This window comes from Lagopus muta, chromosome 4, assembly GCF_023343835.1.
Source record: "Lagopus muta isolate bLagMut1 chromosome 4, bLagMut1 primary, whole genome shotgun sequence".
NCBI lineage: Eukaryota > Metazoa > Chordata > Aves > Galliformes > Phasianidae > Lagopus > Lagopus muta.
In genome coordinates, this window is record NC_064436.1 from 55,989,977 (window position 1) to 56,278,334 (window position 288,358).

Genomic DNA, 288,358 nt, shown 5'->3' on the forward strand with positions numbered 1-288,358 from the left:
GATTTGCAACAAAGTTTGGGAGGGACACCAATCATTTCACATAACTAGAAGTTATGGATTAAACTTTATTTGCTTATCTTTGTCTGTTATCTTGACTCTTGATTCTTTTCTTTTAACGATTGCTCACCGTATGTCATTACTCTTCCAACTGTGAGAGTTATTTATTTGTGTGTTTTTCCTGAGTTGCTCTGCTAATTCCCTAGTGAAAGACCACACACATGAAGAGGGCTGCTGAAGCCAGCTGAAGACTTTCAGATCACAAGGAGAAGGCATTAGGGAAGAAAAGAGATATTGAAACCTCTCAAGGTTAGATTAAAAACTTCACCTTTCTCATTAAGTGAGTGCTTTTCAAATTTGTATCAATTGTAATAGGAATTCATAGGCAGAAAAGTCATGACTATTTTTGCATTTAAGATTATGGACAGAAAAGATAGAAGGACATTTGGTTTAGCAGGTAATGAACTATCAACACAGTATCTCAAGAATAACATCATTAGTGCACAGGAAGGGAAATTTTATCTGTATGTAGTTTACCCTGCTGCTTATATACAATTGTAGTGATGATTTCATAGATTTATAGGAAATGAAAGAGACCAAAAAAAAAAAAAAAAAAGTGAAAGAATCAGTAATCAAAAGTGGGAAATGATTTTTAATAAAAAAAAATCTTTAGCCTAAAATCTAACACACAAAGGTTTTTACAGCTGAGTAGCTTTCAGGCCGAAAAACACTATAAATCTATCACTGCTTTCTGACCTACTTTTCCATGGTTGTGGCTAATTCAATCTTCTTGCCTTTCGTATCTCTCTGTCTCTGCCAACAGAGATGAGCAGTGGAAGAACAGAAGAGGCAGGTTGGGTTAAGAGGCCAGATCAAGGCAAATCATCACAAACAGGACAGAAAGATTTCAGAGATCTAGTCACTAAACAAGCAGAAAATTACTCTTTTTAGAGGAAGTCAAAAGGCATTATTAATACAAACATACTACATCTCAAACTGTCAAAATGTTTCAAAGCAAATGAACTGTCTATGGGTAATGTAACGTCTGAAACATTTATTATACCACCTGTATAAAAACTAAAATCTACAGAATTTTAAGACAACTGAATACATAGTAAACATATGTTGTAAAGTGAACCTTCAGAAATAGGGGGAAAAATGAGTACATCCAAAAGCTTTGACATTTTCTAAAAGAATTACTGTTCTAAGAACTATGTATTTGTTTTGGAACAGAAATAGTTAGTAATATGTGAAATAACCCAGAAAACATGCATTTAATTTCAAGTCATTTGAATTATTTTACCTGACCTGAAGAACAGAAAATAATTCCGTAAAAAGCTGATCACATACCACTTTTTTTTTTTCCCAGGATAAACTTTTCTTATGTTCCAATCTCTATTATATGCCCTCTTACAGCAATTTTATTCTGATTTGATAAGTAAATGAGGTTTATTTAACAGCACTGACAGTTGTCATCTGACCTCTATGTCTTCCGATAACTTTTCATTCCACTGACCGCTTTAAAATAGATGAAAATATAAATTTATGTGAATGCATTTGAGAACTAACAGCTGTTTGGAGGAGATAGGCTCTAGTTCATGCCCCTCTTTAAAGCAAGACATTGCAACTCCACCAATTTCCTGCTAGCCAGAAAGCATCCACATGCACAGAGCCATCCTCTGCATGAGCTGCTATATGCCCAGCCATAAGGGAAGAAAGAAAGGGGAGGGTAAGGTATGGGAAGAGGAAGGGTAAGGGAGCCCAGAATCTAAACTTCCAAGAATTAAGAGAGTCCAGAAGAGAGGTACTTGACAAGTAATTGCACTGCCTTGATTCTGAGGACCTATATTCTCTGACCTTGTCCCAAATGCACAAGAAGCCACCATCTACACAAATTCACACTCCGTGTAAAAGACATACACCATAGCAGTGCCTGCTTACAGACCTAACTAACTCTTAAATGCCTTCCACGCAACCTACCGATCTGGCTGGGCATGTAGCATCTCATGCAGAGGCTGGTACATAGTCCATATGTATGCTACTTGGCTAACAGGAAACTGCCTGGGCTGCACTGTCTGACTTGTAGGAGAGACATGGGTTTGGGTCCAGCTACCTGCAGAGCTTCTGTCCAGCTCCATTTTTCTCCCCATTTATCCTACCAGGAATACATTTCCCAAAGGTAATTATCATGTTTTTCTTCATCTACTTATACTATACACAAAGTACAAAGTACTTGCTTATAGAGATTAATTACCTTTCTCAGATGAAGGCTTTATTCCTCACTGAAAACTGTAGCAGGGCTAAGGCAGATGTAAAACTGGCAGGACATGAGGCCTGTCAAACAATGTGCAGATATCTTCACAGTACCACAGTGTGCACGCGCCCATGTAATCTTCCTTTAAGGCATGGTTGGAGTTTTTTTTCTCGGTCCTAAATGAGCTGAGTGGATTTCGTGCATTTCAGTTAAGACCACAAGAACCTACAGGACATGTTTCAGTCAGTTGTCCCAAGCCATACACTCTTATGCTGTGATTTCTAGGGGAGCTGTATGCATTTTACACATCACCAAGAAACATTAGCACCTCTACTGTTGTTTTTTATAGCTTTACAGAAAATAATTTTAGTTTGTTTGTTCTTGGCTGCATATTTACTTTTTAGAAAGCTGCCAATATTGGAAATAATAAGCAATCCCCAAGTGCTATTTTGACATTTTTTTTATATTAGTTTAACAATAGCAACAACAACAACAAAAAACCTTTAATAACTACTAAGTTCTTACTTCCCCAGGAAGCTGTGGGAAAAAAAAAAATTGACTAATTTCCATGAAAGATTTTCTTTTATTAGAAAATGATGATGAATTTTCAGCCAGTTCCAGATGGCAAAAGAATAGAAATAGAGAGGTATTGTGCAGCTCTATAGTTAATGTTGTATGGAAGGTTCAAGCAGACCTTCAAGTAGATTAAACACACTGGGTTTCACAGTTTAGTATTCACATAAACATCATTCTTCTGAAGATGATAGAAGAAGACAGACAGTTTTTTATTAAAACTATTATTGTAAATCATAGGTATTTTATTCTGCGCTCATCTGACCACAAAGTGAAAAGAAAAAGGGAGAGTTAACTTCACTGCACCTTTCAGTTCAAGATTGCCAAGAAAATGTGTTTCTTTGAATTAAAAACTGAAGCTGTTGTTTGCATACATTTTCTTTTTAGCATGTATTTTAGCAGAAAACAAAGTTTAGAACAACAACAACAAAAAAGGAACTTCAGGAACTTACATGTTAAAAAATTACAGGAAATGAACATTTTCCTGTAAAACCCTCAAGGACTTTTAATTTTTTAAAACATTTATATATACCATGTAAAACTGATATATCTGGGAAGATCACTACCCCTTTTTCTACCAATTTATCAAGCAGCTATCATTTAGGTACAGAATCTTGTAACTAATGGTTGTGGATGCATTTTTTTCCACTTTATATCTAACCCAGAGAGGCAAAAATATCTGGAACATTGATTATATATTATTATAATTGGGTGTCTATAAATTTAACTGTATTGAGTAGCCAAGGTGATAGTAAAAGGGCCTAGTTGAAGGGAGTACTGTTGCTAACACGCAGTTCCAGGATACCAAATGTAGCACAGTGTCCTATTTTAAACCTGTATCTAAAAGAGCAGATTCTGCTAGGGAAAAGTACAGATACAATAGACAGGAAAGAAAGTTCACCTTTGAAAACTGCAATTTTCACTAAAATAAAATAAAATAAAATAAAATAAAATAAAATAAAATAAAATAAAATAAAATAAAACAGGTATTTACTGATGTTAAAGAAAAATAATTTTATCACAGTTTTGTGCTTGTGTATAATTTTTTTTGTAAGCCATGCACCCCTCAGTAAAACAGGAAAAATTTTTCCTTCTCTACAAAAACTTCAGAAATATGCAATAGACATTAATATTTTGCCTTCTACCCTATTTACTGAACTATCCTCAGAAACCATGCCATCTTTTTAAACAATGAAAGTTATTCATGTATTTTTATACTGCTTGAATGGTTTTCAAAAAAAAAAATTTTATAACTTCTATTAAAAATAGTATGTGTCATTTTAGACTATACGGACGTGATAAAACATTTAGTGTAAAATTCTATACTTCGCCACCAAAAGGAATTATGAATCTTCAAAGGTCAGCTATAAATACTTTTTCTAATGCCTTTGTGACTGAAAAGAGCTTTGTAATAATGAGTATAATCTTTGTCTGTCTAGATTTTCTTTCTCAAGGAAATCACAAATTGGTAATTTCTTCCTGTTAAATTGATTCCTTTAACTCTTTTTTTGCAGGTACTCTGCAAGATTCACTCTTTCATAGCAAAGGAGAAAAAAATAAATGCGTAAAAAAATGAATAGCTGGTACCACTGCAAAGTAGACTGAAAGATTATCTCTAGGAAACAAAAAAAAAAAGACTTCAGGAAGACAGACTGCAGGAAAAAGAAAACATTTCTGCTTCAACGTTTGAAACAAAGTAAAACATTTCTGGCTCAATATAGAGAAAGGGGAGAAAAGCAGATAAACAGGTAAGATTGCTGTTTTCATTGTTTCTTTAGATGGACATCACTCATTGTTGTTCCCAGCCCCAGAAAAGACGCAAATCAAGTCCTGAAGAGGCAGCTGTTTTTTCATGAAATCTGTAATAACATGAAATGGTAGTGAAGATGTTTCAGAGCTCTCTTGCAAGCTCGTCTTGCCTGCCATTTTAAGAGATGCCATGGAGCTTTCTCTGTTTACTTAGTGTTCTCCTTAATGCAGAAAAAAAAACATGTCACTAAAACAAGGAGCTGAGTAAATAAGTGTAAGGTAAAAGAGTGTAACTGAATTTCCAGCATTTACGATTTGGGGTTATTTGGATGAGAGGCTATTTTTGAAAAATCCCTCTCCATTTCAAGCATTTAAAAGTTATTTTTTTGTTATGTTCATTTTATGGCAACTACTGGAGAGAAAAACATGCTGACCTATGTTGAATGAAAAGCTGTGCTGGGATGGACCTAGCCAGTAGCTTTAGTGACTGTCTCACAGCACATTCGCTTCCTTGTGAGGGAAAAATTCCTTGAGATATAAACATATCCATCTCTAAGCTTTTTCTGTATGTCCTCATACATCACAAAATGTCCTTAAGATATCTACCTCCAGAAGACAAGCTACTGAGACTTTTCTTGATGACTCAAAAAGAACACTCCTGTAAAGTGTTTATTGTAAAAAAAGGACCTACACAGATAATGGCAGAATTAAGAGTCTCATTTTTATCTGAGCGGACTTACTGAAAACCATTCCTTTAGTCTATGTGAAGACATGAAAGAACATATTTTCTTGTGTCTCAGCAACCTAGACTTCAGAATCCCAGGAATGGATTCTGTGTCTTTGAGGACATCAGGTTGGTCCTCAATGAGAAGAGGAATCATTTTTCAGGTTGATGTGGGGTATGCACTCATCTAACAGCAACTTGGTGAGGAGAGAGAGGATTTAAATCTCTTCCTTTCAGTATGAGTCAAAACCAGTCAGAAAAGTTAGAAGAGTAGGTGGTTTTTGTTTTTTTTTTTCCCCATAGAAATTATAGCAAATGCCATCAGTTGTCCCTTAAACTTGCTTTAATGATCTGCCAGCAACAAGTGGTACTCAAAAGCTGAGTAATAAGCCAGATGCAAACTTTCAACAGCCTGCCCAAGGAAGTGCATTTTGCAGCCAGAAGCAAACAACACACACCAAAATAACACAGAAGTGCTAGTGCTGTAAGAGCTGCACAATACCTGACCATCATATGATTACAAATAGAAAGAAGGAAATTCACTTTACAAATGGACGGTCCCCCAACCAGAGCTGGGCATGTGGAAGCAACAAAAGAATCGCAGAGTAGTGCTGAAGTGTCTATGCACAAGCAGCAGGGGTTGAAATAAACAAACAAACAGATTAACTAACTGCTGTTACTGTTTTGTACTGAGACAGTTTTGAAGCATTCAGTGCCTGCAGCTCTATTACAGAAATCTGAGCGTTATTTCATATCAAGCAGCCATACAAGGGTACTAATTTTTGAAAAGAGTACTAAATATTGATGTTTCCAGTGCTCAAGTTGATGCAGCAATGATTTATTTTGTCTGTACTGTTGCAGTCAGGAATGCACTATGAAGCTTTATTTCATGATCTTCCAGTCAGTGTAATTCAGCATGGAGCCACACCACTGCTGAGGAAGTTGAGCTTCTCTCTTTCCCCCCTTTCCAGTCCCTGTCCCTGCTGCTGTCCCAGCATTAACATTCAGGGGAACATGTGGTGAACCAGAGACAAGAAGATGACACAAACATTAATCCCTGCACAAGGGAAGGGGCAAGAATAAGCATGCAACAATGTGCCTTTCAGTAACAAGGAGTTGTGCCCATTAAACTGCTGTGGGATTTGAGATCCCCAGATAATGGTCGCCACAGAAAACTTCACAACGGCATGAGCAGACTGATACCTGCTGCCGCTTTTCATGGGGTTGGTGATGGTTTCCTCAGTCACCTCTGGCATCTTCCTTTTCCGCCTGATGCTTCATACATTTTTCTGTTATTTTAGCTATTCAGCTGCACTAATCATAGTTATTCCAGCCTCATTACCTAATTGCCCATTGTCATCCTCATTAAATCCCTCTCTTTCTCTCTCTCTTTTTTTTTTTTTTAAATAGTCATGCTTCTTACTGTACTTTTTTCCTGAAAGTTGAATAGGATGAGTTGATTCCCATTGTGTCTGTCAGAATAGGATGTGGACTTAACAGTAATGGATGAAATCCCTGTCCAAATTAAATCAAAAGCATAACCCTCTCTGACTGTGTTGCTGTTCTGATTAACCCATTGTCATTCAAATCCGAGGGTTTTGCTAAGAGAGCAGCAAGCCACCGTTGTTTTCTGTGTATCAGTGCTGTTATTCGTGCCATGGTGTCCCCTCATCAGTGTGGGTCCTGCAGTGCCTCTGCCCCACCGTTATCCTCCCTGGCTGCCCTTAACACTAATTTGAAGAAATGGAGAATCAGGAGGAGGCCATTACAGCACAGTGAATGGAACCACTGTGATTAGTAAGACTTCATGAGCAAGCCCATATTACATTGTCATAATACAAACATGTAACTAATTAACTAAATAATGTAGAGGAGACATAAAACAGTTTCTTATGCCTGGGGAATTATAGAGCCTAAGGCTCAAATAGAAGCTTTAAATAAGTATTCCTTTGTTTTTATTAAGATGGGTTGCTTTATTCTAATATACGTTTTATATTAAAATTAATTATAACTTATATTGGATTCTGCAATTATAATTCATATTTTCTGCTTTATATGTCACTCACTCATTAGTTTCCTAAATAACAGAGAACACACTTAGTCAGTTGGCATTTTCCAGTGTTTTAATTGCCTGCTGTGATATAATTATTGTGACATTTTGGGATGTTTTTAACATCCTGAATTAAATATTCTGACATCCCACAGAGCACTTCATGAAAACAGTCAAACAGTATTCAAGTCACCAGAAGTCTACAGTTGTCATTTAATATTAAAACTATTTTTGACATAAAAAACGTAGGTAAAATTGAAGTATTTAGCAACTTACATCTTGTGTCAGTTTTCATTTTTTAAATTTCAAAATGTTTTTGGAATATAATAAATATCTGCAGATCTAAAAATACTGTATTAATTCGCGTTTTATTTTCATTTTATTTTCCTTAGAAAGCCATGAAATAATGCTACATATGAAGTTCTACCTGTGAAGCTCAACTTTTAGAGAATTCTCACTGTAAAATATGCTACATTTATTTAAAAATAATTTTAGAACTCTGATTCAAAATGGTTATGAACTACATCATATGTTTTAAAAGAATTGCACTTTCATACACACACAAAAAAAATTATGATGATTAAGATAAAATGCTTTGACTTCCAGATTAAAATTAATTTCTGGAAATAGTAAATGTTTAATGGATTACATGAAGAGAATGGCATATGTCAAATAAAATGTTGTGAATCAGCTCCTAAATGAGTAAGAATAAATAAGATAATAGATATTATCTTTAGATAATTTTTTTATTTTATTATTTTTAGATAATAAACAGGCATTTCCCTGTCCTGGTCCTTTCAGCCCCATTTTACAACTAGAGTGGAAATTTCCCAACTATATACTAGGAGAGCGTGGAAGAGGTTTTGGGAGCCACGTGAAGCAATGAGGGCAGCTCCATTCAGCCTCCATCCCAACCTTCTGCCTCTACCACACTGCTGCAGAGATGCACAGACATTGCCAGGGACAGAGAAGTCAGGAGAGCAATGGAGTGAGATACTGCAACCCTGCAGTCTCCAATTAATACCTGGTCTCTAAGGAGTTGTGCACTGACTTGTGCACAGCGCTGTATTAAATTGTGTTATGGTCAAGGTAATAAAAAACACAGGTAGAACTTGACCCTTCCCTTCCCCATGTGAGTCCAGCACAAAGTAGTACCAATGTGAATATGGAGCTAAACCAGAAGCCGTGCCTGGTTATTAAAAGTAATCTTAAAGTGAGGCTGATGCTTTAACATACACCGAATGTTTGATCTATATGTAATGTTGGCACCCAAAACACTCAAAAATAAAACTCTCAGTGTGTATTCTGACATTTCAAGTTCTGAATAAAGATTTTGCTAACTTAACTGCAAATATAGTTATCCTATAATATTTACCAAGCTTCAAAAGTTTGTCTGAAACTTTCTGTAATAAAAATTAGAAATGCAACACTATAATGCTGAAGTAATGATCCACAAATCTCAAATACAAAAATGTATGTTTCTGCAAAAAATATTGGCCTGTTAAGTGATCAAGATACAGTCTATGCAAGATGTGGAAAAGCACTAGTTGCTAGTTTTCAGAACCGAGAGTGAGGAAGAAGCAATAAAATAGTCCTATACCACTTAGCTTGATAGCAAGAATACAGAAAGCAAAGATCTTCCAGCTTCTTAAACACAATACAGCAAAATTTTCTAAATCAAATCAAGTGAAAAGATAAAATTATTGCTCAGTGCAGTATGTGAAAAATTATTGTTCCTTGTAACTTCAGTGGGAACCAAGAGAGAGAGATTATGGAGTTAGGACTTGGGGACAAACATAGCAAAAATATTACTTCTATGTATACAGCGACCCATCTAATCTATGAGTTATAGCTTTATTTCTATGACTAACTATTTACTTCATATCTTTCTGAGAGTAGACTGTTGTTGATTCATATTTACTTGACCATACACTAGTGTACTTACTGCAATAAAATGCACTGAAATAATCCCAGTATATGATCAAAGCATTCAATTACCCAGCTGACATTTAGTGCTGACACTCTATCCTCACATCAAACTTCCCTGCAGACTTGAGGTTGTTTTTTTTTTTTTTTTGTTGAAATTGCATCTCCTTTTTATTTCTTTAAAATAGTTTCAATGAGTTAATTACAATTCCAAACAGCAGATGTGTGTTTAGCAGCCACAGTATTTGCACTAACATGATATTTGCTCAAATATTCTATTAAGTGGAACTTGTGCTGTTACAGAGCAGCAAGAATAAAGAGTTCAGAAATAAGAGATTACAAATAACCTTTAAAGTTACACTCATATAAACAGTCTGCATTTATAGCTACTAGCAGACTGGCACTGACCTTATTTTATCCCAATTCTGGGTCACATCTGAATATGTTAAAAGATCAATTGAAGTGTCCTCAGCCATATCAGCCTCACTGAAATGACCTACTAACACCGTGTGGCTTCTGTTTGGCTAGGCACCTGAACTGTCTGTGCATCCCCTCTTTACTGGGCCTGAAGTACTGCTTCATGCAACTGAGCCCAAGGGAGACTGAAGCACCCACTTGTAAGGAGTGTGGTAAGACCCGGCCGTGAGTTAGCTGAACCATTTTGAGGCAGGAAGATGGTGACAGATCACTAGAAGTAGGAAAAGGTTAGCCTGAAAAGCTTATTCAGCTGGTTATTTGCAGGCGCAAAATCTGAGGGTACTGAGGTTTTTAGTTTGAGACATGATCAGCTGACTCTAGTCAATTGTGAACCAAAGAATAAACCAAAGAACCATTAAGAGCTAGAAACAAGATTTCCCAGTCTTATCAAAACTTTCATGAGATATGTTTCGCAGGAATATATATTATGGGAAAAAAAAAAAAAAAAAAGCATCTTTGTTCTTGTGTGTTGAAAAAAATGCCATAAGACTCTTAATTTTCTAGAAAATCCACCTAACATAAAAAATCAGTGCTCTATTTCATTCATGACTTGCTTTAAGGTAGTGCAGAGCTGCTGTCATACCTTTACTTACATAATTCTTTCAGATATATTGAAGTAAAGTCTCACTCATATTTCAACATTTTCAGATAAGATGCTTCACTGTTAATAAATTGGAACTGGATCATTATCTTTATTGAAGGAAAATTACACTGGGAGAACACACATTAGCATTTTAGTCCAATCAAAAATTAGTGTTCTCAAGCATAACTTTCACTCACCCACATACTATGCTCTGCTTCACATTACAAAGTGCAAAGGGCTGAGCTTTTTCAGATAAATGTATGCTGGAAGGTATGCTCCAATGGTACACCTAATGTGGTCTGGCCATAATAGTCTCAAAAAGCATGAATAAGTCCTGATCACTCTGCAAAAGTTAGGTGTGAAGCAACATCCTGATGCAATCATCATTCTGACCAGAAAAGTGCCATGGGAGCCTTGATATTTAAATATACAAATCACTGAAAACCAAGATATCTTTCTCATCAGTACACCTTCACCTTCCAGCTAACAAACCCAGCAGGTGACACTGACTCCCTCCTATCTCCATCTGCAGGGATGTAAACCTCTCCCTCTCTAGTCAATATCTATGGCCATTAACCTGGGAGTAACTTGGGGGACAAGTTGCTCTCTTCATCCTGCTGACATGGTGGCATCATGCAGAAAGGAAATCATGACAAATTGGATAGGAAAGAGAGAGTTCAGCCCTAACTTATAGGTTAGGACATTTCTGTTAAAGATGGGAATGCTTGGCGACAGCCTGTGAGTGAATAGTTGTAGCTGCCATCAGAGGAAATGGGATTCCTTGCACTGGAAAAACACTACAACCGCAAGGGCCCGTTCCTGTAGTAAGTATTAAGTGTGCTCTGAGGATGCCTCCCAGATCAAACTGCTTAGAGGATTTTGTAGAGAAACCATTCCCAGACTGCTACCAGTCTGCAAGATGGCATAGGCAAGCTCTGAGCAGCCCTTGGGCATGCACAAAAACAAAATTCTGCAGGCACTGGCACCTTTAAAGGTAAAGAAAGAAATTAAAGTGCATCTAGAATGAAACAGCTGCTGAGCAAGGTCTTCTTGGATTGTATTTTAAGTTTCACGATCAGAAAACCTTTATTCAAGCTAGTATCTGATCTCTGTGATCTTGAAGTACATTAGTAGTGTCTCTAAAAGAAACAGCAGGATCTTGATAAAATAAAGAAAAGTGACCTCTGGGCAGGAGCAAGAACAGACTGAAAGAAGGTGATGTGGGCTGCAGACCTTAGCAGCCTCACCAAGGCACTGCAGCCAGTAGGTAGAAACAGGAAAGAACTTTTGGTATGCGCTTGAGTTCACTTATAATTAGGAAAGTGGGTAAGTGGATGCTTGAAGTTAATCAGCTACTTAAGTGCTTTCCTGAATTACAGCCATGCACTACTAGGCTCCATTTTATAACTGTATGCAGAAGCAGAGAAGGAAAGTATCCAGCTAAGGGAAGGGGACGAAGCTGAGTAGATTCTACCCATGCTTTTTTTGGCTTTTAGTTTTAGTTTTGTTGGCTTTCTTCTAATGCTGTCAAAACACCTTGACCTTTATTTAGAAATCTATTTTTTGTCATTTGGGATCAATATGTGTCTAAACAATAGACTGTTTCTGAAGGGTAAAATCTTCCTTTCTCCTTTGCTTTCTATTTTTCTTCACATAACTTTTTCAATTTCTTACTTCTGTCACTAAATAGATACAGTTGTTAGGATTGCAGTAATTCTAATCCTAATTCTAAAAATCCTAATTTTAAAAGAATCAGAAATAAAGAAGATGTGATTAAATTACATTAAAAAAATCAAAGCAAATTATAAAACATGAGTTATAGTTAGTATAATACTATTGATCATTATTAAAAACAAACAAAAAAGATCATTTCTGCTTGAAAATGATCATTCAGCAGAATATTTCACATTCCCTGAATTCATTCAGAAACCCTTCCACACCTCTGTGTTTACTAAACATTCCTCAATACCACATAAGATGTAGAAACAATATTGCCAGCTATTATGAAAAGCTCCCAGTTTCTAGCAGGTGCAGTTTACTTTGCTCACATCAGAATCCTAAAGTGCAGAATGAAGCCAGACGCACCTCCAGCACCAGCAAGGCCACCTTTTAGACCAGAGATTGACCTTCACTCTCCAAAACTAATGCTTAGGTTGCTTACTACGTTTCATTTCAAAATGTAGCAAAGTAACCCTATCCAGATTATATATTTGGTGAGACTCTTTTCTTCAGAACAAGAGATACCGTATATTGCCTCAATCTTGTGTATTTTAAACTAAGCATTTGTAAAAAAATCAACTATGAAAAGGCTCAAAAAAATGGCTAGAGAATGAAAACAGAAACAGCAGCTGAGATCTGAGTGAAAAAACAAGGGCCCATTTATTTTTTAGATATATGTATATCCATTTATTTGCAGCCAGATAGGCTAGGTTTGAATTTTTAGAAGGTTGCTACAAAAGCAAACACTTGTCCATAGAAATCCTTTTGTAGGATCAAGACCTAAAGTTATTCAAAAATAACCCAAATTCTGCCAGCAACTTGAAATTAGACCATTTTAACCTCTTTTAAAGCTCACTCTGAGACACAATAGATTCAAAACCCCCAGAAGGAGGTTCTTAGACAAACAGTAATGAAGTAGAACAAGCTTATCCTGTAACAAGAGCAAACTCAGAAATATTAGAACATATTTTTAATAAAGAGTTTGGGAACAAGTATGTTCCCTGCCTGTAGAGCCTATCAGGGGCTGAGACTTTTATTGTAGTCCATGTTCAGAAATTTCCCAAGTGGAATAAACTCTGAATGAACTCCTCAAGAAAGCCAACTTGTCCCTGTTTCCTCTGAGAGGCGGTAATTTGCATGAGAACAATATTGGAAGTTAGCCCTAACTCTCACAGATCTGTTTCCAGTCTCAGATTCACGGTGCCCTCTTCTTCAGACCAATTTCCCCTTTCTAAGGGGAGACTGATTCAGGGAAAGCAAGACTTTTCCTCCTCACCTAGTAAATAAAAAACACGTACTGTGCTGGTCCCTCTCCCAGTGCCTTCCTGCTCTCAGTGTCTTCCTCCCTGCTGGCCAGGGTGCAGCAACAGCTCGGCACTGAGGCAGCTGCTCTCACTGTGCTTGGTCAGGCTGGCTAACAACACATAGCACAGAATAAACTGTGAACAAAAGGTGTTATGAGCTATCATGGTGGAACGGGTTATAAACCTAAGCTTGTGTTAGCAGGTTAGGTTAGGTTAGGTTAAGGTTAGATAATATTTCAACATTCTTTTTCTTTGTTAAATTCGTGCTATATCTTCCATTGTGAAATGCATCTTCTTTATAAAAAAAAAAAAAAAAAAAAAAAAAAGCTCATTTCCACCCACCATTTGGGTGGTTGATTGGCTTGTGTTTTACATTACTCAGTACCTGTACTAGGTGAGTATCTGAATATATATATTTTTCCCTTTATCTGATTATTCTCAAGATGATATCTTGAAGTTTTTTATTCTGGGCTTTATTTTTTTGTCTTGAACAAAGATCTACTGAAACTGCCTACAGAGCTCACAGTATGTGCTGGAGTTTAATTGCAACAAAGACAGTCTAGCAGATCTTCAAGCAACCTTTCCATAAACTACAGGATACTTAATCATCCTCAGAGATAGAAGCAAGGTGATGACCAGATCACTCAGTGTTTTAAGGAAAGGTTACTGTTTCTCAAGCAAGTTAGATCTAAATGGAATGAAAGCTCACTAAAATGAAACCTGGGGAAGTTTTTTCAGCTTGTACCAAGAGGATCTCCTTATAGCCTCTTGCTCTAAATACTCTTGCCTATCACTGACAAAGAAGTAAAACTTGCTGTCAGTATAACATTTTAAAATGGCCTCTGGTTTATGTGATGACATGGAAAGAACTGTACTTCACTTTGACTGAATGCCTCTGTAACCACAAGGAAATGACCTTCCAGATGTTATCCATGTTCAGAATCACTACCCTCTCTTAGGTGTCTCTCTTTAGGTAGGCCAACTGCATAATATTTTCTGCTTCTAGTGGGAGCACAGAAGCAGAGTGCTTCCCTAGGGTAAACTCCAAATGTAGAAGGTTTGGAAAATCTCACTTTAGTCAGAACAACTGCAGATAGATGAGGGAACAGTTTATGACATATGTCATTTTATGCTATTTTCAGGTATTTGACTTTGATATTATTAGAAATATAGCACAGTATTTTAAATCCTCATTTGAAGATGTGAAGCTTTTGACAATGTTGTGGTTAAGAAGGAATCCACATACATTTATTTTGTTTATTGGGCCTCACTAAAGGCTGACAGGAGGCTTGTTCTTGCAAGTAGTATGAGTTCTTTACCTGAAGTAATTTTACCTCTAGTAATCTCACTTTTGAGATTTTAAAAATTCTGTTCTGTTTAAAGCACACTGAGAAGCTAGAATACATGTCAGTAAAGATCACAATAGATAAATAAATAGGAATTGAAGAATATGGCTTAATTTGTGACTGTAATGCAGAATGCATTTTTTTTCCTTTCAACCAAATCCTTTAATGGATTTGACACCAGAATGTAATTGAATACATTTGGTGGTAAAACATATCTCTTAAAATAAACTTGCTATTGTTTATTTGATTAAAATACAGTTTCTAGGACTATTTGAAAGCCCTCACAAATGCTGATCATTTTTAATGCTTGCTTGCAATGCTTGCTTGTCTGTTGACTCAGATGCCCTTTCATTTTACAGCTGTCCTCTTTGTAGGGATTAGCCAAATATTTGCTTATTTGGTGATTAGCTGTATATCCACATAGGGCCCTATCCTGCAGGTTTGTCTTAGTTCAGGCTTCTACTTCATTTGTTCCTCCAGCTTGATTTTGTCCTATATCTTCCTCTTAGCTTTTTGTCATCTACACATATATACCATTATCACCTTATCCTAGACATGGTCTTTTTATCATTAAACTAACAGTGCTATTCAATTAGGAAACTCTAAGGTTTCATTTCTGAGAAACAAAATGCTTTCCAAATCATATATTCTGTAGAAATCAGTGATATGTGTGATAAAATAATATTTATAGTTAATGTTCAACTCTTTTCGTATCAAGATGTCCTTGGACAACATTGATTTCTCACTGAGTCATGTGCCATATAAGACTCTGGTCACAATAATTTTGATCAGAAGTATACTCAGGTACTCAAATTTAACAATCAGGCCACAGATGGCTGTTAATCTAGTCTTTGACTGAATTAATTGCTTTCATAATTGGGTACACATGGAGCTGTTTAAACACTAAGCATGGTACTCTTAGGTATCTTTAAAAAGAGATAGACTGGCTGTTTTAACTGAAGCTTTGAGCAGCTGGGAACAGCAGGAGAGTGTGTCAAAAGAAAAAGCAGAGTGGGGATTTCTTTTCTCTGCAGAATTAAATGCAACTGTAAGTTTAGAATGGGTGTTTGGTTACGTCTAAGAAATGTTTCATAATCATATGGAGGTAGGAAACTTTTCAATGCTATTCCCTCACTGGGTACAGAATTAGCTTAAATTTTTGGGTGATTATATGTCTTGTTAGTGTCACCTATTGTTAACCAGCAGATTACCCACGTGTGAAAATAAAGTGAGAGGAGTTTAACTATGACTTGCAAAAGCTTTCTGGTTCTTGGGAATGCAAACATCATTTAGGCTTTGGCACATCTAGCCAGGAGCCTGTTGTGGGGAGGGGTCTGATCAGTTGAGAGTGTGATGGCTCTTATAAAAGGAAGCTTGATCACCAGTGGAAAACAAGAGCATGGGGATTTTGTACTGGAATTCATACGCTTACACATAAAAGTTACCTACGTATCACAACAAACTGTGCTGTTGTCTGGTTTCTATCTAACAGGCCAGCTCTGTCTTAGATGACCTTAATTTTGGAGAGGTCAATTTTCACATAAGCACGAGCTCCCACCTAGCACCCAGCAGACCCAGACAGAGATCCACAGGAATTCCCCAGCAGCAGTCTAAGCCTCTGTCTTACAAATGACATCTGAATAGGCTCACCAAATAGAAAACATTTCCGCTGAAATTCCTCATATCTCTGAAAGCATAGTGAAAATTCTGTCAGTCAGACTCTACTTGTATTGTAACTAACGTGTTTTCCTGTACTTCTCTATGCTACAAAGAAAGTGCAAGATATTTTAAAATAGTATGTTTTCACTGATAAGAAATATTGATCCTGATAAGAAGTATAGATCTTAGTAGCAAAAAGATGTTATTTCTTATAATCTGTTACCAACAATAATGCAAAACTGTTGTACGAGGTCAGTGTGGAAATGGAGCTGAGATTTATTTTAGAAGTTGCATTCTACATTTAAAAAAAAAAAAGAAAGAATTCACAGGGGACCAAGCCACTGCTGAGGAACTTAATGAGTTCTGGCAGAAGCTAAGGAGATCCTTATGCTATATCCTTATCTCTGGGAGGAGGAAACTTGGCAGAGAAGCTGTCTGAAATAGAAGTGGCTATGGAAAATCTATAGAACAAGTTGCAAAAATAAACACTAAAAATAAATCACTAAGACTTGAGTATTCAGAATGAGTTCTAAATGAATTGTACAATGAAATAACTCTGTTACTACTGGAAGTGTGTGACTTCTATACTTCTAACCTGTGGACTGGAGATAGCATCACCAGAGAACTGCTATTTTCAAAGCACAATTAAAAAAAGAAATAGATCAATATCAAAATTACTTCAGATTTTGCAAGCTAAGTAACTAACTCTACTCTAATTTCATAGCTCTGTAGACAAAAACAGAAAATGTTGGAACCTATTTCAATCAGCAGCAATAAATGCTGTTTGTTAAAGATATTTACAGAACCTCCCTTGGCTGCTCTCCAGTCTGAACAATTAACAGAATCATGCTGGAATCTATTTTGTGGCAGTAACATCTGGCTGATAAATGTTGAGAGAAGTTGACTGTGAGAATGCCTAAGAGAATTAACTTAAAGAGGGGTTACTTGTTACAAGGGGAGGAAAGTATTATGAAACTTCATCAACAAAGTTTGATGAAGCGGTGTTACGTTTTTGGTTTGTAGCACTATTTACTCGTTTAACACAAATCTATTGTTGTTATTTATCTTTTTAGCATAGTAAAGCACTACAGTTATAGTAGTCTCTACCTTAAAGAACAATATGTTGCCAGCCCTTTCTTTCACTTCACAAATTCCGTTATGTGTTTAGGCCCATGATAGTGAAATCAGGTGAGAACTGGAAACACTTCCATTTCAAAGAAATTCTGGCAATGAGTGTTAGAAGAGGTTAAAAGTCTCCATTGATTCAGTGCTAAGCTGAAAGGCAAGAAAAAAAAAATACACAATAGAAGTAATACAATAGAGAGGCTGGATGGAGAAGCAGTATATCTGAATCTCTGAGATACAGTGCCGAAGTAGAAGGAGCAGGATCCCAGCCTTGCTCTGATGTGACTACAGCACTTTCAGAACCACACCAGCTTCCAAGCCACGTTTAACTTGTGCTATGGGCAAGGCACTGCTGGGGAATATAGATACTTAGTTGTAAAAGTGTCCTCCAAGGCAAATGCTGAAAACCCACACACTTTATTTTAAATGTGAGGAGCAAAGGGAAGAAAATTACAGGCATACCTCCTCTTCTCCTTTAAGAGTCGCACATACATCTCCTGGAGAGATGCTGGAGACTTCTGAGATGGTATCCTATGCTCTGCTCCCTGTTGGAGCAGACATTTGCACACTGAGTTTGCCATCACATGTGAAATATTCTACCTCCCTATTTACACTGCAGTCCTTCCAGAAGGCACCACTTTTTCTCTCTAATGCTCCAAGGGCTCAGTGTCTTGGCCTGTGCTCCAGTGGCATTGCTGTCACACAGGGAAACTTGACCAGTGTCGTGTTTCATATAAAGGAGGAAGAGTAATGCCAGTGGAAAATGCTCTCCTTAGCTTAAAAGGTAGCTAATCTGATGTCTGTAGCAGAACTAGCAGCCCTTCCATCATTTAGCTTTAGTGAGAATTTAGCTAGCGTAATAGTGAAAGTCATTCATGAGGACAGGACAGTAAACAGTTCTTTGTCTTTTCAGTAATAGCATAACTTTGAATCATCAGCACATGCTCTGATGGCTGGCTCAGTATTTCACATCCATTGCTAATATTAAGCTGCAATTAGCGATCTATTCTCTCTGGGTTTAATGGCAGTATATTTTCAGCTGCAGAGTTGCTCTGGTGATGGCATACTTAAATTACTTGGCCACTTGGGAAACTTTAGAGTGAGTGAGTGACATTGCTCAGCTGTGTGGAACATGGGATAACAGTTTAAATGAAAGGAAAATACAGCAATACTTGATTGATAGTTCTATGGAGACATTACTTAGGAGTATATATAGGATTTTACCTTCTCTGTAAATTTAATTTTAATAGTCAAATAATGACATGTTAAAACAGCAGCTTAATCTATAGAAGACTCATTTTTCTCTCTGTCTTTCTCTCTTTTTTTTCTTTTCTTTTTTTTTTTTTTCAGCTTGGCTCCCTCCAGTTTTGTACCCTCTTCTGACAGGCTAGTGCTGAAACACAGGATTTATCATCCTCAGAAGAACACTTAAAAATAATAAATGTTTTAAATCAGTACTGAACATAAGTTGTTGTACTGCTAGTTGCAAAGTACTCTAATTGGTTTTTAAAGGATAAAAACCCAGAATCTTTCTTCTAGTTTGCATATTAGCAGTTAATATCAACTTGCAAGAATGTATTGTTTAAAGCTCTATTTTCTCTACCTTAATGTCCACTGAAATAATGCTCTGCTTTGAGAAGCGACTCTGTAAAGTAAAATTTAGAATACCATTCTGATCTGAATATTTTCCTGTGCAACCTTTTGTAGGGAACCTGTTTTAGCAGGTTCATCAAGTTGGACTTGATGATCCCTAGAGGTCCCTTCCAACACCCAGGATTCTGTGATTGCTTGTGTGAGTTGATTTGGAAGAAACCCTTTTCTTTAGCACTGTAAGTGAACATTCTGTATTAAATTAAATGAATTTTCTGTATAGTACCTTAGTAGAGTATTATCCTTAGCCTCTAAACAGTAGTGATAAACCAAGACCTAAAAACAACCTTTGAAAATTTCACTCTGTATTCTAATGTGGTATAAACTGAAAGCCCTGTTTGTGTCTTAAACAATCATGTAAAACTGGACACGTCTATCAGAAATACTTAATGTTGGTCTTTATTCTAAATCTTTTTTGCTCTGAACAGTGTTAATTTGGTACATGGGGTCACATTTCCACTGGATCAGCTAGTATTGATAATTTGTTGATATTCTCATGAGCCTGGCTGCTTTTTGCCAGGTTTAATGGTCTGATAAGAGAACACCCTCTCATTTAGGTCCTCACAGTTTCAGAAGCACTATGGCAAGAATGTACAATCAGAAGAATTTTTTATCTTCCATTATGAGGGATAAAGATGTTTGTGAAAAACACTCGTATGTGGAAAATACTCATCTGTCTGGAATAATTATGTTTCATGTGCTTAGAATTAGATCAATAACATGGGCTCAAGTACATCAGTGACTTGATTGGTCTACTGCTGCCTTTCTACTTAAGGTAAGCTTTACTTTATGAATTTCTTTGTCGTTTTCCCTAGCCAGAGATTCAAGAATATGTTTTTGGCTAAAAATGTTATTGTACATTTTGAAATTCACCTTGGCTGTCTTTCTATTAACCTGTGCAAAGACACAGCTGTGCACATATGCTGGAAGACAGCGATATTAACCGATACTGATGAGATTCCCAAAGACAGACCCTGTAATTAAGAGGTAGCAGTACTTTTCATTTTACATGCTTCTGAAAAAAAGTGCAGCCACTGAATACCAAGGAATTGTGCAAGGATAATATTTTTTGTTTTAAGATTTAATCTTCAAGGCACAGAGAGCCCCTACCCAGATGTCCACAACTAATCACACAGGATTTCAACCTTTATAAAAATAAATCGATTCTTAAAGCTGTTTTTGATCAAGGTTGTTATGAATTCTGAACCATTAGACCAGGCAAAATCTTTTCACCTGCGCTGGCTGCCATCTCGAGCAGGTTTTTTGCAGCATTCCTGCTACACTGTACTGCCAGCTTTTGGTCTGCTTTCTTCTTCTGGAAGCTATTTCTCTCCTTCACTCGAGAAAAATAAATAGGCTGTATATCAAACCTGGAATAGTAGGATATCTGCTAGCAGTAGGTGAAGTAATAGGTCAATTACCATACATATCCAGCTACAGTGGAAAAATATTGTTCCCTACCTACCCATGCTTTTGGAAGTTGCCATTCCTAAGGAGAAGTAGCAGAATTATACATTTGTTGACTATGTGGCCACAGCATTTTAGAGTACAGTGTAAATCTGTGAAGTTCCTAGTATTTTAGTATCTAAGATTGTGATCTTATATATCAGTCTAAACCTGTGAAATTCACAGTATTTTAGCACATAAGATTGTGATCTTTCACATCTTTATTATGTACTAAATTGCTGGGAAATTTATACTGCTACTGTTTAAGTAGTCACGTACTGGCAACCTAATTCCACAGTGGTTATGAAAGAACTGTTGTCCAGTTTGGCTAGATTATTTAAGTGATAGTATTTATTGAAAAGTTTCCCCCAGTATTTCTTTCTTAAACCCTTTTTTTTTTTTTCTTTTATATTTCTCTCTCTCCCTCATTTTTTTTTTTTTTTTTTTTTGCTATGGTATATTTTTCAAGTATTAATAGTTCTCTGCAATACTTGGTCATAAAGCTATCATACAATTCTTTATTTAACCCTTTTGGTTTACCAGAAACACTTTCAGTTTCCAAATTGTGCTCACCACTTCAGGATGTGTCTGACAGTGTCTGAAAAGGCTTTGACTGTTCACATTAGACTGTTTCAATTATGCTTCATCCTTACCCCAGTTTCCACAAAGCAGTACTTTGCAAAGCTGTCTGTACAGGAGGGAATTTCACCTTTAGGGATTAATTATAAAGAGGTTTTGGTTATCAACAGTTTTGCAACATGTCAATAAGATAGTTAAATCTCTCCAATATATGTTCAAGGAAATTAATTTAGACTGTCAGATTGTGATAGGGATCTAGTGCCAAATCATAAGCTACTTTTACTACATTAGTATATGGCAGATGAAACATGTATAGTGATAATTCCTGTAGCTTTAAACTAAGTTAGCTGACTCGCTGATCCCTTATAAATTAGGTAGGGCAATCAGCTAAACTGAACTAAATCAAAATTATCCCTTGCTGCTTCTGACATCAGTCAGTCTTGCAGTTTCCTTGTTTAGAAAAGCAGGATCAAGTCCATACAAGCAGTAATCTCTTGGCTGGGAAGTCATTTTAGCAGAGAAGGAAAAGCAATTAATTTAAAAATAACACCCCTGATGGTTTGACTAAGCAGGACCTCTCGGTTGTCTGGTTAGTTTTAGATTAGGAAGAATAAAATATCTCAAAGGGAGGGAGTTGTTCAAAACCCAGTCTCTGGCATGTCTGCATGGAGGTAGTATTTTCAGAAGGCCATGCAATAGAAAATCCAGGCGGCTAAAGAAAATCTGTTTAGAATTCTTTCCTCTTCCTTCCTTCTCCCTGAAATCTGCCCACCAACTTTCTGATCGTGTTTACTTCTTCTTCTTTTTTTTTTTTTTTTTCTTTAATGCCTGAAAAAGTCTCTCAAAGAGGAGAATCTTGCTGTTACAGCAAAAAATGTGTTAGATGAACAAAACAAGGGGTGTCTTCTCTGCTCCTTATTTAATCATGAGCATCTCAAAAAAGAATCTTCAGATGCAGGATGTGTGTGTCCCTGTGAAACCATGATCAAAACCATGAACACCTGAGTGATTCCATTAAATGAACACTTTTTTTAATTGCTGGATTCATTAAGCTCAATTAGCTGTTCTACACAAGTGATGAAGTTTACTTCTATGAAAACTGGTCATTCATATGATTTGTTTTTTGGGTGGTCCTGTGTGTAGTCAGGCATTGGATCTGATGATTCTTATGGATCCTTCTAACTTGAGATATTCTATGGTTCTACTAAAAAACTTTATAGAAAAAAAAAATGTAACTTGTCATCTGTTACAAAGGCATTGTTCATTCCTGTGAAAGCACAGCCACTTCTGGCTGCATTGTGCAGGCAATCTCTCAGCATGTCTTTCACCCCCCAGAACACCTCCAAGGATTTCTGAAGGAAATATCCACAAAGCTCTGCACAAGAAGCAAAAGCACAACAGATATTTAAAGCTCACCTTGTACCCAAATAAATGAATGAATCTATAATCTCTCCTACAGAGGATATTGTTAGTTTGAGATCGATGCATTCTACTCAGATACAGATGCATTTTAGTTCGTGTGGGCTCTGATTATGCCTTTCAGGAGTTACCTTGGGCTCTGCTGTTTCCCCGTGGCAGGGTGGGCTGTATTTGTTACTGTTTTGAAGTCCAGTGCAAACAAGACACAGGGCGCTCACACATCTGAGGTAAAGGCGGGAGCAAGGAGGTTGCTGCCTGCTAATTGCTGGCTGATGAGGGAAAAGCCAGCGGAGGCAACGGGAGTCTTCGTCAGTCCCGTAACTAGGCACGCACTGTAACAAACGGCATTACTCTCAAAAGCGGCAGTGTGCGCAGGGAGTGTTCTGAACGGGAGAGTTTAGGGGAGGCACGCAGGGAACACCTGAGGAAACAGCACGAGCTCCATTTTCCGCGTCCAGAGCTCTGGGCTGTTCCGTTTGTGCCAACTTTTCAGCCGTTACCTGGACTCGGCTCGCTGCAATGCAGCGTTGGGCTACGGGCGAGCTGTGCCCGGGGCGGGGCAGCGCTGACAGGGGCAGAGCCGCGACCAACAGCAGCTCGTCAGTTGAGAAAACTTTGAAGTCTACTCTGTGAGCGGCTCTAAGAGACTTCATGGGAAGGCGTAGCGTTGTGGGTGCGTCCCCTCCGAAGTGCCTCGGGGTGGTCATCATTTTGCCGCCCCCCTTGCCGTCTTCCTCAGCGGACTACAACTCCCGGCATGCATTGCGGCCCGGCCGGGCCGCGGCAGGTGGCGCGCTGCCTCACGGGATTTGTAGGCGGAGGGGCTCCGAAGGGAAACGCAGGGGGTGGGGGTGAATTTGTCGCGGGGTTACTGGCGGCCCGGTTACCGAACCACGCTCCGCTGGGGCGGGGAGGGGTCGAGCCCGGAAGGCGGGAAGGTGCAGGAGGGCGTGGCGTCTCGGGGACACGTGTCAATCACTCCGCCAGGCGGCGCGCGCGCTCCCCGCCCCGGATGCTGAAGGGGGGGGCGCGGGCACGCGCTCGCTGAGGCAGGAGGGGGGAGTCGGGGGAGCGCGCGGCTCTTCTGGGTGGCGCGCGCGCTCGTATGTAAATGAGCGGGCGTGAGGTCAGAGGCAGATGGAAAAGGGAACAGACAGAATGGCCGCCGCGGCTCCCGCTCCTCCTGCCGCCGCCTCCCAGTGCCGGAGCCCCCGCTGCACGGCGGAGCGTAGAGGAGTCCGCCGCGAACTCGACTCCTGGCGGCACCGGCTCATGCACTGTGTGGGTAAGCGAAGGGGCGGCGGGAGGGTTCGCCCGGCCGTGGTGCGGGGACGAGGGGCGGGGGCGGGCGAGAGACGAGGGGCTCCGTGTGGGAGAGGCGAGCGGACGGCGGGGGAGCCCGAGCCGGAGCCCTTGTGGGAGCGGAGAGCGAACAGGGTGGAGGAGCGGCTCCGTGGGGCGCCGAGGCGCAGAGCCGCCCCCGAGCAGCGCGGGGTGGGCGCCGCGGTTCGATGGGGCCGCTCGGTGCTTCCCTCGGCCGCCGGCCCGGCCCGCTCCCCGCTCGGCTCCTTTTGTCTCGGCTCCGCGCCGTTTGCGCGGCTGTGCCGCCGGCCGCCCCCCTCCTCTTCTCCTCCATCGCCGCGGCGCCCGGGGGGCGGGGGGCAGGGAGCAGCCCGCGCGTGGCGGTGTGCCTTTAAGAGGGAGCCGCTCTGCACTGACGGTTGGGATTTGAAGTTTTCCCTCCCCCCTGGAAGTTGTCATGGCGACGGCACTTCTCCCCTCGCTTCCCCAACCCCCCCCACCCCCCCATCTTCACTCCGGGGCTGCCCCGGTGCCGTGAGGTCCCCCTCTCACGTGACGGCCGCACGGGGGGGGCGAGTGGGGGAGAGCGGGGCTCCGGCGGCCTCTCGGCGCCGTTCCCGCGCGGTGCGGCCGGGCTCGGGGCCCGGCGGGGCGGGGGCGGCCGCTCGGCTCCCGGTACCTGCGTGCCGCGCCCGGCAGCGCTCACCGCGCGGCATCCGGTACCGCCATCTCCGCTGGGGTCGCGCTGAGCTGTGGGGCTTTTGTTGTCTTTATTTATTTATTTATTTATTTATTTATTTATTTTGGTGCGTAAGCACTTGGATGCTTGGGGCTGCGAGGTTGTATCGATTCGACGGAGCTCTCCTGCTTAAGGAAACAGAAATCACTGATCTCGAGATAGCGTTGTCCGCGTCACTGATGTGCGGTGACAGCTGAGCCCAGGAGCGCGTCTCGGTGTAACCGAGAGGCACCGGGCAGCGCCCGGTGCGGCCCCGTGTGCTTGGAGCACGGCCGATGCCCGCGGGCAGGTACGCTGCCGGGGATCAGCCTTGTCCTCTTCCTTCCCGCTGCTGCTGATCTGTGGTAACCTGGTGGCTTCCGTGTGTGGTTTGGAGCGGTGCTAAGCACCTGTTATGGCACCTGTGGGCGTTAAGGCACCTGTATGTACTTGTGCTCTTCTTAATCCTTCAGGTGGAATGTGGTATTCCTTAGGAAAGGAAGCCTATTTCCATATATATATATACACATATGTATATTTGTTAGCAAAGCCTATGGAAAGATCGTGGCTTAATTAGAATACATAGGAAGAGCTTCCTGAGTGATGTTCTACTAAACTGAAATCTGGTGAACTGATCTCTCCCAGGTTAATATGAAGTAGCCACTCCTCTGCTTCCATCTCACTTGATGACATTTCAGATTTAAATCTGAACTGGAATCCCAAAAGGCTGCTCGATAAGCGGAGGACTTTGAGCCGATAGGAACCTGCTGCTGGGCGCGTTCAGGGAACGCAGTCGCACCTGATCAGCACATGCAAGGGCTGCACGGAAATGCATTGAGTGCTCCGTGAGATGAAGCGTTGCTGTAGACTGGGACCTCTGCTGGGCAGGCGTGCTGTGTTTGAGGAGCTTCTTCCAATTCATTTTAGGTGGCTCTTTTGTTGGGATCTGTTAAGTGTAAAATCAGAATATAATTACTTACACTTCTCATTGGTTCCTTTTTGTTATCACTTCATGCTCTTTTATTCCAGTCAAAAGGTGGTGACTTTTTAGAGTATAATTTCTTTGTATAATTGTTTTGCAAAATTCAGTTGATAGAAAGGAGCCCTGTATTATGTGATTAGTGGGTGCTATGGAGGAGGGACGTGGGCTATGATTTAATAGTGAGAAGCTCTCCAGTAAGAGCTGTGCCTATGGAACAGCCTGTGGCTGAGAGCCCAAACAAAGTGGTGGGAAAGCGAGTAGTCAGGGTAATGGAGTTAGAACACATGCTTAGAAATGTTATGTCAATGCTTGCAAATTCTGTAGTGTTAACTTCTAGATTAGCTCTAATTAACTTTAGAAACAGAAATGTTCAGTTAGTCTAACTCAGCAAAATATTCTTAAAGCTTTGAAGAATCTTGCCAAAATTAGTATTGTCTGGAAGCTCTAAAGGAGAGGGAAGTGGTGGATACAATTGTTGATACAATTTATTTGGCGTAACATAGAGGCTTTTCTTCACTCTTTTCAAGAGTTTTACCTGTATAGCAAAGCAAGATGAGTGGTACCGTCAAATAGTCTCCAAGCTCTTTAGCTAGCTTCATGTCAAGGAGAAGGGAGTCTTGTAAGTTATTCTACCCCTTATCAATTCTTTTTTGTAAAAATTGATGAAAGGTGAGGGAGGTTCGTGGATTATGATTTGTCAAACATTGTTAAGAACTGAAACAAGAAAGTAGAACATATCATCTGTTGCTTGCCCTTTGAATGAACAACTTTGTTTTGATGTCTTGAGTCATATACCGTATTGATATAAATTTGATGATTGCATTTCTGCAGTATGGTGTTACTTGAGCACCTTGACATCCTTCGTATGTGAAGGGAGCCTCATCCGCTTGCTTTATGGAAATGCTAAACTGAGTCAGCAATAATCCTTCCAAGATACTGATTGCCCAGCTTGAGACTAATAGTCAGCAGATTGTTTGTATCCCCAACAGCAAGATAGAAATAACTCGGCTAGTGTCTGAAGTGCACTGTTTGCTTGAGGGTCAGTGACAGTTAGAGACCTCTGCTCCAAGGGCTCTGTTATTGAATAGTGTTTTCTTTGTTTGTCAAACCCTTATTGCCAACGTGAATGTTTGCATGGGTTTAAGAATTAAAAGCTTGTTTCTTGCCAGGGTATTATGTTAATTAGTGACTTGTGGAATATTACTTTATGTCCCAGGTTAAAATGCTCAAGCACTTGAAGTCTTGAAGAGAGAAACATTGATAAAATGTTACTGAAATTACCAAGAATTCTGTTACTTGATTTCTAATGTATTTGAAAGTACGAAAACAAACAAACAAAAAAACTTTTGTGTTTTAATTGAATGGAATGTATTTACATAAATCCTAAATAGGTATGCAGTATGAAATGGCTGTTGAGATGGTAAGCTTTGTGCACGTTGTGCTGAGCAGAAAGCATTCCTGAGATGCCAAGGCTTCTCCTTATGGATGTGCCTTACTCCCAAGTGCTTAGCTCATACATGACTCAGAGTTTAAAACTAGGTGCTGTAACAAGTCATCTGTGGATCTTGATTCCGTAGGTCTTGTGTGTAATACATGCTAACAAGTACTCTTTACTGTATGGTCTTTTTTTACATAAGTGGCAAAAAGAATAGCCTTATTTCAAGTTCTTACGTTCATGGAAACCAAACAACCAAGTTCCACAGTCATTGATATTGAAAAATAATTTATGAAATGTGGATCAGAATGGCTCAAAATTCTGTTTCAGTGCCCTGTGAGTAAAACTTTGCAATGTTAAATTCATTCCATTTGATTGAGAGGCTTTGCTGTGGGGCTATAAATCTTGCTTCAGACTGTAGGCAGCCTTAAGAAGTAGGATTTATGCAGTTCTCCAAAACAGTCATTGACCTCACTGATCAATTTTACTGGAACCTTACAGGTGAAGAGTTGGCGGGTGTGTTGAGTCCACATAACTTCAATGTGGACACACAGAGCAGACCTGCTGATAGCTGGGCTGCGTAAAGACACTACGGCACAAACTGGTGCTTTTTGTTACGTTATCACAGTATCTTATGCACAGAGTGCAGTGCTGTAACTTGAGACTTCTTAATGAGGAGTGCCAGGTAACTCCAGGCAGGGAAGCTGAAATTTTCTTGCTGAGGCCTTATGTTGTATTGTGAAAATGTGAAAGACTGTGAATAACCTTTCATTGTAGAAATTAAATATTTTAATAATATAAGCAGCTAATTCATAACAAATAAGTGCACCTTTATTTAGGGGGAAGGATAGAAGTTCTACTGATCTGTTGATGCAGCTCACATCTGACAGCAAATAGCCTTGCTATTGTTGCTTCCTTAGGAAAACTGAAAGCTGATGAAAACAGATTTTTTTCTGATTGTGAGATAGTCATCTCTCTTTCCTTCATTGTCACTTCAAACATTTTTTTTTTCCTGAATTAGGATACATCAGTGTATCTAATTCTGTTTCTTCTGTTCTAATGATTCTGAAGTTTCAGAGGTGGTGATCTGTTTTGACAGTGTTTGAATTTCTGCTCCAGCTTGTTCTTTTTGAACAAGTTCAAGTGCACTTCCCAGGAAAACAAATTCCCCTAAACAAGAGATTTGAAGCAACTGTGTTTCGTATTATCTCCACACTCGCAGCACTCCTGCATGAACTGTTCGTATCTTTGTTCCCACTATGTGGACAAGTGTTCTCACTTTCCCTGTGGCTGTAAGTACTGTGCAGTGTGCTATTGGCTTCTGCTGTTGTTTTATAGTGCCACTGCAGTTTTTTATGCCAGTGTAGTATCAGGTCTAATGATTCTACTGTACTTCTGTTATGTTGTGTCTGTCTGCTAGTGGTTGCTTTGGCCCGGTGCTCTTCACCTATCAGGCCACTAACAGACTGTACACAAGAGTGGTCTCAAAATGATACCTGCTTTGGAACTTTTGCTTCCATGGCATTCTACGTTCTCTAAATAGCAAACAAGCTTACTACGGCTATAAAGTCATTATCCAGTATGAGCAGTAGTACTGGTAAGATTTTCCTGGGCTTCTGTCATGCTTTGGGCCACGATGTAAATTCCTAGTACAACTCCAGTGTAAAACATGTAAGAGTCTCAATCTGAGTGTTGTTTAAATGTTAGAAGGAGACTAGAGACACAGGATATTGAAATCTGGAAGGGATCTCTAGAAGTCACTTAGTCAAAGCCACCTTTTTAAGCAGGGGTATCCAGAGAAAGTGCCCAGGGTCACATTCAGGCAGCTTTTGCTGATCCCCAAGGAGGAGACTTGCCTATGGCAATCTGCTAGTGCTCTGCTAGTGCACACAGCCCAGTTGCTCTGGTCCCACCATCATCTTGGTAACCCTCCTTTGGACTCTTCAGCACATCTGGGCCTATCTTGCACCGAGGGATCTAGAGCTGGACCCAGTACTCCAGGTACAGTCTCACCAGTGCTTAATAGAGGGGAAGGATCATCTCTCTTGACCTCCTGGTGATACTTTGCCTAATGCAACAGGATTTAAGTTTAGACTGGATCTCAGCACAGGTTCACAAACAGTTATAGATGCTGTTAGGGGGATGGTGTCATGCAGGGACTAGCTCAAATTGATATTGCAGAGTTGTTATGAAATCACAGTCTGAAAGTATAGTGAAGTGCTGTCTTGCCTCATCAACTCCCATGGAACTGTTACTAGAATGGAGAAACCATAATCCTGACTGCGTGGTCCTGCTGCTCATGTGTTTGTATCTGCATTCCATGGATCCCTGACAGATCTGCTTTAACTTGGTGCTTGGTGGTCAATTTGAGAGGAGCTACTAGCTTGCAAAAAAGAAAAAAAGAAATCTGAATGCTGGTGCTAGCATGAGGAGGGGTGTGATAGAAGCAGGGTAGATAACAGCAGAAATAAATCACTGGGTCAGTGTAGCTGCCTATGGCACTATCAGCTGACTGGCATGGAGGATAGTCCTGGACGTACCATCCTTATTTCCCACTAGATAGTCAGATTAAGAAAATATGGTTAGACCCAATTAGTATATGTATGTCACTGGATGTTGATGCAGTGTATCATGTGAGCTATCTTTAGATTAAAATGTGAGAAAACATATGGGACTTGCTTTGCTTGTGTTGGAATATCTTTGTTTCAAATATAAGGTGTTAAATGAGCTTCTCTCTCACAAGCCTTTTCAGCTCATCAGCTCCTCTCTCTAAGTCATTGCCTACTGCTGTCGTGTTTGTAAATATCTTTTTTTCTTTTTTTTTCCCAGGGGTGCAATATAAGAAAAGTTAGAATAGTGACATCCAGAGGCTTAGTTTAAAAAAACAGATGGGGACAGAAATTCTCTGTATATCTAGCAGTAGATTTGAGATTATTTCACTGATCTGTTGTGGAACTGCAATTGTAAGAATATATGGAGCTTTTATGAAAGGCTAAACTGCCTGCTAAGCAGAGTATGTGGAGTGGAAGCAATGATTGAATTGTTTGCACTCAGGATGGAAGTGTGTTGCAGAGCATACAAGTAAATATACATGTCTTGATTAGCGTGGATAAAACCTGTGCTTGTTTTGTGCTGCTTGTATATAGGTGGTAGCAATTCAAATTTGAAGTGTTCCTAGGAAGTGCTGTGATCTTTGTCTATGGTTTTACGCGTAGCTTGAACTTGTGTATTGTATGTTCTTATACGGTAGCTGGTTATTTTTTGTGTGCTGGATGGAGAGCTGAGAAATTCAAACTCTGCAAGTCTTTCTGCATTATACATGCAAAGATAGTAAGAGTTTCTTAAACTGTAACTTCTGTAAACAAGAGGAGGTGTTTGTAATTGCAGTTCTGCTGTCAGTTTTTACTGAGCTGTCATTTAGTAACTGTAATAAGCGAAGCTACAAACTTTTGTTCTGTTCCTGATTCTGTTGATGCGTAACAAAATTTCACTGTTATTTCTTCCTGGACTTATTGTACTTCATGATTTATGTAGACTGGTATAAGGATTTATTCATTAAACTACTCAATAAGCTATATTGTGAAATTAATCTAGCTTGCAGCTAACCTGGCAAATGAGGGGGAAACGTGTCAGGAGAAAGAAAAAGGAAGGAGAGGTCAGAATTAGTTTAGCTTGGCTCAGCTTCCTAAGCAGGTTTACTGTGTACCTGCTGTTTCTCCTGAGTCAAATATAAGTGGCTTCCCAGGAGAGAACAAGGCTGCTGATTTCTTTCTTTCTTTCTTTTTTTTTTTTTTAACTGTTTCTTTTAGCAACATTTTTTTTTTTTTTAAGAGAGTTTAAAATGAGCCAGAAACGAAATTGTCTGAACAGCATCCTAATCAACAAGATTGCAGCACTGCTAACAATAATGCTGTTCTGCTTATCCTCACTTTGTGAGTGACTGAACTGATCTAATAGCCAACTGCCCTTCTGTTAGAAGTTGTTCTGGGGACCTACGATGATTTTTGTTGCTCTGATAAGTTTTCTATTGAGTTTGTTGAACTGGTTTGCTATGGTAATAAGCACTAGTAGCTGTGTAAGGGGAAAGCACAGAATCAGTTTGTCACGCTGATTGATTTATCAGATCAGTTCATGTTGTTGAGGAGCTGTATTTCAGTTACTGGCAAGTAGCCAGCACTCATACTGCCTACAGCTACAATAGGGAAAATTAGTACCTCTCCCCCTTACCCACCCCTGCTTTTTTATTTCTCAGCTGTGTTATAGGGGTGTTTTGTATAGGTAGTTACAATGGATCTCTTCTTCTTGAATGTGATTCAAGTATCAAGTAAACAAGGTTATTATTCTAACCTTTAGAGTTCAGTGTGTTTATGTGCAGTTTGGGGATCAGCCAGAGCGTTATAGACTTCACTAACTTAAACTTCTTTGTCCTAGCTAGGGCCTTGTCTTTCACGTTATCTGTGTACTCAGAGGAAGCTTTGATAGGTTGGAACACTGATAGAGAACTGAATTTGAGTTTCATGTTTCACTATCAAACACTTGAAAAATAGGATGGCATTAAATTTCATTGCCATATATTCTGGAGGAGACTGAACAGCTTCTTTGAGAGTGTGAAGTTATGTGATATATCTTTTTGTTGCTACCAATCTACCACTTTATCCTTCCATCTGCTAAAGGCATAGAGAAGCCAGGAAGAGGAAGGAGAGAATAAGAAAGATGGATGTAGTGGTTCATCTATTTAATACTGTAAGGGAGTATATGATGGATTACAAAGAGCATGGGCTTCTGAATCTGCAGAAGTGCACTGAGTGGTAAAGATTTAATCTCCTTTTTATTGAATGTTGTCTGTTCTCAGAAGTCATATGAAGCTTAGATGCATGTGGCAAGTTGTCATGTTTTTGCCTCCACTTCTGGCACAAACCTGATTCCTATGTAATACCTTGAAACTGGATTAAGCCCTTCCTAGCTAAGTGCTTTATTTCTCCCAGAATTCTTCTGAGGTCTGTGTTGTTACTTTTAAATTGTTTGATTCTTAACATCCGTTTAGACTTGCATCTCTGTATCACTGTGTTGTACTGCAGGGGTGAGAGCTGGGTAAAGGTCACTATGTGTAAATTTGTAGTTTATTTTTTAAGGCCTGTTGGTAAATGGGAGGTTGCAGACCTTGTAATCTCTTTGTTTCTTCTAAATTTGTTTCTTCTAAATCTAAATTCTAAATGTTTCTGCTAAATTTGAAAATGTGCAGTTTTCAGATGATGGTGCTTATCTTCCTCATTCCAAAAGTCTCAGCTTCTTCAAACCATCTGAGTTAAAGACTAGTTAAAATCTTTCATGTAAAGGGTAATAATCACCACTATCATAATTCTACTGCTTTATAAACTAGATTCCTAATTAGAGGGTGGTGAAATTAATCCATGGTTGAATATGCTACTGCTTTTCAGAACTTCTGTTGAAAAAGCTTTGTAGATCCTTCTTGTGTTATTTGTCATGCTAAACAAAGCTACACCATTAAATTCCACGTTAAAATACTCTGAGTATCTTTGATTGATAATATTGCTGCCATGTGTAGTGCAGATTGTAGAAAGCTACTCTTTTGTGGTTGGTGGATTGGATGCAGGTCATCTGCTGGGGAAAGCAAAATAAGATCTACATGAGGCATACAGCTGCCTTAAACTGCTCTGTATAAAGTGCCAACTGTACCAAATTCAGTCTCAAAAGTTGCTGTGCTACCAGCTGAGCAATGCAGAGACTGTGGACTTCCTCAGGCTCTGGTTTGTGTGCCTTCATTCTTATTATTGGACCTCCTGATATTTTAATCCTTCAACTTTTGTGAGCAGTGATTTCCTCTCTGGCTTCTTCAAATTGCCAAATTGTTATCTTCCAATCCTTCATGTATAATTTATGATTTTTTAAAAAAAGTAATACTGACATTTGTCTGAACAAAAAGTTCTCTTAGCTTTTGATTTTACATACACACAAACACACACGCGTATACACGCACTTTTTTGTATGGAGTATCCTGGTAATTTATTTGCTTTTAACTAAAAATGTTCTTACCAAGGTAATTTGTACCTTCCATCAGGAGGCTTCTGTAATATATTCCTCTTGAGTGTCTCGCCCGCTCAGTTTCTTCATTCAGGTATTGCTGCTAAATTCTTCACACCTCACTCAGGAAATGTCAGGCAATTGTGCTGCATCAAGAAGTGCTCTATCTTCTTATGATGGACTTCTGCATACTTGTCAGTAATCATGTGAAAGGGCTGAACTGTTCTCCTCTGGAAATTGATTCCAAACTCATTCTGGCTGTAAGTGTCCTCATTTTTAGAATAAATGTATCCCCCATGTGTATGTATTGTAGGAATGTTTTTATTTGGAGCTTTTCTTTATGCTTTCCCTTCCTGTCTTTCCCTTTTTGCCTTCAATACTTATTTTTATTCAGATATTCTAACTTATTCAACATGGTAAAAACTGAGTATTAGTGGACAATGAGTGCTAATGACTCAAAAATTTGCTCTCAATGAATCCTTCTAATAACCCACCTGCATTACTCTTTGTCTTCCTTTTGTTTTTCGAGTTCCACATTAATTCTGTGTGTTGCACAAATGCCCTTCATACTTGACACTGTTTTGCCTTGAAAATGCCAATTCATTTATCTGTCCTAGCCCTAAGAGGTGGATATGCTATCAGTCATGTCTGATTTGTTGGCATAATCTCCAGCAAGAGATCTTTGTCACACAGATCTTTAAGGAGCTAACTGAAAATTCAACAGATTATTTCTTGTTTATGTAGCTGATATGTTCTACACTGATGCTGTGGGCAAAAAAGCTATGAGAGACACTCCATGTACTCTTGTGTCCATAAGGAAACTTGGTTGGTATGATGATTTTTCTCTATTGAAACTTGCTGAATATCCCTCTTAATTGGTGACTTTAGTAATACTTGCCAAGGTTCAGGGAGGGATTGGCCAAGCCCAATTTTATGTGAGGACTTTAACTTGCTGCCTATCGTAACATTTTGAGAGCTTATGCTTGAAGTGATGTGAAGTCATTTCTGGTTCTTTAACATTCTTGGAAAAGGTTATAGAATCCTCAGGGTTGGAAGGGACATTTAAAGGGCCAACTTCCCTACAATGAACATGGGTATCAGGCTGGCTCAGGTTGCTCGGAGCCTCTCCCCGCCTGGCCTTCAATGTCTCCAGGGTCAGAAGACACTGGCATCTTCTCAAAATCTCTCTTCTGTGGTAAGGGATCAGATTACTTTTTGTTTTGAGGAAACTGATGTTAACTGTGCTTCTTAAAGGTAGTAGAAAAACTACTTTGAGGGTTTTTGTTAACTGTTTATTCAAGACTTTTTATCAATATCCTAGGTAGGAACAACAGGCTGCGCATCTGCTCACTTTATCTGCTTCGTTAGTCCACCACAGCATCACAAGCCATCACAAACTCAGAAGCACCTGAGCAGCCTCTTCTACCACTGTCTGCAAGAATAGCCATTTGGTGATGATTTGGACGGTACACTTGAGGAGTTCTCCTTTGTGACACTATGCTCCTCCACTTGCCCTCAGAGAACCAACAGACCTCATCAAGTGGCATACAGAATAATTATGAACTAAATACTAAATTGCTTTGTCAATACTAAATCTGTAATGCTCCTCTAGCCTCCTTCATTCTTGACCTTGTAGATCAGTAATAAGTGCTGTTTTGCTCTTTGTGGATTATGAATGACCCTGACATATGAGGCTTAGGAAGTTTGGTACCTGATAAGTAAATTCATGTGGTATTTTCCAGAATACTAGAACTGAGAACCTATATGATTCCTGTGGTGGTTTCCTCATTGCTGGGAATACTTACTCTAATTGTCATTCATTGTATTTTTTTTTTATTTTTTTTTTTTTAATAGAAACCCTAATGCTGTGTTCTTGACCTTTTGAAGATCAAGCTGGGCTTCTTAAGTAGCTCCTATTACCTTCCTAAATTGCTTCATTAACTGGAAAAATTAGCCTACTTAAAATCAGTTCAAAATGCTTAAAGTTACTGTTTTACATTGCTCGAGCCTTGCCGGAAGCAATAGGAAAAAGCTATATTGGGTAAGAGAAACTGGGTGGATTTTGAATGGAACAGAGAAACTCGGTGGAGTTCTGTCTCTTATGATTCTTTATGATTCCTTCTGGAGGAAAAACTAGCTGCTGTTTTGCTTAATGCTTCTGATTAGAATGCTTGACTTCTCAGCTGCTTAAACAGAGTACAGATTTTCATGAACTTTTGTTCAAGGAAGAAAATAGCTACGTAACCCCCTCTCTCTTTTTGACATAATATAAAATGAAAGGGTAACATTTCAGGTTTTTAAAAATAGGCTAATGAACTCGGATTGATTTTTCACTTGTAGAAATGCATGTTTTGTTCTGTTAAGGAGGAATGAGTGCTGCAATACTGAAGGAATGGAGTGTTTCTAAGATAAGTTTGTTGTCCACTGCTTTTATATCTATTCTCTTGTCTGGACTCCCCATGATTGAAGTATTAGAAATCCTCCCATTGTGTACTTGAAATAGGTCTGTTTTTCCTTGATCTCCCTCTTGCCCAGTCAGTTGTTAATAATCAGACTTTTATAAAATGTAGAAATTATTTACAGGAGTGTTACAAATTTGACTAATTTCCAAGAAATTCCCAGAGTAGGTATGTGGTATCACTTGCTTGCTTCTTCATGGTTTGTGTTTCTCACTGGACATGAGTCCAGAACTTGGAATCTTGCCACTTGGTTCTGTGACTTGTGCCATTTAATGATTGGTAGAAAGTTAACGAAATTTTATGGATATGCACTTATCGCATTTTAAAACTTAAAAAACAAACCCAAAATTGTAAGTAGCTGTTTAGCCTAAAATATGTCAAATGCTTTAAAGCAAAAATAAGAGACCAATTCACTTCCTGTTCTTTTACGTTTGACATCTTTTCTGCCTGCCTAATGTAAAGTGAAAATTTGTATTCAAGGTCTTTGTTTCTGTATTTCTGCTTTTTCAGTCTCCAGTGCAAATTGAGAAAATTCAGCTTTTATCATCAAATGTTAAATAATTGAAAGTCTGTACGTGTGCACACATTCTTTTAGTTGTAATACACAGGTTCGGTAGAAGTAACTGTACTCCCTTCTAACTCCAAGGAGTCTGTGATAAAACGTAGATTTCAGATTGGATGTACATGATGTATGAGTTAAGGTATGCTACCTATTTACTTGGAATGATGTTATCATTCCAATACAAGAAAGACAAGGATCTGTTAGGGTCCAGAGGAGAGCCACAAAGACAATCAGAGGGCTGGAGCACCTCCCCTATAAAGACAAGCTGAGGGAGCTGGGCTTATTCAGCCTGAAGAAAAGAGGGCTGCAGGGTGACCTCGTTGCAGCCTTTCAGTACGTAAAGGAAGCCTGTGAACAGGAGGGGAGCCAACTCTTACAAGGGCAGGACAAGGAGAAATGGTTTTAAGTTCTGTGAAAAAGCTTCATAGGGAGTCTATGCATCTATGTCAAGTTGAAGGAAGGGAGATTTAGGTTGGATATTAGGGGGAAATTCTTTACAGAGAGCGGTGAGATGCTGGAACAGGCTGCCCGGAGGGGCTGTGGATGCCCTGTCCCTGGAGGTGTTCAAGGCCAGGTTGGATGGGGCCCTGGGCAGCCTGGTCTGGTATTAGATAGGGAGGTTTGAGGACCTTCCTGCAGCAGGGGGTTGGAGCTTCGTAATCCTTGAGATCCCTTCCAACTTGGGCCATTTTATGGTTCTGTGATGGATTTCTATGATCATTTCTTGTATGCACTGGGTGTGTTCAAGACCAAGTTTGAATGGACAGGTTAAACTAATTCAGAATTCAGTAGTCTAACTGAAGCATGTGAGACACTTTCAGTTTCAACATCAAATTCTAGAAAATCTTGCAAAAAAGGAAACACAGTTTAATACTAAGTATTTAAATTGAATTTTTACATAGATAAGTGCTCAGTTCTTGTTGACCTAGTTGACATGTTGCCAGTTCCAAACTGTGTCTAATTTACCAAGCCTAATTTCGTTTAGATGCAAAAATGATGGCTATGTGTGAAACTTTGGGGGGGGGGGGTTGAGGGGGGGTTTAACTGGATCTTTGAAAGAATAAAGTTGAAGGTGCAAATACATGGCATAGACACCATAGAAGTGCTGTAGTGTAAGTTTATGACGAACATGTCAAATTAACTGATAGCTTAAAGGCATGTCACACTCATTGGTAAAAATTACTTTATGTCCAAGATTATTAAAAATATACAAACCCTGAACAAATTTATTAAAGATGGCATCAACATGTCTGGATATAAAAGCTTGCTAGAATTTATAGGGCTTATGTGTTTACTGCATGATGATTTGTCACCTAGATACGTGATTCATCTCATTCTACGCCAGCAGATAGTAACTAAGTTGTATGAGTCGATTTCGGGGAACTACTGTGTGTGGTCTAGTTAAGGGGTTTCACACAACTGCAAACTCTTCTTAAGAGTAGAAATGAAATTTCTGATTACAAAGGAGTTTGATCTACACAGAGAAAAGAATGATTTCTCTTTTACTCATCATTTCAATTATAAAGAAATATGAAAACTCCCATGAATTAGAAACTCGAAATCCCTTACTGAAGTCTGCCTGCTTAATTTACTGTCAGCGCCAGTTTCATGGATGGCTCCTGAGAGCCATAGCGTAGTGCAGAATCCTAAGTTTCAGTTTCTCGAGAGTTCATCAGGCTTTGAATGTTTTGAATTAAATACTTTTTTTTGGCTCAGTGAACTTGTGTTTTCTGATAACTGTGCTTTTTTCCAACAGCTTTCCACAAGCTCTCCCTTTTTAGCAGAAGACTTTGTGTTTTTGATTCTGATAATCCAGGAAGTGTGCCAGACCTGTTCATTCATTCGTTGATTGCTAGACTTTCACCTAGATGCTGGTTAGGTGCGTGGCACTGCAGAGTAGCAAAGCAGTGTTTGTGACCTGTTCATTGTTACTGGCTTGCTGCAGGCTTCTTCTCTAGGATGATTAAGTAAGCATCTGAATAGGTGTTTGTGTAGGAATAAAGTGTTTATTTAACAATCCTGAGCTTTGGGGCTGGATAGCCATCCTTTTCAGTTCTCTTGTCCTTCTTCAAATCATTATTAATAAGCAAGAACATGCTTCAAACACAGTCTTCTAAAGTAAATGGCTGTTTCTGTTTTAGTCTTGAGTAAAACTCTCCTCAAGCTTAGAACAGTTAAACTGGTACCAACCACATAAGGAAATTGCAGGTGTTTTTCCAAGCTGGACAGTATTTATTTATTTATTTTGCAGTGATATATTTAGTCTTAGCTTTCTTCTCTAAATATACAAGCTACAGACTTGTAACCACCCTAAATTATCATAGAATCATAGATTGATTTGGGTTGGAAGAATCCTTTAAAACCATCTAGTTCCAACCCTCCTGCCTCTAGCAGGGACACCTCCCACTGGACCAGGTTGCTCAAAGCCCCATCCAGCCTGGCCTTGAATGCCTCCGGGGTGGGGGCATTCACAGCCTCACTGGCTGTTCCAGTGTCTCACCAGCCTCACCGTAAAGAATTTCTTCCTAATATCTAGTCTAAATCTACTCTTTTCCAGTTTGAAGTCATTTTCCCTCATCCTATCACTAGGTGCCCTTACAAAAACATACTTAAGTGTTCTTTGAAATGTCTGTCCTATGTCCTGCTGCAGGGCTGACTAGTTTAACGAGGTCCAACATGTGATGAGAGTGGAAAAAGAAATTACGATAGACAGCTCGGCCAGTTGGTGGTGCCCACATTCTGAGGTAGCTGGTGCGTCTTGCGCTGCTATTACTGGGTCTTGTATTTGATCACCTATGTTAATGTCAAGGAGTGAAGCCTGGGATCATGGAAAGATTTTTCTGTTATGTGATAGAGAAATGTCTGCTGCCTAAATGCTGGTCACTATAAGCAGTAGCAGATCCATGTTTTTTTCATTGGCTTGCAAATATGTAAAGTACAGATTGATCTTGATGTTCAGTGAGGTTCACACCAGTTCCAGACCTAGATGTCTCTGATTGACAGCTAGGATTACACCACTGTTACAAGAAATAAGAATTTTTAATGTAAACAAATGAAACTGTAGTTCCCTAAGAAGCAATTTTCTTTCCTTTTCCCAAATTTCCAAAGTGTTGCCCTTACGCTTTTCAAATTAGAAATAATGCTGAAAGTATCTTGTTGCTGCTTCAGAGATTAAATCTCACTTTAATTTTGACGATATCTAGAAGCTGCAGTAAAAGGTGCCATGGCCTCTGTACAGATCTACAGTGACACATTGTTATAGAAGAATTATGTACTTTGGAGTATTGAGGTGCTTCATTTTTCATTGCACCTCATTTTTTTTAACAGTTTTTAATAAATACTTGAAAACTAGACCTGATCTCAAAATCGGTGTTAAATTTCTGTCTTTGCTTAAACTGCAAATCTGATTTTATTTATTTTCTATTGGCTGCCATACTTCTAAATAAAACTGTTGAACAATTGGGGAGGGGGGTGGGGAACACTTCCGCTCTTTGTTTTGCTCCTGAGGTATTGCCAATGGCTGCCTCTAGCACTGCAGTTTTGCTCCCTCTTTGCATTCTGATGAACTGCTTAATGACTTAACTTGCTCTTCAGATGCCTGTGTTCTTCTTGGAGACCACACTGTCACCTTTAGAAAGTTCTCCGTAGGAACTCAAAAGCAAGGATTTCTAGCTGAACTGAAGAGTAGCTTGTTAGAGCTGAAGCTATTCTGTACTTACGTTTCACATCTCGCTGACGAGTGTGTGCAGTGTATGGTTCACCTGATTTCTTTTCTTTGACAGCAGCACTGTCCTCAACTACACTAATTTTTTGAGTCAAGATTTTCACTAGACAAATATCTTTTTAGCTTTGGTTCAGAATTTGTATTGGAGTCTAAATAGAGGATTTCCTCCCTTTCACATTGGAATCTCTGGTATGTTGGTTCCTGTTTGCTCAGGGATCTGAATCCATACAGTAAAGAAAATGAACTTAAATGTTTTAAAACTTTCTATTTTGTAAGTGCTTTTTTTGAGTGCAGTAAGCAAAAACTGGGATTGAGCTGGACACAGTATCGTAAACCCATCCTACTGTGCCCTTGTGAAATCTGTCCTTAATATCTCCTGAGAATGTTTCCAAAAGGAAACGGAACTGCTTCTCACCTGAGAATGTGGCCAGCATTTTGTCAAATAGTGAGTGTACTAGATAGACGTTCTGCAGTGACCTTGCAAAGGGTGTGTGGAGGGGTGGAGGAATAACCTCTTTCAATTTTAAAAATCACTCGTTTTTTCTTCTGTAGTCATGATCTGGATCTGGGGTATTTTGCCAGCAGCCTAGTTCCATTTTTTTTTTCTTCCAATTTGTATAAATAGCAAAAATGGTGGTGTTTTTCCTTTTTTAACTTGAAACCTCAATGGTTTTATAACCTGGTAGATTCTTTCCAAATTCTTGTTACAGCAGAATTAATCTTTTTTTTTTTTTTTTTTTTTTAAAGTAATGTCTATATGTGAAGAGTAAATATATGAACCTATCTGTAGCTTGGGAGGGTGGGAGCAGCTGCTGACCTCTAGAAGAAATTGACAGATGTTAATGTCAAATTTAAGTTACTCCCTTAAATTCCTTGCTTGCTTTTATAAAATATGAAAATAAGTCTGTAGAATACTCTCCTTTATAACAAGTTGTAAGAGAACTGCTGCTGGTATCCTAATGAGGTAAAGATCACTAGGTGTATAAGAGAAAGAGATTAATAACTACTTGATGCTTTTCAAAAACTTAAATTGGTGCTACAAAAAACTCAAAATGCTTTCTGAATCAATCAGATGGTCTGATGTACAAGAGGAACTTGGTGATGGGTGATTAAGGAGCACACATTTTTAAGGGATTTAAGTTTTTCATGCAATTAGATTATTTTTTTCTGACGTTTAGAAACAGAAGACTCTTCCTTTATTTGGAGACAAGCATGCCAACAAAATCCAGACTTAATTAGGTAACCATTTTTCTGAGAAACCAGCACAGCGCATTATCCAGTATGTTGGAACATGAAGTGCAAGCAGCACCTGTAAAATGCAGGCATTTGTTTAGAAAGCTGTAAGTTGATACGACTAGAAATAAAAAGATGAGTGAATATGAGCTCTAAGCCCCTTGCTTATCAAAAAGATAACTTGTAAGAAAGGCAGATGACTTCTTTGCCTTTAAGTAAGCCAAAACAGTATGTATTTCTATTCTTGCACCTGTATTTTGAAGTATTGAAGATAGAACTTGTAGAGAACCAGAAATGAGTCATTCAGAGACTGAGGAAGGTGGTGCTCTGTCTGCCTGGAGTACTTTTCAAAAGCAAACAGAAATTCTAATTCCTGACAAGACTAAAGATGCAGATTCTGCCTCTGTTTAAACTTGACTAAATCAATGATACGTTATTAATGCAAACCACAACACATCATTCAGATACACCTCTGAATTCTACGCAGTTGTGAAACTGCACAGTGGGGACAAGTACAACTGCAATTTGATGCTGCAGCTAATGTATTAATAACCAGGAGGGATCACTTACAGCTAAGCAAAGAAACAAATTGCAAAGGGAAAAATGTTGGATCTGATAGTAGAAAAACCAAGCTTCACGTTTTCAATTGCAGAAATATTTCTATACAGATTTTGTTTTATTATTATTGATAGTAACATCAGCATTGACTAGTGAAAGTTTTTGCGTGAACTGTATGGCACGGTACTATACAAACCATAGAGTTACTGCTATTGACGTAAAAGTGTGTGGGAGAAAGGAGGCTAAGCAGTTCAGGAGGTTATTGGGTCACACAGTAGGCTGGAGCACGCAGGGCCTGTCTTTTCATCCTTACATGTCCATAATTTCTTCCCAGTGTGGTTCTGGTTTCTGAGACTCCTCGTGCAGTCATCATAGATGAAGAAACACCTTCTCAAAACACGGGATTTGTTGTGCAACTTCCACATGGGAACAGAACTTTCATGAAAGCAATATTCCCAGGCTCAAAGGAAGATAATTCAGAAGCAGGAATCTTATGTTAAACTGGCTTGATTACAACTAGGTGTAATAATACTGCTGTTATATACTAAACAATGAGAAGGAAGTTTCTTTTCAATGCTGTCTGGTGGTATTGTACACTTTGTGCAATCTCGTTAAATGTAATCCTATTCTTTGGATTTTCCCAATTACACTTTAAAGATCATTTGTTCATTTTTAGTCCCCTAGCGGTTAAAATCAGTTTTAAATGAATCTTAATGTATTTTTCTTTTAAAAGCAGCATTACTGTATGAAACCCCATGCTGTGTAGAAAGTGCATTTGTTTTTCCTTTACGTTTTCCTTTGGTTACCTTAGAATATTAAATAAAAGAGCTCAGTTATCTACAGCAATATTCCTTGTCTGAAACATGTTATTTAACAGCATATTTCTTCTTAAACTGTAAGAGAGGTGAGGTATGATTTATTTATTTATTTTAATTAAGAAGCCAAATAAAGTAGGAATTTGGATTTTAGTAAAACCATGCTTCAGTTGTGATTCCTAGTATTGTAAGCCACTAAGTGGAGGAAGGTGGAAGCTGGGTCATAGTTTTTTAGGTGCATTAAAGTTATGAAGATAACAAAGCAAATAGAATTGTGTATTGCAAGGTGGGTTAACAAAAGTGTGTTTTAAAGAAACTTGAGATCCTGTGGTGTCTCCAGAGGCTGTAGTGCTCGAAGCTGAAAGTCTTCTTTCATTGTAGTAAATGAAAACATGCATGAATGCTCCTGTCCTTCAAATCATTGTGCAGCAATCTTGTCCGTTCTGTACCTAAATGAGAATGTGCTGGAGAAGAAGGGAATAGGCAGAATTTAAGTGCATCCAGCATTTTCTAAATGCATAGTTAGGAAACAACTAACAACTAAATTGCCTCTTCCAATAAGTAACTCTTCAACATTAAGGTGAAAAATGAAGCAGTACATGTGAATCCGATGAGCAAAACTGTTCAATATGTCTCTCTTGAGTTTAATTTTTTTCTAAGAAATTGATGTTCATCTATGATTACTATTATGTATCCAGAGATAAGAATTAAATAGCCCTTGGGTGGGAAAGGATATCAAAAGTGAATGTATTTAGAAATATTTTCACTGAAGGCTTATCAGTTCATTTATTTAGATTTTCCTAAACTTGAAAAAGCTGCAGCAGACTGGGGAGGTTGGGGGATAGTGGGGAGGGAAACGAATATCAAGGAAGGGTTTTTCTGATAACTTAATATAAGACAATCTATGTGGGTATAACTTGAATTCTAGGTGTTTCCTTTACTGCTCCCTTTCCTCCTCTATGGCTACAGTGGTGTAGCTAGTTATATGGGTTACTGGTGACTGTTAAAAATGACTGTAGACAAACACTTCAATAAACCTTGCTTGGCCTGTAGTTTGCCTAGGCCTTGTGAGACTCTTTGTTGAGGTTTAGTGTTTACGTCTGCTAGCATGAAGTAGGAGAGCAAGGAAAAAGGTGGAAATTTTTTACTAAAACTTAATCTGTTGTTATTATTCAAATGTCTCAAAGTTATCTTCATCACTATCACCGCCCCAAAAAGCCACCCTTGCAGCTGAAGACATAGATTTGAATTACTGCCAAAGCAGAAACATACAAATGGAAAGAAAAAGGAAAAAAAAAGACTTGTGAGGAAATGAGTGTCAAGGATGAAAAGGATGAATGGAAATATCTGCTGTTATAAAATGGAATCTGTCTTGAAAAGAACAGATCAAAATACTGGAGTTAATATGATAATAAGCAAGACTAGGGCAATCCAGAAATGAGTTTGATGTGGAAAATACCAAATCTATCAGAAACATTTTAATATAGTAAAGTATCCTGTGCACATACTGCTGTTCTTTCGCAGCTGTGTAGTAATTATCTTTCCAACTTCAGACCTGCCAAGTGGTGTGTTTGAAAATGGTACTCAAATGTCAGCTTCATTTTATCACATGTAATCTTCTTGGATGTTCTCCTGATGCTTAGACTGAGTCATTCAAATACATTTGTTGAAAATGTGCTTCCAGTCTCAGTTGTGAGATGCTACTTATGGTGTCCTTGCTTCTGGCACTTCATGCTGTTTGGTGCTTTTACCCTCTCTGCCATTCTTCTGCTTCCTGGAAGCCCTCTTTATCAGGCAAGCCTGTTGGCAGTGATGATTTCATTTACCAAATGAATTCTTTCTTTCTCAGAGACAATCTTACTGCCATGAAAGCTGAAGTCCTGCCTGCAGCGAGATGGTTGTGTGCTTATTTGCTGGAAGTTTCTCCTGTCAAAGCCTTCAGCCTTGGTCAACACCAGGGCTCCAGTGTACTTCACTATTGTACCAGGACCCCTACAGTTAACTATGATCTGAAGATCTCCCTTGACGCCACCGTGGGTGGTTGTGTAGATGAGCAGTAGGTAATATTGCAGTAGTCAAGTGAACTGTAAAATCTTCCAGCAACATCATTAGGTCTTGTCTCTGGGCAAGCAGCACGCCTTCAGAGATGGCATGTCTGTATGCATGTGGAAGTCTTCATCCCACTTACAAAGAGGTCTGCAACCACAACCAGCCACTGCTTCCTTTTAGTAGCATTGGTAGTGGACATGTGGACTGGGCTTAGATGCCAAACCTAGCAGCACTTGTTCCTCCTCCCCTGTTCCTCATCTCTGGGCCTTTTCAGCACCTCTTTCTGTTGCTTCAACTCACAGCTTAAGCCTGCTTTGTCTTGGAAGACCTTATCCTAGCAGGAATACAGCAGATTTGGTAGAAGGTGATCATAAGCAGAGTGGGGGGAAACTGCTTGAAAAGGAAGTTGGCAACTTTGTTTAGGAAAGTAAACTAAGAAAATGTTCTTCCATGAAAAGACCAGCAGTATCATAAACTTCTGCTTATGAAAACTGTTGAGGTGACCTGACTTGAATCATGAAAGTTGTCAAATAGTGAATAGAACTGATACTCTTTTTAGATGAAGATACAAGATGCCAAGTAACAAATTGGTTAAGAGGTAGATGGAATTAAATTGACATAATCAAGCATTGCAAAATAATAAAGATCTATGCTTCTCTTCAATTTGGAGTCTAATAGTGTCTATGATAAATTAGCACTACGTGCATAAGGCAGTTTGAAGTTAGGAAAGCAACCAGCCACCAAGAGATGCTTGTGAAAACACCTGTAAAATGAACATGGAACAGCTTTTTTATTTTTGAGTATTTGGTGAGATGCAGGTGTGTGAGCAAAGTGTATCTCTGACTACTGTCTGCAGGCCCTTCAGGCTTTTGAAGACTGCTAAAGCAGCTGCTTTCACTTCCAATGAAAGTTTTATTGAAAATCGTGATGTCAAATGATTGCACTTTATAAAATGGTCCTGGCAGATATTCAGCAGCAGCTGTATGAGAAGCCAGAATGTTTTGTTTTTTTTCTGTTTAGGCTAAATTGAAATTTTGATAAATAGGAACCTGAACAAGCTCAAGAAGTGAGCCTATGTCAACCTAATGAGTCCAACAAGGCCAAGTGCATGTGTTGAGTTTTAGTAAAGACAGTCCCAGATATGTAAACAGACTGGGAAAGGAACTCCCTTAAATCCTCCTGAATCCTTCAGGCAGCTGAGAACTGCCTGAAGTAGGAGTGGAATATATCTTTTCTGGGAGAATTTGGGAATAAGGCCAGGAAAAGACTATGTTGTGAGGTTTGTGGATGATATCAGTCTGTGTGGTTTGGTTACACAGCTGAGAGATGGGATGCCATCCAGAATGACCTAGACAGGCTTAAACATCTGGGCTTGGGAGAACCTGGTGAGATTCAGCAAAGCCACAAACAAGGTCTTGCATCTGGGTTGTGGCAACCCCCACTGTCAGTACAAGATGGGAGATGAAATGGTAGAGCACAGCCTTGCAAAAAGGACCTGGAGTACTGGTGGATGGCAAGCTGGACATGTGTCAGCAATGTGCCCTTGCAGCCCAGAAAGCCAACCGTATCCTGGGCTGCATTGAAAGAAATGTGGCCAGCAGGGCAAGGGAGGTGATCCTGCCCATCTGCTCTGTGCTGGTGAGGACTCACCTGGAGTACTGCATCCAGATGTGGAGTCCTCTGTACAGGAGACTATAAACAGTCTCCTTGTAAGGCATGTTCTCCAAGTTCTAGAATGATTTGAATTTATATGGCACTGAATCACTGATTCAGTGGACGATATTTCAGTAAAATTTCAGCGTTCATTTGGGCCTTGGAATTTTGCTTTCTAATTCTTGGGGACTATATTAATAAAAAAAAAAAAAATTGAGAAATTGCAAAATAAAAAAAAAAAAAGACATCTAAGATAGAAATAAACACTTGTATCTCAAATCATGGAATTATTGAAAGTACAATTGCATTCAGTTGAATTTAATAATATATAATTCATGTATGAAAACATGGAGTTATGCAAAATCTGAAAGGTACCCTTTAATGCAAGTGTGACCTTTCTGACTGAGCAGCTCCTGTGTGTTAAGCAAAATTCTCTCATTTATGTTAGAATTTTAATCTATTATTTAAGACTACTAAAGGTACAGTGGATATTTATTCCTCCTCTGTCACCAAATACAACACTCCTCACACCAACACGCATACAGTCTAAAGCAGTGTAAATATTGCTGGTGATAGAGGGCATCACAAATGTTGAGCAGACATAATAAAGTCTGTCAGTTCTCTGCTGACAGGCAGTTTTTTCTCAAGGATATCTTTTTTTGTAGTAGGGTGATAAAATACTCTTGTAAAGTGCTAGAATGTAGCTCCATCTTTGATATGGGCAGCCGCCAAGTCCCAAGTATGGAGAACATGAACCTTCAAATGCTGCTTTGAATTATCCTCTTAGCTGAAAATAGGCTTACTATATAGAAGTCTATAGAAGAGGAGGCACTTGAAAACTGTTTACGTTTTGAATTATACTTATGTTGATAATGAGATACAATTTTTCACCGTATTTCATCAGTTGTCCTGTTTTGTTGTGTGTGGGATGGCTTTTTTGTTTGTTAGTTGATTTGCTCCTCTCCACTGCTGCAGGATGTGATTTTACAAAGTACCTAGAACAGAATAGCTGGTCAATCTGGAAAATAATTGGGTTTATCTAATCCTCAATTTTAAAAGGTTTTTGTACAGATACTTAGAACTGCAGAGAACTTCTGTAACATCAGAAGCAGAAGTTTTTAAATACATTTTTAGGAATACTGGCCTTCTGAGATAGTGTGATGTTAGTGAGTCTAAGCAAGATGTTTCTAATTTTTGCAGTCCTATCCCTTCCCGCTCTCTTCTTCCAATTTCTAATTCACAGTGTAAGAAAGGCTTCACTTGTGTAGAGCTATGAGGTTAATCTTCCCACCTTTAAGATTCTGTGGCAGTTATTTTAAGTCTAATGAGGTTGTTGGGGCATGGCTTAATAGGCTGACTGTGTGCAGATGGCAGCTGCCTTGTCTTGTGTTTATCTTCTAATCCTGTTGAACGGTCCTTTAGCAGCAGGAATATTTATATGATAAATGTAACAATTTTTGAAATTGCTCGTGGGATTTGAGAGTATTTGATGTTAGTTTTCTCAAATTTTCTTTCCGTTTAAAATAAACGTTTAATTCACTGTTCTAAATGTTTGTTTCCAGGTTTTGAAAGTATTTTAGAAGGGCTTTATGGACCAAGGCTACGAAGAGACCTCAGTTTATTTGAAGGTAAATGGGCCAACTTTTAGTTCAATGATCTTTATTTGCAAGTTTTTCTTTTAGCTAGAAGTACTCTAAAATATGTATTTTAAAATACAAAAAAAAAAAAAGAAAAAAAAAAAAGCAGGAAATCTCCAGTTGTTTTTCTTTCTAATGTATTTTTCTTCACGTTCATGTCAGTACTGGGCAGAGGCAAAACCCAATTTGAAAGTACTTGGGTTGTATATGCAGTGAAATTTTGGATTAGTAAAGCTTTCCTGAGTAGCTCTCATGAGTGTTTTACTTTTCTGGAATATTTCATCTCTGGTTTCATTCTCTGGACATCTTTTAGACCAGCTTGACTTCTCTACTAGCATTAATTGGAAAAGGGAAGATTATGAACGTTAATTGGCTTTTTCTATTACTCAAATTTTAATATTTATGTAAAAAAAAATATATATATATATATTTTTTTTCCACTCTTGTGCAATATCTGTCCTTATTTCATGTGAGTTTGGTGTTGGAGTGTTAATAACATCTAGGTGTTTAGCTAAGTATTTATCAGTTTTTAACAAAAGCCAAGGATGAGAATCTAGCACTAAATAGCCTTGAAATTTTGAAATAAATGTTTTGTTGAAATAATTTCCATAGTTTTAAAAAAAGCTTCTTTGTTATAAGCTTTCAAAACGTTCAATTTAATTTCTGATAGTTTTATTGTTTGGTAATGTAATTTATGAAGTTTATACTTTATATGCTGGTAGCACATGAGATGGAGAGTTATATACTGTGTATGTTTGCTTAGAGCAGGTTTGGAACAATTGCTTTAACATGGCTCTGGTTTTGTTGTCTCTGTATTGCATAAGTTCCTTGGCCTGTATCATATGCACAATATTTTCAAGGAAGGGGAAGAACTTCAAAACATTATTTCACTGCTATTTTAAGATTAATTTTCTGTCATTTATAAAGTTAGGCATGCCTCTAGTTAGACTCTGAAAAACACGTGTAGAATTGGGCTAAAGCTTATTTTCTGGATTAGTATTTCCATCTAGTGTGTTTAAAAACAAGCACGTTACTCTGGAAAGTGAAGAGGGCAGTGTTAATCTTAGTGTACAGTATTTTTGGTTTGGTTCTAATTCTAATGTGTTATGTGGTAGGCTTCATATTGATCAGTTATTAAAGTTTTATTTTCTTGTGTTAAAAGGTTTACAGTTTGATAGAAAATTCAGGGTATTCTTGGGGTTTTGCATAAGAAGACAAAGCACTGACCAGGACATAAGTGTTACAGCTAGAAGAGCCCAATAGTCAACTGTAAAGTGTTAAGTTACTGCTTTAGAGTTGCTTCATGTCCGTTGCTTCACTTCTAATTGGAAATACTCATTAACCTCATGTTGTTGAAGATTTCTTGTGACCTTCCATTTAAGGTGGTCTGTGGTGTCCATTGTTTACAGAGGATCTTGGGCTTACTAGTTTTTTTTCGTCCTGCAGATAAAGTTCATGTTAATCTAAAATGTAATCTGTTGAAAGTTATTCCCCATTCCCCAGCCCCCCTCATTTGCCAATAATATTTCCGTTTGTCTTGTTGAGTTTTTTGGTTTTTTTTGACAGTTAAAGCTTTTTCCTATATGTCTGACACACCTGTAAAGAAAGCTGTTTTCAGTTCTGAAGCAACTGCAGAAGACATAGATGATGATAGGGTGCCCTCCTTACCTTATTCCTTTCTATTCATTTTTTTTATACATATAGATACTATAACAGTCTGAAAGAGATTGCTGTGCTCCTTAAATGTGGTAGACATTGACCTCATAGGATGCAGGTCTGTTTCTAAATTGTCATCAGAATTGTGTTGTAAAGTCTAATGCAGCAGTTTTGTGTAAGATTGACAATAGATCTTCCCTTTCAGTATAGAAGTACAGTTTTTCCGTTTTAAAGATAAAGAAACTGAGACAAACTGGATTTGCCTTATTTTAAAAATGTGGCTGGTATGAAGAACAAAATGCACATTTTTAGGCTCAGCAACATTCCAAAGTCACTATGTCCTATAAGTTGTCTATTTTGTTTGTCATGAGCACTGTACTACTACTATGTATATGCAGCATTATGCCTCTTTACCAGGAATGCATGTTTCTTTGAGTGGAGATCAAGAAATCAGATATCTTACTAACCTGAAAATATGCGAGGATCTGCTGAAATAAAATAAATAAATTACAGTGACAACTTTCAGATGTAGATTTTAGTTTTACTGGTTTATTTTTCTTACTTTTCAAGGAAAATATCTTGTAAACCTTAGAAATTATTTTACTAAATATCCAGGTTAATTAAGTAGCCATTCATGATAACAGATAGCTACCTGAAGAGGGAAGGATTTTCATCATTATCCTAAAATTCTTTCACATTATATGTATAGGACTTGTATTTGCATGAATAATTATCATCACCTTCATTATTCATCATCTTTTTCTTTTTTTTCCTCCTCGTTTGCTTTAATAGCTTGTCTTCTAGGTGCAAAACTGTCCAGTGCGTATCTTGGTATTAGGTCTTCCTAATTGTTTGCTTACACCCATGTTCTGCTAAATAGATTCACATGTAATTTGTTACTCTTTACATTCTATATATGGATATTGAGCTGAAATGTTGGCTTTTCTTCTGTTATGTGTGTGTTTCTTATTTTGGGTTTGTGTTCTGAGATTTTGGATGAGATTTGGAAGGAAAGGATTCTGTTATAGACAGAGAGAACGCATTATTGTGCAGTGTGAAAAAGCAGCTCTCAAAAAAAAAAGACCAATAATTTTGAGGCTGTACTGTATTATTTTTTTCCCTTGAATTCCTGAATATTTATTCATAGTGGAAGTAAAGCACTGAAAACTTATGTTAGAAGCATGAATCTTTAGTTGTAGTCAGGGCTTCATGATAAAAAGTAGTAACACAATCAGCACCTCGGTTATTTAATGTACTTACTAAGGAAAATAGCATTATTTTTTTTTTTAAAAAGGATTTGTTTGCAATTGTGACAGCTGTAATAATTATGACACTGTAATGCAAAAAACATGGAAAATGCAAAGTTGTTTTTATTTACTCTTTTCAGACTTAGTAGACAATTTAATATTTAAGAGGTAAATATGAAAGCTGTTTTAGTACTACACGTCTGTTAATTTGCTTAATTCAATGTGACTGAGGAAAAAAATTTGAGGGAAACAAAGATTTAAATAACTTAATTGAAAATAGGTGATAGTTTTGTCAAAGATCAATATTTTATTTAAGAAAGGAAATAGATTTAGTGGCTTTGAACTAAATGGCATTGGTTTGAAGTAGTAATCTGAACCACGCTTAGCATTAAAATGCTCTTTGCAGCTTTTGCTCAAGGGCTGGCTAGTTTTCTAGGTTGTTGCCAAGTCTTTATTGGCTGACACCAAGCAGCATAAAGAAAGATCAACCTTATTCTCTCCCCTAAAGTTGTATGTAGCCAAAAGGCTATCTGTGCCTCTGGTCTTTCTAAGAGTATGATTGTCTATCTGTAGTTAAAAACTAGTACTGACATCAGTATGTTTTCTCCCATGACCTAAGACAGTCATATGCCTGGCATTTGATGTATCGACAAACACCGCAGCAGTTGCCTATGTTTGCCTTTTTTTCTCTCAGAAAAGCACTGGTCTGAGGTGAGGAGTAAGACATTTCTGAAGGTATCTTCCAAAAGCCACTTGTGAGATGTGAAATCAAGTTGCCCTGAGCCTACATCTGTTACTGATGTATCATTAACAACAGCCTATGTGTAAAGAAAAACATTAGTTGGTTCTTTTTTTTAATTTCCTGCACCAGAAGAGAAGTATGAATGCACGCATTGCTGTGCAACTGCTGAAAAACTCTGCAGTAAGATGAAGCTCTGAAGGAAGATGTCTAGGAGGACAGTTTGAAATAATTTTGTTACTGCAAAGAGCCTCTTTCTTCCCTTTATTTCTCATGTTATTTTTTTCTAAAATATGACTTGAGTGTTTGAGACAATCTCTGACAGATCCTTTAGCCTTTGTCTTTTCATCAGTACTGTGGTTTTTAACCACTCTTTTAAAAAGTTATAACAATTGTTCTTATCTTTTTACTAAATTTCAAAGTACTTGTATTGCAGAAGTTCAGAATTGATCCATTACCTATATATTTTTGAGTTCTTATTCTCTTGGCATTTTTCTTTAGCTCACTGGATTCCTGATACATTACATTAACATGAGATAGTCTTTTTTGCATAAATTTAGTGTCATGCAGAGCTGATGCTTCTCAGGTCTTGCCTGTTTGCTGACGCACAGGGATTGCTCTCCAATTGGACTTTTAATAGTGGAACTTGAAAATTTCTAGTCCAAAGAATTTCTCTAATAACTATAAAATTTGTCCTGGAGTTACACTCACAATCTCAACATTCATAAGTAGTCCTATTGTGGTTTCAGGGAGAACTATGAAAACATGTATTTGTTAATTTGTTAAGTGTAGCGTGCATCAGTTTTTTATAAGCAGACATGCTGAATGAATAGCTCTACCAGTCAGGAGTGTTGAGATTAACATTGTTCTTACTGTACAGTCAGGAAAATCCTGTCTTTTTTTTTATGATCAATTCTTTCTCCAACATATCAAAATCGCTCTGTATTTCCAGGAATGCAAACCAGCAGATTTTTAATGCAGAATTCTGCTTTATGTTCGTATTTGAGAATGAAGCTTACACTATTACCTCAGAATTTTTATTTTTAAACTAATTATGTTCAAATTCAACATAGGACCCTCATTTTCTTTTGGGTTAATTTTATTTCTGGTGGTCCCTCTGTGATATTTGGGAGAGTTAACAGAAGAAAACAAAAATAAAACCACTGCCAACAAAACTGTACAGCATTCATGAGAGAGGAATGTGGGCAGGGGGAAGGAACATGAGAAACGTTTTTGAGACACCAATGTCAGAGAAGGAGAGAGAGAAGGTACTCCAGGTATTGGGGCAGAGATTCCCTTGCAGTAGCCTGTGGAGGGTACCACCTGGGGAAATAATCTGGAGCACTTGGACAACCACACCAGAGATGATATCAGTGCTCCAGTCCAAGGAAGGCCTTACGCCACAGCAGATGGATGTGCCCTGAAAGAAACTACAGCCCTTGGAGAGCTCACCCAGGAGCAGTTTTTCTGGAAGAAAATGTGGCCTGTGGGGAACCCATGCTGGAGCAGTCTTATTTTGAAGGACTGTGCCCTGTGCTAAGGCCCCACACTAGAGCACTTCTTGAACTGCAGCCATTAAGAACAATCCACACTGGAAGAGTTGATGAAGGCCTGTAGCCTGTGGAAGGGATTGCGTGCTGAAAATGGGGAAAATGGGAGGGGGAAGAAGGAGCAGAGAATTCTTATGAACTGATGAGGACTTCAAGATCCATATGTTCCTTCCACTTTTGGAGCTGGGGAGGAGATAAGAGTCAGGAACGAAGGACTGACTGTAAAGATGGTGGGGAAGGGTGTTTAGTTTTGCCTTTTTTTTTCATTATGGAAATCTGTTTTGAATGGCAATAAATTAAATTTACTTTCTCCAAGTTGAGTCTTGTGCCTGTGACAGTACTTGGTAAGTGATCTTCCTGCATTAGTCTTGACCTGTGAGTTTTTTAATCTTGATCCAGGAATTTTTCCATCTTGTTTTTCCCCTCTAACCTGCTGAGGAGGGAAAATGAGAGTGATGAGTTTGGAGTTCTGGCAACCAGCCTGGGTCAATCTACCACAGCATAAAGAAAGTAGTTGTACTATGAAAGTAGAAAACAAGTATATTTTTAAGCTATAAGCACATAAAGCGGAAGTGACTGGCATGGTGGAAGACCTTGTTCTTCTAGTTAAATTAATATTCACCTTTCAAAGTGATGTAACTATGATCAAGATTTATGCACAACCAGGATGCTGTAGGAAAGGCTGTTGTAAATGTAAAGGCAAAGCATTATCTTGAAAACATGGCCACCTGTGTTCAGGAAACAGGAGACCAAGTAGCAACAATGCAGAGAAAATAGGGCTGAGTACCATGAGAGAAGACCGAGTGGACTAAATTAGCCTAGCAAAATTAAGTGTAAGGGGGGGATGATGCTATTACCTGTAAGTATGTCAAGATACCAGATACCCACAAGTGATAATTGTTTGGATGTAAGAACTGTGCTGCCACAAATGCAGTCTGGAATTGCTATGAGTGAATTTAAACAAGAAACTGGAAGATTTTCAGAGCAGTCAATTTTGGAAAATCGTCAGTGATTGGTGATTTGTGAAGAAAAGAGTATGTGATAGAAAGCTAACTTGAAATGGAGCTTAGTAACACGATTAAGGAAAGTAGATGATGCATTTCCATTCTGATCTGTTTAAGTCCTGTATTTGCTCAATAGTAATGTAGGCCTTCTGATAACTTAAGATATGTTATTTATGTTTGAGTCAGAATAAACAAATAACTTCAAATGAGTGTAGGGTTTTGATTTATTTGTAGGGGTGACACAGGATAAAATATATTTCAATACAATACATGTTTCTCAAATGGTGAGGGATCTATCCTAGTTTCTAGCTTAGTTTGATAAAGGTTTGCAGTCTTTCATTAAAAATAATAAGACTGAGATTCAGAGCTTAATTTACTGTACTCAGATACCTAGGATAACTGTAGTACAACTGAAACGTATGAATTTATGAAGGGTGCTCTGGAAGTAATGCCTCCTGTCTCATTAGGTTGGCTCACCAGGTCAGAGGTGCATGGTGGTGGTATGGCTGCGTAGAAGTTAAATGTTCCTTCTAATACTCCACTAAATTTTGTTGCTGTGCAACAGATGGCAGCAGAAAGGCAGTCTGACAAAGTAGTATCTGACACGGAAGTGTGTATGAAGCAAAGGTGCATAATTGAATTCATCTGTGTGGAAAAAAATGGCACCCATTGACGTCCATCAATGCTTGCTGAACGTTGATGGAGCCTGAACTGTGGATGTGAGCACAGTGAGGTGGTGGGTGGTGTGTTTCAGCAGTGGTGACAACGGGTCACCCCCACTGGTGCAAATTTTTATGAACGTGCCATGAAGGTTCTTGTTCATCACTAGTAAAAATGCATAGCTAACAGTGGTGACTATGTTGAAAACTAGTAGCTGAGAATGTGCTCTCTCAAATATTGTCATTGTGCTCTTTGTATCTGTTGTAGTTTCCATGCGAATAAATAGGAGGCATTAGGTTCAGAGCAACTTATGTACCTTTCATTTTAAGAAATGTGGTTTGAATAATGGGCTATATAAGCTAGACTAAACTTCAAAAATACCCAAAGAACTACGTACTATTAACTACGTTTTACCAATAAATGTGTAGTAGGTCACGATGAAAACTTAGTTAACAGAATTGTTAGATGTTGTTCTCTGAATTCACTTTTACATGTTTAAAACATCTAGCTTCTTTTCCTTCTTTTAAGACTGTGAGCCAGAAGAGCTAACTGACTGGTCTATGGATGAGAAATGTTCCTTTTGTAATTTACACAAAGAAACAGTCAGTGTAAGTATGAACATATTTAGTATGACTCCCCCCCCCTAATTTTCAGTATAAGAATAGAAATCGGAGAACTGAATTTTGCAAGTAAGTTAACAATGCATTTTGACTCAAGCTAGTTTAGCTATGAGTGGAAGTAAGTAAAGTTATTTTTAGTGGTTTGTTATTTCATAGCTCAATAATTTAATTATATGTTGTACTATCAACAAACTATCTTCTGAAAGACTTTATAATTCTCATATGCCTTTTAGGATCGTGCATCAGTTATTGGTTCTTCACAGTCAACGCCTACAGAGGAACTTTCATCTCAGGGCCAGTCCAACACTGATAAGATTGAATGCCAAGCAGAAAACTATCTAAATGCACTCTTTCGAAAGAAAGGTAATGAAAGCATGTCTTTTCTATTAAGAGATAACTTGCATCTGGAAAAATTGAATAATTTACATTTCACTTTGATTCTAAAGTTCTTTTATTAATGTACTGAGCTCTATTTCTCTTTGTTCTTTATTTTTCCCCAGTCTTTACTTGATTCAATATCAGCAAATCAAGCACTACTTCTCTTCTAACTTGCCATTGTTTTAAGTTTTGTTGCCTTGTCTTTTTTTTCTCCTGGATTGTGTTCATTATCTTTCTTTCCTATGAGCTAATTATCTCTTTCTATGGCAACTCTGCTGTTCTCTGGAATTCTTAAGCACTAAATTGCTTTTGCTTCACAACAGGGAAACTCTCTTTTAAGTGAGAGAATGTGTCTTACAAATTATGAAATAGCATTTGGGGTATTCTTTTCAGAGTTGCAACTTTCAATGCATTCAAGTTTGTATTTGAAACTTAATGCTGAAACAATGTTTAGAAGCTCTTTCTTTCCTTGTCTGCTCTCATTCTTTGGCTGTTGGCAAGTGTATTTTTTTTTTTAGTTCATGTAGAAGCTGGTTCATGTAGATTACTTTCCAGTAAGCTAGTCACTACTGAGAGAAGTAAAAGTACTCATTTTCTTACTGAAGCTTCTGTGTAAGGAATGTGACTGCAGGTTCACTCATCATCTGCTTTACATGGTTTTATTGGGGGTCTAGTAAGTGTACTTGAATACCAAAATAGGTGAGTATTACAGCTCTCCTTTGCTTTATGAAAGAAGTAGAGCAAGTCAGTGACTCTTATGCACAGAGTGGGGGGAAGGGAGTGAGGGGAAGTAGTTAAATTTATCCCCTTTACTTTCCTGTACCAGGAGATTACTATGCCTTTGAACCTGGGATGGGTATAATCTTTTTCTGTGCAGGGCATACCTGTTCAGCCTATAATTTACTTATGAATTAAAAGAAATTTGGATGGAGTGCAGCAGCATTTTGAGTCCGTCTTTGTTCCTTGGCTTTGCTTAAAATTGGTTATTTTCCATTTGAAATAAAATATTATCACCTCTGTGTTTCTGGAACTTTTATTATAATCTAATCAAGGAACCAGTTTATATGGTATCTCCCTTGGTAGGTATTTCTTTAAATTTCTACTTCCTTTTCTTGGTCTCTTGATGTACAGTGTTTTTCCAGCATTACTTGCTTTAAGTTTTGCGTTAATTCATTTGCATTAATTCAATTGCATTAATTGCAATTAATTCATAGAATATCCCAAGTTGGAAGGGACCCACAGAAATCATGGAATTCAGCTACCAGATCCATACTGGACCACACCTAAACCAAGCTGTATTTCATTGTCCAAACTCTTCTAGAATTCTGGTAGCCTTGGTACTGTGTCCCTGCCCTGCAGCCTGTTTCAGTTCCCAGCAGTTGAATTCACCTCTTGGAGAATAACCTTTTCCTAATACCCAACTTGACATTTCCATGGCACAGCTCTATGCTGGATCGTATTGCTGTTGCCAGAGAGAAGAGGTCAGGGCCTGTCCCTCCACTCCCCTCATGAGGAAGTTGTAGGCTAACATGAGGTTCCCTCTCAATTTCCTTTTCTCTGGTCTAAACAAACCAAGGGCCATCAGCTACCTACCGCTCATGCACCATGCCTCTAAGTTAGATATCTGAAAACCAGATGCTTTCTTCCTAAGTATATCATTGTTCTTTGTCCATTGGGTGTTGTAAGCAGGATAAACTTTTCATTTAATGATTCTTTGACTGGTTATATTTAAGATTGGAGAAGACCTCCACAATCATCTTGTCCAAATGCCAACCCATCACCACCCCACTCAGTAAACCTGTGTCCCTAAGTGCCACACATACCCTTTTCTTAAAAACCTCCAGGTGTAGTGACTCTACCACTTCCCTGGGCATCATTTTCCAATGAAGTTTTTCCTAATATCCAACCTGAACCAGCCCCGCATAACTTAAGGCTGTTACCTCTTATCCTATCTCTAGTTAACCTGGGAGAAGAGACCAACCCCCACTTCACTACAGCCTACTTCCAGGTAGTTGTAGACAGCAGTAAAGTCTCCCTTAAGCCTTCTCTTCTTCAGGGTAAACAATCCCAGTTCCCTCAGCTGCTTCTCATAAGACCTGTGCTCCAGATCTCTCACTAGCTTTGTTGCCCTTCTCTGGATGCACTCCAGGGTCTTTCTTTTAGTAAGTAGCTCAAAACTGAAGACAGTACTTGAGGTACAACCTCACCGGAGACGATGCAAAGGGATGATCGCATCCTAAGGCCTGCTGATTATGTTATTTCTTACACGAGCCAGGGTGCTGTTGGCCTTCTTGGCCTCCTGGCTGCAGTGCTGGTTCATGTTCATCTGGCCTAACACCCCCAGCTCTTTTTGTTCTGTGCAGCTAGCCAGCTGCTCTGTCACAAGTCTGTAGCATTACTTGGGGTTGTTGTGACCAAAGTGCAGGACCCCACTTCTGGTCTTACTGAAGCTCGTACTATGGGTCTCAGCATCAATCCAGCCTATTCAGATCCCTCTATAGGACCTTCCTACCCTCAGACAGGTCAATTCTGCCCCCCAGCTTGATGTCATCTGAAAACTGAGGGTGCACTCAATTCCCCTCATTTAGATCATCAGTAAAGATATAGCACAGGGACAAAGGGACAGTCCCAGTATTGTCCCCTGGGGAACGCTGCTAATACCAACTGGATTTAACTTCATCACCACTGCTTTCTGGGCCTGGCCATGTAGACGGTTTTTTCTCTAGTGCACTTATCCAGGTCATTTGCTGCCAGCTTTAAGTTGCATGAAAATACATTTTTTTGTCCTTCTGTTTGTTGATCAGTCAAGCTGACTAAACTAATTATGAGATGTGGTAAAAACTAAATGGCTGTATTGTTTTTAACCTGCTGGTGATTTTACAGTGTGCTGGGCAAGTTTATATGTGGAAACAAGGATATTGCTGGGACAGTTTGGCTGTTAATGTGGGGTCATTCATTTTTGTGAAATAGGAAGAGCTGCAGTGTGTACAGAAAACATTGATAGCCAAACTGCTGTAGAATACAGATTTGAGTAGCTACAAGTTATTTAAGGTACACTAACTGAGGAAGCTTTCATCCTAAATGTGAGCTTTCAATCAAAATGAATCATTACAATTAGTCATAATTATATCATCTTTACTACTGCCTTCACTTGTATTTTGGCTAGACTCTTGACAAAATCAAAAACAGAAATTACTAGGCTATAGCATAAGGGAAGACTAAGTGACACATCTGTATTTTATATTAGGAGGGTATAAAAAGTTCTGAGAGAAACTAGTGGGACATCAGACCTAGCTTTTACTCCAGCTTCTTAGCAACTCTTCTGCTGGGTATTTGCATGTGCACATGCAATCAGTGGAATAAATGTAGCTGCCTTGTGATATAAGCCTTCTGTCTGAAAAATGGAAGCTTAAGCAGATGTAGAATCATAGAATGGCTTAACTTAGAAGGGACCTTAGAGATCATTTGCCTCCAACCCCTCCTCCCCCCCACCCACTAGATCCTGGATGCACAGGACCCCATCCAGCCTGCTCATGAATGTCTTTAAGGGTGGGGCATCCACAACTACCCTGGACATCCTGTTCCAGTATCTCATGATCCTCTGAGTAAAGAATTTCTTCCTAACATCTAACCCAAATTTCCCATCTTTTAATTTAAAGCCATTCCCCCATGTCCTATTAGTAGATATAGACATATTGATTTAAAACTTAAAAGTAGCTATAATTGTGACTCCTGATAAAAACATCTTAAAATTTTTTGTTCCTACAAAGTATATCTGGTGCCATCTGCTGATAATAATTAAGAAATATTTGCTAGTGAGACTTAAGCTCCGAGGTCTAGTACTTCTCCCAGAACACACTAAATTGCCTTTTTAAATATTGTATGATTAGTTAAAGATTGTAGCAAAGTATAGTGAGGTGTAGTGAAGCTTTAAACTGAACTTAAAATTACAGGTTTTTACCTGCTTTTATTTCATACTTTTTGGTTGTTTGTTTTAAGCTGAGTTGTTGATCAGTAATTTTCTCCACTTGACAGTGGAATTACTGGCTTTAGGCGGTTGCTCTTGTTCCTAGATAATAATTAATTCTCATGAAGACCAAATGCTACTTGAACATTTAGTAGATGCATTATGCAGGAATCAGAAAATACCAATAAATGAAGAACACCTGTGTCTGAGTGTTATATGATTGGGAAATATTTCTTGCACATATTCTCCAGCACTTCGAATTTCCAGAAACTCCTATTGAGTTTTATAAATTTTGGTAGAGTTTCAGTTGAAGGAGTGTCAGAAGATAGGCCTTCAACCAAAAGCAGACTTTTGTAATTCATACCTTGCATATGGTCTCTTGAAAATGAATTGTCTAGCGTATACTCAGTCTTTGACGATGGAGAAGTTCCAACTTACCTTGCAAAAGCAGACCAAAAGGCATTGGCAGGAGTCATCTTGGAACAGTTGTCTGTGTCAGCAGACCAAATACGTGTATTTGTAATGCTTCACAGCTTTGCAAAACTTTCCTGGTGTTTAGAATAAACCTGAAACACTGTTTTTTTGTTGCTTTTTTTCTGTGGGACTGTTATATGAATGCATTTCTACACAGTTAATATATAATTTAGAACAGGAAAAAATGTTTTTTTCTCCCAAATAATACAATTGTTAGCACCTAGAAAATAACAAAGGAAGGTTATTTTAAAATTCAATTGCTTGTAATATTACCATTTATATGAGACCTTTCAAGATCATCAAACTTCTGTGTGATATAAAAACTAATTTGTAGAATTGCATTTTTAAAATATATATGTAGTTTTAGTTGTTTTTTGAAAGTAGCTTCTCATTATAATCATACTTTACTGATGCCTGTCAGACATGCTCTTCCAAATGACCAGTAAGGAATACTTGTAAGAAGAATTTGCTAGGCATCTTAATTATGCATGTGAAATTGTTGCACATATTTACAGTGCTTATGTGAAATATGCTTTTCAAGGAAAGTATTTTCATTGTTCTTAATACATCTGTTGCTTGTGTTGTTGTTCTTTTCTCTTCTAGATCTTCCTCAGAACTGTGATCCTAACATTCCCCTAGTTGCTCAGGAATTAATGAAAAAAATGATCCGCCAGTTTGCAATTGAGTACATTTCAAAAAGTAGCAAAATTCAAGAGAACAGAAATGGTTCATCATTTGAACCGAGTCTGATATGTAAAAGTATCCAAATGAACCAAACGGAAAACTCCCTTCAGGAAGAGCAGGAAAGCCCTCTAGACCTCACTGTGAATCGAACTCAAGAACAGAATACTCAGCAAGGTAAATATCTCTTATCTGTTTATCCGTATTTTCATGTTACTTACTACCTTATTATATCTTTCTACTTCAAAAATAAAAAGTTTTTTTTAAAAAGTACCAAATAATGTTTTCACTTTCCAGCATAGCGATGAGTCCATAAGAAAAAAAGAAATTATTTTAATTGATTAAATAAAAAGCCGTTTTAAAAGCATTTTTTCATAGTATGTATTTGGTGGTAAATATCCTAGTTTTGTAGTGTGTGCCTTTAAATGTGGCAAGGGAATTTCTCAGCGTTAGAGCACTTAGTCATCTCACTTGTGGCTGTTGAGGGTAACAGTAGCTCAAGATTTTGTTGAAGGATTTTCTGAGGAAAGAGAGAATATGATTTTAGAGAACATATAACTCTAAAGAATATAACTTTAGAGAACAGAGTTCATTCTGACCATTTAATCCTTCGACACTGATTAAGTACAGGCAGGTTAGAATGATGGAAAGAGGAATTTTCTGTACTTAAGACCTAATACTTACACATCAGTACAACTTTGTTGAGAATAAAGCAAGAAAAATTAGGCTACTCATTATCATTTATAAATAGGAAACAATATCTTCTCTTGCCTTGAGGAATATTGTCATCCAAAACGGATGATAAAATCACAGGAATGCTTTGGACTTTGAGCTTGATTTGGAGTAGCAGCAGTTTTCAGGAGGGATTGTGACTGTCACGTGCAACTGAGAACACTGGCAAAGTCAGCTAGTCTCTGACAAATACAGGGGTCCATGTTAATCCAATTGTACTGCATACTACAGAGGAAAGTGAACCCATGTGTCATGTAACATACTGCAAGTTAAACAAAGATAGAGTTGTAGAATTAAGGTTTTATGTGTGTATACAGACTTCAATTAGATGGTATATCATTTAAAAAAATGAAAGGTTTTGACCACAGACCTACCTTGCTGAACATGCCTATTCTAGATGAAATTTAAGCATCATTTTTCTTTGACTGTAGGACCTTTAAGGAATTGCAGAATTCTTGCATTTATTTTGTGTGGTCAGCAGAGGCTAGCTCATGTCTGGATTTGAACACAAATTTATCTTGTGCAGATGAATCCTGAGAAAATGTGTCTTCAGAGCGTTTAGAATTATGTATCTTCAAACAAAACATCTGAGGCTGACATAAATAGTTGCTTGGCTTGTGTTTGGAGAACTTTATAGATGTTAATCTTGCTATGAAGTTTAAAGCTACTGAAGAGGAAATATCAAAACAAAACTAGAAGGAAAAATGTTTTGAGCCATCTAATCTACCAAGGAAATTGTATTGCACTTTCATTTTTCTATAAGCATGTTATTTTAGGACTGTCTTAGCTTTCCACTGTAGTGGTGACATTAACACAAGCAAAAAAAGATCAAGATGGAAAAAGGCAACCTGTTTTTATTATGTTCTAGATGCAGTGGCTGCTGAACAGCTATTTCAGTTAGGTGTTGTAAACGTCTATAAATTATTCTACCTCCTTCTCATGTATTATTATTCTTTTACTGAAGACAGCCTGAAGGTACAGAAATGTTACATGCTTACAGTAGAGAACTTTGAAACTTGAGATACTGCCCAAATCCTGCTGGCATTTGTATTATCAACTTGGACCAGCTTTTCTGTGGTACTGTACAGTGATTTAATTCTAAGAACTAATACGGTGGATGCCCTGAAAGTAATGCCACCTATTTATTCGCATGGAAACTACAACAGATACAAAGAGCACAATGACAATATTTGAGAGAGCACATTCTCAGCTACTAGTTTTCAACATAGTCACCACTGTTAGCTATGCATTTTTACTAGTGATGAACAAGAACCTTCATGGCACGTTCATAAAAATTTGCACCAGTGGGGGTGACCTGTTGTCACCACTGCTGAAACGCACCACCCACCACCTCACTGTGCTCACATCCACAGTTCAGGCTCCATCAACGTTCAGCAAGCATTGATGGACGTCAATGGGTGCCATTTTTTTCCACACAGATGAATTCAATTATGCACCTTTGCTTCATACACACTTCCGTGTCAGATACTACTTTGTCAGACTGCCTTTCTGCTGCCATCTGTTGCACAGCAACAAAATTTAGTGGAGTGTTAGAAGGAACATTTAACTTCTATGCAGCCATACCACCACCATGCACCTCTGACCTGGTGAGCCAACCTAATGAGACAGGAGGCATTACTTCCAGAGCAGCTCTCATGTAATACTGCTCTTTGGGTAGCGTTATGAAATTGATTAAAGCTTTCGTCTTTTAATTCAGTTATTTTAAAAAGTTAGCAAATAACATAAAACTCTTTCTTCAGTCAGTACACTCATAAATACAGTACCATTATATGTTCCCTTTCTAGAAGTTTTTGATGATCTAGGTGCTCTTACTATTTGTTTATTTTAATTTCCAAATGAAATGACAGTAACAGGGTAGGAAGTTCAAATCTCTACATTTCTCAAAAAAAAAAAAAAAAAAAAAAAGCTGAAAAGTTGAAATCTTTTCAATTTGAATTCTTTCTCTCTTGTGAAGCAGGAAATAACCTAAAACATAAAGACTTCAGGTTGATTTTTTTTTTTAAATTAAGCATTCCTTAAAATTGCAGATCTTATAACAAATGCAGGTCTTTTTATTATTTATTATTATGGAAATGATTATTGGATTCGTGAGGAAATTTTAGGCTTTATTTTCCAGATCACAAGAAGCACTTGCTTCCAGATCCAAGTGTTCAGTACTGAGAAAAGGTCACTCAGGTATCCTCAAGGGCAGAATCTACCTTGACCTCAAAGTTTCTTACCTTCCTTGGTTATCTGCAGCCTGTCTCTGAAGAACTCTCTTAATATTCAGGTTTGCCACTTCCAGCACTCCTTATTGCCAGAACCTCTTGTATTGGGTTTACGTGGCACTTTTCATAATGAGAGAGCTTTAGGGATGGCCTCTGTGAGGCAGTGCCAGGTATTACCTCATCCCAGGTCCAGCTACTTCAGCAGCAGCTCCTCTACAGGCCGAAGAGGAGTGCAACAGCTAAGTTTGTGGCATCTGTCTGAAAATACAGAGCCAGAGAGACTGGTTTCTTGATTGCTACATTGAATCATACTGAAACAATTCCAAACACTTAAAAAGAAAGATGATGGTGTTATATTTATTATTTTGATACACTGTTCTTATAGTATATATTGGGGAAAAATACTGTGCTTTTTGAAGGTATGCATACTACGGTTCAAGAAAATAAATTGTGTAAACTGCAAAATGTATTCAAGAAGCAGAGTGTAATAATTTTATACGAAAAGGTGAATCTAGGGACAGGGTTCGGGATTCCATTTCTTCTTTGGCTGCCAATAGTGGCAGCAGCTAAACTTCCAATCAGTCGTTCATTTGCTTCCTTTTTAGCAGCAAAGGGGGAGGAATAAGAACAGGAAAAAAGAGTTAAAGTAAGGATTGTTTTACCATCGTGGACTAATCTAAGACTTGTCGTAGGTGAAATTAGATATTTATAAGAATAGGCAGTAATTTAATTGCTAATTCAGGTACCAGAAAACAAAACAAATACATTAACATGAATACTTTTTCTCAACCTTTTCCCTTGCTACCTTTCACTCCTGATTCTTTTGCAAGCCTATCCCTTTACCATTTTGATGTTACCCATTCAAAAAAAAATGGGGGATGGGATTCATAATCAGTACATAGGGGTTTCTCCCTGTGGTTCCTCCTTCCTCATTTTTTCTCTGCAGTTGGGGTTCCCTTTACTGTTTCTCATCCTTTTAGTTCCCTCTTTCTTTTTGTCCCATGTTTATTGTCCTTTCTTAAATTTGTTTTGCCACAGGGAGCCACCAGCTAGGTTGGGCTCAGCTTTGCCCTGCAGTGAATTTGTTGAAGCTGGCTGGAATTAGCTATGACTGACTGCAATGGGGCAGCCCTTATCTCTCCTCAGAGTGGTTACCTCTGCAGCTCAGCCCCACAGCCACCACCACTTTGCCATATGCACTCCATGTACAGTCATACACTTTCCATGTGCCAGTGTTTTGCTTTATAAAATTACATATCAGGTGGGCAAAATTTGGCTAGTCAAGGTGGTAGTTAACAAAAAATAATAAATAACAAAATTAATAATATAATAATAAATTAGTAGTTAATAAAAGTTTGAGCTCTTACAAATAGTTTTCTGAAGCTTATAAGAAGAAAAAGAAAAAAAAAAACAATGGATAAGGAGCTTTGTTTGCACAGTTAATTGTAAACATCTGGAACTGGTGTGAGGTGGACAGTGTCAGTGGGTTCAAAAAAAGGCCTTATGCAGCTTCCCAGCAAACAGATCCAAGGCCAGATTGTGAAGACAGTAGTCAAGAAGAGGTCTGGCAGTTGCTGGGACAGTAAGAGAGGCATGCAGTGAGGTGGTGGCCAGGCTGATGTGTTCTCTTGTTCTAGGAGTGGAGTTTCTGATATGTCTGGAGTGAGAGGACTGAGTAGAGTAGATCATCTGACTTTAGATAGATAACTTGTGAGAGATTTCCTGAAACCCAGAAAATTAGATATTTGCTAAAATGAGTGTAGAAATATGTACGGTGGGAACTCAAAGGTTCCAATAAAGGCGTATTTTTTCTGCTTCTCTAACCTTGCTAGTTTAGAGGAGACTCAAGATATTGCTCTCCTGTTTATTTTGAAGAAGGTTAGTATACCTTGGTATTTTTATACCTGGTGATGTGATGCTGAGAAGTCAACAAGGCGGTGCTGAAGTCATTTCTTTGAAGTTCAAAATCATCTGATTTACAGCGTAAAGAATTTCATTGGAATACCAAGAGGAGCAGACCTGAAAAACTTGTAGCAATTTGTCTGTATTATCTAATTTTTCTTAATTGTTAATGAGTACTGTCTTGGTAATTGTCATGTTTTTAGCTAACGAGTGGAAGTAATTCTGTAGATCTTATTTGAATCACCTTACATAGTTTTTGTCTGATCCTGATGTCATTTTCTTCCTGTCTAGAATTCTTGACTAAATCATCTGGTTTGAGTGATTCGATAAAATAATAGAAAATGCAGAAATAATAGAAAATGCTGTTTTGGTTTAAAAGGTACTATTCCTACCTTTTTAATTAGTAATTTAGGTTTTCAAGGTTCACTGTTCAGCTGTACAATATGGTTTTTGTTCTTCAGTACTAGAAAACTGTGCTTTGGGCCCCATATTAGTGCAATAGCTGAAGGATGAGTTGCATCTGCTCCATTCTTTGTGTTTTCAGAAATGTACCAGGGAAGGAGCATGATCTCAAGGGGCACTGCTTTTCTAACAGATTTCCTGTTTGTCATGCAGGAGATAATGTGCATAAAATTATTAGAGTATGTGTGAACAGCACATCAGAAGAAAAATTTTGTTAAGCTGAGAAAATAATCTTGCTGAACCCAGTCAGTGATGACTTTACCCGTCTTTTGTGCACATATCAAATCTCTCACATTTCTCTTTCACTCTTCTTGCTGAGGATCGCCTTTCGATGATCTTTAAGGGCTTTTCCAACCTGAGTGATTCTATGGTAGTGATAGGACATAGTCTTCAGGGATGTGCAATACACATATTTAATACTTGCATTTTCTGTGTGGGATATTCAGCTATCTTGAACCTGAAATGATTATTCAGTCTGCTTACCTTTTAAAGGCCCAAAATGTATCTAATTTTCTTGCCACAGCAGTATATTTTCAGTACTGTGCTCTTTTTAGTGATTTTTACAGCTTGCTGAGGGCTTTTGTTGTCAGAGGCACCTATGAAAAACAGGAGATAAAAATGATATGATCTGTTCAGACTTTGTCATGGAATCTTTCCAGAGCCTTTGACTTTTTCTTTAAGAGTCTTGTTAGCTTCAATTCCTTTGTACGTTGATTAGACAGAGCCATTCAAGTTGGTTATCTTGATATTCCGAAGTCTTTAACGAAACATTCTATTTTAGTTAGAGGTTAATTTGTTTTTTTCAGCCCTGTATCTCGGAGCATGTTTTCATTTTGCTGTTTGTTTTGATTTTAATCTATTCCTGGTGTTCTTTTGTACTTAGTAGTCAAGAGATAGTGATCTAATGATTAACTCTTTGCAACCTGATGAGTTGTAAACTTTGAGGTAGTTTTCTGAGGTATATTTTCTAGTGATTTTGTCCAGTGATCTCTTGTAAGCATTTCATGTCATGCTGCCTGTGACTGTCAATTATCTGAAGGTGGAAATTGTAAAAGCAAATGCACAAACAAAGGCTAACAAAGATTCTATCATTAGCAGTACACAACAGATGAGATCTGTCTGTTGCACAGGAGTTGGGAATATTTTACAGCTGGGTAGGCTGGATAAGTCCCTGCAGAATATTTCTCCTGTGATTTTAATTGGCTTTTCCTTCTGAAACATTACTGCTTCAGAAAGCTTGAATTAGCATTAACTATAGTGCTTCCTTTACAATCCCTATGGTTTAAAAAAGGCTTTGCAGAGAACAAGTTTAGGAGGAAAGGGACACCTTGGAAAGTAGCATATTTATAAATATTCTTTCCCCTGATCTACAATGCTAATTTTTCTCATTTTTCCAACATAAGATTGTTTGGCAAAAACAGTCAAAAGCTGTTTTAAGCAGACCAAAACAAATAGCTGTATTTACTTCCTTCACAAAACTCTATTTCTTAGTAGTATGGGTAATACAGCAGAGTTAACCTAAGAATTTTTCTGAATTCTCGTTTGAGTGCTGGCATTTGGGAAATTCAACCAGTGTTTCATGTTGTACATCCAAAGCTATGGGAAAACATATGCAATTGGTTGATATTTTAGAAATGACACGTAATAACATAAAAATGATACTACTGTAAAAAGGACAAGCAGTGACATTGCTTGTGAGTGTTGAAACTCAAAATTAGGTTCATAGAGCTCAGACTCGCAACCAGCCCAAGTTTGAAACAGAGAATCAAGGAAGGCAGGTATGAAATTAAATATGTTTAAGGGATTTATCTTTACATTAAATGTGGTTTAAAAATAAAAGCCAAAAAAAGCAACCTAAGCAATAATTAGAAATTTTCAGCTAATGAAGAGATTTGCCAATTTTCAATGTTACTAAGTGTTGATTTAAAATAAAATACAGTTTTCTTTTTCAATACTTGATAAGTCTCAATGTCCAGCTATAAATTTTGAACATAACATTTGCCAGTGTCTTTACAGAGTTAATTCTCACCCCAGTTTAGGTCTTTCTAGTTCTGTAGTCACATTATTACATCTGTGTGGGGGCAGCAGGTGTGTATGTGTAAACAGCTGGAACTTTTAATGACATAGGTCCCATATACTGAAAACATGGCTTGAGCTCTCTTTCCCCATTGGTGGGGATATTACTACTTTTCCTTTCTCATCCAGTAGCCTGATCTGATCTCAGAACAGGAGATTGGTCTAGAGATCTCCTGAGTACTGTTCTAGCCTGAATGATTCTGTAAATCTATGATTTAATTAGGTCCATTTTAATTTCATTATCAGATTTGTTTGCAGTACGTGTATACAAAATAATATGAAGCTCATTGTCTTGGAAGTAAACAGTGCAGTGTCCATGCATACATGGTTTTTAGGAAATGTCTCATGTTTCTGCTTAAAACAGATTCTTCTTTTAAAGTTTGTTATTTCTGTGTGAGTTTTTGTTTTTCTTTCTTAATTTTAGACAATTTTACTATAAATCATCCAAAACTATTTACAGACAGCTGATACTGTGGAAAAAAAAAAAGGCGTCAGAAATTTTATGGGATAAATTTAACTGCTTAAAAATTGTTACATAGGTACAAACGATAGGTAAAAAAAATGTCTGAGATAATCCTTAAGCTGCTGTCATGACTACTCTTTGCATCACTGTTCTTTGCAGGGGATGGAGTGTTAGATCTCTCTACAAAGAAAAGCTCAAGGTTGGAAGAGCCAAAATACGATCCCTTGTGTTCTGAAAACTCGGTGTCTGGGTAAGCAACTTTTAGGACTCTCTTTGGCTTATGTAAAAGAAAATTGAGTTTACTCTTACTTCTCTGAAGTCAGGTTTTACGTTCATAACATATTAGTATATACTGACACACACGTGTGGTTTATATTTTTCTTTCAAAAGAATTTGTGTCACTCATAAGTGTGTGTCTATGTATATATCATATGTTTCATTCGTCTTTTTTATTTTTTTCTGTTTAAAGAAAAGTTATCAGAACAATCACCAAACTTTAGTTCATGTTACTAAAAATGAACTGAAAATTGATTATGTAGACACAATGAAAGTAGTAGGATAGTAGAAGAGAATGCAAATTTATTCTTTCAGAGTTCACTTAGGAATCTGCAGTTTTTGACAAAAAAAAGAAGCATGTTAATATTTAGATTTAAAATATTCTTCAACTAACATGAACAAGTTAAATGACTATTATTTCTAATACTCCTTAATATGAGCAAGAGAATGCGCGCGAGAGAGAGAGCTCTTAATCATCATATTTATACTTGCATCATAGTTCTGGCTATGGTATGTGGTGGCAAATAGTTAAATTTCTTATCCAGCAAGAAATACATTGCCTCTGCTGCAAGCTACCACAGATCTAGAGAAGCGCATTGTTTTGTTGGATTTTGTTATGATTTTGGCATCCTCCCATCCACTAGCCATAGCAGGACCCTTTTTGTCACCTGTACGTCTTACAAAGTAACTTACTACAAATAGGAATACAATAGCAGTACTTGTTGGATGGTGTAAAATGCATTTTATTAATTTGCTGATATGAAGAAGCTTTAAAAATTGATATGACTTTGTAATTAGCTGTAAGTAGTGGCTAGAAGTTTATAAAACTGTGTTTCATTTTGCCAAAATGGACTTGATTGTTAACTATGACACTTTACCTTATGGTTGTAGAAAGCCTAGTTTGTGTAAGTCTGGGATGTTTGTGTGTAGTATGTACTTATTGCTGCAAATTTTCTATGAGGGGGTTGACTCTTTTATTACTTGTTTAGCGGTAACGTCACGTTTCTACTAACAAAAACTCCTTCAGGATTTGGGTATTTAATGGAACGTTAATTGTATAATTAAAATTATAACAGTGTTGCTCTGCAAGCATGTGAACAAGGGAATATAGCAAGCACATGAGAATATTACCAAATACTGAGATAGGATATAAAGTTCTTGGAAGGGCTGCTGTAGAAGCCACCGTATGATTTTTGATGCACTGTCCTACCAGAACTGTAACATTTTGCTAGGATAATCATTTAACTACCACATCTCAAAGGCTTAAAAGTATCAGAAGCAGTGATGTTACCGAAGCAAGGAGTATAATAAAGGAGTGGACCCTTCCCTTCCATAGCTGTGTGAGAGTCTCTCATACATCAGTTTACCATCGTTTCATTCCATCCATCCAGGAGACTACACAGACACAGAGAGGACTATGTGGAAAGAAGTGCTGAGTTTGCAGATGGTTTGCTCTCAAAAGCTTTGAAAGACATTCAGTCTGGAGCACTGGACATAAATAAAGCAGGCATACTTTATGGCATACCTCAAAAAACTTTACTTCTCCACTTAGAAGCCTTACCAGCAGGAAAGCCTGCACCTTTTAAAAACAAAACTCGAGATTTCAATGATAGTTATTCATTTAAAGACAGTAAAGAAACTTGTGCAGTCCTACAAAAAGTAGCCTTGTGGGCAAGAGCTCAAGCAGAGCGCACAGAAAAAAGTAAACTCAGTCTACTTGAAACCTCAGAATTAAAATTCCCAACAGCTTCCAGTTACCTCCACCAATTAACTCTGCAGAGAATGGTCACACAATTTAAAGAAAAAAATGAAAATCTCCAATATGAAACTACGAATCCTACTGTACAATTAAAAATTCCTCAGCTAAGAATAAGTTCTGTGTCCAAACCACAGTCTGATACTGCTGGTCTTCTGGATGTTATGTACCACGTTTCTAAAACCTCCTCAGTCTTAGAAGGATCAGCTCTTCAAAAATTGAAAAATATACTCCCTAAACAGAACAAAATTGAATGTTCTGGACCTGTAACTCACTCAAGTGTTGATTCCTACTTTCTGCATGGGGACCTCTCTCCTTTGTGTCTTAATGCTAAGAATGGGACGGTAGATGGAACCTCAGAAAATACAGAAGATAGTTTGGATCGTAAAGATAATAAGCAGCCGAGAAAAAAACGTGGCCGCTATCGGCAGTATGATCATGAAATAATGGAAGAAGCAATTGCAATGGTAATGAGTGGGAAAATGAGTGTTTCCAAAGCACAAGGAATTTATGGGGTACCTCACAGCACTTTAGAATATAAAGTAAAAGAAAGATCTGGAACATTGAAGACTCCGCCGAAGAAGAAACTCCGTTTACCAGACACTGGCTTATTTAATATGACAGATTCAGGGACTGGCAGCTGCAAAACCAGTAGCAAGCCTGTGTAGAATAATTGTTAGCAAATTGTTTTGTGTGTGTGTGTGTGTGTATGTATGTCTGTATACACACACAGTGTGAGAAATACATATGTTCACTCTGACAGGAGACGTGAAATGATACAGTTCAAAAACCACATACATGCCTTTTGAAAAATAGTTTTATTCAGGGTTTTCACTGTGGACAGAATTATAGAGTTCCTCACTTAATTCTGATAGTGTGTATTTAATATAATCCTTGTATAAATAGGTGAAAAGATTCAGGTTTTATTTAGTAGTCAATAGCATAAAAATGTTTTGGGCGAACGAGTATTTGTCATGTGAAGCATAATTTTTAATTGATGAAGAACCACTCTACCCATTCAACAAACCATCTTATTACAGAAATACACGATCTATGGTTAGCAAACTTACAAACTTCACAGAATACTTGCAATAAATTGTAAGTAACTCAGATTATACAAATCAAGGGATTTTTTTAAAAAGCTAGTTCCTTACCAGGGAGTGAATTTGTGAAGTATTAGTAGGTTATAGTACATTCTGTGAAAGAAAAACAAAAGTTAATCGTTACTTAAATATCCAATACAAGTAAGAAAGAAACATTTCATTACTAAAAATGTGTGTTAGCAGGCATAAACTGCATTTTTTATCATTTAAAAAAAATTTTGTTGGTGGTTTAGAAAGAAATTGGTGTTTACAAAGTGTACACTTATGAAACCCGAGAAATTACTGTAGTTATAGAATTATTAAATATGAAATAAGATGGAATACTTAAGAGCATAACATAATTTAATCCTTATCATAATTTTCCTTTTTATTTTGAAAAATAAGATGACCTATAAGGTTTCAAAAGAAAGTTGAAATGCATCTTAGAGCGTGTTCATAATGCGCACAGAATGAGCTTGAGAATGGTTTTTTGTTTTGTTTTCTTTTTGTTTTGTTTTGTTTAAACGTGCTGGTTAGTTGATGTTATGACTACTTAAAATTTATTTAAGGATTGTGTCACACTCCTATTGAATAACCTCACTGTAACTGTAATGTATTTGCTGCTGTGACATTTCAGAACATTTTCAGTTTATCAAAATGAATACCAAGTTACATTATCATTTTGCTAATAACCAAATTTGCAGTTCAGGGTCTTGATAGAAATACAAATATTAAACAGTGAAGCTGTTTTAAAACTTTCAATAATATAAATTCTTTATAAATTTGGTAGTTAGAAGTTAGGCAGTTCACTTTAAATACGTAACTTTTAGTAGACTACAAGGGAGACCAATTACTTTCGTATTACAGTTTTTAAATGGATTTCAAAGTATTCACACTGGACTTTATATCTTAATTTTTTCATGGACTATCACTAAGTACATGTCTGCATATGAAGAGCAGGGACTTGTTTCATATATTCGATACAGAACATAAATGCCCTTTTCCTCTCAAAATGTTATTATGTCTGTATGCATTAATTTGGGATAGGAAAAGACTTTTCTCCAACTTTTATACATTTGGTGCACATGCATACATAGATTGTCCATTTTTTCTCTCGCACTTAAATTTTCGTATGTAGGTATAGGTTAATTATAAAAAAAAAAAAAAGAAAGGGGACATTAGATACATATGAGCTACATCAGGTAACTTGATTTTTAAATGAATTTGCCATTAAAGTCACTGGAAAGCATACTTGCAAGTTTAGTGGCAAAATCTAGTCCATATTTATTAACCTTACTGAAAAATAAGAGCTTACACTTTAAAATAGAGTAATCCGTAAGAATTTAAGTGAAACTGCAAAAGCAGTGTATGACATTTTTGGTCTCCAAGATCTATACTGAATCTTCAGTGGTTAAGGTTTACTTGCATATTTCAAAATGAATCCTTTTTTAAGCAGAACTGTACCTGATAACAAGGTCAAAAACAGCAGGTGTCAGGGTCATCTTTCATTTTAAAAGAATTAAGCCATATTTTGTGAGGGCCAGAAGAATTAAATTGTTAATGCATCCCCACTGGAAAGTGAAGTTTAAAAATACGTTAAACATTCAAGATCTGTTTTACTTGCAAAACTTTGGGATTTCAGTACGTTGCCTAACGTTTGTACCATGTTGATGTTTTCTACTCCTCAGACAACATTATAAATTTGAGCCTGAAGTTTATATTGAAGGCAAGTTACAGTACTCTTTTTATATCGTTTAGAAGGTGACCTGACCAAAAATTTAACAGGATTCATAAAATCAGGGATCATTTTACTATTGACTTAACAGTACTCAGTAGTTTTGTATGTAATATTATAATTAATTTTCAACATTTTAGTACTTGTATTTATTTTTTGGTCAGAAATAGTATATTAAAATATTTTTTGATAGTTTATAGATGATACTCAACCTGTAAGTGTTTAAAGGAACAGAATTATTTGTTTCTAATTATTAGGCTAACCTTTGATTACACAACTAAGGAAAGGCAGGGAAATATGTAGATTCTCCTTCCCCAACCCCTATGACTCCACTAAATGTCACTTAAATTACACACTTTGAACTGTTTTATAAATTCTGTTATCAGTCACTACTTAGTAATTGACAATTTCTGAAAATCCATGTTTCAGCAGAATTTTAAATGAAGGCGAAAGCAAGCCCTACATGCTTTCTACTTATTTGAATGTTTCTCAAGTATTTTATATTAAAAAACAGTGCCTCTGTTTTTAGAACTACTGCTCAGTAAAGCTGTTTAAACCATTTCTGGTAGCTAATGACAATTTTATATTAAATTGTATATTAACTTTAGTGAGACTGATTTTTTAGTTGTTTACAGTACAAATACTTGTATTTGTTTTTTAATTGCAGTATTTCCATTGTCGCAGTAATTTAGTAAAACTCTGTGGCTGCCTTGATTTTTGACAGATTTTTGTTAACAACTGATTTTTAGGCAATTAGTTATATTTATGCATAAATCAATTGCACTATAATTCATGAATTATTTATTACAATATTTTCTAATGAATTCCATGTATTTGTCTTGTGTTGTAAATGTACTGTAATTCTGTTTCTTCTTTGTGTTGTTATATTCCTAAATCTAATTGTATGAATTTAATTGTTTAGTTAACGTGTTTCTACGTTGTAATTTGTAGTAAAGCACTTCAATGCTTTTGCACATAAATTTACAACACTGATGTGTGATTGATTTGCTCATTCAGTAAAAAAAAAAAAAAAAAAAAGAAAAAAAAGAAAAAAAGAAAAAAAAAGAAAAAGAAATGAAAAACCTGTACGCTGACTCATTTGACTTACTCCTGAGGAATACATTTGTTAGTGGATTAAGAGCAAGACCTGTACAGATTAAGCATTTAATGGATAGTTTACTCTGAGACTTTTATATAGCAGACATAGTAGCTTTCAGGAAGGGTGACTGCTTAAAGTTGATGTATTATTCATTAATGAGAAGAATTTCAGAAAGCCAAAGAATCTGAATATGAAATTAGTTTGCAGCTGCAAATTATCAAAAACTATGTAGACTCATAAAATGGAACTGAATTTTACTAATAATATAGTTAAAATACAGCTTTTTTTAGGTAAACATGTTTTCTTAGTAAAGCTAGAAAACAAACATGTAAAGTAAGTACACATTTGTTTCTGTAGGAGTTCTGTGGTCCATATGAGTATTTGCAAATGTGTTATATTCCCATTCTGTTCCTCTTCTCAGTCTTCCGAGACGTTGCTAGGTTTCTCCTTCTTCCTGTGCCTGAGAAATCAGAAGACAGAACTTTAGGAAAGGAAGTCTTTTGGAAGTCCTCTAATAGCACTTTTTCCTGAGAGTTTATGAGGAGAAATAGTTATATCTAAAATAATAGACCGAAAGTCTAGTTCTTAGCCTGATAACATCTCTGCCTTTGAGCCAGTTTTAGACTCCAGTCAGTTGTTAATCTATGGCATTAAATGACCCTCCCCTCCAGCAGGGAGATAGCATAGTTCCATGCCTCACTTTTTTCTTCAGAGATTTTGGGCACAAAAGGGAGCAGGAGAGCAGCAGGTATTAATCCCTTCCTCCTTTCCCCCTTAAGCCCCTTCATTTCTTACCCACTCTTGCTGGCCTTATTTTTTTTATTTTTTTATTTTTTGGCTTATTTCTAAGATGTGTAAGGCAGTTCTGTAAAGGAAGTGTGCAGTTGCAAAATAGCTCATTCTTCCTTCTATGGAATTAATTCTAAAACTGCTGCATGGCAATGCAAATTTAAATGGCTCTATGGAAGAACTAAAGAAATTATAGAAAACTGAAATACAGTTCCATAATTGCAATGAAAACCTATTTACATTAGTTTATTTGAATATGTGGACATCTCTACAGACAAAGATTCTCTTCAAACAAATGTGTTGCTTTAAAGCAGAATGAGCTCTGCTCCCAAATGCTGACCAAGGCTGGGGTTGCTGCATTTCCAGAAACAGAGATCATTTGGAGCATGGTAGCATTTTAGAGTAGGTGAAGTTGTCTGTCAGAAACTAACACGCGTGAAAGGAGTGTGGTTTGTAGTTGTTTTGCACAAGGTTAGGTAGCTGGGAAGGAAGGAATATTAGGAGGGTGTGCAGTATGTTACTTTTTAATAGATTGATCTCAACGTGGCAAATTCAGAGCCATTTTGAGGCCTTTGGAAAGTGTGATTATTGACTTTGAGAACGTTTTAGGGTTCTGGAAGTTTCTTCCACCAGTGAAATATCTGAAATAGCAATTACATTATGAGTACAAGCAATCTCCATTAAAAGATCTCTAGTGAAACTCAGTTAGGCAGAACTTGCAAACCTGAAAAGACAGAGTTAGTCTATAAAATACTGTGCTGCACCCATCAGTTTGCAAATTAGTATGTAACAAATCTACTGTGATTTACAAACAAAATATCCATGGCCTAGTGGTGTGTTTGTTTGTTTTTTTTTCACTTCTGTTTAGCTTTTTGATACATTATTTCTTTAAATTCCTGGTGATGGGTAGGGCAATTTTTACCTGTAACTGTTTTTATAAGAATATGCTTTATTTTCACAAACATAGTTATATATTTCAAGATCTTGTGACTCCTGAATTCATAGGATAATCTCTAATAAGATGGAACTAGAAGTAATGTTCTAACTCTTCAGTGCAGAGGTGTTTCAAAATCATTTAAATCCTGACATAGTGTCCTTGAATGTTTTTATTTTAGATTGCAAGTGCAAAGAGGGGTTTAATATTTTTATGCCTCTGATTTAAACATAATTGCAATTTGAATTACTAGTATCACTATTATCTTAGACTTCTATGAGTTACCAATATTATCTACTCATTGATCTTGAATATATTCCATTTCATAGTAAATATTCCAAGAGAAGGAGAGAACATAAGGAATTACTATGCATAGTTGGCTGTTTTAAAGCTCTGAACTATAAATGAGGGACAATAAAACTACAAATTTGCATGCGTAATTTCTGTTAAGAAACCTGAAGCTGAAAGTTATTGATGTTAATAACATTGAGTATGAGCTAATTAAAAAAATAGGTAACTTTTATATAAATATAGTATGTTTAAATAATGTCTGTTCCTTATTCAAAACAATTATAATACCAAACAAAATTAAGTTATTCCAAAGTTCAGGCTTAAATGCAAAAAGTTAAGCGAAATAGTATTAGATCAAAATGTTAGTGTCATGTTCAGAGTTTGGTGATATGTTTAAACAATACATACTTTTCTAAAACAGAATTCTTCTAATATTTTCTGGTCATGCAATTGGTTTCAGTAAAACATTTGAATTAGGTATTAACTATCTGGTGATAGTCGCTATCCAATTTGTATTTAAATGAAGAAATATTTGTACTAATTTCTACCATGGAAAATTTCAGCTTTTCAGTATAAATGATTGATTAGGTAAGTAGTGACATTAGTTTTAATAATTGATAAAGAATGAATTAAATAGTTAAGGTAGTGTTTCATGAGTGATTTTATTTTGAGTTAATATATTGAGTATAACTGCTCAGAAGTATTTCTCAGATATAGACCTACCCTGTATTTGAGATGTAACAGATATTAACCTTTGTCAGAGCAGTTCCTTATTCCAGCGGTGATTATCTCTCTGTATAAGGAAGGAATCTGTGTGTGTGCATATGTGTGTGTGTAACATATTGAAGAGCCCTTGGTGCACCACTACAGTTTATTTAAATACCAGAAGGAAAATTTTTATCTGAAAAGAACAGAAATAGTAGCAAATGGCTACTTCTAAAATTTTCTATGAGCCTATTAAGATTAATTGTTCTAGAAAGATGGAGAAAACCCTGTCATTAAAAGAATATTTAATGACTATCCTAAGAGCATTCAATGTGTTTTGGTACGTGAATATCTTAGGAGGTGTCTCAGGAGAAATGGATCCATTCTTGCCTCAGCCACAAGCTTGATTTGTGACCTTAGGCAAGTCATTTATCATCCCTTTCTGTGCTTCAACTGCTCAGTTTGTGAAATGGCAGTAGCACTGAGCCCCCAGGTTCATGGTGATCTCAAACATCAGGAAGTTAACACTGCTTAATTACATTTAAATACAAGAAGTTGTGTTTTGAGCTATTCTTTATGTTCCATAGTTCTGATTGTTTTTCTTCTTGTGGTAGGATTACCACAGCTACATATAAGATGCAGATCATTTCTAGTGAAACTTGCAAGTTTGAGAGAGTTGTGCAAATAGAACAGAACTGTTTTGCAAACTTCAGGTTTTTAGTTTCAAGCTTAGCCATTGTAACAAACAGTAGATATGGTGTTTTACTGTAATTTATGTTTTGTTTTGATTTGTTTTCATTTTCAGTTCAAGCTCAACAGCTGATGCAAATTCAGAGGAAACTACTAGTTTGGAAAAAGGAAAATCAGCATTAAACAAAGTTTTGGAGTCTTTTTGTTCATATCACTGGCAACAGACTTTGGCTATGTTAAAATTTTTAATGCAAGATGAAAGTGTTCCTATAGTTTGCAGTTGCAAACAAACATATTCAGTCCACTCTGAAACTCCCAGTTTCCTTACTGAAGAAGATGTTCATGTTTCATTTTGCAATTGCAAAGGACATATGATAACAAAAAGTTGCTGTTTACAAAATCAAATACCAAACACTTATTTACCACCTCTGCCTATTTGTATTAAAGATTTCCATTCTTTGTCATGCCAAGCTGTAGCGATTGGATGTATTAAGACCATGGTGAACAAAGCATGTAGTTCTCATAAGTATTGTGCTGAACAGTTGCAAAATTCTACCAAGCATTCTGTGAAAGCAATAGCATGTGCATCTTCAGTTAAGGACTGTGATCTATTAAACAGCATTAAAAATGCAAGTAGATCTCGCAGCCCATCACCACCACCACTGTCACCTGTGCAGAATAAAGAATTTGAGACAGTGGAAGGATCAATTATGGATTTTCCAATTTTAGACAATAACAAGCCTGAAATATCCATCAACCAGCCTCCATACCTATTGCCAGCTGAAGGAAGCAATGGAGAATTTGAATATGAAAACAAAACATGTGGAGAAAAAGTGACTGAATATTCAGCTGGAACACTGCAGTCAATAGATGAAGAAGACAACAATTACATGAATTCTGAGAAAGCTGAGAAAGGTGAACATTATGCCATTTTCCAAGATTTAATGGACCGTATTAATGAGAAGTTAAAATCAATAGACACTACAGACATAGCAGCAAATCTTGTAAAATTTTCTAGCATTGACAGGGCACCAGAAAGCGATGTAAAATTAGGAGACTTTATAACCTCCCTTTTGCATAATGCTAAGGCAAGTGATTATAGTTTTATGGAATTACTTCGCCAACATGATAAGCAAATGGAAAATAAAATAATCCAAACAAGATTTCGGAAGCGTCAGGAAACTTTATTTGCAATGTACAATTCTCCTGATTCACCGTATATTCGACGACAGTCTTTGCAAATCAAGAGGCAGCTTGCAAGCCTTGATGAAACTCTTGTAAGAAAGAAGTCAATTTCTGAGAGAAATGCAAAGAAATCTGCAAAGAATTTTGATAAGATATACCCAAACAAAAGGCACAGGTTAACTGTGATAGAAGATAAAGATTTGCAATGTCTTGAAAGTAATCCTTGTATGAATTGCCATACCAAACAAGTATGTTTTCCAGTACACCAAACAGAGTCTTTCAAACTACCTCTTACTAATTTTCAAACCAGCTCTGACTTTCTAGTTCTTTCAGAAGACAGTGCTTTTGCAGCCAACCAGGCTAAATCTGCAAAAACTCAAGGAGATTTTGCAACTCTAAAAGAGACTGATCAGCTTCCTTTGCATGGGGAGAGTAACGGAACCCCAGGCAGAACTAAACGCAACATTGTGCCTCCTGGATGGTACTCTGTGTACGTAACAAACAACATTGTATTCAGAAAATCATCTGATGCAAAGAAGTCGTTAGAATGTTTGGAAAAAATGCAAATAAATGAAGATGTTCATGCTGAAAGATGCAGTGATGTAAATATAAGCAAAATTGTGAGAGACACGAATCTGCAAGTTGTCGTAGAGCGTTTAGAAGATACAATTAACTTAGCTAAAAAGTCTAACAGCTCATGGTTGAATAGTTACAAAATAAGCCAAAAAGTAAAAGACAGTGCTTACGAACAGGTTATGAACCCACTTGCTAAAAGTGACTTCCCTTTCAGTGCAGATGAAATGGAATACACAGGACAAAGCTTCCTTCCACATTCACGTTTGTCAAACAGCAATAAAAACAAAACTCTGTGTGTGACAACAAGCAAGCAAGAAATGGTTATAGATCAAGAAATTAATGACAGCCTTTTGAAGTCTCTGAGCATTGATTCATCTAATTCTGCATCCAGCAATGAGGCATTGCGTACAACTTCTGGAGCTAGGGAAATACCATCTTTCTTAAGCTACTCAAGTCCTGTTAAGCTTATGTTTGTCTCAGAGGTTAACAGCAGTGAAGGCATCAAATATACTCTGACATCTGCAACTACGTCTGCTAAAGGAAGCACAGATGTTTGTTCGTTTCAGGGGTACACAAGCACTGTGTTAGACAAACAGGCCACAGAAAATCTTTCTCATGCAATCTGTGTCAATGATTTTGAAAACAGTGCCAAGGAGGAATCAAGCTGTGTTTGTGCGGAAGCAATTACAAGCTCCTGTGCAGTTGGTCAAACTAACTTAAGTGACTCAAAACAAAATGAAATTGTGGATAAATCAAGCAATAGTGGTGAATCTGTTTTAAAAAGAAAGCCTGGTAGACCAAAGAAAATAGGTCCTCAAGTTGTTAAGCAGGTTAAGAGACCTATTGGGCGGCCTCCAAAACCAAAAGTAGATATAACTGAAAGGAGAGAATGTAGAGCTGAACTCAACAGTGATGGTAAAAGTACCAAATCTGATGCATCAGTAATGGAAGAAGTTAATAGCAACAAAAATATCACTGTGACGGTTGTTTTTGGAAGGTCAAGAAGAACTAAAAGACATGTTTCTGAAGGTAATCTAAATGTAATCAGTACTCTGCCCAGAGAACAGGTTGACTTCAGTTTTGCCAATGACCACGGCAAAGGGAGGCATAGCGCAGAAACTGAAAATGCTTTGACTGAAATAGTGAAAGCCTTGCAGAATTCTTCTACTGAAAATGAGGTCTCTGGTTATGACTATGTTAGACCTATCAAGAGCAACCTGGCATCACCACATCCCTGCAGCAATATTATACGGCCAGTTAAGAAACCGTTAACTGCCATTCGAAAACCTGGTCGGCCAGCAAAAGTAAAAATCTCTGGCATATCTGTGACTGTTAATAGAGTTTCACCTCAGGAAAGAAAAGTGAGCATTAGCAACTGTTTGCCTCCTTTACAACAGCAGAACTTATTAGAAAAAAGCATATCACAGGAGAAAAACAATCAGCTGTGCAATAATATGAGTCAAGTAAAGAGTGTGCAGAAAGATTCTAGAGAAGATGGATCAAACAGTGTTATTACAACAGTGTCAAGAAAACGCGAGATTCCATTGAGACACTCTGTTAGAGACAGAAAGCCCTCATTGCATTTCTTACATTCATTAGCATCCTCTAGTGCATTTACTTGTAGAAGTGCCTTGCTGCATAAATCTTACAAACTCCATTTGAGAAAAGCTAAAGATCAAAAGGAAAAATGCAGGCAATCAAATCAGAGCATAACATCCACAGATACCTCAGAAATGAGAAATTCAGAAAATTCAGAAAAGAATCTTGGGGACAGTGATTTTGGGCCCATTAATGATGTATCATCGGATCCCATTTTTTCATCAAAGCCTTCTCTCAGGTGGTGGGCTACTTCCGCTTCAAGTGACACTTTGATGGAAGAACTAAATAATAGATTTGAACAGATAACTAATACCTGGTTGCGAGTGGGGGGAAATGAGTTTGATAAATGTGTATGTGAAAGCAGGGATCCCACTGAACAAGACTGTAACAGTGAAATGTCAAACCCTTTAGACTCCTGCCTTGTAGAAATTGAAACATCACCTATAAAAATGCTGTTTCAGAAAAAGTGTAACATGAATGAACTCTGCACCTGGTTTATGCAAACTACAGAAACGCAGTCTCTCTCACTAGTGAGAAAGGCAAATGCTCGCAATCCTTTAGAAGTAGTTAGTACTAGAGAGATAAAGATGGAAACTAAGCAATCTGATCTTAGTACTTGCCTTTTCAGAAAGCACTTTAAAAAGTTTGCACTATCCTCTCCTTCAAAACCCGCAGGGAAATTACAGATATTACATAATATGGTGAGGTCTCCAGTCTTAAGCATGAAAAGTAATTTCGCATTAGCCAGATTAAAAAGAAATGAATTTAAAAAGTTACAGCATGATAGGTGGGGACAACCAAAAAAAAAGCTGTATAGTCAGGCTCCTGGAGGCTGGAAATCAAAAAAGAAAAATTTACAGTTTTTTTGCCAAAGCCAGTTGTTTAAAAGTACAAGTGAGGAAAGCAGTGATGGAATGCCTGTGCTCCAGGAAAAAAATACAGTAGAAATCCAGCCCACTCAAACTTTGGTAGAATCTCAGAGTAGCCTCTTGCCAACTGAGAATGAAGCCAGAGATGCATTTGTTCAACAGATGATGGGATCTTCTGATTTTAACCCACATCCCGGTTTAGCAAATATACTTAAGTCACATGCAGAGACAAATGGAACAATTTGTTGCCAACAAAATGTTAGAAAAGGACAAAGCCAAGATAAACTGTTTCCAAATACATGGAAAGCCAAAACCTTTAAAGATTGTAGAATATTTCTGAGGAAAATCAACCATATTGAGCAGCACAATTCATTTAAATTAAATAATGTCATTTATTCTCCTGAAGCTGTTGAAAGTAAAAGCCATCAGGCCTATTTGGAAGAAAAAAGACACCCTCTTTTGAGGTCCCATTCTACTAAGCAAAACACATTAAAGAAACAAGAGAATGAAATGGAAACACCTAAAGGATCTAATTCTTCTAAAGTGACTGAAAGACTGGATGACCAGTTTCACAGCAGAGAATTAAGTAGTGGTGTAAACCATGATGATAATCCTGCTGGTAGTTCTGAAGTTCTTATCAGAATAAACAAAAGAAAAAGTCCACAATGGGAGACCACTGATACAAATGTAAGAAAAAGGCATAAGAGACAATCATACAATAGTGGACAAATGGCAGCTTATTACCCAAAGTGCCAAGTAGGTAAGTTCCTGTTCCCCCCCTCACCTTAAATTGCAATCTTAAATAATTAGAGAGGTCGAGCAACTAAGCACTTTGGATTTTTTTTAGTGATATTCATATTAATTTCAGAGCAGTAATGAAATTAAACCTAACAGAATAATTCGGAAATGCAAATTCAATATATATAAAATATTTTATTTTACGCTAATTTTTCAGTTGTAATTGGTTTGTTACATTCTTTTATGGCTATAGCGTGGCAAGGTGAAAGGAAAAAAGCTAAGTAATACAGTCCAGAGAGACAGCAAATCAGTTCTGACATATTGAAGTTGGTGGCAGCTGGTTATTAATTTCAACATGAAGAATTTCATTCCACTGTACAGCTTCTCATATTCTGAGGAAGGGTAAATTATAAAATGAAACAGAAATTCAGTTTATTAACCAACAGAGCTGTTTGAAAACAAAACTTTTTTTTTTGTCGCTTATGTATTTCTAATGTAAATCTGTAATGGTTTTGTAATTAAGTGGTAAAAAATAGCACTACGTACTTCTGAGAAGTATTCATTCAGAGATCCGTTTTAGTATCCATTCAATGCCAAATGAAATATGCTGACTCTAAAGGGTTTGTGCATTGAATCCTTACAGAACGATTGGAAATACAAAATTATTCTAGTTGAGTACAGTATACAGTTATCAAGCTGAATGCATTTGTTTGGAATGCTTTGAGGCTAGTGTGAATTCAATCTATTTTTAAAACTAGATATTTATAATACATTGTTATACAACTGTGATCTCAGAAAGGCTGGTATATGCTTACAAAGAGGATACACTTGTGAAATTATTTCTTCTGTGATATGAAGAAATCTCCTTAACCAGAAGTCTCATCTAATTTCAATAAAATAACTAAGATGTTAGGTATCCACATAAGCAGAAAAAGAGTTCTGCGGAAGGAATTCAGTTACTGCAGAAATACTTGTTTTCAGAAACAACCCTGTATAAGCTAATCTGACTTTATTGCCCAAAGAATAAAGATAAAATTTGAAACATTAGAGCAAAATCTTATGTCCCCCTTTGTATTCTATTTTGTAGAAAACTATATCCCCGATAATAAACTGAGGCATTAATTTAAGTTGTAATATAAACAGTATTATGGCTCTTTGTATACTTTGTTTCTTTTGTACTTTATGTAATATACAATTCTTCATATTAAGCTCATTTGGTGTAATCATACAGTGCTTTTCTGAGGTACGGAGTTTTTTACATTTATACTATTATTTTTAACTCGCTGATTTGGGGCCAAATAATATAAAAAAAACCACAACTTGTTTTTAAGTTCAAAGTTTGACACAAGGTTGCTATAGAAAAAGCTAGGACTAGAAAAGGAAAGAGTAGCATCTATTTGTTTCTTTTTACCAATGAAGAAAGAGCTCTCTCTTCTTTTTATTTTGTAATTTTGACTGTAGACAAGAAAATTTTGCATTCAATTTATATTTATATTTAATTTTTTTCTTGCCATAGCAATGTAAGACCTGTTACTGTGATATGGTCTCATGTTAGTTTTAATTGGGACTCTATTTTATTTACCTGATAACTTTCCTCTCATAGTTTTGGATCTTTGGAAATATCTGATAACTCTTTTACATTACTTCATTTACAATTTTTGTTTATTTTCCCTCTTACTCATAGTTAATCATATCAATTGTTGTCTTTAGAATGGATATAACAGAAAGTTCCTTGATAAAGGAAGTGTTAAAAGAGAAAAAAATTACAATTCTGGAGCTTTCTCCATGCTTGTAAATGTCTTTTTTCAGGGTGCTGTTTTGGTATAGAAATTGTCTTGTTTTGGCATGTTGATTCAACATTGTGTACTGTCTGCACCAGTTAAGGAAATCATAAAAATATTTTTAGTCTAGCATGTAGCTACTGGCTAAAAAGAAGGAACATGATTTCTAGCTGTGCATGCATGCATTTTCAAACGTAGTTCTTGCATCTGAAGTTTAATGCACACGAAAGCATCATTACTTGTTCATATGTTCTTTGGATTGTATTTTTGTTGATGTGGTGTCATAATTTATATCATCATTCTTTTGCCGTGCTTGAAATGTTCTTATGGTGACGCAGTCAATATTTAAAGTTTTTCTTCAAGTTTTTCCAATCTTGGTGTATTCTTAAAAGATGGAGGTATTGTGATGCTGGTTTATTATGAAGCATTGTGGCAAATAGGCAGAATGTTGTCAGATCTTGTGTATAGTCAATTTTTGTTAAAGCATACTAGTGGGATTGTCAATTGAGTTTTTACGGTTCGAGGTAGTACCAAGAAACAAGAACTAGCCATGCAGTCAATTGAGCAAGAGGAGAGAATGAATCATCTTTTGGTTTTTTTTACACTACCTGTTTTATTCAAAGTGAGGTTTAATGAGTAATAAACAACTCAATTTCTCAACTGTTGCTTCAACAATGCATTTATGTGTCAAGGGCAATTCCTTTTGCTGTTGATGTATGTTGTGATCATTTAAATTACCTTTTGTAAGAACACTGAAACGTGTTTGCCACCACAACAGTAAATTGGGTTAAAAATCGTTTAGGAGAGCATTTATGTTTCTTTCCATGAGGATGGTTCAGACCACACTCATGTGCTTTGAAGTCCGCCAAGCTTAATCGTAAAAGCTGCAGTAGAGCCAAGCTAAAGTGAGAGAAACTATTATTGTTCAATAAAATGGAATAAACGACTATAAGAATATAGTTAATATATTTTTAAATATTTGTGGATTTATCAGAGCTAAAAAGGAGATCATAGACCTCCTGCAGTAGTGGGCAGTACTGCATGCTGCGATGACATGACATACCTGTCCTCTTAGCCTTTGTATCGGGCTGGGATCTCACACAGAAGAGCTTTTAAAAGTGTGTTCTGATAATAATTTCACTTTTCTGCTAATAGTCTGGAGTTTCAGAGAAAAATTTAATGTATTTCGTTGGCAGGGAATATAAATTTTCTATTTTAATTTTTCATTATATTTGAATGATGTTTTAATATTCCTTATTGAGATCAAGTTAGCATGACACTTAAAATGAGGATTTGCTAATCTTTGTAGTCATTTCAAAGTTGACTTCAGGAGTCATGAATCACACTGAAACCTGGACTTCTTTTATGAGTTTAATTGTTCTCTTGATTGTTTGTGAAAGATAACCTCTGTATTATTATGACAACAAACAAAATTTTCCACAAACTTCCCTTGACAGACTTTTTTTTTTTTCAAATTGGAAGGCAATGCTGTGTGAACCTTTTATACACATGAGTATTAGTGTGGCATTAATATTCCAGTATTGTTGCTTATTTGACTTACAGTGGTCCAGTCCAACAGAGGAGGCTATGCAATGTGAATAACTTCTACTGCTGTAGAGGATATTGCAATAACCTAGAGAGAAAACCAAGGTTTTTAGGAAGTCTTCCCTGCTATCTTTCACAAAGGAGAATGCTCTATGTTCCTAATACAAAACAAATGTAAAATATTAGATGAGGTAAAGTGCAAGAGACAAACCAAAGCAATCATTAAATCTGCTGATTTCAAGAAACACTTTTTAACAGCCGTATCTTAGCTCTTTTCTCAAAGATACAAAGATACTTCTTCTAAGAAGTACTTAGCTTCAGGATGGTTCAGTATGGTGCAGATGAAAATTTTCATAACTGCAATTCCAAGACAGTAAGTGTCTTTTTCACACAGACATGAAACAAAGTAAGAAAATTGATTGAAAGCATAGCAAAAGTAGTGGAAAGAATGACTACTCTCATTAAGTGGACCATTTTTAATGCAGAAGTATTAAAGCAGAAGTGCAGACTTGATTTATAATTGACTACAAGTGTGTAATAAATCCTGCCTCATTTATTTGACTTGATGATCTCTGCCTCATCCTCCTGAACACCGTAGTGGTGGCTCTAATACCGTGGTCTGATGCTTCAGCTTCTTTTACAGCACGCATCTCCATAAGCCACGAGCAGTACTGTAGTCCTTCCTTCTCTTGGCTTTCTCTCCCATTATGTGACCTAGTGAAGAGAACCACTTACAAGTTGAGAGGTGTGTAAGTGTTGGGTGCTGTCTTAAGTTGTGATCGTTTACGTACCACCTTGGGATATGCTGTCTGTCATGCTTTTTTGAAGGTTCTGAGCTTATTTGAATGGAAAACCTATTTCAAAGAGCACAACTCAAGTCTTGCATTTCCTTCACATGGCAGGAAATTTCAGTAGTTTAGTGTTGTGTTCACTATGCTTTTATGTAGGATCTGTATACCCAGTTTTACAAAGATTTTTTTTCTTTTCATTTCATTCAGTATTTTTAATCATATCGCTTTAATTCTATTTCCTCCATAACTGAGAACCTCATGCTTTCTGATTTGTTCTCAATACAGAATAAAGTGATAGATTTTTAGCTTTGTGTAGGGAATTAATAACACCATCTAAATGTGTCCCTATGTTTTTGCATAATCCATTCTCAGGAAAAAAAATTAGTAGTTTTCCTAGCAATTTTGAAGATATGGTGAGTACTCAGTGGTCTTTACACTCAAAAAAGCTATGTTCTAGATTTAGAAAGCAAGGGAAAGACTTATGGGCTGATAAGACTGAGCTATTCTTTGCATGTATTCTTGGATAGATTTTCCCTCCTCTTTCACCCAATCAACAGACTCTCCTTGAGTGATCAGAATCCTTCAGATTTTCAGGCCAAATATACTTCTGCATTAATTGCCAGTTCACCCTTTAAAAAGTACTTTTATTTTTTGCTTATTTTGCTATAACTGCAGAACTGTGCTTTACAAACTTTGTTTAAACAAAAATTGGGAGTAATAGAAGTTATTCTGTGTTTTTTTTAATGTTTCATTAGCAGTACTCTAAGCACTGTTTGCAGTGCTGTGTAGAGTTGTGAAGAATTCTATGAACTTATCTGAAATTTTGTTTCAATTTAGGTAAACAACACTTAGATGCTATTAGAAATTACATTTCTGTTTTTTTCATGTTCTTAATTGAATTTATTCTGCAACCCGGTAGCAATTTAACACAAATAAATTCAGGGCGTATTTTAAGGACAGCATTTTCTTTAAGGCATCAGCTCTTATTTCCAAGCTGTATGTTTGTGAATGCCAAAACAGTTTTGCGAGAGCTGCAGAATTACCAGTCCAATTTCATCCTATTTTTTAACTGCTTATTTTTCATTGTGTACTTTAGCTGTTCTCTAATTTATCTCTTATACCTGATAGATTTATAATATATATCAGCAGGAGTTCAGTCAGCCTTCGTCATAGATTTCTTCAAATCCAAGCATGGAAAATCTTCTCTGAGTAGTCATGACTACTTGTTAATCCACCTTTTCTTAAGAGGAGGTAATTTTATTTTTTTTTCCTGCAGAAGAAAGATACATGTCTTTTCCAAAGCAGGCCTATACGCAGGCTTTGTCTTCCTACTTCTATGCTTTTGGCCACTGGATGCCTCGGAATTCTAGAACTCTTTCTGTTTGTACTCCTGTGGAATAGGTCTAGCGATTTATGTCTCTCTTTACATTTTTTCTTAACTGCACAAAGGGGGCCTTTTTCTGATGATTTCTTACACATTGTAGACATGTGTCACATTCTCGATTGTTCTTCAGTGTTCTCTGGCATAATGGTATCTGTTGCTCTATTAAGTATAAATCTGTATCTATTAAGAAATTCATGTTTACTGGGATCTAAGTTTCTTTTCTGTATTCTGTTGTTTTTCTTGTCTGCCTGGCGGGTTTCACTTTCTTCTTTCAGTAGTCAAACTTGACTTCTGTCTGCATTCATCTTTATCTGTTCTTTACCAAAAAACAAAATGCAGACATACCTTTCACAAACGTTTCTTTCAGTGGCTTTGCCAGCTCACCCCTCTCCATCCTCTTATTTCACGCTCCTTTCAGTCATACGGGTGAAAACCGGTGCTTTTGCCTTTTATCATGGTGTATCTGTAAGAGGGACAAGAAGCCTGATTTGGTTATTGCTTTTTCTTCAGTGATGACCAAGGTTAGGCTTGTCCATAGAAACTGTCTTAGTGTAACACTTCACATAAAATCTTTTCAAGGACATAAGCCTATTCATTTCTACTTAGTTTTGAAGATCTTAGATAAGCTGTGTATTTTTAAGCCATTAGTGTGTAACACGATTACATTCTTCACGTTTTTCCAAGCAGTTCTTAGGTAAGTACTCTTTCTGTTTTTACTTTGTAGCTCAAGGTGGAGTATTTCTAAACAGTGGTCCTGCTGGGATTTACACTTAAAGTTCCACATTTCTTGTTGGAATACTCTCATGTGTAAAGACTTAGGAACACTTAGGGAAGTCAGTCTTTTAGGATGGACATTCTCACAGGTTTCTCACTATCATGTAATTGAGAGATTATATTTGGCATTTTACTGATACAGGCTTGCCCTCGAGCTTGGATGTTTTCAACCATTAAAATCTAGATTATTTTCTTAAAATAATGGATTATTTTCCTGTATATGATATATAAGCCTAGCAGAAAAATTCGATGAGATGAAATACAGTATGACGTCTTTCTTACTCGAAAATCAAAAGTAGTCTGATACTCACTTAAGTGGTGCTTTTTCCCAAATTTTGGGAAAAACATGTACTTACAGTTAGAATTCAGCGTTCTTAATGACTATATTGATTGTTACTGCAAAGTACACAGTAACAGTCACGTGTTTTTTAAATGTAAGAAGCTTATTTACAAAGTGAACTAAGAGGTAAGAGCTATAGGAAAGGCGTCCGTCGTTAAAATTAGGGTGGAGTTGGTTACCTGTGTTTCCAGTTACAGATATTTGTTTCTCTGGTATCTTTGTTCTTGAGTGCATGTCCATCAGCTCGCTATACACAGCTGTTTTAAAATTATATTTAAATAATAGAAATCTCAGAAAAGGAAATTACTAATTTGCAAATTGTTGTCTGACCTTCCTTAATTCAGAAGCCTGGTGCCTTGTAAGTCGCACAGGGACTGTCTCATGTTTCTGAGATGATCTCCCTCCATAACATAACTGCGCTTGTAATGCCAAAAAATATTTTGAATTAAAGGTTGGAGATTAATCCAATTCAAATAACAAATATACATAGTTGTATTCGCTGTAGTTTGGAGGTGGTGGTGCTCTGTTTCTGTGGACATCAGCAGCCTGAACCAACATCCTCAGTTGTGAACGTCCAACCCCAAGCCCCAACATCCAACCTTGCACAAATGCATTTTCAGTATGAATAAGTACAGTTAAAATAGCAAACGTATGCTATAACGTGTTTCTAAAGAAAACTGCACAACAGTTTGGGTTTTTTTATTATTATTTTTTTGCTGTTCTGTTTTGTTTAAATTGATTTGTATGCTGCTAGCTTCCATTAGTGCATAGAAATTGTTTTCTTTTGTGGAACAGAGGCCAACTTGTTTCACAGCAGTGCCTAAATAGATACTAAAAATTAATGGTGTTCCTCATGAAATGAGTGATGCTTCCTTCCAGCTGTTCGGTTATTAGCTAGTTTTGCTTCCAAGGTTTTTCAATGACAGTATGCTATGAAAGATTAGAGACAGGACTATTTTTTCTTTAAAAAGATTTAATAGTAACACTAATAAAATATGCTCGAAAATTGTATCGCTTCTTCATACCATTTTGGTGACACTTTACCCTAATATTTCGCTTTCTTTAAGAATTCTGTGCTCTGTGCCAGATAATGTGTATCGCCACAAAGCATGGTGGTTCTTCTAAACAAAAACCTTAAAAACCACGATACTAGATAGTCAAGCTGCTTTAAAGCAACTCTTAGTTATTTTTCTCATGTATCTCATATGTATTTACTTTGTGTTTTCTTTGATTTTATGCACCCATCCTGATTCTGACTTCTCACACTGTATTTTGGCCTCAGTTCACTTCCAGTCTCACTTATATTTTGTTTACTGTTTTATTTTTCTTAGTGTTCCAGCTGTGTTAAATACAACACACATCTCATTTTTAGATCACTCCCTTCATGTTGGCTGTCTCCCCAACCTCCTGTGATCTAGTTGGGGGTGCCATCTGTTTTCAGGGCACTTCTCTCTCATGCGCTAGCAAACACAATTCCATTCATTCACTTGAAAAATATTTATTTCTTATTACAATGGGAACCCATCTGATAAATGGAAATGAGGCATAAAGAACTTTCTGAGTACATTTCTTTGATGTTGCGTTTTGGCATTGTGCAAAGACAAGTTCAGATTTCAGAGACAATAAATCTGACAGTGCGTGCTTGATTTGCCTTTGTTTCAGTGTATGTAGCGTTAGCGAATCAGCCTCTGCTTGAATGCCTGTCGAGGCACTGTAGTCACTGTGCATTTAAGCTATTCTACTGCTTCATTTTCTGGGAAATCATGGAGTGGTTTGTACATGTATAACTTAACAGAAAGTATTTTCTATTTCCACTCCATTTTTTGAATGCTCTGGCTAAAAGTCTCATTGCTTTGTATCAAATGCAATGTATCAAGAATGCTTGTATGCTTTCTAAGGTATAAATTTGGACATCATTAATAGTTGTTTTCTTTAACAAGTCTGGTTTGCAGAACTTGTGTCAGGTAGGAGAATTCAAAAACAGACTGACAGCTCTCAGCCAATCAAGGAGATACACTGTGCTACGAAACCAGTATTGCTAATGATTAGAGAAGCATAACCCTGCAGCAACACTTGCACAGACATTTTACAGCGTACAGATGCACAACATCTGATGGTAATCTCTGTCAGTTAGTGCTGAGAAGTCTCCTAACAGATAGCAATTATCCTTATGCCTACTTTTTCTGTGTGGCCTTCACATACAGTAGGCAGAGGTTAACTGTACAAATGCATGCACTTCAGCTATCCAGACTATTTTAACTTTGTCGTTTTCATACAATAGGTGTCATTTTCCTCTGGTTTTCTTCAGGAATGCAGTTTTAAACTGCAAAGAGAATAAAGAGCTCAAAGAATATTATTCTCTTTTGTGCTTGGCAGCCTATCATCTTAAACAGAATCGGTCTGAAGTGCCAGCAGTAAGAATCAGTATTACTGAAACTGGATGATTGGGTAAAACTGAAGTAACAAAAGAAAACTTCGGAAAGAAATACTTATATATTTAATGGAAACATAAATTGAAAGACCTTTCTATTTAATTCCTTTTTCCTTAACAATAGGTGGGAAATGTAGTGGGGAGAGAGTCCTTGTAGGTCCTGGCAGGCCTGGATACTTGGCCACATATAGGCTTTTCTGCATAGAGATGGCTGAGTAGACAGAACTTCAGAATCCAGCAGCATTAATTTAAATTGTCTTCTTTGATTTGTTAGAATAGCAAAGGCACTTGCTCTTGTCCCAGCAGATCTGAAAAAGGGAATTGAGAGGTGATTAGTAAAGGCAACTTGGGAATTGTTACAATTCATAAAATAAAAATCCTGTGGTATCCTCAGTGACAGCTTCCTAGAACCACTTGCTTCATGTAGCACTGCTGCCAAAGAAAGCCAATGGGTCGTGAGGCATCCCCACCCTTCAGTGACGAGGCAGAGCGCTCTGTAGTGACACGCAGCACCCAGCTGCTCCTTCTGCTCCTTCCCCACTGCTTCACATGCACTCACTTCCTATACTCAGAGTTAGAAAACTTGAGACTGCATGTGTGCCTCGCAGAGTGGTGCTGCAGCGCTCCATGTGAAGAAGCACCTGTATCCGACCTCCAAAACTTGCGTGCATGGAAGCTGAGCGACTGAGTCATTCTCATGTGGACTAAAAGAAAATAGATGATAATTGCTGTAATAGAAAACAGATGGCTGCAGAATTGGGAAACTTTAACCTTTTCAGAGACTGACATTTAAGATCAGTAAAATGTCTGTTTTTGTCAAGGCATTTCACCTAATGAAGTTAAAAGGAGCTCCATTCTCCACCCAGTGCACGCCTTCGAAGTGGAGGACACCAAAAGGATATAGAGAGGAGATAATGACCTACAACCCAATTCCAAGCTCTACCAAAATAGGCTTTGTAGCTTCTGGTAGCATCAGACTGTATCCCACAGTTCTTTCTAGCATAAGCATCACTGTACAAAGCATCTTTCTGACTAGAAATGTGTTATACACACTAACCTTTCATAAGCAGAACAGGATAAAATTTAGAGTAGAATATACTGATGGATCTGAATGGAGAAATCCAACTGCTTCTATTTAATTTTTAAATTTAATTCCAGTATCTACTTAGAAATGCTATTGAAATACACAATTGTCACACCTCCTATTACATCAACAGCTAGAAAATAAATCACTACAGGTAAAAGAACCAAAAGTGGGATGAAAGACTAGATTCACATTGCTTAGAAAATATATTAATGCAGCTCTCTAACTTTATTCTTTCCTTGCTTATATTAAGGTCCAACTCCTGGCTCCACACAAGACCACCTAAAAATCAAACCATACTTCTGATAGCACTGTCCAAATGCTCCTCAGAGACCAGCACCTTGGGGCCCACTGCTCTGGGCTGAATGAACCAAGGGAGTTCAGACACTGCTCGTACATCTCGCCATCTAGACCCTTCCCTGTTTTTGTAGTCCTCCTTTGGACACCCTGACAGTTCTATATCCTTGTATTGTAGCACCCAAACGTGCAGCCAGTGCTCCATGTGAGGCAACCCAGCACAGAGCAGAGGACAATCCCTTCCCTCTCTTGACTGGCAGTGCTGGGCCTGATGCCCAGGGCATGGTTGCCCTTTTGTCTGCCAGGGCACACTGCTGGCTTAGACTCCACTTGCTGTCATCCAGAAGCCCCAAGTCTCTTCCCAGCCTCTCATTTCCCAGTCAGTAGAGGATTGCCCCACAGCAGGTACAGATTCTACCACTTGCTATTGTTGAACTTCATGCACTTGGTGATTGCCCGGCCCTTGAGTTTGCAAATTCTAGACTCCCACAGCATTTATGTTTTTTTCAGCTAACCAGGACAAAACAAACAAAACCAAAAACTCCTGCGCTATCACTTCAATTACTGTTGAGTATTTCCGTTGGTTGCTCCCAGATCAAGTTTCAATACCAGGCCACGCCTGGAAGGCAGCAATACTTCAGAAGTCAGCCCTACTTCCTTCTCATACGTTCTTAATCCTGAGGCTTTGATTTTCCTCACAGCGAGAGGGCAAAGTCTCAAATCTGAAGAGGCTGTAAATGCAAAAATTTAACCCTACTGACTGATGTCTTTCTCTGTCGCTTCCACAGAGCACTGCGTGCTCTGTTTCCAATGGGAAAGAATTGATCAGAGTAACAAAAGCACGTGCAAACCTGAAGCGCCATGAAGGAAAAAGGTGCAAAGGCAAAAACAATACAAAGGATCGCTCTGAAGAGTAAGGACAAACAAAATACTGGCTGGGGGGCAGTACCCCATTTACAGAGGGTTAGGAATAAGGATTAGTAAATTAGAAGTGTTATGCACCTTCTTTGCATTATTACAAAGGCACAAAACTTTCCAGAGAGCTTGCATAAAAACGTAAAGCATGAAAATTGTGTTTCAAGTGATCTGTGAAAAATATTAAATTGCCACTTCAGCTGTTAAACAAGCTGTAATTCCCTCTTGCCATCAAGAGAAAAAGTTTAATGTGAATCAGCCAATAGTACTTAAGTAATGCAAACCAGTACATCTCAGGGTAAAGTCTTACAACTACTTGGCATCCTCCTACTGTTCACCCATGTTATAAGCAGTTTTGCTTAGGTCTTCACATATGCAACAAAGTTAATTGTATGGTTACATAATCAGGAGCTAGAACTGCAGTGAGCACTACATGCTGCAGCGCAGTCAGTCCTTGATAATCTGCACTTAAGCTCTGCGATAGACCTGGCTTCCTGAAATGCAGAAGGTGGGGCGTTCTGCTGCTTAAAGATTCCTTTAAAAGGAGCAAGAGGGTGCAGGTACTTTACTGCATGATTGTTAGCTCCTAACCTTCATTACAGTACATTGAATTTCATGTTTGCTATCTCAATAATTAGGAATATTTCCCACTTTTTGCCAGTCTTGCACTTCGAGAAGGATGGTGATGAACACTGTTGCACGTGGGACAAAGATCTCTGCAGTGAAATAGAGTAGGGATGGAGAGGTTTGAAATTCATTCCTTGAGGATTTTTTGAGGTTTTGATTTGATTTCGTTGTTTTTCTTTCATTAAGTGGCAGGACAGTATTCCAAACTCTGCCTTTTTCTTTCCTCACCTGAGCATGAACCACTACAGTGCTTTATATGGCAACATGGTTCAATCCACATTTACGTCCTGGTTTGCTTAGTGATCCCCACAGAGAACCGGGTTTCTTTTCCTTCCCCTGTTACTTACTGTCCTAGATTTGTCTCTATATTAGTCTTTTTATGGCTGTACAAAATAATGTCATTAAAGACAAAATAATTTCTGCCCATTTCCTGTTCTGTGGTTTTACAGTGGATTTGGATTAAGGAAGGCCAGGCTGCAGACTGCTGCTCCTGTGCAAAGGAATGTTGGTGGCAGGAGTCTCACCTAGCACAGTCTCTGCAAACGAACAAAATCAGCTGCTCCTACACAAACAAGCCCCATCCAGCTTTGCAGCATGGAGAGCCTAGCACAGTTACGTTCTGGTCTGCTGGTTCTGGTCTGTTTCTGGAACATACTGCAATAAAACAAAAAATCATAAACCAGTACAGGCAGCCTGCCACCACCTCGCCTTTATCAGTTTGCTTGTTTGCAGGGCAAAGAGGAAAGCATACTAAACTTTCTCTCATTTCTTTCTCCCCTCTCCGACCCCCACTTCTTTCCTCACAGCACGCTACAAGTGAAAGTCTCTGAGCCGCAGAATTCAATAGATGTGAACACAGAAAATGAACATTTGAAGTCCATAAAGATGTGCCTTAATCAGCCCACTGAGTGGAATCTGAGTTTTTCAACAGCATCTCTTGCCAGCTGTAAAGTTTTTAACCAAAATCTCAAAACTGAGGAGAACAAATAGATTGCAGCTGTTCTTGCACTATTATTTTGTACATTGTTCTTGATTTTTTTTTCTGCTGAATAATAAGCATTTATTACATTGATCATGAAATGATCTTGTGTGATTTGGCTTTATATTACTATTAGCATTATTCATTTTGATGTACTTTTTTTTTTTTAAATATGAAATTTCACATCTCACTCTCATGGAATTCTTGCAGTACAGATTTATATCAGAATCAGATGTTCCCCTTCAATAGTATTGTGATTTTTCTATGTTCTCTAAGTTTAATTATTGTTTCCCAATTTTATTTTTGTGCACGAAAGTTAATATATTACGTAATTGTGGCATAAGTCACCATGTAACAATTTATGGTAATAACAATTCAAACAAATCTGTACCAGGTGGAGACTGACTACCTCGAAGCAAAGCTGTAACGAGAAGGTAAAGTATCCAAGATCTCCTTCATAAATGGATTGAAATGTACGAACAGCCAGTTTGTTTCTGCAGTAGGCTTTCATCTTCATTTATCTTGAGAACTTTTGTGTGGCAGTGTTTAATGACCGTAATGTCTCAAAGAAAGGCCAACCTTGCAGGAGAATCTCTTGAACGATTGTCATTCAGCAAATCTGTATCTGCACTTTTGGAGGTTTCCGCTGAACGGTCTTTCTTCCCCTTTTGTTTTAATGAATTTATGCCTGACACCAATTAAAATGGATGTAAATGCTCTTCCTATTTCTTTTTTTTTCTACTTGTACTTTGGAAATTCAATGTAATCATCAAAAAACTCTACTCAAAGAAGTAGTGAATGGTTGTAGCTGACTACATTGTAGACATTCCATGCCTAAATAAGCTTTAGCAAGGTTTATGTACTTTATTCATCCAAACTTGGTTATTAATAGAGCTATAACAAGTGTTAGAATAAAACCATACAATACACTTCTCTTTGCTGGAGTCATACATTCAATAGCTAGAGTAGAGGTTTTTAAATTCACTGCATTGCCTTTATTTGCAGAGAACCAACCCAGAAGAAATTTTTTCCTGGGAAATTCTGTATTTTATCTAACAAATCTTTTGAGTATTCACTTAAAAATATCTCAGTACTTAAGAAGATGATGCAACTCTTCTCTGCTGAAGCTTGTTTAATTACTGATTGCATTTGTAAGTTTAACAAATGGTTGTGAATCACTGTAACTCTCAAGTTCCCTCAAGACCACTGAGTCCCTGAGACATCAGAGCAGGACAAGGTACAGAATGAACATTCTTGATTGCACCCTCTAGATGGTCCTTATGTATCTTAAACAATTAATATATTTGGATTCTCTGGGAGCAAAAAGATGAGAATAAAACTTCCTGAGAGAGAGACATTGGAGTTGACTTCAGTGGAGCACCAACAAGGTACAATGAACTAAAAGGAATGGAGAAAGTCATAAAAGCAGTGGAACTGATGCATCCTGTCCTTATTCCTGTGTGTCTGAAGGAGGTACCATGCAGATTTCTCATCCTCTCAAATACCAGAATATCTGGTATCCAGATATACCAAATATACAGCAGAACTTCTCCATTACAGGAGTGTCTCACTTCCAAGCATCTATTTCTGCGAACTTGTAAAAATTCAGATCCATTACTTTCTGTCAAATTGAGTTTCAATTCATTGATGGGTTCAGAAGCTTTCAGTTAGCAGTGAGGCATCCGCATAACACAAGCTCACTAACCACTTCAAAGGTACAAGAAACAACTAGAAAGAGAAATGCTCTTGGTACAGCACTCATTCTTCACCTTAAGATAGCAGTTGGCCAAAGGAAACTCTCACCAGGAGAAAATGTTTTAGTTTTTATAGACTTTGTAGAGTTTTTGATTCTGCAAGTAAACAATCAACCTCCCTTATTGCCAGTGATTAGCTTTGAAAAGTACACCTAACCATACTGCCCTTGCAATTCAGCAAACACCTCTCTCAGAAGATGAGGTGGTTTTTTGACCGTATGTTCTGTTGCACTGCAAACCCTTTCCTTGGCAGAGGAATACCCAGAAAGTTAAGTTAAGTTCTTTACTAGGAGAGTGGTTAGGCCCTGGAACGGGTTGCCCAGGGAGGTTGTGGATGCCCCGTCCTTGGACGTGTTTAAGGCCAGGTTGGACGGGGTCCTGGGCAACCTGATCTGAATGTGGATGTTTGGTGGCCCTGCTAGGCAGGGGGGTTGGAACTACATGATCCTTGGGGTCCCTTCCAACCCGGGTGATTCTGTGATTCTGTGATTCTGTGAAAGGGGACAGAAGTTTCCTCCTGGCTCCTGATGAAAGTTCCGGCCTGAAGGAACATCATGGGGTAATTCAGGTAGAGATGAACCCGAAGAGGTCCATAGCACAACCACATGCCCAAAGCCAGGGCAACTGTGGGATCAGGCCAGGTTGCTCAGGACTCCTGAGTCAGGTCTCAAAAACCTCCTAGGACTGACCCTGCACAGCCATTTCGTGCGACTTGTCCAATTGCCCATTCCTCCCTGTGTCTGCTCTGAGTTTTGACTTCAGTCCCGTTGTTTCTTGTCCTCTCATGACGTGCAGGAACAAAGAGCCAAGCTCCACATCCTTGCAGGTAACTGGGGCCCAAGCCCAGCTCCCCCTCACAAGGGGAGCTCTCCAGCCCCAGCCAGGCTGAGGGCCTCCCTCAAACTCAGTCCGGTTTGTCGATGCTTTTGTTAGCACACACACCAGTGAAACCACATCCACAGCTGAGATCCACTGACCGACACTTCAGAGAAACCTCATCTTTCAGTACAGCATTCCTGAAGAGATTCCAGGGATGGGACCTGCATATGCGGCAAGGCAGGACAAAAGGCAGAACTGAAGATCTTCAATTTATTCAGAAAAGCATTTACAGAAGCCTTTAAACATTTTTATTGGTTTTTTTTGTTGTTTTTGTTTTTTGTTTTTTTTTTCTAGAAACTCATTTTAAGCAAAATAACAAAGGCATTACCAGCAGCTGCTGGTAGTGTATGAGTGGCAGAAGCATCAACCACTCATTCTCAGAGCGCATGCTTCATGTGAAACATACACACACACACACACACACACACACACACACACACACACATATATTTAAAAAAGACAGTAGTATTTAAAGTGTGGGGGAAGCTTTGACTGACAAGCACCTGAAAAAATCTACAAGGTGTGTGTACCCTTTGAGCTCTGTTCAGGTAGCCTTCAAGCCCACATCTTTGGTCGCAAGTGGTTGCATGCTTGCAAACTCACTGGGGAACACCGTTTGATAGAGAACTATTAAAGAAAGAACTCAAAACTTCAAAATTCAGTTTGAAATGATGAATAAAAAAATAATTCATAGCTACATAAGCCTCTGAATAGCAAATATCACAGCACAAAAATGTGTTGTGGCATGTTGTGGTTTGAAAGATTTCCAACAAAAACTGAAAGGGATGAAAAGGAACATAGTCCTGTCTCTTCTGTATGCAAACTTGAAAACAGCATAGTAGCTGGAGCACCTTGCTTTGAGAATGCTACTTTTCACTTGTTTAGTCCTTAAGGCATTTCAGAGAAATACTGAAGATCATAGCCACATATGAATCTATCTCAAACAAATTCATTGGAAAGTTGCACTGACATGTGCACAGGGAACAGTCAACCTAAGTTTTAACTGACTGCCCTGGAAATTAAATGGTAACACAGAAGGATACGATCGACGGAGTGTTTCCAAACCAAACCCCTAACATTTCCAGAATTAATGTGCTCAGCCAACAGTGAATGTTTGGCACACTTTAAAGTTAATCTTCTATTGTCTCTGTACAACTTTTGACTATTCCTAAATATGTCATTAGAAAAACCTCTGTGATCTTCAGAGTCATAGAAATCACTTTTGTCCGCCACTTTAAACAGACGGTATGCAGAAGCTTATATTTTTTGCCCTTTCTATACCTTACTTAATTGGATACTTATTAGGTACTTCTTTTATGCTTTTCTAAAAGCACATTAGCAATTTTATATAACAAGGTCACAGAATGGTTTGGTTGGAAAGGACCTTGAAGCCCACTCAGTTCCATGCCCCACCCACAAGCTGCCCAGGGCCCCATCCAGCCTGGTCTTAACACTTCCAGGGAGGGAAGTGCTCCTCCTTTCCTGCCCCCCTCCGGTCGGTAGCAGGCTTCCAGGCTTTGATTTGTAGAGTTAATTATGGCTTTGCCCTTTTGATGTCATTTAAAATAAAGCAGACATTTATCTCCAAGAAGCAGAATTCCCAATTAACACAAACCATAAAGGCCTCCTGAGAGACAGCAGATGTGCAGGCTAAGAAGGAAAGACAGTAGGTGTGTTAACAGCACAGCCAGAAGCGCTGCCATCACGCAACCACTCCAGGTCAAGCGTTCTCTCTGAATAACATTAAATACTAACATTATGTTAAACAAAGTCTGAAAATTTATATTTGTAAGTAAAAAAAAACCTCCTTTTTTCTTCAGGTAATATTTTAATATGTCTTTATTACATCAATGATGTACTTCATAAGGGGAAGTTACTCAAAAGTTCCTAGAAAAGTATGGAGCTATAAATGATCAAATACTGAAAAAATTAAATGACACTAATGACAAGAGAAACCTTAATTTTTCAAGCCTGCTGTTAATAAGCAGCATTAGCAGGGGACATTTCCCCTCAGTTTCTCTTTACTCATCAGATTCCGTACGCAAAAGGGTCGAAAGGTTCATTCTTGTTTTTTCAAGTGCTGCAGTCTTTGCTCGTCTCGAAGGCCTTGAACTTGGCACTGGGACTGATTCTGGCATTTCATCATCGCTGAAATATAAAGTATTTTAAGATTAAGGCCCAAAAGACTAAACAAATGAAAGGGTTTGTTAATAGAAAACTTGAAATCACTGTACAGTAAATCCTTAACAAAAAAACCTCAAGTATAGAAAGTATGTAATTAGTAACAAGAATTTATGAGTGCTTTCCAGGTGATACAGCAGCATCAGAAAAGATAATGGTAATGGGAGGACGGTTGGACTAGATGATCTTGTAGGTCCTTTCCAGCCTTCTGATTCTATGATCCTCTGATTGTAAGATAACCAAAGATCAGCAGTTGCAAAATAAGTAAAATCCCCAAAGCAAACGCTGAACAGGCAAACTGCAATGGCTAACCCTGATCATCCTCAATCTGGGGGTTACTTGCTTGAAAAAGGATGAACGCAACTGATTACTATAGAGATAATTCAATGTTTCTATCCTACAAGATCTGAAGGGAAGGAACACACTTTAGATGTTTTTTTTAAGTGTTGGAAGATAGGAAACAGAAATAGAAGCCAGAAATGTGGAGGGGAAAAAACATTGAATACTTAGAATTCTGCACAGAAATGGTATTAAAACAAAAAGCAGAGAAGTGGTCAGAAAAGAAATGCAATCAAAAAATGGAACTTCTGACAGACAAAACATATAGACATATATTAATTCTACACACAAAAGATCTAAAAAAAAAAAAACAAAACCATGTACCAGCTCTGAGGAATAACAGCATTTGAAATACAGCAGTAGGTTTGAAGACTTCCAAAGTATTAGCAGAAAAATACTTTTCTTAAGCATTAGGTTTGGGGAAAGAAAAATATTCCTTTCTAGGAAGGAATTAAGTTTCTTTCTAGAACGGACATCGTGCTTTTGAAGGCAGAGAGAAGTAGTATTTACCTTTCACTACCAGATCTCACAGCTGTGCCAGTTTTCCTTCTGCTCACAGATCTTGTTCCCACCGCTGCTTTTCTTTGCCCTATGCAGAAGCAAAAACCTCTTCACATCACTTTATTTCCTTTGTTAAACCGGTTTTGCGTCTTTCAATTAGTGATCAATGATGTATTGAAATGCATATAACATGCAGTCACAGCACTGAGTGGAATGTTTTCTTCAAAACATTAACAACTAAAAACCCACAGACAAGGTGACTTTTCACAGTCACCTGGACGTTACTGTAAACAACTGCGACCATCTTGAAACCAACTTTATAGGCAGAGAAGTTCTTTGGTTTTTTGGTTGCTTCTGTTGTTGATTGATTTCTCTGATAGCAGAAAAGTTTTAAAAGCAGAAAAGTCTATTTTCATCCTTTAATACATTTTTTAAAAGCATATTATGAAGACTGCATTGTTTATATGAAAAAAGAGGTTCACAAAGAGTTAATCTTTGAATCAGCCGTTATAATAGCCAGAAAAACCCAATGCATACCTCTGCCAGTTTTGTTTCTCGTGGATTTCACTTTAGCAGTTTCTTTATTTTTCACTTCAGTAACTGGAGTATGAAGAACATCCTTAGTATTTTCTGTTAAGCAGAATGATACGTGCAGAAGTCAGATAATCAGCTTTCAATTTACTGTAAATATCAGCACATTAACCAGTACCCAAAAAATCCATACAGTTTTAAATCCATTTTCCTTAAACTACAAATTTCCTTTAACTATGAATTAAATAATAAGGCCAGAAGGAGGTTTAAGGTGTCACTCAGCTGTAACATCGCCCCATCATAGCTATAAAATACTCCCACAGTCACAAGTAAACTAGCCCTGAGAACTGCTTGCCCCCCATCTCTAGAATTACCGATGACTTCAGGAAATCCCTTTCTTCAGCAATTTATGCCACTGCTAGGAAGTTTTTTTTCTTAAGGTCAAAATTGTATCTCCTTTGCAGGAATCAAAGGGCAAAAAAGAACACCTCTTGACTTTCAGTGATCCAATCGTATTTTGAAAGAAAACAATGCTTTTCTCCTACAGCTTGCCTAAAGTTCTCAAAATCCCTCTTTTGAGAGAGATTCATCCCAAGATACCATTTGCTGTGAGCACAACATTTTATAAAGACGTACGAAGCTGCTTTAGAGTTCCAGCTTCCCATCCAACACATAAGCGTAGAAGATAATAACACAGAAGACACTTGATGCCTTCAGAAGCAGATTAAAATCTTGGAGTAATCTACTAGGATATAAACAACATTCATTTTAAAATTAAGATTTTTTTTTAAAGTGACATCCTGCTTAAAATAGCTGTGTGTCAGTCTTCGTGGAGGAAGCCAAGGAAGTCTGAGCACATTTCATCCGATTGCTTTTCAACTGAAACAGATTAGATTTCCTGTGCCACCAACACAACATACACTGCTAAGATGTGCACAACTGCATCAGCTGTGCTGACTGCGGAAAGTTTTCCAGCCTCTTCCACTATAAGCTCAAATAGCAATAAAAACAAACCTAGTTCAACGTACGGACTGGTAACAAGAGACCAATGTAAACAGTTCAGTGCACTGACTGTACATAACTGTAATACAGCCTGCCAGAAGTGCACCGTTACTCCATTGGAGTCCAAGTCCACTGGAGTCTTACTGAACTGCATTCTAAAGATGCAAGGAGTCACACGTCACTCCTTGTAAGACAGCACAAGGTTTGGCTGGCAGAGAAGTGCCAAGCAGCTTAAGGAAACATCAGAAGTTAATATTGTCTTTTTTAAAAAGAAAGAACTATAGGGCAGACCTACAAAATACAGCACTGCTTACATTAAAATAACAATAATAAGATATTTATTTGTTCTGAGTTACTTTCAACAGGACGCATATTTATTTTTCCGCTTTTTTTTCCCCCAAGAGTAGACTTATTTAGTAGGGGAATAACCAAGACTTCTCATACAAATCCTTGCAGGACATTCAATTGCACATCTCCTGTCTTACACTTCTCCTGAATTACCTTCCTCATTTTGAATAGAATCTGCAGATAACGTCTTGCCATTTTCCAGTGTCTTTTCAGAGACTCCCCTTTCCTCCATGCCTTCAGAGTGATCTTTGCTCACATTTGTACTTTTGGTCAAGTTCTTCTTGATCCTCTCAATAGCTCTTTGGCACAATTTATCTCTCACTTTCTGGGAAGAGACACTAAACATTAATAGCTACTTAATTTTATGACTATTTTATTAAGCATACCAACTACAAGCATTAGTTGGATTTACTGTTAAGAATGACAAAAAGCATCACATGAAGCTGATTATTCTGGTTGAAAGGAGAAAGATTTTCTCCATCACCACCAGGCCCTGCAGCCCCAAAAGACTTATTATTTTTAAAGAGGCAATCTGAGGAGATAATAAAGTTACAGGACCTCTCAAGGTGAGATGGAATGTTGCTACTTGTTGATGGCATCCCTGTAGGGGAGCAGGACTCTTCAACGTTTCACATGGCTTTATCTTTCTCTGTCAGATTCAGATTTTTGTAAATGCCTCTTTAACCAATTTTTGAGAAGTTCATTTTTAATGAAAAACTTCAGTCAGGTTATCGTAATAAACAGCAGGCACTTCATTTTTAAGTACATCACAGTGTTAGACTGCTTTTGGCATTAGAAAGAGCCATGTTATTTATATACTACCTCCAGAATCTCATCAAGCAGAAGCAGAAGATTCTCTGTGGAAGAACTACTGATTTCCAACAAACTTAACGCTCTCGCATAAACACGAACATCAGGCACAGTTGGGTCCATCAGGATCTCATTACAAATTTTCAGTGCTAAATTATCATGCACTGTTAAGTCCTGTGAAAGAAAGAAATCAAATACATGGAATTCCTCTGTAAATTATTTACAAATTACAACAACTACATCATTCTAATTTAGACAGCTTATAATTTTGCATAGCAAATATCTATTTTTTTAAATGCAGAATTTTGGGTACATTCACTAACTGATTTTCAAAGCTGCTTTTCCCAGTATGGATCAGTAAGGATGGTGCAAATTCCTTTTAGTATTACCAAAGTGTAAGAGTGAAAGAGAAATATTTACTAGCCTGAACAGTCACTTGCTTAATCAGTGCTCTGAATCTAGGAATCCCTGACAAACAACTAGCAGTGACTGCAGGGGTCAGTTCTTCAACTACAAGTAATGCTTTCTTCCAGTTCAACCCACTGTATACCTGATACTCTTGAGACTTCTTGGCCTGAGGTCTCAGTCCACTGGGTCTGGTCAGATCCACCAACAGCTCAGAAACATTACTGATGTCTACTTCGGCCAAGGGTGAAGTTGCAGGAGCATTTAACAGCGTCCGCAGAGTTGGAAGATAAGCTTCCTCAAAGCATTCCTGGTTGGATCTGTTTCAGTTGAATCGAGCATTAGGAGCATAATGAGACAGAATTAAATCTTTTCTTCTACAATTAAAGTTTTCAACTTCATATATTTCAGCTGTCAGAGGACAGGCCAATCTTAGCAGAGACAGGCAGCAGGATCACAAAACCTGCCTTGTAGAACCAACTCCTTTAAAGCTTTAGCTCACTGGGCTTTTTCCTAGGAAATGTTATGTAACACTCCCTACTTCTGCACCTAACCACTTACCACAGAAAGCCTAACTGATATATACACACAGATTCTCTTCAAGGGACAGAAACACACTTCCCTGTATCTTCATTTTTCTTCTGCTCATTCCTCCTTTCTGCTAGTAATTCTCTTTGGGCATACATCTCATTGTAAGAAAGCAATGAAGCCTGGCAAAAAAAACGTGGTGATCAACAGCATTCTGAAAGAAATATTTGTGTTTTCTTGAACTCAGAAGAGTTCAGGACCCCTGCCAAGCAAGCCTACGACCCACACAGTTGCACAGGGTTTTGTGGCAAGGTGTAGTTCCACAACATGGGTCAAAACAATTTAAAAGGTACTGTGCCAAATCACATGAAGTACTGGTGAGGGAAGCAAAGCCTTTTTGGCTTGTTTGGTGGTTTTGTTTATTTGCTTTTTTAATCTCAGATACTTGCTCACCTTCTATTTGAACGCAATTAACCGGGGGACAAAACTGATGAGATAAATAACTTAAAAACACTAGATTGTTTGCTTCTGGATCATTGACTCAAATGAGCTAACCAAAAGACTTTTTGTGCACTGTAAGTGGGGCAGGAATGTACAGAAGCAAGAACTCTCCCACTTAATGATTTGTGCTTTAAGTTGGGTGAAACACAGCTGACGTATCCAGATTATTTCCTACAAGCTAGAAAAACAACATTTTTAAGATATACTGTAGTACATACACACAAAGCTGCCAAGGAAATTATTACTCTTTAATAAACATTTCAGAATTAAGAATTGTTCACTGATTGCAGGACACTGTCCCTGCCATTAATGCACCACGCCATTCTAATGATGCAACAGAATATTATGCATAAAAGCCATCAACATTTTATAAACATTTCAAAAATTAAGCCTCTGGACTACAGCTGTGATCAGATGGGAACATCTGGACAACACACACAGAACATACTGAATTTAAATTTCAGTGATAGATCAGCACCAAAATTAGGCACAAAACTCTGCACAACTCACACATTTACCTCCCCTTTCTGAGTGGCAACTTTGCAGACTGCTCTGAATCAGCTGCCACACAGGGTAATAAATATCTGTCCACTACCAAAAGATTTTGAATCTGTTGTGCCTTTACTTTGGCACACGCTTCAGTTAATAAAACAAACAGAAATATCCTATTTCTCTGCTACCTACTGGGAGCTGCCCATTCTATTTTAACCTTTCCTGATAGCATCTATTAAAGTAGTATTCAAGAACATAAAGGACATCTTTTAAATCATTTTTTTAATTCAATATACAGAAAAACACTTTCAAAGAGTCTTAGGAAAGAAAAAAAATAGGTCAGAGGGAATTTATAGAAAGTTTTTAGAGTGGCCATAGATTGAGTCTGCATATATTCAAAAGTAATTTGCATAGAAGATTAAACTAAGCAGGTCTAACAAGCATTTATGCCATTTTGAAAAGGGCTGCAAAGCTGCTTGATCAACATACATCATCACATAATATTTAATATGAAGCCATACCTATTTGCATAAGCATATAAAGGGAAGAAAACTCCCAGACAATGTCTAAGTTGAGCGTCCTCTTCAGTCACAGGATTGTACCACAACAAAACAAGACGTGAGAGGAGTTTGGCACTTGTCAGCCTCCCACAAAACATCAGTTTGGCTATGCCTTCTGCAGCTTCTGTTCGGAGTTCTGAAAACTGACGAGAGTTGATCTCAGAGACAAAATACCAACCGCAGTGATTTTCACTAATACTTTATCGCGTTGTATAGTCTACACCTAATTCTGAAAACCAGTTCTCTACATTTCAGTATCTGCACCTGCAGAAAATGCTTAACTGGCTCAGAAGTCACACTTACTTGTATCAGTGGCAGTTATTTTCTAGGGCAACTAAGTATTTTAACACGAGACTACGTAACACACATCCTGTAAAGTTCAAACGCAACCTAGCAGAAGGGTAAGCCTTCTGCAGAAATTATTTTAGAAGGAAAACAAGGTAAGATTTATAATATTTCTTACCTCACTGTCTAAGAAACCATAAAGAAGCTGCAGGAAGCTGTGAACTGTAGCACTCCCTTCTTTCTTCTCCGTTGTTTCACCTTCCTCCTCACAACTTTCAGTTCCAACACGCACTTCTTCACTTTGAGGCTCACTGTCTCTTCTAGCTTTGAATGGCTCAATCCCAAACAGCATCAACTGATCAAAGACTGCCCTTAAAGCACTGAGCTTTACCTTTATATTATCTATTTGTAAAACCTAGGTTAAATAAAGAAAATACAAACATAATGTTATAGCAGAGCAGCGCTGCTTAATATTAGAATAATAGAAGTGGATAGTTTTTTCTTTAGTAAGATTATCCCAGGATCTATACATCTATACATGAAGTTTCATATAAAAGTTTCCCAAGTAAAACAAACTTCAGACAGAAGATGGGATGTGAGCTGAAGCCTAAGCAACTTGAAATTATAATATTCTAAGAAATAATCTATCAAATTTTCTATGCGATCTCCATTAATAAGGAAAAAAATCCAGCTTCACTCACCGTATGCACGGATGAGACATAATCTTACCTTTCAACCTCTAAACATCTAACAAACAAAAGCTATTTATCTGTACTAAGTCCATAGTGCTAGGCACTACAGAAAAAACATGTAAGACAGTCCTTGCTCTGAAAGACCATGTAGCTTAATTAAAATAAACATTATGCAAATTACACCAAGGAACTGAGAGGTAAGTTCATGAAGGTCTATAGTTTACTATGTGCATTATGCTTCAAATTAACATCCAAATCAAAAAGAGATGTGGTGGGTTAGCCTCGAGAGTGAGCCCTTGTCAGTTTAGCCCAACGCTACTTCTGACAGCAGCCTACATAAAGAATAAGGGCTTTAATTGCTCATAGACATCAGCAATATCTACATGAAAATACATTCTCCTGAACTTCAGGAAGTCAGGAATTGCTGGTACTCAAGCACCAGAACTACGTATGATACAAGGTGGTTTTATTTTTGGTCACATGACCACCTGTATGGGAACTACTGAATCACGGCCTGAGCCTCTGATTGATCACCTGAGGTGAGCACTGAGTCAGCCACGGGAGCACAGCTGAAGGCAATTCACCTGTGGTGCCAGAAGGGGTGGAGCCTGGCTGCACCTCTCCTAGAACTATTTAAGAGCTGGCTACCAGTGGGAAAAGATTTCTTCTGGAGATCCCTCCTTTGGAGTTTTGCAGTGCCCAGGATGCAGGTAAGCATTCTATCTGTTCTCTTCTTGTTACTATAATCTGCTCTGCCCAACTCTCTTGTTTATTTCATAATTATAACATCTTTATATTTATTGACTGTACACCACCATTCCATCTTCCAATAGAAATTTTACCTGCAACAACAATGCAAGATGCTGTCGAGCAAATTCTTTGCTTTGAAGGGAACAACAACCCAAGCATAGAACTGCCATGTTTCTCACAGCTGGGTGGACATTGGTTACACCAGGAAGTATCTGGAAAAAACAATACTCAGTTTGTCATTGAAATATGCAAGTCAAAAATAGGGAATTGTCTGTATTGTTTAACACTTGCTTACTCTGAAACTAGAAATAACAGTGTGATGCAAAACCAGAAAGTCGGAACTACTCCATTTATCTCGATATAAACAGAATCAGATTTTTGAGTACATAAAATAATAGTAGAACCACCAGCACTTTGCCCAGTATTTGCCTTAATAGACTTTATTTTCTGACAGAATAGTTGACCACTACTGAAACAAAAAACAAACCTGCACAGTTCTTCACGGAAATACATTGACGTTCTTACAAAGAAATGGTACGCAGTTCTAAATTGTAGAATACTGACACTACTTTCTTTACCTGTAATAGTTTTAAGAAGTCACTATAAGAATCCATGTGAAAGAAAAGCCAGATTGCATACAGGATGCATGCTATCATGATATCAATCTATATTTTTGTGTTCAATGAAGAAAGAAAGCTTAAAAAACAGCAAGAAAACCTAACATAAGAAAACCCAGCAAGAAAAACAATATAAAAGCAGGATGTTGAAAATACAGAAGTGGAATAAACAACAAACATGGAAATTAAAGAATAATTAAAAAAATTATGATGGACACATCAAAACTACTTATGATTTGTTAGAACACTGTTCTACATCTGAAAGAAATCAGGTGTTGTTCACAGTATTGAAGCTACTCTGAACTGGTGTTAAAGTTCAAACTGGAAAGAAAATTGCCAAAATGCCCACAGTGAGTCAGATCTTCCAGATCATTGCCCTGTTAACAATAAAGATCAAAACCAAATTCCTAGAGTGTTACATAAGCAGGCAAGGTAGATAGGTAGATACCTCCCCTGAATTGTTGTCAACATCTCAACAATTTGTAGCTGAGACACTCTAGAAATGTGAGGCTGTTCCTAGCTACCTAATTACTCCATAATATTTCTTTTTCCATGAACTTACTCAGTTTCCTTGAATTTTATGCATGTTCTCAGTGTGCACACATCCTTTGACAAGGAATTCCATAGATTATGTATTAGAAGAATCAACTCATTCCATTTATTTTAAGCTTGGTGATTGCTAGCTTTACCTTATGATTATACAATCCTCACTCACATTCTCCATGATGCCCATGACTTCTGACCTGTCTCAGACCCTATCTTCAGTCCTCTCTCTTCCAGGTAAAAAAAAGTCACTCATTTAGCCATTCTTCACATAGAAGTTGTTCCAGTACTTTTCCTTTCTGCCCTTCTCTTGACCACTTCCAATTCAAATATGACCTTTCTAGATAGGTGTGATAGAAACTGCACAATAGCATTTAGTTAGGAGTGTATCACGTGCTCACAGTAGCATACTGTTTTTTTTCTCCATTTTCCCCCCCCTCTGTTATCTGCAGAGGAGACTTAAAATTCTCTGAAGCAGCACATTCAGCTACAGGGAGAGTCTCAATTTATTTTGGTGACTCCCTGCTGCATTCAGTTCTGGTGTAGATTCTGAGCTCACAGCTGGGCTGCACTTGCATGATTTGGAACAGCTCAGAAGCACTAAGCCACAGTACTGAAAATATAGAAAATGATTCTGAAACAATCATAAACCATCCTGCCTGTGAACTAAGATCAATTTTTATTATAACCTACAACAGTGTTTATTGCTACATACCAGAGACTCTATTATTTCATTAATGGTTGGATCAATTCCTTTAGAAAGGGCCATCATCTTGAGAAGCTCGTGACACATCAATAGACACTTCACCAGTGTTTCAGGATCATCCTTCAGGGTGAGTGAGGAAAAAAAGAAGAAATTGTGTTACTAACAATGGTGGCTGTGATGGTGAGAATAGGCACAGTAACCCAAGTTATTTCATACCCAAGTAAACATTTCTTACCCACTACAGATTTGATAAGTGAGCAACTTAATTAATCTATAAACAATGAAAAATGATTCAGTTTCATGTTTTCAGTTAAGAGTAAATACAGCATAACTAAGCTCCTTTTAGAATTCTGCAGTTATTTAAGAACCAAAAGAACAGTTTACTGTAATCCATTTTGAATAAACTAAAAACAATCAGCATTTGTGAATACAGAAAAGGAAAAAACTGAAACCTTCTCCACACGCATTTCTTTAATTTCACATTGCTCTGCTGCTTTTATGAGATCACTTTTTGTGTGTTCCAACTCAGTTATTTTCTCTTTTAATACTGATGCTTTATTAAAATCCTGCAGAGTAATGCACTCTTCCAAAGCTGCTTTTGCTTCAAAAAGTTTCACTTTTATTTCAGCCAACTGAAACGTAAAGCAGAAAGAAAATAATTATTATAATTATGCAGGACTATAAAACCTATATGGTATTAGCCAACAATGCACTACTGAGATCAGTTACTGATATACAACTATACAAAACTCTTACTTGATGGACAAGGATTATTTTTTTCCAGTTAGCTAAAACTAGCTTACCTTAATCTGTTGCTTTCTTATTTCAGCAGCATCAACAGGCTGGTCAACAGAAACAATTGGCTCACGAACCTCTGAGACAATTTCTGCAATCTATTACAAACAAAATGTTAGTGATTTCAGCCAGTGATTTTTGGCTATCAGATACCAAGCATTAGTTTAACTTATCCAAATCTAAAATACCATCCTTCTGAAACTTCTGTGCAGCTTTCCTTAACCAATACATCACTGCACTAAGTCCTCAAGGAGGACTGACTTAACAATGAGCAGCCTAATCACGAAAGTCTAGTCCTATCTGCAGTCAGCTAGTTAAGCAAGAAAACAGAACTGCTTATCCTCAGGTGAGTTGAACAGTTTCTCTGACAGTTCACAGGCACTGTCTTCTCTAGGTTTGAACACACGCTTTAGAAAGACAGGTTGGTAACACCAGTAAGGTTTTTCACCCGGTACTGCTGCAGTCAAAATACACCAACGCTGTCATTTCCAGCTCTATAAACTACATATGTAATACAGTGAGCCACACAAGTAACTTAATTCCAAGCCAAATACATGTGTGGAACTGGAAGCAGAATTATTCTGAGGGTTTTTCAGTTTGTTAAGGGAGTTCATTAAGGACAGGCCTGTTGTGTTAATAAGAAATGAGATGAAAAAAAGAAAACTAAAAGACATTGAGACGGGGATAGTTTCAGTTTGATTTATCTTGCATCAGATTTCCACAGTCAGCTTCTTCTTAGCCTCTACCCAAACAGCAGGACATACTGAATCAGTGCATTTCACTTGTGTATTACTGAATCACACATTGTTAGTGTTGCACTACTGTAGTGCCAGGGTTACTACAGGTATTCCAAAATATCATGTAACAAACAGCCCAGCTTTACCTACTGGGCTGAGACTTTCCAGAACTGCTCTGTCCATAAAGTACAGAAATTACTTAAATTATTTCAGCAAAGCCAAGAGTTTGTTTTTCATTAGACAAGTTGAAATAATCATTCCTCATATAGGAATATTCCTCATTCTCTGAGCAGCCTGATCTAATGGCTGGCAACCCTGCACATAGCAGGGGGTTGAAACTAGATGATCATTGTGGCCCTTTTCAACTCAGCCCATTCTATGATACTACATAGAGACTTTGCTATAAAAAGAATATTTTTCTTATTAACATTTGAGGTCTTTTCTCAGCAGAAAGGAGGGAAAAAAATCTGCAATCTGGAAATGTAAAGTATTCTCATTTTCTCATTTGAACGTTCTACTTAAAACTGTTTGGATCTAGTAAGACAAACAATTTTGTAACAGGCAGTTGAAGAGCAGTAATTTCCTAATTTGAGGGTTACCTTTACAAAATCACCAACGTGCTCTGAAAACAGAGCTCTTCATCAAATACGCACAAAATGCAGCCATGTTGAGGGGAAAAAAAAAGGCAGAGGTGCATAGCACAGAACAACATAAATACTTCTCCAAACCAAAAACATTTTAATTCCTGATATTTCTGTTGCAATGCTTTCTAAACACTGTTTGTCATACAGGGAAAGCAGAACCCAGAAAACAGTAAGTCTTTGGAATTACTTACAACTTGAATCCTTCTGGCATCATCCTCAATGATCCTGAGTAACCTTTCCACAAGTGGAGATACAAGAGCTGTTGAAGTTGCAGGCAGAATAAGAATCCTTTTTAAAAGAACTAACAGATGCTTTCTGCATTAAGGTGGGGGAAAAAAAAAAAAACACAATTTGCATTGTTAGGCATTAAATTATTTTACCCAAATTGAGTTAATGTGATGAATACATTACAGGATAAGCTTCTCTGTAACTATTTTGTTCCTTAGTAGAGTTCATCTTCTCCTTATTTTACCCCATTTCTCTTGATTAGAAAATACTGTTTTTCTTTTTAATCAGTTTTGACTGTTGCTTAAAAGTCATTCCAGCAAAAAATATCTTGACAGGCTGCCATTGCATATTAGGCTCTGATGGGACGAAAATGACAACCTGATAGTACAAGCATAACTGTCCTGTTTCAGAAAATGCCCATGATGGGATAAGCTTCCAAATTTATTCTTACTACTTCACAGGAAAATGTTACTCAAACTACAGGAGGCTTGTTTGAACGACTCAGTTAATGCATTCCAATTCAGTCTGAAATCTAAACTCTTTCCTTTTTAGGCCTTAGCAAATTAGGCCTTAGCAAGTTAGCAAATTCAAGGTACTCACAGGCTACCCTCTACAAGTCACCTGTGAAGAAATCATCCACTTATCTCCTTAATTTTTGGTATATTGAGCTCTAAATTAACAGTCTTGTATACGCATGAAACTTTTTCCATAAAAGCAAGCAGGCAGCATTTCACACACTCTTGGGCACAGTGCCATTAAAGAGATGGTGTTGGGTTGGTTGTTTTTTTGCCATTTAGCAGAGACTCACATGTCATGTTTGATCAGGTCATTTTCCCAACAGAGGCCTTATGTCTGTGGATTGGCATAAGTGCCATCCACTCAATAGCAGATTTTCTACCCAAGTTTACCTTCCTCCCTCTTCAGTGGTGTCCATGCTGTCTATAATAAGAATTAGTTGCTGGCCTATAAATTCCTTTGTCATCAGGTTTTCAAAACAAGCGAAGTCTTCTCTTTGTTCTTCTCCAAGAACTGGCATATTTTGTATGTAACTGAATCCAAATAGAACAGATCATCATTCAGAATCATGGTTGCAATGAAAAAAACAAGAAAAAACAAAGCAACAACAGCAAAACAAAAACACTTCCCTGACATGTATAAATAAGCCAGTTACCTTGCCTACAAGGCCTAAATTTTTTTTAATGCTCTCCTTTTCATAGATGAATATTTCCAATAATGTTCATAGATAAGTACTACCAATAATGTACAGTTTGAGAACACTGCACTCCATTAAAAACTAATCCCCTGTTTGAGAATGCAAAAAAAGAAATGCCTGAATAAAACATACAATCCTGTATTTGTTGTTAAGGGTCAGCGACTTGCAGCTTCTAACTTCTCTTAAGTGATGCTGTCATAGCACACATGCATCAAAGATTTCACTAGACTCCCAAATCTTAACTGAACCAACTGATGGGACTACTCACCAACAAGCAGCTTCATTGCTGATACTGCAGTCAAGTATCAGTACCTACTTAATTAATTTTACTCAGCCTTTTCCTTCAGGGGAGGATTACTGAAGGCCTACTGAATAAGATTGGATGGAACAGCTTTTTAATTTTTTTTCTGAGAAGAAATATTGTATGAACTGTCAAACCAATTATGAATTCATAAAGTTACACTCACTAGACTGGACCCATATTTCTATATTAAGTGTTCATGACTCTTTACTTCTGTTTAAGAAACACATCAGCACACCAAACACTGGAAAGTAGCAATGATTTGTACGGCATTTTTCACTCAGAGGGTGGTGATGCACTGGAACAGGTTGCCCAAGGAGGCTGTGGGTGCCCCATCCCTGGAGGCATTCGAGGCCAGGCTGGATGTGGCTCTGGCAGCCTGGTCTGGTGGTTGGTGACCCTGCACATAGCAGGGGGTTGAAACTCAATAATTGTTGTGGTCCTTTTCAACCCAGGCCACTCTATGACTGATACAAGTATGCTACTCTACTGAAGAAAAACAAAGAATATGCATACATTCAATTGGAAATATCTCTACAAACATTTTCTTCAGCAGATCTGATTTATCTGTATTTTAGCAATCTTCACTACATAGCTTACAAGTGCAGTACATCAATTAAGGTTTCCAAGCATTCTCTGCACTCACAGAATTTGGACAGAATATTCATTAATGTGAAGACTGAAAGCTTTTCTCTCTGAGTATCTCACCAAGAAAAAAAAAGTCTTTTTCTTCACTTAGGTAGAAGATTGACTTAACAAAACATTCACTGTTTCTCCTTCATTAAACCAGCCTGTAACTGCCTCCCATGGCAGTTCTACCACTAGCTGAGAACATAAGTTTTTGTTAAGCATGTCCTCGTACCAGGGAGAAAGACAGGAACAGCAGCCAAATTTTACTTTATTTTCACAAGTTACCACAATGAAAAATGTGCCAGTTTCTGCAGGCTCTTTACCAAACAGCAACCAGGGTACTAACAGACAGCCAAAAGAGCTGCATGTTACAGAACAATCATTCTAGTAGTTTTAATGACACAGAATTACATACAGTTCATCTTCAAGTCCATCTTGCTCATAATCAATGAGTAACGTGAAAACAACATTTTGAAATATTCCATTACCTTTTGGGTTTTCTTGCTTTAAAAAAGATTGAAAAGAATTCTTTATATAAAAAAAAAAAAAAAAAGAAAAAAGACTGTTCAAACAGATCTTTGGCTTTGAAAGAAATCTCAATAGCTGAAGCACAGAAATATGATCTACCTTTTCAAAAATAATTACTTTGGTGGAAGACAAAAAACGTGTTTTAAATGCAATGTACCTTAATAAGTAATCTGCATATATGGCTGGTTCTGGCAACATCTGTTCCAGCAAATCTTCACCTTCTTCACCTTTTGACTTCAGATATTCACAAAGACATCTCCAGTGCAACACATTCTCAGCTGTTAAGTTTTCCAAAGGAATCAATTTTCTTAACAACAAGAAATAAACAGAAATGAAGAAAATATACAAATGCACAGAAATACATTATTTCCTAAGAAGAAAAATCCTGTCAAAGATATTCTCCACAGCCGTACTTATGGACTGACAAAAATAACTTCGTAAACAAGGACATGGAGTCGCACTGAGCTGTTCAGTATTTTACACCAAGACAGTTTGTGTTGGGTATTCTAGATGAAAGCTTTATATTTGCAGAAGAGAATCTGCTGAGCCTTTCAGATCTCCAAAAGTAATCACGCATGCTAAACTTGCACTCTATGAAACACTGCCATGACTACAACTGGGGAAGATTGAACTCCACTAATCTGTAGAAATATAATTGCATTATTTTTCAGCTTCTGTTCATAAACTATTTGTTCTGTTCTTGACTGCAGCATTTCACATAATGTTCTATAAAACTTTTTGCTCCCCCCAAACAAAACTAAAGCACATTCAAACCCTAATAACATGTAAATGAAACCACAAGGTGTAATCAGAAGTGTCATGAAAGAAAAGCTAAGTGCTTTGCATAAATCAAATACCCTCATTGCAAGTTGAATCATTTCACTTGCTTCCCAAGGTACCATTAGCCCAACAGATCCACTTCTTCAAAACATTACTTACAATTCTCAGTTAACCCAATCTTTTAGAAAGGAGCCTTTGTTTTGTGCAGGATCAAAGTCAGATCGACAAGTCTAGAAGGATTTTTCCTTTGAACTTTAGAAACTGGCACATTTCCAAAAGCTGTGAGAATGTTATTTCCCCCTTATCGTGCTTTTAAAATCCAAACAGGCCTGCACCTGTAGCTTTGAAGTACAGTATATCATCTGCTGGTTTCAAAACATAGGTCGCAAGCTACTACTAGAAGGCAAAACATTTTGTAAGACGGAATTACATTTTTTTTTCCCCTCCAAAATACAGAATAACCTTGTTTGCATTTTGTGATCAGTGACTACTTGTCATTTAAGCTTATCACAAGATGAGACTTACATAATCATTCCACTCCGGTTTCTTTGATTAAATCAAAACATTTCTTACCTCCCTTAGCAATTTCCTATAGTTTCTATTTTTTCTCTTCCTCCTTTCATTTTATTGTTGAAATGTAATATATTTATATCACATTCTCTTCACCGTGGATTAGAACTCACCTAAACAAATTCTACCAAAAATTAATGCAGGAAAAGAAGCCTCTAAGCTCCATCAAGCTTCCTTTAACAACTAAAACAGACTGAAACAAAGGCTGAAAAACAAGCCAACAGACTGCCTAAACAGTACATGAATAACTGAAACTCAAATTGTGCTGCCCCTAAGCCAGCAAAAAGGATTGAGGGAAGCCAAGGCAAAGAGAAAAAAACAAAAAGAAAGAAAAAGAAAAAAAAAAAAAAAAAGTCAATAATGAGGGGGAAGAAGAGACAAAAGGCAATATCCAGAATCTGAAAAGGTGATACAGAATCTGTGATACTGATTCTTTTAATCAGTTATCACAGATTAAAATAAGAGGTTACAGTTTTGCAGTGTAAACTAAAGCACTGGAGACAGCACAGGGAAATGAAAGAAATTAAGAATTAAGTTCTATTACTCATAGCAGAGCTTGCTTTATTGATGTTTACTCTCCCCTGTGATTTTCACAATCATTTTCAGTTACCAAACACATTAGAAATACAAACAAACAAAATGTAACCAAAACACTTCAGGATACAAACACCAGGGATACATCACAGCTTACACGAAAATATCACAGCCTTCTCATAAGCAACAGACAAGAAAGCTGATCTCCATACCTGTTGTCAAGGTATTTGCAGTTCTGAATGCAGTCGTTAAGTGAGGACAATGAAAACACAGCATTCAGTACTGGGACGGCCACTTCTGGGCAGTTCTCTACATCCAGTCGATGAAGCAATTCTAAAACGTTCCCTTCAGTAAATTGTAACCAAGCTTGTAGCAATTTCTTCTTCATTACTTCTTTAACAGCATCTAATAATACAGAAATTGAAGCAGTTGATAATGTTAGAGCACATCAAAAAAACATGTTTTCAACACACCAGTCACTGTTCCATAAAGTTATTATACAGTTGAACTTGGGCTTTTTTTTTTTTTATTATTTTTTTTTGAAAGCGGCACAACAGTTAAATAAGAACTGCGTATGGAAAACTAGCACTTGTATGAGGGAACATCATTTTTCCCCTATAAGGAATAAAGGCTCTTTAACCAAAACCATCAGTCATGACCTCTTTTATTAAAGCCATGGAACATTCTAGGGAAGCATGTCTATCCAGGTGCCCTCTTTCAGGCATTTATAATTGGCCACTGCTGAGGCAGGAGACAGATGCACAGACTTTTATTCTGATTTGCCACACAGAATTCTTGCATTAATTCAATTATCCAACTGTGTGTTTCAGAATCCAAAGTAAATCCCTCCAGTACCTCCTCCCTATTGAGGCAAACTAATAACTTCAGGATCAGCAGAGTAAGCTTTATCAAGGAAGAAGGTATTTATGGAAGCACCGAGTATACATCTAGATTTCAGCGAGGAAGAAAGGTTAACAGCCTGGTGGAAGGAAAAGGATAGCTACAGAGTGACTGAAGTATGCTCTTAGGAAGCTTAGAAAACAATAGCTAATACAAGGGAAACAGTGACAACATTCACCTTCCTACTCTATATAACCCACGATAATAGAAGACAGCACTCCCTGAATTCTAAAAGATGCTGAAGATCTGTTAAACAAAAAACAATAAACAACAAAAAAAAACAACCCACTAAATTCAGGTTCTAAGAACAAGAAGCATCTCCAAGAAGTGAAAGGCATAAACCATCAGAATGTAGCAGTGTGAAAGAAAGCAAGTGGAGAACTGACAGCTCAATTGGTTTTGCACCCTGCAAAGTAGAATTAGGCAAAATCTGGATTATGCCTTCTAGATCTGGTTTAATTATAAACCCTGCCTCTGAAGCCAATAAGAAAGACATTCCAGCCTAGCAACCTTTAATGAACAAGTTTCTCTTTGTTAGCTTGGGAGTACGTTCACATGAGCAAATTCAATAAAAGATACCCATATTCAAGGTTACAGTTTGCAAAAAGATCAAAATGAGAGGAAACTAGTGGGTGTATATATAAATACAGACTTCATGGAACATAAACCTCTTTTGCCTAGCGAAGAGCATACAGCATCAGTGAAGCTGCCTACCTTGGCAGATACACAGAGGTTTAAAAAAAAAAAAAAAAAAAAAAAAAAAAAAAAAAAAAAAAAAAAAAAAAAAAAAAAACCCACCAAAATACAGAACAAGTTCTCAGTAGTTGGGATGAAGAATCATCCTAAGGAAAAGAGACACCAGCTGAGGAAATATCTTCCCCACATAAATGAAGAAGGCAGCTCTCTGCCAAACACTTCAAGGTCACCAAAACATAAGCCACATAGAAAGTCTGTACCTTCTCAGTAAGGAAATGAAGCTAATCCTTGTTCCTGACAGATGAAGGACCACAGGAAAAAAGAAAAAAAAAAAAAAAAAAAGCTAGTGAAGGTAGCTTTCTCCTCTGGTTTGCAAAGCTTACTAAAACAGAAACGCGTTCATGCAAAGACAAGAGAGCTATCAGTTGAGATTAAATACTATTCTTTTTTAGTAGGGAGGAAAAGTGAAGAAGAATTGCCTGATTATGTCAAACTGCACACACTAGTATACAGATAAGAAAAAAAATAGCAGTCCAGAATGTATTCTTTTCCAGTGCTAGAATTCAGAAACAGAACTTGAGAAATCTCACTAAGTTACTATACAGTAACTGAGAGTAGGTGGGAAAAACACTAACTAAAACTTATCATGCAGAAAAATGACTTCTCTGTAAGTACAGTTCAATACAGCACAAGAGAGCTCAGCTGATTCCAACTTCTGCTTCAACCAAGAAGCTCATATGGTCCCCAGCTCAGATCACATTCATACATGATGCACTTTGAAGAGCTTCTGTTGGCAGTTAGCAACGTACTTCTTTTGCTCTCTGAAGGCACACAGCCACATCGGTCACAATTCACACAATTCACAGGCAGTATATCACTACAGAAAACATTCAGAGTAACACCTAACAAGGCTTCACACAGGCTTCCCGAAGTGTGCGAATCACACTGCCACACTTAAACTGGCAGTTTTTATGATGGAATTCCATGTCATGCTATTGCTGGAAAGAAAAGTCACTTTCTGCGTAGGCAAACCTCTCTCAGATGCACGTGGCCTTGTGATGGTTTGATGACAGAGCGCACAGAAATACTGGCACGTTCTGAACAGCTCTTCATGAAAATGAGACAGCACAGAAGATTTCAAAAACAATAAAGCCACTTCACAGTGAAATGAATGAGTCAATCAAAAATGCATTAAGTAATATTCATGCCAGTTAAATGACAAACAAAAATTTCTCTCAGGACTTACATGGGAAACATTTTAAAACAATCTTCAGCCTGATACTAAATTCTTTGATAAATGCAACAGTCAAAGATATTTGGAATGAAGCATCTTTTTTTCAAAAATACATGTAATTAAATAACTGCATTTCTCCTACTTTTGTGTTTAATAACAAAAAAAAAACCCTCAAAAATAATGTTTTTTTTTTTCCTAGCTTTAATTTTAATTTTAATAATTCATTCTTAATTTAGAGCTCAATGGCTTTCCTATTTTTTGAAAATGCAATTCTCTTCTGGTTTATCCACTAGCAGATGACTGGAAGAACAGAAGCAGTAAGCAGGATTTCTTGTGCTTAAGCATTTCTCAGCATTTCCCTTTGAGCTCCTTATTATTGCCATCACAGCTTCCACATCAGTAACCTCCACTGCGTTGGAAGATATTCTCTCAAATACTGGTATTAAGATATTTTTAAAATGATCACTTACCAGATCTGTCATTAAGTCCTTGTTGCAGCAGTTTTACTCTCTGTGCTATTGATAGAGCTCTCAGGTGAACTTTTTCTGCCAAAACCTTCAGAAAAAAGAAGATATTAAAAAACATTTCTACACATTTTAGTGAACTTGTGAGCTATCTGTGAATCCAGATTTATCCAATCCACAGAAACTTTAAGTCAGTAAAAGCCTATAATACCTGTATCATCAGCATTCTATCAACTAGTAAGCTGATTCCTGTTCATGGAAGAAAAATGAAACTTAATCTAAGTTAAGCAAGAAGAGAATATGGTTGTGTGTGGCTGTGTTACATTTTGCTTGAAGATCCTGTTCTGTGATTTTTAAGGCACTTGAACAAGAAATGTCTATGGTAGCAACCCTCTTTCCTTTTACCTCTACATGTAAAAATAAACAGCAGTTGATACTTCACAAAGAGGGAACGTGAAAACTATGCATAAATTTACACTAGTATGGCTGTGATCCTAATATTAGTTACTTATTTGTAGTATAAAACAGAAAAAAAATTGTTTCACTAACCTCACAAATGGGCATAGAAGATTACAGACTGTATAAACAACCTTGAAGAATTGAATTATATTAGAAATGCGATTTCTATCAGGCAAGTTCTTGCATACTTGAAAACACCCCACCAAAGTTCTGGTAAGTGAGAAATCTTACAGTTTAACCAATGAAATATGATAGAAGATTTAAAGCCTTTTCTTAAGCCACTGTTGGAAATTAAATATAAATGGTGCACTTTACCTCATACGCTAGCTTCCTGACAGCTTCCTTCACATCCATTGTACGCCCTACAATTTTTGGCAAAGTCCTTGCTGATGGAGCAATACATGACAGCACAGCACGCCTCACTTCTGAATTTGAATCATTTTCAAGCAACACGTTGTAAACTGAAAGCAAAATAGTCAGCTTTTGTAAGGGTGTAAGGCATTCACATTACTGAAAAAAGGACAATACTCAAGAAGGTGAGCAGGCATTATTGAAACCTCTCCCCTTTTGCACAACGCTAATATAAACACAGGGATCAGGTTAGGGTCACAGCCCCAAGATTTTAGGGCAACTGTACATAGAACTGAAGTCAAATGCAAGAATGGTTATTTGTTATTATTAGAATCTTCAGTTAATTAAACTGCTACTCTAGATCCTCCCTATAAAATAACCACTTTGTCATTAACTGGACAAGAAAGTATCCAAACGTTGGACCTCTATTCACTGGAAATACATCCTTACCACCTTTGAGGAGAATCCTCAGTTTTTCCTAACAACTGAAGATTGACAACTGCATTAAGCCTACCAAAATACATTATCATCCTCATGTAATTGTTATTATCCTTGCCTCTTTTTCAAAGTTAAAAGTGACAACATAAGATTTGATCAGAGAATACTTGACTTTTCCTTTTTGATCTGCAACTCGTTATGAAATTTTTGTTCCTAAATAAGAAACATATAAACAAACTTTCAGATAACAATTTCAAAAAGGCATCTTAACAAGAAAAAGAACTAAGCTAATAATACACTATAATTTTACAAATGTATAGTCCATCTACCATTGTCTTTTGAAGCAAGAAGAGTAAGGTCTAATAAAAAAGCATACCATCCAAAATGAAGTTCACAGGTTGGTACAAAACAGCATAAGGAAAACTGGGTTTCAGCAGTACTAATCTCTTATATGGAACTGATTGCCACATCCCTGGTGGCATTCAAGGCCAGGCTGGATGTGGCCTGGGCAGCCTGGTTTAGTGGTTGGTGACCCTGCAGATAGATGGTCATTGTGGTTCTTTTCAACCCAGGCCATCCTATGATGCTATGATTTATGAGCAAGGTGAGATTTGCACAGGAGGAGGAAAAAAAAAAAAAAAAAAAAAAAAAAGTCTCAAAACACATAGAGGTCAGCAGTGCCAGTAACCAGGTGCATCGCTGATACAGAAGGCAGATGTCATTTTGGACAAAATCAGCCTTTGTATTACCATTTCTACTCCTCTGAACGTTTTTGCACAGATTCAACTCAGTTGTACAAAAGCAGCCTAAGAGGGTCTGAACAGAGCAAGCATGTATCCTTCTTCCATCCCAGTTTGCAACACTATCTTTCTCACCATCCCACAACTGCACTGAGTTCACAGAGCAGGGTGATCAATCATTTAATTCCCAGTGGATCTCTCATTCAACAAGTTCTGTTCTGTTCTTTCCCCCTGAACGTACACCAGCCCTACCTATACAAGCTCCATTGACTACGAGCCCCACCACTGCTCTAACAATTGCATGAAGAACACCCGCTAAGAAAGCATTAATCGAAGCTTCAAAAAATGTTTCAAAGCAAACTAACATAAGTCAACAAACCTTTTACAAAAAGAAAATAAGAGCTACTTACTATTAACAACAGGACAGTTTTCATCCTTAGGATCTTGAAGCCTTGACAGGGCCAAGACAGCTTGAATTCTCACATTTGAAAACTTATCTTTAAGTCTAATCAGCATAGCTTCATTAATTTTATCAAATAATTCATCGTCAATCTGAGCATTCTCTGGCATGTTTCTCAAAATCTTATTAACAAGCTGGCACGTTCGAAACCTAACTGCATGGCTGTTTGCATCGTGAGACTGCAGGGAAGTGGAGCGGGGTGGGAAGGGAGAGAAAAAAAAAGTATTCTTTCTTATTTTCATTGTAAGATCATCAATATGCATATGTAAGTAGTTAGCACTCCATACAGAAGATAAAATACACACTTTCATATCTCAGAAGCTCTTCCTATTCTTTAGTAAGACTAAAAACTCACAGAATTGAAAAATATTTATAGCTCATCATTTGTATCAGCAGCACACTGTACACAATTAGCAATGCCCTCAGAAAGGAAGAAAACTACACCACTAATCAGAAGACATGAGCTAGCTTCCTCCTGTCCCCATAAAACATTAAAAGAGAAAGAAAATAGGGATGATGACTAGCTAGTGCTCTTGGCATTACTGATAACTTTTCACGACAAAACATTAATTTAAAAGAATTTTACTTGTGATCTCACACTATCAGAATTGACAGTCTTCTTTATACATAAACTCCTGGAACAAGCAGGAATTAATAACACAAATGCCAATCATTATGTGTGAAAAGCATTTTATTATTTTTACTTGTCAATGAAGCAGTATAAATTAATGTCATGTATACAAACGCACCCACAGTGAAACATTTAATGACATGCTTGATAGCCAAATAAGAAAACAATTTATATTTTCCTCACAGACCTAATTCCTAAAATCTGTTTTGCTTTGGGTTTTTGTGGTTGTCATAATCATAAGAATCATAAAACCATTAAGGTTGGAAAAGCCCTCTGTGATCATCTACTCCAACCATCCATCTAACACCAACACCGCCCACCAATGACTACCTGCTCATTTCTGTGTGCTTTTTGTACGCATTGTTTTGGTTTTAGTTTTTCAAATCATAAAGCTTTGCCTTGCTTTCACTTTTAAGCTTCCAGATTGTAGATAATGCAATAAAGTTTTCCCTACTGTGTATAAACAGAATCACAGAACGGTTTGAGTTGGAAGGGATCTTAAAGCCTATTCCAAGCCCCTGCCGTGGGCAGGGCTGCCACCCACCAGCTCAAGGCTGCCTAAGGCCATCCAACTCGGCCTTAGTACCTCAAAGGACAAGGTGTACACAGCTTCTCTGGGCAGCCTGTACCAATAAGTAAAGCTTCCACTTTACAGTTAAAGATTTAACAGCAAGTATTACTGTACCTCAAGCAGAAAGTTAAACACATAATTCAGAAGCGAATTGTCTTCTTCTTCTTCCTCGCTACCCTCCTCTTTCTCCGTTTGATAAAACGAAGTCACAAACTTAGCCACAAAATCGACCAGTTGCTCCACGGCTGGCTCCCGCTTGTAGACGATCATAACATACTTCAGGAAATGAACGAACTTCTCATGGAAGTCTTCCTTATCTTGTAACTGAAAGAAGCACCAAACCAAAGTAGTTTATAACCTTTCAGAAGCAGTCCCACAGTTTTCCCCTCAGACGCTCAGGCCGGTACCTGGCTGTAGGCACTCTTCAAAGCCACAACGAGCTTCGCAGGGTTCTGGTGGGGTTTCTGGGCCAGCTGGAACGCCTCTTGTATCTGCAGCGGTTTCTTCGCCGGACACATGGCTGCGAACAGGACGCTCGCACAGCAGCCGCCCTTCCCGCGCGGAGCACGGCGCAGCACAGCACAGGCAGGGCGCAGCCAGGCCCCCCTGCAACGGCCGCCAGCTTCAAAAACGGCGCGAGTGCCGCCCCCAAGTCTCGCGAGAAAAGGTGGGAGTGCGCGCACGCTCGCGACTGAGCGCGGCTGCCAGGCCGGGAAATGGCGGGCGGACTGGGGCGGTGAGAAATCGGGGGTGCCGCCATCTTTCTGTGAGGAGTGCGGAGCTGGAGGATTTTTCTGTATAGTCAGTAATGAGCTGGAATTAAAACGATACGGGACGTCTTAATAGTCTGAATACACGCTAAGCGCCGAGAAGAGTGCTTAATGGCACATGTAGCTGAGTAAGCGCTGAGCTTTCATGCTGCCCACAGCCGCTGCCCCAAAGCCCTCCCAGCTGCGATGCGGAAGGACGGGCAGAGCGGCAGCTTTGCAGCGGGAGCCTCAGGCCGAGCAAGCGGGGTGGCAAAGCAAGGCAGGCTGGCTTGTGTCCAGACGTAATGAAAATCCTTTGGGGAACGATCATTAAGTGAGACAAACTAAAAAGGCTCATTTGTCTGGAGCAACGTGTTTTTTACCATATTTAAAGTTTATTTTCACCTTTTGTAAAGAGTAACAAGGGGAATCACGTTCACTTGGTATAGCTGGTGTCTGTGTAGTTGTCTGGGTGGATTGTCAAAGCTTAAAAGAAGTTGCAGGCTACTGAAACACCGTTCTGTCTTCTGTCAGCTCTGAGGGGGCATAAAAGGGCTGTAACTGCCTCAGTGGAAAGGGTACAACTGCCTCCTAGATTGCATCTTTTACTGGTGTGAGTTTCCCCCCAAATTTTTAAGCATTCGTTGTAAGCATCGTTTTTTCAAAGAAATCCTTTAATTAAACATGAGAATAAATTCTGTGTCTTACTCAGTTTCTCCTTTAGTCTGGAGGACTCTTAGGAGACCTCATTGCTTCCTACAGCTCTCTGCAAAGACCTTGTGGTGAGGTGGGCGTCTGCCTCTTCTCCTAGGTAATTGGGTGAGAAGTAATGGCCTTATGTTGTGCCAAGGAAGGTTCTGGTTGGATATTAGGAAAATTTTCTTCTCAAAAAGAGCAGTGAGGCATTGGAACAGGCTGCCCAGGGGAGTGGGAAGTCACTGTCCTCAGATTCCTTCAAGGAATGTGGAGATGTGGCACTGAGGGGGCCAAGGTGGGCATGGTGAGGATGGACTGATGGTTGGACTAGGTGATCTTAGTGTTTTTTTCCAACCTTAATGATTCTACATTTCTTACTGAAACATCTTTCTAATTTGTCTGTACTGTAATGGGGCAAAAAAGGTCTTACCTGCCTTGTTGGAAGGAATATTTCTGCTCTCCAGATTGCATCTTTTACTAATGTGAGTAAAAGACTTTTTCTTTTTCTCCACTAAATTGTCAAGCTATTTGTTATGAAACATAATATTTTCATAGAAGTTATTTAACAGGAGAATAAATTTTGTGTCTTGTTAAGAAGTGGAGAGTTAGCTAAGCTGAAACTTCAGACTTGCTGTTCACAGCACATGCTATCAGACAGGAGATGATAGTTTACAAGCAGCGAAATAGTGGATGGTCGGTTGAGAGGAAACATTCTCAGTGCTTATTAATTTTAAACAGAAAGCATTTAAAAATGTGAACCGCAGTATTGAACTGTGGAAAGTAGAAGCTTAGGGTCGCTGATGTCTATCTGCATTTGGGCTTGAGAAACATGTCTGATTAACCTCTATTGACAGCAGTTATTTAGTAGGGATGGATGATATACCATCATGAATAGAAATGCATGAAATATGCAGAACCCGTCCTAAAGAAAAGTTGCTTTTTGTTTGAGAAGAAAAAAATCCAACGAATAAAACAGGTAAGCACTAGGGGTCAGTATTGTTTCATATATGGATTGTCACAATGTTTCTTTAAATAGTAGATTTTTATCAACGAAATAATGGAATGATTTTGCCTTTACAAATGTGTCAAGGATTATGAGAGTATGTGTGGAGAATGGAGGACAGCACAGGGAAAAAAATAGATAAAAATAATTTTTAAATGATTTATACATGTGGCACATATAAATGTACTGCTATATGTTAATGTAGATATCATCTTCTTTATTAGATGTGTAATTTGTAGTTTGTATTAACTTGTCACTTCTACCGTTCTGGACTAATCCTCTTCTGCTCCTAGGGAAAAGGAAATAAGTTTCTATATGTTCAAGTATAATAATGATAACATAGAATCCTATACATTAAAGAAAACTTTTTCCTTTTTTTTTTTTTAATGTCAGAGAAACAGTTACACTATAAAAATATGATAATCAACAGCAAATCCTCACTGAGGGTTTTTTGTTCCTTTTTGGATTGCATGTATTTGTTTTGATTACAAGTTCATTTTTTTAGGACAATATCAATGTAATCAACTTTCCATTTAAGATATTTGTACCAGAAAATTGAATTTATCCAGCTTTTTTCCAATACAGAAGTCTAGTTATGGAGAACAAGATTGAAATAGGAAGAAAAGAGCAGGTAAAATTGTGTGATTCTGGTGGCTTTAAAACCCAGGATTTTTATTTTAAATTAAACGAAGAATGCAAACTGAATTACTTTAGATTCATGATGTCTGCCTGCATCTCAGAATCTCAGATGGACAAATAGAGATTTTCCCTTGTGAATACCTTGTTGTTCCTTATGATCGATTTCATCCAAGACGTGAGATTTATTTCTTCAGTCTGCTTTAAATATTTCTGCAAGGCTTTTTATTTCAGGATTGAAATGGAAGTCAGGCTTCTGTTGTGACAAATTGAAGCCTAGTCTGGTTAGACATAGCATCTTTCAGGGTAAATATGCCACAGGCATCCAGATTCCCATAAGCGTAAATGTGTCCTTGTGATACTAGCTTCCTTGTTTAACTTATGGAGAGATTTGGTTTCAGAATTTTTGCAAGTTATGGTTTAGAGCCCCAGGTGCACTAATGTGGCCCTCATTAGCCTCCCCAGGGCCTCCAGCCATGTCCTACCCATAGGCCCATGTTCCTCACTTAGCTCACCCTTTGGGATTCACTCCCATCTGAGCTAAATGTCAGACCTCAGCGAGAACCAGCTGCTTCCTGAGGGAGGAGGAGCTGATTGGGGGGACAAAACAGGCATTGAAATAACAACCACAGCAGCTTGAGCTCAGACCATAGTCCTGCAGAGCCTGAGTGAGGTGGGCAGAGCAGGCCAAGAGGTAGTGAAGAGGAAAGATGAAAATCAGAACCTCAGATGCTGCACCAGGCTTTGGAGGGAAGAGTGATGAAGATTTTCTCCTTGTCCCTCTATGTAGTCACCTCATCTGTTATGCTGTCTCTTTCTGGTTGTCTCTCCCTCTTCTGGTGTCACTGTTTTAGATCCTTTATCTTCCTTTGTCGGTCATGTGTGAACAAATACAGAATGACACAGGGTAAGCCAGACTTGCTGCGTGCCATTCACTCTGTAGTAATTTCAGTTGTAGGTCACTGGGTAAAGAACAGCATAAAAAAAGAAAGTTGATGCTATCCTGTTTCCTCTGTGTGCCAGGGCTCGTATAACTGATGCATCTGGTTGATTCCTGTTTCAATTTCCATATTAAAAAATACACACAGTAATATTTCATCCATAATAGAGCCATCATTATGCAGTAGTAATTAGAGATTCTGTTCCTCCATAGCTTGTGTTTGTCAGCTATAAAACTGTATACACATTTTCAAATAGTTCCTATTTTTAGTCAGTGAGGAAATCAGCACCACTTCTGGTGTATTTTGAATGGGGCTCTCAAATGCTGTTTGCTTTATGAGGGGGGAGGAAAGAAAAATTGTAAAGTGGTTATATAATCCCACCATTGAAATTACCGGTGGCTGAACTACTTGTCCTTTTTCTGTCATTCAACCTCTAGACAAGCTTTATAGGAAATAGGATAGTGAACTAAATGGGGAAGGATAGCTGTTATTATGGGTCTTCTGGACACTTTTACTTCTCTTTACAGTGTTTTGTTTGGTTTGTTTTTCCTTGATAAAAGGAAAAAAACATCCCCGAATTTTTTATTAAGGATCAAGATGAATTTAAATAGAGACTAATAATGAGGATAGTGAGTTATGCATTAAATTGGAATCTCGCTTAGGGATGCATCTTCCTCTGCTGAGACACTGACTTGAGAAGTTGTAAGTCTGTTTTACTGATACTGTCATTTGAAATGTATCATGATAGTTAATGACTACTTGTATTGTTGTACCATTTTCAAATGAAAATTTTATTGAGCTGGAAAACAGAAATACAGTCTAACCTGAGGTATCAGTTTAATTTTACCATCACATAAAAAATCCTGCTGACTTCAGTGAAACTTGCATAGTGGCAGAGTAGGGGCTCTGTATTAACGGTGGTTTGTGAAAGCTACTTGTAATACACTAAACAAAGGACCAAGCTTATGCATTAAACATGTGCAGCAGAGCTATCTTCTTCGTGTCTTAGAATTTGGGATTTGTGGATCTTATTTTGCATATGACATATAGATTTGTGTTGGCAGTAAATAATGATGAATTGATTGACTTTGGTTTCAATTGAGATAGTGAGGTAAAGTGGATGAGTTTTATGACCTTATTTTAATTATACTGATGTTTATATCACACAAGGTGTTAAGAATTAGAAAGATGTGTTACCAAAGCCTTCCTGACATGTGTTTCAGCTATGTGAGCAAAAAGCTAATATGCTTGGTGGGAAGGATTTTATAAAAATATGCAGAATTGCACCTTCTCCCATTTGCTAACTCTGACCAGAGAATCAGAGAATGGCTTGTGTTGGAAGGGACCTTGGGGATCATCAACTTCTAACCCTCCTGCCACAGGCAGGATTGCCAACCTGTAGATCAAGCAGAAGATCACATTGCCCAGGGCCCCATTCAACCTGGCCTTGAACACCTCCACGGATGAGGCATCTACAACCTTTCTGGACAGCCTGTTCCAGAACTTCACCACACCCTTGGTCAAAAACTTTCCTCAACATCTAATATAATTCTTCCCTCCTTTAGTTTAAAACCATTCCCCCCTTGTCCTATCACTATCTGCCAGTGTAAAAAGTTGATTTCCCTTTAAATATTGGAAGGCTGTAATGATGCCTTCCTGCAGTCTCTCTTCTCCAGACTGAATGAGCCCTGTTCATTCAGCCTATCTTCATAGCAGAGGTGCTCCAGCCCTCTGATCCTCTTCATGGCCCTTCTCTGGACCCTCTCCAAAAGCTCAGCATCCTTCCTGTGTTGTTGTCCCCTCATCTGGACACAGTGCTCCAGATTGGGCCTCACAAGGGCAGAGTAGAGAAGGACAGTCACCTCCCTTGTCCTGTGACATCCTATCTTCTTATGCAGCCCAGGATAGCATTGGCATCCTGGGCTGCTAGCATACAGTGCTGGCTCACATTAAGTTTTTCATCTATCAGTGTCCCTAAGTCCTTCTCAGCAGGGCTGCTCTCGAGGAGCTCTCCCATACATATCTGGGATTGTCCTGACCAAAATATAAAACTTTGCACATTGCTTTGTTGAGCTTAATTAGGTTCACATGGGCCCACCTTTCAAGTTTGTCAAAGCCCCTCCAGGTGGCATTCCTTCTTTCTGCTATATCAACTGCTCAGCTTGGTGTCATCAGCAATATCACTGAGGGTGCACTTGGTCCCATCATTTAAGTCATTGATGAAGTTGTTAAAGAGTATCAGTCTCAAGACAGACCACTGGAGACGCTGTTTGTCACCAGCCTCTACTTGAACATGAGCCATTGACTAAAGCCCTCCGGCTGCAAGTTTCCAACCAATTTTGTATCCAGCAAATGGTCCACCTTTCAAATCCACATCTTTCCAACTTAGACATCAGGATGTGGTGGGGGACCATGTATAAGGCCTCGCAGAAGTCCAAGCAGATAAAATCAGTTTCCTTCTCTTTGTCCACCGGTGCTATTACCCCATCATAGAAGGCCACTAAATTGATCAGGCACAACCTTCCCCTGATGAAGCTGTGCTGGCTGTTTCAGATCATCTGCTTGACCCTCGTGTTTTAACGTGTCTTCCAGGAGGATCTGTACCATAGTCATCCCAGGCATAGAGGGGAAACTCGCTGGCCTGTAGTTCCCCAGGTCTTCCTTTATCCCTTTCTTATAAATGTGAGTGTTGATTCCCTTTTTCCAATCATTGGGGTCTTTGCCTGACAGCCATGTCTCAGATATGATAGAATGGCTTGGCAGCCACATCAGCCACGTCTCTTAGGACCCTGGGGTGCACCATAGACATTCAGTCTCATGAGGTGATCTTGGAACTGCTCTGCCCTTATAGTGGGGGCAGGTTTGCTCCCTCCATTCCCACCAAGAGTTCAGGGCTGTGAGAAATAGGAGAATCCTGGCCGCCAGTGAAGACAGAGGCAAAGAATTCACTGAGTATCTCACCATTCTCCTATGTGTTGTAGACAGTTCTCCTTTCTCATTTTTCAAAGGAGGTATGCTCTCTTTGCCCTATCTCTTCTTATCAGTGTACCTATAGAACCACTTCTTGTGGTTTTTAACATCCCTCACCAAGTTCAGTTCCATCCGTGCCTTGGATTTCCTAATCCCATCTCTGCATGTCTGGACAGAATCCCTGTATTCTTCCCAGGTCCTTGTTTCCACTGCCTGTGCATGCCCTTTTCCCTCAGTTTGACCAGCAGATCCTTTCCAAGCCATGCCTATTTCCTGCCTCCTCTGCATGCTTTCTTACTCTGAGGGATGGAGAGCTCTTGCTTTCTCAGAAAGGCATCCTTGAAGAGTAGCCAGCTATGTTCCACTCCTTTGTCTCTAAGGACAGCTTCTAAGATCTTGTCCAACAATTCCTTAAACAGCCTTTCCTGAAGTTCAGGGTCCTAATTCCACTCTTTGCCAGGCCCACATTCCTCTAGATCACAAACTCACCCAGGGCATGGTTGCTGCAGCACAGGCTGCCTAATCTATATGTCTATAATGACCTTCTTCACTGGTGAGCACCAGCAACACTCCACCTCCAATCAGTCTGTCCTGAACCACAAAGTTAGCATCTATAGGTTCCTGGAGTCTCCTGGACTGCTTGCAGCTCACCACGTTGTTTTCCCAGCAGGTATCTGGGTGGCTGAAATCAGGATGAGAGCCCAATGATGTCAACTTAAGGCTTTTTCCTTACTGATATATTCACTGACATTGACTGATCAACTATCAGAGAACGTTTCTGACATCTGAGTCACTGTTATAATCTGAATACGTGACAGGACAAGGTGCAATTCTTAACTGAGCGATGTCAAATTGCTTTGGTAGCACAGTGAAAGGATGAGAACTCAAAAGTTACTTACATTGCATTCAGGTTTTGTTCTAAATTTTTTATTGTTTCAGTTTTTGGTTTTTTTTTTCTTCAGACAGAAGAAGAAAGATATAAAAATATAATAGAAGGAGAACCTTTGTTTGGTTTGTTTGCTTGTTTTCCTGCACATGCTTTTTAAAACAACAAGGAATGTGATTTTAAGTCAGAGCTCATCAGAAGTCCTACTGACTTCCATACAGAATGAGGATGGTAAATACTACCTCAATATTACGTTATGAAAAAAAAAAAAAAGACCTAACAAACTTTGGGAGAGTACAATGTACAATGAGCAGAGTGTTTTTGGTTTTTTTTTTAAATGTAGAATAGCCCAGTCTTCCATCAAAGTATGGGAAAGAACATCCTCTCATGTAATGATAGTCTATGTAATGTATTTTGCTAAACTCTAACACTGAGAAGACTGAAGCTTGTGGAACAAAAGTCTGTACAGTATGCAAACCACAGTTGGCTGAGTGAACAGAACTACAGAGGAGGATATAGATTTCAAAATCTGTACAGTCTGCTTTAGAACAAGCAGCAGGTACCAAAAGTGGAAGACAAACAGTTGTTTACTCCTAAAAGTAAATCAGTCCATGCACTTGAACAGTAAAGCTGTAAACTAAGGTTTCATAGGATGGTCTGGGTTGAAAAGGACTACAATGATCATCCAGTTTCAATCCCCCTGCTATGTGCAGGGTCACCAACCACCAGACCAGGCTGCCCAGAGCCACATCCAGCCTGGCCTTGAATGCCTCCAGGGATGGGGCATCCACAGCCTCCTTGGGCAACCTGTTCCAGTGCATCACCACCCTCTGTGTGAAAAACTTCCTCCTAATATCTAACCTAAACCTCCCCTGTCTCAGTTTAAGACCATTCCCCCTTGTCCTATCACTATCCACCCTTGTAAACAGTTGTATATACAGTTGCTCACAGGCTTAGAGATGATAGTGTGATGACTATCTTCTCTCTCATAATGAATGTAAAACTAGTTCTACAATAATAATTCAAGCAGAAGTATGTTTTCTGTTTAAACTGCTCTAGTTTTTATTCTAAACTGTATCTTTGCCATATACAGCTCTAAGTTCAACAAAAATTTTCACGTTCACTTATGTGTTCTGCAGGGTTCACATAAGGTCCACTTTTATATAGCACACACTTGAATGACACATTATGGCATCCTTGCTCTGTCTCAAGTCTCCATCTAGGCATGCATTCAGATCCAGCCATAAATTCTGCTGTTTATCAGAAAAAAAAGAGAGAATGAAAAAGAACAAATCAAAACAAACAAAAACAGAGGTTGCTATTTCTGTGTTAGAGCAATAACAAAGGTAAGTTATTGTAAGTACTTTTAAAACACAATACATTCTTCTTAAATAGTGTTCTGTTTTCACTCTTTTGCATGTGTGTGCTGTTGTTTCTATTTTTCCTGAGGAAAAAGATGCTGTTATTGGAAAATCCAGAGAACTAATTAATAAGTTTGTCAATTTTATCAAATTTGTGCATATTTCTACCTTTTTCTTCCTTCAAATTGATGAGAAAGTTTTTGGAGAAGGTTTAACTGAATTAAACTTCAGTGTGAGTACACATATGAAATAGCAGGTAATTGACGATGGAGTGTCCTTATGCCATAAGCATAGAACAAGTTCTATTCTCAAGCAGCAGCATGTTAGTCACTGATGAATGTCATTACTGTGTGCAAAGATTATATGTTTCTTGCCTTATGAATGTTCTGTCTGGGCTAAATTCTCCTCCCAGTTTAGTATCTCCCAACAGCTGTGATAATCTCTCCTTGGCCCTTATCTCCTATGACTTTCTCAGTCAGCCTTCATTTAAGGTCCCCCTTTTTTCTCCCAGCAATTAAAGGGTTTGGTTTCTGTGTCCAAAGTCCTCTCTTCCTATATCTTCTCACTCCTCCCTCTCTGCCCTACTGCCTTCAGGCGTTCTTCTGCCCAATCTGTCTCCTCTTATGAGTGCTTATGCTTAGCAGTGCCTTATCTCTTTTTGCCCTCATTGAGGATTTCTCTTTTTCACATATTCTTTTCCCAGTGCTCTTAGCTGACTTCGGATAATCCTCTTTTCCAATCCTGAGTGCCCTGAGGAAGCTCTGAAGCTCTTTTTCAAGCCCAGCACAAGCTTCTAGCCCAGGAGGAAGGAAGGCACTGCCAGGAGGTGAGTCTGGGGGCAGGAGTAGCCTCTGTTCCCTCGAGTGGCTGTGGGCCCCTTACCTTGCTCTGTGGGCTCTCTACTACTGGCTGCAGTGACAATCACAGGATGCTGAGCAACACTCAGCTTCCACTACCTGTTCTTTCTCCTTTTTCATCTTTACCTCTTTATTTTCACCCTACTTTGCTTTCTTCTCCTTTCCTAGACTTGTTTAAATGTGTTCACTAACCATTTTCTTTTTTAAGAAAAAAAGATGTTACTTTAGTATCTTGCATATTTCTGCTTTTTGCCTGCTTTTTTCAGCGTTTTTTTTTTTTTCTTATTTTTAAGTGTGGAATGCTTGGCCTTTTGAAGAGAGGGAATGGCTGCAGATGAAGACAAGTGAGCAGTGTCAGTTTTCTTCCTGCCTTTCCTATGTGAGCACAGGGCAGCCGAGGGGAGCTGGCAGCCCAGGGGAGCTGGCAGGCCCACCAGGGCTCAGCTGCGGGGCGGAGGTGGAAGCACCCCTTCATTCTGCTTTTAGCAGAGCAGCAAAAATTGATCAAGATTTTCTTTGCCACTTTATTGGTCCACCTGGACTTGCAAAGGGTTGCCAACTAACAGAGCTGATGAAAGGTGCCCGAATCATCCTCTCAGATGATCCCTGCAGCAGCCCAAAAAGGCAACGCGATTTAATCTGCAGGCAGTCTCTCTATTGGATCCCCACCGACGTCTGTGCCGCTGCTCGGCGTGTCCTGTGGGGAAAGCGTAGCATCCAGCCGCTGGCATCTCCTCCTGGCGGAAGCACCCTTGGAAGTGGAGAAGAAAAAGAACTGCCGCTCGTGAGGCTCGCACGTGCTGCTCGCTGCCTCGGCCGAGCGCTGTGCTGAAGGAGCGGGACATCTGCGCGCATGGGAGAAGCAGCTGCTCCAGCCCGGGGCTGGGGCTGAACTTCCTGCAGCGCTTCGGGCTTGGAGTGAGCGCAGAGGGAGGCGAGCAGCAGGACGGGAAAGCGCAGCCCGGAGCGTATAAGGACAGACTCGGTTAGAATATTTAAAGCTTAATGGCTTCCGGCATAAACAAGAGCCGGCAACCCGGGACTTGCAATGGATCTAAAGCCCCTCGCGGCATTTCGGCAGAAGGATACAATAAGGAAATTCACATGCAAATGTGCAAGAAGATCGCCCAGCTCACCAAGGTAAGTCGCTACCCGGGGAGGTGAGGCTGCCCCGCGCTGGGGCTCAGCCGGCAGCCGGGGCTCCGGGAGGGGCTGGGAGCCGCCGCCCCGCCGTGCCGCTGCGCTCTGACTTCGTTCCGAGCGGTTCGCCCCGGGCCGCTGCTGCTGTGCGGCTGGCGGTGCGCGGCTCACACCTAGCCGCGCTGATGAGCTTGGGACGGGAGGGAGGAGAACTCACTGTCTAACTGCCGTGCCGTGCGGCACTGCCACTTCTAGTCGATACCAGGTTGAGCTACGAAATATTTTGAATGCTTCCCACCCTACGTTAAGAGACGAGAGGAAATCTGTGGCAGGTGGCCCTTAACCTTTTAAGCTATTTTTGTGTTACACTGTTGTCGGTCAGAAAAACCCAGCTTTACGTACTCATTAACCTCACTGCAATTGATTAAGACGTTTTTGCAATGAAAGAACACTGACCGCAAATGCAGGTCAAACGATAGGAAATCATTGAATTGTTGGAGTCAGAAGTGCTAGCTAGTTATAATGTCGTTGTTCTCTCCTAACAATAACTATATCTGATAACATATATTGTGTATGAATGCATACACAGGAGCTGCCTGTACTTACACGTATGCTTAGTTGTATTATTTTCAGTCTACTGTAATATGCCAATGCTTACTTACTGGTGCTTTGATTGTATGTTTTAATTTTATCTCTACTTTTTGCCCATGAATGTACATTACACTTTAAAGTACACTTTGATTCTGCAGTGATGGCAAGCTGTTTTTCCAAATAAGTGAGTGTTCCTTCAGTACTCTCACAGAGAAGAACTTTCTGTTCATTAACAGTTACTGATTTTTCAACTACAGTCAAGTGTGTGTGAAAGGCGACTGTGAATTGGATTTTCTTCGGTTTCCTTGTTTTCAGTCCAGAACTCAGTTGCACATTAGGTAAAATATGTAACTATCACTCAAAAAGAAAAAAAAATTATCACATTATCCCTTTTTTCAACTGATAAGCAATGCCTGTGTCTCCATTAAATGGTAGCTGGTGGTGGGCTGCTCAGAGGTGGTGGAGTCACCAACCCTGGAGGTGTCCAGAGAACATTTAGACATTGTGTTGAGTGACATGGTTTAGTGAGAACTACTGGTGATGGGTGCACAGTTGGACTGGGTGATCTTGTACGTCTTTTCCAATCTTGGTGATTCTGTGATGGTACTTCACAGAAGAAGAGCTGACCGGTCACCAGCTTCCTCTTACTGAGTGCTGCATTTCTCAGCAGCAGACTGAGAACGTAACGATGAGATCTGAGAAATGAAACCCTTGTTCAACTTTCCAAAGCTGCACTCATTTTCCATAGAGAGTTCTATGCCTTCCTTTTTATATAACAATTCTTTTTGAAGTTTCTGCAAGCTCAACTGTATTTTTGAGGGGAATAAAATATATTATTCCTTTCTAAAACCTGTTATGTTACTTTATAGTCTTTGGCTTGGGGGAAAAAAAAAAAAACAAACTAGAAAGCTATTTTAGCAGCAAAAAGACAAAAAAATTCACCTCAGTGCACAGCATCCTGGCATAATGTTAGGAAAGCCTTCATCAAATTGTATGTTCCTGCTGAATTTTTACTGTTAAAAAGTGAATGAGGCAATTTATTCTTTTAATTGAACTCCCCATCTGAGTACTTCTAAGTCATTTGAAACAAAGATGCCTTATACTTGAAGCTCAGGAAGTTCCTCTGAAAAACAAACTATTCTGTTTTGGAGTATAGCTTTTAAGTACCAATTTTCTCTGCTCCAGTGCCATGCTTACAGAGAACTTAGCACACAGCTGGAATTCTAATAATATGCTTTTCCTTCTGTATTCTGAGTTAGATGTTTGCTGTTCATATAGTAATAGTGTAAGAAGAAGGATCTGAGACTGCATTAGCTGAAAAATTGCTTTGTGGCACATTTGGTATACTCATTTTTGGCCAAGGAACTTTAAGAGCTCCCTTTTGAATTACTCTCATTTATTGTCGATATTACAGTCAGGATGTATCATCATCATGAATTCTCCTTTGACTTTGGTTTGTTTGTAGTACTCTCCTGTTTCTAACGTAGCATGAAATACTGCTGTCTTTTGATATACAGCTACAACTTTCTGTTCCAATTATGACAGGATTTCATTGATGGGGAAATAAAATCTGATTACTCATCCACTGTGCATTGTGCCAAGAGGAGAAAAGTACACGATGTTTTAATCAGGTGTATGATAGAGAGACAGCCTTGTGTTCCATTTCTGTGTTGTACAAACAGCAGTGGCTGCCTCCTACTCAGGGGCAGAGGAGTAGTGTGCAGTCATCAGTAGCAGAACTGAACTGATTGAGATGATAGTTTCTATCCCTGCATGAAGTGCTGATCATGTTTTAAGACCTGTGTTGGTGCTGGGACCCTCTGTAAGTAATCCAAACACAGATCTTGAAAGCAGCTCTCATTGTACTGCCTTGCTATTTCTGCTTTTGGAGAAGTTAAGGAGAGTAAGTTTTTATACTTTTAAAAAGTGTAGTTTTTATACTTTCAGTCATGTTCTGTTTTTTCTGTACTGCAGAAAAAAATACAAACACAAATTTTACTTCAGACAGCAAACCACTGTTTTTTGTAGCCCATTAGGGGCCATTTAGCAGTGTTTTTAGATGCTTGACTTTTTCCACTGTTGTTATTTCACCAAGCACACTTATTCTGTTGCATGTCTCAGGTGTTCAACTTTGACTGCGTTGCATTTACTCTGTTCTGCCAAGCCAGCACAGGGCTCTCCTGGTACAGGAACTTAGGGCTTGGGAGTCTGAAATGAAATGTGCAGGTCTCAGATGGTAATAGCAGAAGTTGCTGACATGTACTCATTACTATAATTTATAGTTCATTGTACAGTTGAGTTTCTTCTTTTAAAGCATCAGCTCACAATGTTAAAGGAATAAGACCAAAACAAATATATTATATATATATATATATATATATATATATATATAAAAGAAGAAATTAAGAATTAAACCTGATTTTTTTTTTTTTAATTATTATTCTCATGGATGCAAGTAAAAAATTTAAAAGACCTGGTAAAATTAGTGAGTTTGAATGACAAGAGGCCATGTCTTCTAGATTTTGATATGAAAACCGGGTTGCATTGCAGCTGTGTCCCAGTGAGCTGTGCTTTGAGTTTCAAGAAAAAAGCTCATGAGATTTAAGAACTAAAAGAGTTCAGGCAAGGAATGTTTTGCTTCCAGGTGGGAACGCGCATCTGTAGTTGTCATTCTTATACACAGATCACACCCTTATTTGGTGGATACCTTCTGCAACACTTGTGCATTTGAATTACTTGAAGGTGGTGCATTTTCATGGTTGTAGCAGAATGCACAACTTTATGCCAGTAATTAAGTTTAGTCTCCTCCATCAGACACTGCACCCTTGGTATGCTCCTCTGTGCATGCCAATTTTTTGTATTTCTGGTATGTTCAGCAGTAATAGTGTTTAAAATATGTGGTGACTTTATAAGCATTGGGTTCCCTGCTGTCACAAGTTCTTCTAACATCCACTGTCTGTTCCAGGACTTTCATATGCTTACAGATTCAGGACAGTCCCAATTGCTTGAAATGGGATGAGAAATGCAAATGAATTCATGGAGAAGAGTGCTGAGGAGAGATCAGCTTTCACTGAAAAGGCAGTGTGGGCAGGGCCACAGGAACTGGATAATGAACAGATAACAGATATCCATGTTATTCAGGCTTCTTTTCAAACCTCTGCCAGAAGAGCTCAAATAAACTTAATGTTCTGAACTGTGCTTCTGGCACTAAGCCTAGCATAAAGAAGTAGGGATGGTGATCTTACCTGGTTAGCAGAGCTACTCTGTCATTTTCATTTTATAAACAATTTCCTGGACAACAATGGTGGAGTATTTTTAATGAGAAGAGATAGTTGCTCACTTTCCCTAGGGATTCATGTGACTGACTGTATTGGGAAGTTGGGAGCCTTGATGCAAGAAATATGTTTTAAATGTCAGTATTTCTGGTTAAGCAGATTATTATTTAAAACCAGTCAAGTGGTCTGGCAAGAATTCTGTGTGTGCTGAATGCTATGGGCCTAAATGGAGGAACAGAGTGCCAATGCAGGGAAAAGTTAATTGCTGGTAAATTACAATAAGAACTCTTTTTTTTTCACCTGCAGGGGAAAGAAATGTCAAGTGGGAGAAAGTGTATTCCTTTTCTACAAGAAGCAGCATAGGCAGATGTTCTTTAATGGCTCCATGTGGAGCAGTTGAAAATGCAATGTACTCTGGCTGCTTATCACCACCAGTCGCCGGGGGGTTTGTTGCCCCTCTGCTCAGTCAGGAGAGTAGAAAATATGAACGTTATTTAATAAGCTTCAGTGGGAAATCAACCAGATACGTAAAAACCATTTTCATTAGTTATATAAAGGAGAATGTCTAACTTGAGCATAAAAGTGTATGAAATACACTCTTTTATTGTTCAGCTCTGTGGAGGAGGATTGCAGCGGTACTGATGGAAAAAAGCCAGCAGTGTACGCTGGGAGCCTGGAAGGCCACATGGTATGGGACATTCCCTTGGCCATTTGGAGTTGGTTGTCCTGGCTGCATCCCTTCCCTGTTCCTTGTGTACCCCTAGCTCCTCACTGGCAGGGCAGTGCAAGAAGTAGAAGAGTTCTTGGCTCTGTGTGCATACTGCCATCCATCAACTAAGACATATCAAAACTGTTTTCATCAAAAATCCCAAACATGGCACCATACAGGTGTCTGTGAAGAAAATTAACAGTAACCCATGACAATCAGTTTCTTTCTAGAGGTGTAAGATTCTGGAGAGAATTACCAAGTCATCTGGTGCGTGTGTGAGCACATCAGCTGTTTACACCACTTCAGTGTTTTGCAGCATATCAGATCATTTAATCTTTCCTGTTTTATGTATCATAAAAAGTGACTGATATATTTAGGTTGGAAACACGGTCCAATCCCAGTGGTTTACTCTGAAAGCATTTATCAGCTGAGCAACTTGTAGCTGTCTGAGCATTCCTTTTATCTACTCATGTTTCTAGTTGAAATATGTTGCTTTTCTTTGGAAATTTTGGCTAGGTTTGTTGACCTTATTTATTATGATGTATTGATGATACTCAGTAACCAGCGCTTTGGGTGACTCAGCTGTCGTGCATGTAGTTGGTGTGCTACCAGAGCTCTGCTGTGTGCTTGAGGCTTTTTGATGCCAGTACTCTGGAGTGGTATTCAGTACTCTACAGAAATGAAGCAAAATGGAACAGCGTAAAAATTAGGATCAGGCTTTTGGAGCAACAGTACTTTTGGGGCAAAGAATATAAACAAACTGGCCTCCACACAGGGAAAGAAAGAAAGAAAGGAGAGAATCATTTTACAAAGCTGCTTACAATGGGTCCTAAAAAGATCCTTAGCTATCAATATCCCCATATACTTTACTTGATGATTTATTCATTTTAATGATTTTTATGTACAATTTTCTATCAGGATTTCAAAGATATCATTATTTTTGACTATCAGCTGATGAAAACGTATGGACTACAATTTCTTTACCTGTCAGCACAATTATTTCCTTACAGAACTTGATGGGAACTCCTAGCTCATTCAGTCTATGTACAATATCATGTAATTGTGTTAAAAGCAGTACTAAAACCACCGTTTCCATTGGGAAATTACTCCAAACCTTATTATTTAGATGGATAGACATTACCACTGAAATTAATGAAAGGTATAAGAATATCTAGGTATCGGGATTACCTTCTGTAGCAGAAATGCAAAGTCACAGCCTGAAGCAGTGATTGAGCACCTGCTGGGAAGGCAGGGCCAACCCAGGGGAGCTCAGGTGCATGCAATGAACCTGAGTAACCAGAAATGGTGGAGCCAGGATCCACCCCTTCCCAGACCTCATTTAAGGGTTGGCCTTAGAGGTGAGGAGGTCTTGCTGGAGGTTTCTCCCTATCTCAGGCCTTCTAAAGGTGAGCAATTGTTTTTTGTTGTTGTTTCTGCACCTACAGCTGCTGTATTTGGGTTTCTTCTCATTTACTGTGGCCAGAGACTTTACCACCTTGCTATTATTGCTGTACCATCACATTATAGTGTTATATCTTCCTAACATACAAATTTGTAACCGGTCATTTTGCAGAAAATGAACAACCTTAGTAATCAATAAGCAAAAGCTACTTTATAATAGAAACTGGATATTAAATTCAAGTTAGTATTTGAAGCAACCTTATATAAACTACTTGTTTATAAACAAAATGTGTTTTATTAATAAATGTATTACAGGCAATGGGAATAAAATATCTAGTGACCTACTGATTGCTAAGGGAAGAATTACGAAGTTATAGTTTTTCACATTGTATCTTTTCTTCATGGATGGGTACATTAAGTACAGTTCTCAGTGACGTTGTATCTGTACCTTTCTACTAACAATTTCTGTAAGCAGTATGTGGAGGTCAACACTCTACAATGAAGATTTCACCTGAGTTAAAGGTCAGTTTAAGACATTCTCATTTAAATGTTCTAATGTTATACGTTTTAGGCTCCTCAACATTTAAAGATGCATGCATGCATCTACAGTCAGATCTTAATGACATTGGCTATCTCACCATAGCAGTTTACTTGCTTTTTCCTGAGTGTACACAACCAGGCAGTCTCTATTTGCTGCTGAAGACCACTTAACCTATGCTTTCATTAGAAACAAGTAGACACTCGAGTTTTTCCTCACAGGTATTTAAAACCATCACAAAGTGTGTGAATTTAATTAGTCTAGTGCCAAGATTGGGTCAATTCATCTTGTCTCCAAGTGGAGCGCATTAGCTCAGGCAAGCCTGGTTGTGCTGGTTCTGTATATTCACTTGTCTTCTGGTGCTCATGGAAAGCAGAGCATCATGTAACCCTATTACTGAAGAAGCACTTCTTTTATTTTGTAAGGAAACTATAAAATTGTTTTCAAATAGGACTTTTTCTTAAGATAACGAACTCATTGCACCCTTTTAATATAATTGCTCAGAACTTTGTATGACTTGGTCTTTAAATACTTAAAGACAGTTCTAACTTAAAACAGATTGCTACCAGAGGAGTCTTCTATTATAATTGAGTTTGGAAGTTACAGTGTTTGGTTGTGACTATATGCTGGCAGAGTGTTACCTTTAAATGTAATTATGAGATTACAGTTGAGTATCTTTCACTTTTCACTACTGAAATTTGATATTGGAGCTGTTTAAAGCAATAGCTGGTACTTGTAAATGCTATTGCTTAATTTTATTCTTACTATTTAGCTAGTATATTGAAAAAATTTCATAAAAATAATGAAATGTCTCAAAACTACAGGGCAGGTGCTCTTGGCAGTGCTCCTTGCTGTTCTAATCCACGATTTTCTGGATGAGGAATGAAGCACAGTGCAGCTCTTTGCCCAGTCGTGCAGCCAGGCAGTGCAGTCTGGTCAGAGTTAGGGCAGTGCTTCCTGGGCCTGTAGTGCAGTCACTGTTTCCAACATAAATACGACACAGTAAGTTTCTGCTGCTTGTATCTGCAAGTTTTGAAAATGATGCATTTAAAGTAAGGAAATATTTTGGAAAAGCAGAAATCAAATCCATGAAGTTCATCTTTGATTTACTTCTTTTATTGTAAAACTGGGTGATGTTGCATTAATCTGTACCAACATTGTTAAAGCTCTTTAGAAAAGCTGAAGTTTCAATTAGGTGCCTAGAATGATCAGCAAAACAGAACAAAAGCTAACAAGTCTTTAAAACAACGAAGATTGTACCTACAATTTTAGACACCTTGAAGATTTGTAGCAAAAAGAACCCAACAAAAAACATTCTCAGTGAGATACACGGAGAATAAGGCCTTTTAATTCCTTTTCTTAGCATAGACCCTTTAACGTTTGTACTGAAAATTCACCTGCACTACAGTGATCTTACAGCAGACAGATGGGACAGATATAAAAGTGATTTTTTTCGAAGGCATCTGTTTCCTGCATATTAACTGTATGAAACAGTTTTGCAAGATGAACTTACCCAGAACTGTAAAAGCAAAAGGTTTATGGGGTAATTGAGGTCTTCAGGAGTTATGCAAGAATTTTCCCAAGATGGAGATTGCAGTAGGTGAATGGAAAATACTCTGAAATCTATTTGCTCCTAACCACTGCTTTTATGTGTATCTGTATATCAAACACATCGGTGGATTTATCGATGAAAAAGCATTTTAAAGCTTTTTTCAAAAAGCATTATTTTAAGAGTTTTCATCTAACCTGTGGATTTTAATTGACACAAATTTCACCTACTCTTACTGAAAGATGATTATTCTCCATGGAAGCATTTGAATACTGCTCAACTTGACAAATACTCCAGTTTAATATGATTCATCATGAGGGGAGCAAAGAAATAGAAATAAGTTTCATGTAAATGTCACGTGAACTGATTTTTTTTTTCCGGCTCTTTAATTGCACTCAGAATCTAAAATTAAGGTGCTTTTGTTGTTTAAGTTTTGTGAAGTGATTTCAGAGTTACGTATGAAAGGATTTTGAGAGAGAAGATGCAACGTGAGTCAGGAACTGTAAAAAAAAAAAAAAAGTTTATGATAACAGATTGTAGGGGGCAGAAGCTAAAATCATCTGCATGTGAGCTCACCTTATTTCACAAATGAATTATCTGGAAGTAAAAACAAATAGCATACTAAATGTCTCAGGTGATACTAATTCAAGGAGAGTCATAAACACCAAAACAAGATTGAAAGAAAAAAAATAACAGAGATGGAAAGCAAAGGGAAGCTGCAAAAGGCTGACTTTTCCAAGATCCTGCATCAAAGTAGATTTGTACAGTATCTAAATGTTAAATGTTTTAGTTTGTAGGGCAACATGAAGTGAATGTGCAGACATAAAAATAGTGTGAAGTAAGATTCTCTACAGCCTACAGAAACCTCGTAGAAGAAGGGAGCAGAGGAAAATGAAGTAGTTTCAGCTTTTAAGAATTCAAACTTGTCTCATCCCTCTACGTATGATTTTTGTCAACTCTACAGAGAGAAAAAGTTGGGAATCTGGGAGTGCAGAATTTAAAAAAAAAATATATATATATATATATATCTAAACCAGTCAAACACTAGGAAGAATTCATTTCACTTACATTACCTGTTCTAGACAACTGCACTGGAAACAGGAATGTTTCCTTTTGGGGGCACCTGTCTTTCTCCTTTGATTAACCTGGATCAGATGTGTAATGATGGAAGGAGTGGTGTTAGGAGAGATTAATCCCATCTCTTGTATAGGAAACTTCCTTCTTATTATTTTCTTGCAGTAATTACTGGTGGCTGCTGTGGACCTTCTGTGGTAGCTGTGCTTTAAGGTAGTCGTCTGTTTCTTAGGGTTTCCATGTCAAAATGGAAGGAACAGTAATAAATGGATGTCCTGTTCCTGGAGGTTTCCAAGGACAGGTTGGATGGGACCCTGGGCAACCAGGTCTAGTATTAAATGTGGAGGTTGATGGTCCTGGCTGTGGCTCTTTGCATCTCTGCCTTTACTAATTTGTTAGCTGTGCCTATTACACAAGGATGGACGGAAGTTTGAGTGGTGGAAAATTTTGGAAAAATATTTTTAACTTACTGCCAATTAAAAGCTTGAAATAAGGTATTTTTATTGGGTTTTACAAGTGGAAATCAACCTCAATATGGTCTGTGTTGATTCAAGTAAATTTTAATGTACTATCACACTGAGTAGATAAAACAGCTATGAATTTCTTATGAAAATAATTGTATTTTATAGCTTTTTTTTTTTCTCTTGAACGTGATGATAGTAAGCTATGTAATCTGAAAACTTACTGTAGAGATTTTGGCATTCCTACCTGCAAGTCCACTTTTAGAAAGCAAAGGTATTATACTAGCTTGGGTCCAAAGGACAACCTTCTGCAATCCTTTATTTGCTGCTTCTTATCGTCCTTATCTTCCATACCAAACTGTCTCGATTCTTATTCAGCTAATAAGGCAACCTGCTAGAACCGTTTTTTTTTAATTGTGGTAGTTAAGCTACTGTAGTAATAATATTTGTTAATGCTATTGTAGGAATACAGAAGTCTTTCTGAGTTTGAATACTTTACCTTTGTCTTCGCTAATGAGGTAGAGCTGATTTTTTTTTATCTTTTGCTATTTTATTGCAGCATAAAGAAAAGCAGAAGGGAAATAAAATGCCATTTAGATTCACATCAGTAGAAGAATAAAATAAGGCTAATTAGACATATTCACTGTGCTGATAATGCTCTGGTGGTGTGTAGTGTGTAACAGTGTTTTTACCAACCTGTTGTGTAACTCAGTTGTTGTAAAATCAGTACAATACCCAAATGCCTTTAGAGAACTGGGAGGAAGTGGCTGCCATTGCTATTAAGCTAGTTACTCATGGTGTGAACTAGTGCTCCTTTCATTTGAAGGCAATTCTCTGTGCTGTCTAACCAATCTATTTTAGAGATCCTTTTAAAGAACTGTTTATCAACACAGCTGTTGAGAGTCTTGTACCATGTTAGTAAGCATTGTGTGCACTGCAATGTGCAGGTGTTGAAATAATTTTTCGGTATTTTTCCTTATAGCAGAATGCACATAAACTCCCAGATTAATCTACACATAACTCTAGTCTCTTAAAATGAGGTGTCTGGAATAGGAATGCAGTTGCTATTTTCAGTAGGGAGTGAAAGGCATTTGTGAGGGGCTTAAATTTCAGAAAGTACGTGCCAGCAGCCCTCTGAAAGTTAAATCTTTTAAGAAGGTTAAGATACTGAAGAATTGGCTTCAACAGTCAAGCCTGAATATTAAATTGAAAGCCATGCATTTTCAAGTGAGAATTCTTCCTTGTGATTCTAGCCACTATTGAACAGATGGATAGGAATAACCGATAGCAGGGAGATGGGTTTCTTCCAGAGCTTTTAGATGACTCATTTAAGGTGTTGGTGATAACCATTATTGTAGAATGTCTCCAATTTGTTCTAATGCTCAGTGGAATTTGAGGAACTTTGACAATTAAGTCAGACTTTGGAGGAATCCAAATTCCACTGTCTGACCAAATATGACATAATATGAGGCAGGTGGATTTAGTAGATAAATTCATTGCTAAGGCTAGAAGTTTTTAAATCACAAAGGCTGGGTGTTCTAGTGCTTATCTTTTGTTTTGCTGTTGAAATCAAATACAGATATGTGATTACTAATTTGACCTAGTTAGTTGAAGAATTGCCTGAGATAATTACTGGTCATTCTAAAGCCACAGGCAAAATTCACATTTTCCTTGTAGTTTAAGTCTGTTTCCTAAGGTAGTTTAATTAAAAAAAAAAAAGTTTGTAGTGGAATTTCAGTTACCATTTGTGAAGTGAAGGATTCTGCTTAGTATCCTGTAACTATTTCTGTTTCATAGACAAAATTATCAAAAATAACAGAAATATTTACAACATGTAATCTAAGGTCAAACAATACATGTGTTTAAGTGTAGACTATGACTTCTTGTCTCCTTGTATTCTGGAATATGATGTCATTACTGTCTTTTGCCACGTTTATCCAGAAATGTATCCAGACCATGTTTTGCATCTGTGATTTTTCACAGCTTCTATATTTGTGTCCAGTTCTGGTCTCCCCAGTTCAGAGAAGACAGGGATCTCCTAGGAGCCCAGTGGAGGGTCACAAAGATGTTGAAGGGCCTGGAGCACCTCCCACATGAGGAAAGACTGAGTAATCTCAGGAAGATTGTGGAGGATCTGATTTAATGTTTATAAATATCTGAAGGGAGATGAGAAGCAAATGGATGGGCCAGGTTCTTCTAGGTGGTGTGTAGTAATAGGACAAGGAGTAATGGCCTGAAACCTGACATAGGATATTCTGTATAAACATGCAGAAGTACTTCTTTGTTGTAAGGGTGACAGCATTGGAACAGGTTGCCAAGAGAGGTTGTGAAGTCTTCTATGGAGATATTCAAGACCTGTGCAACCTATTGCAGGGTGCCTGCTTTAGCACTGGGTTTGGACTTGATCTCTTGAGGTCCTTTCCAACGCCTGTGATTCCATGATTTATTTCATTATTGCCAAGGAGGAAGTAAATTTGCACAAGATGTGTTTGTTTGCTTTCATTTATGGATAACTGAAATGGAGCAAGTTATTCAGTATATGAACAGCACAAAAATGGTTAAATGCATCCAAGCAAATTCAGTAATCCAGGAAAAACATTCAGGCTTTATACAACACAGACTGCAGACTTTTGCCTCTGTAGGTTCTCAGCACTAGATAACGCTAAAGGCAATGTGGCTGAAGGTGCTGCTGGAATGAAGGTGAGATTAATTGAATTACTGATGTGGAGTCAGTCAGCTTGAGGAGGGGCTGTGTATGAAAGATTAAACCTGGTGTATGAGGTAATAACTTTTCAAAGGAAATAAAAAAAAAAAAAAAGCTTTGTCTAAAAAAAAAAAAGAGTGTTTAAAAAAAAAAAAAGTTCTCACAGTATTGTCTTCTTTCCTTGCAAGGATTTGCAGTTTGTAATTATCCCTTCTGTTGCTAGTGAGGAAAAAAGGCAAAAAATATTTAATAGTAGTGTAATTCTTTTTATAAATATAGCAACTGGATTCATAACACTGTTGTTTACTAGATTCTATTATCTCCTGTTGCTCTTCTTCATGTTGTAGGTGATATATGCACTGAACACTAAGAATGATGAACATGAAGATAGTATACAGGCTCTGAGAGAAGCTCATGAAGAAGAAGTGCAGCACATTCTTGCTGAGATGAAGGAAACTATTCTCCAGTACAAAAGTAAAGTTGAAGAAGAACAGTTGCTGAGAAAACATATTCAAGCCCTTGAAACTGCAGTAGAACAACACAGGAAACTAAAGGAAGAAGCCTTGGCAGAGTTAACATTGTGCAAGAAGCAGGTGGAAGAGAGGGAACCAAGAGCAGAAGTAAAAGTCACACGTGTGGCCCTTTCCACAGACACAATAGATACTAATGCAGACTTTGAAAACAAACTGACCAATGGACAACAAAATGAATGCAAACTATCTAGGAGAGAAAATTTAGATGAAGATATTTTTGCTGAAAAATTGAGCATGGAGGGACAAGTTCTAGTAAATGAAATGGAAAACCTGAGGAGTGAGAACCAAGGAGCAATTAAAGAATATACGCAGAAAACAAACCAACTGCGAGCCTCCTGTGAGAGGGGAAGAGAGTCTTTGAAAAAGTCTACACAGCAATCTATGACAGAAACAAAGAATCATCATCAGCAAAGAGAAATGGAGCAAAGAAATTGCTCAGAGGCTGAGAAAGGTTTTTGGATGCAGCAGGTAAAGAAACTGGAGGCAGACCTAGAGGAGAAAAGTCAGAAGATAAATGAGAGGAAGAAACATTCCCAGAAGCTCAAAGAAAGAATACAGGTAAAGTATAAGACTGTGCTCTTTATCTCTGCCTATTAAAGTGCAAATTATAATTCTTTAAAATTTGGGGAAGGAGAAATCTAAGTTTCATTTTGATTTAAATGCTTTGTAAGCATTAGAGCAGTGCTTGAGACTCGGGGCAGAAATGGAAGGTGTGGAGAGTTTTAAAGAATGATTGTAAATGATTAATTAGTACATAGCATTCATGAGAAATGAACAATGGAGACATGAGAATTTAGGCATGTGATTTACTCTTTTGCTTAACAATTTAAGAGAAACAGTGTTTCAGGTATAAAAAAAGTCAGAATGCAGTAGAAACTGGAAATAAGCGGATGGTGTCTTTGGTGATTTGATTTTTTTACATTCAATATAGCTAGATAAAACTGAAATCTTTTCTGATAGACATATACTCAACCTATGTACACTTCAGATCCTCTAAGACTGAAATGAGGCTGAATTATGACCAACTTAGAAATTGCTTTGAATCTTTAAAGCAGGGGCATCCATACCGTGCCACTTGCCCCTTGCCATCATAGCGGTGGCCAGTGGCTGGCAAAACCCATCTCTCAGCAATGACCAAACATCAGTGTGCTGTTAACCCTATCTGGTCTGAAACCAGGACATGGAGTGAAAACAGTGCAGAGTTAACTCAAGTGGTGGCAAATAATGGTAGGAATCTAGATACATTGGCTAACCACAGTTCTTTGAGCAGCAGAAAGTATGCAGCTGTGCTTTCAGTTGTGATAATAGAATTTGAGAACAAGTTTCAAGATTGCAAAAAAGTTATCATTTTTCTTAGTATATTTGTGATTCCGTTTTCAGCCAGCATAAATATTCCACCTGCAGATTTTCAAATGGAATGTATAGACATTCAATTCAAAAATCTGAACATGTCTCTCTACTGGACTTTTCTTTCTGCTAAGAAAGAGCTTATAAATATTCTTCACTTAATTGTCACATTTTATTCACAATCACTGTTGGGCAGTGTGTATATTTGTGAACAACTGTGTTCAAGGATGAAGGAAAAATAAAATTTCATCAAAAATCTCATTTGTTAACTTTTAGTACAGATTGTCAGGAAATTAAAGGAGTTATGGCCTGTTACAAGTTTAGGGTAATTATAGGCATATTTTAGATGGTCACTCTTTGGGTGTTCACCTTACAATGACGCCTGCTGAGGGAATGGTTCTACGTTACAAATGTTCTGGCAGCAGAGTTAATTTAAGTGTATGGAAGAGAAGAAGGTTATTTTGAACAAGCTCTTTTGGTGAAAGATCATTATAAAGGAACTGCACCAAAAGAGGAAAAAAACCCAATTATTTCAGATGACAAAGAATGAATGTATATAATGAAGCACAATACATGCTTTAGGATTTTGAGGTGTAGCTTAAGGGAATACAGCAGGAAATTCTGGGATCAAAATGTGGAGGAAGATCTAAGTGTAGTAAAAGAGAGGAATACGCTTCAGCAGAAGGAAATCCTGCAAAAAGCAGGTAAAATGCTCATTAATGTCATTCTGAATTATTTCCCTTGTTACTCATTCTCATTGGAAATTCCACAAGTTAGTTATGCTATTTGAAATGCAAATGTTGCTTCTGTAGAAGGTTGGGAAGCTCTATTGAATTCCCAGAGCAAAGCTGCAAATGAAGTAGATGAACTAAAGCATCAAATAATTCAACTGCAGCAAATGACTTCTACCAAACAAAGCCAAAACAAGAGAGGCTCTGAACACATGTGAGAGCTTAATCAGATGGTTTGCTCTTAAACACTCAAAGCCACAGCATGCAAAAATATACTGAAATCAATGTCATTTTTCTTGCAATGTTCTTTCTTGTTTTGGGGTTATTCTCTAGAAATCAGTCTTGTGGGATTCTTAGACTTCCAGCCTCATTCAATGGAACACTGACTCATGTTCATAACTTCAAGAGTTGCTCAGTGATAGCAAAGGAACTGTTGATATCCTTAAAGTGAAATTGATCTAGACCAGGGTAGCATTCAACTTGTATAACTAAGAAGTGGAAGGAAACAAATCAGACTTTCTCTGTTGAGGTTCAATTGAAACACAAACTTTTAAAATTACTTTTTAGTAAAGAACAAAGTGTGTTCTTCTGAGAAGCTAAACAGAAGTAATACCAGAAATAGTCAGTTGCATCTCAGGTTGCATCCTGAGAGTTCCCTCTGTACAATGTCTTCCCCTGTTGACTGTCCAGACACAAATCTTTTCTGTGTGAGGATGTATAGATAGATACAGAAATATATATTTAATTCCTGGAAGTCTGTTAATGCTAGCATTGTGTAAAATTAGAATTGCTATTGGAAACGTAACAAAAAAAAAAAAAAAAAACAACCACCCCCTGTACTTTTCCAAAGAACTGAAGTTGTCCTTGAGGAAGCCTCCATACTTGAAAATGAGACACGCACCCAAAGCTGAAGCAAAATAGGAAAACAAACAAACAACAACAACAACAACAAAACCCCAACCAGACCTGGACTGAAAATAAGTCATACAACCCTGGATGGTTATAGTTCAATATTGTTTACTGAAATACAGCACTTTTCAACAGAGAATACCCACTGGAGTAGAGTATTCCCTACAAGATGGGTAACGGTCCCCAGAATTCCACCTTGGTTTTGTCAAGTTATATAACGAATGTGATTTATAAATTATGAAAGGTGTAGCTAGTTAAAAAAGGTATGAATTAAAAGACACAGAGAACTTGCATTGTAAAGGCAACTATCAGTTCCATAAGGGGAAGACTTGTCTGAAGGAATGCTGTTAAATGGGTTGGAAGATTCATAATGAAGCATATGAAGGTAATCAAGTTAATCTAAAACTTCAAGCAAGCTGCAAAAAGCAGGAGGTAGAAGTGTTCTATTTATAGAAGCTCTAATTCATCTGTTTTTAATCTTATTGGTCACAGTGACATCATTTGATTTATCCTTACTGGAGGCATTTTGAATCATAAAATGGAGGATTTTCTTGCTATGGTTTTACTAAGAGGAAAAGAAAAAAATGGAGGGGAAAAAACGTCAAGCTGATGTATTTTTGCATAAAGCTCCAGAGGCAGGAAGGTGACTTTATCCTTGATGTGACGAACTGCCTTCTTAGCAACACTTAGAATTACATGCTTTTCATGTGGCAGCTGGAGTGATTAATGTGAGTTCACTCCTGAAGAAATATGTATTGTGGGTGTATTCCAATTTCTGACTTCAATTTCCATGGATCTCTGCTATAAAATACTCAAATACTTTGATTTAATCAAAACTTGGCATTGTTTAGGCTGAGGAGCAGTTCTACGAAGTGTTAGTAAATGGGTTTGGAAGGCAAGTGTTCTTACTGACACGACCACTAGTTACAAATGAAAACATGAGTGTGTATGCATGACCTTATTTAAGTTAAGTCACAAAGAATGATTGTCTTTGTGGATTCAGACAAGTGTCCTGAGCAGTGCTCTCTCTCACTGTGTTGCAAATGGCTGAGCTTCAATTTTCTTATTGGTACACATTAGCAACAATTGACTTAAGACATTCTTCAGAGAATTCCACCTTTGTGAGAAGTGCTGTGATAAATTCTGTTATCTTACCTAGCAGTCCTTTGTAAGTTTGCAGTCTGTAATGTTTCTGTGCAGTAGGAACACCAGTGGGGGCAGAAATGCATTGAAATGTAGGGCAATGTGTTTAATTTTAAGCATGTGTTTTAATGTGCAGTGATGCTCACACTCAGTGTGTGTCTAAGCAGTTTGCCAAACTAGAGTGTAAATTAAGGCCAGATCTATTCTTCATCTCCTACTGTATTTTGTGTGATGTGTTTCTCAGGATCTTATTAGACAAAAGAAATAAACACATGTATTAGAGCAGACTGTAGAACTGAACAATCAGGCTGGCCAAGTGTTGTATAGACCTCTATTGTTGCTTTTTTTTATCTCGGTTTTAATGCTGCTGTACCTTTCCAAGTTCAACATCTTTGAGAATAATCAAAACTCTCGCAGATGAGCTCTGAAGTCATGGAAGGAGTCCTGTCACTTACTGCTATGTTTTGTAGTCCCTTCCAGATTCTGGAGGCTAGGAATTGTGCTAAGTGCTCTTTAGAAGAATTCATTTCTGTTTATGAAACTGCTGAAGTTTGTGCATTTGTGCACTACCACTTCTCATAAAGGAATCTATGAGAGTAAATTATTTCATCTGGTTGTGAGAGATCTGTGTGTGAAGATACGGTGTTTCAGGGAACGTAGTTGCACTATGAAGTGTAAGCCTTACTAAAAGGACTTTGTCTGTTACATGCAGTATTGTTTTATGAGGATGGTTTTGTACAAGTTATACTTAAAATGATGTTACAAGCTCCTCACGCAAGTCAGATGAAACTTAAATGCTGATCATTTCATAATATAGTTTTTTTTTTTTAAAGTAGATGTTTATTACTTCTAGGCTACAAATATTATTGCTTATAATCATCTCTTCTTAGAGCGTTGCAGAAAGTTACTAAGGAAATCTTAAGTAAATTGTGTACTCTTCTTTTCTTTCTGGACTTAAGGAACTCCAGACGCAGCTAGAGGAATTTAAAAGAAAATCTGAGTGTGAAATAAAGCAACTAGAGAAAGAAAAAGAAGCCCTAACTGGGAAACTTCAAAACTCTTCACTTGAGGTAAGCTTAGTCATAAATGTAAGTTAGTAATAAAAGGGCTTTTCATTTTTTCTTCTGGACGACTCTTGATTACGTGTGTAACAGGTTGCCCAGAGATGTGATGGATGCCCCGTCCTTGAAGGTATTCAAGGTCAGGCTGGACCATGCTCTGTAAATATAAATGTCCCTGTTCACAGCAGGGAAGCTGGACTAGATGGCCTTTGTGGGTCCCTTCCAACTCAAACAATTCTATAATTCTGTGTAATCATATTTGCTGTCATTGTCATTCAAGAAAATATGCAAGGTAGAAATAACAAAAAACACTGTTCCTTAATGTCTATGAAGATTTTTGACATGCTTATTTATTTTGATAAATTTCATAATATACCAGTCTCTGGTGTTATATTATGGCTTTATGCTAAGGAATTTGTCTCTGTGTTGTATGGTGACTCTGACTGTTTACCTATGGGGCTGTGTAGATTTGAAATCTTCTGTTTGTTTTTGTTTGTGTGTGTAGACATGTAAAAGGGCTTTCTTGTTTGCTTTCTCCCTTAAGCAAGAAAATTGAATGGTAAGAAAGATTGAGTGGCTCATTATTTTTGCTCTGCCTGCCTGATGAAGTAGCTGATGGGGTGACTGAAGCAGGTTAGAGCATGCAGTAGTTCATATATTAGCAATTATTTACGTGCCTATGTTCTCAAGATCAAAAATGAAGTAGAGAAAGCATCATGACTCCGAAGTAACTTTTAAGATTATGTACCTTATGTATTATTCCCTGTTCCAGTTATATCTAAGTTGCAATAGAAATCTGCTAACGTGTATTAATCTGGAAATGAGTACCTGAGATGTTCTGCTATTAGACTATCCACCTGTGGGCATAGTTAGGTGCAAGCCAAGCAATGCAAATTTTCTAGACTACTTTATCTGCCAAAATATTTGTACAATAAAATGTCATGATTTGAAAAGCCATGCCTGCAGGTTGGATAACTTTCTGTAAAAAAAACAAAAGAAAATAGAACCCCTGTAAAGCAATTGCTTAACGAGGTAAAGAGTGCTTTCATCATGAGAAGTGTTTTCTACTTTTTCCTGCCAATCTGGGTTTTAAGAAGCCAAAATATTACCAAAGAAAATCAGAATATTCCCAAATACGCAAAATCCTGTTTAGTTTAAAGTAATGGACAGCAACAGGAATTAGGTAGCTAACACTGCTGAACAAGTGAATTAGAGGTAACTGCTGTGTGACTGACTGACTGTAATTTCCATCACTTTGTATTTTCACTGCTTTTAAGCAGTTTCACTTCCAGGAAGTTCAGTAGGATCTTGCATAGCAAGAGATGAAACCTGAGATTTTTTTCTCAGCTGGCTTTTGTAATTTCTGAGTGGCTATAATAAGACCTCTTTCGGTGTTCAAAGACGGAGAAAGAACAGGTAGACCCATCAGGGGCCTAAGCAAGATGTTGTCCCACCTGCTTTCACTTTCCCCTTCCTTTTATACTGCTTGGTGTGTGGTATATTTCAGCACGGCATTTGTTGTGGTCTTTTACTATATAATATCTGCTTTTCTCCCCATTCAGCTGTGATAGTTCTGAATGAAATGCAGTCCTCTGCCTGTTCCAGTACCAAACAGTTGCATTCTGACAGTCTATCCATTACTCACTGTTACAAATGCAGAATATAAATGTAGCTCTTAATGTTCTAAATTTCTGGCTAAGTCCTGGTTTTAGGTTTTATTACACATCTGCATGTCACTGTTTTCTACAGTGTTCTTCGTTGGGAGAATTTCAGATCAATCCAACTTGTGTTGGCTACCCAAGTGACTTCTTTGCATCTAATGCAATGTGCAGGTTCTCAGAAATCAGTCATCTTTATTCTTTTCTAATCTTCCCTTAAGGGAAAAAAATATCCTAGTCTATTCAAAGCTGCAAACTTATTATGGTATGCTGGCATATGTAGTACCTGAAAGTTGTACTGATTTGAGGTATAAGGGAAAGAGATGGGTACTGTCCAACCTGATAATATTGCATACATTTATGCGCATATGTTCCATTGGAAGGCCTCAAAGAAATCAAAAGGCTTATTTCATGAAATAATTATTGTTCAGGTTTTGCAGATGCAAAAAGTAAAGCAGTGAGCCATGAAATTACTTTTCTTGAAGTCATGAATTCAGGCCAGAGCAACAGGAGAGGAAGCCTGTTTCCTATCTGCTAGTCCTATGATACTGTGAGTTCATAGTAGATGCAAGGAATGCTGAGAAAATATTGTTGCTAACTACATAAAGCAAGTAATATAGTGTGCATCATATTGTATGTTATATTCACAGCATCATGTGAGTATGAACAGATGCGCTAAAAAACAATCCAGTGCATCCTGCAGTCTAACAGTGGTGTGAAAATGGAAATGGTTCCTCTGAAGCAAAAATTTGCATTGTTGTTGGTATTTTTTTGTTACTTTCTGAACCAGTTACTTGGAGGTATTGCCTCTAAGCAATTGAAATTACTTCACCAGAGAAATGAAGTAGTTTCAAGTGACAATACTTTCCTTTTATAGATATTTGGCTGTTCACAGCCAACAAACAACCATTCACTGTGTCACATTATGTTTCACACAGGGCGTGATTCCCAGCTGGGAACTTTGCAGTGGCTCAGCCCAGAGCTTCCGCCTCAGAGACTAGGCAATGTGCTGTTACTAATCCAGTTCTAACCTGGATGATATTTCACATCTAAAAATAGCTTTCTTAGCAGCATAAGGCATATTTTTGGTTGGGCTGACAGAGCTAGAGTACTGTGCAGAGTAGACAGAATCATGATAATTAGTCTTCTCTGGAGACTTACTTCAAAACTGCAATATTTCCATATCACTGACTTTTTTATTTTTTTCTTGATAAATAAGCCAGATTTGCACCTATTTGGTGCCTTGGAAGGAAAGATATAAAGTCTCGTGTGGACTGAATGCTAATTTTTTGGAGTCCTCCAATCCCTTACTTTTGCACGACAAGATCTGTTCAACAACTGTAAAGAGACTATTCTGGAATTACAAGGTACATAAAATAGAAGGGCGGGATTCATCAGAACCTTGGTGGCAGGCTTGTGAGTATCATCAAACAATTATAGCAGCTGCAGAGGTGTGCCTGTTGTGCTTGCTCCTGTCCCTGCAATCAGGACTTGCCATCTTGGAAAGCAGTTAACTGTGAAGTTAACTGAGGTAACTGAAGTAAGCCTTAAGACAGCAATAAAATAGCATTCTGTTATTATGTTGTTACTACTTCTACTGTTACTGCTTTGATGTAGTAGCACCATAGTAAGAGTAAAACTGAGTAGCATTTGAGTACCTTATTTTGTCTGTCATTTTAAATAAAGAAATTAAGTTTCTAAATGAAAATGTTTCAAATGATGAATTCAAATTTTCCTGCTTAATAGCATCGCTATGAAAAAAAAGCTTTTAAAGTTTGTCTTTGAATATTTTCAGTTGAGTAACCATTCTGGATTGCTATATTGGCTATCTGGAAAAAATCACTTAGCTCCCTTCTTCAGTGAAGCAAGGGGCTCATTGCATGAAACAAACATCTTGCTGTTTTTCACGGAGCATCACAAGATCATGGAATGTGCTCAGATTTACGTAATTCTTCTCCATTGTTAGTACAGCCATTAATCCTTTCCTGCTTTTCTGGCAGGTGGCTCAGCTGAGGCAAATATTAGACCAACAAGCAGATAATTTCAAGGAGTCACTGAAGAAACACAATCTGCAGTCCAGCAAAGAAAAGGAGAAGCTTTTGCAGGATCTTCAAAACACCATTAAAGAAAACCAGAACGTTAAACTGCAGCTGGAAGCGTCACATCAAAAAGTTTTAAAAATGTTGGAGAAAAACAAAAAACAGGAACTCAAGGTCAGGTTATGAGATGAGTTTAAAAAAAACAAAAAACAAAAAAAAAAAACAAACAAAAAAAAACCAGAAGCGTGGGCTAAATAGGGTTAGGAACCCCTGGTATCAGCTCACTTATTACCTGTTACCTTAACTGTATGCTGCCACTGTGGCTCATAAGGAGCTATTCTGTGATTTTGAAACCTTGTTATCTTAAGGGTTGGGTTTTTTGTTGGTTTGTGGTGGTGGTATTTTCATTTTAACTTCTTTTACTGAGATCACAGTATGAATGAAATTATTTCTATAAAATACTGTGTCCTAGTCTGTAGTTAGGCTAAGATGAATGCAAATTTATTTTTATACTATATATAAGCTCCTGTTTTATTAACAGGAATCAGATGCTTTCAAAAAATGAATTCTATAGGTAGATAATGAAAGCTTCTAAAGGTTCAAGGGGATTTTTTTCAGTGACAAAATGTTAATGCAGTATAATGAAGTACTGAAGAAAATAGCTGTTCAAGTGGGAAAAAAAAAGCTTAAAAGTGTAAATGCACTTGTAGCCTTGGATTTAATATGTCTCTTTTCTGTATTACATACGTTAGGGAAAACCTTTTTAAATGCATTTGGTAAAACCCCTATAAAAATGATTTAATGTTTTGTTTACATATTGAGAATCAAATCCCAGCTTTATCAAACCAAGCTGGAGGCAGTAGCTGATAAAAATGAAACTGGTAATAGGAGCTTGTTCTCAGAGCCACTACAGAGCAACTACTCCAGGAAGGTATCAGTAGCACTTCCAGTGACAACGAGAAGTTCTGTCCAAGAAAGACTAAATGAAAGATAGAAGCCTTTGTCTGACACAGTGTGATAAGAAAAGGTATTCAGGTCAAATCTGGGTCTCTGGTGAATGGTAAAAATATTTTTTTAGTGCCAAATAAGTATGTCACTGTTGTTATTTCATTTTGCACAACAAATCTAATAGAAGATATTGTGATAGTTTATCTTGTCCATATTAAGTTTTCATTTTCATCTTCTGGTCATTTTTATTCTTATGTTGATGAAGTGTCACACAAAATGATGATGAAAATAATAAAAGTTCTGCAGTGAAAGACCAGATTCATCCAGGTTTACAAGTAAACCAATAAGGTGATACATAGGCTCTGACTGCTTTCTTTTTGGGGGGGGTGTTTGCTTACAGGAGGCAGAAGAGCGTTTGAAAAAGGAATTTAATGAGACTTTCAAAATCCAACATCAGTCTCATAGGCTGGAAATGCAAACCTTGGAAGAGAGAGCAAAGAAAGAATTACAGGATGAACTCGAGCAGATACAGAAGCAGCAAACTCTGTTGCTAGGTATAATGCCTTATGTATACACAGCTCCTACTGCTTGATGATATGCTTTGAAGTGGTGGTATTCAACCCATTCATTTTCCTTCCCATTTTCTGGATCATCTCCTTTCCCATACCCTACACTTCCAGCAATACATACTTAGCCTTTGTTTGTTGACCTCACTGTGCTGTCAGCAGCTTGTATACAGCATACAAGTATATATAAATGGATGTATTGAATAGGAAAATTGTAGTTGGTATATATATTCCCTCTTTTTTTCTGTGTGGAGAATTATTATATGTGATTCAAGTCTTTCTGCTGAGTTCAGCAGTAAGATCTGTGGCTACATACGTATTCTTTATTCAGTTTACAGAGCTCCCTGAATAGTTCAGATCTAAACAGAACACTGCGGTATGAGAACGTGTAATATCTCCAGGCCTACATTCAGGTTATTAAAGCTCACTTATAAAATGCTTCTTAACTAAAGAAATAATAATTTAGAAATACTTCAAGAATGAAGAGGATCTGTTCTTGCTTTTTTTTCAATCATTCTAATTTATTAGAAAGATTTGTTGCTCTCTAAAGTTAATACATTCAATAGATAATTTATGTTCTGCTTCTTCAAGGAAAATTGTAAGAATGAGAGAAGCAAGCATTGTTCTCCTTGTACTTGATCCATCCTGGAACTTCTACACAGTCTACAAAATAGCAGTACATGACAGATCTGCTTATTTAAGTGTTGCATTTCGATAACACAAACAGAGCTCTCAGCCTTCATTATGGCTTTTTATAAAACAGCAGTGGACTTTGCAATGAAGCTCAAGAGTGCTGCAGTTAAGTCCAAGGTTAGAAGAAGCAATTGCAGTGACACAGACCTTACTTCTCTGATTCTGACACTGAGTTGTTGCAGTTGTAGCCCTGCATCTTTGTACTATTGCTTAGTTGAGTTGTCTATTAATAGGTTTGGCTTTTACCAGTGAGGATGTGTTCTTTTTTTTTTTTTTTTTCCTATTACTGTTTACTAATGGCAAAGGCACCAAGGGAGAAAGCAAAATGTAATTGTATTAATGTTTGCATCAACATTGTCTATATCTACCTCCCCTGCCCACCTGGCCTCCAACTGCCCTAATTATTATCCCTCTGGTGTTACTAGGATCTCTAAGGGTAGAAATTTCTGAGCAGCAGACATCATGCACTAACCTCAAAAAACAAATAGAAGAGCTCCAAATGGAGTTGAGGAGTGTGAGGACCTTGAAGAAGCAACAGGCAAGAATCCAGTTCCTACTTCATTATCTGATTATGTTTTCTGAAAGCAGTAACATCACTTTTCTCTGTCCGAGCATAATATTCTCTTGCAGAAATACAGTCTGTTTCCTTTCTTCATCTCGTACTTAAAAATGTTAATCTTGCTTATCAGCTTTTCCCTACAGGCAGACTTTTTTTGATTTAAAGATTGAGTCTTCAACACAAGTAAATGAATGAGCATTACAAAAATGTATGTTTTATGGAGAATATAATGCATGTTTGGGAAAATGTGATCGCAGATTTTGTCACACACATAGAATTTCACGTAAATTTGATAAATCAGTTCACTCAAATTCAATGCATGCAAGTCCAATGAGGTCTTCAGGTTAAATTATAAGAGGCTATGAGTAAATATTTTTTGTATTTTCGTAGGAAGGAAGCAGCCAGAACCAGATCAGATCTCTTCATGATGAACTGGAAAAATGTCAGAGTGAAATTTCTGAGCTCAAAAAAGAGAACTCACTTTTGAAGGACACAATGGAATTACTCAGTGCTGAGTTGGAGACACAGAAGCAAGAACCTGCACTGCTTCAGGATAAGGAGAGACAACACAAAAGGTTTGCCTTAATTTCACTTCACAGTGCTTTCTAGGGAGTGTTTTATTGAAGCTAGTAATAGAGATGTTCTAACTGTAATATTAGAATTTCTTTTTTTAAGTACTAATTCTACTTATAGATACTGGGAGTTCTGCAAAACCAATAGTATCATATTCTTTTTTCCAACCATTCTGAAAAACACTTGAAATAACTGTTCAGTTCTACATCATGGAGAAATTTGTCCAGTGTGGCCTCACAGGGGTGACCAGAAAAAAGCTGCATAACACTGACTGAGTTTGAAAAGGATTGGAAACAGTAAATCCCAAAGTCATTCAAGACATATTAAAAAAATGTAGAAGTCTCTGAGAATAAATGTTAGCTTTTTAAACCCATTCTCTGTAGCTGAAAACAATGGTAAAAGCAACACCTGGGAACGCTGTATGTACTCTCTGTGATTGTACTGTGGCTGTAGCAGCCAGTTTTGCCCTGCAGGGTGAGGCAGTCAGAGCAGAAACTGACAGAGCCTCTGTGCTCACAAAAGTCTGGACCTGTAACATGCTGTCGGGGCACAGAAGGGCAAGTTCATAGTCTTGCCTGTCTTTCAGAAAGTGGACTGCATCCTGTTAGGCTCAGAGCATGCATTGTGTTGCAGTAGTAGCAGTGTCCCCATGTCCTCACAAGATACTGGAGTACTTACTTTTCACGTGGGAAACAAGATTGCAGTTGGCCGGTGCATTTCTATGGCCATTGAATCCTTTGAAGTTTCTGGGTCATAATATTTAACACGTTCTGTTTGCAAAGGGGTTGAGGGATCTGGCACAGGAATGCCTTTTAGTTCATTTCTGCAGCTGTGTGGAATGTATGCTCCCCACTACTCCATCTGTATGTATAAGAGGAGCTGTTAAATTACGTGCTTCATAGTCTAGAGAAATGCACCCAAGGGATGTGCCTCTGCAGGCTGTCAGAGTGGCCAGAGTAATGTTATTGCTGTCTACCAGTTGGTGGATATTTAAAGAATGAGAGAGAAAGTTTTTTCCTCTGTGTTCTTTGGAGAAATACTGAAAGCGTCTTTCATTTTAAGCTTTTGAAACAAGATAACAGAAAGAATTGCAAGCAGAGTTTCATCAGTGCCCTCCAGCTGCCTTGGAGGAGTTGAGAACTTCTGTTCATGAAGAGAAGAATTAGTCACATGTCAGCAGCGAGGTCTGAAAGGCCTCAAAATGGTAATGCTGCTGGCTGGAGGATAATCTTTACAGGGGATAGATGGTGTAGCTCTACTGTAGTAAACAGAAGCAGCATTAATGGAAATTATGTAAGGAGAAATCTTTCAAATAGGAGGAGAAAATCAAAGAGCTCAAATGGTTGTAGGCATCTGATACAGCTGCTCTGAGGTTAACTGATAGAAAATGTGGAACATCAGCCTACAGGTCTTGTTTTGCTTTTGCAGGGCCAATAATTCAGGTAAGGCAATAGTTAAATTGGTGAGTGTATAAAAATAACAGCTTTTTACTGTAACATTAACATCAGTCACCTTGTCTTCATTAATATATTTGTTTCTGCTGTTAAATTGTACAGTTGTTTCTACTCATTGTGGCTTTTTATCTGCAAAACTTGCCAAATTTTTGTAACTGATTATTTAAAATTAACACTGCTATTGTTGCCAAGTAAGTATAGCCAGTAATCTGCTTGAAGTAATCTTTTCTGTTCTCCTCAGTTGTGAGAATTCCACCTCAGGGACAGAAACATTCTATAAGGATTAGGATCAGAACAGTGAAAGGTTTTTTATGTTTGTTTGTTTTTAATGGGAAAACAAATCCCCAAATGAAAAAGTTTCTCTAGGGTACGATGAAGCAGTAGCAAACAAAAGGCATTAAGATAATACGATTCTTCAATAAATGTGTTTCGTCTTGGGGGTTGGCATCAAAAAGCAATGTTATGGATGGACTCAAAAAAGTATTGGGCATTTTTTAGTTTTTGATTGATGGTGCTAATGAAATAATAGTATTTTTCAGAATGTATTGTCTGTTAAAGACAAACACTGTGAAGGCATTTCTGTAATGTTTCTTGCTATGTTTAGAATGGTGGTAGGCATTATTAACTATTTCTAATTGCTTGCTATGATGGGATCAAAGTATAGCATCAAAGTCTCATCTTAAAATCTCAGAGATTCCAATCTAATTTTACTTAATTCATATTATATTAAATATATGAATCTACATTTTGTCACACTTGAGCATTAGGATTGATGTATAAACTAACCATAGACAGAATACCACTACTATCATATAAAAAACCCTCCACTTCCTGAAGGTTGAAGAACGAGTGCTTCTCCAAAGAACTTGGCTCTTTCTCACTGTTAGTGTAGTTCAGCCTTAGACTGCAAGTGATGTGATGAAGTCAGATCAGTCAGCAGAAGCCTTAGAGCTGTGCTGTTAGCTGCCTTTCTAGTCACTAAAAGACCTGAAAACTGCGTGCTTTCATCAATGATAATAAACTAGTATTAAAACATGAAAATTCAGAATTATTTTAATACTAATGAAAGGTTACTGGTAGTAGGCCTCAAAATGAAACAAAAAAAGAACTGGATGTACTAAAACAAGATCACCAGAAGGAAAACAAAACTGTTATCTGATTTCAACAGCACTCAGGCGCATCTCTAAGCAAAGAGCTTCTCCTTAGAAGCTGGGTATGTCATTTAAATAAGCTGTGACTCATACTGGCAGTGAGTTCTGTTCTAAATTATTATTATTCCTCCTGTATGTATATATTTAAATTACTTATGGATAGAATATGATGAGCACTAAAATAGAAGTGTATAGGTTTTTCCTTTGCAAGCAAAAATAAAGATGCATTGTAACAAGCTGATTACTGTTTAAAGGAAACCATTATACAGTTTTAGAATAATAAATTAAACACTGTGCTTAGCATCTTACAGTGTTATGATGTATAAAATCATCTTTGTCACAAATGCTTCCAGAGACCTTGATCAATCATCTTGCACTCAATTTTGTTCAGCACAGCAGCTGAACAAAATTAAAGTTAAGCTCCTCTTGCTCATTCTCACTCCCTTCAAATTTCTCAGGATATTCTTGAGCTGCAACCCCCACTTTATCATGGAAGTAGATGCACTTTGCAGCCTTCTTTGGATGTAAGTAGTTCTGTGGTTCTTCAGGCTGTACGTTAGAGGCCTCCCACAAATAGCCTTTGTTTTTGACATTGTCGTTTACTCAAATCTCAGCTGTGCAGCATAGCTCCAGCAGAGACCTTCCTGCAAGTAGGCAGGTCTTTGAACATTTATATGTTCATGTCTAAACTGTGAGATACACTAAATCAAAAGTGTAATATTGGGTTTTTCTCATTCAAATTTTTCCTCTCACCAAAAATAAAATAATAAAAAAAAAAAGTATTCTGTAATGAACTTCACTATACAGTGAAAGGAAATGAACTTCATGGCTCTCAGTTTCCTGAGCAGCAAAATTCATAAAATTGGCTGATGAAATAATCAGTTGTTTTTTCCATGGTTTCATCAAACATATGTTTCCACACCATCTTTAAGAAGGTGTAAATTCTAATTTGAATCTTTTTTCTTGATTGAGGCATTTAAAGAGCAGTAATCTTACTACAGGCATTGCCTTAGAGGATTCACTAAAGCAGCAAACCATCCGAGCCTCTTTTTTAAATTAAAGTTATAGGAAGCTTGTATTTCTGAGACCTCCGTCAAATATGTTTGGAATTGGCCTGTAGACTCCAAAATTATTGGGTCAGAAAGAGAACAAGTAAATAGATATGGATATGAATAGACAGAGCAGTACAGATTTTTCTCGTTAGTAAACTAGATAGGTAATATGATGTGCAAGCTTAATTAGTATTTTACTGGGGCTGGCTTTTACAGTGGGTAGGCAGTTTGGTTTGGAACTCCACAGTGTTCTGTGTTTATATATAATCTACGTACACGTGCCTGTTTTTAAAAGTACTGTTCTTTTGAAGACTCCTAATTATGTCCCCATGTTTTAGTCTTGGGATTTAAACTACAGCTCAGGTATCTCTTGAACCTGGCCTAAGGAAAATTTTTGTTGGTCTGCATCCTTTCTTTGGCACAGACTTAAAAAATTAGAAGAAAACACAAGAAAACCAGAATCCAGACCAGAAGATATACACCTTATAAGCTGCCTGCAAGATAAACTAAGTGAGAGAGAAGAAATTATTAAGCAGCTGGTGGTAAGATATACTTTTACATGGTGGTACATATTTTGGCATCTGTTTAAGGCGCTGTTCAGTGTTTTGCACATTGCTTCAGATTGATACTTTCTCTCTGCTCTGTAAGTATCTAACATAAATATGTTTACATACCAAAGAACATATAAATTTTTTTTCCCTCAGGAAGGAAGAAAATTTCAGCATTCACTTTTAGCCAGTACTGAATCTTACAGAAATCGATCTTTTTCTTTCACCCCTAATCCTGGGTGTTTGACTCCTATGAAGGTAAGATAGGTAATTCAATTAAAATTACAGATCATGATGTTTTGCCCCTTTTTGAATCGTACAAATAACCAGAACAGAAAAGATCCTGTTAATTTCCTATAGTAATGTTATTCAGTAGAATTCTTTCCAATAGGGCTCACCTGTGAGCAGGTTCTGAGTAAAACATGAACTCAGCAGAAGTGCATTGGTACAAGTTTTTAAGCAAATACAAAGCAGTGGATTCCCAAGCAGCTCAGTCTTCCACTGGATTAAGCACTGCTATCAATTGCAAGTAACTGGAAGCTACTTTGATGTTGTATGTATCAAGAAGGACTTTGAATTTTGATTTGTGCTACTTGCAGTTTGTCCCTGATCAGCACCTAACTGAGTTCTGTGTATATCTAAAACCTCAGAGTCAAATATACAAGTTGTTTTAATCAGACTACCTAACCCCATAGGTGCTTACAGCATACCCTGGAAAGAATGTATTCTAAATTAGAAAAAGATGGGAAACTTCATTTTTGCATGCTCCTCCCACATTGCCTAGGAATGAAGTATTGTTTTTATAGTATAAGTGTGAAAGACGTGTGTGTGATAGTTTTCTTTTTTTTAAAGCAGCAGAAGAGACCAGTTGAGGTGCCCAGTCGTGTTGTCAGTGTACCAAATTTAGCTTCCTACGCAAAGAGCTTTTTGAGTGGTGACTTGAGATCAAAAAGAAATACTCCTCAAATAACAAAATCAACGAGCTTAGACCAGAGTCCTGGATGCCTCAGAGTAGGCTCTCCAACAGCACAGACTTCAGACAGCAGCACTTCCACAAGGTATTTGTTTATTTTGATGTGGTTTCAAGGAATTTCAGTGAATTTGTATTCTGAATCTTGTAGACATCCAAGCACATTACAGGTCTGGAAATAAACAGCTATGCAAGATTCCTGTCTCTTAGTGAATTCCGTGTGATCAATTTTCTCTAGATAGACCCAGAATTTAACTGCAAGTGTAGACTAATAACTGCCCAGCAGAGCTTATCATTACAAGTGTACCAGATACAAAGGGAGAAGCACTGGAAATATTGGAGTGGTTAATAATGAATGTGGCTGTTTAAAGCTTTGAGTCCCTATCAGTAATTCTGTTGAAGATGTGTTTCTCACTTTTGTTTCCTTGTTTTGCACCCAGTTGATGAAACTTTTATATTAGGAGACATTTGAATGACCTAGGCTAATCATTTGGCAAAGGGTTTAGAGACTCAAAAACTTAGTGGTCTCTCAGTGTCACATCAAGATCTTTCGCTGTTCTTGATTTCAAACAACTTAGTTTAGTGGGTTTGTGCTGAAAAGCTTGTTTTTTCTTCAAATTTATGAGCTATTATTTAAAGGTTTAAGATTTCCCAAATGTAAATTAACTCTAGGAAAGAGTTAAAAATATATGTGGTTAATACTATATATAGGTACAATTATACTTACGTGTAAAAAATTACCAGTATACTTCAGGACAAAAGCCAGCCTTCCCAACTACATCCTAGTGGACAGTAATTACCCTGTACATTGAATACTGTGGAGTTATTTCCTGGAAGGCAGATGGTGCTGACTCCTGCCAAAGACAGTAACACAGAGTGCTGGCTTGAATCCAGCTTGGCAATTCCTACGTCTTAGAGTTGAAAGCATTGTGTCATGCCAGATGACTGCCATGGCAAATCAGATTTGTATTTTAAAGAGTAATACATAGGGACATTAAGAGTAGCTTGACTGCTGCTTATTCTTTTAAATCCATCAGTCGTAAAATGGCTTGGCAGGATGACATGGGATAAAACATTAGAGGGAAGAGGGACCCTAGAAAGCTGGTCAGTATTTTCAAGGATCACGTCCTATAAGCCCAGAAGCAGTACATCTCAAGAAAGAGGAAGGTAGGCAAGAATACCAGGAGGCCTCCATGGATCAACAAGGGACTCCTGGACTTACTTTGTTATAAAAATGAAATGTACAGGCAGTGAAAGCAGGAACAGGTTATCTAGGATGACTACCAAGAAGTCTGAGCAGCCAGGGATCAGGTTAGGAAAGCTAAAACCCAGGTAGAATTGGATCTAGCCAGAGACATAAAGGGGAAAAAGAAGAAATTCTACAGGTTTACCAGTGATAAAAGGAAGGCCAGGGAAGATGTGGACCCTTTCTGGAAGGAAACTGGAGACGTGATCACGAGAGATATGGAGAAAGCTGATGTACTCAATGACTTCTTTGCCTCAGTCTTCACCAGCAAAGGCTCTATCCACACTGCCCAGGTTGCAGAAAGCAAAGGTAAAAACTGGGAAGGATCTGCCCACTGTAAATGAAGATTGACCACCTAAAGTGCACAAGTCCATGGGACCTGATGAGATTCATCCACAGGTTCTGAGGGAAACTGGCAGATGAAGCTGCCTAACTGCTGTCCATCTTATTTGAAAGGTCATGGCACTCTGGTGAAGTTCCCACTAGCTGGAGAAAAGGAAAAATAACCCCAATTTTCAAGAAGGGGGAAAAAAAAAGAAGATCCAGGGAACTACAGGCCAGTCAGTCTTACCTCTGTGCCTGGCAAGATCATGGAGCAGATTTTCCAGGCCTTACTAGGGTACATGGAAAATAAAGATGATGTGATTAGTGGTAACCAATATGACTTTGGGAGTGTCAACTGATGAAAGATTGAAGATGAACTAGCAATGTGCAGTTGCAGCCCAGAAGTCCAACTGTATCCTGGGTTGCATCAAGAGAATTGTCACCAGCAGGTCGATGGAGATGATTGCTCCTCTGCTCTGCTCTTACGAGCCTCCACCTGGAGTACTGCATCCAGTTCTGGGGCCTCAAACAGAAGGACATGGAGTTGTTGGAGCGGATTCAGAGGAGGATCATCAGAGGGCTGGAGCACCTCCCCTACAAGGATAGAGCTGGGGCTCTTCAGATTGTAGAAGAAAAGGCTCCTGTGATACCTTACAGTGAGATGCTGGTACCTGAAGAGGGCCTACAAGAAAGCTGGAGAGGGGCTTTTTAAGAGGGCATGGAGCAACAGGATGAAGGGAAATGGCTTCATACAGCAAGAGAGTAGATTTAGATTAGATATTAGGAAGAAATTCTTTACTGTGAGGGTGGTGAGACACTGGAGCAGGTTGCCCAGCATGGTTGTGGATGCCCCTTCACTGGAGGCATTCAAGGACAGGCTGGGTGGGGCTTTGAGCAACCTGGTCAGTCGGAGGTGTCCCTGCCTATAGCAGGGTGGTTGGGATTAGATAACATGAACTATGATATGAACTCATATGTGCTACCATAAACTAAGTGAAATTAACACAAGTGTATTAAAAGCATCTTGAATCCTGAAAATTTGGGGATTATATAATAGGTTCAGTTATAGAGACCAATTAACATTAAGATAAAATGTTCAGTTCTAAATAAAACTTCTGTCCAATTTTCATGCAGTAACTGTATATTTTAAGTGAATTGCAGCTGCCATTTTGTTTTTCAAAACTTCCTATTATTATACTTCTGAGATGTCAAGAATTACTTTCAAACATTCCTCCATTGCTGCTTAGCTCCTTTTCACACTCTCCTTGTCTTAATTCCAGTGCTCTTAGCCCAGTTTTTGTCTAGCTGGCACGGATCCCAGTTATGTGAACACAGATCTGTTCATTGGATTTTAATGTTTTTCTGAAAAAAAAAAACAAAAACAAAAAAACAACTACATACTAAATATTGTTAAGATTGTAAGCAATGCTAACGTTTATTTGTTTGCACAGGATGCATGGCAGTGAACCACCACAAACCAAAGATGACCAAATACAAGACCCTGAGCATCAAGAGTGGTTTACTAAATACTTTTCTTTTTAAAGCAGGTAATTTACATACTCCTCAGATTTACCAGAAAAGCTGTTTGTTTTCTGCTAGGGAATGTTAATCTAATAAGTTCTGCAACAAAAAGTGTCGAAATAATTTCCAAGGATATTGTTAGGAACAACAGCACTCTCTTACATCTAATTATAATGGAATTACAGGCATAGATTTCAGCAAAATGCATTTTTTTAATAACCTCTGTTTAAAAAAAATAAAATAAAAAAAAAGAAAAAGCAAAATTCTTAATACTGCTATGTAAAATTACTTTTTACTCAAGAGAATGTATCATTCCACAATTACATTAAATATTCATTTTGTCCTCTAATGTCCTGCTACAGACTCCAGATGAAGATATTACTTCTAAGTAAGTGATTTCTCTAGGTTTATATGCTTGCTTCATCAGCTGTTTTTGCATAGTAATGTAATTTTGTTTTAAATTGGTTTCTTGTAAAGTTGTTTTATGCTGAGAAGCATGTGATACACATCTAAGAATAGCAATTTTAAAACAGCTTGCTGTAAACATGTTTTCTGCTTAGCTTAATGGACTGTTTTGTATAGCGTTGTCATGTAATGTTCCTGGTGCACTTCAACTTGTGTAACAGTCAGCCTGATGAATCAGGATAGTATGTAAGTACGAACATTAAAACTTGCTTGTAAGTGACCAACTTTCATGGCTTGCAAAATAGTGTTATACTGAAGTGTGAGTCAGACCGAGGCACAGACTTCCAGATTTATGGGAACTGCATACATTGTCCCCATATTGCTCTGACACCCAGCAAAATGCCTAATGGGTGAACGACTGAATTTATCAAGCCACACCAACCACCTTATTGCTGGAAGGAATGGTGCTATTCACAAAAAGCACCTGTAAATAAAATAACATTCAGGTAATTCCTCAACAAACACAGGGAGAGGGAATTGTCCAACTAGCACTCGTGTTATACATTGGATAGCTCATCTGCAACTGCTGGAGGATTTGAATCCCATTTTACTCCTCAGCTACATGAAGAAATTAAGCACTTGCAGAGAGACATCCATCCATCCTAACAAGAACCTTTGTGTATATTTGCATCATACTAGCAAGATACAATCAGGGGAAAGCTAGGACCATCCCTTCCAGAAAGAACAGGATATATTGTGGAAAGTACACTTCTACCAGAAAGCATTCTGAACAGGAACTCTGTATACTTTCAATTTAAATATAAAACCAAAGTGTTTTTTTCTCCAAAAAAAGAGTATTTATTTAACTTAATTCTATCTTATCTGTTTATATTTGTAGTACAAATTACATTATACAAAAAACAGATGAAGTAAAAAGACTATCAGGTTTTCATGTTTGCTTCATTGGAGCAGGAATGTTAGCAGATGCCTGTTCCAGGTATGCTAAGGGACCTTGGGGCATTTCTGCAGGTTTTTTGTGCTGTACGCTGATATCTTCCAGGACTTGTTGCCAGTGCCGCAGTTTACTCAAATGCTTCTGAATTAATGCTTCTTTTCTTTGTAATTCATTTCTTAACTCTGAAACATCCTGTGGGTGAAAAAAATAGGTATTAGTAACAGGCAGCAATGCTAGGAGTAATAAAGAACCTTGCTTAACATACATCAAATTTTTAAGCCTGACTTTTCAAGCTAATCTTAAAGGGATGCTTAAAAGTCCTTAAGTGACAAGTTCCTGCAAATACTCTAGGTTACCGATGTCAGAGCTTAGGAAGCAACAAGGAAGCACTTCTGTGCTGTGTGGGTGATAAAGGCTGCATAGTTTCCTTCTGTAGATTTACTCAAAAGGCCAACTGTGGGCTGTGTGCACCAGGGGACTCTGCTTGAACGGGGGTTGGACCTGCAAGTCTCCTGACGTCCTTTCCAACCAACAGTTCTACGATCATTACTCTAGCAAAACCAAACTCATTTGTTTCTTCAGATGAATCAACATTATTTGCGCTCTGTTCTCCCCAGACCACCAGGCATCCTATCACACTTCCTTAGATTTGTGCTGAGAGCTACACTGACAGCCAGGTTTTACCAATTCAGGCACAGTGAGAAACCCAAAATTAGTGCAAATGAGGCAATTTACCTGCACTGCTGCGCACCATGTCTGGTCCAGCGCAACAAAGGTAAACCAATTTAGCATACCTCTTCAATTATAATTTAGCATACCTCTTTAATTACTTGTTCTGGTTTCTGGACAGACAGCTGCAGTCTTTTTTGTAGAAAAAAGCATTCCGTTTGCCTTGCAACATCCAGAAATTTCTGGATGCACTGATCCACACCTACAGGTAGAACAGCAACAGGGAAAGACAGAAAAGATTCTCAGAAAGCCACCGCAGGCCCATGGTGGCATTTGAGTGCATGCTGCTAAGTACACCTTTTGCTACACCATCTGGAATAAATCTTACGCTCTTCTGGATGGGATTTCTGGCACACGGCAATAGCACAAGGTGTGTATTAACTCTCTGCATCAAACACTGCTTCGCAAATTCTCAGCACTTACCTTAAAGGTGCAAGAAAACATTTTTTTCCCCAGTAGTTTTATCATGTTTTCTATAATGATAAAGAGCGGTACAATAATCCGTGCACTGTGGCTGAACAAGAAACGTTGGCAGCAAGCCCAAGCGGCCGGCTCAGTGTAAGGCTCACAATACAGCGTACTGACAGGATGCTCCCCTTTCGCACCACGCCGCTACCAACGCTCTCCCACCCGCACACGTAACCCGAGCGCGCAGCCACAAAGCGGAGCTCGGCCACGCGCCGGGCCTCACCGGTGCGGATCTCCTCCTGGTCGGTGCCATTCACGTAGTCCTGGCTGACCAGCGAGGCGAAGCAGGCCTGCGGGGAGGGAAGCGCAGAGGTGAGGGCGCGGCGCTGGACGGACCCCTGCCCCCCTCCTTTTCCCCCTCCTTCCCCCCCCCCTCCCCCCTCCGGCACCTCGAAAGACGCTTCCAGCTCGTCCACCAGCGTGTTGTTGGGATTGCGGGGCCCCGTCGGAGGCGGGATGAGGCCGGCCGGCCCGACCCCGCCGGGAGGTCCGGGCGGCGGGGGTCCCGGCGGCTGGTTGGCGAACATCCCGCCCAGCGCGCCCGCCATGGCGCACGGCTGCTGGCTGCGGACTGCGCGTGCGCGCCGAGGCCGACGGCGGAGGCGGGCGGCTCCTCAGGGGCGTTCCTCGGACCCAGGCGGAGACGGGAGAAAGCGAAGGCGGCAGGCGGGCCTGCACGGCGGGAGTCCGCGCCCCCAGCCCTGCCTTCCCCAGGTCCACAGGTAAGCGGCGGCTTTTTCGCCACTTTTCGCGTTTGAGTTTTGGTTTCCTCCCTGACGGCACCTCCCCCGTTCTCGAAACCAAAACCGCTATCCTACATCACGCCCAGTCTGCGTGACGCACCGCTGGTTCTGCAAGCATTGCACAAGGAGCACAACCACAGGTGAGGGCACCCCCAACACGCACAGCTCTGCTCCCCCCCCTCAGTTCTCTCTTAATCAAAACACTGTGCAAGATTTATTGTTTACAAGAACCGTGCTTGCTTCATACATACAGCATTTCCCATGGTCACAGTCTGGTATTAAATACCTCAGGTAGGTCCAGCAGCGTATTTTTACTTTAAAGCTGTATAACAGAGGAAGAAAAGTCTCACAAGTGAGATGTTCTTGATTTATAAAATGTGCAGTTCATCACTTCTGTGAAAGTATGTCTGGGGCACTCACTTACCCAGAGTGCATTTTTTTTTCCTTAAGGCAGAGCGGATGATTTTAGAATGAACATTTAAGCATTTTATTTGGGACTGTGACTGTCTTGGCTTAACCGAGCCGCAAACTCCACGAGCGTCCTGGTGGGGCGCCCAGCCATGCCCTTCCGCAGGTATGGCACCTCGTCCTTGTTGGCCATCACACCAGCAATGTCCAGGTGAGCCCAGTGAGGGGCTGTCACAAACTCCTTCAGGAAGGCAGCAGCCGTGCACGCTCCTCCAGCTCTGCAGGAAGCAGAAAGAGGGATCGTTTCTAAAGCAACACCGCCAGCCCAAGCGCTGGGCTGCAGGCTGCGAGGACAGGGTGCGAGAGATGGTGCAGCGTTACCTGCTGTACTTCCCAATGTTACTCAGGTCTGCGAGAGGGCAGTCTGTTATTTGTTTTGTGTAATGTTCAAAAAGAGGCATTCTCCACACTCTGTCTCCTGTCACGATGCTGGCCTGAAAAAGAAAAGGTGACACTGGGCAAAGTTCACTGCTCATTTTTGTGAGTGGGTTGCTGTTTTTTTCCTCTCCCTCCCGTTTTTAAACTGCATTTATAAGCACCAGCATTGTGCATTTTTATCCTTTTCTAACTTTGACCACTCTGTAAAATTTTCTACGCTCCAAAATAATGTCAGCTATTTGGAAATACACTGCAAATAAAACTGAATCCTATTTTGGTGGTGGTGGTGGTAATCAAAAAGCAAAATATAAAGAACAGTTCTCTTCCCTATTAACATATTTTCCTGGTAATATACATTTTCACAGATCCTTCCCTTCAGAGACTCCCATGTCCATCACACCTCAGGCACTTGCAAGGTGTGAATGTCTCTTTTGGTCTGGCTTTTAACAATACCAATTACCTTTTTAACAAAATCTAATCACTGTCAACAATCCAGAGCTTCTACACATGCAGTATGTTGTCAAAGGGTGCCAACACCACTCAAAATCACGACGCATGCTTTGTGCTGTGTGATATAAATCCAGGAGGCAGCAATTAAGGGTCTTAATTATGTATTTTTCAATTAAATACAATACTAACACATTCCTACGAGATTTCAAATACAGTAACAATTAGATTTGTATCAGGTAAGACTTTCTTTAAAGAAAGTCACTAATTTTTTAGTAACAGCAGCTATTAACAAAATTATCATTTGATAGTAATGCTGATGGCCTACCTCATAAAGGTGATTCCAAAGCCAAGATGAATTTGTGAACACTCCAGTTGCAGCAGACCCCAATGCAACATCCATGGCACCTATAGAAAGACAGCTTGAAATTTATACAATGAGTGCAAAGGTGGACTTTGCAGTTACGTTAGTTAGACTTTGGAGTTATTACAGACTGCATACAGACTCCTCACAGTACTTCCTTTTCTAATTCTCACTACCAATGATTTCTGAAGTCCACAAGACCTACAGATTTTAGTGCACTTTCACTTACTTTAAAAAAAATTTAAAGTTGCTTAAAGGCTAAACTAACAGGACAAGAATTGATGAAAATTACATTCCAGATCTCATAAAATTTGACTGTTTTCAGCTTAATAGTAACATACCTAATCTAATGCATTCAGCAATAAGTCTTTTCTCAAAATAAAATTAAAAAAAAAAACAAAAAAAAAAAAACCCACTAAATGTTTACAGTTTCTACATAGAAAATCAGACTTTTTCAAGTTTATGAACTCATCCAATTTTCTATCTGGTACTTTTCCTTCTGTGAATTTCACCCACAGCGGTTGTTGCACAGCATACACAAATTTGATTTAAATGACAGTAATCACCATCAAAATAATAAACCACGCCTAAAGCAGAGAGATGGCATACACAGTTACTTTTTGGTTGTCACAGGTCTGCTTAGAGAAGCAGATGCTATTCTAACACTGATGCTATTTCAGGCACTCAATCCCAGGGAGATTTAAAAAGCAAAATACTTAGTGCCAGAAATTTCTGCAGGAGCTGTCCTCCTTCCTGCCTGCTGCCAAAGGATCCCAAACAATAGCCTGCAGTGGGAGAAGCCCATTTCTTCTATCATGGAAATACTTTTACACAAGTCAACCATCTTAAAATCAACATTGCTTCTCTCTATAAACATTTTCCAAACATTTGAACATGTTAAGCTTGAGGAACATGATTTAAAGCAGAGAGAGGTGATTATTTTTCTCAGCTTGTTTATTAAGCAAAACAGTGGACTCTTATTTGATCTGTTCTTCCATATTTGCTCACATTTCAGCAACAATCTGTCATACCTGAAGTGATTGTAGCTATGACAGATTGTTGCTGCAGTTCATGAGATGCATACACAGTGCTAATTTTTACATGTTTAAAATTATAACTCCATTCACATATAACTATTGAGAAGAAACAGAATGTTTTATGTTTGCGACTATGCAAAATGCACATGAAATTAGAGGTGTTTCAGGGGGAAGTTCTTTACTATGAGAGTGGTGAGGTGCTGGAACAGGCTGCCCAGGCTGTGATCCAGGCTGTGGATGCCCTGTCCCTGGAGGTGTTCAAGGCCAGGTTGGATGGAGCCCTGGGCAGCCTGGTCTAGTATTAAATGGGGAGGTTGGTGGCCCTGCATGTGGCAGAGGGGTTGGAGATTCATGATCCTTGAAGTCCCTTCCAACCCTGGCCATGCTGTGATGTTTCACTGAAGTGACTTCCTGAGAAGATGGTATTGATTCTCCTATTAGGTAGGACCATGGAGATTGAGATAGCTCAGGTAATGGAAGAAGTGGTGCTGGGTAGGTCAGAACTCAGCACCCAGGAGGCTGTTCACAAAGAAGCTGTTTTGGCTTCAGCATGGCTAGTGCCAGAACTAGCAAAGTTTTCCACAGCTTCACCAGTATCTCTGTACCACATAGCCATCTCTGGGGGTTGAATGTGCTTAGGCAAGATGTTGAGTGACATAATTGCCTGTAATCTACTATTAAGCTCAGACAGAAACAGAAGCATGGGAAAACTTTGTGCAGAAACATTCAAGTCTGCATAAGTCCTCCTGGACTTACCCTTTCCAGCTCAGCTGGGCCAGGCCCAACTTCATCTACATTGCTTGCTGTGCTCCATGCATGCCAATACCCCCAGTCTTGGAGACATGCTGCAGCTGTACAAGTTGTTAGAACAGCATTTCTGCAAGCTCTTGTCCTGCAGCATGCCAAGTCATCTCACCTGCTTTCAGCTTCAGGCTGTCTTTGTATGCATAGTACAACAAATTCACAGACCATTTAATACGAGAATATTTAATATGAGAATAACAAGAAGTTGGCTTCCAAAATGAAGCAGGGAAGGGTGACTGCTTACCTGTTAATGTTGCAGCATTCACAATAGCCCTTGCATTAAAATTGTGGGCATAACAGAGAGCATCAGCTAATAGCAGTCTTCCTTCTGCATCTGTGTTATCAACCTCCAGGTGGAAAAAAATCAATAAAAAGAGATTAACTACTGAAAACACCCCAGTAACCGACTTATTTTTCACACATTCTCTTAAACAGCTGTCAGATTGTGACTACACTGTCACAAGCCCAAGGAAATTAATCAAATCTTCTCAGAGAAATATGGCTCATAGAAACTGTGAAGGAGAGGGATCCACAAGAATGCACAGATGTGTGCCAGGAAGTGCTTCCTTGTGAAACTGCTTTGTCTTTGAATCTTGAAACTTTTTTCCTCTAAAGAAGAAAATAAAGATGCCCATGCATCTTTCTCCTTTCAGAGGAAGCTTATAATGAAATCTGCAAGATCAATTGCATGCGCTCTGACCCACTAGCTATTTCTTCTAGAGTTCTCCTTGCAGGAGGAATATGCATGCAGTCTTCTCCCTCCAAGCTGAATGCCACCAAACTCAGTACTGCAGAGAGAACCTCAAGGTCAAAGCTTGAATCACAGAAATCCAGACAGAAATACTGGATAAGCCATCTTCTTCTGCACAAAGTCAGCAGTCTACTGCACCGTAACTTTCTGCACCATTTAATATATTGAATTAGCATAGCTTGGATTAAATATGAAATAATAGTATGGCAATGTGCTTTGAATTGACAGATCTTATGATGCTCTGCTTGTACAGAGCAGCTGGCATGGTAAAGACCTTAATTATATCAACAGGGAACTAGTACACTTACATCTTACTCCAGACAGCAGGTAACTGTCCTCAAAGGTGTGCCAGAAGCAAGTTGTGTTTCTCATTCTGAGAGCCCATGTTTATAAGCATCGTTGCAGCCTCTTGAGCTGACAATATTTTCTAGCATGTTCATTGTTACCATACTTTCCAGTTTTTATTAGGGATTTGTAGAATATGTCTAACCTCTTCAAATATGTTTAAATATGTTTGAAAAAAGCCTGTGATTGCAATTCCTAATTAATAACATACATTTGTAAATAACTTAAATTTGCATTGCATATCCTCTGACTACAGTCATGCAACCGATTGAACCAATTCACTCAGAGTACTCAAAAATCCAAGTTTCATAGGCATACCTGGATTGTTTTTCCATTCTTGGCTCTAACGACATCCCCAGGCTTGTTTGCCTTACCACTGGGCATGTTTTCACAGAGGGGTGCCAAACCTCAGAGAGAAAAAAAAAAAGTGCATTACTAGAATCTTTCTCAAAAGAGATAAAAAAAAATAGTTAGGAAACAAACAACAAACTTAATAAAGCAGTAGGATTTTCACCTTGAATTGCTCAATATCTGAATTGTCCTGGTCACTGAAAGTCACATGGTCTGATTTCCAATCAGTGGGATTTCTCTGCATGTTGCACCAGAGCTTTTTTTCCCCTACACCATTTTACCACTAGGATTTACTTCCACTTCATATACTCAGGCAAGCAAAAGCAGAGGAGCTTTAAAATTCACCGAAGCTTCTGTCAAGAGGTACTACCTTATCTCTTCCATATATGAAGAACTAGTAACATATAAAGGGAGTTATTTCTTTCTGAAAAATCAGACTTCTGAACTCTGAGCTGTTCAAGCTCTCCTCGTTGTGTAATGTCAAGAGGGGTCCAAGGAATCGCCATAGAATGCCAACCATAAGAGCAAACACGAGCTCTCAGTCAATGTGAAAACAGTGAATGGGACAGTGGGATGAAAGACAGCCCCCATTCCCAGGGAGAACCTCCTCCTGTGTCCTGCCCAAAGCACGAAGCATTGAGAGAACTGCAAACTGCTGCTATTCACTGGAGTTAAGTACACAGATTTCTGCTCCGCGGATTTTTGCTTACTACTTCCCTTGGGATACTTATAAGTATGAATCTTGTGAGGATGTGTGGTTTGCTGCCCTCTACTGGTTGAAGCACGTCAGCAACTGAAATATTACCTGGAAGCTACAGTTTTCAAACATAAAACTTAACCTAGAACGGACTACATCTCATCAGGGAATGGTTTTTTAACAATTTCTGAATCAACTGATTTAATTCTAACTGTACAGCATTTCTGCAGAAGCAATAACCACTGTTCATAACTACAAACTAGTATCAGAAAGCTTATTCTGTTGTTTTAAAATTTCTGCTGAGACATGCTCCGAAGGAAAAAGCTGATGCACCATCCTCCTCAGCTTTGGCAGAGGTAGCTCAGCTAACTCCTTTTCATTTCTAATGGCTTTTATAGGTATCCAAATTCCTTCTTGTAACAAAGCATCAGGACAAAGCCCACTAAAAACAGGTTTATTAACAACCAAGTCACAGAATCATAGAATGGCCTGGGTTGAAAAGGACCACAGTGATCACCCAGTTTCAACCTCCCTGCTATGTGCAGGGTCACCAACCACCAGACCACGCTGCCCAGAGCCACATCCAGCCTGGCCTTGAATGCCTCCAGGGATGCAGCATCCACAACCTCCTTGGGCAACCTGTTCCAGTGCATCACCACCCTCTGTGTGAAAAATTTCCTCCTAATATCTAACCTAAACCTCCCCTGTCTCAGTTTAAAACCATTCCCCCTTGTCCTATCACTATCCACCCTCATAAACAGCCATTCCCCCTCCTGTTTACATGCTCCCTTCGAGTACTGGAAGGCTGCAGTGACATCTCCCCAGAGCCTTCCCTTCTCCAAGCTAAACAAGCTCAGTTCCCTCAACCTTTCTTCACAGGAGAGGTGCCCCGATCCCTCTTCTAAATTCTAAAAATCATGCCTTAATTTTTTTATTTTTATTTTTATTTTTTTTATTATTATTTTTTTTAATTCTGCCTTGCATTATTATATTCGTGCAAAAGTAAGGATTTTTTGATAAGCAAGTGAAAACAGAAGAGAGGCTGAGGTAGGGAATGAGAGAAGCAGGTCTGTAAGAACCTGTGACATTTCTGTAAGACAGTGTCTTAAAAGTTATCACTGCTGATACAGAAAATGACTTTGTCTACAGAGAATCCTGTAGAATGAAAGCTTTCAGATTCTCACACTTACCAAGCACTTACCAATTATGTTAAGAGGCAGATTTAAAGCTGCTGCTGTCACAATGGCTGAACACACCGTTGCAGCCCCTCCCATATCTGCTCTCATCGCATCCATACCCGATGATGGCTTCAGTGAAATGCCACCACTGAAATAACAGAATAAATGTTATCCAGCTTGGAGATGTTAGACGTTACATACATTAGTAAACACAAGCACTCTGTCCATCACTGTGTTTTAGCATGGAAAAAAAAAAATTAAAAAAAAAAAAAAAAAATCAGTAAATACTAGACTGTGGTTTCTTCTTACAACACCCAAGTAGACTGGTTTTCAGCTAAAATACACCTACATTACTTCCTCTGCACCATAAGAATTCAGGTAATCTGCAGTGGACTAACAAACCAGTTCTCATGCACTCTGCAGTCTTCATAATAGAGAAGAATAGTAGATTTGGTAAAGTCAAGCATATGGAAGGAGAACAGACTGATAAATTCTTCAGTATGTATAACTGCTTTTTCTGTCCCACATGAGAACCTGCTGCAAAGAACCAACTGTTTCTACTTGGCTTAAATGTGATCTATGTGTCCAGGGGCAGACTGCAATGTGAAGTATGTGAATTCTTCATCCCACGGTTTACTCAGATTAAAAAAAAGACAAAAAGTTTTGTTTCTTTCCCCTGGATTTCATTTTCCCTCACAAGCCAAAAGCACATCAGTTTTACACTGTTCAGTCACTGAAGCTTGTTTTATTCCTGGGAAATGCAGCATAATCTGCTACATAGAGTAGGTTCACTGGAACAGCATTGAAAGATGTGCTGGGAAAAGAAAAAGCATCTTTGCATTCAACAGAACTAGGAAGGTACAAGCAAGGCTTCACCTCTGTGTTTTACAGGATTACAGTTTGAAGTGCACATCTCTTGTCTGAGTTATGCACAGTCCATCTGAGCTCCACCCTTTAATAACTAAAGCATAGTTTCCCCTTGTCCCCAAACCATTAGAATATCACCATACGTACCTGTCAAACGTAACTCCTTTTCCTACAAATACCAAGGGAGAGTCATTTGCATTAGCACCTCCTAAATAGTGAATCTCCAGAAAGATGGGAGGTTCAGCTGAACCCTTGGCTACACTCAGGAATGCTCCCATCTGCTGTGTTGCTATCCAAGACTCTGGCCTGGAACAGAAATATATACATATATTTTTTTAATGGGATGCTGACCAAGGAGCTTTTGTTTCTTTTTGACAGACTATGATTCTTGAAGGCTTGTGCACAATTAATTCAATTTTAGTTACACTGGAAACCATCATTCAAATCCCACTGTTATTTCTTTTGTGAAACAGAAAAGTCCTGCCTCAAAGTTACTGTTTGGTTTTTTATTTTCAAAGAAGACCAGATCTGTACTTTCTGCATGAGAAATGTTAAACTTCAACTTGCCTATCAGGCTGTGTCTTTGAAGACACACGAAGTAACAGTGTTGCATCCCCTTCCTTTTTTGCTTTCTCCCATCAGAACAGATACTATGCGTACAGTTGATTTCCCTCAGTCTTTTCCCTTTCACCAGAACACCCTCCAGCACTTATTAATGCAACCAGCCATTTCTGCTGAAGGCCAGTAACTAGAAATTCAGGGACAAGAAGCATTAGCTGTGCAAATTCAATTGCAAAGGCTTTTAGGGCCCTATCTCAACGTTTTAAAAACCAAAAAGCAAACAAAGAAAAAAAGCAATAAAGGATATTTAATTACCACATCCAAATAAACAAGAAAAAGAAAGGTATATATAACGATTGGGAACAAAAGAGGTGTAAAAAGGATCTGGTATCTGTAATTTATTCACTGATTCTTCACCAGGCTTCCTCCTTCACAGCCCTTGTGTCAATTAAGCAGATAACTGACAGCATGACTAATTGGCAGTTAATCATTTTGCTGTGTCACAGTATCTGCTTACTCTGCTCACCTAATTCTGAGAGCAGCCTGCAGTCTGGGCACCTTTAGGCCTTTTCAACAAAGACTTCACTTGCTTTTGTTATTTGAGATAGCAGATGAAAATGAGAGCATGCTACTAATTTCAGTAACATGGAAGGGTTTTTTTACTCAATAGAAAAGCAGTGTCAAGGGGTTTTACCTTATATGGACCTTCACATTGCTAGCAAAATTTCCAAGCTTCTGTTCAATATATTCAGCAAATTTGATTGGAGTTATATAATTAGCTGGAGCCTCCATAAGGTACCGAGCGAGATTCTGACCCTCCGCATAGATAACACCTTTCTGCCAGGCTTCACTTCCAGCACTAAAGAGACAAAACAATGTGTAACAATCGTGATCATCAACCTTTAAAAAAAGATGTCAGCGTTCATTTGTTCTCTCCTTCTCGAAAGTACATCAGCATTAATTTAAGGCAATTAAGAATGTTCCATTACCATGACTATGAGGAATTCTGGGCGAGATCCATGGTGTATCTAGTCTAGTTCTCATCTCTGCTTCAAGTGCTTCACAGAAAGCTAGAAGAATCCTAGAGCAGGCAGGGGTGAAACTGCCTAATATGTTTGGTCTTCTCCTAATCCTTACTATTCTGAAATTAAATCCTTAAACGTAAGGTTTATATGCCTTCCAAAATTTGTAATCATGTTATGAAAGTTTTCATTTACCACATAAAGCCTTCAATTCTGTTTCTCACTTTGCTGAAGTACGGTTACATGATAAGAGTAGAATTTGGATCTCATCTCACGTTGCACTCAAGAATTTCACTAGCAAAAGACAGAGCTGACTGCATAGGAAATGGGAATGTCTGCTTTCTCCTCTCAAGCAACAGTGAGATCTACTTAGAAGCCAAGCTTTTCTCCTTGCATTTTATTCTGTGAATGCAAATATAACAAGTGAACTATGTAAAACGTATCTGTGGTCTGGTCTCAGTCAGCATTTCCTGATTATCAAAAGGATTTGTTCATTTACAGAGTCTGGGATAACTCTGCTCCACAATTTTGGCATGCAATACCAGTGCAAATCCTTTTACATCAGAACCATGTTTCAAGTAATTTTTGCTTTTATTTTTATCCTTGCCCTTCTTTTATATGAAGCAGAATTTATTTACCCTTAGCCTCAGAACATGGCATACTAACAAAATGTATGGAACAAACACCATTAATATACCTGGAGTGTAAAATAATTAAGGAAATTCAAAGGATTAGGAGGAGATAAGAGAGAGATTGCTGCTAGGCCTGTTCTTTCAGTTTCATTTTTCTCATGAACAAGCATGCATAATTTAAGAAATAGACAAATGGATAAATATACAAGCAACTTTTCCTTTTGCCATCACCTTCCATGAAGCTGAGGAGTAACTACAGGTTTCTTTTTTTGCTTCAGCTCATTGTATTCATGCAATCCAAGGACAGCACCTTCTGCTGCTGCTTGAGCATCTCCACAAGGGTCCACTTCAACACAGGGGATTTCCAGGTCTTGGATCTGTCTACAACCAACTGAAAAATACAGTACAGGATGAGTAGGTCATATTGCACAGAAAAGCAAAACAGGTGTCTGATACGATCTATGTAACACCTCAAGGAAAAAAGTTTACTTATGATACCTAAGTTCATAAATAAATTAACTGAAATGAACACGTGGTAAAACAATTTTAAATGCTGATTACCACCTATTGACAAATCGTGATGAAAAATGTAACTTGATAAATTCCAACAATTAGGCCCTAAACTTCTGATTCCTTTAAGCCTGACCCATATCAAAGAAAGTCTCCATTATTCTGGAGTGTTATGGACTATGAGTATAGGTATCAGATATTTGCTGTGATTTCGTTTTTGCTAAGGCTCTGTACCTGTTCTTTTCTCACAAAATAGTTTATCCACGCTTTTATGAACAGTATAACATGGCAGCTAGTGAGCAGTCTGGTCTAGCTCTTGGGACAGAGAGCCGTCATATGCGTGCGACTGACCTCTTGTCTCAGCTCATAACTTACGTGGTTATGATGGAACATGCGGCACCATTAAAAGACTTCTCTAGATGAAAGGCTTAAGAAAATTAGAAAAGTTAACCTGCAACAGCTGCACGGATATTTTCTTTGTCTTCATTCCAGTTTTCTTGGTCATTTATTCCAGCATTCTTCTTACCCAAACCAACTACAACCACGCTTGGAAAGTCCTACACAAAGTCAACACACGAATGGATTCCTCATTGTTACAGCCACAGCACAGGGTTGTTACAAAGACTACACTTCCCAAATCAAGCCAAACAGCATTAAAATACATTCTCTTTGTTACAGATTTTCTTCTTAAAAAGTGTGGTAACACCGTCTTCCACTCTCAGTCATTTGCCACAGGGATCCAAACAGTTGGGCACTATTTACACTTAATTGTTGAGCAGATATGGCTTTATGCTCACCATACAGCAAAAGATACTTCTACGGGAAAGTCTAAAAGTCTTAAAAACAAATCCAGCTTTTGCTGCAGAACAGAGGCCCGATGTGAGCTGCCTAAGTGCAACCATTTTAGCTCAGTAGTACATTCAATCTAAAAAAGTCTCTTCAAAGCCTAAGCCTAGCAGTTCAGCTCAGGAGTGGAGCTGGCACAATTAGCCAGCTGCCAAACCAAAGCTGCACAGAGGTATGCAGATCCAGAATTCAGGCAAGCCACGTGCCTGACAAACCAGAAGCGGGAGGCAAAAAGGCAAAGATAACAAAGATGAAGGGAGACCTTTACGGATGAATTCAAATCTGTATAAAGCCATACTCAAGGTTATGTATGTGAATAGATTTTCCAGTAATTTAATCTTAGACTTTCCTTTTCGTTCCATTGCAAATAGTAGCTCTGTCACATTCTGTTGGCTTTCAAACTACGACACCACAAAGTGTCTTAATTCTCAAGATGTGGAACTAGTGCGAACTTCCCAGAAGATCAATGATTCAGGTTATCCTTTTTTAGCTGATATTATCTTACACGCATAGAAAAGTGCATAAGGTCACCTTCGACTGCATTCACCTGCGGAGATTTACTGCTTACTTCAGGGGCCATCCTGTATGTACAGCTGGGGCAATGGGACCTTCCAGGGGTCTTCCACGAATCCATGACAGCCTTTTAGCTGGGTACATCACTCATCTGCTGTGCACGTGGGAACTTACAGGTGACAGGCAATAATTCCTACAACCTGATTTGTTTAAAATCTGTACATAGCCCTAACATACGATGCAATTACTCACACGGGGACACCTAGCGGCTGCCTAGCAGCACTCCGGCAAGGCACAAATCGTGTTCGTTAGCTCCGTGCAGAGGCATTAGATGTGCTGGGACCTCTCAAATGGCACCAAAAGCACACCTTGAAGCGGGTAATATGTCATATCTGTGATGCACACCAATGAACCAAGCTTAAAGTAAGCCATAAGGGCAAATCTCACACATCAGAAATACACATACGAAAACGCACTGCCCGTACCTGATGCAAACCATGGAATATGCGTGCTTTGCCTTTCTTCAGAGGGGCCCCGCATCTAGAACACAAGAAGCTTCTTCCAGTGAACAGGTCCTTACGGTAACAAAGTTAAGCTGCTGCGTTCAACCCACAGCCACACAGCACCGCACACTGCGCCGGCTCATCCCGACAAAGAGCAGCCCCCACAGATACTTCGCATCTCTTCCCCAGGAGCTTCCCTCCAAGCCGCGCGGCCTGCGAAGGGTTACGTGCTTAAACGCTAACAAGGACCAAGCACACCGCCCCGCTCTTGCGGGCGTTTACAGGCGCTTCCACCTCCCCCAGCGCGGCACGCAGCACTCACGCGGCCAGCAGCTCGCGCAGCCTCCCGGACACGCGGCCGTCGAACGCGTCCCCCGCCGCGCTGAGCTGAGCGCCGTCGCCCTCCCGCTCGCTCGCGTAGGCTCCCAGCAGCAGGGCCTGCGGAAGAGCACGCGTTAGTGCTGGCAAGAGATTGGGACGGACGCTGTAGCGCAGAGCGACGCCGGTCGAGCAGGATGAACCACCACAGATAGAGCGTAATAAAGGAACGACCGCTTTGCGTCCCTACTAACGAAAATACTTCCGATTTGTAATTTACAAGCACACAGAGCTTTTCCTTCTCGAGCCCCCAAACGTGGATCTCAGCCAGGATCCCCGAGCAGCGCGGCTCTCTCTCACCCCTCACCTTCCCGCCCGCCCCCTGGCTGTAGCCCCGCGGCAGGGCACTCCGCTGCGAGCAGCTGCACGCCAAGGGCAGAACCCGGGCCAGGCGGCGCGCGTCCGCCCGCCGCACCCACGGCAGCAGCATGGCACGCAGCCCCGCGCGGCGGGCCGACGGCTGATCCCGGCGCACCGCGCGCCTCATCAGCCCGCGCCGAGCGGGGCCGGGCCGGAGGGCGGGGAGCGGGAGGCGGGGCTCTGAGAGCGAGCTTTGCTGCGAGGTCGGGACCGCGCGGCGACGTTAGGCCACGACGAGCAGGGTTGCTTGTATCAGAAGGCTGCGTGCTCAGGCTGGGCGTAAACCGGCGATGTGCCCTTGTAGCCCAGAAAGCCAACCGTATCCTGGGCTGCATAAAAAGAATTGTGGCCAGCGAGGCGAGGAAGGCGATACTGTCCCAATACTCTGTGATGCTGAGACATCACCTGCAGTGCTGCATCTAGGTTGGAGTTCTCAGTACAAGAGAGACATGGAGTTGTTGGTGTGCATCCAGAGGGCCACAGAAATGGTCCAAGGGCTGGAACACCTCTCCTATGAGGACAGGCTGAGAGCTGGGGCTGTTCAGCCTGGAGAACAGGAGGCTCCAGGGAGACCTGAATGCAACCTTTCAGTATCTGAAGGGGTTCTGTAAGAAAGGACAGATTCTTTAGCACGGTCTGTTGTGATAGAGCAAATGGTTTCAAACTAAAAGAGGCGAGATTTAGGTTGGATATAAGGAAGAAGTTTGTTATGATGAGGGTGGTGAGGCACTGGCACAGGTCACCCAGGGAGCTGGTCCTGCCCCATCCCTACACATACACCAGGTTGGGATGGACAGGGCTCTGAGCAGCCTGATGGAGCTGCAGGTGTCCCTGTTCAGTGCGGGGCACTTGGATTAGATGGCCTGTAAGGTTCCCTTCCAATTAAAATGATTCTGTGATAACATCTCAGCATGAGTTCATTAGGTTCTGAGAGAAAGCAGTTATAATCCCTGAATTAAACAACAAAATGCAACCCCAATCCTACCCCCCCCCCTCCCCCCCCCAAAAAAAAGTGGTTATGTCAGAAAAATTCAGCTAGAAGTAGATGTATGTTTATCTAGCAAAATCACCACATGGAAAGTGTTGGGGTTTGCTGATATGCAGTGTCATTGGTATGAGAGCCTTAGTACAGCAGTGTCACTCAGAAAATGACTGATGGAAATTGCGTCCATTTTTAATGTTAAATCAGAACAGTAATAAAGAATCAAAGCAGGAGTTAGTTGTTATCTTTGTTTATTTTGGAGAGGTTCTTATAAACAAACAATAGTTTCTTTGTTCTTTGAGGAATGGCCCCTTAGCTTCCCTACCTCCTCCATGGAGCATCTCCATACTCTGCAGGGATACGAATGTTTTCAGAGCATTTGAAGTAGTCTTTAACTGTATGGAAGAACAGGATTTGATGTGTTATCTCTTTGGAGTTCTGGACGAATACTTCACAAATGGCAGATAACCTCATAAATTTACCCACTTGGGGTTTCAAATCTTCCAGAGTAAAAAGTCCCCCAAAGAAGCCTTCATTTCCACATGTTGAGTATGCATGTGATTAGGGACATCTCTATTTGAAGTGTAGCTAATAGGTGTTGCTGATGTAAATCATTCTTTATATATCAAGTTCCAGCTTTTCTGAAAGTGTTTTAGGATGTAAAAGGGAAAGCAGTGGTAACACTGGCTGTTGCTAATCTTAAGGAGTGCTTTGTAATTATACAGCTTAACTATGTGTGATTGCATTTAACCATTTTTTTTCCCCAACAGGGAACAAAAGGGCAAACATTCTATGTATTTTCCCATCAGTATGTCTCAGCTGTGCTTAACTGTGACAACCTGTGCAGCTGAAATGTTAATTTAGCCTTGTTTATGTTCAATTCAGTTTGATTCATGCAAAGTAATACTTCTGTTCACTCTAAGAGAACTGAAAATACTGTTTTCTCACCAGCAGTAATTGGATGGTAATGCTGTTTCATCATTCAGCTCAGGCAGCTGTAACATCCCACAGTAAGATTCAGAAATATTTCCTAGATGTGGTGTCAGACATCTTTTGGACTATTACTGCACAGCATGCTCCACTGTTGAGTAGATTCAAAACAAGATTCAAAAACTGGTCAACACAGCTGTCCTTCTTTTCTTACACAGCGCTCTCTCTTGGTTCTTTCACAGCTACTGCAACCTGCTAAGGAATCCAGTTCAACAGTCCAGCAATCTTGTCATTATCCAAGTAAGTAGTCCCATGGCTCTTATTCAGTAACAGTTTAAATGATAATTGTTGAGGAACCCTTGGGGCATTAGATATTCCACTGGCAATAAGAAAAATGTCTGGGAGTACATACACACTACTACTACTGAAAAGCATTGCCAAAGTTATCTTTCAGCACAGTGCACCTCTTAATCTGCTTCCTTTTCACTTTCTAGAGAGAATTACATTTAGTAGAGGCTAAGTTACAGGTTACAATATAATTATTTTTATATAACAACTACTTCTGAATTATATGTACATAGAACATTTACAAATAACAAGTATTTCATTTTCTGTTTGCTCAGTTATCTGTCAGTTCAAGGTCTTGCATTTCAGAGCCAATCTGAATTTTCTGGGGGGGGGAAGGTGGTGGTACCACAGAAGCACTGTGCAGTTAGCACCAAAGGCACCATCACAGAAGGGGTTAGCCTGCTGCCTCCCCATGAACAGGGTATGGCACCATCCTCCTGCAGTTGTGACTTACTGTAGAGCTGGATGAAAACACCACTGAAATGAGAACACTGAAGTATGTGGTATAAATTAGGAATCTTTTTTTTTTTTCTACTTTATTGAGTCCTCTTTATGCTAGAATTATAGGAAGTGCTTCAGACTTACCAAAACTTTGAAACTGCCTCTTATTTATTTATTATTTATTTATTGTGCTCCTAAAAAAAAGGATGGCTAACACTGCAGTGAAGAGATTATAAATACCTGTTGCAACAGCAGGTGCACAAAGTTCTCCTCTCATAATCCTGCTGACCTTGTAGGGCCAAAACCAGAGATGGTATAGCACACAGTAACAGAGAGACTGCTTAGCACAGCTATAGGTTGACTTTGGCTTATGACATTTCCTTTGAAGCTGTGGTATTGCCTTTCCAAATGCCTGCTAGTCATGCTGAGTATGTGCTGGAGATTAATTGAATCATTTTAATTTCTTACCTCGCACAGAGCATGCACATAAACGGCTGCAGCATTCAGTGGCTTGAGTCTGCTGTGTACAGTAGCAAAACGTATTTTATAAAAATACCAACTGAAAGTAGAATTTTCTTCATAAGACAGCTTTTTCATTGGTCTTTAGATGTAAACAAAGTAAAAAGAGGGAGGACAGTAAGTATCTGGGTCAGAGATGTTAAACTCATTGACTTAAGCTGAGTTATCCTCATTTAAATATCTACATAAGCAGCTTAGTCAGCAAAAATGTTCTATATCAGCTTATTCTGGTAACTTGCTTTACTGAGGGTTCTGCACAATTCAGTGATGAAACTAGTTATTTGGGTACATAAAACACAGTGTTAGGCACTACTGAAAGTGACCCTTACAATACTATTTTTGTGAAGAGTTGTTTTCAACTGAAAAAATAATTCGGGTTTTTTTAATATCTTGAGATGTTTTAAAAACACTTTGAATCCTACAAACGTCACTATTTTTTACAAAGAACTTGTCACAAGAGTGGAGTCACACAACTGACTACAAAATAATTCATTGACATTAACTTAGATAATATCTTCTTTCATTCATTCAAAGAAATTCATAAGTTATCTGTAGTTCCTATTGCTAAAAAGGTAGTATATGTTCACTACAGTAATTAAAGGGGGAAAAAGGACATGTTTAATGGTATGTTCTTTTCAGAGAAATATTAATTATTTGTGGTGCAAGAGCTGCTTATATGCTTGTCAGAACTAGGGTACTTCCTGGTGCCTTCCAACCACGTAACCATTTTTATTCATTTTTGTCCTCTTTCATCACATATTTATTTTGCTTGATTTCAGACAGAAGCAGGTTGAAGACCACTAACGTTACACTTTTCAGATTATCTAAAAGCACTGTTACTTAGATTCTATTTACTTTACTTCCTGAACTTGCATTGAAACCTTCATCATGCAGCTAGTCGTTTATTCGTAGCCTACCAGCATCCCATAAACTTTACTCTTCTCACTTCTTTACATTGTGGAGTTTGATGAAATCTCTATTTTTAAACACTATCACACAGTCTTAGCCTGTGCTCCCCCCTAAGTTTAGCCCCACAGATAGTGAGGTCTCCTTCTTCAAATCAGTTTACCATCATCAAATATGTCCTTGATGGCTCTCTTAAACATTTCCAGATAATTCTGAGAAGGCAATTGGCAAGCATCCAGTCTTTTTGTTCTGTAATTATCCTATGTTTTCAAAGGTTTATGCTTGAACGTATTTTCTTTCTAAACAAAAGAAGACATTTGGTTTAGGTGAAATTACTCTTCACCTTATTTTTCTAAAGTATTTAAAATGTAATTTTTATCAAAACTGTCAGCAGCATATATTGCACATACAGCTCATTTTTGACAATAATGTTTTGTAGCATTTGTTCATCCTACTTTCCCATGTGTGCTAATTGCTGGTGCTGTAGACTGACCTTAAAAAATACTGCAGAATTGCACACCAGGCATCTTTACTCACATCTAAACCAAAACTCTCCATCCAAGCCAGAAGCAGAAAAGCCAAGAAGCCATTTCTGAATGCCAGTTCTCTTCACCAAAGAAATCTTACGTAGATTTATTAGTACATGATATCTTCAGCTGTAACATTTGCCTCTTCTGTTTTAGTCTTAATTTTAGGGAAATTGATACAACTAATGGGTATTAGCAGCAAATTCACTGCATGTGCTGTGGCGCTCGCCACACAAATCCAAAAACAATCTTCAAACTGTTCTTCTAAGATAACAAATTGAAAGACATTCTCCCGAAAATTGGCAATCCTTTCTGTGAGACGGTGAAGTTTTACAGCTGCCATAAAGCCAGTGACTGCAAGAGCTACGAATCCACCTGCAACAAAACAGAAGAAGCATTCACCATTGCTGTCAAAACATTTTGGTTGTGCTTCAGAGAGACTTAGTAAATACAAAAGTGAGCAAAATGAGGTAGACTTGGGCATGGCTTCAACATCTTCAAAGTGCTTAGCCTTTATTGTTTGGCCAAGCATTATACCAGTGTTTGCAACAAAGTCCCTTTATCAGTGATTGCAAAGACCAACATTTGCAGCTCCTGTAATAAGCTGACTAGGTACAATGAGCTGAAATGCCATCTGACACATCTGTTTCGGTAGATGAGAGTTAACTGCAACTTCATTTTATTCACAAATATTTAAGTCAAGGAGATATTTAGTAAAGCAAGTGGAGTTTTGCTGTTAACATTTTTATTTTTTTTTTTTAACAAATGTGACCTGATGAAAAATACTGGTAAATTATTTTACCTGCAAGGAAATTCCAAAGGCATATTCCTGCCGGACCCTTAATAGCACGGTAAGGAACTTTTATTGCGTTAAGGATGCAGAATCCAAAACTGATCAGACAAAAGGAAATGGCCACACAAAGGAACATTATTATCATCACATGCAGGCCTGTATTCAGTTTCTTCACCATATGTGGGAAAACTGGCAAGAAAAAAATAATCTATTCAGTGTGTAATTTTTCTTGACAACAATAAAAACAGCACACTATGCTCATACAACAAACTCAAATTCTACCTAAACAAGGCTATTTTTAAAGAAGCAATCGGTTGGTTACCCTAATCATAGTTCATTATGCTTTATTTCTCACTGTTCAGACAAACAGGATATATTCTGCCACAGGAAAAATCCTTCACAGAGGACCTGTGAGTAAGGATTCAGGGTTAAGTACTGTTTTATTTAACTTGTTTAGTTAATGTTTAAATCACCTTCGTTTTTTGCTCCAAACTCCTCTTTTCCAGTCTCCCATTTCTGTCCCATGCTTTTAATTTCATCCCTTAGAAGTCCAGAAGTCCCATTTTCCTTATCCAGTTCTTTGCTGCCTGAAAAAGTGTTGCTCCTGTCTAATTTATTTTTTCATGTGATTCTTCTTTCTCTCTTCCTACGGGCTCCAGTGAAATCTACTCTGAATTTGTATTTCCTAATTCCACAGGTTTTACATTCCAAATTCCCTTCTTGGTTTCACAACATAATTCTGTGATTCTGTGAAATAAGAAGCCAGAAACTGGCTTACTTTCTCACAGGAAAAAAAACTGGCAGTAAAAAAGCAAAGTATTTAGCTTTATTATAAACCAGCATCAGGGTAGTTGTAAGGATTCTTTTGCTTCTCTTCCAAATCCATGAGCAGTAAGCCTGGTTTAAAAAAGAAGAAAGAATCTTCAGGAAGAACATTGCCGTGAGGGCTGCTGACACATTCCAGCTGTGTCTGCCATGCACACAGACAAATGTCTGCTTCCCCAGCTCGTTCCCAGGGCTCGATTCAGATGTCAAAACATAAGCATCTCACACCAATTTATGTGCCTTAGGATTTCCAGAAAAACCACATGGGTCTCATATAGATGACGCAGTGCGAATGGAAACACCCCCGGGAGGAGGCGAGTCTAACAGCTCTGTAGGACTACCACGATTTTGATGCCAGTGCTGCAAAGTTTTCAACCTTTACAGAGCGATTAAAGTATTTAAAAGGGAAAATCTCTTGCACATTTGTTTTCCTAACCACATAGCTGTGTCCACTGCAGTTAATGACCCAATTTTATAGTTCTAACTGGGAAAATTCTTATTAGCATAAGTGAGAGCTTTGTTTGTCCGAGAAGGATAGGATCACATCCTCCAGATATGTATCAATACACTCCATAGTGATGGTGGAATGCTAGGCCTTCCTCTCAGCTTACACTGTAATTAATCAGGAAGTATACTAATGAGTCCAGAAAGTTGGAGAAAGATTGAAAAGGGTATTGGCTACCTTTTTTTATCATTTTGTGTCACTGCTGCAGATAGAGTGACAGAAATGGGACTGTATTTCTGTATGTCTTGCAAAGAAACAGCAGCTAAGCACAGCAAGAACAACTTTGCCCTGCTTTCCTACTTGCCAGTCACTTTGGTTACTGAAATGTGACTAACCCACATTCAGCAATGATGTTTTGTCTTCAGAATTACCAGAAAAGAAGTTACAAACTTCTAAAACATGTTAACAAAGTTAGGAGGATCTGCAATGGAAAACGTCTGCATTGGGACAGATGGAGAAATGCATTAGTGTGGACAGCTAAATACATCTCCACTTCTTAAAAGGAAAAAAATACCACAAGCACACAAAGAAAGTGAGGAGCTCAACAAAGAAGGCAACATTAGAGAAGGCACAGAAATACTAAAGATCAACACTCATCAGAGGAAAGCTTCAGTTAAGGGGATAGTGTGACTTACAGGGTCACCTTGAATGTACTTCCTTCTATAGCTCAGTTGGAACACAAGCAGTAACTTTCACTCACTTTTCAAGACTAAAGGGAAACCCTCAATCGAGCCCTAGGGGTTTTGTTTCTTGATTCCAGGATTATGGAACATAACCAGAGGAAAAAAAACTAGCGTGAAATGGTAGAGGGTTTACATACCCACCCAAATCCCAAACCATACAGAACACAAGAAAGCCAGTTTAATACTAATGAATTGCATGCTGCAAGCTCTGCAAACAAAACTGAGTGCCTTTAGAGTTGAACTATAGACATCCAAGTTAGGGATTCAACTACAACTGCACTTACCTGAGAATTTGGAGCGTCTCCCGCCCAGCCCACACTGACGTATTTTGCCGCCTCGAAAGAGTCCATAGTAAATTTCTCCAATGAACTTGACCAGCTCTGGATCTGTGGCATTGACTAATTCAGCTCCTGTTTTGCACAGGATCTTCCCGGTCATCCACTTCGGGGTCCCCATTGCAACAACAATCAAGATAAAAGATGCAAAACTTATTGCAGAAGCCAAGGCAAATAAAGTCTTTTTAAAACAGCCAGGCATCCTAGTGGTCTCAGGGAGTCATCGCCAAGGCCTCTCTGCAGCAATTAAGCACATTCCCAATTTTTTCTGATGCTCCAAAATCCACAACTGAACAGCAGGTATTTTGAAATACATTTCATTATATTTTGAAGCTCCAGAAATTAAACTGCACAGTTAAAAATCAAGTCAAAAAATACATCTTGCTACGACAGCATCCTGAGATGGTTGCAAACATCGGCTTCATTACCCTGCAGCGCCGCGGTGCTTCTTTCTGCCGAAAGTAATCTTATATCTATTGCAAAGCTAATGTTTCACCAGAGGTTTAATTGTCTTGCTCAAATGACATTGAGATCTATACCATAACCACATGGGAAGAAAATGAGGACTAGAATTGTATTTATTTAAGATTATTAAAAGCATAATTGGCTACAAAGCACTACAAGCATGGAAATCGACAGCAGAGTTTTGCTAACGCCTCTGCTGCGTGCTCCTCCTGGTGCTTACTCTGTGCCAGCCTAAATGTCACTGCTGCCAGAGCTCATGGGACTGCTAATGTGGCAGAGCACAGGTCTGATGAGGAGCAGCTGAGGGAGCTGGGATTGTTCCGCCTGGAGAAGGGGAGGCTCACAGGAGACCTTATTGCCCTATACCTCCCTGAAAGGAGGTTGTGGGCAGGTGGGGGTAGGCCTCTTCTCCCAGGTAACAGCGGCAGGATGAGAGGGAATGGCCTTAAGTTGTGCCAGGGGAGGTTCAGGTTGGAAAATAACAAAGAAAAAAATAATTGTCCTCAGGAAGGGTGGTGATGCATTGGCACAGGCTGCAAGGGAGGTGGGGGGGTCACCGACCCTGGAGGTGTTCGAGAAACGTGGAGGTGTGGCACTGAGGGACCTGGTCGGCAGGCACGGTGCTGACAGGCTGGCGTTGGACTAAGTGATCTTACAGGTCTTTTCCAGCCGCAATGGTTCTGTGATTGTGCGTGCCCCACCCGCACACAGCCACGGCCGGGCCGGCTTCTACGGTTACTGCTACACAAGCCCCATAGATCCACTGGTCGATCGATTAATTAATGAATGAACCCTCCCAACGTCCCCGAGGGCAGTAACACAACCCGCCGCTGGGATGTGCACACGCGGGTCCTTCCCCCGAGCTCTCGGAGGCGGGCGGAGCTCTTCCACGACAGGACCTGGCTCCGCTCCGCATGCGCAGGCGGCGCCGGGCGGTGGGGAGGGCCGGGCTGTGCTGTGCTGCGTTGCCGGGCGGGCGGCAGGTTGCTAGCGGCGAGCATGGCTGTGGCGGGCAGGGTGCTGGTGTACGGCGGTAGAGGGGCCCTGGGGTCCCAATGCGTGCAGTACTTCAAGTCCAGGAACTGGGTGCGCGCCGGGCGGGAGCGGGACGGGGTGCGGGGAGGCGGCGGCTGGGCGGCGGGGCGCTGCGTGCCCCGGGACCGGCGCTAACGGCTCTCTTGCCGCGCAGTGGGTCGCCAGCATCGACCTGTCCGAGAACGAGGAGGCCAGCGCCAGCGTGGTGGTGAGAGCCGCAGAGTCCTTCACCGAGCAGGCCGAGCAGGTGGGAGCGCGCGGGGACGGTGCCGCGGTTGCGGACTGCAGTGGGGTCCCGTTTCCCCGCGGCGCAGGAATTACAACCAATCGCGTTACCGGCTGTGGAGGAAAAGGTGCTGTGCATCCATCAGCCTCCGCCTCGGGTGCGGTGGTGCGATGCACGGCTCGTGTGGTTAAGGCAGAAGGGGAAGGCAAATATTCAGTTGTTCGTTCCTTGTGCTGTCATCGGAATTGTTGTGGAAGCGGCTCCGCAGATCTGGAGCTTTTTGTCCCGTGTGCTTAAACGGGACAGTGTGCAGAGAGGTACCTTCGAAAAGAAATGCCTAATAATAATTTAAAAAGATGGTTTATGATGTAGGTAAGGTTGGATCTCTTGATCCTGCTCAAATCAGTTATTTCCAGTGACATCACACACTGTATGATCTGACTGTCATCTTTAGTTATGTGGTTATTCCGAGTTAATGGATCTTCTTAGTTTTCTGCAATTGTTTAAATTGTTTTGTGCTGTATTTTTTTCCTCTGGTTACATAGTTGAGTAACTTTAAAGCAATCTTGATATTTACTTCTTTACATTGGCATTTACTCCTTTATCTTCACAGTGGCTTCAGAGTGTTTTTATTCTGTGTTTTGAAGGTGACAGCAGAGATTGGAAAGCTGCTTGGTGAAGAGAAGGTGGATGCGATCTTATGTGTAGCAGGAGGATGGGCTGGAGGCAGTGCCAAAGCTAAATGTAAGCCTGTGCATGTCAGTTTATATGGGAATGAAATCTCAGAGGAGTTGTTAAAAATCGTGGTTATAAAAGTCTGAGATCGTCTTTCTTCCAGAGTTTGGAAGAGGATGCTAGCCTAACAGTACAGAAAAGCTCAATCACAATGCATCTTAGCTCATTTCTGAATTATTGGGGCCTGTTACATTTTCAGTGTTCTCAGAAGAGGTTTTTTTAATGCACTGTTTTCTAGTGGTGAATCTTGATGCACCATATAAAGGAGTGCAGTGTTATTATCTGTGAACTAACTTTTGACAAGGCAGGCAGCTTCCATAAGATAGCTACTGATAAAGCTGCAGTTGCTTGCTGCAGCTCTCTGAGCTGTTACTATATAATCCAGAGCTGATAACAACTCAACACCACTCTAGAGGACAAAAAAAAGTCCACAGATTTACAAAACTTTTAAACATGTAATATTCTGAGAGTAATTTTTTGCTTTTCCTACTAGTACAGAAAATAATAATAATAGTAGAAAATGTATTTTCCTCCCATTTCTCAGCTCAGACATTATAGGCAAAATTTTCACCTATGAAGAGAATGTGAGGTGGCATACACAGTTTAATCAAAGCGAATGCATTTCCACAATTACATTATATTGGGTTGTAATAAATATGCACAGTATTGGAAATAAGGTGGTTGGTCATAACCCTGATTTATAGTAGTTCTTCTGGTGGGTTAGCAGGGTATCTTGGAATCAAGTGGTCAGCTTACCTCACTGCGTTGCTCATACTTGTTTGTGCTGCATTCTGAAAAGGATTCTTTCTGAACGGTGGCTAGGCATTTTTGCAGTACCTGCATGGAAAGGAGAAAAACAATGATGAGTGCTTGAATTTTGCTTGCTTGTGAAGTTCTCCCTGGTCCTAATGGGCTGCTGAAGTAGAATTTTCTCTGTGGTATATAGAGGCACTAGGATGCACACTTGGTATAGTATAGATTAATAGATTAGTGCATTTATGCCAACAGATTACTTTCTTGTGTGTTGTTCTTGATTTGTGATATAACCTGGTGATAAGAAATATTTTTGTTTAACTCTTTTGTCTCTTGGAGTCTTCTTGCTGCATTCTAGTGGAGGTAACTGTATGCAGCCAGTGGGGAAGTTATGGAAAGAAATCATGCTGCTACAGAGTGAGAAGGAATGAATGTGTGAATTTTCAGATCCTTGACATAGATTAAAGCAGTGCTTACAAAAATTTGAAAAATTTGTAAGTCTTTGAACTGAGTATAAGCATTAATGGTGGAACTGTCCAATGGGTATATATAGTATTTTTTACTTTTTATAGAAAGCAGGTAATTGCCTAGAATACATGCTGTAGAGCTGGGGTTTGACACCCAGAGATGTAAAAGATATAAATTGATATTTTACTCAATGTGTAAGTGAAAAATATCCTTTCAGATATCATTATAGTACTTTGTGTAATACTGTTGCACTATGTGCGATAGGAAGGAAACAGAATTGAGGATCCTTTTTCTTATGGTTACTGTAACTAATTATCTTTCTAATCAGCTTTGTACAAAAACTGTGATCTGATGTGGAAACAAAGTGTTTGGACATCCACTATTTCCAGTCACCTAGCCACAAAACATCTGAAAGAAGGAGGTCTCTTGACTTTGACAGGAGCTCAAGCTGCTTTATCTGGAACTCCAGGTAAAATGCCGTCGTGTATGGTAACTGCTGAGACATGAGTAGTTCTACCTCTGTGCTAATCTCAGCAGCGTTGCTCATGAGGAGTAGTTTCACTCGCCAGTTTCTTGACATCCATTACAAATGGAAATTTGCTGCTGAAATGCTTAATGTAGGTGTAATTTTACAGGTGGCAACACTGAATTTCTTGAAGCTGGAGCACAAACAGAATCAGTATTTAGTTAATAGTTGATATGCATTGGTGAAATGAACTTGGCTAATATAGGATACGGTAAAAAATAATTTGGAAAATAGTGAAGAATAAAAGTACGCAGCAAGCTGTAAGTATAGTGCTTAAAGAAAAGTTAAATCTCTTATTTGCTTTCTAAAATGTAAAGTCCCTCGCTGCCCACTTTTTCTACTAGTGATGACTCAGCTGATTCTATTAGATGTGCTTGTCCTGTTCATGTTCTGATTCCAGTCCACCTTCTCTTCAGGCACAGATAAGCTTGTTGACCTTTAGCTTTGCCCTCCAACCTATTTAGAACAAACTTTTCTAAGTTTTTTTTTTTTTTAAATCTCACTCCCATCTGCGTGGGGAAAGAAATCTGGGAACAGTTTAAAAGAAAAAGGCACACAAGTCCACAGGCAAGGAATGTTTTTTGAGACAAATGCTTCTATTTCCCAATTTACTAGTGAGACCTAACAATACTTTGATGAGACATGGCTACTAATGCTGTAAAGCACATCATAAAATTGATGAATATTCCTGAAAGCCACATCTAAAGTGGTTCAGGAGAAATACGCTGTATTTTCTAGTTAATGATTTACCTTCTAAGTTTACAGCTGCATCTGGTATGGTCTGAAGACAAAAGGCTTATTTTATGTGAATAAACAGATGCATAATTTACTGTCTACTACTGACTGACCACCTACAAATGAAATCTTGTGAACTTTGGCAAACTTTCATAATGTCTTTTGGGTCTTTTTGGGAGGTAGGGACCACAACAGAAGAATCAGTGATTTGCTTTCATGTTTTCAACTAGCAGTTTTCAATGAGTCTGGATTAAAAAAAAAAAAAAAAAAGATCCACAAAAAACGAAAAACACAGCAGTGCTTTGGGCAAACACATGCAGCTTATTAACTTCAGGAAGAATTGGGAAAGAATTGTTACTCAACTTTTGCAAATATGACTTGCTGGCTTGTTGTTTCCAGCCATTAAGGAAGGAATCCTCTTTTTCTTGTTTGCCCTTCCTGTGATTTTTCTTTTTCTGTGTGAGAATGTTGACTTATTCAATGCAAATTGAAGAAAACTGAAAATAATACAATAGCTACAGTAAGTAGTTCAACAGTGATGGTTAAGAAACATAGAAAAGGTTTAAGAAGACTTGGTATTTGGTTTACAGAAGAGGGGAATATGATAGAAGTGTAAATATTTTACAATAAAATAAAATGAGGTAGCTACTGCTGAGAGTGATTCCTCCTAATAAATGTGGATATTATACAGTGTATCTAATTGAATATAACAGAAACATTTATGTAATGCAAAATTATCTTTGTACCTTCATTGCAGAATGCTTCCTCAGGTACTTTGAAAAGGAGTTGTACAAAGATGTAGAAAGTCATCCAGTTGGAGTAGACAGAATACATTTATCTTTTTCCTATGTGCTTAATCATGTCATGTCTAGGCTGCTTGGCAGGTGTGTACCATGAGACAGCTGAGATCTGAGATAAGGAGCTGAGTAGCTCCTTATTGTCCAGCTCTTGTACTGGAGCAGTACGCTGCGTGCTCTCATTCCCATACATCTTACACTGCTGAGTACTGGCTGTCTAAAAAGCAGCAGTGCTCCCGAAGAAGCTGGATTTACATGCAGGTTGTTTAGTTGCATTCTTCCAGGACTGGGTTTTCTGCTTGTTAGTTTTTTGTAGCTTTGTCCAGAGAGCCCGTCAGAATTAGGATGCTGCTGCAGTGAATTACTGTTCTGGAGAGAAGTGTGCTGTATCTGCTCAGGTCCAGACCTGTAAATGCTTCAATCTTGTGCTCAAAGCTAACAGGTGATTGCTTGATTAAAGTCATTGAGTCTCTTTACACTTAGAAAACAGCAAAACTAATCTAGTAAGGTTAACTCTGTTGGTCCTTCAGGGTATGTTCTGAAGTGTTAATTAAATATGTTGAAAGCAATAAGTTTGTCAGTTCTGTAATGCTCAAAGCTTCTTTGTTGTTCCTGGATGTCTATTAGGATTTGGGTTGGGTTTGTTTTTCTTTAATTATATTTCTTTATGTTTTAAATCTGATTCTGTTGTGGCTATGGTAAGTGATTTAAAACTTATTATTAATTAAATAATGTGAGTTTGTGTCATACTACTGATGGTATTGAGAACTGTGCTTTAGTTTTCCTGTTTTTTGTTGCTAGGGATGGTTGGCTATGGCATGGCTAAAGGAGCAGTGCACCAGCTGTGTCAGAGTTTGGCTGGTGCCAATAGCGGTCTGCCATCTGGCTCTGCTGCTGTTGCTATTTTACCGTAAGTGCTTGAATAGTTACCTCTGCCTGCATGGTTTGATTACTGCAGTAACCTGGTGTTCCACTGGTGTGGTTGTGATGTCCTGTCCCCGCTACTCCAATAGCTTAGACTGAGAAGTGTCTTGAACATACGAAAGTAGCAGTCCGCAAGTTGTCCTAACAGTGAATAACTTTTTTTCTGTTGCTGTGCAAAACAGTAGTGGGTGTTGGGGTTAAAATTTGATTCAGCTTTAAACATTGTAAGGGTAGCCAGCTACTAACATGTAACTTTTTCAGTACAGTCAGAAGATGAAAAGGACTGTTCAGCACAATTTTAGACTGAATTGTGTGATTATAGCAAAGAAAGGATTACTGGAAAAGTTTTTGCTTGGATGAAGATATGAACATTTTCTACAGAAGCACCTGGGATTGATCAGTATTGAGGTTCTGCAAGAAAAAGAAATCTAGCTTGTATTTGCCTGTCATAGCTATCTTTTTGATGCTTTGAGGAAAAGTTAGTAAAAAATGAGTGGACCGGTAGGTCTTCACCATATCAAAGTCCATTGGTATTGCTGCAAGAATTATTTATCTTGCCAGGTTCATACCTGGAGCCAAAACTTAAGACTAAACAGTTCTGTATGGGCATTTGGAATGTTGCCCAAAATCTAGCAGCATGTCTTCCTCATTCGCTTACTGTTATGCACACTCCTTCAGGTCAGAAAGCAACAGTTCTGAAAGTGCTGGGATCACTAACGCAGTGTTCTGCAGAGCTTTGCAGACAGGCAGACACCAAGAACACTGCACTTTTGGCCATTCTGGATTTGCATAGGTCTCGTGTGAAACCCTATGCTTGAGTGAGTTCTTGAGAGTAATTATACCCTGTGTTGTCCCCAGCATAGCAGTAAGACAGTTCTGAAGACTTCAGCCTTTAATGTCATGAAAGTCAAAAGTTACTGGTCCTGTGCACTCACTTGAGCGAGCTGCAAGTGCAGAGATTGAGGGCAATAGCAGTAGGGCACGTGCTGTGTGATACAGATGGGCAAGAATATTACTGCTACGGACTGCATGAGAGAGGCTGGGAGGGAGCTGTGTGCAAGGTTATAGGCCTGGTGGGCTGGATGTCATCAGCAAGGCAGGGAGCTAAGGGGTTATAGGCTCTAGCCTTTGATGTACACTGAAACTGATAGTTATATGCTGTTAACATGTAGAGAAAACAAGGGAGATCTGTACTGTGTGGTATAAAATTCAAGCATATGTTACAACAATGAAAAGAAGCAGGTGGCTCTTATCAGAAACATGATGAATAAATAAAGGTTTATCTTGTTTTAATCACAGAGTTACCTTGGATACACCAGCGAACAGGAAATCAATGCCTGATGCAGATTTCAGCTCTTGGACATCCTTAGAATTCATCGCTGAGTGAGTATGCTTGTGATAACTAAGCAATTCTTACTGTCACTTTTGCTGTTGCATCTTCCTGCCTGCTCTTTCTAAATGGCTGTCACGGGTTTGGGCATTTTTTCCCATAATTTCCCTGATTCTGTAAGTCTCCAGATGACATTGGGCCTGCAAGCTTCCTTAAATGGAAAAAATTAGCCCAGCTCCATCAACTTGAGCGTCTCTACGTCAGTTACTATGATAAGAGAGCCTTAAGCAGTTGAAATCCAAAGTAAAGGCTCTAGACAAATTAAATTGCAGATGCAGGAGTCAGTAGTTTAGCTTAATGGTAAACTGCAAATAAGCATGTAAACTTCAACGTTGTTTGTTTTGATATTTTTTATTGCCCACTTTCTGGTGTGCTAATCCACTTCTTAAAGCTGGAAAAATTCCTAGTTTTGTTCAGCATAATTCAGTCAGAGGTTTTTTCTGTTTTTTTTTTTTGTTGTTGTTTCTTTGTTTGTTTGTTTCTTCTGTTATCCACAAAGGCTGGTCCTGAATAATGTTGCAAAATGCAGAAATTTCAGCTGTAGCTTATTGGACAACAGGCTGAGACTAAAAGACTTACTGTGTCTAATTGCTCTCAGAGAAGTACTGCCTTCTGTGAGGTGATGGGGGGTAGCAAACATTCTGCTGAGGTTGGTCACATAAAAGCAGAAAAGCACGGACGCAGTTGTCTTGCCTTTTTGAGGACAGATGTATCTGCCTTCACATATTGTAGAGGACAATGTGTCTTTACTCTTATAAATTTAAAAGCTTTTAAAACTGGCACTGAAATAACATTCACCTTATCACCTTATGCTGATTGCTCAGAGAGTAGTTTAGTGTTGGCATTTGATTTCTTTGTGATGTGAGGTTTTTTTTTTCAGTTGCATGTCAGAGTGGAAAATAGTTTTTGGTGCAAGAAGCCCGTGCAGCTGTTCAATGTGGCTGTCTACAAGGGTCCAATCAGTTGATTTCAATTAGTTTAAAGATGTTCCCAAAAAGTTCTGTATTCTAAAAGCCCTAACATCTGTCTATGTACAAATTAACTTTTGACTTCTAAAGATCATTTTCCTTGTGGGACAATTAGGTTGAATGTTCTGCTTTTTTTAGCTTCTAATTCTCTTAATTTTAAATCTAGCTTTGTCTCCAACACCAGTGAAACTGTCAGTTTTCAATAATTCCAGTGGTGTTAAACATTGGTACCATTTTCATCTCAGGAAGGATGTTTCTCGTATCGTGTCTGCATTTTGAGGTCTGCTGTATCCTGGAAACTACTCTGTCAGATGGCAGGATGTTCCAAAATGGTAGCTACTAAGTCTGCAATGACGGAAAGGTTGATGGACCTGAAAAATATTTTTTTAATTAATTTTGCTAAGAAGTGCTCTGGTGTGCTGTCCAGAATGAGCCCATCTCACTTGGCGTATTTTGGGTATCTTAGACTTTCTGTGCTTCTGCCAAGACTTCTTTTTCACACTTAAGACGCCTTGTTGGCAGAATAATGGGTTAAGAAAGAAGAACTTGAGAAGATAGGTTGAAAAGTAAGGGATGCGTGAGGAGAGAATAGGAATAGAATACAGAGATATGGGGACGAAAAACCAATCATTTAATCTGCAACTTTTAACAGCTCCAAGGTTTACCAACCCTATTTTAGCCATAAGTCTGTGTTCATGATGTATGCTATAAAGGCAACTTCTGTAGCTCCTGCCTCCCCCTTTCAGTGTATTTACTTTTTCAACTTGGGCAAACCTTTGGTATTTGAAACATCTGGCCTTTTCCTTTGAGATGTTCTGAAAATCCCGTGTGTGCTCTGTAGGGCTTCTGATTTCTCCAGGTCCCCATCTGACTGAAGTTCTGAATCTGATGATCACATTGGCAGTGTTTGACGTAATGTAGAAATTGCTGCAGGGGGGAAAAAAAAAAAAAAAAAAAAAAGGAAAATAATTTGGCCTTTACTTTATACTTCCTGTCGATGTGTCTGATAGTGTTTTTTCTTTTTATTTTTATCCTCCCCATCCTATTTTATCTGTTTATTTAAAAATAGAACCTTTTATGACTGGATAACAGGAAAGAATCGACCAAACTCAGGGAGTCTAATCCAGGTGATAACTGCCAAAGGGAAGACTGAACTCGTTCCAGCACATCTTTGATGTCGGATGCTTAAGACTGGAACTTCAGCAAAGGAGAAGCTATGGAAAGTCTGTCTGCCAGCATAATTTGAGTGCTCGTGTGTATCCAGTGATTGTAACGATGTCATTATTGGAATCAAATTTCAAGTAATATTTCTGTGCTGTCCATTGTGAGCTATCTGTGCTTATTTACCAGAAAGTATCAAGCATTTGTCTCTAAATTGAAGCTGCAGGCTTTGGAGTCTGTAGATGTCCTAAATCCTGAGCATTATATGGTCATTTCTCTGAAATGGGAATTGCATTAATGTTGTGTGATCTCACATGTAATGTTGGTTACTTTTCTCAGTCAGTGTTTCTAGCAATTTACCGTGAATCTGTCAGTTGTCTTTTCTTTCTCTGTCTGGGAATATAGCTCTACCCCTGCTATTATGTTGGCTGTAGTTATAGGAAACACTGTGATCATATGTCCTAGTCTTCTAACACTTTTCTTCTGTATGTTCTGCTGGAGTTAGTGGAACTCTATAGGGATTACTAACTTGAGGAGTTCCTAATTTGCCTTACAGTTTATAAACTGCTGTCAGGCCTACAGTTGTAGGATGAAACAGCAGTTTTGCCAAATGCCTTTGTGTTAGTACATAAATACTAGGAAAAAGTGTACACTTCTATTTGAACATGAATATTTTGTGCTAAATAAATATATATTGTTTTACATATTGAACTGTAATCCAAACATTTGTAATATTTTGATCAATTTGTTAGCTGAATTTACAGTTCAGAAATGGCAAAGGAATTCATATTTGTCTTGCTTCCTTCCGATCATGCTGCGTAAAGTAGGCTTGTGTGTGATGTAGTAGGGATGCAGAAGGTCTGCTAATCATGCACAGGGGCAGGCCTTCAGATGGAGAAAATGTGTTCCTTAATCCAGCTACATTATGTGGGAAGTTTGATTGCAGAATGAAAGTATTGCTGCTGCTTCTGAGCACAGGCTTTCATGGAACCAACATGAAGTTTTTTTGGGGAACATCTTGAAAAATGAACACATGAAGTAGTATCAAACTCTATCTATGTGCTTAAAAAAAAAACACAAAAGTTTATTTATTGCATTCTGGGTTGTGTTGAGCATAGATCTACTGCCATCTATCAGGAAACATTTCCCCACTTCCCAACAGAAAAAAAACTTACATGTGTCCATGCCAGTTTCAGCAGATCGGACGGCTGTGTGATTGCCTCTTATTGTATGACAGTCCCTTTACTCCTTTTGTTTTTCTGAGAGCATGGAGGGGAAATCTGATGTCCTGTCAAATCAGTTAAGAACTGTCAAATGATGAAGCTGCTTTTGTTCTTAACTGGATGACTAGCAACCATTCTGTTTGACTTGCAATTTCTTCAGGCTCAGAGTGCAGATAAAAACGGCAAGGCACTGATGAGGAATGAAACATAAGGTGTTAGATACTATTCTGGGGAACTGAAGAGTTATCATACTACACACTTACGTCATTTGAAGGCTTCCCTTTGCCAAGCTAGCTAAATTTCCAAGTTGCTTTCAATTTGCGTGTGTTGCCTTCTTGCAAATTTACTGAATTGGGTCTCAGAAGTTCCCTCAAAGAACAGATCAAACTTTGAATTGGAAACACAGCTGGGCTCAGGTGTTTTTGTAGAACATGCTGTGAGAGGAGACAGTAATGCGGTGAATGGGACTTAAGACATCAACAGAGAATCTTTTATTTGCTAGAGGCTACAAGGGCTCTTGAAGCATCTTTGAATTACAAACACATACCTTTACCTTAATGTTGTTATTAACCTGGTGAAAAAAGGCAATGGATTTTTGTCATGGGGCAATAGAATTTGAAGGTCTTAAATAACCAACCCTGAGATTATACAGGGGGAGAGATGGAAATTGTCTAGTTTTGCTGAAGAGATCAAAATATCAAAAAAAGAAAATGATATGGGATCCATTGCACAGATTATTCTCTCCATTGGGAAGATCTGGTAGTCTTGATAGGAAAATCTGGAGCAAATCTGTTGTTTATCCTTAGCTGCTTCAGGTGGAAAATGAGTGGTGTGTATGCTATGCTAGGGAGAGGGTTGCTAAGCCTGTGGGAAGGAAACCCATCAGCTGCCTTTCCCCCACACCAAGGTGTATGAATGGACCAGCGTGGGTCTAGAAGATGAACAGCTGTGTCAGGATAGCGTTGAAAATGAAGTGTCACTAGCCCCTGGAGCTTCCAGTGCAGAGCCCTGAATCCATCAGGCACTGAACCAGCTACGTGTACTGCTTTCTTTCCTAGCTAATTAAATGAGAGGTCCCAGTTACTGTAAGATTATCTGTGTAAGCTCATGAGATGCAATAAATCCTTTTTGAACGTGAATGTAACAACAGGTACATCTGCAACAGAGCTTCCCTTCTTTCACTCTTGCTTTAAGGAGGAAGAATGGTAGAAGATGCCTGTTGTACAAAAGGCGTCCACCTCGGTGTCCTCACTCAGCTTGTGCTGGGTAAGAAGTGGTGATACATCTAATAGGAAAATACAGTATGTTGGCTGTAGCAGTGGGAGAGTGGTGAAATATGCTAACTGAAATGCTTGTATTAAGCAGATTAATATACCAGTTTTATATTTAGCATAATACAGCTGGTGTCATGTTCAAAAATTCACGTGTATAGAGCTGGTTTAGTAAGGCACATTTTTATACAATCTTCTGATGATGCATAGTAATACTTATTGAAGAAGTGAAGTCTGGAGAAAAGTAAAACCCAAATAATACCATGCAGATCAGTCCTGCTCTCATGCTCTAAGCCTCTTCATTCTACAGATGTCGCAATCTACCCCTTGTTCTCAGAAAAAGAATGTTTACAGACCTGAGCCAAGGTGCCTTTAAAAAGGTGAGGCAATTGCGTGGTACCTTCACGTATGCACAGGTGGGTTACTGTGAATTGTAGCAAGCTTTGACACAGTAGCACTGGGTGTAGATATACCTCTTAAAGTATAACTTCTCCTGAATTCCTTGACAGCAGGGACGGGTCCAATCTACGTAAAAATTTTTCTCCCTCAGGTTTAGAAAATATCAATTTTAATAAAGAACAAGTGCAAAATAAGATTGTATGGAAGAGCATCACTGAAAATCAAAGTATCTGAGAATACTGAATAGTAAGCTGTTTTAAACATTTCTAGATGAGAGGGCGAGAACTTGAGCTGCTGTTCAGGCTGAGCCCTCCATCTTGTGAACCATGATCCATGTACAGACCAGTTGCTTTACAGAAGCTTTGGATCGCTGCAGGGCTGCATCTGAAATGCTTTCATGTTTCACTATGAAGTCAGTCAGTGATAAAGAACATTTAGAATTCACTTATCAACAGGTTTAACTAGTTTTCCAAGGTGTATTTTTATGACAAAATCAGCTTTCTGCAAATTGGCTAACAACAATTGCCACAAAGTAAAGATTGAAAATTATGCTTTGCACGCGAATAAATGATCCCCCCTCAACATCATGAAATGGTTTTGAATATGATGGTATCTGAGTGAGTTAGCAGGTGCAGTTCTAAATTAACCTAAAATTGCACAGTGAAATAATTTGTTTAAATAATACATTACACTAAACCAGCACTTTTTCTTTTCCTTCCAGTAGTGAAATGGAAAAATGGAAACCCCCACCTTAATGAAAAGTAGCACTTATTTTTGTATTTGTTCTTCCCTTCAATGGCTGCATGGAAAAAAAACAGATGGAGACTATAATGGTATGCAAAGATGCATCAGTCTAACCTTCGTGGTGCTGAACAATGTGAGAAAAGTAGACAGACATCTGAAAAGCATTGCAGAAGTCAGTACAGGTGTCAGCTGAGATTTAGATCCCTGTCAGACACTGTCATTCCTACAGTTCCTGAAGCACCACGCTTTAAAGGATTTGCTTCATAAATACAGCCGGTCTCCATCACAGTCTGTGATGACTCTTCTGGGTTACGATCGCAGACTGCCACAGCTGGGTTGAGACTGATCTTCAAGAATGCCAGTAGAGGGCAGATACTTCCAATACATCGGGGATAGTTCTTTACTGAACATGCAACATGTTCTTTTTGTCAGGATATTAATTGTGCCACAGTCTCTATTGAGGGGCTCATCTTCCCTTCTTGCTTTATTGCCCAAACATCATGGCCTTCTGTACACTTCAGTACAAGTAGGAATGTTACATGTCCTGCATCCAGAAATTCTGAAAAGCATTCCTTCTGTTTAAAAACAAACAAGCAAACAGAAAAACCCTCAGTGATTGCTGTTCTTCCGTCCCAAGAAGACAGACAAGAGGCCCAGGCTGTGAAAGGGGTCCCACATCAGAGTGGAGCATTACTGTTGATGTGTTATCAGCAAGTGCATTGTCAGTCAATATTCTGATACATAGCTTCAAGGGCTTGAACAGAGGAAGAGAAAGAGTGATAAAATCCTGTGCTGGGCTTAAGGATTATAAGAACCCATGAAATTTTCTATTTATCTCCTATTCCCTAAATCTGACTTCTTTTCACACAAGACCAGTATTAAACAGGTGGAACTTGCAAACAAAAAGTTAATCAGTATACGGTTTTAAATGTAAAAGTTTTAACTCCTTTACCTGCAGAATGAAAGAATAGATAGGATTAAAAAAAAAGTAGCAAGCCATATGACTGTCATTTCTATAGCTGAATATTCATTATTCAGTGTCTCATGTAGATAAATGAACTACACTGCTAATCATAGTACTTTTCATCGATGAATTTCCTTTTAAATACAGTTACTAAAGGTACAGGTACTTCAGAATTCTTACAAATGAGAAGGATACCCAGAGACTGGGGTCCCTCAATTCTGTTCCTGCTCTGGCTACTGGTCTGCAGGAAGATTTCAAACACATCTTTACATCTGTACCTGCTGCTTTATCTCCCAGACATATAAAAGATAATTTTAAAGTGCTTTGAGATCCACAGATGAAAACTAGGACGTATGAATGAAATACAATTCTCTCTTCACAATTGCAATACCAGAAGTTGAAATTCTCAGCAAGACGTGGCTGAGTAAATAACAGAAATGCAGCCCATGCTAGATGCTTGATCCACACAACACAACATGAAAGTTAGGTTTTTCATGTAAGACTGTACAAAAACAGCACATGGAAGAAAGGGACCTCTTTGACCACCAAGTAAGTAAATTTTCCTGCTCATTCTTGCATGCTCAGACTCCCAGTTTTTTTTCCTGCACTTTTCATGTGAAGAGTGACCAGACTCTTAAGAATGCCAGCTGTTAGTCACCTACATCTGTGTTATCCCAGGCATCAGGGAACAGCCACGTACACCTAAAATAAATGCCAAGGAGAGCATATGCTCTTATCACAGATTTGTATGTGTTGGAAGGGACCCTTAATTACCACCTCGTCCAACTCCCCTGCAATAAACAGGGACACCTACAAACAGATAAGTTGCTCAGAGCCCTGCTCAGCCTGACCCTGTGTGCCCTCAAGAACAGGGCACCCACCACCTCTCTAGGCAGCCCATGCCGGTCTTTCCCTATCTTCCTTTATCATAAAAACCATTTTCCTTGTAGCCAATCAAAATCTCTTTGAGTTTGAAACACTCTCCCCCTGTCCTATCACAGCAGATCTTAATAAAGAGCCCACCTCCTTTCTTACAGCACTCCTTTAGATACTGACAGGCCGCAGTAGTAGCCTTATGTGTACACTGCACTAACAAAGTAGATCATCCAGCCGGCACAGAATGACTACTTCATGCACATTACCTGAAAAAAAATGGCTTTAATTTTTATGAATAACAACTTTTTGTTATTATTCTTGTTTCTTATCCCCAAAACCCCCAAACTTCCTGTTTGCAGGCCCATCTTCAGTCAAAGCGTTATCCCACTAACCTTAACACAATCTGTGGAGTTTGTGAGTGTGGAGATCATGCTATTAGCAATATGATGCTACATAAAGGCATAAAGATGTGTGTTCTCCCCAGTCTCAGCCTTCCTGTTTTTGCTGCTACACTCTCTCAGCCCAGATTGTTTGAGTGCACCATCAGGGCTACAGCTGCACTCCCCTCACAGCTGCCCCTTCCCTACACAGGGCAGTAGCAGCCCCTCAGGTGCTGAGGCAGCTGTTCTCCTCGTGAAAACCTGCGTTGGATTTTGATATCCCTTCTGGGGGAGGTTGCTACCAGGATCTTTCTGAACAAGGTTTGGGCCTGGAGGTTTGTTTCCAGCAGTGCTTGAGTTGGCTGGAAGGGGTTGCAGCCTGTCCCAGCCAGCTCCCTAACATGGCTGCCGTGCCCCACTGCTCTATACCTTTCCATGCTGCAGAGGCAGGGAAGAATACCACAGGAAATGGTTAAAAAAGGACTGCTTTGGGAGCCTCATGAGGAACCAGCAAGGTGAGTTTTTATTGATTTTTTTCTTCTGGTCACAGGATGAGTTAAAGATGAAATGGGGCTTACAGTATATGCACCACATTACTGGTGTAGGGCATTGCTGTGCTGGTGCAGGGAAGGGTGTGAGTCACACATCACAGAAATATTCTGAGTGCTGGATAAAGGATCTGAAAGTCATGTGGAAGACATACAGAGAGGAAAGTAGGCATGCAGTTATGTATTCTCTCACAATGCTTTTTCTTATGTTTATCAGTAAGTGGAATACTGTGTGGGCTCCAGTAGCCACCAGGTGATGCAACCGTGTGTGGAGGCACTCAGATGGCTGTGAGCTCTGACCATAGGCCAGTGCCACCAGGGTGGTGAGACGGTTTTTTGAGAGAGGAGGAGTGGAGTTCTCAGGCATGGCAACAATTAATTTCCTTGTGAATGTCTGATATCTTGATATCTGATGCCTTTTGAAATGCTGTTTCAATTTGAAAAACTCAAAAACAAAACAAAACAAAAAGCAGAAATTGTCACCCTTGAAATGCTCATGCTTCAGTTTCAGTGTGGGCTGAATTTTCAAGTGAGTATTTTTTTTGTTATTCTTCATACTTAAAATCATAGACTCATTTGGGCTGGGAAAGCCTCCGTGGTCAAGTCCAGCCATCAAATTCCAAGTTTCTAACTTGCCAGAACCACTGCACTTTGGCAAATTACTTCCTTCCAGTTAGCAAATGACCAAAAACACTGGACTTCCAATGGGGGAGGGAGGGTGCCTCATGTTCTTCTGGATCAGGAGTTAAGTGGTTCCAGTTGATACTTCCCATTTGCAGAGATATCAGCTGCAGCAGCTACAATACAGTGACTTGGGTGGGCACCTTCTGGAAGACAAACTTCTGAACACTGTAGCAGATGTGAGTTGTGTTCCATAGTTAAAATCATTAATTTCATCTGTTCCATGGGGAACAGACTAGAACAGAGCAGTTGCTTTGCGCAGTGCTGCATTCTGAGTTTCATGCAGGGACTGAATCTAACTAAACGTGTTGTGATTAGGAGAATTCTTAGTGTTTAGAGGTGTATTTTTTTTTTCTGCTTAATGATTTTTACTGAGGGTGGCATTCACAGGGTAATTTTTAAGTTCAGCAGGTAAAAAAGGGTGTGATGTTAAGTAGTTTTGTTCCACTTGCTTATTGTTAAACCTATTATTCTTTGTTCCATTAACTTTTTTTATTTTTATTTTTTAATATCATTCAAAAACATTTTATGTGAGATGTGATTCCAACGGCAGTGATTGTAGGTTGCTTTGGGTTGCTGAGCAAAGTGAAACTGCTTACAACAGAAGGTCCCTGGTGTGGGTGGCCTAACATGAGTACATTAAAGCACAGCTTATTCTAATGCAGAACAAATGTGAGTAGAACAAGGAGGTGGTGGTGATACTGCATACGAGGGTAAAGCAGATAACAGAACTGAGAAAATCAAACAGATATGAGGAAGAAGGGGGCTAATCTTCAAATCAAAGTTAGAAGTGTAACACGAGTTAGAAGTATTACACAAACACCAGTGTAATACAAGAAGCTGAGCTGTGTAACACCTCTGTTCTCCTGTTGAAAAACAGAGTTCTTAAAGTTGCACTTGCAGTAAATGGCACATTTTTGTGAGAAAGTTAATAGTCGTCATACAGAAAGTTCTATATAAAGATCTAAAAAAATCTGAACTCAAGATCAAGAGGGGGAAGAAAGCTTGGAAGAGGTAATTTTTGAGTTAGGAGTCAGATGAAGCAGGCATGAATTTTAACGAGGTGTTTTATTGTCTTTATTCTTTCTGGGTTAAGGAACCAAGACTCCAGGTGTTCTTAATACAAATGTGAAAATATCACATAGCTTGGTGTAGGGTGGCCTGAATGATTGAGCACCAGGTGGGAAGGCTGGGCCAACCTAGGGGAGCTCAGGTGCATGCAGTGCACCTAAATGATTGAAAGGGTTGGAGCCAGGATGCACCCCTTGCCTGACCTCATTTAAAGGTTGGAAGTAGAGACAAAGGTATCTTGCTGCTGACCCCTGTGTACCTGAACCTTTCCAAAGGTGAGCAGTCTCTTTCCTTTGTGTCTGTGCCCACAGCTGTTGCGTTTGAGTATGTCCTTACTTGCTGTAGGACCTTGCTACTCTGCTTTCATCGCTGTGCTTTTCATTGTGTTACAGTTGGTCGCTCTCGCAGGGTAAGTTATTATCAGACAGAAGATAGAAGCAGTGTACTTGTAACAATTAAAAAAGAGCATAATAACCCTGGATTTTTATTTCCTGAATAAACTAGACTATCGTATGTTGTTAACTTGCCTCTTGTAGTAACACGAAGCTACCTGTAGTCTATGTGGGAGCAAGACAGTACACTGGTTTGATGGGAATGTTCTCCCCTGTACAAAAAATGAGTATGAGTCTTGTGCTCCCTGTAGATTTTCATACTCATTTTCTCTCCAGCATGTCTTGATCTTTTCCAAAGTATGTGGTTTTTTTTTAAAACTGTTTCTTACTTTTTCACTACCCATCTTCTGTGCAAAAGCTCTGAGGCAGCCATGCTTTTGTGAAAATAGACTTCAGTGTTGAAAGCTGCACTGTAGGAGACTGCTGCTCCCTTATGTTACATTTGGCTAAATCACACACTAAAGCTTTTAGCTTTTAAGGCAAAGAGAATGCGAGAAATATGGTGAAACAAAAGGCTTTGAAGATAAGTTACAGATAATAAGTTGCAGATTGAGGGTGGTCTTTGCTTTTGTTCTCTGCCTGGGTGGTGAGAGTACAGGTTTGCTAAATCCCCAGCGGGTTTTCTCCCTTTCTATCATTTTTCTGGTGTTCACATATTCTGCCCAGCCTAAGCACGTTCAGCTTTTGCTAGGAAAACGTTCAAGTTTCCTTTCCGGAAGAAGGCTCTGCCCATCTCAGCTCATAGCAATCAAGGTAAGGTAAAAAATAGTCTTTCTAATTAAGTTTAGAGTATCTATGTATTAGGCTGCAAAGAAATGTGTGGTGAGCATGTCTCTTGTGATGATGTAGTTGAGTGAGATGACCCCGGCTGTGTTTCACCCAACTGAAACCAAGGCAAACAAATGCCTTTGAATTCCACATCCTTTTGCTCACACTGGGAGTTGGAATACCTATAACATCACTACAGAGATTGAAATGGGGTTCTTTTGACTATTGGCATCTTCTTCCCTGCTTTCCCAAACAGTTACTATTGCTGTGAAGATATTAGAGGTGCAAGGAAGAGTTAGAGAAAGGAATGGGGAGAGAAAGGGAGGGAATGACCGTGACTGAGATGCTGGTATCTGAAGAATTATTTGGCTAATGGGAAGAGGCATTGAAAATGGAAGATAAAGTCCACAATCAATCTGGAGCTGTAAGATAAATTCTCCTCTACAGTTTTCCACCATAGCCCTCTTCTTCCTGTGTTCTTTGTTACTTCCAGACCTGTTTTAATGACAACGCCCCCCTTTTACATCTCTTACAGCTTCTCAGTTTACCTCTGCCTCTCTTTTATTTTAAGGATGTAAGAGATGAAGTTCAGCCTGCATTTTGTTCTTCCCACTGTTCTGAAAGCATGCAGATAACAGAACCAGAATGAAATATCATACATAGAATGGTTCTGAATGCAGCTATCAGTGCTTGCAGTGGTGATGAAACTGTCATTTTGTTCGTGTCCTAAGAAGAATGTTCTCCATTGCTCCTAGCTTGATAACAACCTGATGTTGTGAAAAGCTTTGCAGCAAGTGCAGTGAAAATGAAAATGTCCAATTTGTTGCTGCAAGCTGATCTTATCAGGTCCAGATCTGTTGTTATTTGGAATTTTTATTCAAATGCTCCCATTCATTGAAAAATCAGTTTTGGAGAAACTGAACTTGAAACTAATTTTTGGCTAATCAGGCATTTCTTGTTAAGTCAGCTGACGTATGATAAAGTAGATCTCATGGGTTTTGAAACAGATTCTAATACTGATAGTGTCACATCTAAACAACACTAAGTTGAGGAAGTCAACCTAAAACGTTTTTTCTAAGTGTATCTGTTTATACCTGAAGACCCTACAGGTCCTGATAAAACTGAGTACAGCTTTGAGGCCTCTACTGTCTCCCAGTCCATGTTTCAGACTGGAACACAGACTAGTTTTAAAGTAACCCAGGTATGATAATACAGGAGTCAGAGGTCAAGGTTCAGACTGGGCTATTTACTACATTAATTTGTTTTAACTTTTTCTAAGTAATAATGCACCTATAATCTTCTTCCCTACAATGTTTCTCAGATGCTTAAACTGATCAGCAAGGAGTAGGACCAAAGAAATTCTGCTTGTTCACTTAATTTTTCTTTCAGTTACAGTTTCAAAGAGCATTTCAAGTTAGCATGCCTATTTTTGTTTTGTATCTCTTGGTCTTTTAGTATTTCATGCTTAATTTTTTCCCCTAAAATTTTTTTTTTCTCCTATACTGCCTGTTCTTGGATACAGTGAGCCAAAACATACAGACTTGATTTTTGGTTTATTATGTATACTTACAACTAACTACTCAGCTGCCTAGAAATTAGAATAAGGCTTCAGTCATTAGAACAACAAGGTTTTTGGAATGGCCATCTCAGTGGGACTAGAGAAGGGCAAAATATAACCCTAGCTTCAAGATGGTGCATGTTAAATTTCTGAGGAGTATTGCATGTTGCAATCATGTGTGACACAAGGTGCAAGGCTTCCTAATCCTAGGAGCTTTCTGCTTACATCAAAACAAAACAAAGCAACATTTGCTCCTTAAGAGTCTCTTTTCACCTCTGTCAATAAGGATTAAGGCTGTTTATAGACGATAAGTTCTGGCACTGGAGATAGCTACAACCTGCCCCCCTGTTGAGGATAAACCAGGACAATATACGTGTCTGATAGCAGATGTCAAGAGTCATGAAATTACAAATTAAAAATCATTTATGTAGGAAAGAGGTTTTGCATCTTACAGCTTCTATTCTTAAAGTGTGTCATGTGAATGCGCCATCATCTGAATGCATCGTGGGAGTCAGGGGGATGGGAAAGGCTGCGTGCTGACAGTGACCTACATCCTGGGGCACGCCAAAGCCACAGCCATGTCAGGCAGGATCTTCAGCTTGGCCATTTAGCTGTCAGCCACACGATCTGCAGCTGTATGAAGCAGGGGCTAAATGCCACTGTTTCCATCCCTACGCAGAAATTCAGACACCTCAATGTAGGGGAAAAGAACAGAAAATTCAGCAGCACAGAAGTCTTTATTCAGATTGTAAGCTGAAAATGGCAAATTCTCACTACTACCGTCTGCTTCTCCAACTGTTTGTTAAGAATGGGCATTTTTTCACCTCTTCAGGAGGTAAAGAGACGTGTGGATATGAAACACAGGTTCAAAATATATGATGAATAAGAGGAACAATGTGCCTGTGGAGTGAGCAGCAGAGCTGAGTTCAGGTGGTGTGTCTGATGCCCTGTGTGGTTAACTGGATGGGTTTCTGAGGGTAGGGATGAGATGCAGAGGAAAGAAGAGGAGAAAATCTGCTGTTAGAAAAACCTGATATTTAGCAAATCTTTTGCTGGAGTTAAGAATGATGGCTTACAATCATGTAAAAAACAATTTCACTTCAGATGATTAGATAACAGGTGAAGAGCATCAAAGATCTCCACCTCTAGGCCTTCAGATTACAAGCTTCTCTGTTACTTTGTCCGTAATTCTTTAATCACTGCTCCTATTATATAGATCAGGAGGGGAGCAGCAGCATCTCCTTGCTCTGCCATGCATGGCCTTGTTACACTTGGAGAAATGTAAATTAGAGCCTGTTTTATGAAGGTGAAAATGCCCTCTAGCACAGCCTCTGAGGCTTCATTTTCCCTCTCAAACCAGGATCCCTAAAGCATGTGGATGGACATGAAATTGCTGCAGTGACAAAGCCACCGTTACAAACAGCCTTCTAATGTAACAGTCTGCTAATCTTGTTCATCATTTCTGCAGGTGAATGGAACTGGTGGTAGTGAGGAGACAGGAGGAGGCAGTTGAAGGATGCAATGAATTAAAGAAATGTAGATGACAGTGCCAGCAGCCCTTCTGTTTGGTTCTAGCCTCTGGTTCTTCCCATTGCACGTGACAGTAACTCACTGTCTTGATCCAGACTGATCTTTTATATACTGCTTGGTGGGAAAGGATGGGGCTGCTTATCTGGGAGTGGCTAGATTTTTTTTCCCTCTTTGTTTCTTAGAGTCCTAACAGTCTTTGTGATTTCATTCACCTCATTTTTTTTCTAGTTGCACTTCAGTTCCTTCTTCTTGTGCTTTGCAGTATTTGCATGAACACAGTTTTTGTTCCAGACCTTCTCAAAATGATTCAGAGAAGTCAAATCCTACTTGGATGCTACTGCTTTTAGGGAAACTCAATTTTTTCATTGCCTTGTTATCTTTATACTTAAATAAGCTGTTGTGCTCCTTATTTGGTTTTGGCAGGAATATGGTGGGGCTGCTGAATGCTGGGGCTTCTGTTATGCTACTGTGCAGTCCAGTTGCCAACAATCAGACCAACCTAACTGTTGTCCTATAGGTATGCCTTGTTAATGCAGAAAGGAGGCATAGATTTATGTATTGTGTGGCACTAATAGTATGTGGAGAGGCAAACAAATCAAGATCAGAGTACTCAGAAAATATTCAGTGGAAACTTAATTTATGTAACCTAAGATGTATGTACTGTATTTCAAAGCAACAGTTGATGGCTGCAAACCAAAGCAAGAAGTTTTCTTTAAGGTCTCATAGAAGTTCAAGTCTGAGACAGAAGTCTTGGGCAGTGACATGATAAAATAAATACTTGAGCAAGGAAGTTCTACTGTAGCTATAGAAGTAAGATCACTGTTTGTCATATAAGCAGGCATTCTCTAAATAATTTCAATAGGATAAAGCAAAGGAAGGAAACAGAAAACAGTAAGAAAGTAACTCAGGAATGATAGCTGCACACACTTGTCTTTTTTTTTTTTGTGACTGAAATAATATTGTTTTTCTATAAGAAACATATGGAAATACTCCCACTTTTTTGCCAAGAAGTGCTGAAACTTACCTGTTGAGCTAGTTATTGATTCTGAGATAGCCTTGTTATGCACATGCACATACACACATATACACACATATATATATTTATTTCTTTGTTTTAAAAGATTAATGATCATTAGGGTGAGATTCCCCTCCCTTCATGGCACAGGAGGAAAACAATGATAGTGATTTATATACTGACATAGGATCTAAGTTCTTGTCTAGTCTATGATTTCTTCAGAAATACACTCTATCTGAATTTTGATAAGCAAAACTCTCTGAAATTGGAAGTAAGTCAATATTCACAAGTAGAGAGTAGGGGATTCTGGAGCTGGTTTGTTCTGTTATTTCTCAGTTCGTTCATTTGTTTTTCTATTGCCCATTTGGTTCTTTTCCTTCCTGGAAAATGAAAAAATTCTTTCTTCATAGAAAGTTTGCTCTTGCTTTGTGAAGACTGTAAGTGTAGGGAGATGAAGTTGAAGACAGTAAGTCCTAAATGCTGAAAACATTTTTTTTTTTTTTCTTTCAGAGCTTTCCCTAAAAATATGAAAGAAATGAAAGCAGTAGATATGATATAGTTCCCAAATAACTATTAAGCAACTTTTTTTTTTGTGAAGCTAGGCTGCAACATGGGCAGATGTTGCTCTTCTCCCAGGCAACAAATAGGACCTGAGGAAATGGCTGCAAGTCATGCCAGAGGAGGTTTAGGTTGGATGTGAAGAAAAACCTTTTCCCCCAGAGGGTGGTCAGGCACTGGAATGGCTGCCCAGGGAGGTGGTGGAGTCCCCATCCCTGGCAGTGTTCAAGAGTCTGGACGAGGAGCTATGAGACGTGGTTTAGTGCTTGTGGCAATGGTAATGGGAGGATGGTTGGACTGGGTGATCTTGTAGGTCCTTTCCAACCTTGCGATTCTATGATTCTATGTTAATTTTTGCACTGCACTGAGTGCAAAGTTTAACTTGCTCTTAAGAAACTGGAAGTGTGCAGAAATGAAAGAAGCTCAGTCACCATGTACCTGCTAAGGACTCCTTGGATTTCTGTAGAAAAACTCCTCTGTATAAATTCAAGATACACGGAGTTTCTCAGGTTTCAGCAGCAGAACTATTGCACTCATAATGCAAAAGGACCACAGCTCTCTGTGTAGGTGTAGCAATGCTGACAAAATAGCTCTGCATCTCTTGTTGGCACTGAACTTGGAGGTGGCAGCAGTGCCTGCTGCATGAGTTGCTACCAGAGGCGTTACTATCAAGCTTCTTTGTCTTCTACAGTAGCATGTGCTGTGCCTTCTGGCCCTCTTACTGGGGACAATTGCACTGAAGTGTGCAGGAGGGAGGGACAGACCCAGAGCATCAGCAGTACCTCTGCTTGGCTGCTACCTTTATGAATGCCTCAAACCTTCTTCCCTTCATTTGTCCTTCAGCATTCCAGATTTACTGCACGTTTGTTGAGTAAATGTGGAATTTATATCTGTTCTGCCCCTAAAAAGGGAAAAGGTCTGCTTTGTAGTTTACTGTGCACACACTTAGGCAATGTTCCTGAAAGCAAACTATTGGAAATTGCTTCCCTGAGTAGAAATGAGTGTATACAGGAGGTCTGTAACCTGAATGAAAAGGTCTGTGGAGCTTATAGTGAGAAAGGAAGCCTAAATGTGTCTGTAGCAATTAATAAATTGTGGAACATAAATATTAATCTGGGTTAGCAGCCCTCATGATTGTGCTCTCAGGTAATTGTGCCTTTTTTGTTGCTGTTGGTTCTGTTTGCTTAGCATGCAATAAGCAATACGCAAACCTGCTGATGTCACTTAAGCTCAACTGAATTTGAGATTGTGCACTTTGAAATTTATAGGAAAAAAAACCCAACCCAATTAATAAGCATCGATCTTGTCACCACAAAAGATGATGCATTTTACTTGTCTACATAAACATTCTGTGGATGTAACTGTAGAAGTGCTATGATTCTTAATATGCTTTCTGGCTTTGAAATGCCATCAAATGATGCTGTACCAGATGAATAATAATATGCCTCAAAGCAAATGTATATCAACCTGCTAAAAAATCTGAGAAATAAAGAAATGTCAGAAGCAATTTGTTAATTCAATAGGATGCCTTTCCAAACTTTTAATTGCATTTGTAGTCTGTTTATACCAAGGGAATAAAGTGACTGAATGCTGAGCACCTGTGAGCAATACAGGGCAGTGAAGAAGCAAAGCTGGTTTAGTAGTTGTAGGAAGTGTCAATCTTGTTTGTTGTTTTTTTTGGCTACCACTTGGGCCAATGTGCTCCTTCCCTCAGTCCAGGAACCAGAAGCACCCTGAGCATTTACTTTGGAAAGTAAATCAATGAATAAAGGCTTAACACCCTACATTTATGTGTGCTGTCAGTTTCCAGGCAATATAATTATTGTCAGTTTTCTGCCTCCAGCCACTTCTTTAGCTTCTGGAAATTATGAGAGGACGTATTTGGCCACATAACATTTTTTTGCCTTTGCAGAACTAGCCTTTTTTTTCTCTTTGGTGAATCTTGCATTTTAAAGAGCTCTCACACATTCCTGCTTGAGACTTCTGTACAATACCATGTGACAAAAATCATTTGACGGTGCTGTAGCTGAAGTGTCTCTGTATCACATAGAAAGCTGAGAAATCAGTGCTGAGCTTGGATCCACAGAAGCTCACTTAAATAAACAGGAAGTCAAAAGATGCGATAGCTCAGCTTTACAGAAAGCTGCAGAGGATATGATAGATGGATTCTTGAAGGCAAGGTGCTGTATGGTCAATCTGTCCTGACAATCACTTATTAGAGACTTTCTTGCTTTCTTCTCTTTCTTGCTCATTGTCCCCTCCTGACACCGCCGGCTTGGAACGATCCCAAATGCTGCAGTGAGAGTGGCTTTCCTGGCAGCAGCACTCTGAGCTGTGTGCTGGGAAGCCCAGGGTTTGTGCTGGTTTGTAGTCCTGGTCTCGATCAGGAGAACATGCATTTCCTGAACATCTATTCCATGTTTCTTTTAAATTAAGCCATAGCAGGATTGGTCTTGTTTTGTAATTCTGTGGTGCTGTGCGAAATGACTGACTAAGTCTGTGGCACTGTAATTTGTATGTGTGAAATCATAGAGCTTAAAGTAGTGCACAGCTTTCAGTATCACGTTTGTGTTTTGTCTTTTCTTCCTCATAGTGCCATGAACTTTGGATCAAAATACAGAAGTGTATTTTTAAGTAATAATGTATGTTTGTCTCAGAGATAATATTATAAAATTCTGGTGTGAGTGTTGTCAACTTGTAAGAAAGGAAAGGAGACTCATCTCTTGCAGTGCAGAGTTGGCTCGCAGGAGGGGATGTGCTCAGCAGTGCTGAGGTCAGACTGGCTGATGGTAGCAGAACTTGTGATCTGTGTTTCATGGGGAGGAGGAGAGAAAATATCTCATGCTAAACTACTAGAAGATTACTGCTCGTCTATAGGAACCGTAGCTGAGAGATTTTTTTTGCACTGATTCAGGTTTAATTTTTTCTTTTTTGTATGTAAAAGAGATTGAGCTGACCTCTTGAATTCCTCCTAAGACAAAATTGGTTTTCACTATTGGGGAACTTCTGATTCAAAGTAGGAGTATAATGAACATCTTCTGAGAAATGGAAATATCTTCTAAGTTTCCTCCAAAATTTACAAAAAAAAAAAAAAAAAAAATCTCAGTAAGATTTTTAATTTAATAATTAAGGGCTGAAATATTGACATTTGCTCTTATTTTTTGTGTTTTAGTAAGACCTGACTGGATCAAAATCAGGCAAAGTAACCCAAAGGCTTATTTAAAGTACGTTATCATTCTATGGGATAAATGTGCACAGAATTATGCAGGTAGTAGAAATAAAGCTTTATGCTTACAGACTAATTAGCTATATAATTTGTTCTATTTATGGTATTTCTGTAATCACTCACATTTAGCACACAAACACAGTGTCAGTAGGTCCCTAAAGTGATGGAAGCTGAACATAGGTTGTGTAAATCTGCTGTGGTTCACAGAGGTGTTTGGTGTAGGTTACTGCACCAGAGGTTTTTCGTTCTCTTTCAGGCCTCCATAGAAGTGGAAAAGGCTTTGACTGAAGACACCTATTTCTGTATATTGGGAAGTCATCAGAATCATTAATAGGATTTCTTTTCCTTGATAAAGTGCTGTATTAAACCAGGATTAAAATATGCTATATGGAGGTATTTTAAGCTATTTGTGCAGTAGCTTCTGAGGCTGTTATTAAACATAATAAGATTAATAATAAAAGGATAAGGTTCATTTTTGTCAGCCACACAAGTTGAAGCTTAGTCTTGTGTGCTTTCATAAGAACAAGGGGTGATAAAGCAACATTGGGGTGGCTGCTGTAATGAGCAGTGGTAAAACTGAGAGTAGGATGCTTTTTTGAAGAGTTCGTAGTTAACTCTGATGTCATGAAGTTTTTCTTGCAGGCATTTTCACATGATATAAATAGCTGTTTTGTCAGGATTTCAATTAAAGTATAAATTCAAGCAGATGCTTAAACTACTGAAAAACTATCTTGTTGAATTTGAAGGAATACAAGCTTATGTTTAGGTCGTGTTCTGCACAGTGACACCTCAGTAATGTCTGGAGTCATCTGGTTTGTTTGTATCAGAGACCTCCATTTCATAATAGAAAAATTTGGCACAAGTACCAACCTGAGATATTCCCATTCTTGTGGCTTGCTCCTATGCAACACATGCCTTTGCTATAGACATGGCATAACAAGATTTTGTGGGCCCGGTCTAGTGTTGTCTCCTTCCATTTCCTTCAGGCTGGATCAGCCTCCTGATGTGGTTCCACCCAGGGCCCTGAAGAAGCTGGTGCTGTCAGAATTGAGATACCCACAGTGCAGGACAAGAGGATTTAAAATCATTTTTGCAGCTCTGCTTTGAGGGAATGTTAGAGCAAGAGTTATAACAGTTGCCAGAAGAACTGTTTCCTATGACACACCAGACCGGGATAACCCCGTGAATTCTTACTGAGCTCCATAGAGTAACTTTAAGCTGCCAACAATACCTGGTAGGTTTTTTTTTTTTTTGTCTGCTCTGTCAGTAGTCAAAGGCCATCATACTAAACACAGATGCCTCTTGCTGAAATTGAAGACTTCATTTCAGTTCAGATTCAGACTGGAATAGCCTTATGCTAGGTTGTCTCAAATGCCATCAAGATCTAGTGTTTGAGGCTTGCTGTTTGAATCAGAGGGCAACAGAAATGCTAATGGCAAACACAGAGGTTGATCAAGGCAGCAAATAAACTGAGCTTTGCTCAGAAACAAGCAGTCACTTCTCCCACATTCCCATAGCAGATGAATAATCCTATGACTGCCAAACATTCTAATTCTTCATCTCTTCTTTTAACATCTAACATTCTTAGCTACCATAACTTTTGGAGAAAAAAATCTCAAATTTTGACATGAGTTGAGCTGATGCAAAATGGAGATGTCAGAAGGAAGCCTGGAATGGCAGGCCTGCATGTGAATTGCTCCGTGTCCCAGTCGGCTCTGCCTGTAGGAAGTACTCAGATCTGCTGGCAGTACTTCGGGGAAAACACAGCACAGGCTGCAGCACTGAGGAACTCCTTTCTGCTGGTCTTGGGTGTGTCCTCAGAAATGGCTGAGCATTAAGGTTGCTGGCAGGCTGCTTTTGTCCAGATTACCTACTGCACAACAGTGGTTCATAACGTTGCAAAAGACAGACAGCAGCCTAGGCTTCTCTGATGTAGGTGAAATTCAGATGGAGTTTTATTTCTCACTTTTTCCAGTGAAACTATTTCCTGACTTTTCCATGTAGGTTTCACAGGGAAAGGTGCATGCTGTAGTATTTGATGGGAAGTGTCTGTAAATTTTTCAAGCAAACTCAAACTTCAGAAAGTTCTTTAAATATCTGACAATGTTGTTTTCAATTGTTTTTGTAACAACAACAACAAAAAAATGAAAGTTGTAAAATTCATTCTGATGAATAAAAATTAGTTTATTTTTTTTAAAGATGAGAAATCTAGAAAGCAGAAGAGCCACAAATCTAATAATAATGAAGTGTCAAAGAAAACCTAGTTATGACATAGTCTTTACTAGCTTGAGATAGTTAAACATCCAAGTCTTCCAGAGCTCAGGAAGCCTTTAGGCAGTGCTCTCATACACATGGTTTGAGTTTTGGGTGGTCCTGTGTGCAGCCAGAACTTGGACTCTGTGATCTTTGTGGGTCCCTTCCAACTCAGGATATGCTGTGATTCTATGAAACTATTAATAATGCTGTAGAAAAAATAGAAATATGCAATAAGAGTTTCTGATTTGTACTTGGAGAGCCATATGTTTGCATTCCATGGGGATAAGGAGGTATTTTCCTGAGTGTAGATAATCACTAATGGATAAGCACTTTTAGAGTTGCAGATAATTTGTACCAAATAGCTTTAAAGGGCTATAAAAACATCTGACATGGCTGTAACTTTTAATAAATCTTGGTAAAAGGTAAAATTGAGGAGAGCACAACAGTGAACATGTAAATATTAAGAAGAAAAAGGGACAAACTGGATGAGTTACCAGTGGTGATGTGTTCAGGTGGATGATGGAGAAGCATGTACAGAAGTAAACAAATATTTATTTTTCTCTACATCATCAGGTAGAGAAATGGGAAACTGGAAGTGGAAATTGGATAAATAATATTAGAAATAATTTTGTATACATGAAGGTATTCTATCATACCAAAACAGAGTCCACATTCTGTGGTGCGAAGACAAAATCATGCAGGTTGAAATCGTGCAGTTCTGTGGGATGTGTGCTTGAGTCAGGCACACATTCTAGGTTTCACATGAAAGCTGATAGGTAGAATGCAGTGTTCTTTGCCTGGATCAAAACAGATGACATCATGCCCCTCCTGAGTTTTGACTTTAACCATAAATCAAGCCTCTCCACAGTATTTCAAGCTGGGAAATAGACTTGGGTAAACATTGTGTCTGCTTATTGTGAAGGTAACAAAGAGTTTATTTTAAAGTAAGTTACATCATACTCTTCTATGATATTTTTTCCAGCTATTTCTTGGTAGGCAAAAATATTTTTTTTTCTGAAAATATCTAAATACATATGTATAGTTATTCGCAGGAGGAAAAAAGGTTTTCATAGCAGGTATTTCCTACTTCCTAGAGAGAGCTATCAATCACTGATGTGCGGGGTGTTGAAATATGACTTGAGTGCAGCCTTCCCTTTAAAGTGGAGCATTGGTGCAGTATCTACATGCTGGAACAGTTTCAGGAAGGAAAGTGAGGCTCCTGTGAAGTTATAACATTTGGTGATTTTCATATGGGAGTTGTATGATGGGGAAAGTGGGAATCTTTTGATGCACCTAAATAAATGCTTGTTTGCCTGAAACCTTGTCTTATTTTCCAGCAGCACTGGATTTATAATGTATTGCCCTATAGTAATGTATAGTATATGGTTGTATAAAGTAATACTAGTTGTAATATAATGTATTACATATATAATATTTTAAATAGGAAATTAATCTGTTCTAAAAGGTACTATGTCTTCCCATAGTCACACTGCTCCTAAGCATGCATTCTGTAGGTATTAGAGCTCAAAAAAAGAGGAGTTAAAATGGGCAATATTTTACAGTGATCAAAGATCAAATTCCAGTGTAAGAAAACTAAAATTGTTTCAGTTGTGTTTTAGGTGAAAGCGTCCTTGCCTGCCTTTTTAGTTTAGTTTTGGCTTCTCTTTCATAACCCAACTGTTCTCCCTGGTTGTAAGATGTCAAGGTCAAAGAGAGGTGAAGCTGAATGGTGCTGGGAATCTGAGATGCAAATCAGTTGCAGATAATCCCTGTGATGCTGGAAGGCCATCCGGCCTCACCGAGCCATTAGCATTCAGGGACGCTCATTAGCACTCAGGCATCCAGTCAGTGTGCATTAGCAAAATGAGATGTGTTGATTAAAGCTACAAATTATTTGTTGAATGCACAGACTTTAAACCATAGCGGCTTCATGTTCATAAGATTGTAGTTGCGTGCTTACACGTTTTAAAAAATGCAGAGAGAGTGTAATCTTCAGTGCTTGTTTTGTGTACGTGGGTGTATTTGCATGTATTTGTGAGTATGGGGGGTGAAAGAAGTGAAGTGTGCATGGAAGGAAAGGCGAGAAGTTAAAAGAATTTAAATATTTGATGGTTGATTTTCCTTTTAATATTTGGAAAACTTACAGTTAGGACAGTTCAAAAACAAACAAAAAACACAACAAACATTCTGGCCTATGCAGAAAAGGATTATCAGCATGTATTATCATATTATCTGGTAATTTCAAAGCCTTAAGTGAGATCTAGCTAAAACTAGAGGATTATGTGAAAAGCAATACCATCTTAGTTTAATGTCTGTATTAATATTCCGTTTTCTTACCACCAGTCATGCTTATATTACACAGGGCTATCTTGTGTAAACACAATAAACAAGGGTACTGTCCTTAATGTTATGCTGTCAGCATTTTGGATAGTATTAGTGAAATGTATCTTTATTGTGCAAGGTGTGTAGTTGCAGATACATTTGAATAGTTATCTTAAGCAGGCATAGCATACCACTCTAGTTTCTAACAATGTCATCCTTCAGAACTGCCAAGATAAGTTGCATCACACTGGGAGTTTCATCAGATATGCAGTTTTGTCCTGAAATACAGAATTTTCTTCTGGGTTCCTTCAGCTAAACCTTGTTCCTAATTGCTGTGTAGAAAAGAGCAGTGCAGAGCCTCAGCAGCCAGGCATGTGGGTCACCTGAGTCCTTGCTGGGAGTCCTCACAGCCTGAACTGAGTGGCAGGAAGGCTGCTACTCCAGTCCTAATGCTTATTCTTACCCCCTTTGTGCCTTTGGTGATGGGTCTGGGAAGGCTGGTAGTTATGCAGATGACTGTTAGGCTGTGCAAGGCTGACATGAGGAAAGGTATTTATTTACAGGACTAATTAGGAAGTGGTTTCTTTGATGTCCTTCTTGGATAACTGTCTCTAATGTCTGCTGTTGACAAGGCTCATGGGAGAGGTAATGACTCTGAGAATGACTCGGAAGAGGATTTCTTACTTTCTTCTAGTCTGAAATACATACTTGACTAGGTACAGTACATCCAGACTTCATGTTTAGGAAGAAAAGGGGGTCTCAGTGTTACTTAAAACGAAGGTCTTTTTGGGGAGAGCTTTGCTATGTCAGTTCTGCTGGGTAGTATTACAGGGCAGTACTGGCTGTGAGTGCTGCTTCACATCCCTGCACCATTCCCTGGCTCTGCCAGTTTTGATTCTTTGACCTCCTCCTGCATTTCGCTTGTTGAACTCTGGGAATGCAGTAGCATTCACATTTTGCAGTTACGTGATGATTCCTCCTTGAAGTAGACTTCTATCTCCTGTGTTTTGAATAACACAATCTGTATACTGCTTGATACTTTGTTTTTGCATCCTTAATTTTAAATTGCACCTGTCTTGGTGGGGATGCTTTTTGCCAGTTGCACATGCATTATTGAACTCCAGATTTTGTGCTTCAGAGAGGAAGATATTTGTTTCAAACTGGCTTATTCCTGGAGTAGTGCAATGAGGATACCTGCCAACGAAGGATGCAGAGAACATAGTTAAAAGAATAGAAAATGTAGAGCAAGCCTGATATATTTTAATCAGTCCTTCTGAGCTGAAGGTTACACCTGTACCATGATATTTAATGGCTGTCAATAGATTACTTTATTATTTTGTGTGATTTTTGACCTATTTTGGGCTCCATGACATCTTGTGACACTGAGTTTCACAATATAATTCATCTTAATCATATTATATAAAACAAAACAACAACAACAAAAAAAAAAAACACCCAAAAACCCCCACTCAACTCTTCTTATCGCTTTGAATCTTTTGTTCTGGTTCTATGTAGGTTGCTCCAAAAGTAATGCCTCCTATTTATTTCCATAGAAGTTACAACAGATGCAAAGAGCATAATGACACTACTTGATAGAACAAATTCTCAGCTACAAAACGCTATTTTTCAAATATGCATAGCTAATGGTGGTGACTCTGATAGTGATGAACATACCATGCTCATAAAAATATGTACTACTGGACGTGACCTGCTGTTGCCACTGCCTCACTGTGCTCGCATCCACTGTTTGGTCTCCATAAACACTCAGCAAGCATTGAGGAATGTCAGCGAGTGCCATTTTTTCTGCATGGAGGGATTCAGTGACACACCTTCACTTTGAAAACGCTTCCATGTCAGATGCCATTCTGTGAGAATGCCCCTCTGCTGCCATCTGTTGTGTGGCAACAAAATGCAGTGAAATATTGGTGGGAAGGTTCAGCCTGTGTTGCTGTATCACCAGTTTCTTCCACTGAGGTAGTGGGGCAACAAAATGAAGTAGGAGGCATCACTTTCAGAGCAGCCCTCATACCTTAAGGAATAGTCAACTTTTGTTTTTTAGTCGTTTCTAAACATGAGAGATGGCTGTGACTCCTTCAGAAGAAATCATAGGTTGCTCTGTCAAACAATGACTGTGTTCAAAATCGTTAGAACCAAGACTTGTTTTGAATGAAATTCTTTACGGAGAGCAGTGTCCTTACAGCAGCAGCACCCCTCAGACATTTTCAGCTAGTTAGTGACAGAACTGATGAATTATACTCTTATGAAGTTAAAACCTGCATGTGAAGAGTTCCTTTCTGTACTGTGGAGTCCAAAATCAGTCATTAAAAAAAAAAAAAAAAAAAAAAAAAAAAACTTGAAAATTTGATCACTGACACTTTAGGCTCATTTCAGATCTTTGAAGTTTGATTTCTGTTTTCATGGTCATTGGGATAAGCTTTGTAATTATTCCCAAATGAATGAGAAATAAAGCTATTACAAAGATGCATTATGATGAGCCTGTTAAGTATTTTTAACTTATTTCTAATTAAGTTGCTATTTTTCTGCTGTTTCCAGGCAGCAAAAGACTTTATTTCCACAATAAATCTACATGCAAAACTAGCAATAGGCCTTTTCCTGTAAGATTTCAGGCTAAATAGTCATCTGACTTTTCTCTGGTAGCAGGAATGCATGCTTGTAACTGAAGTAAGCAAAGCTGTGAATTGTCAGCATATTTATAAAATGTGTTTTCTTCTACCCAAACAGGATTCAGATGGTTTTCCAGGGTGTGTCAGTCTCAATGCAGTGTTCTGCAGTGAGGAAATGCCATGTTTGGAGTGAATGCCATTTGCTTCCCATCTCTGTAGAAAGAGATCTGCCAGTGATGCAGGCAGAGTACAGGTAGGCCCTGTTGTGATAGCCATGGTGCTGCTGGTTGGAGCAGGATTTTTGACATCTGAAAATAAATAAAGTGGTCTTAATATAAGTTTGCTTTCTGGAACTTTTGAAATCATTTGGGAAATAAAACACATAAGGAATTTGTATCTCTCTCAGTCACTTTTTATAACATTTCAAATATAAGGAAACATTTAACGGCAAAAAAAAAAGACCATAAAGGTCACAAATGCTTTCATACTCTGAGTTCTGAGAGGTATATTTAAGCCTCGGCAGACTTTTAACCTTTTTTAGCTTACAATAAGTTTGCCATCCTTTTAGAACCCTTTGATTGTATGGCTTTTGTTCTCCTGAAAGGGAGACAGGGCTGCCTGGTTACTCAAGCAGATGCCAGGCTTCTGATTAGCATTTGATGAAAGCCACTTGTGAAAGCAGAATCAATGCTCAGATTTACAAACAGTAAACGTGGGTATTGGCTTGTCATTTCTTCCTAGGTTGTTGTCCTATAAAGCTGTTCAAGTTCCTCTCTTCGTCAGAACATCTTCCTGCTATCCTTGCTGCCCATAAACATTATGTTAGATCGAGAAGAAGGGTGAGTAATTCTCTTTAGTTCCATTATCTGGATATTTTTTTTCATTTCATAGGAGGAAAAAAAGAATGAAAATGCAAACACATTATAAGTTGATAAACCGTAATAACCAAACTGTGTGTCTGAAGGGGCCTCATTACAGAACAGTGGAGGCACAAGGGGGAGCTTATTGTGGGCAACAAGATAGTGCTCTAATAATGCTGTCACTGTATTGAGTATAGCATCAAACATTAATCAATGTGGTTATATCCAGGTAGAGAATGGAACACGTTCTGTTTAGAAAAAAAAGAGCAACAGAAATGAGTCTGAAAGGGTTATATAGCAGATCAAAGCTAGCAGGGAGAGGGAAATTATTTTGAATGGGGTTAACTGAAAGCAAAATGGCAGCACCTCTACAGTAAGAGTTTTTTTTACTAGTCTGTGTAAACTCCCACTGACTGATGTATAAGGAGTGTGTGTGTGTGTGTTGAGGAATAGATAAAGGAGTAAGAGAACTAGAAAAGATGGGTGTTTGAGGCAGTATCTATTATATGATGAGGTCAGCTCTTGCAGTTTATACCAAGACAAGTGCTCAGAAAGAAGAGCTGTGGGAGCATCTTTTCTTGTATTAAAGAGTGTCTAGACTGTTCAGTTTAGACAAGTAGCGTAGTAGTATTGTTTTATGAGGCATCGTGACACAAAATGCAGGATCAGTAATATCACCTAACAAAAGGATTACCAATAAAAGGAGAGGTGTTGCCATTACCCCTCAATTTAACTTGGTTTGGCTTGGTGTCCTACCTCAACAGCCATGCTCAGCAAAGCCCTGTTTATTGTGGTAATACACAGCCATTCTGACAGAGAAGCTGGAAGTTTTCGTGTGCACCAGATAACCTTTTTTATAGTGCAGAAGGTCAGATAGGAAACTTGCCCAAAAGCGACTGGGCTAAACGTAAATCTCAAGATGCTCAAAGCTCATTGCTTTGTCTCAGCTATTTCTGAACTGTATCGTGTGGGACAGTGTCCAGACTTATGAGCTACATCTAAATGAACTGTTGCAAATGTTGGTATTACTGCAAGTAATGCTGTAGGTGGTAAAGAACCTCTAACATAGTTTTCCTCCTATGATACAGTTGCTCTGCTTAGTACAAGATAAATCAGCTTTAGCAGATTTGAAGTAATACTCAGGGATTCCCTTTGTAAGTGAACAAATACTTTTATATTATAAAGTGCTATCAGAATGTTATTATTTTTAATGCAAGTGTCTAATGCATCTATTTCATCAGAATCTTAGTTTCCCTTTTTTAGTAAAAGATTACTGCTAATATCAGACAGCTTTCCTTTAAAAAAAAAAACACAAAAAACTATCCTGAGTGCTTACTTCCCACTTCGTATGCATTCAGTACTGTCTAGATACCCACAGGTATCTGGCATATCCATAGATATCTGTGCAAACTACAGGCTTAAAGACTGCAGTTATTTGCACATAACTACACTGTTTTACACGTATATAAATAAGTGAAAAATGAGAAGTGAGGTTGTGTTACTTTGGCTCACGGATGCCTGGCTTTTAGTGCACAAGTACAGTTTTAGTCCAACAGGAATCAGACTGAGAGTTTGATGGGTTTAATCACACGGAACTTCATGATTTGCATAAACTAAAATGTTTTCAGCCTGAATTAAGTATCTATATCCATTTCAGTGTGGGAGTATGTGGCCTATTGTAATGAGGGCCAACTGAGGTATGTAGTGAGAATTGTCCTGATGTGCGGAAAGTTAACTGTTTATGTGTGAATATAAGTAGTTAATGTGAGTAGTTATAGTGGACCCTCTTCTCTTAAGCTGTTACATTTTTTTTTTTTCTCAAATGAGTTCTGAATTTACTGATGCTTGTTTATTTGAGGATCAGAGCAACCCTTGACTCAACTATTTATATCTGCTGATTTTTTTGTAAAAGTTGTTTGTGTTCTTGAATATTTAGTGTTGAAGACCAAAGTTTGAAACTGTCTCAGATTAATGCAAGTAACAGCAAGTAAATAAGGAGACACTTTAATGCAGATATATGATCAGGAGGCAGGGACAGGTAAGTGTTTTTCTAGGCAACCGGTTATCTGACAGTACTGCTGCTGTACCTCTCTATTCCCTTTTTCTGCTGTCTTCCACTTGCACCAAGTAGCTGAACTTTCTATTCACTTAACAGGTTTCCCACTTCTCTTCCTTTCCTGTCACTGAATCACAACTAAATAATTCTTAATTGCCTTCTGAAAGTAAGTTGTTTTTTTCTTGTTTCTGTTTTGCATACTCTGTCCATCTCTTCCAGCCTGTATCGTTCCTTATTTTATGCATTTCTTTGCGTGTGCCTCTTACCTGACCACTCCTTTGTAACTTGATTCATACAGGCCTACTGTTGAAAATAGTTGTTTCACTTTGGCACTGTTCACCTTTATCTTCAAATCTGTCATTCAGGGCATTTCTATTACCTTACCTCCCTTCTCTATCTGTGCCCTGGTGCTGTCCAGTTCTTAGTGGTGTGTGAGCATCAGAAAACAGACAAGTACCTACAACTCAAAAAGAGAGAAAAAAAAAAAAAATTGAAGACGTAACAGAACCTTAAAAACAGAAGTCCTTCCAGAGCAGCCTATGTGCTTCCTGCTGATTGCATCAGGAATTGTCATTTGTTCATTATTATCTTACTAAGATTCCAGACCTTCAGATCACAGACCGTACTTTTTGACTTTTCTGTGAATTGCAGTCTTTTTCCTGCACACTGAAAACTAACAGACTTGTTTTGTTGGGAACTCGGTTGTTTGTCCGTCTATTCAGAGAGTAAGAGTTCATTTTCTGTGATTCTTTTGTGCTTCGGATGGAACAGATGGCTCAGCAAAGTAAACATCTGTATGTGAACTGTAAAGTGTTCTTATGTTATTTTGTACCAGTGTAAAGTGAGATCCAGTCATCAATACTAATCAACAAACTGTTTCTAGAAGAAGACTAGGAAATTTTTGATTTAACACAAATCAAGTAGAAAGTTGCTGACAACTAATTTAAGAAGAAATTGCTGGCTATTTCTGTGACATCAGTAACATACTTGGCCCAATATCATACAAAATCTAGCTGTAAACATCTCTGTTCTCACAGAGTTTCTCGTATAATCCTTTTATGATAAGCATTCCTGTAAGCTAAGGCAAAGAAAATTCAAGGGCACTGTTACCTGCTGATGATTTGTTGTCCTTGCCTCTGCTATCTTGCATGAGTAACAGTTGTGCTAATAGTTGCATTCTATGATATTTGTATAGTTGTGACTGACCGAGAATTTGTTTTGCTCAATATTTGGGCTATGCTTTCTCTACTGAAATTGGACTTTTCAGCTCTACTTTGATTCTCTCCTCTCTTATTTAGGGAGCAGAATATGCAGCATACAGTTATTTCAGTTATTCAGTTTTCTACAGAATTTCTACTGCTACTGCAATAAACATGGAGGTAACATCTATTTAACACTAAGTAACATAGGCAAATATTAATAATAGAATCAGAGAATATCCTAAGTTGGAACGAGGCTCATAAAGTTAATTTAGTTCAACTCCTGTCTGTAAGGACAGGACAACCCAAAAGTCAAATTGTGCTTCTGTCACGGATTTGACCAGATCAATCTATGTCCGTGACAGGGGCGACAGGCCTCTGCCCTCCCCCCTCCCCACCCCAGTCCCACAAAAATGGGAAGGAAGGAAGGGAGGAAAAGAACAGCGGCAACAATCTATGGAGGAAAACTTATTTTACTATAATATTGGAATACAAGATAACACAATAGATACAATTTAATTGCAATTGAGATTAATAAATCAGACAAGATGAGAGAGAGAGTTCCCGGGACCGATTCAAACCTGGAAAGCTTGGAACGGCTAGGAAAGCACCCTCCAGCACCCACTGCCAGGCAGCAAGAGAGCGCCCCCCCCACCCGGAAGGGACAGATCCCGTGACTTCTGTAATGTACAGGGATAGGTACCTGGGATTGGGGCAGTGACACTTTAATGCCCCGTACACTACATGATGTTTTGATGTGGAATACTGAAACACAAAAACAAAAATAAAAACAAAAAACATAGAACCATGACATTCCACCCCTTATTCTACATCGTTACATCATGCTTAAAATATATATACATATATACAAACAAACAAAAAATGATTAAAAATGCACACATGGCTATATACATATACATAGAATTAGTAACTGCACTCCCCCGGCATCAAGTTTCCTTGTGGTACACACTGGACATCCCCCTTCTTCTGCATTACCCACCAAGTGGATCCTGGTCCCTGGGCAAAAACTGTACCACGGAGAGGTTTGCCCTTTCCAGAAGCTGGAAGAACCCAAACTGACTTTCCTAACATGTTCTTTACATGTACAACAGGGACTTTATCTCCCTCTACAGTATGTAGGGAACTGGATTGGTTAGGACCATCACGATTAATAGATCCTCTGGTATTGACCAACCAGGTGGCTTCTGCCAAATGCTTCTCCCAGTGCTTAAATGTTCCGCCACCCAGTGCTTTTAGCATCGTTTTTAACAATCCATTGTATCGTTCAATTTTACCAGAGGCTGGTGCATGATAGGGAATATGGTAAATCCACTCGATGCCGTGATCTTTGGCCCAAGTATTTACAAGAGAATTTTTGAAATGAGTCCCATTATCTGACTCAATCCTTTCTGGGGTGCCATGTCGCCACAGGACTTGTTTCTCGAGACCCAGTATGGTGTTTCGGGCGGTAGCATGGGGTACTGCATATGTTTCAAGCCACCCAGTGGTTGCCTCCACCATAGTAAGCACATAATGCTTACCATTGCGAGATCGTGGCAAGGTGATATAATCAACCTGCCATGCCTCCCCATATTTGTACTTTTGCCATCGCCCTTCCTCCCACAGAGGTTTCATCCTCTTGGCTTGTTTGATGATGGCACATGTTTCACAGTTATGAATAACCTGTGCAATGGCATCCATAGTTAAGTCCACCCCTCGGTCTCTAGCCCATTTGTATGTTGCATCTCTCCCTTGATGACCTGAGGTCTCATGGGCCCACCGAGCCAGAAATAATTCACCCTTGTTCTGCCAGTCCAGGTCTATTTGAGCCACCTCAATTCTGGCAGCTCGGTCTACCTGATGGTTATTTTGCTGTTCTTCAGTAGCCCGACTCTTGGGCACATGAGCATCTACTTGGCGCACCTTTACAACCATAGTCTTTGTTCGGGCAGCAATGTCTTTCCACAGTTCAGCAGCCCAAATAGGTTTACCCCTTCTTTGCCAGTTATTTTGCTCCCACTGCTGTAACCACCCCCATAAGGCATTTGCTACCATCCATGAGTCAGTGTAAAGATAGAGCATTGGCCACCTCTCCCGTTCAGCGACATCTAAGGCCAGTTGGACAGCCTTTACCTCTGCAAATTGGCTTGATTCGCCTTTCCCTTCAGTGGCCTCTGCAACTTGTCGTGTGGGGCTCCACACAGCAGATTTCCATCTGCGATGCTTTCCCACAATACGACACGATCCATCTGTGAACAGGGCATATTTCTTTTCATTCTCTGGTAGTTCATTGTATGGTGGGGCTTCTTTAGCACGTGATACTTCTTCTGCTGGTGGTGTTCCAAACTTTTTACCTTCAGGCCAGTCCATGATGACTTCTAGGATTCCTGGACGGCTGAGGTTCCCCATCCGTGCTCGTTGTGTAATCAGTGCAATCCACTTACTCCACGTGGCATCAGTAGCATGATGGGTGGAGGGAACCTTTCCTTTAAACATCCAGTTCAGCACTGGCAGTCGAGGTGCCAGAAGGAGCTGTGTTTCAGTACCGACTACTTCAGAAGCAGCCCGAACCCCTTCATAAGCAGCTAAGATCTCCTTCTCAGTTGGAGTGTAGCGCTCTTCAGACCCTCTGTACGCCCGACTCCAGAATCCCAGGGGTCGGCCTCTGGTCTCTCCTGAGGCTCTTTGCCACAAACTCCAAGTGGGACCGTTCTCTCCAGCAGCAGTGTAGAGGATGTTCTTTATACCCTGTCCCGTTCGTACTGGTCCTAGGGCCACGGCACGGGCTATCTCCTGTTTAATCTGTTCAAAAGCCTGCTGCTGCTCAGGGCCCCATGTAAACTCATTTCTCATTCGCGTCACATAATAAAGGGGGCTTACAATGAGGCTGTAGTTTGGAACATGCATTCTCCAAAAGCCCACTGCACCCAGAAAAGATTGTGTCTCTCTTTTGCTAGTGGGTGGAGACATAGCAGTGATTTTGTCGATCACGTCTGTTGGGATGTGACGACGGCCATCTTGCCACTTTATACCTAGGAACTGAATCTCCTGGGCAGGTCCTTTCACTTTGCTTCGCTTAATAGCAAAACCAGCACTCAGAAGAATTTGGATCATTCGCTCTCCTTTTGTAAAGACTTCTTCTGCTGTATCGCCCCACACAATGATGTCATCAATGTACTGCAGGTGCTCAGGAGCACTGCCCTGTTCCAATACAGTTTGGATCAACCCATGGCAGATGGTCGGGCTGTGTTTCCACCCCTGGGGCAAACGGTTCCAGGTATACTGAATGCCCCTCCATGTGAAAGCAAACTGTGGCTTACATTCTTTGGCCAAAGGGATGGAAAAGAAGGCATTAGCAATGTCAATGGTGGCATACCATTTGGCCGCTTTTGACTCCAGTTCATACTGGAGTTCTAACATGTCCGGCACAGCAGCACTCAGTGGGGGTGTGACTTCATTCAGGCCACGGTAGTCCACCGTCAGCCTCCATTCTCCACTGGCTTTACGCACTGGCCATATGGGGCTGTTAAAAGGCGAGTGAGTTTTGCTGATCACTCCCTGGCTCTCTAGTTGACGAATTAACTTATGAATGGGGAGCAAAGAATCCCTGTTGGTGCGGTACTGACGCCTGTGCACCACTTTTGTAGCAATTGGTACCTGTTGCTCTTTTACTCGCAGCAGCCCCACAACAGATGGATCTTCTGACAGGCCAGGCAAAACAGACAGCTGCTTAATGTTGTCTGTGTCCACAGCAGCTATTCCAAAGGCCCATCGATACCCCTTAGGATCCTTGAAATGCCCCCTTCTGAGATAATCAATACCTAGTATACATGGAGCCCCTGGGCCTGTCACAATAGGATGTTTTTGCCAGTCCTTACCAGTGAGGCTTATCTCGGCCTCCAACACAGTCAATTCTTGAGAGCCCCCGGTCACTCCAGAAATATGGATTGATTCTGTCCCTTCATGACTCGAGGGCATCAGAGTGCACTGTGCACCAGTGTCCACCAGGGCCTTATATTTCAGTGGTTCTGATGTGCCAGGCCATCGAATCCACACAGTCCAATATACTCTATTATCCCTTTCCCCCCCCTGACTGAGGGCAGGGCCCCTCTATTCATTACCTGTGGTAACTGGAGCAACTGCACTGGTGGTAGATCTGCCTTGCAATTCTTTCACCCGGGCTCGTAGTACAGGAGTAGGTTGACCGTGCCACTTCCCCATGTCTTCTCCATGGTCACGTAGGTAATACCATAAGGTAATTCGCGGTGTATTATTCCTTACTTGAGCCGGAGAGCGTCTGCCTCTAACAGCTGAGATTTTTGATCGTGCACGTAAGAAGGAAGGTTCATCGTCTTTAGTTAGGTGGGCTCGCCAAAATTTCATCATCTCCTTCACCTCCTTCGCTAGACTTATTTGATTATCCTGATCTTCATCCAGCGTCTCTGATACTGTTACAGGTTTGTCACGGTTAATCAGTTGAGACACTTGCTCCGTCATTCTTGATATTGCAGCAACGGCAGAATGAATTGGGGACAGCAATTGTTCGTAGTTTTGGAGCGTAACAATTAATTCATAAATTAAGGGTGTTCTCTGTTGTTCCTGGTATCTGTCACACGCTGACGTTAGTGTAGCGGCATATTTGTCCGGCGCTGTTGTCACGATTTTCTGCCATATCTCAGGCGTTGTCCTCACTCTTTCAGGGTCGTGGTTTTGTTGTGGGTGGTTAGGAACAAAGTCAGGGTCATACAGCATTTCCACCACGCCTATTTCCCTCAAATACTGGATACCCTTTTCAACTGTATCCCATTTTTTCATTGCAATCTTCAAGCTATTTTTGAAGGGATACTTTTCCTTCACAGCTGTTAACACTCGTTCCCAGAGGGAGGCAGCCTCATCCGAACACCGACTAATTCCTCTATCAATAGCTGGATCTCTGGCAATGGCACCCAGTTGGCGAGCTTCATTACCATCCAGAGACAAGCTATGGGCCCCACTGTCCCAACAGCGAACCAACCAGGAAACAATACTTTCATTCAGGCGCCGTGTGAACTCCTTTCTTGAACCTTGGATTTCAGTCATCTTTAGAGGCCGGCGAGTAGTAATAGAGACTTCCTCTTCATCACTCTCTTCTGCATGTCTCTTAGTTTTCGCTTTTGCCTTTCGCGATGGTGGTGGTTCTGAGGAGGGCCCCTCGCCTGGATCTTCCTCCTCCTCCTCCTCTTCTCTTTTTCGTTCAAGACGCGAAGACGCTCGTTTCCATTTCTTGCCCTCCACAGGAGCAACCGGTATTGTTACTGGTGTCTCCTGTGATTGATTAGATTTGACTTGGGGATTTTCCCCTTTGGCTTGAACCTCAGCTCGGAAACTCTCTCTCTCCCGAATGGTATTATATAGGGCACGGTAAGCACAAGCCAAACCCCAAATAAGTTGTACCTCCTTAGATTTATGTAAGCCGCATAGTCCCTGACTCAAATACTGGCTTAGTTTCTCAGGATCCCACAGGTGTTCAAGAGTAAAATCCCATGACACTGCGGGTCCCCATGCTTCTAAGACCTTTCCCAAACCTCTCCATATTCCCTGCCAGTCATCATTCTCTTGTTTTGGAGGAGACTCCTTATTACAAATGCGTATTACCAATGCATTCAGGAGAATTGATGACACGCACACCAACATGAGTATTAATTCAAGATTCGAAAAACGTTTGACAAACCGAGAAGAAAACCCGGAGACTGGTCTGAACATCGTGTTGTTTGTAAAATTAGCTATTCCATTTGGGATGTAGTTGTTTGTGAAATTAGCCATTCCTTCTGGGATGTAGTTGTTTGTGAAATTAGCCATTCCTTCTGGAATGTAGATGTCAAAGTTCAAATCATACCACATTGCAAATAGGTAAAACATAGGTGTCTCCATCAGTGCCCTTAGATAGTTATATACGGATGCAATTCCAAAACACACAAGTGTGAGATGGATTATTGGCCAGTAGGTTGTGACTAACACCATTGCTTTAAATCCTTTACCCAGCACCCCCATGATAACGAGTGGGTTCATCGCTGGTGCTTGCTAAAAAAAGGGTTAATGAATTGAAGCTAACAAGAGGAGGGGGAAAAAAAAGAAAAAAGGCACTACTCAGACTAAGTAGTGCTCAAAGTTTACAAATATCCCAGAACACTGGCAGTACGCCTAATCTTTCAAGGTCAGGTTTTCCAGCACAGAAACCTGAACTACTGATAATGCTCCCTAACGAAGCTCTCTAAGAGCAGAGAAAAAAAAAGAGATTCGTTCAAAAAGTTAAAAAGCAGTCGAGCCCCACGTTGGGCGCCAAAAATCTGTCACGGATTTGACCAGATCAATCTATGTCCGTGACAGGGGCGACAGGCCTCTGCCCTCCCCCCTCCCCACCCCAGTCCCACAAAAATGGGAAGGAAGGAAGGGAGGAAAAGAACAGCGGCAACAATCTATGGAGGAAAACTTATTTTACTATAATATTGGAATACAAGATAACACAATATATACAATTTAATTGCAATTGAGATTAATAAATCAGACAAGATGAGAGAGAGAGTTCCCGGGACCGATTCAAACCTGGAAAGCTTGGAACGGCTAGGAAAGCACCCTCCAGCACCCACTGCCAGGCAGCAAGAGAGCACCCCCCCCACCCGGAAGGGACAGATCCCGTGACTTCTGTAATGTACAGGGATTGGGGCAGTGACACTTTAATGCCCCGTACACTACATGATGTTTTGATGTGGAATACTGAAACACAAAAACAAAAATAAAAACAAAAAACATAGAACCATGACAGCTTCTGAGAGCAATGCCCAAATAATTCTTTAACTGTCAGCTTGGTCTTGTGCCCTCTGCCCTGGGGAGCCTGTTCTGAAATGCCTCTGAAGAATCATTTCCTGATACCCAACCTTGACACTTCCACGACACAGCTCCATGCTACTGCTTGTAGTGGAAGTTATTTCCTTGTTCTAAGCATGTTGGCAAGAACTAAAGTTCTTTGTTTTTTTTCTTTTTCCATCTTTTATTGTGAATGTAACTTGAGCTTCTATTCTGTTATCACAGAAATACTAGAGGACAATCTGCAAGCCTTCAAGTTTCTCCTCTCTGTTGTTCGATTTAACAGTAGATAAACACATTAATCAAAAGGGCTAGCAGAGAAAATACTGTAAGTTTTGTAATCTTGCTTTTTGGACTTTTAAGGTAAAACCATGTTATAACAGGTAGGGCAGCTAAAATTTCTCCTTCTTTCTTTTTATTCTACTAAAATTAACAGCGAAATCCCAAGTGATACCGATGGAGCTAGGAATGTGCTCAATTTCTGATGTGCTCAGTGACCAGTTTTAAGCATGGTTATATTTAAATGGGACCCCCAGCAGGAGAAAGTTTTACGTGCTTGTTTAATGATTAAATGTATGTGTATTCTGAGCTGAATTTAAATGGAAGCATAACTTGTTTATTTCTTTTCGAGGCCAAGTTTTGTACTGAGACTGAATTTAGAAGTTGCTTTCATTGCAGACCTGTTCCTGCTTTTAATGTCAGCTGAGTCCGGTGGAGTTTTTCCAATGATAATGAATCAGTGGAGTAAGATATTAAGATTTTTTTAACTTGGAGAATCAGAATGAAATGTAAAGATCTCAAGAGTTTTCTCTGCAAATAGGGTTCTTTTTAGTCATGCTTTTTGTTGCTGTTTAACTTTTCTTTGTCCTATTGTAGATCTTCAGTTTACTACAGTGGTGTTAACACTGTAATAAATCAGTCTTGACTTTCAGTATTGAATAATAAAGAACAAATAAGAGCTGTTAAACATCTTAGATGTATTCATAATACCAGAGCATCAAATTTCTGTTGCTGAAATTTCAATGCTTTAATCCTCTTCTATTTGCCTTGAACTCACTTTGAGCTTTGCCTAATTGCATTGCTTGTAGGCCACACAGCTGCAGTGCTAGGAAGCACTTAAGTTCCAGAAAGTAAAAATATCACAAAGGGTTCCTATTTCATTTGACACCCCTTCCCAGCTATCAAAAATAAGAGTAAAGAATGCAAGAAGAAAAATAATAATAATAATAAAGTAACATTCTTATAGGTTCAGTTCTGTGGGACAAATCAATATTCATCATACTTTTACTTGAAATTGGAATGAAAAATAGCAATACAAAAGAAAAATAAATAAATGGAAGATAGTATTATTTTGAATAAATATGGATAAGTATGGGGTTAATTTCAATTTTTGAATAGGTTTGCTTTTAGTAACAATTTCTATTTCACTCTTTTGTATTTATTTTATCACACAATTTTCTCATTGTGCTCAATTGTATTTAGGATGGTGTCTCACTCCAATTTATAGGGGGCAGATGAGGTTCTTTTAATGTATGTATACACGGTGTGAGATCAAGAAACAATGGCTCAAAGGTTGGTCCAAGCAGTTTATTATAAATCCTAATCAGGGAGATGGGGAAGGGAAGGAGGGACTCTGTTGCCAGAAAACTTCAACTCTGTGGTTGTAGGTCCCCTTTTTATTCTTCTGCCAGTGTGGCATTCCTGGACTCTTGGGTAAGAGTCATGTGCAGCACCTCCTGAGATGGCCATCTTCCTCAAAATAAGCCCACACAAAAGACCGCTTCGTGGCCATTAAGCTGCGGCTTATCTCTCTCTCATTGCCCCTGGTCTTGTCCATCTTTGTCCCTCAGACAGAGGATTTCTCAACCCTTGCCCAGGACTTGCTTGGACGTGTTCATCTGTGTCCCCAGCAAGTTTTTAGACAGTTATGTAAAAGAATAATCTCTCACAGATGGTTATATATTACAAAAGTTACAGGAGCTAGGATTTGTCCAAAGTAACTTGGACATCATCTGGGAACTGTGCTAGAAGCAGTTATGTAGAAGTCATGCAGTTATGCATTTTAAACATCACGAGACTTTCTTCCTCTTAGAAAGGAGAACAAAGATCAGAATCGGGATCCAAATTTATCCTGTCTAAAACTGTTTGAATCTAAGGGTTGCAATCCTGAGGACTCTTTTGTCTCAGATATTTGAATGGATTACAGTGGTATAGCTAGCTGTTAACTACTGGCACAGAATTCTTCCAAACAAATCCAAGGCTACAGCAGATGTGAAAAGCACAAATGCCTTTTATGTGAGAATAAGATGACGAGAGCATCTGCAGAAGCTGGAGCTTCAGGTGGATGAGAGCAGCATGTTGTAATCTGTAATTCCTGTAAGGAAGGAACAGATTCCTGAAGTCAGAACTGCAACTTAAAAGAGAAGTCTTGACCCCTCAAAGCAATCATTGGAGGAAAAAAGCTCACTCATCTTAAGGTATCTGTAGACAGATAAATGTCTTACTAGACCTTGATCAAGTTAATCTATTCATATTAAATACAGAAGCATTTCATAATTAGAAATAGGAGGCAACTTTGTGATTTCTTCCTAAAATTTCCTGAGTTACTTAGAAATTATATTATTTTAGAAGCAGGAAGTTAGCCCTTGTTGGAAGGCTATCTTTCATTTCATTGTGACTGTCCACTTCCACACAGGTGCTTTACTTTTAATCTGTGCAAAACACATTTACCGGTATATTGATAGCAGTTCACTTTGAAACCTCATTACCCTTTCCAGTAGTTTTGCTGACATAGGTTAGTCAAAAGTGTTGATGCATTCACATCTAGCCAGGAGTGTCTGAAGCAAATGGTAAGGTATTCTGAAGATCTGGAAATCCAAGAATTTCTCTTGTCTCCACTTGAAAATAATGACTGTGTCAGTGCAAGGAGAAGATTTGAAGTTCTTTGAATGAAGAGATCTTGGTACTCAGCTTTCCTCTAAGGAAATGCTAAATAATTAGATTTTGCTAGACATGACAGCCAAATGTCCATTTTGAAAGTCCCTGATGGAAGCTGAGCGGAATTGACCCATAAAAGGTAGAGATCTGCTTAGAGTGGAGCTGGAAAGGGCTGCTGCTAAGGAAAGGGGCTGCCAACAAAAGGTTTGCAGTGCAGAAGGACTTAGCTCTGCAGATTTTTCATGCAAACCTTTGCTGATGGGTTTGACTGAAGAACCAGTCTTTGACAGTGCAAGTGTAATGATTTAGGCCGAGAGGGAAACTGTTCAGTACTGGTTCCAGTTTAACTGGAAATGAGCTGATGAGGGTCAGGTGTGGAAAAAGGGTATGGAAATAGAATTAATGTCTTTGCTATAATCCAAATGTATAGAATCATGGAATGATTGAACCATGTGAATTGGAAGAAACCTTTTAAAGGCCATCCAGACCAACATCCCTGCAATAAACAGGGATGCCTACATCTAGAGCAGGTCATTCAGAGCCCAATTCAGCCTGACCTTTTGTGTCTCCAGGAATGGAGCATCCATCATCTCTTTGGGCAACCTGGTCTAGTGCTTCACTACACTTTTCTTAAAAATTTTTTATTGAATTGTCAATATTCAACATTTTTTGAATGTGTAAAGTGCTTTGAATTGGTTTTTAGAGTTTTCTCTGCCACAAACTATGTGGATATAACTTGATGTGGCACTTGAAACATAGACAATATTAGGGAATGAAAAATAATTGTCAATACTATTAGATACTGATTTAACCTGTTCTGTATTTTAATATTCTCTCATTTTGGCTTAAATTTAGTCCCCTCAGCAGTGTTTATGTGACTATTTGCAGGTTTATTGGAGCAGATCACCAAATCTGTGATGTGGCTCTCAGTCTAGTCCCATAAAGTATTGAGGTGGTTATGGCATAAAAGGTTAAGGCAGATTTGCTTAGTTTTTTTTTGCTGCTTAGAAGCATAGTCTTGGAATTTTGACTTTAAGCAACTTATATATATATATATATATATATATATATATATATATATATATATATATATATTTTTTTTTTTTTTTAGATTCCTTGTTCATTGTTCCGCACACCAACCTGGGCAGCAACCTAGGCTTTTAGTGCGTCAAATAAAAGGTCTAGAAGCGATTAACTGCCAAAAACAAAGCATGGCTTCTATTTTACTGGTGTCCTTGGCATTACTGAATCTCCAAGAAAATGTTTTTAAAAAGAATGTAATGATATTGAGTTCTGCCCCCAGCAGGCCAGTAATATTCTCCACAAGCCCATGAAATTTTGTTTTGTTTTGTTTTTTTACCTTTATAGCTAGGGACTATTAACAAACAGGAATTGACACAAAAAAGGATAACTGGCAAAAAAGACTGAACCATGATTAATGAAATGCATTCCTGAGTATGATCCTTTTCAGCCAGAAAGAAACGAATGCTCTACGTTTGCAATGCCACATGTTGAACTAAAGGAGTTGTTGTTTTGTTGAGGGATCTCATCATTTTAGCCAGTTTTAACAGGCCTTTTCTCCTCGTTAACAAGTTCAGCATTAGTTAAGTGCATTTTTCAGTACATTAAACTTAATTTTGTTGAAGTTAGCAAGACAACCATTAGGCTAAACCATCTGGGAAACTAAGGGATAATGCAAATAAATGATTGATCTGTGTAAAAGGTCTGTTATGTTTCTAGGCATTCCATTCAATTTTGGGAAAAGTTAAACATTTTCTTACGTGAAGATGAGTTTTCACATTAAATTATGCATATTTCATTTTACTATATTTTTATTAAATATTTAGAGGACCTCACTCCCCTCTCTAATGCAAGTGCGCTTGATTTGGTGTGTTTTTTCAGTTTAGCTTTTCAGATGATAACTGCAAAATATCAAAGACAATTTTTTTCATAATCTTTGAATTATTTAGGATATTTCCACTGATACTGTAGAAGTAGTACAGTGCTGTGCCAAACACCTATTTGATACCAGCCAAGTTGGTATTACTACTATGCTGTAACATAAAGCAATAATTAATATTTTTTTTTCTGATGTAATTAGAGCTAACAAGTGTGTGATCACCTCACTTCAGATGTAATCTGTAGTAATTATTCACAACGTAATTTATGTATTTACTAGGTATTGACATTTCTTTCACTCTTTTATAAAGAAAGCTACAAAGGTGGAGTACAGATCTTGATTAAAATTAAGATATGAACAAGAGAAAATTTTGCAGCTGATTATGTCAGTGTCAGACAGGTCAAAACTCTCCCCAAGGTCTCAGTCAATCTGCACTGGAGATGGGACAACATCGAGAGCCTACCATTTTAAGGTAGTAGTTTTTGTTGTTGTTGTTCCTTTCTGTAGACTGCTGAAATGATTCAGATTCTTGGAGATATCAAATAATAGCTGTAGTTCACTTCCCATGGATTCCTTAGCAATACTACACAGACTCAGCAGTTTTCAATCTTGGTCTTTATTGAAGACCATGCACTTTGGTTTTCTCAAGTTCAGGAGCCTGTGCTTGTTATCCCTTTGACAGAAGTCACCATCTTGCTGGCAGACTGAATCAACACTTTTCTTCCTCCTCAGAGTTACCTACATCCTGCATGAACCAGGTGAAGGTAGCTGGCTACTCTCAGTAGTTATCTTCCTGGCACTCAGGAAAAAGATGGGTGCCATATGGGACCTTTTCCTTTCTAAGATCTTGGTGCAGTACAGCTTGTATTGAGGGCTTTTCCAGGGCTATTTCACTGGGGTGATCAAATAAGTCTGCAAATTTTTCCTTTCTTTGAGGGGGCCTCAGCTGTGTTGTGGTACAAACAGGAGCACAAGTGAAGTCTGACAGGATAGTTATGAGACAAATTGCTTATAGCAGGCAGAGGCAACACAGCTGGATTTCACAACAAGTCACATATTTCTGACACGGTCACTGTGCTGGATGTTTTTTTTTTTTCCTCAAAGCTGCATTTTTCATTAGGGCGAAGTACGTCAGTCCTCATATCCCTTAACACAGAAATTCAAAGAGCCAAAATTTTCTTATTTCTGAACAAGTTTTTAATGCACCTGTCCTGAGTCCCCTCCAGGAGCACAGGTAGCTCTTTTACTCTGTGGCTAATGGTCTCTTGCTGCTGATCATGAAGGTCTCCCCTTCTACTCAGGTAAGGTTCTGTGCTCTTTTTCACCTGCTGTATTCATCTGCACTTTTAACTATTTTGTGCAAGCATCCTTGCAAAAATCAGCACAGTTTCTTCAGGTTGGGTTCTCTATAGCACAGAGACCCAGTGTCACTTTCTCTGATGGGAAGTGAATATAAAGTGAAGCTAAGAAGTGTCCACTGGTTCCCCTAATACACAGAATCACTTCTATAAGTAAAATCTTAAGTATGTGACAGATGGAATTGGTGACTCTGCTTTTGGATTGTGTATTTGTCTTTTGATTTGAAGGGTGCATCTCCTCATTTCTTTTACCTGTGGAGTTTGCCCAGATTTTTCTTCCTTGTTTCTATTTCAGCTAGATTCTTCCTCTGTGAATTCTAATACTGCTGGAACTTCTCTTTAAATTTCCATCTTTACTTTGTCTCTCAGAGCATTTTCGCACATCTTAAAACTGAGTGAAAAGCAGAAAAGTAAAAGAAATTTTCAGGATGCAGCATATTTTCCCTATCAAAAAGGAAAGTCCCATCCAAAGTCCTGCCTTCATAAATAACCAGCACAACAACAGCATACCTGGCTTCTCCTGTGTTATGAAGTGAAGGTGGTTTACTGGTTGGAGCTAGCTACATATTTGGTGCACCTGTCTAGCTTATTCCTAGTCACTTGCTATAGAAAACATAGCACGCTGGGCTAACTTTAGGAGAAGACTGCAGTCTTTTCAGCATTCCCCTGCGTTTGCAAGCCACTGATTCAGATATTGATCAGTAACCAAGTCATTTTTATTCTCAAGTAGTAGATTATTCTGAAGTCCAGATGCAAAATGACACTGGCATAGATCAAGTAGAATAACTTATTCTAATATAGCTAATGTCAGTCAGTCTTTCTTACATCAGCAAGAACTTGGGCCAGAATAAGCATAGCACTGGAGAGGCTGCACTCTGTTCTGGTAGTTACTCTTTTTGGATGAGATGAAAAACTGTGACTACAGCGAGGGAGTGTTCCCTGCCCCGTGGATATTCTTCACATGTAGGAATGTTCTGCCCCCCACCTTCACAGATTTCACTGGGTGAACACATCCTGCTTGGCCAAATGGCTGCTTCCCTATTAGTGACAAGTGTCCCTTCCTTTCTTTTGAACAGCGATGTAATATTGTTATAAAGCAAATGCAGTACTTCTATGTGAGATTAAACAATCCCACAGCTGATGTCGGTTTGTATTTATATCTTCGTGCCACACTCTAGAGTTATTGAGGTGTTGATTTTGCCGACAGCCAGCAGTATTTTTTGTAATGAAATCCAGCACGTTATTGTAAAAATTGGCTCCCCAAACGCTGTTGTTTGAGATCTGGTCACTAGGTGTCACTACTGATCTAGGAGAACAGCAAAGCTTTGTTTCCATTTTTGTTTCAAATTTGTACAAAGAAAGATCATTTGTATATAAGAACTTTCGTATTGTCTGTAAAAATTGATAGTCAAGGAACCTATATCACCATCAGTAGAGAGGCACAATGTTTTCTGGTTTTAGCAAGAAGCCTGCTAAGTAGTCACTTTCAACTAAAAAAAAAAGAGACTTAGTCATGGTTTTCAGTATGTTAGCTGCCCCTAGCACAGAATGGTTTTAGCTGTTGTTCAAATTAAGGAAGGTGGCTGCAAAAGGGAAAGTTTTTCAGTTTCTTTTTTTTATTGTTTTGAGATGAGGGTGGGGAGCAAGCAAAGAAACCTTTGGTTGCAAGAACAGATTAAGAAGTCAGACTATGTTTAAAAAAAAAACAAACAACAAAACATCAAAGAAAACATTCTGCTTGGAACTTGTGGGATTCCTGGGTTCCTGCTTGTGTTACAGTCTGTAGTTAGAAGGATTAATCAGCCTACACATGATAAATTGTGATCTCAAACAAGGCTGGAAAATCATACTAAAAATCTGAGCAAGTACTGAATGGTATTCCCTTTTCCTATTGCATGTTGGAGAACTAAATTTGAATCTGGATATAAATCTTAGTCTCTTGTTCACTGATATCTTAGCAAATGTGAGGCACCATTTTGGAATGTATGCTGCTATTCTAAGAAAATGAACTTTGGCCTTTTAGTGAAGGAAAACCTGCTTCCTTTGCTGCAGTGCTGTGTAAACATCTCCTACTCATGTCTATTCTCTGCTCTTGGGATTCAACAGAGCTTAAGAAAAATATTTAAATGCAGACTGATTTCTAACCCCTGCTGAACACCTCAAGAAATAAATGACTTATGATTATGTTCACATTTTTCTGTTCTAATCACTTAATGATCAGCAATTGACAGCAAAATGCCCCACTTGAAGGGAAAGACAAGGAGGGATGTTAAGTGATCCTTTCATGGAGGGAATGATGTGTTTTGTCATTCTCCCATTATTTTTTGAACAAAGCTGAAATCTATATGCCCAAGACACCTTGTGCTGATGAGTTCAAGGAGATTGGGTGAGCTATCAGAGGTTTCATTTTCTCTACCTAGAAGCAGCAAGTATTTAAACAGAGACAAGTGATGGTTTAGCTCTGCCTGTTGCAGATGCTTTTGAATGCAAAGATATTTCCATGGAACATGGGACAGAGCTCAGTTTTCTGCTTACCATGCTGTACCTTCAGTATATAGGTATTATGCTTCTCTTTCTTCCCCCCCCCCTTGCTATTTACGAAAACTATCCCCAAATACTTCTGAAGCAGTATTTAAGATTGTTTTGTGTAAAATCTTACCAGAAGAGGAATGCCTTGTTTGCCCTGCTGCTTCATCACCCGTCTGACGACTGCTTAACAGACTTGTGATTATACTGTTAATATAACAATTTCTGTGTAAAAAGTTGCCTGGCTTGTGTCTGAGGAAATCCATGAGCACCAGATAGGTATGCTTGCTTGTTGTGTGTGGACTCTGCTGATTTATTATAGAGGACATCACCCAACTTCCCTATTATGACATGGAAGCTGGGAAGAATGATTTAGCACTACATCTTTTCCAGTGTTAAAATGCAGAGTTTCTAGAATCGTGTTTCTAGAGCCTTTGCCCCAGGAGGATGGCTCAGACCCTTTGCTGAGCATTAGGGAAATCTTTGTGTCAGGCTCCTGAAAGTAACCATACCAGAAGTTGTGTGTCCTTACCAAGTGCCCTCTGAATTTCTCTGTGAGAGTAGCAGTGCTTTCTTCCTCTGTGTCCTTCTCCCAGTAATGAACAGTATTTAGAAATGTGGCTGTCACACTGCGTGGTGGTCCTACAAAAATTCTTGGGTAATGCCACAACCTTCCAGGTAACATCTGCCCTTGTGTATGCAGGTACTGAGAAGGGAAGAAGTTGGTCTGATCTGCCAGAAAGGGTGGGAAACAAAAGTGTGTAAGAACAGTCACAGAATGATTTTATGAATTGTAGTCTGTGGAGCTGCGGTTAGATCACATGCCAATAGTTCCAGAGTTATGTTCTTTTATATGTATTCGCTTCACTTTTTCCTCCTCTAGCTTTCACATGTCCTATGCACATAGAAAACTGAATTCCCTCCCCAAGGAGCCAAGAAAATGTTTTCTTTAAATCTGTGGCAGCAATAGTACTGTTGTCCATGTGTTTAATAAGAGCAGAATTACAGTCATGTTCCTGTTCCATGTGAGCAAATATAGTAAGTATTTTCACAATGGCTACAACTGGGATTTTGGAATGCTCACTGCTTTAACCAGTTTAAATAAAGCAAGGCGAGCCCAAACCTAAACCCCCCTATCAGATTTGCTAAACAAGTTCTGTCCTGACTCTTTGTGTACATCCTAAATCTTTCTCTAGCTGTTAGTCAAAACAAATACATAATTAAGGAGAACTACCCCCTTATTACTGTTTAATTTCCTGATAAAGACATTAAATTAAATTAAAAGGAATTTCCCCAAAAGCCCCCCTTCCAGACTGAATCCCTGCACTGACAAGCTATTGGATTTTCTGCAAAACAGAATAACAAACAAAAAAAAATCTACTTTCAGTCTTCTAGATTTGTGCAGTTTAATTGTTGGTCTATTTCCCTGATAAGGTGAGACTAGTCCCATGTCACTGGGGGAATGGTATCCTGCTGTGTTTTTCCATCCTCATTTACAATGATTATGTTATCAGGCTAGCCAGGCAAAAGGGTGGAGCAACTATAATTTCAAAGCAGGATTAGGTTGAAATAACGAGGTCACCAAGTTGTGGTTGTCATGGCAACGTCACATCTAAGAATATGGGATGCTTCTAGGAGATGAGGCAAGCCTGGAGTCTCTCTCCCTTTGCACAAAATCCCAGACTATTTCTGTAAAATTGCTTAATTGCTTTTAAACATTTTTTTTTCCAGGGTGGCTTTTGCCACAACAATGAATCCAAATTGCACTTATTTTATTGACAGTGTCTTATCTCTGATCTGCTTTTGATCCTGTTTTCCTGTTATCTTCTGAGTATTTATTTTGTTTGTCTCTAGAAGATCTTTTGTTTAAAATATATAACAGAATGTTGAGGTAATACAGCCAGCACTCCGGTGTTTTGATTGTCTGAGAGACTTCACAAAGGTGAAACAGCATTCTGTCATGTCATGCGTTGCCCTGGAACCTCTCCCACACTAACAAATAAGGGTCAGTGTTTTGCTGTTGGCTCCTGAATTTTTCTGCTAGTGATAGTTTCTATCTCTTTTTTAGTATTTTATAATGGTTTTTACGTATATGCTAAAATCCTTCTTTTTTTATTTTAATATGGTGCCTAAAATTATTATTTTTAAACGTGTTTGTCATTGTTTCAAAATACGTTGGATAACATGAAGCTGAAGAGGCTTACTTCACCATGTCACTGCTTTTGTGGGTGCTTTGTGATACAAACTTCTGACAAACAAAGTAGGAAGCACGTGCACTGTATGGGGCTTTATTTTATCACCTGAAATCTCACCCAAAATACTTTCTTCTCTTTTCTCAGCTATTAACTGTGCTTTAATGTCACCAATATATTACGGTAGAAACCTCTCAAGACCCAGTTCCAATGAAAGTGGCTTGACTTTGTACTTTTTCCTTGCTGAATATCTACAGCTGTCAGTATAAGATTGCATTTGGTTTTGCAGGGCTAACAGATTTGTGGAGTAAAGGAGTAAGTTACAAACACTGTAAGGGAGATGGGGTAGGCTGTAATAGTAGACTATGGGTGACTCTGAAGAAGCACGAGTTGTACCCAGAGTTGTCAGAGTTCTTACTGTCCAGGGCACTTCTGCTCTGGGCATCTGAGCTCCATACCTGATGCAGTCTCTGTGAGTATATCAGTATGTGAGATCGTCTTCTCAATGGCACAATTTTCATTCTGTTCTTTATATATTAGCCTGGTTGTAAGAAACTTGCAGTGACGTGATGGACCACCTAGAGACCATTACCCTTCCTCAATCTTTTTGTTGAAAGGAGCAAGCGAGCATTCAGACAAACTTGTATGATCATGTAAGGCAAATTGTCATGGCTTATGTGAAACCATAGAATAAGAGTTTCTACAGATAGGGAACAGTTTTAAAAAAAAAAAAAAAAAAGCTTTTTTTTCATGCTATGAGAAAATGGTCAAACTTGAAATGTATCTGACTTCTGTGTGGCTCTTGGTTTTAAAAAATTAAAGAAAGCACACAGAAAATACCATGTTCAACACCTTGTTTCAAGGGCATGAAATGCAAGGTTGGAAAGTGAATGGTGTTATTAGACAGTCTCACTTCTGGCTGACCTAAGATAGTCTTCATGGTAAGTGTAGACATTTTCTGTTTATTTTCCTCCTGTTCTTCACTGTCCAGTTAGAACTTGTGGAGAGTGTGGCATCTTGCACTTTGCTGACATGGTAGGAAATAGGGACTGCACAAGGTGAATGGTTTCCATCAGTAATGAGACTAATAGCTGAGTTCTGAGAGTAAAAGGAAAAAGAGGTTTCAGCTTTGGTGTGAGGCACACTGATCAACCATCTGGTAGCAGAGTGGTATTTTCTCTCTGACCTTGTTCAGAAGGAGCCAATCTGTTATATTCCACAATGGATGGGATCCTTGCACAGCAGCCTGGAATGCTTATTAATATTGTCCAGTAAGATGAATAAATTCTGTGTTTAACAGGTTTGCCACCTATGATGGTGAATGAAAATAGGAATTTTCCCCCTATTTATTCAGGTTTGTCTCTTGTCCTGAGAAGAAGATTTGTATTACTGTTGAACAGCTTGAGCGTGTTTCTTCTGTGACATTATGATCTAATATTCTTCAGTGAGCTGAGAAACTATGTGGTAACTAAAGAGAAATGTAAAACCAAATTGTCAGTGGGTATATCCACCAGATGGTGATGTTCTACCAAATTATTTGCACACTGATTTTGCAGTAAAAACCTTGTGTTTTGGAGGGAATTGTGATTATTTCTTAAATTTCAGATGAATGAGTCTTTCTGTTGCTTCACTGATAATTAGGCTTGGAAAGAGAACATATTTTGACCCATGCTGAAGAGTCCACCTTGTTTGTGTCCAGTGTCCAGGACAAACAACACACTGAAGAATGGAGAAAAAATCTGTAGCTTTTACCACACTGAAACTGGGTAACTGCTAGGGTTTTAGAAGCAAGCTTTACATGGCTGTTTTACAATTGTGGAGAACCATTAATCTGACAGACTTGTTTACCAGTTGGATGGTTTGTTTCTGTGAGAAATAAGGCACCAGGATGACAAGGGTGAGGAGGGTTGTGCTGTGATATTGTTCCATGGTTCCTCTTTCCATAGCCCAGTGGATTGTGTGGGTGAATGCCAAGTTTGGTTTGCTGGGTGGGGCCTCATCTGCATCTGAAGCTGGAAAGGAATGGGTCTGCTACATTCATCCTCCCTTTTCTTTGGCTTGCTTGCTGAGTTGAACAGCCCTCAGGAAAACTGTGTTATGGAAAGTTACACAATTTAAAGTCTAGCTTTTCCATCCTCGTATACAATAAACATCCCTGCAGTTTATGCACATGAACTGCAGCCACTCAGATGGAAGAGCTCTGCTATTAAAAATTGTTAGAATTATTGATTTAGTTTGAGGAGGAACTGCCAATAAAATTAGATCCTTCAGAAGTCTTCAGCCACTTTACCTAACATAGTAAAAAATTCTCAGGGAACAAAAATAATGTTTTTGTTTAGTCTAACCTACAATAAGAAAAAATGGAAATGATAATTTGTTGTTCTCTCTTATAGTTCCTTCTTTCTTACTGTCAGTTCTGCACACAGATTAAGCTGTTCTATAGGATCATAATCACTTGTACATACAAACCGTGCCATATTTGATGGAAAAATGTAACAAGAGGGCCAGCTAATATACCTGCAGAATTCACAACTGCGGATGGGAATGCTCTTTTAAAGATAGAATATCAGTGAAAGTAATAGGGTTGCCTGTCCTAATTAAAAAACAAAACAAAACAAAACAACCCCTCACTAATATAATGTGATACTTCCTACGCAAAATAACAAATTCAAGTAAGGTTTGTTTCTGCTAATGAATTCTGATTTATGAGGATGCTCTGCTTTTTCCCACACAAATGTCCTCATTTTGGTTTCAGCAGCACCACTAGGGCAAGTTAGAATGTGGTAATACTGATGCTAATGATATTGGTATGGTTCCTGTATCCGGATTCAGCTCTGTTCTTCACCACAAACTTACTGGTAGAGATGGAGGATGTGAGCCAAAAGTGAATTGAAATGAAATGGGATGATGTTCTTTCTTTCTGTCTGGATGACATTAACTGTGTGCTGCTAATGCTGGCCACCTCCCTCAAACTGCTAATCTAGTTCTCTTTGTGTTCTTAGCCATAACAGCTGGCCCTGACGTTGTGTGGTTATGCAATACCATGGTAGATCTCCTGTCCCTACCTACAGCTCAGTGCTTTTGTAGAGTCTGTCTGTGTATGCTTGTTTTGTGGACTTTGTTTTGTTGTGAAGCTGAAAAGGTAAGCCATTGTCCTCTCTCCTGACCAGTATGCAATGGTCACTTTGACTTACTGTCACCCTGTTTGGAAACCAGCCTGTATTTTGTCATTCCATTCTGCACTGGCATTTGTTGAGTCAGAAAAACAGCTCATTTTGCTACCACTGATCTTCATAGTACAATGTGTCTCTGAATGTTCTTAATGGTGTAATTTGATAAGCAGCCATATTGGTGAAGTGACGTGAGCTATTTAGGCTGAACCATACCTGCCAGGAGAAACTGTATCATACAGGCTTTTTGTTCATTTTGTCTAAGTCCATGAGTGACTTGCTCATTAAATTACTTTTTTTTCCCAGAGCCCAGTGTTTGATGGACAGTACTGAACATTCAGGAAAGTATGAGAGCACTTACATGGATTTTCCAAGTTTTTTTAACATTCATTAGGAAATTACTGAGGAACTCATGTAATCTGAAAAATCCAACAGATAATTCCAGTGCACTTTTGCTATGTGTAGGAGGATGGCACTGTGCTTGCTGTGAGCCACAACTGAGAGTGTGCCACCAATATATTCTGCTACACACACTGGGAATTTGAGCTGTGGCCAGAAACATTTGTAAACTTTTTGGGATTCTTCAGTATTTGTTTTTGGGTATAGAAATGTGTTCAAGCTCAAAGATGGCAGATTGAGGTAGGATATAAGGATGAAGTATTCTACCATGAAGGTGGTGAGGCACTGGAACAGGTAGCCTGGAGATGTGATTGATGCCCTGTCTATGGAGATTTTCAAGGCTGGATAAGGCACTGGGCGACCTGATACAGCTGTGCAAGCCCCTGTTCATTGCAGGGGAGTTGGACTAGATGATCTTTAAAGGTCCCTTCTAACTCTAAGGATTCTATGAATTGGTTTGGTCATATCTGTTGACAAGAAGTGCAAGCAAATCAAGCTGTTCTGTGAGCAACTATCCTCTTTGTTACGGATTTGATAGTTGCTTTCTACTATCAGTGAAGTTCTGACAGTAAATTTTCCTACGCAGTGCTCACCTGTGTAGATTTTCAGTTGTCTGATAAACGTTTAGGTCACACAGATGAAATTCCCTTAGTAAACTCACTCTTCTATCTTGCCATTTATTTTAATGAAATGTATAGGAAAACAATAACTTTGAAACCATTGCCTTTCTGTCAGATCAGGTTGAGGTTTGCCAAACTTCTGTAGGAGAGAAAAGGGCAGACTGACAGATGAGGAGTCATGCTGTGATTGCCTAATCTTGTTTCCTATGAAACCAGGAAGATGGGGAAAATATTAGGAGGCTAGTCTTCAAACTTGTCCCAGACAAGAAATCAAGGAAATGGTGCTTGTAGTGTAATAGAGACTATCTTTGTGAAACGTATGCTGGTTTGGCACCTAGGCTTTAGTGAAACTGCCCAACTAAATTGTTAGTGGGAGCTGTGCCATCTGAACAGATGGGCATGTGTAGGCAGTCAGTAGTCATGTTTGTTCTTCATTTATGGGAATTTAGTCCAGGATTTGAAATATCGTGAAGCATAAAAAGCAAGATGTCTATGTAGACTATCCTCAGGATGACATCCAAACCAGGTACCTTGAGCATTTGCCCTATTGAGGGTGGACATCCTCTCAGTAAGCTAGTCAATCAGAAGACATCTGATAAATAGTTTTTGGCTTGAATACTTCACTCATCGATATATTAATCTTTCTCAATTCATTCTGTCCCACTAACCCAGTCCATTTTCCCCTTTAACTGGGGTATTTTTGCTTTTGAATACTTTTAACGACTTTCCCATATCGCATTCAGTTCCAGTTTCCTTGCAGTCATAACTGTGAGTGATTCCAGCTGTGCCTGGAATTCTGCACACTTCTTTTCACATCATCTTCTTGTTCATTTGCTGAGGTAAAGTTACTTATTAAAGCATGTAGGTAAATACACAAATTGCTATGATATAGATGAAGTTGGAAACCTAAAGTGTGCCAACTACTCCCATAACTATCTGACTGCATTTGCTTATCTGGCTGTAAGTCATTTTCCCCCCAGACTCTTACCCTTGTAAGCATATAAATTATTGAGTCTGACCAGACATAGAAGTAGTTATTGAGGGGTAGTTATCACATTATATGTAACCTTATGATAATTTCCATGTATATTCCATCCAAGCTTTTTCCAAAGTATTTATGCCCTACTTCCAGATTTGTAGATGATGTTCAGAGCAGTTTTAGGCCTTACGTACATTAGGAATTTTTTGCTGCATTGTTGTGGTAGCAAAACCTTTGGAAAGTGACAGGTTATGCAAACAAAGCAGTTCTTTGTCTATAGTAGCCTATACCTGTTCATCAAATAAAATTAGCTAAATCACAAAGAGATGTTTTTGCTGTTGATTTTGTTTCCCCTGTGCTAAAGCTTAGGCAGAATGATTATGTCAAATGATTTTTCTCGCTTTCCTTCTTGTTATAAGTAAGCTAAGAATATCTTTACACTCACACCTGGCCTTACTGAAAGCACACATGTTCAGTAATAATGTTAGATAATAGCAGGGTCGAGTAATGAAATTTTGAGCCTGGTCCTTTGTCTGTTTGTGCTGTGTAGTACTGCTTTGAATGCCTGCACTAAGCATTCTGTCTCACTTTAACGTAAGCCTCACGAGGTAGGGACCTTGTCTCTTCTCAAGAATTGCGCAGTCTCAGATACCTTGATGACACTCAAGAAATAATAAAAAATTTAAGACCAATGCTTTTGAGAGATCAATCACGTGTGGAGTGTTTCTGGCCTATTTGAAGCAGAGGAAATTCTGTGCAGGAAGTCAAAGGGGTGGTGAATGTCGGACTCAGGGCTCACAGAGTCTCTGGCAACTTTCTCAGGCACGCGTTAAAACAAGTGTTCCTCTGATCCAAGGGGAAGCCAACAGGCAGTGTGTGTCTGCTGCTGCAGACCTACATGCATATAGCTCTTTTTCCAGATTTGGTCTTTCTGCATATGTATGTGTTTACTTATTTGGAAGCTTTCTCTTTAGTTTATGCAAAATCATATTAACACAGGGGATAGCCATGTGTTTTGTAACTTCAGAGGGTCCTAAATAAACATGATTTTCTTGGTTCCTTGTTAATGAATGAATGCACACTTGCACAAATGCAGTACATGTACAAAACATCTGCTCTACAAGTAGATGGAGGGAGAAAAAAGTCCAGATGTCCAGACTGGGATAGTCTAAGTAGTCAGTCAACAGCCTTCATTGTTTGTTAGGCAGGAACAACTTGAGAGCTGCCAGAATAACTGTCTGTGAATCTCGCCAAGAAGCCAAATATCCTGGCTGAGACTGTAAAATACAGGCTGGCATCTGGGCTCTCTGATTGTCATCAGTCCCTGAGCATGAAAGAAGAGGAAGTGGATAATAGTAATTGAAAAGCTCACTGCAGCATTTTTAAATTAATTATTTCAAATATTTTCATTAAAAAAATAACACTACTGGGAAAATAATTAAACATGGATTTTAAGAGAGGGGAAAGGCAGAGATGTCAAAGCAATGCAAGACTCCTTTTAAGGAACTGTTGCTTAAATGGCTTTATATTTTTTTACTTTGCCTAGATTTTTCACTCCACACTGCACTCCTACCACTAGGCACCAAGATAATCTGTTTATTCCTGTAGGCTAGGTAATTGCTGTCTGTACAAAAAGAGGTGCAATATAGTCAAGATGAACTGTGGAAGTGCGTGACTGCACCTTGGTTTTCTCCTATATGCCTGGAAATACTTTCATGCTGCAAAGCATGAAAGGATGTTAGTACAGATTATTATTTTTTTCCCATTAATTTGAAAGTTCTGAGATGTCAATCTGATCAGCTCATCGGTGTCCAGCACTTTACTTTGGATTGTATACTCTTCAGAAGTGAGAGCACCTCTTGTGTTCTCAGTGCCTGATTCACTTGGGTCAATTAGTAAGAGCTTTTGTAGCAGAATGCTAAATCACTGCTCATTAGAATCTGTGAGAAGTGGTAGCAGGTCGACATGTCAACGTTGGAGTAGCTGGTTTGGGAGAGATCAAAACTCTGTGGACCACGTATCCACATGTTAAAAATTTGGATTCCTAGTAGGATTTTTGAGTCTCTGATTTTCTTGTGTTCCCAAAGCGGATTAAAAGGAGACTTCATCACTCCCTACTGCACCTTAATGAGTATGTACATAAATCAGATTTTTCAGTCCTGGCTGAACATAGGGAATAAATAGAATTCTCCCTTCTATTCCTTTCCTTTTTTGATATAAAATTAATTTTTACCTTCTTTCTCAAAAGCACGTTAGATTAGCTAGACAAATAGCACTGGATGAGTTGTACTGTTGTAGCTTAAAGTACTAAAAACATCCCATGTTTGCAGTTACTAAATAACTTCTCCCCACAGCAAGTTGGCTTGGGACTATGCAGGGTGTTTTGCCTTCGTTCTCTAAGGAAATTAGGTAGGATACTGTACATTTTCACTGAAGATATTCCTTGCAATTGTAACAGACTGTAAGATTGAATGTCCTACGTCATTATATTTTTGTATGAGACTTTCATTATTTTTGTTAATTTTCAGAGAGGAAGGTGGGGAGTATTGTGAGTTCAGTTAGTGGCAAGATGCATGTATTCATGGATTTTTCTGAACTAAAGATCTGTTACGTGGTTAACTGTCATACTGGGGACCTGGATTTAGCAATGTAGACGTTCTAGATTTCTAATAAGCTATATGTATTTTCATCTCAGATTTTTCTGAGCCTGATTTTTTTCACGTTTTTTCAGATGGCTGCACCAGGAGGCATTCATCTTTGTTCTTTGGATTATTAAATGTTTCTTCAGGCCCTTAGCTCTGACTTTGCAGCTCTATAGGAGGAAAGACTTCAGTTCATGCTGTTCCATACTGGCTGCTTCTGCCAATCTATTCCAAAACTTTGGCCACTGTATTTCCCTAAGCAGCTGTTCATCTTTCAGCCTCTAAAAGGCTTCTTATCAAGTCTGTCTCCGCAGAATGAGAAAGCAATTCATTCCATAGTAAGCACTATTGCTAACTTTCTGTCCTTTCCTATCTGAGAAGTTGGAAGGTTTTATCTTCTGGGAAACTCTAGATCTTCTGATTCAGGTAAAATCTGGCATGATTTCACAGATGTTTTTACTGTCACTTAGGGTTTGCTTTTTTCATTCCTGAGAAGAAACAACCTCCTCCAGGTAGTAACTGTGTTTTGCAGAATGGCCACAGGAGCATCCATGGAATGTGAAGGACAGGCACGGTGTGAGGTTTTTCACTAATGGAATGGGATGTATAACAAAGGCAGTAGTTGAAAGAATAGGCCAGAGTGAAGAAGAGAGTATATCTCATTTTCAACAATACAAATACAAGCCATTTTCAGATGTGGGAGAATTCTGTACTTCTATACTGTGTTCTGTATTTTACCTCCACAAAATTAACTTTTGAGCCTGTCTGGGGCTGGGAATGTACTGCCATAACAAATGATGGCATGTGAAAAACAAACTCTTTCAACTGGCTCTGAGATTCTTTAAAACATTAGGTGAGGTACTACTTGGCGTTCAGCCAGCTTCCTTTGGCATAAATCCTGGCACAAATGCCTGGCACTAGGATGTCTGCTGGGAGGAAAGGTTATAGCAGTACAGAACGGCTGTAGTGTACCTTCTGCCAAAGGCTGTTCCAAGAGGTGTCTGCAACTGAAAGGTGGACTATTTTAAAGGCAAGCTCTCTCAGACTTTCCTCCTATGAGAAATGCTCCAAATACTGAAGTACTTTGTGGTCCTTCACTGGAATCTCTATTGCATGTCCATGTTTCTCTAGCAGTATGGAGCCAGAACTGGACCTATTACTCTACGTGTGGCCTCACGAGTGTTGAATAGAAAGGAATGATCACCTCCCTGTATCTGCTGGAAGTACTTTGCCTAATGTATTTGAGAATACCACTGGCCTTTTTTGCTGTATGGGGCACTGCTGGCTCATGTTCAACTTAGTGGTCACCAGGACTCCCTTGTCCTTTACAGCCAAGTGCTTTCCAGATAATTGGCTCCTACCATGCTGTAGATCTTACTAGCATGGCTCTGCTGAAACACCAAAGTTCTCATACATCTATTTAGCCTGACAAACAGCACGAGTGAGATGCATCATTGATATGACTACTCTAATCTCAGGGCCACAAGAGCACTGCTGGTGGGTGTTGCAATTCCCTTCTCAGTGAACTGACTTTAGTAAAGCCAGCATTCACCATACTTCCATGTTAGAAATGTATCCTTAGTAGTCTACATAGACCGTGCAATGATTAAGGATTGGAGTCCTTTTACCCTTGCTGGATACACTACTTGGCAGATGGTCCTATGGAATCCTGAATCTTAGACCTAAAGATGCTATGGATGGTTGCAATGTCTAGGGCAGACAACAGAAACAAGATCAACAAGCCTCCATTCTGTTTCCAAGCACAGAAATTAAAGGTAATGCAGTCTCTAGGAGAAGAATGAGTAACAACATAGATCATGACGTGGAAACATGAGTGGTCTTTTCTAATGCACAATAAAATGGACCTTTGCAGAGATGGTACAATCTGACAGAAATGGAGAAACTCTCTTGTAAAGCCTGCATGGAGATTTTGTTAGGAATCTTTATGCTAAATCAGAGAGAATTTGAATCTGTGTCATTCCTGGGTAGAGGCCTACACTTGAGATTGTCTGAGGCACCAAAAGTCCAGTTCAGCTTTTACCCACAACAAAAAGAGTTTTGTGACTATGGCTGTGTGATCATTAATAACAGATCTGTGTTCTGAGGAGTCATGCAGCAAAACAAATTAGATCCAGTTCAGGTACAAGCACAAAACTGTATTTCTGTCTACTTAATCAGAACATGGTATGAAGTTTGCGCCAACATTTTTACTTTTACACTAATTTTATGCTGGTTGTAGAAAGATAGGAGATACTTGATCCAGAATCAAGTCTGGCAGTATGAATGTTTTTGAACAAATATGACCTGTCAGATTGAGTTTAAACTCTTATGTAAGTGCTGTAGATACAGCATTTTTATTTGGTTACTTAGAAATCCTTAGGTTATGTTTATTATCTCATGAAACCACAGCATGAGTTTTCTCAAACCAAAAGTACTACTGGCAGTGCCTACACACTGCATTGCATAAATTTCTGGTAAACAGAACTGTGCCTTCTCTTAGTACTGCTCTGCCTGGCACAAACTTTTTTTCCTATGACTGTATGCAGACAAGCAGAGAGCACCAGGACTGCTAGAACTGCCAGACTGAGCTGGGAGGGCTTACTCACCACCACTGCACCTTACTGTTGAGTTTGCTTATTACTAACTGCTCCAAAGAGCAGCCATTGTGGCTATACAAAAGATCTTAGCTAGAAGAAGCACTTTAGCAATGGTATTTAGTTCTCCTATTATCGCTGTTTTTTTTTTTCTTTTTTTTTTCTTAACCTTTAACCCCACTCTCTTCTTTTCTTTGCCTTCTGTTTTGACATTTGTGGCTAAAAAGGAATTTTTCTGACACTGCTGTGAAGTCATAATTTAGAAGGTAACTAAAAGCAATGTCTTAAGCAGGTTGATGTTGGTACGGGTCACTCAAGTCTCCGTGATAAAACCTTGTGCAGCGTCTGACTTTCTCAGTAGGGAAGCTGTCAACAAAAACTGCATTGCAGCCTCTGCTCTTTGCTGTTCTTTTGCCTTACCTTTAGGTGTACGTTTGTCTTGTTTTGTTTTTAAGGAAGCAGTGCTGAACTTTAACAGCAATTCCCACACATGCCAACTGCTGCTAAAAGGATGGTTCTTACCATCTTTGATATCACCTGAAGGATTAACAGGACTGGTTCACTTTAAAAATGTCTCTACAAGTAAAGGGCAAAGGAACAAGTGTTAGTTAATGTGAAAGCGTGAGTTAAAACTTTACAGTTTCAGTGCTTTGACTGTTTTTCTGTTTTATCTTTAAGAAAAGGTTAAAGTGATTCTTGATAGTTCCTGTTGCCAGGGGACTAAGAAGTTAAAGATCGGAATCTTCTTTACTTGGTCCTAGATGGTGGCAAAATTTTGCAGTGCCCAGGCCAAATTCTTCTGGAGGATTTAGCATGAAGTAATTTCTCTCAACACTGGATTCCAAGGCATGAGCAAGATAGGATCTCCTTGTTCCACATTCTCAATGTGTACCCAGAAGCGTGTTTGATCAAATATAGCTTTGATCAAAATCAAATAAAAATCAAAGGTTTTTATTTAACCTGAAATGATTGTCCTAATTAAAAAGAAAAAAAAATAAATCCCTGCAGTTCTGGCTTCAGGTTGGCCTGGTGATTTTTTTTTTTTCTTTTAGTTTGGTCTATGTAACAAAACCTGTTTGCACTTTTCAAAAACATAAACAAAGATCCAACAACTTAATACTTCAGCTGTATTGCAGTTGACAACAAAATGTCTTGCAGGAATTGTATTTTTCCTCCTTGAAGTTAGGGAAAAGCAGAAGAGAGAAAATAAAAAATAAAAGTGAGCAGCCTTAACATTAGTTGTGTACCTGTAACTAGCTTGTGTTGATTTGTCAGCGTTAGTTAGCCCTGTTCTGATTCTTGTCATGTTGGCACGGTAACTGGAAGACAAAACCCACCTAATGAAACACCAGAGAGGTGGTTAATGCTTATGGTTACCGCCTTGCATTAGCCTAAACGTAGTGGAAGTGCAATAAAATATAAACTGCCTTGCTATCAATATTTTATTTTATTACAAGAAATATAAACAGAGATGCAATCCTGACGCTGGGAGGCAGTTTACAGAATGAAATTCCTGGGAAAACAAAAAAGGCACTAGAAAAAGAGTATATGTTATGCAGATGTATACCTTGGTAGAAATTAAATAGAAATTTAATTGCCTGATAACTACGTGCCAATCTTCTGTCTTTTATACCTATTTATGCCTAGATTTTGTAGGTTGAGCTCTGTTAAGGAAATCCTGAACTCTCATGCTTTTTCTTTTTTCTCCTCTCCTCCCTCTTCTTTCTCTATTTTTCTCTTTTTCTTTTTCTCTATTTTTCCTCTTAAAATAGGCCTCTGGTACCATCCTCTGATCGTTTAAGGGAGAAAAAGGTTGTCTTCATATTAGAAGTGCTTGGTCTACCTTGGATTTACAGAACACATTGATAGAAATCCTTAGGGTAAATTGATCAAGCTGTGCCAAATTCTGCAGCTAGCAGCACATGAGAACGGACTTACCAGCAGAATCATTCAACAGAGGGCGATTTGTGGATAATAGCCCAAAGGGAGATACCCTTTCACTCTTGGATAGACTGAATCTGGGCAGTGCTATGTTCCTTACCTGTCTAAAATGCTTGGCCTATGTTTATCACGAGGTACCTAACCAGAAATGAAGTGTTGAATATTTAACAAAGATGTCATTTATCCCAAACATTCACTTGTTAGTGTAGACAAGTAGGTGCTAATAAGTACCAGAAAAACACCAATAGTTTAAATAGTATTAGCAAATATCCCTTCCTTCCTTAATTGGTGTATGCTACATAGGAATTCAATTTTAAATGTACAACCAAATGTCGCAAGTTGTTTCCAAGCCTTACTCTCTCCGAAATGAGACATCAAACTGTTGTCACCCAATCCTTTTTACTTCATTTTTTAGTTCAATACTTTGATCATTCCCCTCTGACATGGTTCCTGCTGTACCAGATTAGCTAGCAGCAAGTTGCTAGCTAGATGAAAAAAACCCTTTAATGGGGTCTGTTTAGTTCTTCATCTGTAAATCATTTATGTAAAGAAAGTGTAACTAAGTCACAAATTGGCAGATAATTTCTTAGATATTTGTGTTGCTTATGAAATTATTACCCACTATCCCTTCTGTCTGTTAAATGCTCTTTAGAATGTTAGTTTAAACTTTTTTTTTTTTTAAATGAAAACATGCAGAAGAAGATTACAAGAAACTAAACAAGTGCTTTTCTTCGAGAAAATTAAACAGCTCCTAAACAAGGAAATGCAGTTCCTCTAATCCGCCGGGACTCAGTAATGCAAAAGATAGAGTGCAATGAGGAAAAAGACTATTAAAATGGTGTCCTAGTTTTGGATGGGACAGAGTTAATTTTATTCGTAGAGGCTTGTCTAATGCTGGGTTTTGGATTTTTGATGAGAATAATGATGATAGCACATTGATGTTTCATTTGCTGCTGATCAGTGCTCACACAGAGCCAAGGACTATGTCAGCTCCTCCTGCTGCCCTGCCAATAACGAGCTGGGCTTGAACAAGGAGCAGGGAAGGGACACAGCCAAGACAACTGCCCTCAACAGACCCAAAGAGATGGCCCATACCCTATGTTGTTATGCTCAGCAATAACGGCTTTGCAGAAAAAATGAGGGGAGAAGTGTTCAGAGCGATGGTGTTTGTCTTCCCAAGAAACCATGATGGGAAGCAACAAATTAATTTCTTGTTTTGCTTTTCTTGTATATGCAGCTTTTGCTTTACTAGGTAAACTGCCTTTATCTCAATCCATGAGCTGTCACACTTTTACCTCCCCAGTTCTCTTCCCCATCCCATTTAGGAGAGAGTGAGAGGCTATGTGGGGCTGAGCTGCCTGTGAGGTTAAACCATTCCAATCAGAAAGAAAGGAATAGGTATAAGGCATGTATGGCAGCACTGGAACTGCTTAGAGGAGAAAAAGTGGAGTGAGGGCCCAGGAAAATTATCACACTGTAGAAAGAGATATTTAAAGCCAAGGAAAATCCAAAAGAGCATCTTCTGGAACAGTAAGGATTTAGGGCTTGCAGAACTTCATGGCCATTAGGGCGGAAGCAAGTGGTAAAGACAGAGTGGGCAAGCAAGTACTTTTAAGATACTCAACCCAAACTTCTGAGATCCCCAGTGAGAGGGGAAAGTTACTGGTGGTGGCCAGGCTGACCTACTCTCCTGTGCTAGGAACTACGGCTGGGGATGGAGAACTGGACTGGGCTATATTTGGAGGGGTGCAAGGGAGGATTCCTCTGAAAGTTCTTGGAGGTTTCACTCTGGTTACAATCTAAACAACATGTGAGAGCCTTGCTATAGATCTCTAGATGAGAGCATAGGGGGATGCAGAACTTCACAGGCTGCAGAGTATTTGAGTAGGTTCTCAGCAGTCAGAGGAGTTGTGATTCATGGATCAGGGTGATTTGGTTCACAAAATGGTGGGGAAGTAGTTCCAAGAAGTGCTTTGAACTTGGTGGGTTGGAAGATTGAAGCTCAAAAAATTTCCCTTGTTTACGTGGCTTATGTGTGTATTTCTATTCCTCATGTATCCACTGACAATGTCGTGTTTCTATTCAGAAAGTATTTTGTATCTTCTGCAGTTTTGACTGCTTAGTAGATATACTTGATTTTCTGAATTTTTTCAACTCTGTGTTGTGTTGTTATGAATGCCTATTTTGTTACTATGGCTTTCATTGAGTAAATAACACCATGTGCAGCAGCTCAAAATGGAGACGTTTCATAAATTAAAAACACAAAATTTAATTTGGACTTTTTTTATGTGTCCCAGTCTTCAATGTATCCATGCCTTGCTACAGCCCTAAACATTCCTTTCTATCATTTTATTCCTGCTCTTGATATTTATACCTTTCAAAGAATTTTGCTGTCTGAAACATTTTTGTCAATGTTGCAGTTGATGTGTTACTGCTGGGGAATGAAAGACATTTTCACATCTTTCAGATTTGCAGATGATGTGGTGCCAAAAGATTTTCACTATTTTATAAATGTGCAGATCCCAGTGGTTGCCATAGGATTGCCTAAAAGTGTGTATTTTAGTCTATATAAATATTCTCATTTGAATTGAGATGTTGATGATTTTGTTAGTCACTAGGGATGCCTACCTGGAGAGCTCAATGTAGACCGTGCTTCATTAAAAAAAAAAATCTGTTTATGTGCAACTTGCAGGATAACAATTCCAGTGCTAATTGAGTTGTAACTAGCTAAGAAATGTTCTAGATTTGTTGAGTGCATGATACATGATGGACTTGTGCTGGCACGGCTCTGAGCCAGGTATGTTGAGTTCTGCTATCTGATTCTACTCAGGCTCACATGCCTGGACTTTTCTGAAATGAGACAAGGTACTTCTACCTTTAATGTTTTGTGCTATCCAATTGCTATAGGTGAGCAAAGGCAGCAGAAAGTAACATGCATTTTTGCTATGGGTGTTCCAGTTTACATTCTGGTGTATTTACTTAAACTGCTAGTGAAGACAGACCTGTGTTAATAGAGTCAGCTGCAGATTGGAGCTGCTTGTTTTTGTTGTCTCTGCTGTCCAGACAGTTACCTCTGGCAGGTGGGTAACGTAAACAAGTACAGACAGTAATATCTTGTACCATTGAGCAGTTTCCTTTGCCTGAGAGCCAGTCTGCTATATCTGAAAACTGTTTTTATTGCTTCTACTTGCTTAACTACTGTAAGGACAAAGCTTTTCTAAATTAGTATAAAGCTTTAGCTTGTCAATATTTCAACATCTATGATGGCATTACACTCATATAGAACATATACTTTGGAAAGTATGCATTTGGAAGGAATGCAGTATCTAGATAGATACAGTCTTACTGATGTGTAGACGTGACCTAGTTGGAATGGCTGCATTGTGGCTCACCCAGGTTGTGAGAGAAGGGATTATGCTTTATTGATTGGATTACTTCTCACTTTAATTATTTTTAGTCTTATGAGTTGTGAGATGCTAATTCTGTCTTAAAATCTCTGGGCTCTATTTCACGTAATTCCTCCTGTTTCTGCAGCCAGAAAAGGTGGAACACTCTTAAATAAATGTTTATACAGTGTACTTGGAGACCAAAAAATCTTGGAATAAATGTCAAAATATTGGGTAGAAAGATAATTAAAAAAAAAAAAAAAAAAAAAAAAAAAGCTGCACGCTTTTCTGATTCTTGTGAAGCTACTTTGTATCATGTGAGAAGAAGAAACAGATCACTATTATTATGTCTCTGCTTCGAAGGGCTACTCGTCTGCATTAGCTTTCTGTAGAAATGTATGGGTGCTGTACCTGGATGGTCATGGCAGCTCACACTAAGGCTCAGCCTTGAAGTACTAGCTAAATGAGGAGGACAGTGATGCCACGTTCTGCTGCTGAATCTGCATAACCAGTGGCACTTGAACGAGGTAGTTTTAATCTTGCTCGTGGCTGCTTGTATGAGCTGCAGTCACTACAGAGCAGTCAGAGCTCGAGTCAGGCTGCGGGGTAAGTCTGAGAGTTGGGCGAACGGTCTGTTTCCGCAGCACACCCTTGCAAAGAAAACCAGAAAGGTGTATAAATTTTGCCTTTGAATGCCATTAAATTCCAGGATTTTTAGATGTTTTGGCACTGTTCCAGGATACACACCTTCCAGCCTCAGGATACAGCAGTGAAGGTCTGATTGCGTTGATCTGATCTACGTCAGAACAGAGAGGCTTCTTTGGAGCAGTCACCCTCCTCTCCATGCCGGTCTGTTTTCTGCCCTAGTATTGAAATGAAGCTCTGGTTGTTTGGCTTGAGAACAGGCACTGAGTGCGGGGACCTGAAACAATAGCTCTGATACATGTGATGGGCCCATTCATTTCAGCAGTATTAATGCTGATACCTAGTTATACTGTAAATGTCAATGCTGTTAACTGTTTCACTGCTCATCAGAAACATACTAGAGACAGATTTTAAACAGCTGCAAAGCCTCTTTAGAGACAGAGCTCATGGGGTACCACTGGTGCCAAGGTGAAAGATAAGCCACAACTTTACTTCAATCAAGAAACATCCCATTATGCCACTGAGGCAGTAAGTCTTTCTGCTTTTGCTTTCTCCTCTTTCCCATTAGTTGTCATTATTTCCTTTTAGTGAACAAGGGTAAATAAATGCTTCGAGACATACATCTTTATTAAGATTTTGAAATGAGGATCCCATAAAGTTGCTGAGATAATAATGCCCAATTGGTGGGAACCTGAGAACGTGGAGCCATATTGAAAATATCTGCGCTAGAAATAGCATGTGACTTCTACAATAGCAGAAGAGATTATTCTGCAGCCAAAACCTGAAAGGGTAATGTTTTGTTCTGATGCTGGTGAGTGCTTGCAGCACAAGAAAATGGCCCTGCCCTCGGGGAAGTGCCTAGCAGGAAAAAGAAGCTGGGAACAAACAACATCTGCATAGCTGAATTCTTTATAGAAAAGTTGAGTGATTGCTAAAGCAAGTCGCAACTAGATGTTGTTGGCTTGTTACAGTATACAGCATAGGATTAAATGTACAAATTGTATCACTCTGTGTTTTCCACTAAGCTGTTTTCCACTAAGCTTTAAAGTGTAATGATAAACCATACAATGCTGTTGTTTCCTTTTGGTTCCCCTTATTTGTAACATGAAAATACAAGCCCTTTTTCTATTTTTCATGGTGCTATTTAGTAATGCCTATTTTGAAAGGTCTCCCAGTAATGCGACACAGGCACTGCACTGATCATTTCTTCCCTTGGAAGAGGAGTTGCTTTATTGCTTCTTTAGTATGTGGGTATCAGTGGGAAAACTCATTACTGGCCATGAATCGGAGTACTTGTCTCCTTTCAGTTTTGTTTCTTATCTGGTTATTTATGATCAGTGTTTAATTTTCTTTCTTAATTGATGCACTTGTAATACCAGGAAGATTCATGTGGACCCCTTCCCCTTTTGATAAACCAGGAATAAAGAAGTAAAGTTACTAAATATGTACAGTGTCAAAGTTGTAAGGCATGTAGTTTTAATTAAGTTTTAACTAATTCCCTTTATCTTGTCAAAGTAATTATGACTGTACAAGTTGTGTCACATTAATATGTGAAAGCAGCACTTTGGCATGGCTGGTCAAGGAACAAAGCCTTTATGACCTGCCTTGTTAAATTAAACTAGAGAGACTGATCAACTTGTATTTTGTTACCTTCTTTGATAATTTATGTTAAAGGTGAAGAAAAGAGCTACAGGGCCAGCACACATTGGTGCTAAATAATGCCAAACTATGGCAGCAAACAAATTGAGGGGGAGAGATCTGGGAGACCTTTGAAATTTATGCTCCAGGATTTGTTAGTGAAAAATGAAATGACATGTAGCAAGTAAGTAGTTTAAGTGGACTGATAAAGTCTGAACAAATCTAAACTTTATGCTTTTTTTGTATGATCGGGTTGAGTACTCTGAAGTTACTACTCATTTTTCCATTTTCTGTTTAGACAGGGTGTCTGTTATACAGAATATAACTGAAGTTAGTTAGGGATTCCCAGTATATGAGCTATTCTTTACTACCAAATCATCTAGGTACTTACTGAGAAGAGCAAGTGCAGTGTAGTCTTCTCTACCTTTAGTAGGGCATAAGGTCTTCTCCACTTAAGGTAAGCTGCTTTCACCTTTCAGCTTCACAAAATGTATGGTATAAATTTGTGTCCCAGCTCACCTAGCATTAATTTCCTATCTGGGCAAGCTCTATTGGCAACCTTTTAGCCTAGGCAAGTATTGAATTATGATTTCTTTACTGACACCTGTACTGATTTGTGTAAATTTGAACTGTACCACAATAGTAGTTCATCTTGTTACAGTGCAAAGTCACACTCAGAAAAACTCCCAAAAGAATGAATATATATTATATTGTGCTAAGTTCTTCCTGTGGACCGTCTGCTTCAGACCCTCACCCCCACGTCCCACGTTCACTTTGAAGGAGCAGAGAAATTTGCTTTTCTGTGCTCTGCCAGGAACTTCTGGAGAGGCTCCTCCCAACCCCTTTGACTGTTATGTCAATTTCTATCTTTTTGAGACATTTTCCATTAGAAATAACTATGCTACATGAGTCTGCTGTTTTTTGCATGAAGCTGCTGTAGGGACAATTTCTGAAGATTCCTGGCTGGATTCTAAGCTGGGGTCTGTGCCCTTTTCATAGCAGAGACTTTAATCAGTTTAGAAATTCAATCCGTTCCAGGAGGAATATGCTGAGTAATAACAGCATATCATTGTCACAACAGCTTGCAGGCAGATTCAGGAAGACAGCCCTATTTTCTTTTCACATATTTGCATATATTTCTCTCCGGTATCTTGGGAGGAAAAGGAAAAAAGTATATACCTTTCCAAACAAAGATTTGTAGGAAAGGGTATGCTTTAGGCCCTTGTATCTGTACAAATCTAAACAGTCTTGGTGGATGGTATGCTTTGAAAAAGAAAATAGATTGTGTAGGAAATTACAGTGGGGTTCCATTTTGCACCATACAGATTTCAACATTATTCACTTAGGTTGGTGAACCTCTTCGAACAGAAGTCAGCATTGAGGACAAAGGTGGGTGGTCTGACCTTGGAAAGTAAATAACAAGAAAAATAAGAACTAAGGGCTCTTAAGCAGTCTGGAAAAGAAGTTGGAGGGAGCCACCTGTTCCTGCACACCAACACTTGACTCACCTCTAAAATGAAACATAGCAAAAAAAAAATCTTTGGAGACCCTCAGAGTTTTCAAGACTTGCCAGATTGTCTCATTAGGAAACACAGTGAGGACCATAGAAATCAAACGGAGGAAAATATGTTAATTTGGAGATGCTTGCATTAAGCTTTTCACAGGTTATGAGAAACCAGGTGCCCAGCATCAACTTCAAAAAGTTTCTATGTTCCTGACCATTTCAGTCAGCTTTCCAATAGCATTAGATGTTAAGTATCTTTCAGCTGCAAAGCAGGCACCAAAGCATGATCTTTTACTAAACTAATTATATGGGAAAGTAAGCATACGCTTACTTTGATAAGAGACTTACTTTGTAAGCACAGGGATATTGGGTATGGACCTACTTAAAAACTGCTCAGAAAACACTTAATATGACTCTCCTATGTTTCCTGCATAACTCATTCTGAAGCTAAATGGCCCAAGGGCGGCTTAACAGTAGTCAGAACAGTTACTGAATATTTTTTGTGAATTAGCTCTAGGTTCAGATATTTTCCACCACTGCCAAATATAATCATAACTCTGTACAAAGTTTTCAGAACAATGTTCATAAATAACATCCTTTTTTTTCTCTCAGACCTGTTGTCTAGATTCCTGACTAGCACGACATAACTTGCTAGTATGCTAACTTGCGTACTTGCTGATGTTGCTGTTTATTGCTCCACAATCTGCAAACAGGAAGCACCTGGGAGATTAAATCTTTGAGTGGGTTGTTAAAAGGGCAAGAAATCTGAGAATCTGAGAGCTTAGGAGGCAGAAGGAGAATATTGATATATTCAGATTATATGAAGTATCAAACTTATGAATCAAGATGCTGATTAGCAAGTTTCCTTCTTGAATGAAGAAGAGAAGAAGTGGTAACTCAAAATGCAGGAGTTCTACCTCAGCTGGTGGATAGGGAATGGTTTGACCACATCCTGGATGTTTATTAGAACACTGTTGGACTTTCATAAATCAAGCTTTGAATGTTTTTGTACTTGCTTATTGTTAATTGTGGTGGAAAGGTATGGAAGGTATCTCCTGATCTCCAGATAATTATCTTGCACTAATTATTGAAACACGAAGATTTTTGTATAGAACGTGGACACCCATTTACTGCTGGGGAGAAAAATACATGTTAGGAGAGTTTTCAACTTATCCATAGGATTGTTAGAATTCCTGTTGCAGAATTTGAATGTTTGTTTTTGTGCTTGAGTTGTTAGTAAATAAACTTCTTAGTTTTGTTTCAGCTTACTTTCTATTAAAGATTTTTCACCAGCTGACCATGCATGAATCTAAGTAATGAAAGACTTCAATCAGATGCTGCAATGTGCCTGTTTCCTCCAGGCTTCTAACTTGAATTGGAACCTGCTGGAAACAGAAGCTGACTTTCTCAGTAAATCATTGTTCAAAATTAGTGGATCTCGGGAGTGGCACCTTTTATTAAGGAACTGAACCCCTGCTTCAGTAGAGGGGAAAAAAAAAAGAAAAGAAAAAATAAAGAAAAAAAGAAAGAAAAAGAAACAAGTTAAGAAAAATGTACAAAAAGTGAGAGTGAAATCAAAGGTTAAGGAAATAAAGCCTGAAAATGAGAAGGTGAGAAAGGGAGTGGGAAAGGGTATTTATGAAGGATCTAATGGAGCCTTCTCTGCAGAATCATGCTTTCTTACTTCAGGAATTCCTGCCTGCTTGCAGAGCTTGCCAGCATAGAGAGGGTCTGCAGTGAAAGATGCACTGCCCTTCTTCTCCGTTGGCAGCCAAAATCCATTGTTTGCCATAATATTAATCTTGTTTCCATCACAGGGCACCTAACTGTTGATCAGCCTAGCCTATTCCCAAGAAAGTTATTCAATTCAACATCAAAGTCAACCAGAGAAACCTAGATCCATTTTTGGAAGTTAAAAAGTCTGAATCTTGAGTACTCTAAATTTTAATCAGCATTAGTTCATGGTATTTAACGTTCTCGGCCCACTCCCCATAAAATGAGGGATTTTTCTTTTTTTCCATCTTGTATTCAAAGATGAAAATCTGTACTTTGGAGGATTTCCTGACCTAGTGGTGGTGTATATTTTTTCTTCTGGAAGAGGAGAACACAGCTTTACCCCAGTGTATTTCCCTGGTCCTCAAAAGAAAAAAGATTTGCATTTCCACTCCCTAGCTTGAAGTAGGGTTTACAGCTTGGAGAATAAGACATAAAATACACACAGCTGAGCCTAACCAGCATGAGATAAAAACAGTGTAACCAAGTGTAAGAGATACAAAAATAACACTTGTGTCTATGCTTTTAGTAGAAGGAAAACAGCAATAATATTCTAATCGTAAGATATTTCTTTTTAATTTGTGTTAGCACTGAAGCTGGTCAAAAACCAGCCTAGCCAATGTCCCTCCTTGCATGTCCTGCTTACTCAGCTCGGTGCAGCAGCTGTTCCAATAAGCGATCTGATGTTTAGCACCTGAGAATTTGCTCTGTCCTTTAACCAGGATTGCAAACTCAACAAAATGTATAAAAGCATGAAGTTTCAAAACTCTTTCTCCCTAATGTGACAGCCAAAGGAAATCTGAGTTATAGTGCACTCATTAGCTTTCTAGTAAAAGTAATTTTTATATTTTGAGGCTTTCTTTTTTTGAACACAACAAAAACCTCTTCTACCCAAAAATAACAATTTAAAAGTGAAAGAAGGAATGAAATAAGTGTATGAAAGAGAGGTGGTACTAAATCTTACCTTTAAGTGGCTTGCTAAAGAAGTACGTTCTTTATTTGTAGCCTGCAATCAGGCTACTAATATTTATGGATAAACATGATGAAATAGAAAATTTCTCTTTACCATCTTGTTTTGATTTATTTTAAAAAAAACTAAACTGATTGTTGCTTGTTTTCTTAGAACTTTGAACCCACATAAATTATATTCGCTCTTGAGTGGACATCTCCCCAAATTGGTAGGTTTAGTCTTCCGTTTTTGTCAGTTATAGAACCTTCCACACATGAATCTCAAATTCCTGGAATCATGGATCTTGTTGTTGTTGCTTTCTCGTTACTGAAGCAGAAAGGTTGCCTTAAGTGTACCTTATGGTTTCAGGAACAAGAATCAAAAAAAAAAAAAAAAAAAAATTATTCAGTATCCATTTCTGGTAAAATTCAAACAATAAAAGTATAAAGCTGATGAGGATAAGACATACTTCTGATCTTTGTCTGTATTTCGTTCTTTCTCCACAAAAATGACCTTGTTTCCTTAGGGCTGGATAGATATAGGAACAGAAAAGGAAGGGAAATTAATAAAAATGATAAAAGAATATACACAAAACAAGTGATGCATGATGCAGTTGCTCACCACCTGCTGACCCATCCAGTCCCTGAGAAGTGGCACCCTGAGCCCCCTCCCCCAGGTTTATGACACGTTATGCTATGGGACATCCCTTTGGCCACTTAAGGTCGGCTGTCCTGGCTCTGTCCCCTCCCAGCTCTTTGTGCAACCAACTCTTCGCTGGCAGGGCAGCATGAGGATGTGAAACATCTCTGGCTCTGTGTAAGTGCTGCTTTGTACCAAACAAAGCATCAGCACGTTGCCACCACTATTTATATCCTAAATTCCAAAATACAGCACCATGCCAGCTACTAGGAAGAAAATTAACTCTATTCCATCTTAAACAAGGACGACATTTATTTTAAAGTGGATGTTCTAGTGATTCTGAGCATAAAAGCAAACTCTGGGAATGAGATTTGTTGCCAAGCATTGAATATCTGCAGGATGGCCAGCACCTGAAGTAAGAGAACTGTGGATTTGATGGGGCAGAGGACTGTAGTAAAAATGATCTCTCACTGAATGCAGCAGTTAATTGTCAAATATTGCATTTCTTTTTTCTTAACTGCATAGCAGTCTCCAAAGCTACATAGTGATCCCATGCACAAATTCTGGTGGAGATGAGAGCATTAAATAATAATAATTTAAAAAGCAGTAATGAATCATCCATTTCATTTATGATTTACTGCTCTAAAGAAATATTTCAGGAGCTGTATGAGCAAGAAGACACTGCTGTCAGCTGTGTTGCTGTTGCTTTCAGAAAAATCTTGGTGAAAAATCTTTCCTCAGAAAATATCAAAGCAACCATATCCATGTGTTTGGACTTGCTAACTTGTTTACCACATTGCCAGGTGTTTCTAGGCCTATTTTCTATGAGGCTCTAGGGCACTGAGGAGAAAGGAGTTGACAGCTGAAGACAGGTTGTCAGTGATTGCTGGGCTGGGGCAAGTGGAGAATGGAAAAAAAGAAGGTGGGAAGTGACATGATGTTGCTACCGATGCGGGAGGGGTTTAACAGAAATCCCCTTCTCTCTAAAGGCAAATTAAGAGGTCTTCATTATCCTAGCACTATGCATCATGGAAGGAAGATAATTTTACAAGATTATAGACTTTTCTAGTATGCAAGCAAATCTACACCTATTTTCTTGTGAAAAAAAAAGACGTCTAGTTTTTCATCAGAAATATATTGCCAAGTACATGTAAGGATTTCATCCTTCATTTTTATTGGTATTGGATCACAGATCTGTAATCTGTTTCAGATTATTCTGTCTTCTTTTCCTCTATAGATTTCAGTAGTTGCTTTTTAGTTGCTTTGGTCGCAGCAGATACCTTCTGCAGTGCCTCACATACTAGAGGACTGCTGTCTGGACGGGGTACGAATCTGAGAGAGAATTTGGAACCTAATATTTTTCCCACTTGTCAGTTTTGGTTTTTTAGAACAAAAGGTCTGAATTTACAGAGAAAATTGTCTTCTGTATTTTTGGACTTTTAAATCAGATATTCCTAAGTGTTGTTGCTTGAAAGGGGGAAGATGGTCCTTAAACAAGAATCAGTAACAGTGTGTGTTCACACGCTATTTATGTGTGTTGTGTTATCTGGATATTGGATAGAATAGAATTTGAAATACCCTGTCCTGTCTAACTCTGGGCATTTCATTTTCTTTTTGTTCTTCTTTCTCTTTTTTCCCTTTTGTCTTGTCTGTTCTGACCACAGCTTTTTGGTGTAAGGGGATTATCTCGTATAATGATGATTGCACAGTGATGAAACTATCAGAAATCCAATTCTCTAGAGAGTTTTCTAGACAGTGCTGTTATGCGTGAAGTCATCTGGCATTCAGAAACAGTCTGATTTTACTTGTTCAGTGCCTTAAGAGACAAAAACATTTTGCAACTGCATGCAGGTAATAGCCTTGAAGTATTTTTTGGATCTTATTAGTTCCATGGATGTGCACATGTGATCTGTACATTCAGTGTTTTGTGATTGTGCTATGGTGTTAAAAATATGAACAGTTTTAGGGAGGGTTTTCAGGTGTGACAAGCAATTCAACCAGCGCAAGTGGTGCATTTGCGGAGGTTGGCAGATTCATTGTTTTGTGATAGGGAAAAGATTTTATTTAGATGAGCTGAAAGAATAACCTGTTCAAAATGAACTGTGATTCAATGGGAATTTAAGTTGAATCAAAGGGACACTTAATGCCCTTAACTGACAAAGAAGTTTATGCAGAAATTTTCTCTGTTCTACGATTCCCAAGTACCATAACTGGCTGAATTTTCCAAAAATTAGTGTTTAAATGAACTCCAGTTTCACTTCTGCTGTAGAAAGCAATCACTCTTGTCTAAAAACTCATCAACTACACAACATTCTAGTTGTGTTGCTTTTCAGCTTAGACATCTTCTTTTGCTTTTCTTGTTTTCCAGTTTTGAACTTAAAGTTCTCTGCATGTACGTGTGGTGCTACCTGACACAGGTCATATTTCAGCACAGTGGCAGCTAGCTTCTTTTGCAGGCCCTCTACTAATGATAGCCATTGATCCAGTAGTCCACACTGCTCAAAGGCAAGATCAGCTTCAATGCTTTTCCTTCTCCTGCCCTCTCATTTGTAGTAAATTTGCCCTTAGACACCATTTGCATGCTTCAGAATGAAACCTGCTTTTTTGGTGAAGGACCCCCCTGCATTCATTTGTCAGGTTTTACTGCTACATTATTGCTAGGTGTTTGTAACTAGAACTTTCATAAGAAATATGTAATATGAGCTAAATATTCACAAGCACTGTTTGTAACTGGAACGGTGTTGCATAGAGTCAAGGTAGTTGTCAGCTCAATGTGGTAACTTCTATTAGCTACAATAAGTTTTAGAGTATTGTTAGAAAATAAAGACTGAGTAGTCAGGCTGTATAGCCTCTCAGTACTTCTACTGATTTCTGAATTATTAGAATATTAGAAATATTATAATTATTAGAATATTAAACTTTTATGAGCTCAGAAATATTTTGCTGAAGGGAGCTATAAATAAAATGATAATAGGCTTTTGAGGAATCCAGAGCTGTCCTAGGTAAACCAATAATCTTTGATTCCTCCTTTTCATGGAGCATATTAAAACTGAAAGGCGATGCTTGATTTGAAATTCCTTAGCTGTGTGTTGTGTATATAATGTACAACATTGTTTGTGTATTGTGCATACACAAATAAACGTATGCTTAATGAGTTTAAATAGAGACTGAACAAATTAATGGCAAAATCTATTCAACTTCATCATCAGTATGGGTAACCCTGTTTCAGTAATAAATACTGGGACTGAAGTACTTGGGGAAGTAATGCTATTTTTGTGCTGTTGGCTACAGATTCATCTAGTTGGTACTAGAACTAGTTATTATTCTAGAAGTCCTAATATGTCCCCTTTCCCCTGGTAGACAGAAAATAAATAGAAGTACTGTTTCCATTAAAATTTTCTTGCAGATGGAGAGGCAGAAGGCTCTACAATGTATAGGAATTTCAAGACATTCTCTGATTTGGACTAGGGTAGAAAATCTGATGATTTTTTTTTCCTCCTCTCCTTTCTTCAGTCTGCTTTCATTTTTGTCACCTCGTGATGATGGGAAGTCTGTATGTAGTACTATGGAGGCAGAGGTGGTTACATATATAGTTAAGTAATTCAGAAACTAGTCACTACTGAGTAATTTTCATCTTCAATGCTTATTATGCAGCTTGAGATTTAAAAGATACAAACCATATTTTTGCTGCTTAGTCCTTCTGAATAACAAATGCTGTACATGATTTTTTTTTTCTTTTTTTTTCTGAAAAGTCAATATCAATCAAACAGTAATGAAACATAACCTGCTGTTTTCAAATGGTTGCTCAGAACTGCCTGGAATGCAGTGTAACACCTGGAAATGCCTCTGGTACCTGGGACCCGTATCTTCTTGGCACAAATACTCAAACAGTCATGGACTTTGTCTTGAAAGAGATTTTTATGTATTAAATAAAAAAAGGAGAGAGAAGGAAGCTTGGCTGGAAATTTTGAGTGATTAATATGTAAGGCATGTCAAAATGTCCCATGGAGCCACACAGTGCCTTAACCAAGAATTAATTTATACTGAACCATAAACTAAAGATAAAATAAAATTGCTGTGAAATGCTAATAAAAATTCTTCTTCCAAAGCCACTCTATTGAGCAAATCTTAAAAGAAGAAAATGTTCCATGGCTCAAGACTGATTATAGGGCTAAAATGGAATGGAAGAATGAAAATCAAGAAAATCCAAAATAATGCACAAAAGAGAACTATCAGTGCTAAGGATACTAAAGATCTTACTGCTAAATCACTGGATTGCAGGTCCTATGTACTCTGTAGGAAGTGCCTTTCTGTGAAGATAATGCCATTGACATAAATGGGATTCAGTCAAGGTAAGACAGGGGTAAATAATCTGATTGAGACTGAGAAGAGGAAAGCTTCGTTTTAACCAAGATTCAAATGAATAAAACTAGGACTTCACATGATGATAATTAACACCAGAAAAGGGACTCTCTCCTTCTGGAAAATGAGTAGAATAAACTCTGGCTGGAAATGATGGTCTCATATTTTACTGGTGTGGAATAAATAAAATAGAAGGAAACAGAAAAGCCTCAAAATAATCGTTCTGGAGGGATAAAACTTCATTTAGTAATGGGTGCACCAATGTGCCTAATACAAAAACTCAGCACGTATATGAAGTTCAGCTGTTGATTGTAAAAAGCAAGGAACACATTCAGGGAATGGTTTCTGTGATTGCCTAAAAAAGGGAAGAAAAAGAGACAAACAGAGGCTAAACAGGAAACAAATTGGAAGGGCAAAAATTACCAGGAAATTTGTCATAACTATAGTATTAAGTAATGCTGCTTGTATTTATTTGTCCTATAGGAACTGGATATAAAAACCCTCAGGAGAGAAAAATATGTATAAATGATAAATTTTCATGAAATTGCAGTGCAGGGATGTGGTCTTAATTCTTACCTTAAAGTCAAAGTTACTGTTATCTATGTGACATTACAAGCTATACATTCCCAGCTATAGTTTAAACATCCATGTCTGTTCGTGGGGTTTGTAGTGTGCTTGCCCGTTTGCTTTAGGAGACCAAATGAGAAATGGTAATAGATGATCTCAGCAAATGGTGACGTTACAATATATCTTGGCCTACACAAAATTGTGTTGGTGTTTGACCCCTATAATGTGATTTGGGCATAAAGTATTGCAGTAAACTAAAGAAAAGGTAGCATTTGCTGTAGCAAAGTGAACTGCATTTGAAAACCATTAAAACTTACCAAGACTTGCCTCAAAATACTGAGATCTCCTTGGGAGTACATGCTCCTTGGTGAGCTGAAGCCTTCAGCTGTTGACCTGAAATACAGCAAGCTTATTCTCTGAAAGTTTAATTACTTTCAATGAATGAAGTTCTTTTTTTTTTTTTCTTTTGAATTTCTAACATTCCTAAAAGCGAGAACCTTAATGAAGAAGACTGCAGTGAGTCCAGTCCATTTGAAAATGGACTCTCTGGCTCTGAAGAACTGGTGGGTTATAGCTGGGGCTGTGCAGGACAGTTTTTTGCTGTCAGAACAGAATGGCAAATTCTGAGGGGCAGAAGAAGGGAAGACTGCCAGCAGAGTCCTCTGTGTCAGCAAATCATTCACTTCCCTATAATAATTTGCTTCTTCATCTTTATCCCACATGTTAGGGTACTTAAGTTTTCAGGAAAACTGTGGGATCGAAGCAATTCCTTTGTGAATTCTCTTTTTGATGGAGAGGGGTAAGCAACTTTGTTCACCTTCCTATGTTAAAACCAAAATGTTTTTTAGACTAAGTTCAGCTGCTAAATATTCCTGTTTCTTCATTTCATAAAAAGGAGGCATTGCTGGTGCTTTGTGACATCAGGAGATGAGTGATTGCTGCATCTTCCTGGTTCCTGTGCACCAGCAAGGATTGGGCTTAGCAGCCTCTTTCAATTTCTTTCTTGTTCCCTGCTTAAATCAAATATCAGGTGATTTCACTGAGCTCCTGAAAATAGATTGTGCAGGAGAAAACAGGCTCTGCTGCAGTCAGCCTGTGGAAAATCAATGAGCTTCCTTGGCAATGCAGCAAAAAAACAAACAAACAAAAACAAAAAGCCAAAAAAAACAACCCAAACAAAACAACAACAACAAAAAAAACCCAACCAACCAACCAAACAAAACCAAGCCAAAAAACAGCCTGTGAGTTACTTTGAGTTTCACAGACTTTGCCCAGCTGGGCAGCCATATGGCAGAATTTGTAGCACCAAGTTTGGGAAAGGGCCAAGCACTGTGGCTGCTACTGAAGGAAAAACTTCTTTGGGGGCATCGTCCACAGCTGCACAGTCAGGCCAGCAGTGTTAAAGACCTTTTAAAACACGAACACAATATAGCTGCTTGACATATCATATCATGTACATTTCAAAAATACTGGATTGAAAAGAAAGATCTGGTGTGCCTGAATATTCAGGCTGTACTCATGGTGAAAAATACTGGGGCAAAAACTTCCCTACAGGAAGATTATATAAAAGGATTATTTAAAAAGTCAAACGATACAGTTCAATAATGGAAATAAATTATACTGGTTAGCAAAAATGATTGCCTGAACTACAGAACTAAAAATGTCTTAATCTTAGCAAAGTGATTTTTGATTTTGTAGAGATTCCAAATTACAGGTTTTTATTTTTTTTATTTATTGGTTTGTTTTTGTTATTTGTTTATTTGTTTCCTTGGTTGTCTTTTGTTTTGTTTTAGTACAGCACATGGCAGATGCAGAAGGCCATGAAAAGGCTGGGGATAAAAGGTCTTGGCTGTGGAATGAACTTTCAGAAATTAGGTGAATTGAAACTCTGGCCATCTTCAAGAAAAGCTTTTAAACCTCTCCATCCGATACAGTTTTTCTGTCAAAACTAGAATGGCTCTCACAACGCCAACCACTCACACTTCTTAAATAATCATAGTTTTCTAAAATCTCAACCAGAACAGAGCATTTCCACAGCCTCAACAGACAGAAGGACCAGAAATTCCACATGGTTTACCAGAGACTTCATTAGCACTAATCTGTTTTATGTAGAAACATTCACATTCTCCAATGGCTGGTGACAGTACAAACACTGAGATGGGAGGAGGAGGATTTCTAATACATTAGAGAACTTCTTTTCTTTTTTCTTTTTCTTCTTTTTTTCCTTAGCTTGCCTTTCAGTATAAATCCTGTAGGCTTTCACAAGTACTGATCACTTGCAGCGTGAGGGGGGGCTGAAGCCTTGTGCTGGATGAAATCATTTTGAAATGTCTAACTGATGCATGTAAAAAAGACAAGAAATCACATTCATGACTTTTTCATGGAATTATTTTAAATGGAATTATGTTTTATTAAATATTTTATATCAGGAAAGTGAAACTGAATATAAAAAACACTTGGCCAAGTGCCAAGTTCTTTCTCCAGGGTCGTGCCTTTTGTAGCTAAACTTAATGTAGAATTATTTCACGGATGCTGGGAAAAAGAATCTTTCAACTTGCTGAACAGCAGCAACATTATCCTTTACTTGTAACCTCAAGCGTCTGCCGAGGCTCTGCAGAAGGTAACAACATGCGCTGGACCTCCTCTTGTTCTCTCTTCACCCCACCTCAGCAGAAGATTTGCTGCAAAGAAAGTTCAAAAGAGGATAATGACGCAATTTTGCAGATGCTTAAAGGCACTCCTCCAAGTGCGAGCAGTCGCGTGGAAAAAATGCAGAGGTGTTTATTTTAAAATATATCAAATGGGGTAGGGTAGGCTAATTTAATGGATCATGTCCAGGTGCAGGCTCAGCTGTGAATGGAAGAATTTGGTGGTGGTGATGGGTGGCATGTATCATGTAGTATATCAAGTAAAGACTGAGAAAATATTGCGTAATGTTCTGATATCACATTGAAAATAATATGGCCTACCTTCTAAGTAAGCAGGTTTATGAGAAGGAGGAGGTCCTCTGCAGGCTATCCCTAAACAGAGTGATGAGTAACTTCATATTCATTTAACAGGTAATCCCGTGAGCAGCAGAGGACGGCCAAATGCAAGGATTGGAAATCTTGAGGCAGACCTCAAAAGAGCTGCAATATGAGCACTAAGTGTGCTGGGCGTGCATGTATGTGCACATGTACATTTATGTGTGAGAATATGAATTTATGTGTGTATGCTTCAAAAGTTTAGATATACTGGCGTATTTTAGTGGGCCTTTTGATTATGAACTGCCCTGTGAAATTTCACCATATCGGTCTTCTGCTGTTTTGGACTGTCTGATATTGTGAGGCTTCCAAAATTACATAGTTATCTCTGTGTCTCTTGGAACACAATCAGCATCTGTCTGTCCTTGATTCTAAAGCCTGCTCTGAGAGAGGAGTGAAGCTTCTCTTATTATGGTTAAATTATGTAGCTCCCATATCTGTTCTGCCTCTAGATGCAGAACGTCCTAAATCCTCCTCTCCAGTACAGTATGAGGGCTGCTCCGAAAGTAATGCCTCCTATTTTTATGATGGTCCTCAACATCAGAGGCAGATGTTGGTGGTATAGCAGTAGAGGCTGAACCTTCCAAAAAATATTCCATTGCATGCTGTTGCGGAGCAACAGATGGCAGTAGAGGGGCAGTCTGACAAAATGACATGGAAGTGCATTTCAAGCTAAGTGTGGATGTGAATTACTCCATGCTGAAAAAGCTGCACCTATTGACATTCACTGACAATTGCTGAACACCTTGGAGACCAAACTGGGGATGTGAGCACAGTGAGGCAGTGGTGGTGCATTTTAGCAGTGGAGACAGAGGCAATGGATCATCTCTTCTGGTTCAGAGGTTGAGTGGTGTGGAGGTTCTTGTTCATTGCTGGTGAAAATGCATAGCTAATGGTGTCTTTGTTGAGAAATAGTATTTTGTAGCTGAGAGCGTGCTCTATCAAATAGCGTTGTTGTGAACTTTGTTGTAATTTTTTTTTTTTTTTTTTCTGGATGGCTTTCTCCAGTTCCTAGAAGCGTTAAAGAAGTAGTTAGAGTCTCCAGCTTCTCTATAACGCCTAATGTTAGAGAAGGCAGGAGAAGGGACCTGGTTTCTCAGTAGGAACCAGATAAAAGTGGGAAAAGGATCTTAAAATGCTGGGCTTTTTCTACCTTCTTAGGCTTTGCTGTCACAAAGTTTGTTGAGGAAGTGAAACTACGCTAACTTTGCCTATAAAATCTGCTTCTTGACTTATAAAGAAATTCCCTTTGGCTGCTCCACTCATTTTTGATAGGTTTGGAATTTTTCTTCTCATCACTAGGTTAGCTTGTCTCAGCATGCTTGCCTTGCACAGGAACTGTAGAATTTTGGAGCCTTTATAAGGTACAGGATCTGCTTGTTCACTGTTGGCTCTGTATTAATGCCCAGTAAAACTTCTTTGTTGCATAGGGAATGGAAGAGCAATCAAAATGGAGTTGCAGCTCAGGGACTGCTGTCAGTGCGGCATTTTGTTGATCATGAAGTTTGGGCTTCTACTAACTAGAGCAACCAAACCCTGTACTAGAGAGAATAGTTTATAAATGGCAATCAGTTTTGATCACTGCATTTTTGTTGTGTGTAAGAAGTACAATTACATTTGCATGAACAGATTCATTTCCCTTTCTGATACACAAGACATGAGCAAAGGAAAGATCGTTAGGTGACCCAATATGTAACACTGGATTTGTTCATATACCATACTTCAGATGTATGCAGCAGGGGCATAATGTGGTGTATTTAAGCAACAAGCATTGTCGCAAGACTGCCCACAGTAAAGAGGTTCAAGGATTCAAGAGATGCAGTAATATGAAATTGGATGAAAAGCTCAGTGGTTTACACATATGGAATAAAAAGTGATTGTAAGAGGAGCTATTTCAATTTAGGTAAAGTATTAAATGGGGTCCCTGGGGATCAATAACTTGAATTTGTACTGTTTTCTAATCTATAAAAATGCCCTGGGTTAAAAAAAAAAAATAATAATAACTGCAAGTGCATTCAATTTGCTGGTGATATGTGGGATTGCATAGGAGAAGTTGGAGTACACAACAGTCAATGAGCAAATGTAACGTTGAACTAGGTCAGCATATAGCAAAACAGACTCTCTTTAAGAATATATAACCAAGCAGATGGGATCTCAGAACTGGGTAAATCTGACAGGAATAGAACTGTACTTGTTTAAGAAAATTTTAGGATGGAACACAAATGAATTGTGGTGGAAGGCAGGAAGGATCGGTCCTGTAGGCATAATGAAATGCTGGAGACTCGGACTGCAAAGTATAGAATCAGAGAATAAATAATATTTCATCTCCAGCAAAGGAAAGGAGAAAGACTTGCACACTCCAGTCACTTTTGGAAAATTAATTTAAACATGAAACCTGATCCCTCTTACTCTGCACCCTGGAGAATGCTGGGGAAGTTTGAGATGAGTGCTGGCAAAATCTACTGCAGACCAATTTAGAAACCTCCAATGATCAGGCCCCTCAGCCTCAGCCAGAATCAGCCATATTCTGCAGTGCCTTTCAGTAAACTCCATCAAGGGCACTGGGAAGAAACTAAAGAAAGTGTCAGAATTTGCATCCCAGCTTTTAAACGTAATTTGTAAACCACTTTTTCCTGTGGATTATTCATTTTAGCCCAGTTTGCTTATGTGTTCTACTAAGTGAATGCCTTTCCTATTTATTACTTTTGGTATACAGAATTTATACATTTGTCATTTTACTTTGTCTCAGTTGTGGATCTGCCAAAGATTGCCTAGAGTTTTTAATTGTACTCTTCTGTAGACTTTCCCCCAGTTTGAAAAGTAATCTAAATAAACCAATGTACTGTTTAAGTATTTTCAGGTATTGAGATGTATTCAGATAGAATATTGATGACAGCAACTGGAATCTGCATGAACATACAAAAGATTGAAGGGTTTTTTGTTATTTCACATAGATATTAACTTTGTTTTACTCTATTAGGACAACCTTTCACATCTCATGTGAAAAATATTTGAAATACATTATATTTCTTTCCTTCTACCAGTGTTCTTGTTTGGCAAGTGACAGAAATGCTCTCTTTTCACATACCTGCTCCTTGCTGTGTAACTTAGCAATAAATAAAATATGATCTCTGTCTTCTTCTTTTTTTTTTTTTCATAATTTATTTTCAAAGAATGCACATTGTGTGCGCTCACTCTTTTACCTGTTTCTCTCTGGTATGCCCAGAACAGTGTGCTTCCTGGACTCCTATGCTGGCTTCTGTCATCAGGAAAAAGCAATGTGTACCCAGGTGATGGGATTAGGTGTATTCTGTTTTCTGGGGTGAATTATGTCTGAAAAAGATTGTTTCAGACTCTTTAATCACTTTAGTTTACCTGCTTGTTAAGACAGAGTGTTGAATGAAGTTTTAACATGATAACAGTTATGTCTTTTCTCTAGGTGTTAATATAGTTTCATTCTCACCCTTGTGCCTAGTATCATCCCCAAACATTGCATTTTTTTCCTCTTTTGTTTGGTTTCTTCTTTCCGCTCTTGCAGCTTACACAAAGTGTTGTAGACAGTGCAAACTTTGGAACTCCGCTAACCTTTTCCATGACATCTTTCTTCTGCTAAGTGTGTGTAATAATGACTTCAGTGTCAGAGAATAGCTTAAGTTTCATAATCCCATAATCTTCGTTATGTATTGGACAGCTGTGGTTGTGTTGTAAATTCTAATTGCATAGTTCAGGGTTAATTCTGGCTTTTCCAGTGAACACTCAGCTTCTCATCCAGATCTCAATTACAATCTTATCTCATATCTGGTCCTAGTTAGACTTGCAAAATTGGCTTAGATTGATCACAACCCCCTCTGTAATTTCACGTTCCTCTATGCCCTGATTAAAAGCACATACTTCATGTGTTTCATTTTTACCAGGAATGCAGTGCTCCTCGAATTTCTGCTACAGTTTCATAGCTGGACTTCTGTGTCTAAGCTCAAAACTATTAAATTCTTGTGTTCTGAATCAGCCAGTGCCACAGGAAAAATCAAACCACCTTCTGTGTATCTTCCTATGTTTTGGCTCCTCTTGTTCGCAAGCTCATATGAATTGTTGTGTGAACTTACTTAAGCTTTTTCTTTTTATAGATATTCCCATCTCTCTCGTGTTTTTAGCTACTTCATTTGTCCTTTTCTTATGCAGTTCAAAAACAAGAATGTCATTACTGTATCAGCCAAATTTATGGGCAGAGTTCAGAGCAGCCCAGCAGATGTGGCTGCAATTCACCACCTTCACAGAAGGTCTTGGTCTTAGCTTCGTGGTTGGGCTGTGCAGTCTTGCAGCTGCTGTATCAGCAGTGTGTAGCTGTGCAGTCAGACAGAGCTGCTGGCCAGTCTGACCAAAGCACAACCATGAAGTCTGGGTTTTCCTGTTAGATGAGTGAGATTGCCTGTTTGATTGAATAGGCAAAAGGAAGATGGGAATGTTTGTCTGGGGAGGAATGGAGAGGATACAGCTGCACCTTTCTGTACCAGCTTGCATCTGGATGAGCTTGGGCTATCCTTAAAACCCCACACAGAGAGCCGCGTCACCCTGTGTCTCAGTTACAGCTGCTTCTGTGTTCCATTGCTTGAGATGTAAGCTAGAAAATAGTTCCACACTGATGGCTGTTGGCTTTGCTTCCCAGTGCCACATCATCTCTTTGTGGGATGAACCTGGATTGTTACAAGAATGAGCACGGTTAACACTGAGAAGCTTTAATTTTCTTGCTTTTGAGCTCTTTTCTTTCTATTTTGTTGTTGTTGCTTGTTTGTTATTTTTTCTCTCTCTCTCTTTTTAAGCTGTAGATAGTATTTTTGTACTGGTATTTATCCAAGTAGAAAAATGGCTTTCACACTGAGAGCAGAGCTAATCATCATTACCTGTACATAATACAAGTTGGAGACACTTATTTGATTGGGCATTTTTAGAAGTAGGAGACTCTTAGAAATACAAAATCTTTCCCTTTTGTGATACTGTGATTCTCACAGTAGAGCTGAAGATATACATGATCCAATACTGTGGTGGGGTTTATTTTACATGGTAAAGGAAATTAAATGGAAAAAGAACCTCTTTTTTTCCAGCATTCACATTTCTGCTAAACATTGCTGAATTTACCCATGGAAGACACAGACTAAAGAATTGTACTGCTTCTGAATAGAATTTTAAATTTTAAAACTCTACTTTTTGCTATTCTCTTCATGAAGTTTAATGCAATTTGTAGAATAAACAAGAGTTAAATTGATGTGTTTAGGTGGGTATTTGAACTGAGAAAGGGAAAAGTAAAACAAATAATGGAAAATGTTTTTATTTTGAGCTACTTTTAGTACCTATGAAACGTATCCCCTTCAAGGTTCTTTTCTCCTCAATCTTAAATAGCGTATCACTCAATATAGTTGGTAACCAGAGCCTGGTGGGAGGAACTGTGATGTGCAGTCACCAGTGCAGCTGGGGAAAGCAGTGTTTCTCATGAGACTGCTTTGAACACAGCACCCCAGCTGCTTCCTAGTAGCCTATTTCTGGGGCCAACATTTGAACCACGTCTGGTTAGCGATCTAAGTACCACTATCTGCCATAGAGAGTGCTGGAGGGAGAAGCCTCTGTACAGAACTGCAAACACAAAATTTGCCAGCGTTGTGGCTGGGGCTGAGAAGATGCAGATTCCCACTGATACCAGATCAGGGAGGTTCTTGAACAGCCTCGAGCAGTATTGAAGGAGCAAGAAACCTAACTGGTTTCAACATCAACTTTTATAAATTTATGAAAGTGATTACACGCTGTGATTAGGCAGTAGCAGGAGTAGGACTTAATGACTGAAGATCACCAAGAGTGAAGATGTTCCTACTAGTTTTAAATTCTAAAGCAAATAATAAATATATATGTATTTTTTCTCAATTAGAATATACAGGAACGGAGAGAAAGGAAGTCAAATCCAACAACCTTCAGCACATCTGAATATGTTTCCTCATAGGCTTAGCTGAAGATTAACGCTGGAACATAATAATTATCCTGCAGTATTGATGGATACAGCAGTAACTGCTACAGAGTGCTCATATGCTGTCATCTTTAATCTGTCATGTCTGCCTGTGAACTAATGGTGTAATCTGCAACCAGATGACATGGCCAGAAACCTGTGATTCTATAGTGGTGCACCTGTGGCAAGTGATGCACCGGCCTGCCCACTGCAAATTTGAGGGCAGGGGCAGTGGAAAGTAAACCGTGTGGAATGTAGCTGAAGAAAATTCACAGTAAATGGTCAGTTTTTATGTTTAATTAAAAAACTTCTGTATGTGAGGCTAATACAGATTTTTTAGTTCTTGCAGTAGAATTCCATAAAAAAATCTGGAAACTGGGGTAGAAATGATATCTTATTGGTGCCTTGAATATTAAATGTTTTTCATTAAAGGCTTTTCATCAGAAAATGAAGACATCAATTTTTGCCCTTGGTGGGAAAATTTACAATTAAGCCTCAAAGTATTTACCAAAAGGAGTGAAAGGTAGAAAGAGAAACTCAGTAAGTACCGTTTGGGCCACATTGAATTTAGAACTTGATTAGAAGTAGGCCAAATACTCATCTAAATATATAGTAACAATATTCTGAAATATGTGTATAAAAACTTAGTTATTTTAAACCAACTGTAAACAGTATTTTAAGTTGGCCAAATACTGTTAAAGCTTTCTTTTGAAAAGTACTGTTTTACACTGAGCTTCTCTCAGAACAATACTTTGTATTAGATGCAGAAAGCTTCTAAAATGCTCTGATAGCAAGACTGTGAAGTGCAAGTTTACATGCAGTGCTGAAGATATTCATTAAAATTGTAATTAGACTCACGATTAAATTCAGCCACAGAAGAAACTTTGTGTGTAAGTGTTGCTACAGGAAGAAACCTCCAGTCTGAAAATTAGTTCAGCAGTCTGAGCTATTTTAATTATGCAGAGTTGATTATCATTGGAGAAAGGAACCTTTATTACCACACCAGAATGCTGATTCCCTTCCCCCCCACGTTTCCCTGCACCACACCGCCTGTTTTTCTGGGCTACAGCATAGTGTGTTTTGATAGCTTCATGATGTTCTATGTAAATAATTGGAAAGTTAATCTGAGTAAGTTCAGTATCCTGATGCTAACATTATATTAGATGACCATTCAGATGGTCATTTAATGTAGCACCTGTATTGCTTGTCAAGATACAGTGGTAGCTTCTAGTTACACACAGAAACTTGGTCTTGTGGGGAGATGTTTTTAAATCTGCAGAATTTTGCAAAGCTGCATTCCAAAGCAACATCTTGTTTCCATTTTTGCAAACCCAAAGCTAGTGACAGAGATGCTGATGGATGGCTCTAACTTTCTCAAATGTCACAAATATACCTAAATTTGGCAAATCTGAGTATAGCAGAAGGAAATGTCCCTTCCCCCATTCATGTCTAATTTGACTATTGACAGAATCCCCTATCTTAGCAGCAGATTTTATACATCAGTTTGAAGGAACCTGATTCCTCAATATGGAATCTGACTCTATTTAAAGTCAAAAAGCGGAGGGTGGAACACACAGATCCTTGGTAGCCCCTTTGTGTGCCAGTCCTAGAATGGTATGGAGGTGATAAGTAGTTGCACAAAGATTTTTGGGCACAGTAATGCACTTGCTGCACACCACCTTTCTGCTTGGAGGGCTTGTTTAGGATATGGTAGATAGAGAAGCAATGTAATTGTTGTGCTGTTGTTCCTCTGTCCACCCCCAAATTTTCATCTACTATTCCAGAATTTTATTTCCAAACTTCAAGCACAGAATAGCAGTGTGTTTGTTTTCTTCTTCAGATGCTTTGGGTGTACAAATTTAAGATTAGTCTATGTTTCTGAAGATGCTGCAACCTGGCTGTTTTTGTAATTACAACTGTTTTCAGTAGTGCACTGTGATATGTGCAGTCCACATATATTGCTGATGGTTATTAGGGATGTTCCTTTTCTGCACTTTGTCATAGAATCATAGAATGGCCTGGGTTGAAAAGGACCACAATGATCATCGAGTTTCAACCCCCTGCTACATGTAGGGTTGCCAGTCACCAGACCAGGCTGCCCAGAGCCACATCCAGCCTGGCCTTGAATGCCTCCAAGAATGGGGCATCCACAACCTCCTTGGGCAACCTGTTCCACTGCATCACCACCCTCTGTGTGAAAAACTTCCTCCTAATATC

At 38.8% G+C, this 288,358-nt stretch overlaps 7 protein-coding genes across 22 annotated transcripts; 3 read left to right on the top strand and 4 right to left on the bottom strand.

The window, feature by feature from the left end:
* Positions 1–23,602: 23,602 nt before the first annotated feature.
* On the top strand, positions 23,603–97,588 carry LCORL (ligand dependent nuclear receptor corepressor like). Of its 6 annotated transcripts, none has more exons than XM_048941359.1 (8): positions 23,603–23,865; positions 47,675–47,740; positions 55,134–55,213; positions 55,459–55,588; positions 60,648–60,902; positions 68,748–68,838; positions 78,061–82,934; positions 95,688–95,810. In XM_048941359.1, exons 1-8 carry the CDS (start codon positions 23,718–23,720, stop codon positions 95,699–95,701), a joined length of 5,658 nt encoding a protein of 1,885 aa, XP_048797316.1. In that variant the 5' UTR covers positions 23,603–23,717; the 3' UTR covers positions 95,702–95,810. The 6 variants fall into 6 exon arrangements, with proteins under 6 accessions (XP_048797316.1, XP_048797318.1, XP_048797315.1 ...); XM_048941361.1 differs by lacking the exon at positions 95,688–95,810 and adding an exon at positions 70,256–71,087 and having other exon boundaries at positions 78,061–78,186; XM_048941358.1 differs by lacking the exon at positions 95,688–95,810 and having other exon boundaries at positions 78,061–95,681.
* Positions 97,589–98,706: 1,118 nt separating this feature from the next.
* NCAPG (non-SMC condensin I complex subunit G) lies at positions 98,707–124,816 on the bottom strand. The gene is made up of 21 exons (XM_048941189.1): positions 124,596–124,816; positions 124,303–124,512; positions 122,937–123,165; positions 121,313–121,458; positions 120,545–120,629; positions 117,457–117,649; positions 115,518–115,667; positions 113,597–113,737; positions 112,652–112,775; positions 111,088–111,177; positions 110,737–110,916; positions 110,294–110,404; positions 108,511–108,630; positions 107,155–107,391; positions 106,653–106,834; positions 104,756–104,930; positions 104,218–104,379; positions 103,549–103,720; positions 102,052–102,144; positions 101,524–101,602; positions 98,707–100,641 (listed from the first exon to the last, which is right to left on the bottom strand). The coding sequence occupies exons 1-21, from the start codon at positions 124,704–124,706 to the stop codon at positions 100,515–100,517; spliced, it is 3,117 nt and encodes a 1,038-aa protein (XP_048797146.1). The 5' UTR covers positions 124,707–124,816; the 3' UTR covers positions 98,707–100,514.
* A 63-nt stretch (positions 124,817–124,879) lies between these two features.
* FAM184B (family with sequence similarity 184 member B) lies at positions 124,880–169,445 on the top strand. Of its 10 annotated transcripts, none has more exons than XM_048941192.1 (16): positions 124,880–126,115; positions 126,491–126,609; positions 133,209–134,256; positions 134,581–135,427; positions 148,077–148,820; positions 153,352–153,462; positions 156,335–156,478; positions 157,112–157,324; positions 158,499–158,652; positions 159,783–159,895; positions 160,307–160,491; positions 163,553–163,618; positions 164,571–164,688; positions 164,851–164,952; positions 165,547–165,752; positions 168,686–169,445. In XM_048941192.1, the coding sequence occupies exons 4-16, from the start codon at positions 135,293–135,295 to the stop codon at positions 168,774–168,776; spliced, it is 2,382 nt and encodes a 793-aa protein (XP_048797149.1). In that variant the 5' UTR covers positions 124,880–126,115; positions 126,491–126,609; positions 133,209–134,256; positions 134,581–135,292; the 3' UTR covers positions 168,777–169,445. The 10 variants fall into 10 exon arrangements, with proteins under 10 accessions (XP_048797149.1, XP_048797147.1, XP_048797148.1 ...); XM_048941191.1 differs by having other exon boundaries at positions 124,905–126,609; positions 133,209–133,415; positions 134,134–134,256; XM_048941193.1 differs by having other exon boundaries at positions 124,905–126,115; positions 126,488–126,609.
* MED28 (mediator complex subunit 28) lies at positions 168,981–171,908 on the bottom strand. Its single transcript, XM_048941202.1, has 4 exons — positions 171,702–171,908; positions 171,536–171,602; positions 170,934–171,046; positions 168,981–170,307 (listed from the first exon to the last, which is right to left on the bottom strand). Exons 1-4 carry the CDS (start codon positions 171,858–171,860, stop codon positions 170,110–170,112), a joined length of 537 nt encoding a protein of 178 aa, XP_048797159.1. The 5' UTR covers positions 171,861–171,908; the 3' UTR covers positions 168,981–170,109.
* A 103-nt stretch (positions 171,909–172,011) lies between these two features.
* LAP3 (leucine aminopeptidase 3) lies at positions 172,012–185,198 on the bottom strand. Of its 2 annotated transcripts, XR_007376194.1 has the most exons (14): positions 185,015–185,198; positions 184,652–184,767; positions 184,312–184,366; positions 182,919–183,024; positions 182,189–182,348; positions 180,998–181,162; positions 179,890–180,048; positions 178,899–179,023; positions 176,968–177,056; positions 175,798–175,900; positions 173,677–173,756; positions 172,845–172,957; positions 172,480–172,741; positions 172,012–172,377 (listed from the first exon to the last, which is right to left on the bottom strand). XR_007376194.1 is itself a non-coding variant. In XM_048941201.1 (13 exons), the coding sequence occupies exons 1-13, from the start codon at positions 185,192–185,194 to the stop codon at positions 172,543–172,545; spliced, it is 1,650 nt and encodes a 549-aa protein (XP_048797158.1). In that variant the 5' UTR covers positions 185,195–185,198; the 3' UTR covers positions 172,012–172,542. The 2 variants fall into 2 exon arrangements, 1 of the variants encoding a protein (XP_048797158.1); XM_048941201.1 differs by having other exon boundaries at positions 172,012–172,741.
* A 2,027-nt stretch (positions 185,199–187,225) lies between these two features.
* Positions 187,226–193,298, bottom strand: CLRN2 (clarin 2). Its single transcript, XM_048941203.1, has 3 exons — positions 192,811–193,298; positions 190,523–190,702; positions 187,226–190,095 (listed from the first exon to the last, which is right to left on the bottom strand). The coding sequence occupies exons 1-3, from the start codon at positions 193,061–193,063 to the stop codon at positions 189,830–189,832; spliced, it is 699 nt and encodes a 232-aa protein (XP_048797160.1). The 5' UTR covers positions 193,064–193,298; the 3' UTR covers positions 187,226–189,829.
* Positions 193,299–194,097: 799 nt separating this feature from the next.
* Positions 194,098–203,746, top strand: QDPR (quinoid dihydropteridine reductase). Its single transcript, XM_048942600.1, has 7 exons — positions 194,098–194,412; positions 194,516–194,608; positions 195,235–195,331; positions 196,872–197,012; positions 199,403–199,511; positions 200,825–200,908; positions 202,953–203,746. The coding sequence occupies exons 1-7, from the start codon at positions 194,113–194,115 to the stop codon at positions 203,056–203,058; spliced, it is 930 nt and encodes a 309-aa protein (XP_048798557.1). The 5' UTR covers positions 194,098–194,112; the 3' UTR covers positions 203,059–203,746.
* Positions 203,747–288,358: the final 84,612 nt, after the last annotated feature.

Excerpts from the sequence above, each read along its gene's own strand:
- LCORL (XM_048941358.1), top strand. The coding sequence starts at position 23,718 with ATGGAAAAGGGAACAGACAGAATGGCCGCCGCGGCTCCCGCTCCTCCT. Across the intron at positions 60,903-68,747 it reads AGAACAGAATACTCAGCAAG|GGGATGGAGTGTTAGATCTC; the intron begins GTAAATATCTCT and ends TGTTCTTTGCAG. Across the intron at positions 68,839-78,060 it reads TCTGAAAACTCGGTGTCTGG|TTCAAGCTCAACAGCTGATG; the intron begins GTAAGCAACTTT and ends TTTCATTTTCAG.
- NCAPG (XM_048941189.1), bottom strand. The coding sequence starts at position 124,706 with ATGTGTCCGGCGAAGAAACCGCTGCAGATACAAGAGGCGTTCCAGCTG. Across the intron at positions 121,459-122,936 it reads AAACTGTCCTGTTGTTAATA|TTTACAACGTGTTGCTTGAA; the intron begins GTAAGTAGCTCT and ends TTTTGCTTTCAG. Across the intron at positions 108,631-110,293 it reads ATGAAATAATAGAGTCTCTG|ATACTTCCTGGTGTAACCAA; the intron begins GTATGTAGCAAT and ends TGTTTTTTCCAG.
- FAM184B (XM_048941192.1), top strand. The coding sequence starts at position 135,293 with ATGGCTTCCGGCATAAACAAGAGCCGGCAACCCGGGACTTGCAATGGA. Across the intron at positions 135,428-148,076 it reads AGATCGCCCAGCTCACCAAG|GTGATATATGCACTGAACAC; the intron begins GTAAGTCGCTAC and ends TTCATGTTGTAG. Across the intron at positions 165,753-168,685 it reads GACAGCAGCACTTCCACAAG|GATGCATGGCAGTGAACCAC; the intron begins GTATTTGTTTAT and ends TTGTTTGCACAG.
- MED28 (XM_048941202.1), bottom strand. The coding sequence starts at position 171,860 with ATGGCGGGCGCGCTGGGCGGGATGTTCGCCAACCAGCCGCCGGGACCC. Across the intron at positions 171,603-171,701 it reads AGCTGGAAGCGTCTTTCGAG|GCCTGCTTCGCCTCGCTGGT; the intron begins GTGCCGGAGGGG and ends CCCTCCCCGCAG. Across the intron at positions 170,308-170,933 it reads CAGAACAAGTAATTAAAGAG|GATGTTTCAGAGTTAAGAAA; the intron begins GTATGCTAAATT and ends TTTCACCCACAG.
- LAP3 (XM_048941201.1), bottom strand. The coding sequence starts at position 185,194 with ATGAGGCGCGCGGTGCGCCGGGATCAGCCGTCGGCCCGCCGCGCGGGG. Across the intron at positions 184,367-184,651 it reads CTGCGCGAGCTGCTGGCCGC|ATGCGGGGCCCCTCTGAAGA; the intron begins GTGAGTGCTGCG and ends CTTGTGTTCTAG. Across the intron at positions 179,024-179,889 it reads AAAGGAGTTACGTTTGACAG|TGGTGGCATTTCACTGAAGC; the intron begins GTACGTATGGTG and ends CTGTTATTTCAG.
- CLRN2 (XM_048941203.1), bottom strand. The coding sequence starts at position 193,063 with ATGCCTGGCTGTTTTAAAAAGACTTTATTTGCCTTGGCTTCTGCAATA. Across the intron at positions 190,703-192,810 it reads GAGACGCTCCAAATTCTCAG|TTTTCCCACATATGGTGAAG; the intron begins GTAAGTGCAGTT and ends TTTTCTTGCCAG. Across the intron at positions 190,096-190,522 it reads CCTTTGGAATTTCCTTGCAG|GTGGATTCGTAGCTCTTGCA; the intron begins GTAAAATAATTT and ends GTTTTGTTGCAG.
- QDPR (XM_048942600.1), top strand. The coding sequence starts at position 194,113 with ATGAACCCTCCCAACGTCCCCGAGGGCAGTAACACAACCCGCCGCTGG. Across the intron at positions 195,332-196,871 it reads AGGCAGTGCCAAAGCTAAAT|CTTTGTACAAAAACTGTGAT; the intron begins GTAAGCCTGTGC and ends CTTTCTAATCAG. Across the intron at positions 199,512-200,824 it reads GCTGCTGTTGCTATTTTACC|AGTTACCTTGGATACACCAG; the intron begins GTAAGTGCTTGA and ends TTTTAATCACAG.